The sequence below is a fragment of the Microtus pennsylvanicus genome, chromosome 1 (genome assembly GCF_037038515.1).
Source record: "Microtus pennsylvanicus isolate mMicPen1 chromosome 1, mMicPen1.hap1, whole genome shotgun sequence".
Taxonomy (NCBI): domain Eukaryota; kingdom Metazoa; phylum Chordata; class Mammalia; order Rodentia; family Cricetidae; genus Microtus; species Microtus pennsylvanicus.
In genome coordinates, this window is record NC_134579.1 from 69,002,501 (window position 1) to 69,224,035 (window position 221,535).

A 221,535-nucleotide genomic window follows, 5' to 3' on the forward strand; every position below is an offset into this window, starting at 1 on the left:
GACCAATAGAAACTGCTCTGTATTTATTCCACGTCCTTGCTGTCTTTTCAAGGCCCTCCCTATGAACCACATAGTAGACCTAGGATAAACTGTGTTTCGTCATCAGGTTCTGTAGAGCCCATGCCTGAAGATGGGACTCCGGAGAAAACTTAGTGAGAAACATGCTTGTCACACCAACATGAGTAAGTTAGTGAGTCCCTATCACCCAGACCTACACCAAAGAGCCAACCAGAGTGACCTCTCCCAGGAGTCACAACACTAGGGAGGCAGACACAGGAGAGATCCCTGGTATTTACTGAGAAGCCAGTCTTATCAGTCAGCAAGCTCGAAACACAGTAAAAATAAGGTAGGGAACAAATGAGAAAGTCTTCTGCTGCCCTCCGCTCTTTACAGGCACACAGACCCGCACACATATGTCATTCACACACATTTACCTGCCACATGCATATGATAAATAAAGAATAAACAAGCATATGGAAGAAAATTTTAAGTAAAATATTTTATGATTTGTAAAACATGTATGAAGTTGAAAATTTCAATGTCCCTGCCATGGTTTCACTGAGACCCAGGCATGTGAGCCCATATTGTCTGTAGGTCATGTCCAGCATCAGAAATGGATCAGCACAGAAGAACCCATGCAGCTTGGAGATCCTGAAGGACTCACCTTCTGTCTGCCTGTAGAGGAAAGTGGTGATGACCTATACTGGAAATCTATGCCTTCTTTTAAAGATAAGCAAATTTAAACCCGGGGAAATGTTCCATCTCAACACCTCACAGCTGCTATATAACAGAAACAATTCTAGAATCTACAGGGTTAAAAAAAATACTCTTTGCTCTTTGAGGGACCCACCACTCAAAGCTACTAAATAAATATGCAGTAACTTATTCTTCCTTATGAATGCCTGGCCTTAGCTTGACTTGTTTCTAGCAAGCTTTTCTACCTGAAATTGTCCAGTCTATGTTTTACCTCTAGGCTTTTACTTTTCTTTATTCTTTATCTCTCTTTCCTTCTTTCTCCGTGGCTGACTGTGTAGCTGGGTGGCTGGCCCCTGGTGACCTCCTCTCCTTTTTCTCACTCCTCCCTCTTCTCTTTTTATCTTATTTATTCTCTCTGTTTGGAAGCCCCACCTAACCCTCTATTGAGTTATTGGCCATTCACCTCTTTGTTAGACCAATCAGATGCTTTAGACAGGCAAAGTAACACAGCATCACAGAGTTAAACAAATGTAACATAAAAGAATGCAACACATCTTTGCATCATTAAACTAATATTCCACAGCATAAACAAATGCCACATCTTTAGCTAATATTCCACAACAAGAATCCAGTCATGTTAATCCCACTTAGGGTTTCTCTCATTACTATATAACCTGAGAGCTCCAGGGATTCCAGGATTTCAGCCAGGAACTGTGTTATGAGAATCGCAGCCTCTATTCAAATGGTTCTGGGAAAATAAGTAATCAATAAATATACAAGGACAGGGGATAGTAATCTCTGATAGATACTGTAACGATGTGTGTGACCAATTCACTTTCTCCTAGCATGCATCCTACTGTGTGACAGGGAGATGTGGCATAAGTCCTACTGTGTGAGGGAGATATGTCATAAGTCCTACTGTGTGGCAGGCAGACGTGGTATAAGTCCTACTGTGTGACAGGGAGACATGGTATAAGTCCTACTGTGTGGCAGGGAGATGTGGCATAAGTCCTACTGTGTGCCAGGGAGACGTGGTGTGCCTTCCATGGACATCTGAACGGACACTGAACTTTTGCTCAGAGCATCGGGCTGTTTGCATGTACTCTCACCTTTCCACCCTAACACACTTCGGGGATATACCATGCTATGTGGACACTGGGGAAACCTTAGAAAGAGAATGTGGACAAGGGAAGGAGTTGGGGTTTGTTTTCTGCTTCAGGCTACATTTTTATTTTTATTTTTCCCCCCTGGCTGGCACGCGTCTCCTTCTGTTTTGAATAATGGAGATAATTATACGTTCAAGGGATCACACTCTAAGCCCCTTGAACGATTGAGAAATCCCAGTGTAGGCAATCATGAGAAAATGGACGGGGGGATTACCAAGAGAGACAGGAATCCGACTGCTTTCCATGCCCTGCTCAGTGCAGAGCCCTAATCTCCAGCCTCTCTCTCATGCTCCAGTCACTGAGGTTCCAGGTCTCCCCTAGGACAAGAGACTTTCCTAATCCCCAATCCCGCCAAGTCAGAGCTTTGGAAGGGCCTCTTGAGAAACCACCGCCTTCCCTATTCATTTATATTTCTTTCATTTTTAAGGGGGGCGCTGACTCGGAGGCATGCCTTTAGGTATCCAGGCTCCCGCTTTCTAGAAACCAGCTGCGGAATAGAAGTTTTTATTTTCTTCAAGTAGGGTGAAATCGTCCATCCAGTGCATGATCTGTCTCTGAAAGCCACACGTGGCACACACAGTCTTTTGGAAACTGAACTAAAAAATTGTGAGAGAACAGAGAGTCCCTGACTGACCTTGAAGCCCATGTCCAGTTAAGCTGAGCAAATTGTAAGGAAGGAGGAAATTCAAACTTGGGACTGACTAAAGGTGAAGTCTCAGTGCAGCTTGGCCTGGGGCTACCTGGGTTTTTCTAGGATTAATTAAATAAAAATATGAGAAGAACGAACTAAAATGGAATTAAAGGAGCAGAAAGAGTGGGTAGGTATGACGCTCTCACTTGAGGAAGAACACGAGGGACTAAGAACATCAGGATAGGGCAAATAAAGGAATAAGAAACCAGGTGGATCCAGAGGGAGAGTAGCTGAGGATGGGGTTCAGAAGGATTGGGGGTGCCTGCCAGGAAGTTCTTCTCAGCCACATCCCAAGCAGCGGGGAAGCAGCCATAACCTGGGAGCAGTGCAGTCTCTGAAGTTCCTTAATTATGGCTCTGCATGAGAGGAGCAATCTTGTTCCTTTGTTCTTACCATAGAATAGCTCTTTCTTACTCAAGAGCCACAGCGTTTTGACCAGCTATACCGACAGCTGCCGCGTCGCCATGACCACTACAGCCGCTGCTAACAGCCTTGTACTAGACTACCCGTACCTCTGCAGCACGTTCTTTACCTGTGTTATTTCAATTAATCCTTAACCCCATCCTATAAAGCAGGCTGTCTTTTCTCTGGGAGATGATGGAATGAAAGTTAGTAGAATACATGGATGAGGATGTCCAAGTGATGTGTGTGAAGATGTGTAAGGGATGCTGGCTTCTGGTCCCCAAACCTCCCCGATTACTGAGACTAAAGTTCTACTCCACCAAGTCCAGCAAATGGGCAGTGTAAAAAAGAGAAGTCAAAATTTCAACCCAAAGCACTTTGAGCCCAGAGTGGAACCTAAGCATGGTCCCGAAAGTGAAAAAGATAAAGAAAAATCAAATTCAGCTTCTAAAAATCAAATTCTAACTTCATGATCCTCACGACCCAGTCCCCTTGGCCTTCTTCCACTGCGAAGTTTCATTAGCTTTCGATGAGGACGGATACATGATCCCCTTTAGTCGGTTTAAAATCCAAGACAGTTCAACTTCATCACTTGCCTGAAAGGCAAGAAGCCGAGTTACACAATCAACTGGAACAGAACGCAGTTGTGGGAGCTGTATTTGCAACTCTCCCTCTGTCCCTTTTCCCTCTCCAGTCCTGTTTCCCAAGCTCCAGAAATTTCCAGAAACAAACAACCATGGTCACCGCAACAAAAAAAAAAAAAAAAAAAAAAAAAAAAAAACAGCACTGGGGAGGGAACTTCTCATCACTGTCACCAGGCTTTGTCTTCTGGACGGCCCATCCGCAGAGACAATAATCCCTTGGCTTTCTCCCCATCAATTACACTTTAAGCCGATCAGGGTGAGGCACTGCAATAAAGAAAAATCAACAGCTATGAAAAAGTAGGTGTTAAAATCTGGCAACAAGACTCACGTTGAAAATGTTGCTAAAATGTCTTTGCTGGGTTGGAGGCAGCCGAGGGGTCCCTTTCTTGACTTTCACACCAAACAGTTATGGAAGGAAAATCAGAATTGCCAAAACGCAGCCACAGGTGGGGAAAGAAGCACCCCACTTCGCTGTCCTAGCATCAACATTTGACCTCGCAATCCATGCCGTGAGCATAACCCAGTGGTCTCAGCTTCAGAATTCCTTGACTTCTTGGAACTGTGACTTTAAAGTCTTGGCAAGCCTGAATCATGACTTCAAACTCTCTGTCTCCTTAAAAGAATATGGAGAACAAATGATTGTTGGCATGTTCTTCGTGAAGAGCTCCAGCCAGGCCACTCGGTGGACTTTGAAAGATGCCCCCAGGTGTCTTTATCCAAAAACAATCTCTGAGTGTCTATTATTCACTTTACTGGAGTGGAAACTCTTTAATCATTGTCTCTGTATTTGCTTTCATCTAGAAACTGTCAATTTATTAGCTCATAATGTGCCTGGAGCTTCTCCCCATCTTACCACTGGACAGCTAGAACACATTTAAGTGACGATTCTGGAAAAGTCAAATTGCAGAGACACAACATAATTAAGATGAAGAAGGAAAGTTTCTGTACCCAAAGACACGTTCCATGTTTTACTTTACATGGAGCAAAGCTGTGTAAGTGCAGTCTATAATAACAACGAGAGTGTGAGTAACCCTAGCCGGAACCCTAACCCGAACGCTATTAGGCAAAGGATTATTTATTAAATACCGTAAGTTGCACATTGCAGGAGATTTTTCAACATCAACATTTTTTGGAAGTTTCTTTCAGAGAAGCTCCTGAAATCAACAAAAATGGTTACTGCATCAGGAGCTCAATGTGAAGCACAGCATAAAAGACCACGAAGCTGGTGCAATAACCAGAGTGTCAAAAGAAGAGTGTTCAGAATACAGGAAACGCTTAGAAGGCAGGGCGGCAGAGTGCAGAGGAGGGCACAGGGCTGTGCTCAAGAGAAGCAAGAAGAATTCAGAAGAAAGGGTTTGGAATCATGCTGGGGCCTTTGGCTGCTGAGCCTCCTGAGGACCGGCCACCTCTAGTCCAGTCCCGTTGTCACTGTGAGCTCGGGAACTTCGTCTCTGGCCATTCACTATCTCAGCCATTCTCCTAGATCAGCTCTGTTACAAAGCAATACATTTGGCTTCATCCAGTGACTTCAAGTATAAGGAAACTAAGGCCTGGAGAGTTTCAAGTGCGCTGATCAAATTCACCCAGGTAGCAAGTAGGATATACTAAACAAAATCCCATCATCCTCTCCCAGCATTAATATTCTCTCCACATTCTCTTTCTCCCAAATAACCATTCCTTTCTTCTTCTTAAGAAGATAGGTGTTTTTACTAAGTCAAAAAAAAATGGTGGTGGTGATTCTCAAACATTAAATTTTAAAGTGTATACCTAAGAACATGCATCTATGGGGAAACATTAGCCATTGGAAGGGAACATAAACATCACATTGGTTTTGCAGGTCTAGCTTGTGACTTGCTGGTTTGAAACACATTCTGCCTGCTTTTCCATATAACCATTGCTGTTTTATTAACCAGATACAGACAGGGTTGTTTAAGGGACCTTCAGTGCCGTTTAAAGGCTTCTTATGACAGAAAGGGACAAGCATCAAAAAGAGTCATCTTACAAAACCACAAATCTTAGGGTCTTCCGGGGTCTGGATCAGTCGACTTCATTTTAAATTTAGAGAAACAGAAGCGAAAGGGTGATTATTCTAAAGCCTGTTTGCTATCATTTGCAATCGAAAACTGTTCATATCTTATCATATTTAGTTCCAAAATTGCATAAAAATTAAATTTTACAGTTCAGTGAGAGGAGTTGTCTCAATTTCTAGTTACACTATGTTTATTGAGCCGTTACCAATGAGCATTGCACTCATGTTTATGAAGTCTCCTGACCAGTTTTTTATCATTTCATAGACACATAGCAGCCTTGTCGTTGCTGCCAGTGGGCTGGTGGCTCAAAAGTATTCTGTTTTGTATGACAGTATGATATTCTTTGGATATTATATACTTTGGTTATTATATGTATATTTGGATTTCTCTGGAAAACCAGAGAAACATTAATTTATAAAAAAATTAATCTTATAGACCCATTAACAGGTGAGTCAAGGAGGTTGACAATGGGGTCCCCTGTAACATAGGTCACCCCTCCCTGGTAATATCTCAGGTATTGTCTCCTAGAATCTTCTTCCTGTCTATGGATGGTCCTGTCCCTCCTACTTTTAAAGTACCGTGGATGCGTCCAACCTGTGTCTTGCCCATGCCTCCATTCAGGAAGGAATCATTCTGAGGCTGAGAAATTGCATACCAGGAACAATATACTCTTTGACTTCACACTTTGCTTGAGCAACAGAGCCAGCCGGGCAGACACCAGGCCTCACACACCATTGTGAATCTGTCAGCAATTAGAATTCTAAAACCCCATTCGGTTTTTCCTTGCTTCAATCAGCATGTCACTGCAGCGAGGATTAGCTGCTTTCTCAACATAAACAGCAACAGAAGAGAGTGCCGAAGCTTGCGTCCTTGGCGAAGGCTACTGCCAGGGAGAATTTTAAATAGCGTTCAGCAGACAGAAGGGATCTGGGGCCTTAATGGGCAATAATTAGAGAAGGCAGAGCCTAAACTACCCTTTGTGTGAAACTTCAGAGCTCTGAGCTTTCGGGGAGGAAAGATTTAGATACATGAAACCATGTTTCAGCGACTCTCTTCCGCTCTTGAGCTGGAGAAAAAGAGACAGAAAGGAAGAAAATGTGTACAGTAGGGTACTGCCCACTCGTACAAATAAAACCCTTAGGGATCATGTTATCCATCTTCCTCATTTAGAGGATTAGGAATCGAGGTAAAGGCTATGAGCAACATGCAGGGGTGTCTGGGGGTAGAGCCCGGTGTTTATACACAACCATGTAAAGAAGAGGTGGAAGGGACTTGCGGAATAGCACTGCCTTAGCTTGTCGCTGTGTTGCTCTGCTAACACATTGTGACCAATAATAATGTGGGAAAGAAAAGATGCATTTCATTATAAACTTTCACTTCACAGTTAACCATTGAGGGAAAGCAGGGTAAAAACTCAAAGCAGGAACCTGGAAACAGGAACCAAAGCAGAGAGAACGACTTCTGTTCACCGGCTTGCTCAATTTTTAAAATACGACCCAGGACTACCTGCTAAGGAGCGACACCTCCCAGAGTGGGCTGGACCTCCCCCATCTTTCATTAATCAAGAAGATGCTCCCATAGGCTTGCCTACAGCACAACCTTAATGGGGGTGTCTTTTAAAACTGAACTTTCCTCTTCCCAGGTACTCTAACTCTTCTCAAGTCGATTAGTAATAATAATGCCAATAATCAATAATCAGCACAAACTTTATGCTTTCTAAAACTTCGGTCACAGATTTGCATGGTAGCCAAAGGCATAATTCATCAAGCAATGAAAAAAAAAAACAACGTAAGGTCAACACAAGCGTATAATCCCAAGGGCAAGCTGGAATGAAGATGGTCCCATTTCATCGCAAATCCTGTGAAGAGAGTATGGAAGCACAAAAGCAGAAAATAATTGCATTTGTTTCTAACCATTGTAAACCATTATTAATGTGATTGGCAGTTCAGGCTGGAGCTAGATGAGTGAAGACAAAGAAAGTTTGCTCTAGTCTGTTGGTGACAATAGTTAATGCCAGCTAAACTAACTTATTTAATATTCATAACAGCTTTAGAACACAATTATTACAATTATCACTGTCTTTAATGTATAAACAAGGAAACCGAGCTTCCTGATAACTTGTTCAAGGATATCTACATGATAATGACGAAACTAAGATTCAATCCTGGAGTCAATCTGCTGCCTGCAGAAGCCCTACTGCAACAACACAACAAAGACGACAAGTCACCTGGAGTTCCATGTCCCAGGAAACCCTCAGTCATCCACCAAACCAAAGAATTGATTCACGTGACTAAATGACTCAGTCAATACTAAAGCACAGACTACATATGTCCTAGTCAGTCAGCTGCTCTGACCATCTTCAAACTCACGCTGTCTAGGGCCTTGGGAGATCATTAGTTATTGGTTATTATTATGGCTTATTTGTTTAGACACTGGATTCTTTACTAGATGACTTAGGTATGTTTCGCAGCATTGACATGGTGGTTCATAATCATCCGTAACACCAGCCCCGGGGAATCTGATACCCTCTTCTGACCTCCTCAAGAATGAGGAACATACCCAGTGTTCAGACCAACATGCAGGTAAAATAGCTATACACATAAAAACACCCATACACCTGGTATGGTGGGAACATGTGCCATCTAGTAAAACTAAGAACTTTCCAGGCTCCATTTCTCTATATGGCTCACCCAAGAGCCATATAGAGAAATGGAGGCTTCAAAACACCAGTTCCCCAAGAGCGAGGATTAGCAACAGCCAAAGCCTGAGCTCAAATGCTAGCAAGTAAAAGAGTATTGGAACATTTTCATAGTGAAAAAGAGGAGGTGCAATTATTCCCGTATCTGGAAATCCTAGTTGTGTTTTCTCTAGATAAGGAAATGCACACTAAGAACCCATCTTTCTGAGTTCCGCATTTCTTTTTTTCACCAGCCACTGAGTGTAGGATCAGTGAACAACAAAGGCTGCCAGTGCTCTCTCTCCTTCCGAGCTGGTGACATTCTGCTCCTTCTGCCCGGATGAGTAGTACTCACTCTGGGCATGGGAAACTCTTCCCTTTCTTTTAGAACCATTTGATTGCTGCCACTGCTTAAAGACTTACATGGACAACCCAATCTTAAATTAACTACCTGCTCTCTTCCTTCCATCTACAACCTCATACTTTTAAAAATGAGAATCTTAATCTATCATGTTCTGGGGTCACAGCATAGAAATAGGGGGAGGAGGGTTGCTATCTCTTGTTGTGCTAGAACCCCACCAAAGCAAAGTTTATCTTCTCTTTCCAGTCTCAACTTGCCACTCAACCAAAGATAGAATCTTCATACTTCATTCATCTATGTATTTAGTTATGAACTCTGATAGTTTCACATGGAGATCTGTATATTGAAGAAGTATATTGGGGTACTTATTAACATTGGAGAATCTTTTCTCTATCGCTTGGGCTAGGCTCCACTCTAAAAAGTGAACAAAAGATAGAGGCAACAGAATCCATGGTTAGTTATATTACCTGTTTGTTCCTACATTATCTAAATGCCATCACTAAATTATTCAGTGTTAAGAAACACGACTTCAAAGGAATAGACACGAAGTATGGAACAAGTTTCCACTTTTTCGTCTATGACCCACACCACTGTGTAAACTTTGGCCCATTTTTTTAACCAGGGCTATAGGACGACCCTGATAGATCTACATGATTTCCAGAATCTTCTCCAATTTTACATATTGACAACCCAGTGACTCTAATAGACCCTTCTTCCCTCCATAGGGACATAGTGTTCTCCACTGCCCCGACCCTGGCACTTAGAGAAATCTGGATGAACAGTAATGTCAAGAACAAATTGGTAAAGAACTGATTAAGCCACCTGAGAAAAAAGGGGGCCTTCTGTTGGAAGGAAGGAAGCCAAGGACTCCGGAGGGATGTGAAGTGTGAAATTCAGACTCGGAGTTTAATGAGTTTGAGGCGTGAAAAACCCAAGCTTCAGGGCTGCATTCCCTGGCAGCAACGAGCAGGGCAGGTTTCCATGCCCTCTGCGGCCGAGTTCTATTTTAGAATGTACTCTCTGCCTGAATGCAGTCACACAGCTGTGGATGTCTGTCAACTCTTAGTCATGGCGCGCCATTCAAGCAAGGAGATCTCCGTCAGTAACTAACAGGTTTGCAACAGAGGGCTCTGGCGGAGGAAAGTCAGAAACAAACGAAGTTAGTGACTCTCTAAGGAGGGACAGTTCATGCAATGACGATGTAGCAGGCTTAGTACAATCAGGAATGCAAGACGTGAGGTGTCTATATATGAACGCTGCAACAAGTGGTCTCAGGTATTAACAGTGGGCAGTCTTATGCCCTGGGAAATAGTTCATCAAGTACTCAAGATCCCCTCGTGACGCCTCCACTGCTAATGTTCCCTCTTGGTTAGGACAAAATTCTTAAGACTTCAACCCATGGAGGGGAGGAGGAGGCAAGGTAGGTGTTTTCACCATGCTCCCACCCTCTCCGTTCTGGAATCCCTTCCAGCACCCAAAGTGCATAGCTGTCAAGTCTTGTTCTTGGATGCTTTGGTTAAGTGGATGCCCAGCCCAAAATAGGAAGCTGTATTGGGTTTGGGTTAAGCTCTCCAGCTGCTAGGCACCATGGGTGTCATCACCATGGAGATAAGTTCCTCGTCAATCATCTAGAGACACCCAAAGAGGTCACTAGAATGTTAAAAGGGTGAAACTCCATAGGAAGATGATTCGAGTCTACCTTAGAAATTGCCATCTGAATACATTCTTAAAAGACCCTAAGAGAGACATACATAATCTACATGGGTAGCAGAAAATGAGAAGATCTCCTGAGTAAATTGGAAGCATAGGGACCTTGGGAGAGGGTTTAAGGGGAGGGAAGAGGCAGAGAGGGGAGCAGAGAAAAATGTAAAAATGTAGAACTCAATAAAAAAAAAAAAAAAAGCTTCCAAAGTGGAATGGAGTGGAGACCATTGTGTGCCAACCCAGACCTTAATCTGGGGAGATTGATAATTGTGTCCAATACTCTAATGGAACTCAGTGTCACACAGAAAAGCCTTTGGGGCTATCTTTTCAAAATAATTTTAAGAGTAATAACTGAGGGTCAGGAGGTAAGTAACTTGCCCAAGACTCACATAACAAGTTAGAGGAAAACTCTGAACTAGAATTAGTGTTTGGTCCTCTTTATTAATCCTTCCTGAACTCAGTGGATTTTACTGGAAAGTCATGGAAAATTCCAGAAGATATCCAAGTAAGGTCTCCTATGGGACCTTCATGAAGGATGTGACAGTCTACCCCCATGGCTGATGTCCTTTTTCTTAAAATTTAAACATTAAAATACTTCAACAGCTGAAAGTTGACTCAGTAGCTAAGACCATTGATTGTTCTTTCAGAAGACCTGGGTTCTATTCCCAGCACCCGCATGGCAGCTCATGGCCTCTGTCACTCCAAGATCTGACACACACACACACACACACACACAGGCAGGCAAAACACCAATGCAAGCAAAATAAAAATAAACTTAAAATATATGGTTCTTTCCCATCAGTCTCCCCTCTTCTACTCCTCCCTCCCACTGGTAATAATATGTGTGAGATGTGGATCTGGACAGTTAGGTGGGTTTGCTTCTCATTGGAGTTTGTTAGGGCAAAATAACATGGTTACCAGTCACTTCGGTAAAGAGTAAACCTATTGATTCCCCTGACTTAGGACTGCCTCGGGGAATAGTTCTACCACCCATTAGTGACAAATTTCAGAGGAAGGACAGGACCAAACCTCAGACCATGAAACAAAAAAAAAGAAACCCAATGTGCCCAAGGCATAGAGTACAGAGAACATGAAGGGAACAGAGAAAAACAAAATCAAAAATACTAAAATCAGGCCTTTTAAAATTTAAATAATGTGTCAAGGAAATGTCACATTTTCTTGAATTCAAAAGGAATTTTTTAAATTTATAAAAAAAATTGCCAATAATAAATTATGAATCTAAGTGAAACATGACCAACTACCAATAATAAATTTACAAAAATATATTTAAATGAACTGAGAAAACATTAAACTATTTTTAACTTTTTAGGAAATGGTATTTTAAGGCCAGAGAGATGGTTCACTGGGCAAAGGTTCATACCCCAATGCTGAAGGCCTGAGCTCAAGCCCAGATTTGACACTGAACCTCACAAAGCTGTCCTCTGACCTCCACACACACCTCACCGTGTATGCTCCTGCTACACAGTAACAATGAACTCACTTTGAAAATAGAATACTGTTTTTAAAAAAAATCACCATAGAAATATGCGATCACCCAATTTATAGCCAAAAGTGAGCATGATTGAAGCGTTATGGGACTATGTTAATTAATTAAGTCATTACAGGTTTTTTTTTTCAGGATTTCTGGGGGTTTGTAATTTTTATCAAACTTATAATATTTGCAATTATGGAGACTGCTCTTGTCTTGAAATATTCAGATTTGTGCTTTAGTTTTCATTCAAACATCTTTTTTTTAAAAAAAAAAATAGGCTCTCTCGGTTGCATGGTAATGACTCACGCCTTTAATCCCAGCACTTATGAGGCAGAGCCAGGCAGATCTCTGTGAGTTTGAGGCCAGCCTGGTCTACAAGAGCTAGTTCCGGGACAGGTTCCAAAGCTACAGAGAAACCATGTCTCGGACAAAAAGATAGATAGATAGATAGATAGATAGATAGATAGATAGATAGATAGATAGATAGATAGATAGATAGATGATAGATAGGCTATGCAAGGTTGAAGCTGAAGCTTGAAGCTCCCTGAAATTTAGAATCCCTGAAATGTCACTGTGATGATTCCATGTTGATTGCAGGATGATTGAGAATAGCAGGAAGCCTCCTGGTGAGGTCTGTGCATTGGAAGCCCAGCCTTCCACAGCTCTTACAGTGTCTTCCCTGGAGTCTGGCGATTTCGAAGTGCATGAGGAATCTTTTCACTTACCCAGGGAGGAAAGTCCCCTAGCCCCAATCCACCTGGATGAATGTAACTGCTGGTTTCAGGAGCACAGTGTCTTAACGCATGACTGTGGCTCACCAAGCTAGGCTTGCGTATTGCCCATCTCCCCCAAACTCAAACCACCTCCTTAATCGCATTTCACTTCTTACCACATTCATTTTAGCTTTGCATGTGTTTGCTATTCAACCTTTTCTTCTCTCACATCTTAGAGAAAGACGTAACACAATCATAGTGATGAATTATTGAAACGTAAACTATTTAATCATATTCAGAGAGTTGTTGGAAGGATAAAACAAGATAATGCATAGGAAATATCCTAGCTCAGATGCCAGGACATAAGTGCTTGGTAAATGTTAGCTTAACGTCAGTTCGGTCTTTACCCATAGCTAAGCATTTGTCTGCTTTGGTTCATGAAGCACTCTAAGGCCCGGAGGCATTTTAGAGTTCCTTGAAAGAAACTGTGGTCACAGCACACAAGCTTCAGATTTCTCTGCTGCGACACACAGTGTGGGCTGCGAATATGAAACAAGAAACCTAACCTATGGCATTTTTGCAAAGCTGAATGGTTAAGAAAACCATACTGAGACCATACATTATGCTATTCGTCATCATAGACAGAACTGCCTCAACTTTTCAACTTCTCACTTAGAGGACCATGGTCAATTCATTATATTCTTCAACATCCTGCTTCCTTCAACCAAAAGAAAGAGAGATTCGTAACACATGAATCCGTGGGAGACTTACAGAAAACAAAATGTTTCTAGATAAACACTCCAAATTGCATATTTTTTTGCTATATGTTTGTATTTTCTGAATCATCTTTGGAAAGGATCATAGAAATGTTCTCTTTTCTTCAGCATTGCTACCTTTCAGGATTTCATTACCACCTTTCTTCTTCATCCCTATGCTTCTCATTGGGATAGCCTCTATACATGTGAGGTTATGTCAATTTAAATTAATTACAGCATAGTAATTTTAATTGCTTAGTCTAAACCTGCCGAATTCATGGCTACTGATTCCTACGGTGGGCACATAGAATGAAAAACTTTGGACTTTTCTATGACCTCAAAAGGCCCTATTGCAATTTAATTGCATATATACAAGGTGTGAAGCAAACACTCCTATATGAGAAAGGACATGTTGTTTTACTTTTGGGGATTGGTGTGTCTCCATCAGAATGATCATTTCCAGGTCCAACAACTTAATTACAATTATCATGATTTCATTTTTCTTTACACCTGAATAAATACTGTGTTGTGTAAATGCACCCCATTTCCTTTATGCATTCATTTGCTGATGAACATCTAGCTTGTTTCCATTTTCATCTTATTATAAATACAGCAGCAGTGGGTATGGACAAGGAAATGTCATAGAAATTAACACAATCAGCACAACGATGCAGTAACCCATTAGAGAAGATATAGACTCCTTTTCGGTGTATGCCCGAGAGTGCTATCTCTTGGATGAAGACCTCTTGCCCACAGTGGGAAATTATTAGGGACCATGAGAGGTGCTTTCAAACAAGAGGAGATAGAATGTAGGTGATGTTATAAAGAGGGAACGGAGAATAACAGAGCAGAAAAGGATTATGTGGCATAGAGAGGGGAAGACACTGAAGATGAGGGAGTGTGCTGAGTGATGGCAAACACTAAAGGCTGCTGAAAAGTCATACGGAAACCTACAGCTTTCAAAGCTTCCTAAAACATCTATGTATAAACACACACACACACCCAATTTTAGGAAAAATGCACGATAAGGATTACCCCTTCGCTGGAAGTGCATAATGAGGGAGGCCCGGGACTGAGAATACATGTAGAGATATAGAACAGTGGTTCTCAACCTTTGAGTTGAAGAACCCCTTCCCAGGGGTTATCTAAGACCATCGGCAATGTCAGATATTTACATTATGATTGACAACCCATTTACAAAATAATTCATAAGCTTAAATGAAGCTGTCCTATAACAAGGGTACAATGCCTCCTTAGTCACCATTAGCTATAAAACAAAAAGTCTAGTGCCAGGAATGGGTCACCTCTTTAGGAGTTGGGTCACTGAATTCAGAAAAGACTTTATTGAATGGATCAGTGAAGTCCCCATAGATCCCAAACATTACAAGCTATTATCAATACCCTTGAAGGTGCTGCTTTCATAAATTGATAGCAGGACCGTACAGCTGCAGACATCACATACATGAGTCATAGAACATGAAAAAAAATCAAGCTGGAGCTGATTCCGAAGCATCACACCTACTGGCTAGCTTTCATAGTGCTGGAAGGTGCTATTTGTGCACGCTACTGCAGGAGAAAGGCAAGCATCAGTTTTAGCCTACTGCAAACCCTATGAGCTTCAGTGACAACTGGCCTGGAAAGACATGTTCCCTGGGATAGTAGTGGCCTTGACTGCAGCAAGAGTCTTGGCTCACAGGTTCCTGAATGGAAAAAAAAATTAAATGGGACTTGGTAGTCGAATAGCAGTCTAGGATTTAATTTGAGTAGAGCAAACAAGGAAACAAGAATACATTTTTTTAGACAAAGCACGGGCTGAGCATCAGTAGTCTTAAAGTTGGCAGTTGTGATGATTATATTCCTCTACACCAGTGGTTCTCAACCTTCCTAATGCTGTGGCCCTTTAATATAGTTCCTCATTTTGTGGTGACTCCTCAGTCATAAATTTACTCTCATTGTTACTTCATAACTGTAATTTTGCAACTGCTATGAATCATAGTGCAAATAGCTGACATTTCCCGTGGTCTTAGATGACCCCTGTGAAAGGGTCGTTCAACCCTCAAAGGGGTCACAACTCAAAAGTTGAGAACTACTGCTCTCTGCATGTGTTTTCAGGCTTGTGCCTCCCCTCAGTATTCACTTACAACAAAGGGACAAGCTTCAAAGTGTATTCTTCCTAAAATTGAGTTACATTACAACTAGATGTAAGAACACAAACCCTTAAAGTTGAAACAATCACTGGGGAAAAGGTACCAGCTCTCTAAGCATGCTTCCCTGACGGGGAAGTCCCAGAAACTTATCTAATGCAATCCAGATGGACACCAGCCTTACCTATTGTCCTTTGCATCCAGCTATGGAAACCTTGCAATGACCCATCTGAAGGACCACACCCACTCTTTTTGTACCTTGATTACAAGTCCTCCACCACCATTATCTTTGCATCCTGTTTTAAAGCCCTGAGCAAGCTCACTAGTACTTCTTATGTCCTGTATTGAGGGATCTGGTAGTTATTCCTTTCCATAGCTAATCTCCTGTCTAACCTCACACCTTTTACACATTTTACTTGTAATTTAAATAGAAATAAGTCATTCTCCCCACTTCCTTTCCTCTATCGATCCCCTCCTAGCTACTGTCTCTCAAACTTTCTTTGTCCCCTCATGTCAAATTAATAGCCTCGTTTTCTTTAAATATTATTGTTACACACACACACATACACACACACACACATAAGTTAGCTAAGATCTTCTGAGTCTATTTTTGCTATTCTTGGGTATGTGAGCGCAAGCCTACCCACTTGGCACTGGACAACCAACAAGTGTGCTTGTCCTTCTCCAAACAGTCATTGGTTGCTCTCTGTCTAGGGGTGGGAAGCCACAAGCTTTCCAGCTCCGTGTTACCATGTTAATGGTATTTCAATTGTCCCACTCCTGTTTGTGCAACCATTTCTAAGAGAGACTTGCACAGGAGACTTCTTGGTGTTCTGGTTCCTGCAGTCTTGGTGACACCTCTGTTCCCATGTTCCCTGAGCTATATCTCCACAAGTTGGGTTATAAATGGAGCCACTGGGACTGTTGATCTCTGCTTTCTGTTCAGTTGCAGTTTTCTGTGGTGCTATTCATTTGCTGTACAGAGAGACTTCTTTGATGAGGGGTGGTAGCAATACTTACCTAAGGGTGCAAGTATCAGGTTTAGAATATAGTAAGGAATTATTCTGGTCTAACAAAATCAAGGTAGTAGATTTTTCTCTAATGTCCGTGGCTCACTAGCCCTGGTAAGCTGGCTAGGTTTCTAATACCACATTTCCCCCATGTTGACTAGGCCTCAACTAGCTGTTTAATTAGACAACTCTTGATCGCCATTGACATGTGGCTGTCACCTTTTTGCACTTTTGTGCATATCTTACCATGCTGGCTGAAACTGATTAATTGTTCCCTTTCCTTGGTAGCTTCTCAAGAACCATAGAAGCTGAACCACAGAAAACAGACTTTCAGGTCAGATCTAGTTGGAATCATCCCAATTTTGTGTCCTCAGTGTGCAGAGTCTTTAGCAATAGGATCCCACTTCAATTCCTAAGAGGCAATCAAGGGTTATATTGATAATCTATACTGTTCAGGGAGTCACTAACTTCTCTGGCCAACCATTTGAAAGGTTTCTTGTTTCTGGTACTGGAGTTGTGGTTCATCTATGGCTCTTGTGGGGAGCACTTTCAGCCCTAGTAGCTGAGTGTGGGGTGTGTGTGTGTGTGTGTGTAGCTACAGTATGTGCCTCTGTTGCTGGGTAATCTTACTGCAGTTCTAACAAAACTGTTGGAGAATAGAAAGAGCTTTGGTGAGGATAAAATGTTGCTCTTTCTTGAATCAAGAAGGCCTGTGTACAGCCACTCTTCTGTAAATCCATACCCCAAAACACAGAGATTCACAGAACGCTAGGCATTGGCTGCTAAAAAATCCCTTGGTAACAAAACACTCACAACATCAGCACCACAGAGTACATTTACTGGATACCTGATGTGAGCAAACAGTTGTGCTAGTGTAGACGCTCAGTCTGTGGGGAACAACCCGTTTAAGAGCTCTCTTTAGCATGACGTCAGGCTGTAGTTTCTGGAGAATGGCAGTCTCAACCTACATGTCTTACTTTGTCTTAGTGGTGCACTCCCCTTCAAAAATGAGAAAGTTTGGGTTTACAATTCCCAGATTTCTTGGAGCTAGATGATGGATCTGACTATATTTTAACTTAACCAATCTTTTCTTCCAAAAGTTGCACCATCATTGTCAAGTTTTTCTCTGCTCATTTGCTTTTATTTTGGTCTTGGAATTTCCCTTTCTTATCTCACCATTGGCAACACTGACATTATGGTCTTGAGAAAGTGGAGGATTCATGGGCATACTCAATTCCAGAGCCTAACACATTGCCTGGTGTACACTAAATACTTCATAAAGCACTGCAACTCTTATGAAGGGGAAGAAAGGAAATGTCCTTTCTAAGTCTTGCTCCAGGAGAACTTCCGAGGAAGGGAACAGAATGCACCACGTGGTATCTAACTATGGTAGGCATAGTGCAGCTCTGGAGAAGCCATTGTAACCGAGGCTTTCATGTACTAGTTCGTACCGGTGATGTGCACTTGCTGCCTTCTCTTGGCATGAATGTCTTCTGATTACCTAACTTCCTGCCTATGGCAGAGACAGCTAATACCTTGGTGGTGGGCCAATTCTGCCGTGTTGTTTTGGCAGTTATATCGATAATCCCAGCCTAAAGCTTTGCACCCTGTTTGTCTGATGACGTTCTAAGTGATTTTTCTTTCTGTTCAGATACCCCTGTTTGTGCTGATGTGGCGGTACATGCCTGTGAGCCCAGCATTTGGAAGACTGAAGCAGGAGCATTGCCACGAGTCCGAGTCCAATACAGGCTACATAATGAGATGAAGATTGGTCTATACTTCCAAGTGAGACTTTGACTCACAAAAGAAAGAAAGCAACAACAAATCATGTTGAAAAGAACAAAATGACTTGCGTTGTATAACAACCTGATGTGGGTGGAATGAAAGAAGAAGAGTCACATCTGAACCGAGCACACTGTGGTGGCTTTCTGAGGTCTGCATTCTGCAGTGGCGGTCTGTTGAAGGTTACAGGCTGTTGTCCGTTATTGAGGAAAAACAAGGCAGGAAACTGGAGGCAGAGACCAAAGCAGAGACCGTGGAAGAATGCCATTTACTGGCATGTTCAGCTTGACAGCTTGTTTTTTCACACAGCCCTAGGACCCCCTGCCCAGGGGTGGCTCTAACCACAATGGGTTGTGTCCTCCCACATCAATCATTAATCAGGATAGTAACCCATGGAGTTTCCTACAGTCCTATCTGATGGAGGCAATTTTTTAATTGAAGGACCCTCTTCCTAGGGTGACTCTAAATTGTATCAAGTTGGCAACTGCTAACCAGGAGAGCGTGACAGCAAGACAGTGAGACAGCAAGACAGGCAGAGAGTGAGAGAGCAGGAGTGAGAGCATCCTCTCACGAACACCACAGGCAGTGGGGATAGCGTTAGTGCCGTCAAATAACCAGCGAACATGCTGGAACCACCGGACACAGTCATATCTGACCTAACGTGCCGTTGTCCGCTGCTCTTCTGCATTGTCTCCAGACTTACACCACAAACCAGCTCCTACAAATTCAGTTGAAAATGTGATTCATAAAGTATATAAGATACCCAATTAACTACCAAGTTTTGCCAGTTCGTTTCAATACAAAACTGGAAACTGTGTATGGGGAACGTATTCAAACTATTTTAGGGCAGAAATACCACATCGGGCAAGACAATATTGACATTTTTTTTTATTACTGGTCAACATTCTACCATTGGTGTGTTTGGGGCACTAAGAATTCTGATAGTTTGGCGTGTTAGTTAACTAAAACATGAACTAAAGGAGGTGTTGCTAACGAAGGTGACATGCAGAAGAGGCTATCCAAAAGTCTAGGGAGACTGAGATTCGAACACGACTTAGCTTGCGAAACCTTTTCATCCAGGCTATAGATCACTGCTTCTCAGCCTTCCTAAGGCTGCGACCCTTTAATTCAGTTCCTTATGTTGTGGTGATCCCCAGCCATAAGATTATTTCATTGCCACTTCAGAACTGTAATTTTGCTATTGTTGTGAATCATAATGTAAATTACTGATCCCAGTGAAAGGGTCCTTTGACCCCTGAAAGAGTAGTGACCCACAGGTTGAGAACCAGTGCTCCAGCCCCACTAAGGAGATTCAGGGAGTCCTTTCTCAAGCCCATGTGAAGCACATTTCTGAGGAAGACCATGGACCTTCTTGAACAACTTTAAAGTGGCTGTTGTCTGTAGAAAAGACCATATTGGGAGTTGTTGCCACTGAAATGGAATCCTCAGATTCATGAAGAAGATGATGGCAGAATGGCCACACCTCAGCCAACTGTTTTTCGAAATCACTTAGGACTGGAGGAAGTTCACTGCCAATGCTAGGAGCACTGTGATGGCATCCCCTTTCCCACTTTATCTTCTAGACTGAAACAGAGAAGGGAAATCCTGGCTAAAAATGTTAGGCCAGGTAAGGCACTCACGGCACTGCAGCTGGAGGATGGCTGTGAGTCCAAGGGAAGCCTAGGCTACAGAGTGATGCTCTCTCAACTCTTGATATGGGTTATTATTGGTAGAATTAATCGCTTTAGAAAATAGACTGAACTAACGCTACTTAGAGGGAGAGTGCTTGCCTAGCCTGCTTGGAGATGTGGGTCCAGTTCTCAGTAGAAAGATAAAAGTAAACAGCAAAGCCGAGCAAAGAAAACAGCAGTGAACATGGAGAGGGTGGAGGAGTCCATGCACAGGGATATTTGTGCAGAAGCCGTCTATCAGCTTACAATGCTTGAGTGTTGAACCAAGAAACAGATGCAACAGTTCAAGGCCTCTCTCAAACAGTTCCACATGTTCCCAAAAGAGGAAGAGAGTATCAAAAGAAGGAAAAAAAACTTCTGAGTTGCATGAGATAATGCTTTGGACACGACACTGGAAACAACTTGAATGTGTGAAAAGCCCACTTCCAGCACACTCCCCAACCCAGAATACAACACGAAGACACCTCATATATACGTTCACATGAGTTCACCCCAGCGTGAACACGTCATCTGCTGTGGTTGACATGGAGATGTCTTAAATATTTGGGAAGCTTTGACTTGAGTGTGAAATAGCATCAGAGGCATCGAGTAGAGGTGGGAAGGCTGCCTCGTGGCTTCATGCATCAAATTTCATCTTGGCTGCATCCCCCAAGGGAAATGTGGCTTACCCTTTGCCTTGGATTTGGAGGCTAAGAAGAGTCTAGCAGACAATATCATCCTTCCCCCTTACGGCTGCAGAGTCATTTTAAGGGGTTGTCATAACCAGATAGAATAATTATTGATCAAGCCACAGTCACTTGCAGATGGAGTTCCTCTTCCTTAGGAGATTGATATCTGACAGGCAATCTGGAGGCTTGTCCTCAAAAAGTGTCTTTGGAGCTCATTGTGGGAGGTGCAGTCCAAAGGTGAGTTGACACATGGGTGACTAAAGTTTCCTGTCACTGAGCATAAAGAAGTCACTCCTGAGCAGCGTCCCCAAACCACAGCTACAGGATGTGGGCACAAGCCCTTGTATAATTGTTGGCCAAAAGCCAGTGAGCATTCATCCCTGTGCAAATACTTGGGCTTGTGTGTGTGTGTGTGTGTGCGTTTGTGTGTGATGTTGTTCTTAACCTTTGAAAACCACAGGCATTAGCCTCTCTCTTTCTTCCCGTTGGCGTAAGTCATCTTCTTTTCTCCAGCATGGTCTCTTGTCTGTAAAGAATTTCCAAGGAGCTTTTAAGCCTAAATTTAATACCTTTGCCCGCTCTCTGCTGCCCTACGGAATGCCAGGTCGAGGTAAAGCTACCTTCCAAAACATCTGCTGGCTCTGCTGGCTTCCGCAGCTTTGTTTGGGCGTTTTTTGATCAGATAGGAAATCAGAGTGTTCCATGAGTGACCTGAGCCTTTAAGAAAATAAAGGTAATTTCTGGAAATCCCCCCTAAACAACTGTGGTCTATTGTTTTCTTGCTTTAGAATTAACCCAGCTCTATGATACGAGGATCACAATGTAATTGTCCCTGAAAAGAGAGGTGCTATATCGGACAGAGCAGTGGGGTCAACGAAAGGAACAGGTAAATTTAGTGTAATTCCAAAGTTGCCAAGAATTTACTGTCTTTTTTTGAAGCATGTTTTCTAGTTTCTAAGCCTATGCTTCATGTTCTGTGAAATGAAAGCATCGGTTTGGCAGGTTTCTATCCTTCCTTAGCTCCAGGGCTCTGTAAAGTGGCTCCTTGAGTAATATTTCAACAAAGAGACCACGAAACTGGGACTCAAGGCCAAGGATCTGGCAACACATAAGCTAGTCTCTCCTTTCTGTGTTAAAAAGATAGGCACATGTTTGGACACCAAAGCATCTACCAGACCCCTGGGAAGTCAGGCATGTCCACCATTACCAGCCCTTCATCATCAACTAAGATATGTGGCAGTCTTATTTCTGGTCCCAAATGCCCCCCCACCCTGGCATACAGAGTTAAACTACTCTACACCAGTCAGCATGTTTTGAAATTGAAAAAAACCTGGTAGGTAAACATGGCTTATTCTGTGGCAATAGTAGTTTTTTTTTTTCTGAGATGCATCAGAAGACTATGAGGGCTCTATTGTTGGAAATTCAAGTAGATTCCAAAGGAAGCCTTATTAGAAATCTTGCATTGGGAAAAAGTGAAAGAAACAAAGATCAGATGAAAAGCTCACCAAGCATCACAGGTCTGCGGTGATGTTTTAACGCTAAGGTTCTTATGTCCGGTCCAGTTTCAAATTAGATTGATAACTGCCCTAGGGAAGTGCTAGTGAAGGTTTCAGATGGCAGAGGGATGACAGGAGAAAGCCAAGGCGCACACGTGGCTCCCCTGGTTTGTGGCTCTCACTTGAGCATAAGGACAAAGCACCCAGTGAGAACATCAAGCATTAAATCATAGTAGCTTCGTGGGACAAAGAAATAATTCACGTTGGGAACTGAATCGAGTTATTGTGGATGATGCCCCATGGTCTTTGGCAGAAGTCACTTTAGAGAGGCAGGAACTCAGTGTTTTCTGTGTCCGTGAGAGGGTTTGACATCATCTCACTGAGGCGCCACATCTGGGAAATAAGCGTCAAGTGTCCCCAGTTTGGATATTAGAACATTAAGCATTATAAAAGTTAAAGTCAATTTTCAGGAACTCACAGGACTAATTCAGTTCTTTCCAAAACAGGTCTCTAGTTATCTGAATGCTTAGCAACAGTTGTTTAGAGAAGAACAGGCCAATGGCCTTAAAGGATTGTATTGACTTCTCAGATATTATTCGACATAAATGCCATTCCCAGTGTACATGGTTTCTAGATATCTTTGTATCAAGTCAGTTGAGGCTCCACACTTCAAGAAGTAACCCTTCAATCTTTGGATATTTGACACTGGACAGATTTTCTTTTCTACCATGAAATGCTACTCAAATTCCCAAGTCCTCCCTTAGCAGATGGCCCTGCTTTGGAGAGCTGATTTCTTAGTCAATGTCTTGTACAGATATCATCAGAGAGAGTTTGCGGGGAATTTCTATGCTCACTGTTCATCACACGAAATACAGATACCAGCTCTCAGAGTTTAACAGTCTCCCCCTCCTCTCCTCCACTTTGGGTAGTTTCTGCTAAGGGGGCTATACTGTGTCCTATTAGAAAGTCACTTGGGAGTGTCTGACTGAGTTTTAAAAGTGGGACAGACATGCACAGGGCAATCCATCATCAGGAAAATCCTTAAATGGTAACATGAGAGAATAAGCTGGGCATTTCAGAGGCTTCTGCCAGTAAATGCCACTACCTGGAGGCATATGGGAATTTTCAGGCCACAATATTAAAATAATTTGCCAATAATGCCTGCCTCAGAAGCATTGCCAAAACAATTGAATGACTTTTCATTCCACTACTGTTGACAGGACAGCTAAGGATTTCAACATTTCCTCTCCCCGTCTCAATAGAAGTTCCTTGCCTTAGGGACTTGAACAATATTTGCCATCATGGGGGGAAGAGGGAGGTGTGACAAAGAAGGATAAAGGAAGGAACAAAATAGTAATGGAAGTAAACAAAATGAAATAAGGGCTCTTCAGGTTCTGGTTTGGAATGTGTGTACCAGACTGATAACTGCCTGCTCCTGAGTCTTTGAATCTGAGGAAGAAAGCTTTCAAAAAAGGGGGGGAGAGGGCGAAACAGTGTAAAAGTAAACTTCAGAGGAGCCAAAGAATAAAATAGCTGGAACTTTCCACCTTAGCATCGAGGTAAGTGTCTCGACTTTGGGTCTCAGGAGAGGCAAAAGGCTTCCCGTGATGTTTATAGTGATTGGCATTCAGGGCTTCGAAGCTAAGTGAATGCAAGATTTAATTGTTTTTAAAGGAAGAAACCAAAAGAAATGAAATACTGTCATGATTTGTTCAAAGTCAGAGCTAAGTCAGGAGGACGCCAGAAGAAATAGAGGGGAAAAAAGATGGGGATTAAATTAATGAAGACAGTGTTTTGAAATCATGCCCCCCAAATCCTCTGAGATAGTGAACCTAATAGAGGAGAAAGCCAGTCCCAACCTCACTGTATCCTTGGGGCTCTTGCTTCTTCTGTGTCCTATGCTGACATTCCACGAAAAAAAAAATGTCATTGGAAGAGGAGATGTTGTTAAAAAGAATACTTGAAAATAATGCTACAAAGTAGAATGCTTTGATCAAACTGTGCTTTAGGAACGGACAGGAGGTGAAAGCCTCATTGAAAAAGCCTTGGAGTGGAGTGCCTAATTAAGAGAGCATGTTAACAGTTGAAGACCAGATCCAACACCGTCAGTGAAAGATGGAACTGAGAAGGAGGCTGTGGGTGGTTTTTGACGTTTGATTCGTCTTTTTCTCGTCAATGTTAAGAATCAAATTCAAGGCTTTCTACAATTTGGGAGAGCCCTGTGCTAATGAGTTCTACCTATAGTCTTATGAGAAGGTATTTTAAGTTTGGATACAATGTTATGCCACATATCCATGGGTTATTACCATGGAATGTATTTGACTTAGAATTCAAGCCAATTGAAATTGGTAGGTTTGAGGAGTGGATTATACAAAAGAATCACAGAGTATTCTGGATGTGGAAAGTGGTTAATGTAAGGCAGCATCAGAAAGGCTGACGTAGGGATGAGTGGAAGATATAAGGCATATTCTGAGCCTTGGGATACATGTGAGGAATAGGACTATGAATGAGAATGCCCTCATAAATGGCAGCTACAATAGGGGAACCAGTGAGAGCCTTGTGAGAACGAAACAGGGTTCAGGGACTAAAAACTAAACCATTGAAAGTGTCTTTGGATGCAAGAAAGAGAAAGACAAAAGCTTAAACTTTAGCAAATTTAAAATTAAGTTGCATGATGGATTCTGTCCAGAGATTTTAAATTACATAACATTTTAAAATTATATAGTATTTCATGAGCTCAGAAGTGTCTAGTTGGGTTTTACAGAATTTGACTTCTCTCCTATGAGGCTTCAAATGTCTACCAGTCTAATCAAGCTTTTAATAATAATAATAAATCAGCCCTTTAAATATTATTTGAAAGTAACTATTGGAATCCAAACAATGTAGTAAATTTAAACACATAGGTTATCTACAGGTGATGTACTTTGTTACAAAGAGTTTCAAAAGCCGATACTCCCCCGAGCAAGGGAATAGCCAAGTTTGTTTCGGTTCCCAATAAATGACATGAGCCCTGCATAGGTCTCAATCAGAATGGGTTGGGTTAACACCATCAGTTCCTCTTCTCTTCCAGATCCAGCAGAATTCTTGTGAGCCTTCTCGATAGCTGGGATGAGCTTGACTGTGAATCCAGACAACTGAAGAACAAAGAAGAAGCATACATTTAGTGCCTCCAGGATGCTCTGAACACCCCCACTCAGTCAGCCTCAGTGGAGGAGACTACCCTGCTAGGGCAGCAGCTCTTCCTTCTTAAACATGAATGACCCCTCAGAAATGTTGGGCTTGCTTTTGTTTACCTTTTAGTATAGTACTCAGCCCATAAGGAATGCACGTAGTAAAATTATCTGCCTTATTTGTTTTCCATTAGTCATAACTTGTGGAACATTAAGGAATCAACTTAATCAATATTTTCTCATCGTCTGTTATGAATTAGACACTTGTTGGGCACTGCTGGATGCTAAAGGTCAAATATGAACATCTGCTGCCCTCAAAGACAACTGACTATGATGCAGTCTACAAAGCACATCTGCTGTGGGAAAGCAAAGATCATTTAACAGACAGAAAGAGGGACAGAGATGCCTATGGACAATGATGTCAAAAGCAGACCCCAAGGTCTTTCTTTGCAGAATTTCCATGGGTAGAAATGAGGTTCAGCAAGTCAGAAAAGGCCTAGAGATGAGCATGATGTCTTCCAGCTCAGCCTTCTTCCTGCCACATGGAAATCCCCAGGAAATATTCTTCTTATTACTCCAAAGGCACAGACAGAGAAAATACTGAATCTTATAATTCCAAACTATATTCCTTAAGCACAATACTTGAGTGACAGTGTGAATATTTTGTTTCTGGTTTTCTTAATTTTTAGACGACTACAAACATGAATATTGCATCTATATCACCCCAGTCCCCCAAGGCCTCCAATCTCCTCTCTTGCTTCCTCTTTCCTCCCTGACTCATGACCTCCTCTTTAATTATTATTGTTACACACACGTGCACATGTATGTGTGTAACAAGTCCATTTAACAGTGTGTGTGTATGGTATACGTGTACAAGGCTGACTGTTTGGCTTAGACAACCCTATGCAGGAGCTTGTCCCTGGAGGAAACTGATTCTTCTTCCCTCTGCAGCCATTGGCCACTTGTCTACTCCTTCAAGCAGAGCAAAGACCTTATGAATTTCCCCTATCCATGCCAGCATGCCAACTGATATCATGCAGGTCTTGTTAAGGAAATTATATTGTTGAAAATTTCCCATCACGTCTAAAAGACATCAACTATAACCAGGCCTTCTGGTCTGCTGGCTCTTCCAGACTTTGAACTCCTGTTCTCCAAGTTGCCTGACCCCTAGGTGTGGGGGTTGTGTTACAGATGTGTGAACTGGAGTCGGGCATTTCAAGGACCCTTAGTCTTTCTGTGTTGGCCAGGCGTGAGTCTCTGGAGTCGGGCATTCCAGGGACCCTTAGTCTTTCTGTGTTGGCCAGGTGTGAGTCTCTGGAAAAGTCTCCATCTGTTCCACAAAGAAGCTTCGTTGACGAGAGATGAGAACTACATTAACCCGTATAACTTATACCACAGCTACAAATCAGTGTTTTGAAAAGCAAATATGTGCTATTATGAATAATGTTGCTTTAGCAGGTTTCTTTGGGCTGGAGACAAGCTTTGTAAAAGAAAATGTAAGCCAAGCAGGTAATCTGCTCCAATCTCTTCGCTCAACCCAATGGGATAGCTTTATTCCTTTCATTGTACTTAGTTTAGAGTCATGTTTTACTTTAAAAAGAGATTTTTAATTTGAAAAGAGAGTTTTAATTAAAACCATTAAACTGCTACCTAACTGGTTCAGGCCATTATTCAACCTAAAATGTTTTTGCAGTTTCCATTTTCAAAGCCAAGTTCAAGACTTCCACTTCTATAATACCTCCCTGTTGTACCCTGTAGCCTATGAAAAATGTTCTTTTTTTCTGTAACTGGAGAGCTGTCTCAGCAGTTAGGAGTCCTTGCGCCCTTGCAGAGTACCTGGATTGAGTTCCCAGCACCCACAGAGTGGCTCACAACCATCTGTAACTCCAGTTGCAGAGAATCTGACACTCTCTCCTGGCCTCCAACAGCACCAGGGTATGCAGACATAATATTCATGCACATAAAATAAAAATAAATAGTTTAAAAATAATCATCATCTTTTCTTCTCTTTCATTTCACTAATATCTCCACCCCAACATATTAACAAGTTTTCTAAGCAGAGGGGCAAGTGTGACTTTTACATGGTAAGCCATCACCAGGCTATTAATATTTGGGAATCAAATATAGTTTTACTATGGGGGGAGAATACCTTTTACAGTCTAACAGCACAGCATACTCTGTTCATCTGTCCCTCAGGCACCTGTAGAATTTCTGCCACACAAAAATATTTACTCATTCAAATGTCCACCCTCATCCAAACCCCTCTTAACACACACACACACACACACACACACTTTAAATTCCACATATTCTTAGCCATTATCTAAGAACATTATATATAGCTTTGCAGTTGTAGCTTTGGGTCATGTTACCTTCACTCAAAATGTTTTATTTTGCCTTGACTTTGGGAATCAAAAGGAGACATAACTAAATATCCTTTGGCAATTCAAACCCCCTCCTTCTAAGATGTAGTCTGGTACGTGTCTGCAATCCCAATACGGGAGACACAGGACAGGAGGATGAAAAGTTTTGTTCCAGCCTGGGCCCTAGCTCACTAATATGTCTCGCTGAATTATGGAACACACAGCTTCATAATACATGTAGCATTAAGTACTGGGATAAATATTAAGCCTTCCTGAGTTTCATATTCTCTATCTCTAAAAATGGGTATATTGATAATATCAAATTCATAGGTAAAACAAGTGAGAGCGGTAGACAATGGTGACATGCTCAAAGCAGTAGGAGCCAGGGTGAGCAATGAGACAAGGCTGGTATTCAGAATCAATGCAAAAAAAACATTAATAAGTTTGTTTCTTACAAACAAAATCATTAGCTCCATTATCATCATCATCATCACTATCACCAAGAAACCACCTCCTCCTAAAAGGTAAATGACAATCTCAGCATTTCCCTTTACCAAGGCCATCTGCATCAACATGATGCCGTCTCAGAGGTCAGTGTTTGTCCAACAGGATTACAGAACACAGCTTCAGCTCTCATTGTAACCGTCATTCCTTGAGACTCCCCTGTGGTCTCCGAATCTAAGGGCTGGAAGGACAATATTGACACTATTTCCTGCTCCACACATCATGTTATGTGGATACTCTTCATTCCCAGCCATGTCTGGAACACTCTCAAAGGGGGTCGGCGTGCTTACAGAGACAAGCTGCTCCTTAAAGGAGTGGCAGACAAAAGGCCATGTCCCCAAGCTGGCTCTTGAGCATTTCAAGCACCTGAACTCAATCTGTGTGACAGGAGCGCTGTGTCATCTGATATGAATGCCACCCGCCACATACTTTTGTCTAAAAGCTTTTATACACCCACCTCTGTCTCCCGCTTTTATTTCTGTCTCAAAAAACATAGGGTCAAGTTTTAACAACTCCGGTTACACAGGGGCCATGTGTTAGTTGTGGGGGAGCACGGTCATGTTCAAGAAGGAAGGGGTGCAGTATTCTTGACTTCACAGCGATTATTTACCAGCTGAGTGCCTGGGCCCCTGGTTGCTTCAGGTGTTGTCTGCCAGCAACTCCTGCTTAGAATCTCAGTTTTCTTTATTACAACCATCACTTGCTTCCTGTTTATACTGGGCAGAGAGACCAGGTTTCATGCCTGCAGGCCCACATTCCTTAGCTTGGCAGGTTTTCCTAGCCTTGGGGCCACAGGTTTCAACCTTTCTCTCTGCAAAGAGGAAGGTACCTTGGGATGAGGAACAAATCATCGTCCAATAGTGAAGATATGAAACCACTTGGCAAGTTACAATGCTGGCCAAAATGTGTGTCACATTTTCTTGGCAATTGTCAATTGCTTTGTACGGACTCTGTAACTGTGGGTAATTTAAAGTGTACAGAAACAGAAAAAGATGATGAGACGGAAGTTTCTTTTCTACACAAGAAGTTTCCACTCATTCTGTCTTTCAATCTTATCCTATCCACTCCAGCTCTCCCTTCTGAAAACCACAGAGAGAGAGAGAGAGACAGACAGAGAGAGAGAGAGAGAGAGAGAGAGAGAGAGAGAGAGAGAGAGAGAATCACATACATACAACAAAGAAGTCCTTTAGGCTTATACCTAGTTCCATGAATATTAGTAACTGCTAAGGTGTGGATCTATATTTATCATTGTATAGTCTTAGCTTGTTTACTTAATCCCTGTGTTTAAGAGTCTTGACTTTTAAAAATGAAGATATTTACTCCTATCTTAGATGTTTTCTTAGTAAATTTACACGACAATATAACACATGCTATAAGCAATAAAGATAAAGTAAAAAGTATATCATATGTAAAATTATCTTTATGTGCTATGCAAGTACCTTAAATGCAACATAATCTAGTATCCTACATTTCCACAGTCGTGCATTGTGAGTAGTACATGGCATGTACGCAGATTTGAAAAGATTTCAAGGTGGACAGGTAAGGCAGACTTCCGGGGAGAAGCTGTTAGAGCCCCGTGTTTGCACAATGTGGACATGACCTACACTTCTGATGGGTAATGGGAGGTATCACATTTTTACATCACATGATAGAAACATGAAGGTTGAGTTACACATAGCCAAACTCTTCAAATGACTTACAAGCTACTGAATCAACCTATCATTAATAGGTAATGTTTACAGATAGTATAAACTTGAATTTGAACACCTGTGTATATTAACACATCTCTCTTGAGTACCTTGCTATACTACCTTAGTAACTCAGCCTTGATACAATGATGAAGGCATAATTAAGGACACCCATGAGAGCCCGGAAAACAGAATTACAACTGTTCATTTGGGGAAAACTCACAATAAGAAAGCTACCACTGTCCTCCGCTATTAAATAGTCTACATTACTTTGCTATTTACCTTAGACTGGACATTTAGTGTGTGTTTCTTGCTTGATGACACTCATATTAGTTGTAGTTCTATTTTTTGTGTATGTTTTTGCCATTTTCTCCTGGACAATACTTGATATTTGTTCTTACTGCATATTGTTTTGTATTAGGTTTAGTGCCCTCTGATTTAGACAAAATGGGGAGGTGTTGTGGGAATTCATTCAGCCAATAACCTTTTGGGCATCAGCATCTTTAGGACATGGTCTGAGGTACTGCATGTGGACTAATGAGCGCAGACGAAAAGCAAGCTCGCTCTCTTGGCTGGTGGTCAAGTTTCTGTACGCAGTTCCCCAGCATCCACAGAGCAGAGGACCGCAACGGCTTTCTTATTGTGAATATCTCCCAAATAAACAGTTGTGATCCTTCATTTCAGGCTCTGATGGACTTCCTTAGTTACACCTAGCCAATGTCACCAAATCTGAATCATCTATCTCCAACTTTCTCTACAGCAATTTATAAAGTTCTAACTGCCTAGCTATTCGATGGATGATTCAAGCTCAATATCTCATAAACTAATCTGACCTCTCACATTTTTAGTTATCGCCGTTCAAATTCATGCAATCACCATCTAACCACCCAGTAACTGCCTTGCCAACTTCTCTGCTGTTTTCTGTATTTCACCTTTCATGCTCTGAAAAAAAAAATATTTGATTGCATCTGGATGTAGGAGACCAGAACAAAGTACCATCAAACCATCACATTTCTCTGTAGGCAACAGAACGTAGTCCTTCAATCTTTCATTGTGAACTTCTTCCGGCAAAGGCCATTCAGAAATAAGTACCTACCGCATCCAGTACAAGGAACAAGAGAAGGCTTGTCCTGGGGAGTAACACGTTTAATAGCTAAGTCAGGTAAGTATTTGTATTGGCTGATGGTGAAGTTCAACTATTAATACAAAAATATAGATCATTTTAATGATTAAAAATGGTTTTCCTTTAAAGAAAGGAAATTCCCATGAGAAAATATCATTATTATACATTTTAGTCTGGATTAGCAGGTATCTTAATAAATGTCTTCCATTGCAAGTAGTAATAACAATGAAAACTGGGAGTTTGGGGAGGGTATGGACTGAAGAGGCAGAGGCTATGATGCAGGCATGTGTGTGTTACTAATACGGACTTTTGAACACAAGGGGAGCTGGTACCACGTCTGAAGTTGGGCACTTTACCTTGGCACACATTCTCCCTCTGCCTTTCAACCCCCTCCATGAGTCTGCTCTCACAGCTCGGCTTGGTGGGGGTGTTCTGGTGTTGGTCTTGGTTTTCACTTTGTTTTGTTTTGCTAGCTTTAGGTGGTAAAGCATCAGCCTAGGAGCTGCTGTTGATGGCTTGGTTGGGGGATTGTGAAACGGGTATCACATGAAGTGGAGCAACATGATCCCTGAACTAATTCAGTGCCCGCAATCGTCGGAGCCAGAGTCAGCCATGAAACCCTGGGCCTCTGGGGACACCTGCATGAATCCCAGCAGGATCACCAACTTTTCCTGGGAGGAGACTGTATCAAAGCCAATTTATCTGTTTATTAGGGGGAATTAAGACCCTATCTAGTTTCTAAGCACAGACACATTGCCTCAAGGGCACTTGCCAATTTACAGTTGTTTATTTACACCACACAAATTTACTTCCATAAATAGGTACATGTATATTAATGCAAGAACTTTAATAAACCACCAATAGACTCCAGATCCTAACTTTCAAGTTTTGAAGGGAGGCTAAATTAGGTATTAGTGTTTTAAAGTAAAAGACAAATGTTAAGGTAAGCATTAAAACAGGACAGAAAAGACAATGACTTCTCAGCCTATGTGCACACGCTCATGTGTGTATTTGGTTTTGTGAAAATAGTTTGATTTTTCACCAAATCTTCCACTCTGACTGGTTTACTTTCTAATTATGAGGAGTGTCTCTGAATTTAGCATTTCGTCTATGATAAGTAGATTAACCCTATTTAAGTTATAGAAAGCCACATTGGCTGTTTGAATTATAGCATTTGAAGTGTTACGCTTGAATGCTTTCTTGATTGGTGGCTGCTTTTGAGCCAATGATGGTTCAGTATTTTAAGTATTATTCCCTACTAAAGATTGCTTCCATTCATGAGGAGCTGCCCCTCTCTAGGCTAACCAGAAGCCATGAGAGAATAGCACAAGAGACTCTTTCTCTGTCACCAAAGAGTTAAATATCTGCTTGAGAGGAAGAGAAATGGAGGCATAAAAAGAATCACCATGGCTTTGTGATGTATGGAGCATCTAGACATGCTATCCATCCGAAGGATAACAGTCTAGTGAGATTAGAGGAAAGGGCAGTATCCACCACACTCTCTCTAGAGATGAGACCACCAGCAGTATCCCATGAAAAGACTTCATAAAGTCTGACCACAGAGCCAGTATGACAAAACACACTTCACACTATTCCATATTTCTTTCCAGAATAAGGCAACTGAGATGAATCTATATAGAGAACATCACATGCACCCTCTTGCAATAAATATAACTAGCCAAATGTAAGTACTCTAACTTGCTATAATATTCCATTAAAAGATGACAGCAAGAGGGAAGGGACACATTATGGTGACACAAACATAATACATGACGTCTATGAAATAGCTATACTCTTCATACAAGTGTCTAAAGAGGCATTAAATTTTTTGCAACACACCTTCAGGTTGAGTCTTAACAGTTTTTAAGACAGAACTTGTTCTAGAAGCACACAGCTTCACCGAAGGAGCTAATATGTGACAAAGTACCATCTACCTTGCAAATCTCAAGGAACTTCTCATTAGTGTATTTCATAGGATGCTCAGTGAAGGTAGCATAAGGAACCTCAGTGGACCACGGATTCCAGCGTGACAATAGAGACTGTCCCTCGGTGCTCCCCCAGCAAATCCGAAGGCCTTCTCCTGGTCTCCTAAAGGAAGCAGATTTTTATCAGACTGGACATTTCTGTTAAATTCTTTGCAGGATATTTGATCACACTGTATACAAAGCATCTCCTGATTCATTTAATAAAGAGTGAAATGGCCAATAGCTAGGCAGGGGAGAATAGGCAAGACTTCTGGAAAAAAGAGAAAAACTTGGGATGAATCTAGATACCAGCGAGACGTGGAGCAAATCAGATGTACAGAGTGGGAGAGAGGTAAAAGACATGTGGCAGAATGCAGATTAATAGAAACAAGTTAATTTAAGTTATAAGAGCTAGTTAGGAACAAGCCTAAGCTAAGGTCAAGTTTTCATAATTAGTAAGAAGTCTCTGTGTCATTATTTGGAGGTTGGTGGCTAACAAGAAAGTTAGACTACATAGATAAATCTACAGGAAAAATGTGGCAAAGGACTGTAACTCCCCCCCCCCCCTTAGCCTGTCTATTTCCACTGATGTGAGTGGCTTACCTCAAATCAAACTGTTAAGAATGAATGGTGTAGAAGGATGGACTCGCTCTCAAACAGGGTAGCTGCAAGAGGTGTTTTGAGAAACCACATGGAAATGGGACCCTGGTACTCAGGCCAACAGCCAGAGCTGGAAATACAAGTGCTGACCTCACACTGACATTCTGATGATGGCAGGTAAGAAGGATGGGAGGTAGTCTCAGTGAGAGAGGAAAGGACACGATGAGAAGTCAGCGTTTAAACAGAGCAGCAAACAGAAGAACTGTCTGTGAGAGAGCATCAAATCTGCCAAATGGCAGGACGTCAAGGAGGCTTGCATCGGATTTGAAAGGGATGAGGACCATTCAAAACTCTCAGCTCACTAAGTCAGTGACTCCTCCTTTGTATCTCCTAGGCCTCTATTCCCTGCACAAAGCTTACCTAATGAAGCTGCAGTGAGAGACACACCAATGTGGATAGAGACTCTGCCGGCTCCTACCCCTAACCCCACTACTGACTCCTGATGTCCAGAAGGAAGTCATTGTCTAACAGAACCCAGGCCTGGCCATCTGTTGCATACAGATACAAAGCAAGGGAAAGCCAAACAGGAATAGGAGGCAGGAAGCCATGGCAGAAGAGCAATGCTACGTGACTAGAACTAGCATGTATTTGGCATCTTCTTTTCAGTGTGTCCAACTGAATTTTGGATTTGTGGTTTCATGAGGCTCTGAATGCAGAAAGGTGCCTGAAGGGGTAGCCAAACCCAGGTGCTCTGCATTCAACAAGCTTTAGAACCATTGGGCTGCAATTCTAAGCAGCGGCTCCTTGAAGCATCCATTCAGTTCATTTCTTCTAGAAATTCAATCCCGGGATTTTGAGAATGAAAAACCAGAGCTTAATGGTGGTGCCTCCACAAAGCTGTCACTTCCTGTATTAAAGAAGGATTCCTTTGGGAATAGCATGTGGTTTCTGAATGTTTATTCGTTCAGAAATGAGTGTAAACAGTCTCCCACATGCTCACACAGCTCTGCCTCTCAATGGTTGATGCCAAGCTGAGTCTTACAAAAGGAAAGAAAGAAAGGAACACTGCCTGCCCAGTTCTCAGGTATTTGGTGATTGTGTTTGTAAGGTGAAACTCAACGTGTGTGTGTTGTTTTGTTTTTATTTAGTCCTTTGCCTAAGAAAACGAGGAGGAGGAAGATGGAGGAGGAAGAAAAGAAAGAAATGAAAAAAGAAAAAAGAAAGGAAGGAAGGAAGGAAGGAAGGAAGGAAGGAAGGAAGGAAGGAAGGAAAGAAAATAAAATCCGATGTAAGCCTCTGAAGTTTCCTTTGCAAACCTCACCTTCTCAGATTCTGTATTGATTCTGGTTATATCCTTGTATTTTTGTTTTGTTTTCTTTTTCTGTCCTGACAATAAATTGCAAACTTTATGAATACGAGCTTGCTCATTTGTGGAGCATTCTGGCTTGAGCCAATTAACACAACTTGCACAATGGAATTATTTACTACTTCATATGTCAATTTTTGCACCAAATACAATTTTGTTTCTCCAAAAGGGATGAAAAATCTGTCAAGAAAGCCTCCATAGTAAGTAGACTTGTTTTTTTTTTCCTTTAAGGACTTGAATGAAAGTCAAGCATAAAATTCAAGAAGGATATTATTGTTAAATATCTGACCACTTTAACCATGACAATGGCCTTTTCCAGAACAATAAGCGCTGTTAAGAAGTTGGAGGGAAAATATAAAACTAAGCATTCACTCCATAGGTGGCATCTGAGGTGAGGCTGGTCAGGCACTGTAGCATAGGACTTTGATAAACGTTGTGGTTCGCTCCTCTTCTGTTAAAAGATTTTGGGAGAACTGTGATGATTGAACACACCTTATGGCCAGCAATAATTGATGCCGCAGTAAGCTATGCTCACAGAGAGAATAATGCAAGTGTGAATTAATAAAACAAAGAGCAAAGGGCAATGAATGAGTGTTCAATATGTCAGTCAGTATGATTGTGGACAATCACGTCCCCCTTTCTGAGTGCCGTACGAATTAGAATCTGATTTATTCATCCTACTGAACCTTCAGAATATGTTCGTACATTCAGTAAAAATTGTATGACCTCCATATCCATTCTTCAGTCACTGGGGGTTTAGTTATTGTAACATTTAGTTATGTCAGTACTGGGAGTGATATAAAAACTTTGATCACGTCACACATACAGCTCAGAAACATCTATAACTATAGCTCCACATGATTTGATGCCTTCTTCCAGCACCCCATTCCCCCGAACACATACATATACCCATATATAAGTAAAATAAGTCTTTTTTAAAAGAATAGATAAAAACCATTATATATGCTATATATGAAATTATTCCATTAACACATATTCAAAGCTTCATATTTTTAAATCTGTTTAATCTAGACAATAGTATGTTTGGAGCTAACTTGATAGACATAGGAAACAAAGAATGGACTTAATCAGGCCAATAAATCAAGAACTGCTAGTGAACTAAAGCAAACAGGAGGGAACAACCTTCAGCACACAGGAAGTCCCCGGAGGTTCTGTGCTTGTCAAAGTCATCAGCCCCTTTCCTCCACCTGACTCTGCCCACGAATACTTCCTTTGTGCTCCGTCTGCTTTTCAAGTCATGGTTTAGTGTCTATGATTCCAGGAACTTAAGTTCCTCAGGACAGACCTCTCCACGGCTAGCTTAAACCAGCTTTCAATCCTGTTTTTTTTTTTAGCTGAAGTAAACGCAGCCCCTTAGCTGTTCTAATGGGTTAAGATAACCTCTGCTAGGCAGTTTGGATGCTCACCTTACTAGACCTGGAGGAGGTGGGAGGTCCTTGGACTTCCCAGAGGGCAGGGAACCCTCACTGCTCTTTGGACTGATGAGGGAGGGGGACTTGATTGGGGGAGGAGGAGGGAAATGGGAGGCCGTGGCGGGGGAGGAGGCAGAAATCTTTAATAAATAAATAAATTAATAAAAAAATAAAAATTGCTCTCAACTTTCTAGAAGTAAAAAAAAAAAGAGAGAGAGAGAGAGAGAACCTCTGCAATGGGCTCGGAAGTCGTCACCTAACCTGTGCCTACGTTCTGTCCTTAGTGCTACTACTTAATTAGAACAGCTTCTGTTTGTGCAATTGTGGGTAAAGAGGGGACCCAGACCCCATGTTCCAGGAGCAAATCAGATGATCTCTGAGCCAGCTTGGCCACTGTTTTATCTTTCTAGACTGGAACACACATGCAGAAACCGGGCAGCAATGGAAGATTCTCACCACGACTTCTTCTATTGCTCCTTTCTACCCTCTGAATCTGGCCTGCATTTTTAAAGTTCTAGGCATAAGAAAAGTGATGTCTTTATCTGGCCTGCATTTTCATCATTCTGGAGGTAAGAAAGTTGCTGTGGTCTTTGCTCCTGACCAACTTCAAAGTCTCACAGACACTGGCCAAAATGAGCAACTCTCTCCAGGAGAGAACTTGGTGAAATGTTCATGATGATCCTAGACTTCTTAAGTTAGAAGGAACTTTCCATGATGGTTTCCACATTATTCTCCCTCTCTCTCTCTCTTACACACACACACACACACACACACACACACACATACTCACATACACACACTCACATACATACACACACATATACTCAGTCACATACAAACATACACACACACACGCACACACACACACACACACACACACACACACACGCACATACTCTAAGAGCTAGAATTTTCAAAGGCCTCAGTTCCTTTCAGAGCCACGTTAATTATCTGTTCTCCTCAGTGACTCAGAAGTCTAAAATACAGTTCTTGGTCGGGAAGAAAGCCTAGGCAATCACAGTTTTCAGTCACCACAGGCAACCAGGTTTGCCTTCTACAGTAACAAAGCATGAAGCACGTTTATCACAAAGGAATTACTCATACAAGAGCCAGCGAACTATGTGCGTGCGGAAAAAAGTATGTTTTAAGCACAAAAAGTGACTCTGAGTTGAATGGAGCGAAGCGTCTCTCCAGTCAGGCTTGAGTCCTTTCAGGAAGGCCGTCTGTCCCTCCTAGGAAATGTGCCCTGCCAGTGCCTTCTCTGGCTTAACACTTGTCCACTCCACAGATTTTTCTTCCTTGGGGGGCGAAGCCATACATCATTTTGCCTAGGTCAGCACAGCCAACTTCCCTGACTCCTGCTCTTCTACCTTGGCCTCCCAAGATTCTCCGCTAAGGCGTGAGCCAAAGACTGCTCCCAAGAATGAGAGCTAGCAGCTTCCATTATTACCTCGTCAGCTGCCCCTCCTTTCCCCTCATCTCAAATCTCAAAGCCACACCACAGAATGAAAAACATAGCTTGAGGCGCTGAATGGAGATTTATGAGGAAGCACAGATATTAACTCTTACTCTAAACGCAGGGCGTGTGCTTGTAAGTAACTGGTGAGCAAACACAGGGCGGCCCGGGCGGGGGAGGGGGAGCAGTTCAGAACAGCACAGCCTATTTTCTTCCTGTCTCCTTTTTCCTAACTTCCAGCTTTCATTGTTGAAAGGCAGATCTGCTAGCCCCATGAAATGTTAGTCCCTTTGCTTATTTAATCTGGACAAAAGCAGGGGGCCGAGTTGGCATCGCGGTGGGTATTCAGAATCTCCCTTGCTCATTGAATGACCTCAGATGAAATATTTTCCATGACAAGAACCCAAAAGACGCTGGCACGGAGTCAGACAATGAGATTTGCAGAATATGTTTACATTCTCTCGGTGTCCCTAGGCTGTTCCAAGCCCATGGGCAGGTGCTGTCTTTATCTCCTCTCTTTGCTCACCTGGCTCTCTCCCAGAAGTCTCCAGGGCCTTGGGCTAGGTGAGATTAACCATTTACTGGCACGAATATAACCACGAAATTCTGTAGGTAATGTTACCGGAGGAAAGGTAAGTGGTGACATGGGAAGGACGGCAGTGTCATAAACCACCTCAGACGGGCTATGGTGGCATGGTAAGAGCCTACAGGAACTCCTGCAGCCTGACTGACAGCTGTTTTCTTTGATGTCTTGAACCCTTAACTTCTTTCCAAGTGTCCATCGATGAAACCAGGCAGATGATGTTAGATGGTCTCTTAGGGTTTTTTTATGTTTTGTTTTTCTCTTCTAAAATAGGACCTGTGCTGAAAGTCCAAATTTAGTAATACACTCACTAAACAGGAGTTAAACAAACAAACAAAACAAAAAGGCTGCTTAGTGACTATAAAAGGTCCTCAGGCAGTTGCTTGGGATTGTCCAAAGATAGTTTAAGAAGGCGTAAAGACCTCAAGGTATGAACTCAAAAGTGGAACTCAAAGCAAGTAAGAGTAAAGAGGCCCAAAGCGGGTGACCAAGGTGGCTGTAGAACTCCCAGGCTCATGGTCTTCACAAAGTTTGCCCATCTGCCTGGAAGAGCTGTCTCTGACCAGTCAGGCCCATGGGGAAGAAGTGTAAGACCTTCACCAAGGGTTTACCCAAGTGTCTAGGATTCCCAGGGTTAAAGTGTGCACAGGAGTGAGGCTGCCGAATCACTCCATGAGTGGAAAGCTACATTTTCGAGTAATAAGCTCTCTAGACTGGCAATATGAAAAACTGGGTTCAGTCCCACAGTAATTCTCTTCGTGCCTTGAACCTGGGTACATTTCTGAGTCACTATTTCTCTTCTTACAAAACCATGGTAGCTCTAGATTAGATCCTCTCCTGAAGAATCACTCTGGACAACACTCCTGACCCACCTGGGCGAAGGGGTCAGTGCTTTTCCATTTTGTTTAAATGACAGCGAAGTACAGCTTTTGTTTTTTCCTTCAGAGTTTGTGTGGTTAGATTATTTAGAGGGAAACTGTTCTAAAAATCATCCACTTATTTTCTTTGATAATCCTAAAAGAATTCATTCTTCAGTCTCTTGATCAAAGTTGCCCCAATCCCCATGCTTTGGCCAAGAAGGGATTTTCTGTTCAGCATTTCTGTCCTATCATCCTGGATTTTTTTGTTGTTGTTGTTTATTGTTTTTTGGGTTATTTTGTTGTTGTTTTTTGGTTTGTTTTTTGAGACAGAGTTTCTCTGTAGCTTTGGAGTCTGTCCTGGAACTAGCTTTTGTAGACCAGGTTGGCCTCGAACTCATAGAGATCCATCTGCCTCTCTGCCTCCTGCTGGGATCAAAGGCATGCACCACCACTGTCCAGCTTCACCCTGGATTCTTTAATGCTAAGGAAACAGAGAGCGGATCTGGAAGGCTCCCCTGATCCCCTGAAGATGCTGAAGCCCTCAGAGGACCAACATGTGCTCTAGCACTTTCCTCTCCGAAAGAGGCTGTCAATCACTGAGAGTGAGATGATTTGTCCCGTGACTAAAGGATGCTAGACTGCTAAGTTTATTGGTTGTGTGTCAGACATCTCTCCATAAACCATCTCCCTGCCATTTCCTGATCTTATCAACATGTTACTGACTGGAGTAACATTCTACTGACTGAAATAAAATTCTAGTTTGAATTTTTTTTAACTCATAACAGTAACATACTTACTAATACTATTGGAGCCACAGGCAAATGATTAAATAAAAATATTCCTCTTTGCAGGCCATTTTCTCTAACGGAAATACATAGTTCAAGGGGAAAAGCTGAATTTCTTTGGTGCCTTTTAAGTAGAGACCTAATGCAGTAGCAGCAGTACGAAAAGACAAAACCTGTAATTCTTTTGGACCTAGACACTTAAAGGATCCAGGCTGTTCTTATATTGCTGGCATTTAACATGATGGCTGGGATTGGAGGTAGCTCAAATGATAAAGTCCTTCATGTCAAAAGCATGAAGACCTGAGTTTGGATTCCCCACAACCCACCCAAAAGCTGAGTGTGGCCACATGAATCTGGAATCTTACAGCCACAGAGACAGGAGGACCAATGGAGCTTGTTGGTCCATCTGATCTCCCCAAGTCAGTGAGTTCTAGGTTCACTGAAGACTTGATCTCAAACATAAAGGTAAAAAGTCATAAAGGAAGACAGTTGTAATCAATCTTGGCTTTCACATGCTTGAGCACACACATGCACCATCCATGAACACATCTACACGTATACACCAAAAAGACACAGAGAGACAAACAGATGTACATGCATGTGTATACACACACAAATGACACAAATGTACACATAAACACACACGTCTTTCTACAGATGGAACTGACATAAAACTTTGTCATTCCTAGAGTATTCCTAGTATTCTGGCAAATACTAGCATTGTCATTTTCTGGATAACAAGCTGATATCCTGTAATGCTCCAAAGTGTTTTGGAATGCTATTTCAATAATATTTAACTATTACTTCATTTAGAAATATTTACATTCATCTCTGCTAACCTATCTTCTCAAGAACAAGGGATGTTTCTCTGGATAACATAGCAATGAGAATTCAGAGAAAGGAGCAAACTTCTACAATCCGATGCTGAAAGAAGGTTTACTGCTCTCAACCTTATACCAAATCCTAGCAAGGATTCTGAAAGCTGTGTGGTTTCCAAGAGACTTACAGTAGAGTTTATAAAACAGACAACCTTTTATCTGGTAGTTGGTGAACATGAAGACTAGAAAACATGAGAAAGCAAGTTTGAAAATATAAATATAACAAGAAGTTAATTGAAGAGAAAGGAACCCATGAAATCTATATAATAAAAAATGCACCATGAGCTATGATTTGTACCTTTATGTGATAATATTTATTTCTAGTTGGGAAAGCTTAAACAAACAGTTGATGGAGACAGGCCAGAACTCTAGAGATCTGTAGAAGTTGTGATGGAAAGTTCTGGGGACTTGAGCAAGCCTGTGAACCATCTAACATAGCCTAATTCTATCATGGAAGTCTCAGTGGAGAGTGGCTTAATTAACTGAAGAAACTTGTCTCTCTCTCTGGCTGCCAAACTCAAAACTGGAGAATGAAGAGGCATTGTATTCACAGAGGTGAGGGGGAAACACTGCCAAGCCAGATGTCCTCCTTGGTCCTTAGCCATTAGTGGAGCTGAGCTTTGTCCTCTGTCAGCCTCCTACTCCATGTCATCAAGAAGAGTAAAGATGAAGAAGGTACAGAGAGGAGCATCAAGGTTTCAGCAGTAGCAGTGGTAATGGAGAAGGCAAGAAACAAAAGACTAACAATTAAATGACACACAACAAGCTAAGTATCTGGCTCTCTGTCTTTTAAATAAAGACAGTGAGAACTTTAAGACATGCTGTATGAGCTGAAATCGAATGTTTTGAGCTGCATTTTCTGAAGACTAGGCATACAATATTTTCTAGATAGACTGTGCCAGGAGAACACAAAACACTTTTTACATGCATGACCCCACTGTTCTCTGTGAAACTGCCATTACTTCAAGACAGATCATATGAAGACCTTAATACACAGAGCTACTAGAATTAATGCACAGATACTCTGAGGATGAAGTGGCATTCACTTTATTTTTTAATCCACAGATTTGAGCCGAGTCTGCACATTGCAAATGCTAGCTAATAAGAAACACTTACAGAAGAGGTTACTCATTCCCAGCTATGTTCATAGCCAGGTCTGGAGCTGACCTATATCTGCAGTGGTGGAAAAGCAAGGCCACATGCAAGGATCCATATCCAGTGTGGTTAATTCTAGTTCTTCTACTTGCAAACCAAAAAGCAAGCTTGCCTAGCCATGGGAACTTTTTGCCAGTCCATGGACCTAAGATTGAACATGAGGTACAATCACCGAAAATGGTTTTTGTTTTTTTTTTAAAAAAAAAATTACTAGGAAGTTAGCACTCTTGCTACAACTAGGGCATTGTTTTTCTTCATTTAAAAGGTCTTACTATAAAGGGTTTACACTGCTTTAGTGTAGATATATAACCTACATGTTTAAGAAGTAATGTCAGCATATATAGCAAAGACTAACTGCCAGGCAAGAGGGCAGAGGTCTACTTTCAACATTTCTACATCTCATTGGAAGCTCACAAAGTAGGCTTCCAGTCTCTACACAGGATGAAACTGAGGCCCAAAGTCTTCCAACAGCAAGGGCCAGAAACAATATCTGAACTACATTCCCCAGCTCCTAACCATTCCATGATCTCCCACTGACAAACAAGACCGTGAAGAATACGAAGTATTTATCCCCCACAAGCAGATGAAATCGGTGTGTTGAGAGTGCCCAATCTTAATGGTTGCCACTCTTCCCCTGAATACACCCTAACATCTACCTACTAGCTTTTAAAACACACATTTATTGATTGATTTGGTTTTTTTGTTTGTTTGATGCACATTGGGCTTTGCCTGTGTGTATGTCTGTATATCCCCTCCTGTTTACTTCCCTCCATTCACCCCAAGTTTACCTAGAAGATCTCATCTAATTCCCCTTCCCAGAGCAATCCATGTGCCTTCCTTGTTTTCTAGCTTCTCTGGAGCTGTGAACTGTAGTCTGGTTATCCTTTGCTTTACATCTAATATCTACTTAGGAGTCAGTACATACTGTATTGATCTTTCCGAGTCTGAATTTTTTTTCTAGTTCCATCCATTTACCTGCAAATTTCATGAAGTTACTGATTTTTTTTTTATGGCTGAGTAGTACTCCATTGTGTAAATGTACCACATTTTCTTTATCCATTCTTCAGTTGAGGGGCATCTAGGCTGTTTCCATGTTCTGGCTGTTATGAACAAGGCTGCTATGAACAGTGTTTAGCAAGTGTTCTTGTGGTAGGATTGAGTATCCCTTTGGTTATATGCCCAAGTTGAGTATGAGTACTTTACCTACATGTGAATAGCTATATTGTGTCTATGCCTGCTGCCCAAGAAGGTCAGAAGAGGGCTTCAGATCCACCGGAAATGGAATTCTGGGTGATTGTGAGCTACCATGTGAGTCCAGAGAAACAAATTCAACTCCTCTGCAAGAATAGTACTTAAGCATTGAGTCATGTCTCCACCCTATTATCTGTAACTTCTAACAGACAGAGTGCATAGTCTACACTGGAGATTTTCCCTTCGGTTATGGTCAACAGGAGTCATTCAAGTTGTCCTGCAAGAATAATGTGGTCAATGGCCTGTTCCCTCCCAGTCAAAGTGGTTGATGCTACCAAACACAGAAGAAACATCCATGTCAACAAATATCCATGTTTCTCATGAGGTACTTTGATGTCATGAAAGCAAAGCCCTAGTTCAGAGAATTCAGGTTATAATCCTACATTAAACATTTTTATAATATCTATTTCTGTATTGGAGAAGCCAATACAAATTCACAGTCCATTTTCACATCTATCTGTTCAGCTGACCCACCCACAACTCTGTATGTAGAGTGTTGGCTCCCTCTGATTTTAAGCTCCCCTTGAGCTGTACTAAAATGTCAACATGATGGCGATGAGAACTCCACGTACTCCTGCGAGGCTTTTTGCTCTAACCCTACCAATTCAGAAACTGATGGGGTAGAGAGGAAGAAGAGCGTGAGTTTGAAAATACTAAGCTATGCACAAAAAAAAAAAGAAATTCTAGACATTTCCTGAACTGGGAATGATTCACCTACATTCCATAGTATACATGTGTCTCGGGCACAAGTGAGCTAAAGTTTCCTGGGGTTTTTGATCTATCATTGTGCCCCAACAGTATTACCCTATGCATTTGAATCTGTTGTTTCATAATTTCTTTTGACCACTGAGTTTTGCATTTCTCCCCAGGTAAAAGAAACACAATGGAGGCAGAACTGGGTCTTCTTGAATATTTTTTTTCAACGTGAGTGTCTGTTCCTCTCTTGCCAGGCTTTTTGCCTTCATGGATTAGACAGAATCATCAGCTTAGGCTTCAATGCACCCTCACACAGTCACTCCCCAAAAGAACAACTCTTAGTCACCCCTTGGGCCTAAGTATACATCTGATGACATCATAATATTCTCTTGGATGGGAAGAATTATCAAAGAGCTCCCACAGGCCTGGAAAGTAGATGAAGGACCATTGAGACATTGGAGTTTGGATTCTCAGGCAGATGGATCATAGTCTAGAGCAGTGGTTCTCAACCTTCCCTAATGCTGTGATCCTTCAATACAGTTCCTCATGTTGTGAACCCCAACCATAAAACTATCTCATTGCTACTTAAAACTGTAATTTTGTTGTTAGGAATTGTAATGTAATTATCTGATATGCACGGTATCGGATACGCAACCCCGAAAGGGGTCTTGACCTACACATTGAGAAGCACTGGTCTAGAATAATGCTTGACTAGCTTTGATATGCATTGAAATCATCCAAGACCTACTGGACTGTTGATTCTGATTCAGTTCATCTGTTGTGGAGCCCGAAGTTCCCAGTTCTGTACATCTAAGTTCCCAGGCATCCTGTTGCCACTGGACTTAAGCACAACTAGCTGGATGGAGATGGCCCATCCCCGTGTAACCAAGAGCTCTTTGGGCAGATGCGCACAGTAAAAACAAAGCAGAGCTGTGTGAAATGTAGGTCCAGGGCATGGGTCTTCTTTGAGCAGTGAAAGTCACCAAGGGTTTTATCTGATGACACGTCAAGAATCTGTACAGAAGAAGTTTCTAGCAATGATCTGTGATTAAAGTCAGTCTGCCGTCTCAATAACCATCTCACCACAGAGGAATTATTGAACTTAATCTCTCCTCAAGTTCATTTTTCGTTAAAAAAAAAAAACCAAGCTGCTTCTGTGTTTAATAATCACAAAATGTTAAAGTGAGGTAATTAATTTATTAGACTAGATTCTCTCTTTTTTCGGGGTGGTGTGAGTGTGTGTGTGTGTGTGTGTGTGTGTGTGTGTGTGTGTGCATGTAACTTCCTTATTTTAGAAAATACCAGCCACAACAAACACTTCATTATTATTATTTCAGCTCCTCCTCACTCAAGAAGGAAAAATTCCCTGGCCAGCCAGGCTCCTCTTGTCTGTATGTGTTTTAGTTCTCCAATGCCCTTATTAAGAGAGAGGATCAAGAAAGGAAAACAATGCTCTGACAGCGAGCCCATCCCTGGGGACCATGCCATGGCAGCCTCCCCCTCCTTTCTGTAGGCAGAACACCTACCCCTGTAGCCAACAACAGCCGTCATTGTGTTGGTGACTTACCACACTGAGGCTCACCTGGAGTTCACCCTCAAATAACAGTCTCTAACTTCTGTTTTTCCTACTCCCCGATGGGATTTCCAGCGAAGGTAAGTGTGGCAGCAACGGGGGGTGGGGGGGATTTCTGCGTTGCTGTCACACCTGCTACTGCTAAGTACATTGCGAAAAGTTGCTTTTTCTAATTGACTTTGGGAGGCATTAGGCACGGAAAATGTACCTCATAGTTTAATTCCACATTTGGCAGCTGATCTTTCATAAGGAAGCTTTTGATCAGAAACTGTAAGGCAGAACAAACAACCCGTCCTGATGACTTATTTAGGCTAAGTGCTCAAGGCAAAAGCCAAAGTACAGAATGTCTGCTGTCTTGGGAGGACAGGCCCTCAGCTACCATCTCGAAGTGTACCAGCATTTCAGAAACCTTCCTGAAATGTGAAATGGGATCTTAACCGGGTTCCCAAGTATATACCTTGGTCAAAGCATAAGAAACAGCTTCCATGGTGGAAGACCAACTAATGCTACCATTGGGAAGGAAAACAAATCCGCCATCTTTTCACAGCATCATTAAGAAGAGGCAGAACAATTCGATATCTGGCAAATTAATCTATTTGCGTTGTAAGTGTCATCCAAGTGTGGGGAAGAGCCAAGAAGGCGGTGCTTGAGCCCGGCTCTTAATTAATCCTGCAGCATGCCTAAGGCAGACGTGTACCCTTGAGAGGGCTTGATCATTTACATTTCAAGTTCCCAGAACATACTTTGGTTACAAATGAAGTCTTATCCCAGCACGTCCCACATATTTTTACAGAAAGCAGAGACGAATAATGAGTTTAGGAGAGCAAAGCAGCTTCTTCATAAAAATGGGTTGGTCAAAGATACCAAGAATTTTTTTTTTTGAAGAGCACCCAAGAGTTTATGTCAAGTAACTTCTGGATGCAATAGTAAACAAAACATGTTCTTATTTACAGCCACAAAGACCAAGGCATGGAAAAGATGAAAGAGTAAAGGACAACCAACATTATTATTGGCTAATATGCATGATAATTTAATTTGTCACAATAATTTAGCCAATGATGTATTATTGGCTAATATAATGTGTCTCACCAACATTCTTATTATTCAACAAAGTATACTGAATGGAACTATGTTCAAACTACTAGTCTAGGCAGCATTCAGCTGGGTGACCAAGGAAATTCTCTTATGTCCAGGCTGCTCAGTATCTATCAGGAAAGACCATTCTAAGAAAGGCAGAAGGAGAAAAGCCGTGAGAGGAGAAACTAACACTGCAGAGGATGAGATTATACCACAGACTTGATGAACCCTCAGTCATGGAGGAATTCGCAATTGGTTTGAATGTTACCGGATAAGAAGGGGACATCCAAAGGTTATGAGGATGCTACCACAAAGAGCAATATATATGAGGGCTCGTACTGAAGTTTCCTAAATAGGGAGAAAATGAGCTTTCTCTTTAAACTTGAAGTATTTAATAAGCAGCACCTTCCAGCCCCACCCAGCCCCAAGCAAGTGGAGTAGTACAGAAAGCAACGTGGTAGAGAAAAGCAAGCATTCACGTTCTGCATGGATGCATTATATTTACACACAGCAAAAGACCCATGGTGAGTAACAGCCTGGAATGATAAGAGACCTAGTGGCTACTTATTAACCACGGGCTTTATAACCACAGTCTACACAACCCATAGCAAATTATGAATCAAACATTACTTTCTATATTTAACAAAGAAATGAAAGTTCACAGAATCTACTTTCAATTGCCGAAGTATTTATGGTCTTTGGTCGGCTGGACCTCAGAGCTTGTATTTCCCTCTCAGGACACTCATTCCATTTGTCATCTGTCTACAGGGATAAGGAGTTGGGTTCTTGTAGTAGGGTATGGTACTTGCATATGTACTTCCAAGACAAATCTCCTACAAGAGTCTTGTAGAGTAGTGAATGGTTCAGGGATGTCAATTTATCATTGAAGATCAATCCTTCGACCATTTTCTTCCACATGAGGAACAAAGTTAGCCCTGTAGATGATTATAGTTCTTTCATGTGTTGTGAGGAGATGTTATACCACCAGTATGGTTATTACAGGATTTAGAATCTCTTTCTTCTCCTTCCTAGCTAGCCCTGTGGGTTTATCACTGCAGATACAATACCAGATGTCTAATTGTCTTCGTTATCCTTGTCAGAACATAAACTTCACCCTAAAATTCATGCAAGTGCTCCATGGTCAATCCATGTGATGAGAAAGGTAAACTGGCAGAGAGAGCCTCCAATTTCATGCATCCCTTATCTTTCCACTTCACATCCCATATAGTATAATCAGAAGAAATTGTAAAGCTTTGTACAGAAGCTATTGAATGTTTTAGCAGGCCTTAAACGTATGGAATACATTAGCCAAAAGGTTGGAGTTGGGAAACTGAGGGTGTCGAAGGTCAGTCTAAGCAGGCTGTCTTTTTCTATTATTGTACAAATGGGGCAAGGGGAGGTTTAATTGATTGTCTTAGTTAGGGTTTCTCTTGTTGTGGAGAGACACCAGGGTCATGGCAACTCTTATAAAGGAAAACATCTCACTCTAGTAACTGGCTTACAGGTCAGAGGTTTAGTCCATTATCGTATGGCAGAAAACAATGCAGCACATGCTGGCAGACATGGTGTCTAAGAGAAGAAACCGAGAGTTTTACATCTTGATACACAGGCAATCAAATCTATCAGTATCTTGAGCATCTATCTTTTTGTTTGTTTGTTTGTTTGTTTTTTTCCAGACAGGGTTTCTCTGTGGTTTTGGAGCCTGTCCTGGAACTAGCTCTTGTAGACCAGGCTGGTCTCGAACTCACAGAGATCCTCCTGCCTCTGCCTCCCAAGTGCTGGGATTAAAGGCGTGTGCCACCACTGCCCGGCTATCTTGAGCATCTATGAGACTCAAAGCCCACCTCCACAGTGACACACTTCCTGCAACAAGACCACACCTACTCCAGCAAGGCCACACCTCCTAATAATACCACTCCTGTTGGGGGTCATTTTCTTTCAAATCGCCCCACGAAGGAAAGGGATATGATCTTGACTATGATTTTGTACTTTGAAGAATAAGCGACAGATTTTGACAACAGGTAGATTTAGAAGAGTATAAACAACTGAAAACCAGACAGCATCCTCTGGAGCAAGTGGGAGGATCCGAACTGGGAATGTGATAGTAACACAAAGGAGAGATTCGAGAGCCAAAGACAGCAGGATCTTAATCTTCAGCTGGGATTATTCTTGAAAAATCACATCACAGACTCCTCTCTGCTGCTGAGGCTTTTACTCTCAGACCAGAACATAGAAGAGAGCAGGGCCCTAACCGGAGCATGCCCTGCTGAGTATTTGTGTAAGGCAAGAGATTTACTCCTGGGCCTGCTGAACTAGCGGATTCTGGGGGTTGCAAGCCCATCCTTGACACATGAGCTTCCTTTCCTGACACTCCTTCCCCCACGTTCCTCTGCCAAACCCCTTCAGGGTGAGAGAGCAGTTGAGTTACCCAAGACCCAGGTCAGGAAGCCCTCAATTTGAAGTTCAACAGAAAGGAAGACAGTGGCTTGCCCCTCAGGGCATGTTACCACCAGTTTGTGGAGGTGGAGAAGGGAGCTGAGGGCCTCCCTCCCCAGCAGACCCAGCCTGAAACTTGCTGAATTTGGCAGTGAAGCTAAGCGGCCTGCCAGACCAGCCTGCACATCACCTCATTTATAACCCAGGGAGCAACAAAGCAGATATGGGTGGTACAAAGTATCTCCCCACAATCTGGCATCTCGCCGTCAACTCTCAAGAAAAGGAATTCCGAATGGATGACATAAGCCAATTAGAGAGGACCTAAACTGAGCCCAGCTCTGCAACAGAGGCTCCAGCTCCGATCAGGTGAAGGGATCTAAACAAGGCCAAGATGAGCAGATGCAGGACCCTGAAATGCTTGCACCCCAGCCTGTCTTGGAAGGCAGCCTGCGGTACAATGCAGAGAGCCTTTCTGTTGTCCCCTAACTGTGGGGATCACCCAGAAAAACAGTGCTTTGCAGCACCACTCCTAGGATAATGTAGACAAGTGTCTCTGCCTGTTGCCGTGCAGCATTTTGCTATGGAGCATGCGCCAGCCAGTCTTCAAAGGACATCTGGGAAAGAGTGGAGAACTGGGGCTAAAAGTCACCCTAAAGGCTATGCTTACATGCTTTTGCAAAACTGAATAGTTTATTTCCTGGAGAATCCAGAGCCAGTTCTTAAACTTCCCTAGCTCTGACTGTTGACGCTAGACCCAGGGCTTTAAGACCTGTGGCAGGCCACAGTTTTTAAAATGCATTACTTCTTTACGATTTCCACACAGATGAAAGAGCTGGGGGACTCATATTGTTAACTCCTGTTTAAAGACTGATGTGTTTTAGTGTGAGTGCCCTTGCTATGTGGATGTATGTAACTGTACATGTGCCTATTGTCCATGAAGGTCACACTGAGGTGACAGATCACCAGAAACTGCAGTTGTGATGCACCCTGTGAGTGCTGGAAGCTGAGCCCAGCTCCTCTGCGAATTGCAAGGGAAGCAAGTGCTTCCACCCTTTTTCACTGTTACTTCTGTCCATAGATAGCAAACCAGGGAGGCGAAAGGATGTTTTCAAGATTGCCAAAAGCGGTAAGTGGAAACACAGAAATAAGCTCAAATGTGCAGTACTCTACGTTTGTAAACACAATATAATGTTATTTTTGTGTGAAACGTGATGGGTCAGAGGGTGGAGGAGAATAGGTATGAAGCTCAAGTAAGTATAAAAAGAAAACTAAAAGGAAAATTACACCTAATTCCGCCACCCAGAGATAACCAGTATTACTACTTGTGCAAATGCTGCAATTGCATAAGTTTTAACTGCCTGAGTTCGTTCATTCATTGATTTAAAAAAAAAAGTTTGAAACAGGTTGCCTCTTTTCTTTCATACCCAGAATCACCAAGGCAGAACATGGAAGATGTCCATGCCTTTCCGCAAAGTGAATTCATCAAAAACCACCCCAGCTTTTATGCTGCCTGTCATGTAGAGAACTAGAAATAGAAAGCACGTGTGACCTGTGACCTATCTGGGTAAAGGTCAGCTGAAGTGGGGGAGTCAAGAGCAGGCCAGAGCTCTTCAGCGGTCCCAAGAGGAATCTTCTGTAATCATCGGGTGCATTCTATGATTATGACCAAAATGTGGTGCTCTAGCTTCTGTGTGTCCTTCACAGTTGGCGGTTCTGGCTCTTGCCTGTTTAGTATTCAAGGCTGTTTTCAGGAGTTAATGAAGTAAATACTTGTAAAAAGCCTTTTGAAATAAGCAAAGCACTGCATAAACAAGAGAGAGTCATAAGAATCTGTTTCTATGATGACAGAGCCAGCCCCAGGAAAAAGAATTTTCTAAGAAGTTGCAGAGAGGCTGCCCCAGAATCACAAATTTTTCTCAACCAAAACCAAAATGCCACTATGACTACTTAATTATGTCCTTATATGTCCTTAATTATGTCCTTTTATTGATGCAGAGCATGGTCAGTTGGGGTGATGATGAAATAAAGATGGTGGTACCCCCTGGACATCATGTTCCTGATACCTTGTAAATACTCTGCATTGGCTTCCCCCTGAATTCTCACACAACAACCCAACGACGAGACACACTGTCATCTCCATCTCGCAGATAAGGAAACCGTTATAATTTATAAGGCATTTACAGACGTCAATAGATCGCCACATCTGGTTCTCATATTGCCATTATCACTTCTGTTTTGCTGGATGATGGAATAGTGATGCCAATTTGTAGAAGTTAGATAGAGGGTTAGTAATTGTCCTCCCTCTGTATGCTGTGAATATGTTTTATTATCATTGGTTAATGAATAAAACTGTTTTGGTCAATGGCTTAGTAGAGCAAAGCCAGGCAGGAAATCCAAACAGAGATATAGAAAGAGAGTAGGTGGAGTCAGAGAGCCACCTTGTAGCCACTGAAGGAGAAAAACACCTCGCCATACCCTTACAAGTAAGTCACAGCCTCGCGTCGATACACAGATTAATAGAAATTGGTTAATTTAAAATGTAAGAGTAAGAATAAGAATGTAGCTAATAAGAAGCCTGAAATAATAGACCAAGCAATGTTGTAATTAATGTGGTTCCTGTGTGATTATTTGGGTCTGAGCAGTTGGAAAACAAATAAGCAGTCTCTGCTTACACCTAGATTTTTTCCAATCCAACTCTCCTGGTATTCATTCACAAGATCTCAGAAAGCATACTAGTGTGGGGGAACACCTAAGTACCCCAATATCAGCACTCGCCCACACCATTTTAAAAGAGGGTTTTTCTGACTTAGTCCCCACCCATCTTCCAAGCCTTACCATAAACACGACTATATCTGTCCTGGAATCACGTGGGAGATCGTTTTCATTTATAAGATGATCTATTAATAAATGTTTACTTAATTGCTGGTTTCATTAATAGCAAATATATCTATTTGTCCTGTTCATTCCTAACAAAGCTTAAGAAAACATGTTCTACATTAAGGTCCTCAATGGAAGACATCCTCAAGTTATCTTCCTTACATCTTAATCCGCCACCAGCACCTGGACTCCACAATGCGGATGAATATGTAACAGGGTCATGATTAAGTGCTTTAGCAGAGGTAAGAAGGGAGGGGCCATAATTCCACTCTGACAGAAGAGAGATGAGACACATATGGGAACACCAGCATGTCTGATTTAATAAGGGTATAAATTATATAACTGGAATCCAGGAATGGAAAAACTAGAAAAGTAGGTTGGGTCCATATTGCAAAAGTTTTGTACATGAGCGTTTCTCTCACTTGGACACCAGAGTCTTCCCACCATGGCAGGACATAGGTTACTTGCCAAAAACAAAACTCACTTGCAGTCTCTAACTTGGTCACTAAAATTATTTTTCCTATTGAAGTGGATATAAATGGAGGATTGAAACTTTAAAGGAGAACCTTCCAAAACTTTATGTACCAATCAAAATGTAGGCTCTGGGTGTGTGCGCTGTTCTTAGTCCACGGTCTCACCGCAGCTGTGGCAATTCTGTTACCTGAGATATTCTATAACCCAGTTTGTGAACTCTAAGAAGATAATGAGGCCATACTAAAGATGTCTGAGCACAGAGATGAGCTAACCGGGGTGGTATTTTAAGGAGATAATCTGATTGTGGTAAACTGAATGAATGTGAAGCTGTAGACACGTAGAGTGAGGAGGATTTACAAACTTCATGGCGCCCAATATTTACTTAGGGCTTATATACAAACATCAATAGAAATCCTCAATCCTCACAAACCCACAGAGCACCAACGGTCACCATTTTCATTCCAGAGGGGAAAAGAGGCAAAGGGATAGAGAACACCAACAAGGTTCTCCACACCAGTTAGTCAATGGTTGAATGTCACCTTGAACCACTGCCTTACAGCTCCAGAATCAATCTCTTAAGCACAAAGCAGGAAACCATGACAACTCCGGCCGGCAGAAGTCATGAAGATGTCTCCTGGGAGCCCAGCAGTAGGAATGGAAAGGGCTGGGAGTGGAGAAGCGGGGCAAAGAGAGACGACACAATTTGACAACACGATTAGATGAAAAGCAAGAAGAAGAAGAACGCTTCAGAGATGACAGATTGTTCAGGCCTGGATAATTGGGAAGATAATGAGGCCCTCATCATAAATAAAGGTCTCCAGTAGAGGGGCAGGTTGGTGGGGAAGCAGAGGCTGGGGGAAGGTGACAGCTGAGTTTGAGGTGCCTGTGGGGCAAACAGGTGGAGCGAGCCGAAGGGAAGAAATGCAGGTGTAGTGTGTTTCCCATAACTCGGGCCCCAGACCTTGCTAAAGGTCCAATCAGACTTTGTCAGCACCCATTCCCAGCTGGGGAGACGTAGCATATTACCACATGGTGCAGGAAGAATTTTCCATTAATGCTGCTGAAAAGTTACAGTGCGCTCAGACTCGCCTACAGCCACCTTCAAACCCTGCTACCACACAAGCTTTCCCCAAACCACCTTAAGTCATTTTATTTTCAAACTTCAGAGTATTAGGCACGAACCAGTGGCTTGTGGATAACAGTTGAGTAATTCCTCGGGCAATTTGCTTCTGCCGGATGCAGAAGGTCCACTGTGCTTTATGAAACGGCAAAGCGACTCAACCTGTTTTGTTTTGTGCAGGACTGAACCTATGAAGACCCCTCTCCCACCTGCCTACTTGAGGTGGGAACAGAGAAAAAAGACAGAAGGAGACCATCGGAACAGAGAGTAGAGGCAGCATCCAAAGACCCATGGTCACTGGCAAAACTGTTTCCAATACTGGAGATTCTTGATCATGAGATTGGTCAGGTTTGTGCCCCAAGCTATGTAAACCACCTTTTAAATCCACGATGAGTAGAGACACATCTTAGCAGCTCATCCCGCATGCTTCAGGAGGCAGCCTTTCCTGGAGATGGCCGCTGACCTTTAGAGTCGCCCTTTTCTCCTCAAAGGAGTTTCCATGCACACTCGAGAAATAACTCGTTGGGATGGATAGGCATCGCTCGCAGTTTATCACAAACAGCATCTTACATGCCATATGTCACCCACTTGAAACGCAAAGCAGCCACACTGTTGATCCAAATACAACACTGTGAAACTTTTATCATTTAGCTGTAGTTTAGATGCATACACACTTAAACACACACCTGCCCTCTCTCACACACATACACAAACACGCTATTTCTCATATTCACACACACACACACACCTCACACATCCATTCTTACAGAGTCTTACACATATCCTCGTATAAGCTCACACGTATGCACACACTTCCACAGGCACTCCCACACATTCTTACACACATACTCACACATACTTTCTGATAGATTTTCACACGTGCTCGCACAGTTTTACACACATCTTCACGTAAACTCAAACATGCACACACACACTTCCACAGGTACTCATACACATTTTTACACACACACACATTCTGATACACACAGCCAGAGAGGGCTACAGGGACATCCTTGCAACAAGAATGCCAAGAATGCCCACTTTATTGTGCTCAGGGGCAGCTTATATAGGGCTCTGGCCACGCCCCAGCTCCCGCGATCTTTCAGGTGCAGACTCATCAGAACCCACTCCCCTCCCATCAGGGTCTCGTGCTCAGAGCAGCTGCCAGGTGCTCAGAGCAGAGGAAAATAAGTTGCTTGCAAGAAATTCAGGGTCTGGTGGTCTGCAGTCCCCAACAAGCTGTCAGTCCTGACCTTCTTGCAAAGAAATGTTTTAGTCACTGTTAGTTTTCATGGCTACATACAATCCTCAGAGTTCCACTATTCCAGCTGAACTACGTGAGAAGGAGAGCTGCTGTATGCTTGCTGGGGTTCTTTTCCAATACCCATTAGAGTATGGCCCACTTTTTAAAGCAGCTAACAACACAGAATAGAAAATACCAGGATCCAGGCAATCATCACCTTTCTCTCCATCCCAGCCTCTTAATCCCCACTGACTGAGCATCTCTCTGCAGCTAAAGCATTTTTCTGTCTTTGCCCAGAGATCACGACATGCCTCTGCCCCCACTTGCATATGGCTGTCCTTCAAATCTGAGGTGATGTCTGTTTTCAACCTACCCCCTACATCTCAATTCTCATGTAGTGTCTCCAAGTCTTAATTTCTCAGGTCCTACCTGGAACAAAAATGCATTCCCTTGACCTGGGTCAAATATGCATTCACCCACATGTTTTAAGGATCTATTTCCTGAGTCCCTATTCTAGGCTGGCTCTCAGGAATCAAACCAAGACCTAGTTCTTACCTTTTGATGCACTGGGAGAATAAGAAAACAGTTACATAAAATGCAATAGAGGTCAAGTAATAAGACCTGGTAGAGAAAAGCACCTGCTGCCAAGTCTGAGGTCCTGAGTTTGATACCCAGACCCGACATGGTCAAAGTAAACAACCATCTCCCACAAGTTCTCCTATGACATACACAGGTGAATTGTAACATCCACACACTCACACATACACATCCACACGCGCGCGCGCACACACACACATCCACACACACGGGGGAGGGGAGGAATCAGTCAAGATATGAGAAAATTTTAAATAAAATAGAAATATTTTCTATAAATAAATAAAGCATTGTAAAGCCCAAGGATCCCAGAAAATGAAGAAATGACTATTCCTAATGGATTATTGGAGTTCCACTGAGATGCTGTTTGAACAGAAATCTAAAGGGAGAGAGAGCATAATCCTGTGGAACAATGATGTAAGTAGAGGGCAGAGCCAAAGCCAAGATCCAAGTATTAGCTCTATTGCTTAATGCATAGCACGAAAAGCCAATATGCCTGCAGCAGAGTGAGCAGGAGGCAATGGGTACATGGAGTCAAGGGAAGTGTCTGAAGCCACACTCAGGGAAATCTAACATGGCCGACGGGTTCTTCTAAGCTCCTCCAGCTCCAGGGAGAGACTGTGGAACTTTAAAAGAAGAAAAGTAATGAGTAGAATGTCAGAGGAGTCTTTATGGAGAACATCTGCAGCCATATTGCCTAAGAAGACCATGTTATCATGGTCAGAAAGGTATGACCTGGAACTCCAAACAGACTCTAAATACACGATTAGAACTGTAGGACCCTGGGCAAATGAATCCACCTCTGACTTGGTAAAAATGGAGTTAATGTCTGTCTTAAACATCTGTTACCAGAATAGAAGGTATTCGTTGTACAATCCATGTGATAGCTATTCAAGAAAGGCTCCAAAGAAAGAATCCCATGCTCTAAAATTTTCAGGAAGCTTTTCTCTCTTTTGGATAGTCATAGCCATCTGTCTAAGACTCTCAAGATAGTATACATCAGCGAGAGGCCTGTTGAGTCCTATGCAGTCTGATCCTGCTTCGTTGACCTGAAACACTCAGCTGTGTGTGAGTATGTGGATGCATCGGGGCAGATGTGCACAGAGGGCCTTTCCACCTCTGACATCCAGAGAGGCTGCAAGGGCCTCTAGAATGGGACTCCGTACAGCAAGGGCCCATTTGTCAGAGGTCGAGATCTCCCAGATCCTGTGAGATAACTCATAAGCCAGAGTCCACTCTCACTTCCTCAAACGGCATGTAACATCCTAGGTCTCCTGACAATACCTACGAAACTAGTTGCAGAAGAAAACAACAACGTTTAAGAGAAAGTGAGACACACGAAAAGAAAGAAAAAGAAAGGATTCAGGGAGATGGAGGAACAAGCAGGCCATTTCCTTCTTAAAGTTAGTGGGAAAACATGAGCACAAAGCTCTGGGACCTGGGCAAAAAGGCTTCACACTGACATCCTTATCACCTGGTTCCCTACCACTCGCCTGCTTCTGGTCGGCTCCATTGCAGGCACAGGAGGAGCTGCCTGTGAACGCCTTGTTTTCTGTAGAGTGTGAGAATGGCTACAGAGAAACGTGAAGTGCTGACCACTTAGTGAGATTTTTCCAGATTTTACCCACGATTCAGGTTTGAAACCTGGCTCTACTTGCCCACTCTGTGGCATTAACAAGTAATGGAGATGCTGCATATCTGACATTTTCTCCTTTTTAAAAATGAGAGTACGTTTCTTTCTTAGAACTACAGTGAAGATTAAGCAAAACCCTGAGGTGATGATGTCTGGTCATTCTTGGTGTTCATAATTTCATGAAATAAGAGGCAGTTGTGGGCGCTGTCACCATTAATCACCCCGAGCCTTCTCTCTTGGCTTTTAGGAGCCCACCCATCCCATCAATGTTGTTTGCTGTCTGAGGTTGCTGTCCTGTCTAGTCTCTGTCCTCCTACCAGGTCCCATAGCTGTTTACCCCAAAGAAAATCACACAGAGAGTCTACATTAATTATAAACTGATTGGCCCATTAGCTCAGGCTTCTTATTAACTCTTATAACTTATATTAGCCCATTATTCTTGTATATGTTAGCCACATGGCTCAGTACCTCTTTCAGTGGGACAAGGTCACATCTTGTTTCTTCGGTGTCTGGACAGGACTAAGGAGGAATGGGCTTCCTCCTCCCCAGAATACTCTTGTTCTCATTGCCCTGCCTCTACTTCCTGTCTGGTTGTCCTGCCTATACTTCCTGCCTGGCTATTGGCCAATTAGTGTTTATTTAAAGCATAATTGACAGAATACAGAATTGTCCCACACCAGTTGTTTATTAGGGAAAAGTTGCTTTGTCGTAGAAAAACTTTAAATGTATTCAGCTACTCCCCATTAAAACATTCATCAAATGGAAGAGCACTCAAATTTCACAGCATCAAACCTTCCCAACAAATCATCTTGTAGAAAAGTCTTATTCATTAATTTCTATTATTGATGAGAAATGGTCCATTGACTTTATGAAAGAATACAACTGAATAGAGCCTGATAGCCACGTTAAAGACATTTCCCACCTAACTCTGGCAAAGCTGAAAGCCATCCAAATGGGCCTGGAAATTGTTGCCCATCACTCAGTTCTGGGGCATCTCATTGCATTAAAAAGAAAAGCCTGGCATAAATAATGAGGGTTTTATAAAAATGAAAAGGTGTGTCCAAAGAATCGCCAATCCTTTAATAATTAATATGTGAACTTTCTGGTACTTTAAATGATGGGCTAGGTCACTAAGACCCAGGACACAAATTTACCTTTGCAGGCAGGTTGATTTAAAGTTTCCTTTTCAGATATGCACGGTTTACTCTGTAATAACAATAAAGGAGAACCACAAATTCCACACGTACAGCATCACCCCTTCCGAGCCAGCCCCAGCATGCCAGGCTCCTGAGCACTTAAACCCACACACCAAGAGTTTAACTTGAGTTTGGCTGGGGGACTTGGACAAGACTTTCACTATTCAGAGACAGAAAATATTAATTATCAGCAAGTCTGTCATTATCGACCCATCCCCCGCTGGCTGCACACCCTCATCTCGCCTATCTGCTTCTTCCCCCTCCAGCCAGCAAAACGAAAAGCAGTGATTTGAGGAGTGGATTGTGGCTTTTACTCAAAAAGAAAAGGGGCCAGCTGTGTGCGCCTGCTCGGAAGAATCAAAAGAGGGAGGTAGGAAAAGCGGGTCTTGAAATGCTTCAGGCAATTCTGTAGAGAAGCCAGAAAATAGCATTTCATTAAAGGAGCTACCATAGACAGGAAGAGAGGAGGACAGGAAGTAGAGAGTGGAGAGAGGAAGGAGAGAAAAACAGAGGAGGAGGGGAAGAAGGGAGGGAGGGGAAGAGAGAGAGAAAAAAGCTAAGGAGAGAGATGATCGCAGAGAAAAACAAAGAAGCGGAAGAGAAGGAGAAAAACAAAAGGTGTACAACCTTGCCCATAGCGCCCTCTCCCCCACTCTCTCTCGCTTCTTAGCTGCAAGTCCAGGCAGATACAGTGTTTGAAGAGAGTTTGGAAGCAGGAGCCAACGATGGCCTAGCTTGCTGAAAGAACCGACAAACGCCCACAAGATATGACTTCAGAAGCGCCTGGATGACCCACCACCCAAAATAACACACTGCAGCCCCTGGCTGAGACCTAAAATTCCATGGTTCCTGCTTCATGTTTTTGGACAGGACTGCGATGTCTGTTGACATCTTCTGGGTGAGAGGACTCATCCAGCCTGGGTTTGAACCCTTTTAAAAAGTGTAGGTGTCATTCCTGGGTAACAGTTTGGCCCTGGGAAGAAAGGCGAAACAAGGAAGCTAGCAGATGTCTAATCTGGAAAACGGGTTAAACTAGGAAAGAGGAGTTACTGAAAACAAAACGGAGTTGTCCAGCAAGCAGAGAACCCTGAAAGCCATGCCAGGGAGAGTTTGGCTGGAATTCAGAAAAGTCGAAAGGTGAAAAATACTAATTACCTTTTGATTTTATATTTGTAAATTATACCATGTAATTAAGATATCAAAAATCCCAATCTGTCTGTGTCTCTGCCCCTGTCTGTCTGTCTCTCTCTCTTTCACATGCACTCACACTCAAACACACGCACACACACAGACACACACACAAGCACCCACACAAACACAACCCATGGGCTTGCTGGCCCAACAGCTAAATGTTCACTTCCACTTGGCTCTCTCTTCCCGCTTTGCTCTCTCCCTTCTACCCACGTTTATTGTCACTATACTACGGCAGATGAAGCTACGCCAGCTTTCACACGCAGAGCCAATAATATAGAACAACTTCCCATTGGGGAGAAAGCAGGGAAGAAAGCATCTCCTTAACTAGCAGCATTCTGATTAGCAACACTGATTCGGGGCCTAGACTCTTGAGTTTAAGCCCAGATCTACCAATTAGTAGCTGTGTTTCCTCAGACTATATACTTTACCTCTCTGTTTATCTGTTTCCTCATTTGTAACATGAATTTAAAATTAACAACCACCCCATTGTGTGCTGGCTGTGTTGATATATATAATACATCTGGTTCCTACCAAGTCCTATTAAACGGCAGCTCTAGGGCTGAATTGGGTACCTTCTGCCTATAGCTGAACAGGAAGAGAGCTGAGCATCCCTGATTCCTAGAGCTACAAATCTCTCTTAAAAGATGACTTTTGAGGGGAGAGAAGATCCATGATGATGTTGGCTAAATAGAGGGGGAGGGAAGAAGTGGGGACGGGGTAGGCAAGGAACACCCTCTGTGGCAACCCTGTCACCATTCATCAGCATTGCTTCCCTAGGATGCAGATAGCATCATACTCCTGTTACTGAATCCAACCATCAGAGATGATGATCTGCTATAGCCTTAGTTACTTAAAAAAAAACAGTTATGGTAGGGCTCCTGCTCTCCTCCAGTCCTGAAGCCCCTCTCATCATCCATTTCTTCTGAGGTGACCCGAAGAGCCTCACACATGGCTCTCTTGTTAGCTGGAGTTACCTACATGCCGCTTTGCCAGTCCTGGGCAGGACCATGCAAACAGGCTTTCTGCGCTTGATTTAAACTAAGCTTAGAAGGGAAGAGATGCAAAACCACAGCCCAAAAGAAGAAAGAAAAGTTCCTCGTCTGTTTCTGGCAAGGTGTGGAAGGTGAACTGGGTCTTCTCTCATTTGCCACGCTCACACCGTTAAAACGTTTTACCTCGCACGAAAACGGCTGAAATCCAAGCAGTGCCCAGTCTATCCCGCAAAATGTCTTTCCTCCTAATCTGGATTGGAGACAGCCGGTGCTAGTGTGAGCCTTATGTTATATCAGGAATGCCTGGGTAGTGAAAGACAGGCTGGGACTATGAGTAGCCTTTATCATCTGTAATAGACACCCCACTAACTGCAGAGAACTGGGGCCAGGCTACAGACCCACTTATGGGTTTTTAGGCATAGACCTCTAACCCATCAGACGATTCTAATGTCTTACTTAGCGATGTCTTCCATTCTTGACCTTGCCCTTCTGAAGGACCAGACTGAGGCAGGAGGATCAGAAGTTCAAGGCTGGCTTGTCTACATAGTGAGACTGTTTTAAAAGATGGAGAAGAGAAAAAAAAGAGAAGGGAAGGGAAGAGAGAAGAGGAGGGAAGAGAGAAGAGGGGAGAGGAGAGGGGAGGGAAGAGGAGAGGAGATGGAAGGGGAGGGGAGAGGGGAAGGAAGGGGAGGGGAGAGGGGAAGGAAGGGGAGGGGAGGGGAGAGGAGGGGAGGAAGGGAGAAAATGAAGGAGGGGAGGGAAGGAAAGTGAAGGAAGGGGAAGAAGAAAGAAGGGGATGGGAAGGGAGGAGAAGAGAGGAAAAGAAGAGAAGGGAAGGGAAGTCAGAAACGTCAAATAATTCACACAGGTTTGTAAGAATTCCCCTAAATAGAAGGTTGTAGAGGTATAATTTGAGAGCAAATCCATCTAACTCCAAAGGCAAAGCTCAGTCATTAGGCCTAATGCTGCCTCTGTCTGCACCCTAAGTGTGTCAAAGGGTATATTCTCAGTCACTCCTAATTCCTGGAAATGTGACGATGTTCTGGCTGTAAACTCTGCCATGAAGTGTTTCGTGTCCAGCAAGGGTTTTGAACAGAACCTTGAAAAACCTTTCTAGAGAAATGCCTGCCCTATGCTAACTGTCCGCTCACTCAAGGGGAAGTTAGGGCCCACAGGCCAATTTTAGCTTACTGTCTGTTGTAAATAAAACTTTTCTGGGCCATAGGCACCCCAATTGATCAACATGTTGTTTATAATTGCTTTTGAACATCGGGGTTTATGCCTGGTCCATAAAATCTACTCTGTGTAATGTTATCTCCCTTAGGGGTAAATTCTACTGGTCTCCAGTCTAGAAGAACATCTTTGACCTCAGACTTGCAATCTGGTTTGTTAAATTGTTTTCACCCTGTGGACACTTTTCTTATCCACTGGACAATCAGATGGCTGAAGCCGGCAATGAAATTCTAGATCTAGTTTCTGGTCCACCTTCTCATTTTAGGTAGGGGATGATAAAGAAACAAAAGGAAAGAAAATGTGAAAGACCAACCGATCACTTGCAAAGCGTGGTTATAGAGTGGCCTGTTACCCTCAGGTCAGCCCTGGAATCTGAACAGTTGTAGGAATTACAGTTCACAGGTGAAAAACCAGGTTGCCCGAGGAGATCATAAGGGTTCCATTGTGAGCATGCCAGCTAAAGAACGGCAGCATGGACTTAGAGAGCGAAGCTGCGAGGGACATTCAGTCCCTGGATTGCTATTCCCATACTTGTTCCTCGTCGTTTCTGCTGGTGTTATGTTTTGAAGCTGACTGTACATGTTTTCCAATAGATGTGACTGATTGGTTGGCTTCTCGAACTTAAAGACCACAAAGTACCATGTATTCTCCTGTGTTCTGTATTGGACAAACGTGTGCCCCCTTAAGGGACATATTTTGTGGGGGCTTGAGTCCTTAAAGAAACACGTTTTAAAAGCTAGGAGGTGACTTGCAATGCAGTAGTGTTTCATGTGCTTCCTCGTTCTCACCATGTGTGTGTTTTCTGACACAAATCTCTCCCTTGCCCATCCCTTCCTCTCTCTCTCTAATATACTGTTGTTGTTTCAAATATACATGTGGTTTTGAAATTGCCCCGGTATCTTACAGTATGAGGTGCTGTGTATTTATATGTGTGCATTTTAAGTTCCTCCTTCACAGCCTGATGATTATGTCTGGGTAAATACTGCATATGAACTGACTCCCATCTCCCACTCAATACCTTCAAAGCCTCAGGAAGGCTGGAAGTGGTAGGGGAAGTGGCCTTTGTTGGGCAGAAAGCCACATACTACACAGTTCTTTCACACAGCCCTTCTGTTCCCTGTTGCTTCCTCTCTAGCCTTCTGCTGCCAAACCACCACAGTTCGGCTAATTCCTCCTCAAGCAGCGTCTCATCCAGTGCTGCAATTACAGTGGAGACAGAAACGGAGTTAGAAATGAAGTAATAAGGAGGCAGGGAGAAGAAGCTTCCATGATTCATCCCTGGAGCATGTGGGGTCATTAAAAATATAGATGTGGTCCAGTAATCACCAATTTTCCTCAAGAACTAAAAAGAAGGGAGGAAAAAAAATGAAAATTAGGTATTTTAGTAGAATCTTGCCTCCCTTGGTCTTGTCCCAAGGAAGCAGCTTGCTTCAGGGAGCATGTATACGTTCCAGACAGAGTGTCAGGTCAGCCACCATAAATAATCCCAAGGTATGACTTAGGAGAGTCATGAACCAAGCCAAGGAAGAAGCTGGGAACTGTTAAGAATGTCTGGTCTTTCCTTTGCTGTGAGTACACATGGCCACCTAAGTTTGTCCCAAACAGAACCATTTAGACACCAATACTTCAAAGAACTCTTGAGACAGGATCTGTCATAGCTCTGGTTTTCAAGTAAGGTGAGGGGAATCATAACCCCAGAGCTAAGAAATTTTGCTTGTGGTGTGATTTTCCATGCATCCGTTCACTTTTGTTTCACTGTGGTTCATCATGGAATCCAGGACATCACTCATGCCAGTCTCTCTGGATAGACACATTCCACCCAAAAGCATGTTGCTTCCATCCCAGAATTCGAGTCTCAATTATTTTAACATTCCTTGTGCTTTTTCTTTCCTGAAATTCACATTCTTCCTTCTGCTTCCAGCGTGAACTCGAGCTCTGTGGTCTGCCTCTCCCATAGGGCCTTGCTCCACAGCCATTTCCTGCACACCTGTCTGCCATGGTGGCTTCCCCTCCCCTCTTATTCTGTCTTCTACACAATCAGTCCTCCTAGAATTCATGTGTTATCTATCCACAAACTGGTTCATCAATCTTATAAAAAGAGGATTCCTCATTTCCTCCACTTGGGAAGGCTTTCCCTAATGCCTAAAACTTCCTCTAGGAAGCCTTCCAAAATGGCCTCCCATTATCTAAGTAAAATGTCCTCCAATTCTCATAACTGTATCAAAAACATTGTATTTGTTGAAAAAGGGAGATAGGGAAAGGGAGAGAGGGAAAACAAGGAAGCAAAAAGGGAATAAAATGCTGCCCATTCACTCAGGTTCCCTTTCCCACCTTTTTTGTTTTGTTTTTTGTTTGTTTGTTTTGAGACAGAGCTTCTCTGTATAACAGTCCTAGCTATCCCAGAATCCTCTGCGACCCTCTTCTCTTTCTGACCATGTGGCTGTATTCTCGCTCCATGTCCCAAGTGGAGAAGCCCTTCCCACTGCCCAATCCATCAGACCCCAACACCACGTCACACTCTATTTCCTTCCTGTTGTTCGGATCCACCATAGCTGAATTATTGCCTCTGCACCAATGCCTCGCAACTGCCATGATCACCCTGTTCCTCACAGAACACTTTTTCAGGTCCCTGAAGTATCTCTGCCATTGCACCATTGACGGCAAAGGCCATGCCACTTAGGTGCACCCTGCTTCAACAGCTGGGGTAAGCGAGTTAGAGACGTTCATGTTCAGTACATGTTCGTTGTGCTTGAAGAGTTTGTTTGAACCCGGCTTCAAATAGCATTTCTATGCATGTCTTAGCCAAGTTGTCAAGAACAGGGCTGAAGTGGAGGATGAGTACAGCCAAGAAGGAAAAGACCCAAGACCCTCCCCTCCTCGGGTGACAGATCTCCTGTTCTCTTCATTTTTGGTTAGGAAAAGACATAAACGCATTAATACTGTCACTTTAGTATAGTTTGAGAAATTAGTTTTGGGGGGGCTGTGATTGTAAGACTCAGTATTGGTTTGACATATACCAATATTCACTAAATTTCCCAGTATATTTTTGAGAAAACGTAGTGTCCTTTCTTTAAAGAAGAAGTTAAAGCAGCAATGAATCTTTAGAAAATCTGTGCCCTGTTTTATGGTCTGGATTCTCAGTCTCTTCTGGAGGGCTGTGTGGTAAAGGCTCGGATGTAGCTCATGGCAGAGCTAGGATGTGCTGGAACTCTTTGGAGGTGAATCCAGACAGATGGAGTTTGGTCACCATGGAGACAAGCTCTTGAACTTTGCCTCTTTTCTTTTTGATTGCTGGTGACCGTGACCTGAGGAATTTTCTTCACCAAGCACTTCTGTCATGGCTGCCTCACCACAGGCCCAAAGGCACAGGACCAAGAAACCACAGAAACTATGGGAACTGAGCCTACACAGACCTTTTTATTCCTGGGGTGGGAGTGGAAGGTTGATTTTTCTCGAGTATTTTCTTTAGTGGACAGTTGGCTCAGACACCTCAGTACCTTGGGCCTGGACAATTCTCAGCGACCCTCGCAGGCTCCATGGATGTTCTACATCCTGCACACGTGACAGCCTTTGCAAACCAACTAGGCTATATAAGGTCATGGTCTTAACTTCCATAAATATAAACATCCCCCAATCAACAGTGTCTTTGTCCTTGAAATCCACCCCTATTTGAAGATATGTGATTATATTCTAGGACATTTTAAAGAAAATAATCTTTCCTGGAACCAGGCTTAGCAGCCGGATCCCATACCCTAGTGTTAAGAGGCTTCACTCCAGTGGTTGGGAGTCTGTTTCCCACTGGCTACAAGAAAACTGTCAGTCTAGCTGAACTAGGATGGAGGAATGCCCACCCCCTTTCTTGGAGGCTCTTCAGATCGATGGAAAACTTTCCACCGTAAGAAATTTGCAATCAAGGATTTGAAGTGGCAAAGGCATCTCTGTCTCAAAACAGGCTGTCATCAGGCCGTTTTCAACCCATATTCTTCCTTCCTCCTGGCTTCTAGACAAATACAACACAATTTCCACACAGGAGTGGGCAGATACCACCCTCATCATCTTTGCGTCGGCCAATGGAAAGAGCCTGGGGGCAACTTCTAATGTGCCTAGGCACGTTAGCAATTTTTGTAGCTTTTCTCAGGAGTGCTATCCATGTAAGAACTGCAAACATTCCAGTCACATGCTAGGGGCCCCCAGTAGAGGCCCATGTCATCGAAGATGGAGTGCACAGAGCTTACTAAAGCCAACACCCAGAAAGGATACAATACTAACTTGTTCTAGGGGAAAAAGAGAGGGAGATCAATAAGACAGCTAGGATTAAACAGCCGAGGCCACTGGCCTCCTCCATCCGTCTTTGCACACGGGGCAATGGTAATAAGCCTGGTTTGAGAATGCAAGGGTCCTCAGTCTTCCTCTGACTCCCCAAATCATGCCTCCCGTCACTTCCTACAAGTGCAGTCAGCCCAAGGAGGACAGAAGGGAGGGAGAGACAGTGAACGTTTTCCAATTTTGGATCCTTGAAGTACCCTCCCTGTCGCCTCATAGGAGTGAGCACAGCCTTCTACGCCCTGCGGAGCCACCTGGGTCACAAGTACCAGCATTTGCCCCGTGTTGTATACAGGCAACGCGTTTAACACTTCTCCAGTCTCGCTGTTTGCCCTGGAAAACGAATAATTCAGACGTTGCTCTCCGGAACTCAGCTCTGGCACGTTTGAAACACCATGGAAATTGAACTGATACTGAATAAGTGACCTAGCTCCTGACTCCATCTAGATGCAGAAGGCAAAAGGGAGATGACTTCCCGAAAAGCTCATTTCCACTCAACACCCGGAAAATGAGTCTCCCCCAAGTGAATTCTGTTTCACCAGCAGTCTTCTAAGGCTAGGTGACCACCTGTCCACGTAACTGGAGAGTGGAAGCCTGCTTTGAGCTGTGTCCCTCCCGTGTTTACCTACCTGTTCTGTGATTATTTCACTCCAGGCGGTTAACCTCATCATTGATCTAAGAGAAGAGTCTCTAGCGCCACCTTCCTGTAGGAGGTGGTACTGTTCCCGGGTTCATCCACATCTGAGCTGGCTACTGGACTCAGCAGAGCTTCAGGAGTGAATTTAAAAATCAAACATTTGAGCAGGAGAGGTCTGTGGTCTGTGGAAACCATCTTAATCATCCACTATGGAGTTGATCTGAGTCTCAGCACTCAACAAGAAAACTTACCCAGGTGGGACAGGCATCTCGGATGCGTTCACAAAGAAAGTCAGCACAAACGAAATCTGGAAACGGTCATGTCCACTTAGGGTTTTGAACTGTCACTTTTATGGATTCAAAAGGAAATTCACCTACAATCACAGAGCTGGAGCCTGTTAGAGTTGGCACAAATTCCAGCTGATTACAAGGCCAGAATTCATTGCATTGCCCAATGCTGTGGAGCCCACTATAATATAACACTTAATTACACAGGTTTGGCGATGCAAGTCAAAGCATATTCCCAAACATAATAATAGATGCTTAAACTACATATGGGAAGAGCATGCTATAACTTGGTTAGCCTATGACGTGAATACATTCTGAAGGGACTGATCGCACCGCTTGCCCATCAAGGACTGAGGTGCGCTTTCTAGCAGGTGGGTTACCTGTGCTGTCGACTATAAAACATACGATCCAGCTAGAGCGAAAACTGAACATGAGAGACTAGGTATAGCTGTGTACATAAAAGCAAAGGTGCAAGCAAACCATTAGGCTCCCCAACAGAAGAGCTTGCTTAAAGGGATCGGCATCCCCAAAAAGTCGTTATCATTTTCTGTTTCTACTGATGAGACTTAGATGATTGACTGACAGAAAATGCGAGGCACCAGGCAACACCACCTTGCTCTGTGAGCCAAACCCATGCATTTTCCTATGCGGCCAGCACAGCACAGTTGTACGTGTCTCTGTAAGTTTAATTTCATCTGAGTTGCTTTGCCTGTCTGGGTCTTATATAATCTCTAGAGTCTCCTTTGTCTCAGGGAGTTTTTCTGCCACAAATATTAAGATTGGAAAAAAAACCCAATCATTTATAGGTAAATAATGTAGACAAATAGTGAGACAGTTTTCTCTGAGGAGACGAGCCCTGGTGGGTCAAGCACCCTTCGGTGGAGCATATGGGCACCATAAATTGGACTTAATGGGTTTAGAATAAAGAAGAGAAAATCGAGTTAGGTGAGTGGGAGGGATCTGGAAGGGCTTGAGGGAGGGAGAAGAATATGTTGCGAGAAACTCTCAAAAGACTAATAAAAATTCCAAAATCAAAACTAAGTACAAAGCATGAGCATGCACAGCGCCCAGGAGAGTCAGCTACTTTCTGTTAGAGCTATGTAAATGTTGGTAGCCACCGAGGGCCCTCAGCAAAGGAGCGCGAGAAGGTCACAATTTCCATGAGTGTGTGATGAACTTCAGTTAGAGACCTACGGGGGGTGGGGGGACTTGAAACAGCTGTAGCCTCATCAGTCTTTACCCTCAATGAAGCCCAGAGCCCCCCAGTGCTGAAAGGTGTACATCAGCAGCTTGACAGCTTGGCAGGACCGTCTGGACACTGTGCAGTGCAACCCAAGACCTCCCCTCTTCTCTGAAGCCACTCAGAGAAGTTTCGTGGAAAGCAAACAACTCATCTCTTAGTGTGGTCGGAAACAGCCCACGCAGCCCAGCAACAAAGAAACTCAAAAGTTTCACTCTTTACTGTTCACGTAGTGATTTTATAGCCGGTGTCCTAGGTTTCTTTATAAGTTCCAAATTAACCACCATGTTCGTGTGTGTGTGTGTGTGTGTGTGTGTGCATACGTGTGTGCATATGTCTGCTTAGGTCTCCCTGGTGGGGTGTGTGTGTGTGCACGCATGTGCATCTGCGTGTGTGCCTCGTAAAGCATTAAGTGTGCAGAGACTCCTGCAGCTCTGCCCTCCTACGCTTTTTGCAGGCCACTACCAAAGCATTTCTGCTGCCACCCAGCAGCTGCCGGGGTAACTACATGGATTTCAGAAATACTGCATTTAAAAGGGGAGTTATTTGAAAATCCCAAGAGGCTACATGGAAAGATTTTTTTTTTTAAAAAAGGCTCCTCCCAGCAATAATTTAGGAGGATATGGGGGCTTAATTGCTAAGATGAGGTCAACTTCAAAGCTCCTAACTGCACGGCCTGGGTCCTCACTCCAGGCACGCTACTGGGAAAGCCACACGGATGTCTACTTCACTCCACACACTGTTATTTTTCCCAGAGCACCTCAGCAATGACTTCAAACTGTAGAATACTAGTTCTTAAAGACACTTGGAAGGTCATAGATGCTCTGTCTTTGCTCTACAAGAAAACAGTCTTTAGAGAAAAGAGAAGACAGCAAAAGCAAACACATTTATGAAAAACCAGCTCTCGAACTCCACATTTTCCCTCTATTCAAGTGATGCACCGTTCCTTGGGCATGTCCGGAGAGGACGTCCTTGCTTGCTGATGACATGAGATGAATGATTTTAAAACAAACAACACTGTTGGCACTCAGAACAACCCCCTTAGTCATGTCAAGTCCTCCTGGCAGCTTTTGCATCCAATGTATGTGAGTGTACATATGCATACATGTATATGTGTGTATGTGTGTGTGTTCTTCATCTCTTAACTGTGAATTAAGGGAATTGCTTCCACTTCTAAATTTTCCTCGTATTGATTTGTAATAATGGCACCTTGGAAGGTTTGCAGCATGTCACAACTATCCGTCTTTTCCCCAGTGAGTCTGAAGAAATAAATCCCAAACTCTGATGTTCTCTCTGGCAAGCATTTCTAATGCCCCTTGACATTTCTAGGGAGGACTCCATTCTAGAGAAACCCTACACAGCGCCAGGGCTCACCCCAGTTGGCGAAGGTCTTCCACTTCTGGGGTGATCTACTCCAGTGAATATTATTATGGCTCCAAAACAAAAGTAATTGATGCCTCATTGTTGGAAGACATCTAAGGAAATCATGGAGAGAGTCATGGTTTGTTATTGTGTTCGAGACAGGGTCCCACTGTCTCAGGCTGGTGTGGAATGTGCTATGTGTAGCCTTAAAGGTGTGGCAATCTTGTGTTGGCCCTCCACATGCTGGAATTGTAGGCACATGCCACGACAATCAGTTTATGTCATGTGACCTTCAGCCTAGACATTGTTATAAAGAACATGTGATTTAGCTGGTTATTGATAGGACTAAAACATTGTTATTTATCCCAGAAAGTTAGAGTAAGTTTTGTCACTTAGGTTTTTGCTTTCTGCCCAGCCTCCCAGCCATCGATTCTATGCATTTTTGTTCTCATTTTTCTGTGTTTTTTCTTTGACAAGAAATAGTGAGCGTAATTGGAATTTTTTTAATGACAGATGATCCAGAAACCAACGTAAGATTTAATTGCTAAGTCTCAACCCAGTAAAGGAAAATACAGAAAACAAGAGGTTCTTCCCAGAAAGAGGGTGGCAATTTGATGGTGATGAATAAAAGCAACACTTAAACACTGATACCAAGCAAGAGCAACTCAAGAGAACATGGACTCAAGAGTCTAGACTCTGGGGTTGCTAAAGAAGGGTCATCCCTGAAGAAAACCACCTTCTCATTGAGGTCAAGACCTCAGTGGGTTTCATCTCTGCTGGAGTCCTGTCCTAACACCATTTCCCTGCTGCTGGAGACCAGGAGCACTTTCAGAAGGAATGCTCTCTCTCGAATATGCCCTTGTTATTCAGAACACAAAGCAGGTGTCCTCCACAACAGAGAGTGCGGGGTAAATTTAGGGTACTCTCAGGCATTCCTCGGGAGGGGTAGGATCCTGATGTTTGCAGGAATCCCTAGGCAGCAACTTCTTAAGGAGGTATTTCTCATTTAAATATAACTTCTTGGCAACCAAATATTTATGTGGAAGAAATTAGGAGTGGTCTTGTCCAATTGGGCACCTGGGTTTAGTCCATTACTCAAAAATAACAGGATTGTGGCATTTGGGGAACGCCTCCCCACAAAAGCTTGCCAAGAAATAGCTCAGAGATCCTCCCCCATCCACCCATCCTTGTCAACACGCTTCCCTGGTCATTATGAGTGAGTGGCCAGGGCCACACCCAGGATCAAGATCAAGTCCAGGGCATTCTTGGCACAGATCCCCAGAGGCAAAGTCAGGGTGTGCGTGACAAAATCCCCTGCGGCCTGTCATCACAGCTTGTGATACAACTTGACCTTTGCTGAGGATGGTTGGTCTTTAAGCCCCAAGACAGTTCTGTTCTGGATTTTATACCCATTCAAGCAAATTTCCAGTGATTTTGTACCATTGAATTCAGTCGGTATTAGAGTGATAGGTCAGGATTTTATGTATGACGTCTCCCTCCAAACCTCTCCCCTGGACTTGTTCAAAGGCCTGGTGGTACTTTCCTCAGCCATCTAATCCACCACACACACCACCCCACTCCAACTGCACATTTAACATGCACTGAGCATGCAGCAACGTGCTCCTCACGTAAGGTGGCGTGTTGCACGTTGTGGGAACACAAAGATGTGCAAAGCCTCCAGGCTTTAAAGCACTTGACTCAACCTAGCCAATCAAGATAAACAAAACCCTCTGTCCTGGTATTCTGCGCCATCCACGAACATGCTCTCTTCTTTCTGTCCACCCTGCTTATATTCCAGTTGCCCAGGAGACCCTGTGATGGTTTCCTAAACAACTTTTTACACTTTTCTATCTTCCCATCTCTTTGGCAAATTTCCCCCCTCAGTCTCTGAGCCACTTCTCTCTTCTACATCAAAATACATTCATCTGTCAGCTTTCATTCCCAGAACAAGATGCCTGGTCTTTCTGCAAGCTCTCTCTCTTCCATTTTTTTGTTTAAAAGTTGTCAAGTTATATCTCATAAGAAAAATCTTTCTTCATATTTATTTCTTTGTACACAATGAGAGTTCAAAATGATCAATGACAGGGTCGATATACTTCATCTCTTATTGCCTACAAACACTATTAGGCTATTATTATCTTTCGATTCTAACATAACCACATTGAACTTGCCATAACTAAACCTCCTTTCTGCCACCTAGGTGCTTAAAAGTCTAATTTACCATGCAAGGAAAGAGAAAATCACTGGGAAAACATGTATGGCAGTTATCACACATGATATAAAAAACAGCTTTTGTTTGTTCAACAGGGCTCCACAGGGCTGCCCTGGAACTCACTGTGTAGTTGAGTCAAGTCACAGTCATCCACCTGCCTCAGCTTCTTGCTTAGTAAAATGTACATCGTTCTTGGGGTTTCATAGACCATGATGATCCACCACACCTGGCTTATAAAAAACGAAACTCAGTAGGTATTTATCACAATGTTCTTGCTTATATGTTGCATTTTGTGAAAAAACAGCTTCTCCTCATCATCAAATGTTCCAAAATTGAGATGCCAGAGCTTTATGAGGCCATAAGGTTTTAAAATTGTGTCTTAGACTTTTCATATGTGTTTCCTGTCTGGTCTGAATTGGGACGTACCATCATGTTCCTCTGGGCATTTTATATGTGACTGATCCAGAAATAAATAGGCTAGCTCTTACCAACAGAGCTCGGAGGTCTTCGATCAATCCATCGTGGTGCTATTGCCGTCAGAACCCTGACTCCAGCGCTATGGGTCACAGTGTAGCAGACCTCCAATGAAGTGAACAGCCAACATGCCTCTCTCACTGAACTCACGGCACAGACCGGTGGGTGTCTTCCCTGCTCTGAGACTCGGTAGCTTTTCAAGATAAGCTACCTATTAGCATTTTGTTATTTCTACAGGATATTGAAGAAGTCATTGCCATCTTTCAAGGGGGAAAAAAGGGCAAAGTAAACAGAATGGAAAACAGTGGAAAGCTAATTCACGTGGACTAGCAGATAGCAACATGGCCTCAGATAATCCTAACACATCTGCGAGGTAGATATTGTTAATCCTATGCATGTGTAAGGACAAGAGCTTCATAAGAGTCATAGAGCAAAACCAAAAGGAAACAGACCTAAAGCAGAGGCCCTATTCTGTGAAATCCTGAACCACATGGACATTTTATCATTTGAAGCTATAACCTTATCCCCCCAATACTCAGGAGTGGGAAGAACTCATGTTCTCTGAATCTGTATTGAGGGTTAGCATGGACTTCAAATAATATAGAACTCCCATTTATAAGCAACAACACACATTTTCTCTTGATAAAGGAAGACCAAAAGAGGGCAAAGCAGGAGTATGGAGGTGATGACTGTCTGCACCCATCCTGATGTCTTCAGTCCCACACTAATAAGAGGGGAGAGCATCCTTGAGCATCCTAATGGGCACAAGTTAGACAAAGGAGAAGGCTTGACTCCAAGATACCCTGTGCCCATTATATAGTACAGTGTTTCTCACCCTGGGTCACAACCCCTGTGAGATTCACATATCAGATACCCTGTAGATCAGATATTCACATTACAATTAATAACACAAGCAAAATTGCAGTTTTGATATAGCAACAAAATAATTTTATGATTAAAGATCACCACAGCATGAGGAACTGTATTAAAGAATCCCAGCCTTAGGAAGGTTGAGAACCACTGCGAGTTGGTAGCACATACCTTTAATTCAGCTCTTGGCAGAGGCAGGCATATCTCTGTGAGTTCGAGGTCAGCCTGGTCTATAAAACAAGTTCTAGGACAACCACAGCAATTATACAGAGAAACCCTGTATCGAGAAGGAAGTTTGAGAATTACTGATACCATATTTCAGTTAATATTTGGCTGCCTCGGTGACTCAGGGATCCTCTCGGAAAGGGAGGCAGGAGGATTCCTAGAACCAACACCACACCTTCAGTATTTAGCACACATTTCTCCTACTCCAGCTGATTTAAGGGCGTGCAAACAGAATTTTCAGGATTCTAATGTAACAGAAATGTGGCGAAAAATTATTCATTACCGAAAGCAGTCTGCAAAGAAGGCAGAGACTGTTACTTCTTACCCAAGTGGAAAGAGAAGAGGGGCCCCTGTGCCAGGCCATTTTTACTTGATGCCATTCCTCGGAGGAGGAATCCTGTGAGCCTACTTTGAAAAAAGGCTGTGTTCATCCCCGCTACTCAAGCCCAGATCAAAATACAAAGCAAACTAAATGGCAAGGTAGAGCACGTTCACAGATGCTGAGATTAAATTAACTTCTTCCTAACTTAGTTTGGAAACTTTGGAAAAGAAAGTTTCAGCAGACTTTGGTGACATGTTCCATTGCTGCTTACACCTGCACCTGTCTGCCTCCTGGCTAATGCAACAACACTGTTTGGAATTGCTTTTCGGAGTTCAGTGGCTCCAGACTTCTTATCCTGACTGTGGTGGACTAGAGACCTATTTTCCTAGCCACTAATTTACAAGAGGGAAAACAAGGAGTACCGAAGAGCACTCCCAAAGGGAGAAAACGAGAAAGTCGGGAGCTGTCCATAGGAAAGGTAGCCACCCCAAACCCCACTCCTCAGCTTCTCACCCCATCCTCTCAACGGAATTGCATTTGTTTCTCTAGTGGATAGATAAGACTAGTTATCAGCTACATATAAATGGAGAAAACCTGAGCATCCTTCATAGCTAAACATAGTTCATAGTGCTGTAGTTGTTCTGGTTTGAGACCGTGTCACACTTTGTGATCCAGGGTGGCCTTGAACTCTATCTACCTTGACTGTCTCAGTACTGCAACGACAGTAGCCCAGCTGATTCCTATGTGTTTTTAATAGAAAAATAAAATAAGAATTATAAAAGGGGGAAAAGTATGAATGACATGACTGGAGCTGAGGGTTTGAACTCAGAAGAGCAGGGGAAAGAAAAAGAGAAAAGAAAGATGTGAGTGGAAGGGGGAATTTTCCAGCTCCGGCCCAACTGCCCTCCCCTACGTCATCCTCCCTAGGTTGTCAGTCAATGTGCCTATGCTCAAATGTACAAGTTCTCTGCAGCATTAAACATTCCCAAAGCAAACCAAGAGCAGATTTGGGTCACTGTTCTCTTTGCCCATGACTGAGTTCCAACGTTCAAAGCTTCTAACATTCCGATGAATCTTTATGCACAAGGCATGGCAGAGAACTATCCTTAGCTCATTTAACCCTTTGCATGGTAGATGGGAGCAAACCAAGACTCTGCAAGGAGAAGCCACGAGGCCAATTGGAGAGAGAACCGGGATGAGAATTGAGATTTCATCCTCCAGAGGTGGAGGAGCTGCACTGTGTTTGCAGGCAGTCGCCCTCGTTTAGCTGGGATTAAAGGGTGCGGCTGTTTATTACAAGCAGATCAGCTGGAAGAGCTGCACTTGCCCGCCCCACCTGCCTCCCCATACCCACACTCACCCCAACCCCCAGCAACCCTCTGCTGCCTCCATTTATCTGCTTAAGTGACCATGTGAAGCCCAATGCCAGGGCATCCAGATGCGTGTCTCCCTGCAGTCTCTCACGTAGTTCCTTGGCTGATGATAAAGGCATCTGTTTATAAAGAGTCTGTGCCACCACAGAACCTGGGTGATTTACAGGCACTGCCTCATTACACGAGAAGCAGTTACCCGAAGAGGTAAGCAGGCCATTTTCCTTATTGTGTACTCTGCCTCAGAACCATTGCTCTGAGGCCCCACAGTCTGTGACAGGGACTTTCTGCTTTATCGTACCTGCGAAGCTCATTACTCTGTTGTGAGCGCCAATACAAGCAACATGTAAATTAGGATTGTCCTTGGTACTCCTCCATTGCCCTAGCTTCTCAATGCATCAGTAGAAAACTCATGGCCATGTCGGTTTTTCAGCCCTATGTAGCAGACTGTACCCACACTAATGTTTCCAGCTCCACAAGGCTTCACGCTCCCTCTCTACTTTGCATATATTCCTGCTTTCTGGAACATTCTCTTCATGATGCCCTCCACCCTAACATGTGGCTATCACCAGAATCCTTCCTTCAGGGAAGTCTTTCCTTAGCTCCCATCTCATCACTCCAGTCTAGGTCAACATTTGTGATACAGATTCTAGTGTCCTGAGAGTGAGCATCTGTCTGTAAGATGGCCTCCAGCAATGCCTACTTTCTAATCTGTATGTCTTGTGTAACTCCCTCCTTCTTTATGCGGGTTGGTTTAGTGGCTTGCCTCTAGAGCAATGCAGGAAGCTGTAGAAATGATGAGATGTTCCTTTTAGAATCAAGCTACCCAACACTAGTTCCTATCTTACTCTGCTCCTCTCCTCCCCAACCCGTCTCTTACTCTCACCAAGAGAAGCCAGCAGCCCTGTTGTCAGTGGTTATACAAAAAGTCTCACATGGCAGGAAAGCTGATACTTCTGTCAACTCCTAGTGAGGGCCTGGTCTGCCAACAGCTACCCAAGTGTGAGAGCGGTTCCTTTTGGCAGGAACTTGCTAGGCCACTGGCAGCTTGATCAAGGCTGTGGAAGAGGCTCCGAAGCCCAGGAATATGTCTGCTGGTTGACACAACTGAGTTCCCGTTCCCTTGTAGGAGTTATCCCAGCTCCCATCTTTCCGCGTGGTCTCTTCTGCACTCCAAACACTCTGTGATAATCGACACGAAGCCCACCCCTCGCCTGTAAGTTTATCCTGAAGCTCCTTCCACTCCTGCCCACACCACAAAAATCCACTCTCATGATCTCATGCCAGAGATTCCACTCTGGCCACGTCGTCCCACGCTTGCATCCTCCTTTTCCTCCATCCAGCATACCAGATCCAATCCTTGTAATTATCCAACCCTGCTATCAAGGAGTTTATCTCCTCACTAGCCACTTCTCTCTCTCTCTCTCTCTCTCTCTCTCTCTCTCTCTCTCTCTCTCTCTCTCTCTCTGTGTGTGTGTGTGTGTGTGTGTGTGTGTGTGTGTGTTTAACCAAACTGTTTTTCATATTGTTACTACTCTTATCTTCTACAAGGAAGATATAAATGGTTTCAGGATCCTCCCCCAGAACTCTCAGCCCCGAGCCAGGATATGACTAAACTCCAAACCCCTCATACTATCCACTATCATTTGAGATCATTCATAAATTTCTAACAAACCTTTAAAACAGCTGGGCTTTAAGACATGGGAGACTTGGCACATCCCACTACTCAGGCCTTACCTATCCACCCTGCCTCGACTAATCTCTTGCTCCTAACTCCTGCTCCTACGACACCGACCTGTCCATTTTATCCACTCCTAGATAAATGGATCATTCTGCCCACTAGAAATTCTACGCCCTTCCACTGTGACCATGACAAATTGGTTTGCTACTAAAGCCCAAGACAAAGCTTTCTTTGGAAGCATGTTTATGGCATGCACTGATCTGTCTCCCTGGGAAGCTAAACATCTTGGAGGCAGAGATTATGTCTTCTTGTTCTGAGGTACCCACTAAATCAACACACACACTATAGCCAGATCTCGAGGACTCCCCAAACAAAATTTAAACACTTAGTTGGAAAGAACTGTGTTTATGGAGCTGCTTTGGGTTTCAAAATGCTGTTGGGAGGAGATATTATTAATAAGTGGCTTAAAAAAAATAAAAGCAATGGCCACAAAGCACCTCTGAGGCCAAGGGGGGAACGTGTGATCAGAAGGAAGTACATCTGTGTCTTTAATCCCCCGAGTTTGAGAAAACAACAAAGCAGCAGCTTCCACCAGATTGTTTCTTCTTAATTAAAAGTTATTCAGATTCCTTTGGTACACTCGATTTTCTGGTCAGGTCAACACAAAGTCTCTCAGAGCGTTCACACTTCTCTCTGTCTCCCCAGCCCTGCTCTTGGAGTTATGCAACCCTTGGGGGCGGCATACACTTCAGCTATGTGCTCTGTGCTCATAATTACATTGTCTAGACAGGAGATGTTGCTGGAGCAATAGGAAAATATTTTACAAGGTGTTCCGCAGAACCACACTTATAACAGTGATTAGAACACACTGACAGACGCGAAGCCAGCAGAATCAGCCTGGGCTGGGAGCCGATTTTAGGCAGAGCAGAATCCTTTGAAGCTCTCAGGTTAGGAAGAGATGCCAAATTAGAATGGTGGGGCACGGAGCGTCACCCTGGCCTTCTGATTCCTGGGTTCACAGGCACAAGGCTGAGGCGACAGCAAAGTGTCTAGGAATGTCCTCTTTCCCACCTCTCCAAGTTCATCCCAAGTCTCCAAGGACAGAGGATGTTCCCGCTGTCATCAGTAACTCCAGAGACAGGACAGGTGTTGGTTAGAGAAACCAGCTCCCCAGGCCTGCATGACTTCTATGGAGAACAAATCCCTATGTTTACAGAATGCAAACGAAAACAACACAAAGAGATATATGTATAATATGTCCTCTTGCAGAAAGACATTTCCTGGCCTGAGCCACTCTGCTCAGCTTTGGCTGGCATATCCGTGTGACAGCAACAATATTTTCCAGCAGAGAAACCTCTTTAGAGCTATTTTTCACAGGAGGAATTGATTAGGTAAAATCGTTTAGCTCACAAAATTGAACGGCTTTTGTCAGATTGCTGTGCCCATAGGGGCCCCCACACGTTTAAGAGTGCCAGCACAATAAAGAAATAGGGCAGTCTAGAGGCTTTGTCATATCAGCAAAATGAGATTCGGCAAGGACAAGAGACCTATCAGGAAAGCTGGTCAGGACGAGGTGCCACCAAGTTTTTCTGTGTACTTCTGTCGCTTGCTCGCGCATTTATTTCTCATCCAATACTGTTCTCAGCATTGGGCATGTTTACTTCATCAAACGGCAGCAAAGGCCCAGGAGACTGGCATTAAGACATCCCACCTTCAGTGAGATGTACAAATGAGGAAACGGAGGCAATGAATTCAAGTAACTTGGTCCAGATCATTCGGAGGTAGATTTGCCTGTTAGAGTTCAAATGAGAACAGAGCCAAAGAAATGACCCCTTCAGAAATTAAAATGCACTTGCAAATAAGATTTAGGTTCTCTGAGTTTGAAGCCAGCCTGGCCTAAGAGCTGATTCCAAGACAGCCAGAGCTACACAGAGAAACCCTGCCTGAGAGAGAGAGAGAGAGAGAGAGAGAGAGAGAGAGAGAGAGAGAGAGAGAGGGAGGGAGGGAGGGAGGGAGGGAGGGAGGGAGGGAGGGAGGGAGGGGGGGGAGGGAGGGAGGGAGGGAGGGAGGGAGGGAGGAGAGAGAGAGAGAGAGAGAGAGAGAGAGAGAGAGAGAGAGAGAGAGAATTAGATACTGGCAAATGTGGGGGCCTCCAAAGACAGCGAACCAGTGAACTTCCATCTCAGAGGACCCCACCCTCTGTTTCCAGGAGGAAGAAAGTCGTTTGCTACTCAGAATCCAATTTTCCTGATGATCCTCTGGGAACATGTTTTAAAGTGACAAGCCAATGTGAGTTTCCTCATCTTTTAATGTATTTACAAAACACTCTCATGCTGATCATGTAATGCTACAATAACCCTAAAAGGTGGCCTGTAAGGATTTAACTATTGGTATTTCATGAGGGGAAATTGAGGCACATTAGAACTAAAGTCACGTCAAGTATGGCAGCACACAACCCCACTGCTCAGGATGTTAAGTCGTGGTAGTTGTTAGTGTGAGGCCAGTATGGACCAAACGCCGAAACTCAGTATCAAACGAGCAAAAGAGTTCTAGTGATTTGTCCAAATTCAAATGGGATAGAAACGTGTGGGAGGATTTACTCATATGGTGAAAACCAAGACTTCCCTCCACCTATTTTTCTGGCAAGTTATAAACACCACACAATTATGGAAATTAGTTTTCAATTTAAATCTAGGAATGGATCTAATTATGATAGAAATAGCATTTGGGGTTCCCACTAGAGATCAGGTGACTTCCTGGTTTGGTCTATGGTGAATATTCTAATCTAAGAAAATCCCTCTTCATTCATCTCATAAATAAGCGATCTCAAGTCTTTAGTTTTCTCCTGCCAGTACCCCTTCCTTTTCCTTACACACACACACACACACACACACACACACACACCAAACTGAATTAACAAAACAGCTGTTTTGTCAATTCCAGCGTATGGCATACATTAGCGAATGCTCGACTGAATTCTCATGGTCCTCATGGTTAAGGAGGTGGTATAGTTCCCATAATAGGAGAAGAGGTCTTCACCTTGAAGTGCAGAGAGGAGGAAGAGAAAGATGAAGTGCAGAGGCAAAGAGGAAAAGAAAACAAAACGAACAAAAAACAAAGGGGGGGCAAGGGAAAGAAGGAGACAGGAGAGAAGTGGAGGAGATGGCAGGGGAAGAGAGGAGGGAAGAGAGAAGGGGAGAGGAAGGGAGTAAAAGACATTAAAGAGAAGGGGGAATTTAAAAAAAAAAAAGAGGTAAAGGGAATAGGCTTAGAGACCCAACTCTAATAGGCAATAGCTGATGGTGTTTAGACCCCAGAACCTCCCATTTTTCTTATGTTCCCAATCCAGCGCTCTGATGTAGAAGTCCCTGCTAAAACTCTTAACAGTACTCACTCAAGAGCCCCTTCCAGCAGATGCTGACCTCTGGTGCACAGCTACAGGCAGCTGGCTCAGCCTCTCTCACTCTAACCGCAGGACACAATGCTGGATACACCCGCACAGGTTAGTTAGGAGGCCTGGAGTTACATCAGTTCCCGATGGTAATAATTGGATGCACCGTGGGAGAGTGAATAAACTATTCCATAAAAGGAAAAATTATTTGGTAAAACTAAGGGGACAAAGGATGGAAAACTTGAGGAAATACGTGGAGATCTCTGGGCTTTCCAATTGGAGGTTCAGTGTAAATTAAGAGAGAATGTCAAGTTGAAGCATTACTCAAGAAAATAACCATTAAAGTAATAATGCTTACATAAGCAAAACGTATTAAAACTCGATGTTGCACAAGAAGCGAACACAAACAATAGAATATGGTATTCAGTTATGGCTAGAGCCAGTCAACAGCAGAAAGAGACACAGACTCCACACATAAATTAGGAAAGATCCCACTGAGTCTGTAGATTGAAGAGTACATTATCCATATTCATAATGTAAACTGATAAAAGTAAAATCATCAACTTGCTAACAGGAAAATGTAGTCCTTCTCTTCCAGCCCATAATGGATGGATCAAGTAGCCAAAAAAATTTACTAAATAAATAGGCAAAGAGAATAAATATAAATATCATGACTGTGTGTATAAGTATCATGTATCAGATTTGTACCTCAGAAAACAAAAGCATCATTTTCAAATATTTGTGAATGAAAAAAACTAGCTGTTTGAATGTGAAATATCCGGTAAATTAAAGATAATAGAGCAAGTAAGTGTGTATACACTCTTACTCAAAGATTCATTAAGCCATGAAACACACAGAGTAATCTAAAATAAATATTTCTGAGTCAAAGGCACCAATCTGGAAAGTCTATTATGTAGCTTCTAAGTGTGTGGCATTCTGAAAAAGGCAAAGCTATAGAAAAACCCTGAGTGATCACTAGTAGATGGCGGTAGATAGAGATGTGTCCAGGAATACTGCTGAAGGCTCTACAGGATGCAAAACAGCTTCCTAGAAGTAATAATTCCCCTTTCCAAGCCACCGATAACGCTAGGCTGATGAACTCTACCGAAAGCAACCAAAACACATACTATAGACGAAAGCCAATGGATGGACTAAAATCTGAATAGGACAAATGTTTAATCAAAATATAAGCAAAAAAAAAAGGAACAAAGGAACCAAAATAAAAGGAAAAAATGGGGAGCAAGCAGCAGGCAGCCAGTCATATCAAAAGCACAGACATGAGTAACCATTGCAGTTAAAAGGCAGCGATGGCTGGACTGGTTTAACTGTGTGATCTATGGGACTGCTACAGGAAATACGGTGGGCTAGTCAGTAGAGGCGAAGGGTGGAAAGGGATGTTCTAGTGGGGAAATGTAAGAATCAAAACAGAGGAGATGCTGAAATAATATCAGATTTCAAACCAATCTTTAGAACACCAGGCATTACCAAAGACAAAGAGGAACGCTGAGAAGCCTGGGAGGTGGTTTGGTGTTTAAGACCACTTACCCCTCTCACAGAAGATCCAGGTTCAGTTGCCAGCACCCATATCAGGTGGCTCACTACCTTTTCTAACTCTAGTTCCAAGGGATCGGATGCACTCTTCTGGCCCCCTGAGGTACTTAAAGGTTCATGATACACATAAACTCATACTTAAAAAAAAAAAAGAAAACTCACTTAAAAAAAATAATGGCCAGGCTGTGGTGGCACACACCTTTAATCCCAGCGCTTGGAAGGCAGAAGCTGGCAGATCTCTGTGAGTCCAATGCCAGCCAGCCTGGTCCACAAGTGCTAGTTCCAGGGCAGGCTCCATAGCAACAGAGAAACCCTGTCTCAAAAAACTAAAACATAAATAAATAAATAAATAAATAAATAAATAAATAAATAAATAAATAAATAAATAAATAAAAATAATGAAAGTAAATTACTCATACAGACACACACAAATTTAACTATTCTTTTAGAAAATATTTTAAAAAAGAAAACTGAATAAGGAAACAAAGATCATCTTATCGGGGATAGATAGATAGATAGATAGATAGATAGATAGATAGATAGATAGATAGATAGATAGATAGATAGATAGACAGATATAGATATATATAGATATATATAAAACATAGCCAAAAAATTAAGCAAAAATGGCAAAACTAATGAAAGAACTAAGTTACACAATGACAACTTTTAATACTCACTTCTCTTAGATGTATTTTTGTGTGTGTCTGAAATGTCCCAAAAGCTCATGTATTAAACACTTGATCCCTAGAGAGCGGCACTAGCTTAGGAGGTGGGGCTACTTGGAGGAAGAGTCCTAACGAGGATCCGCCCTCAATCACTGGCTTTCTCTCTTTCTGACTCCTGCTCCTCATGATCTATGTCCTCCACCTGCTCCCCAACGCTGACAGATGCTCAGTCATATAGGTCCAAGAGAACTTGGATTGAATCGTCTGGAACTATTGGCCAATGTGAACCTTTCTGTCCTTTGAACTGGTTTTTGAAGATACTTCATCACGACTGCCATAAAACTGACTAATGGGCAACCATGTTAAAGCTGGATACAATTCAGTCACAGTGCAGACCGCTAAATTAACATTATCAAATACATTAGCCTAAGTCATGTTTCAGTCAGCTTAAACATAAAATTGGTACCTTCTTGAAGATAGACAGCAGTTTAGTTCATGAAATAAATCTCAGCATATTCATAAGGTCTTAAGTGAAGGACATGAGTTCCTGAGGCAGGAGAGATGGCTCAGTGGCTAAGGTAACTGGCTGCCCTTACAGAGGACACGGCTTTGATTTCCAGCACCAACATGGCAACCCACACTAGTCTGAGACTCCAGATCCAGGGGATCTGCTGCCCTCTTCTGGCCTCCACGAGCATCTGGCAGGTACGTGGTACACAATGTACATGCAAATAAAATATTTATAAAGTAAAATAATATTTTTAACTTAAAGATATAGGTTCTCTAAATGAAATTTCAGTAATATACAGATATTTAGAAAAAATCAGATAGTAGGAGTTACAGCTTGTAAAGTATTTATGGATTCAGGAAGAAATCACAAGAAAAATAATTAGAAAATATCGCAGAATGAAACTAGAAAGACAACACATTTCAATTTATGTGAGGCATGAAAAACAATAGTTGCAAGTTTCACTGTGAGTACTCACAGTAGAAAACAAGGCAGGTCTTACATGATAACCTTGCTTTCTTCTGTAAGCAGCTGTGGAAGAGGAAAAGCAAACCCCAAATAGACGGGTGAAATAAATTGTAGAGAAAAGAGCAGAATTCAGTAAATAGCAATCAGGCAATAGGGAAGGGCAGAGGGAACAAAGGGTGTATCTCTTTAAATCTACATTAATAGATGAGCAGGAAACCCAGAGGACACAGATCACCCTTAGCGAGAAGTGAAGACATTACTAACACATTGGGGAAATGAGGAATACTGTTAATAACTTTATAATGTCAAACCCAACCAGCCCAATATACTTAAGAAATTTGTTACAAAACAGTTCACTAAAATTAAAGTAAATCAAAGAAAGCATAATTATATACTATTCATAAAATAATTTTAGAAATTATTCCACCTAGTGATGCCAAGATTTCCCATGTTAATGCTATCAAACATCCAATCACACATAAACAAAATATTTTAAAAGATAAAGAATAGAATATCTCTTAACTTACTGTCTGAGGACAGCACAAGGCACATGTTAAACTGTAACAACGCCAGAGTGACAAATGACAGACTACTGTACCTCACACATGTCAGCACAGAGTTCCGCAGAATAATTGAAACTGCACTGTGCTTGGGTGAGCAGAATGGAATAAAAACTGTGGAAATACCCAGATATGTGTGAGGAAGGTAATACATGATGCAGGTGCGTGTCAAACCAGTAGGGAAAGGTGGAATACCGAATAAATGATGGGGACAATTTTAGCTGGTTCATCTCTAACAAATCCAAAAGGAAAAATGCTTGCTCTGGTCAAAAAAGGGGAATTTTACAGAAAATTGCTCTCTTCGCATTCTTGTAATGCAAATTAAACAAAACAATAATTTTTTTAAAAAAAAATCTAGTTTATCAGAGACCTCTGAGTGCCGGCCTCAGCCCCCCTCAGGGTTCAGACAGGATGCTACAGCACGTGGGACTTGCTAACGGGATCTGAGGGTGCTCTACAAATGGGTTCCCCCACTGAATGTGATCCCCGTGGGTTAGCCTGGTGATTTTGTCAGCTGCATTCTCACTATAGAATCCTGGGGACCACAGCATCTCCCCTTCTTTTGTTTAATAAATGTCATGTGTGTCTATCTCTCTGGGCAATAAATAATGTGGGTAATTAAAAGTCTGAGGATGACTGGAAGAATAATAATGATTTTGAAATTAATAACCAAAAATTTATATTGATGGCAAGCTGAGAACTAGTTTAACCATCTTGTAGATAAGTTCTATATGATTTAAGAATGTCTCTCATCTACACCAGTTTATTGTCAAAGTAAGAAAGTTTTATTACACACACTGTTAGTGAGATTAGGTACCAAAGGATGCCCTCTTGCATCAACATTTATACTTTACCCGGTGGACATTTGTCTATGGTGGGGCACTGACTTTGATGAGCTCTGTCCATCTGGTTTTACAGAACAACTTGAGTTACCAACCATATAGGCAACCATACGCCCTGATCATGCCTTACTCTTTCGGGCTATGCTGTTCCTCCTGCTTGGAATACTGCTTGCCTTAGTAGCTCCTATCCAAATACTAGCTCAAGTGCTTCTACAGGGAAATCTCCTCTAATTGCCTTATGAATTGAGTAGAAACTTTTTTCTCTACATTCCCATAGGTCTCCCTCCTTAACTACATCTAACTATTTACTTAGGTTCTCATTCTAAATTACCAATGTGCTTATAAAATCACATCTCTGGTGCTTAACATAGAATAGAAGCTAACTTGATGCTTTGATGAGCTTAATGGTAGGACTTCCCTTCTCCTCTGCTTTTCAAGCAATTGACCAAATAATGGATTTCTCTGCATATATCTGTCTGGCTTCATAGTGTCTTCAAGTGCAAGACATCATACTCACTTGTCCAGAGACATCCCTGGGAAGACGAACTTGCCCAGGTAGACACGACAGATGGCACTCAGAGGAATCTGCTGTGTCTGCACACAACTAAGCATGACGAAGTCATATTTGCAGATCAGGAGGGTCTTGTCTGTGAGCATCAGGATCTTCTCCTTCTCGTTATTCCAATGATCAATCCTGTCGGAACAAACACAGGGCGAAAGAAACAATTACATGACCTCTCGAATAGAAACAACACCATTCACTAAAACATCAAGCACTGCACAAAAGTGAGGGCTGAGAAATACCTACCGCCACTTATTGTCTGTCAATCTATCCCAGGTGTAAGAGATGGGAGAAGAATAAAGAAGCCAGGGAAAGAAACATCTTATGACCATGGAGCTCAAGATGGCTCCCCATTAGACAAACCCATTTGAGGAATCCAAAATCTGTATCATCGTGTCCTCCAACCAATATTTGTACGTCGCACCCTCCCGGCTCTCCTGGAGCAGTCAGTCCTCCTTCAAGGATACCAGGAATGTCATTTTCCTAACGCAAGCTACACCACAAAGTCCTCTCACGGCCAACTAGCTTACACTGATCTCCAGGAATTATTTGCTATGTGGAGAGGAAGCAGAGACTTAGATGCAGACTACCATGACCTAAGCTCATCACATCACATCCAACTGGGGATAGACAGCCAAGCAACTGAGCAACAGACACTTGGTAAGTGCTCACTGATTTGACTCGCTCCCAAAGTGAGAGAGCCTTTGGGAGCACACAGGGAGTATTTTGACTGTGAATTAAGAATTTTGAAAGGAAATACAATAGTGTTTTCTTTTTAAGAGGGAGTGATCATATTCTGCAGTTCTTGTCAGTATAGCAGTTAAGACTTTATGACTTATGGGGCCAGAGAGATGGCTCAGCTGTTAAGATCACTGGTTACTCTTCCAGAGGACCTGGGGTTTGATTCCCAACACCCACATGGTGAGCCACAGCCATCTGGGAGTCCACCCTCTTCTGACCTACATGAGCACCAGGTATATACATGATGCACATACGTGCATGCTGTCAAAATAAGCACATATATAAAGATAAATTTATTTTTAAAACTTTACGACTTATTAGAATTTAGTGTATGCTTTTCAGTAAACAACTGACATTGTTTGTTTTGTGACCAATCCCTGTCTGAGTTCTGAGCACATGGAATCAATCTAGTGGTGGAGTGTTATGGACTTCCTGTCCCCAGCCATTTCCCGAGCAGAAAGCATGGTGTAGTTCTTGAAATGTGAAGCGAATGACTTTGCTCCCTTCACTTTACTGCGCAGTTTCCCCTTAACCTAGGCTCCTAAGACAAACTAGCCATCTCTATACGACCTGGACTTTGCCCAGAGTCATCTTACAGCAGAGAAAATACTTGGTGTCCTAGTTGTGGTTCAAATTTGTGGGTTTCTTAAGCTACTTTATAAACCTGTCACCGTATTGGGTTGTCTAGAAGCAGCTTAACCCTTTCTCTTCCTGCCTATATCTACATAATTTATTTTTAATTTATTAAAGCATTTTACAAATGCATTGTATTTTATCACATGATTATGATTAAATGTAATTTTATTATAATTACATAAATATATTTGAGATTAAAAGTATAAAATCCAATGTGAAGCCCCATGGCTTCCATTCTGAGTGGCAATTTCAACTGTATTCAAGTTTATCAAGTTGTATCATCTTTGAGTCTGGCTAATTTTATTGCTTGATTTCTTTAATCTACATAGGTTCTAAGAAGGAATAATGTACAGTGTTAAGCAGCAAGTACCATAAGGACACTGGCCATAAAGAATAAATACTGCCTATAGAAGGTGGTGTGGTTCAAGTAAGTATGGACCCTGAGCCCTATTTGTACAAAAATGTATAAGGAAGTGGTTAAGGTTAGGATTAGTGTATGTGTCTATGAAATAAAAACATGTGTCTAAGAAAATAAACAGATGTCAAGGGGTCCTTTGAGGAGATGATTGTTATGAATGGAAAGATGAATTCTATCACTTAGTAATCTTTTAAAATTAGAGCTATAAACTTTTGGCTTAAGTAACATGTCTGTGAAATGGATACAATACCTACCTCATTATTCTGGGGGAGGAATATGGGAAATGACTCCATTGGGGTTCTAAACTTCTCAGTACTTATTAATGGTGTGGACTTAGGTCACTAAGGGGCTTTGGGCAACAGAATATATATGTCACCTTCTTTGTGGTCTAAAGACGGGCAAGAAGAAATGAAGTTACATCCATGGGAGGAGGAACTGGAGAGGAATGAAAGAGGAAACTGGAGACAAGATAAAAAAGAAAGGGAAACCCAGGAGGAGTGGGCTGAGAAGCTGAGCACTGGCTGGAGCCCCAGTGCACAATGGCCATTGTGCTAGAAAGTTAAGTCAGAGTTACAGATGGTGCAAAGAAGAAGCCTCGAATCCAAGCAGACTTACTGAAGTCAGGATTCTGTGGTTCCCACCCACTCTAAACAGCAGCCTTCAACTCCTACTCCCCCAAGAGATGATTCTTGATAGTTGGCTTAACACCGTCTGTCTTAGGAAGATGCAAAGACTGAGGTGTCCTATCAGCTATCTGCGTAAACTTCTCAAAATAGATCATGTCTACTTAGCAGTATGTTATACATGGCTGTCTAATAAACCAGACTTGTTTAAAGTCTGAGAAAAAGAAAAAAAAAAACCATGCAGCTTTGGGTTGAATGGTTTTACTGAAAATGTCAGCACTCCATAATGAGATTTATTTTAAAGGTAAAGGATTCCGGGAGGGAAAAAAAAAGAGGATTCTTTTTAGGAACACAGAGTGCTCTGCTGTGACACAGACTCTGCATAATTTACATGTCGGGATGCCTGAATCCAAGTAAACACGCAGGCCTATAAAAAGCTCTGACCGCCAGCTCCAGCTCCAGCTCCTAGGTGGTGGTGTTTATTTGGACTCCAATCATATCTTCATTTCTTGTAGAACTTAGGTAAACATTTGAACCACATAGTCCTGAGACGAATGCCCTTGAAGGCTGGAGGGCAGTAATAACAAACACAGGAAAAGGAGTAACAACCACACAGCTCTGCTGCAGCCGGGGACATTACTGAGGCCTGGGACATCAATGCTCTCCTTCACTTCACAAAATCTAACCCTTTAGACTAAACGTCATCACTCCTGTTTCAAAGATACGTAAACTAAAATGGTACACTGGGTATGTTACACATAGGTACACGGTCCTGAAATGAATATTGAGATGTCCAATCTAGGCATAGATTTTGTTGACCGAGGTTTCTGTCCTGCCAGGTCCTGCAGTGGTTCAGTCCCAAAGAAATACACAGAGGTCTACATTAACTATAAACTGATTGGCCCAGTAGCTCAGGCTTTTTATTAACTCTTATAACTTATATTAGCCCATAATTCTTGTCTGTGTTAGCCACATGGCTTGGTGCCTTTTTTGGGGAGGCAGTCACATCTTGCTTGCTTGGTTTGTGGCTTCCTTTGTCACAACAGCAGACTGAAACTTCCTCTTCCCATAATTCTCATTGCCATGCCTATACTTCCTGTCTGGCTACTGGACAATCAGCATTGTATTAAAAATAATAGCAGTGACAGGATAAAAGATCATTGTCCCACAGTGGCCACCTAGGCCTGCTTTATCTTTTCTTGCTCTTCCTGCTGACCTCTGCACCCTACTTCACTGAGGGCAGGTTCTGTCCTGGGCTTTGCTTTTGGTTTGTTTGTCCATTTGTCTTTTGTGTATTTTTGTTCAGATGGTTTGATTTGGTTTGTTATGTAAGAAAATCAATCCACCATTACTCACCCTGACTTAAAAAGCTTTAGTAGGTTTTCTCAGTAGCTCTTAGAACAAATAACAAAAGAAACTAGAAAGTTTGGAGGTTTTTTTTTTTTTTTTAATGTTTTGGTCTTAGAACAAATAACAAAAGAAACTAGAAAGTTTGGAGGTGTTTTTTTATTTTTTAATGTTTTGGTTTTGTTTGTTTGGGAGCTTTTTGGTTTGGTTTGTGTATTGGCCTGTTTCTTTGTTTGTTTCTGAGACAAGTTCTACTCTGTAGCCCAAGTTGGCCTCAAACTTATTAAGTAGTACAAACATTTGAGGACACTTTGTCTTGGCATCCCAAGTTCTGGCTGATAAGTATGTGCCACTATGCCTGGTAGAAAATGACAAATTGAAATTTAACCCTGCCTTGAGGGTCAGGCCCCAGTGGCTTCATTTCAGGCCCAGTTTTTGGACTCTATTCTCCTTTGTCTGATTCTGTTGTTGTTTTTCTGATTTTTGTTCAGGTTTTAGTTTGTTTGGTTTTGTACTCCATCTGCTCTAAGAAATTTTGTTCATGCTGGTCCCTTTTCAGGCAATGTTTCTTAGCTCCTTCGCCTATGTAATGCCTACAGATGCCTAGGTGATGCCTACAGATGCCTATGTAATGCCTACAGGTGCCTATGTAATACCTACAGATGCCTATGTAATGCCTACAGGTGCCTATATAATGCCTACAGGTGCCTATGTAATGCCTACAGATGCCTTGATGATGCCTACAGATGCGTAGGTGATGCCTACAGATGCGTAGGTGATGCCTACAGATGCCTAGGTGATGCCGACAGATGCCTATGTAATGCCTACAGATGCCTATGTAATGCCTACAGATGCCTTGGTAATGCCTACAGATGCCTTGGTAATGCCTACAGATGCCTTGGTAATGCCTACAGATGCGTAGGTGATGCCTACAGAAGGCTTGAGCTCCATCCCTGCTTACTGCAGCACAGCCTGGCCTCTGTGAACACCTCTAGTCTCTCTAATTGTGCATTGGCACAGCACATCTGTTTCCTTTATCCCAGATGAAATATTATTGTTCTTTTAATGATTGCATGATCTGTATCTCATTCATCTTGACCTGATGCTCATGTTATTCATACTGTCTGGGGATTCTGATCATAATTTTCAACAAATTGAAATATTCCCTCCCCCCATAAACTAGATCATTAAAAAAAGTATGTTTTTTGGGGAATGCTCATGCCATAATAATAAGAAAGAATAAAATGTAAAGGCAAAGCACTTCATGCATCAAAACTTTAACATTCATTATTATTCTGGAGTGGTGAAATTTCAAAATTGTTTTTTTTCTTTTTCTGTATGCTTCTACCTACTGGCACTCAATTTATTTATATTTGTTTATATGTGTTCATATAAGCATATATACATATGTGCACATATATAAAAAAGAATATATATGTGTTCATGGCAAGGCAGATATATATATATATATATATATATATATATATATATATATATATAGAGAGAGAGAGAGAGAGAGAGAGAGAGAGAGAGAAGAGAGAGTGCATATATGTGCACATACACACTTGTATAGACAAATATATGTGTGCATATAAACATAAACTAGACAGACAGACAGATATGAGTATGCATGTCTGTGTGGCATGAGCATATACAAATATACGCACTTGCATGTGGAGTTCAGAGGTCAAAGTCAGGAGCCCCCCATTGCTTCTCCAACTTATTTTTGAGACAGAGCCTTTCATTGAAACTGTAGCTCATAGATTGGCAAGACTGACTAGTCAGGTTCCTGAGGGTTCTTCTGTCTCTCCCTCTCCAGTGCTGAGATTATAGGTACCCACCATAGCGCCCAGTTTTCATAGGGGTTCTGGAGATACAGACCTGGGCCCTCATACATGCAAAATGAACAGTTTAATGGCAGTTGGTTGTCTTCCTTGTTCAAAATAACTACTTTTAAAATTAGAGAAAATTTGCATTTCTCTGATTGATAAAATGGCTAAACAGTTTTTCAAAGGTATTTCTTAGCCATTTGTATCTCCTTCGAGAGCTTTTTGTTCAGATCTATAACCCATTTTGAAATCGGGTTGTTTGTTTTGTGGTGTTCTAAGAGTTGTGTGTGCTCTGGCTTTTGACCCTCTGGAGAAGTCCAGCTGACAAAGGGTCTCCCCGCTCCAAGGACCTCTTCTACAGGAAACTGAATGCATCTGTTGTGCTGCAGAGCTTTTGGTTTCAGGATTTTCTATTTGTAAATCGGGTTGGGGGAGCCTAATTTTTAAGCACACTGGTTCCTGGTTAGAGATTTCCTCTCACCCCAGACAGAGTAGCCAAGATTAGGAAAATAAAGCTCACGGCATATTGCAAAGTGGTGCAGCTACTATGGAAATCAGTGGGAAGACTTCTCAAAAAGCTAAAAGCAGCTCCCTCATATGGTCCAGCTATACCACTCCTTGGCACCTACCCAAAGGATGCGGCACCAGACTCCACATATACTCGCTCAGCCATGCTCACTGCAGCTGCATCCCCAAGAAATGGAAGCAGCCTAGACGTCTATTAACCAATGGATGGATAATTAAAACCTGGTATGTACACATAGGAGCTTCTATTCTGATATAAAAAAAATCTAAAATTCTAGGTAAACAGATGGACTTAGAAAATATTATATTGATGAGGTAACCCACACCCAGAGAGACAAATACCACATATTCTCTGTTGATTGTGACCCCTGGCTCTGCATCCTCGGTGCTGAGCAACCATGGAAGCCAGGAAAGAGAAAAGGGACCACTAAAGGAGGGAGCCATAGAGAGGGGGAAACAGGACCCAGTACTACAAAGGAGGATGGGAAAACTGCAGGGGGTCTTAACTGGGGTGAAGGGAGGGAGGGAGGAAGGGAGGAAAGGAGAGAGAAAGAAAGGGAGGGAGGGAGGGAGGTAAAAGAGGGAAGAAAGAAGAAAGGAAGAGAGGAAAGTCTACACAGGGGAGGAGGAGTTAGGGAGGAGGTGATGAGTGAAACTGAGGACTGAGGTGACTGTAATGTAATCACATTTTCTGGACAGGACAGAAAGGCTACTCCCATGAACTCTGAACAACCCACCTGCTCTCATAAGGCCGGCAAGGACCACAGCACTAGAGGGACCAATATGAAGGAGGGAAATTGAACAAGGCTTCACACCTTGATGAAGAGCCACAGAATGGCCACCGAAGGGGGAAGAAAGTGTTCCTTTTCCCCATGGAGGAGATCCTAATCCAAAATGGTCAGCCCTAAACACATGCAGATTAGGACAGCATTGATCCATTATCCTCCACCTCCTAGCTACACACATCTAAAGAGGTCATTAATTAATTTGGAAGGGAGGGAGAGAGGGAGGGAGGGAGGGAGGGAGGGAGGGAGGGAGGGAGGGAGCGAGGGAGGGAGGGAGGGAACAGGGAAGGAATTGGAGGGGGCTGGGATGGAAATGAGGTAAACACAGTGTGCGCCTTTATGAAACCCTCAAATAATTTTCAAGTAAAATAAAAATTCAAAATAGAATTAAATGATGGAAAACGCAAACGATCCTTCAGGTTCCCAGTTTATGTTGCATGGACCCTTATTCTCCAAGTGGATGAGCCATTTTGTCAAAGAACAACAAAGGCACTTTCAGTATCTATCCCGTGGCCCTAGCCACAGTCTCTGTAGTATGGTTTATTTCTGTGTTGGACTCACCTCACATATGGACTGGAGTTTCCTCTGGTGCAGAATCAACATCTCATTTACACCTGGGTCTCTGTGCTGTACCCACCAAGGCCTCAACAAACAAGGAGAAGGCATGGTGAAAGAACAGAAATCCACCACCTGTCTCCCGATGTGAGACACAGTCATGCCTGGTACCCTTACCTCAGCATCAGCATCTCTCCACATCAGCATCCTGTCTCTGCTGATAGGTTGGAGGAGCCTATGCTCCAGGGAAGAGTCACGGAGAACTCCAGCTTCCCCGAGATAACAAGACTCACCAGCAGAGGGCAACAGCGAACTAGCAATGACCGGCTATACTAATCCTACAAGTTACCAGGTCCCAGTAAATTTGATCATCCCAGGCACCCTTCCTGCAGCCCAGACTGCAGTCCAGTGATACTTCAGTTGTTTTTGTGAGACAAAGAGATCAATTTGTCATTTGTAAGTGATCTTCCTAAAAGAATTTTCTACTAATGTTCTCTCTCTCTCTCTCTCTCTCTCTCTCTCTCTCTCTCTCTCTCTCTCTCTCTCTCTCTCTCTCTCCCCTCTGTGTGTGTGTGAGGGGGGTGTCGTGTGTGTGTGTGTGTGTGTGTGTTTGTGTGTGTGTGTGTGTGTGTGTGTGTGTATGAGAGAGAGAGAGAGAGAGAGAGAGAGAGAGAGAGAGAGAGACCCATTCATATCTATCACTCAGTACAGACGTTTTCCCAGAGTTAGTGGACTAGGAGGAAAACACGGAATCATTCATTCCACACACATTCCTTAAGCAGCCACTGGGTTCTAGAGCCTGAAGAGAATCCAATTTGGGTTTGTTGTTTAAACACAAACTGTTGAAAACTACATAGCATTAGAGCAAAGTATCCCCCTGCCCCGAGTTAAGTGAAGTCTTATAAATGTTGATCCAGATACATTTCTTTCAATCCTTTGGTTAGTATTTCTCTAAGCCACTCCAGTTTGTTTGAAATGGGAGACCTTCAAAACAAACACAGTTTCTAATAAAAATCCAATAGCACAAACCTTTCTTATTCCCAGGTCTCTAAACCTGGCTGCTTGTAATTCATTTGTTTTTCCCCATAACCTGTGGCACCAGCCATGTACCAGGCTCTACGCTTCTTATTAGGAATGCAGAGAAGCTCTTCCACCCTGGCATACCCACAGCTCCATGTTGTGAGGAAGAACACAAACAAGAAAGAATTGCACGGTGCCCGACAGCAAGATGTGGCTGAATGAAGGCAACTCGGATCCACAGGGGCAAACTGTGGTCTCGTGGTTCCCTGCCCGTGGCCCACAGGGCTGAGGATAAAGAGTCTCTGGCATCTCTTCCTTGCCCTGGCAGAAGGTTCTCTTCAAGCATGCCATTTTCTACAGCCTGGCAAAGATCTCAGTGCTGGGAAAGCACAAGCTGAGAAATCTGGATGACATTTTGTAAGGTGAAGGAGGAAAAAAAAAACTCAGGAGAATTTATTTCTTGAGTGTTTTTTTAACATGCACCTAACATTGGGCAGATGGGGGATGCCAGTAAGAAACAGATAGGAAGGGAAAGAGAGGTATCTCAGTTGGTTAACTGCTCCCTTGCAAGCACAAAGATCCAAGTTCAAGACCCAAAACCCACATTTTAAAAAAAATGCTGTGTGTGGTGACATGGGATTGTGAAGACATGCTGGGGCAGAGACAGTCAGACCTACAGGATTCTGACAGTCTGCTATCCAGACAGTCCGGTCTATTGGAAGGGTTCAGGCCTGAGAGAGTCCCTGTCTCAAAAGTCAGTGAATGAATGGCACCTGAGTAACAAGTTTAGCTTCAACAGGCATGCATACATACATACCCTCCCTCTCTTTCTCACACACACACACACAGAGAGAGAGAAAAGACCTAGAAACATAATCAAACACCATCAGATGCTATGATTGTCTTCACCAGACAACCCTCGCAAGTAGAGAGAAGTAAACTAAGGCATGATAAATTGTTTTGTGTTGCCTATTAGAATCCGTCCATGTGTTGAAGCCCTAGTCCCCAACATTGACACCGTGGAGTAGAGCCTTGGAAGCTTTAGGTGAGAACAAGAAAGGACAGCTCCTTAGAGGACAGCTCCTTCGGTAGAGTGAACACCTCACATGAAGGAAAGACACTGGCTTCCTTTCTCAGCACAGGCACACACTGAGAAGCAGCTTCTGTTGGCCACAAACAAGGCCTGCAAGCAAGTTAATAACAAGCAAGTTAACCCAAGCAGCCGGCATGAAGAGCTTAGGTTTTGAGTCTCTAAGGCTAAGGAATAAATGTTTGCTCTATCCCATATATAGATGCTCCACCCATCCCTTATATAGCGTTCTGTTAGGTTAAACTAGCAAAGGCAGGATGCTAACTTGCAAGAGACATAACCAGCATTTACCCAGCATGTGTGTAATGAGTTCTGGAGCTCACCACACCACCAAACCACCATTCATTGAGGAATGACCTTAAATTTCTCCATTAAGTCAGCAGTGGTTACTGAGTGCCTGTGTAGGTCTGTATAATAGTCCTCTTATTGAGCTAAGAAGGCTTCTACCATTTTTACCCTCTAAGAAGCTTATAATCTAAAGAAGGAAACACAAGCACATTGTTATTTAGAGCTATAAATGAGATGGAGACTTACACAACGGGCAATTGATACCTGGTTAACAGTTCCCATTGCCTGATGCTCCTTTTTTATACATTTTGCTCTATGAGCTTCACGGGGATTGCATCCATTAGACCTTCATCAACTCTGTGAGGAAGGTCAGAGCCCCCACACTGTCACAGTTGAGGAACCTCAGCATAAAGAGGGAAAGTAACATGTGTTATATGCATGAATGAGTGTGCACACGCCATGGCCCATGGATGGATATGAGAGAACAACTTGTGGGGTCATTTCTTTCTCCCCCACCCATCTGGGTTCCAGGGATAAACACAGGTTGAAAACAAACCTTCGTGACGGTCAGCGTTACCAGCTAAGCCATCTCACCAGCCCAGCCAATGCTTGTAATTAACCACTCTGTCAGAGAAAGGTCCTGAAGCCACCTAGAAAGTCAAAACTTGATGTGAATTGTGTTTGAAGAATGTCTTGAAGGATGATCCAGAGATCTAACTAGACATAGAATTACTAAGTTTAGGCAGAACGAACAGCATGCCTCCAAATACAGAACATGTTGCAGGATGGCTGGCCGGAAGAGATGTGTTGCATATGAGATTATCAAAACCTGGTTGGAGAGACGGTTCAGTGGTAAAGAGCACTAGCTGCTCTTTCAGAGGTCCTGAGTTCAATTCCCAGCAACCATATGGTGGCTCCCGCCCATCTCTAATGAGATTTGATGCCTTCGTCTGGCCTGAAGGCAGATATGCAGGCGGAACACTGTATACACAGTAAATTTTTAAAAAAAGAAAAAAGAGTCAGGTGGTGGTGGTGCGTGCGTGCCTTTAATCCCAGCACTTGGGAGGCAGAGGCAGGCGGATCTGTGTGAGTTCGAGACCAGCCTGGTCTACAGAGCTAGTTCCAGGAGAGGCTCCAAAAATACAAAGAAACCCAGTCTCAAAAAGCAAAACAAAAAAAGAAGAACGAAAGGAAAAAAGAGAGAGATTACGAAAACAATTGGAGGTGGAATCATTCAGAAAATCTAGCTATAACTCACAAAATGTCTGATTCAGGAGAATGAACATGGGGTCTGGGTGCCTAAAACCTTTTAATAAGAAGCTCCATGCAGGAGGAGAATTTGTGGCATTTTGGTGAACCAAACACTTCCCGAGCCTGCTCAAGGAACTGCCGTCATATCTAAAAATGTCCAGCCTGCCTGGTCACTGCTCTTTGAACTGAGTCCTGGGGCACTTTTGGGCAGCATTAAAAGATTTGTGCATTTCCATAACCTTTTATGTGGGAACACATCAGAGAATTTCCAAGTATTTCTTGTCCAACCCAGAGAATTAGTCCCTCGCTGTCATAAACCAGGAAAACTAAGATGAAAGAGCCCTACTGCTTGAGGTCGCACTCCCGGCCTAGCCTGGTGCAAAGGCACTGACTTAAAACATCTCTTTCTTTCCTTGTGTTCAATGAAGACGATTTGTATGTGTGCAAAAATTTTGTCAAGATTCTTAGGAGTTCGGGTTGTAGCCACAATTCAAGCTCTTTTTCTTTGGCTCCCCTTCAAGTGCTAGGCTCCTGAGGAGGAACTATCTCTCTGTCACGCAGGCCCAGAGTCAAAGGAGCAGCGCTGCCCCGTGCCAGCAGTTAAGATCAGGCAAAAGTTACTTTTTCCTCCTGAGACTCCATTTCCACATCTTCAAATGAAGATAGCACTATAGTATTACCAAAGAGCCTTATAGGGCTGTGTGAGGAAAAGAAACACTCCATACACAGAGTGTAATAAAACGCAAAGCACACGTGAATTAGTTCATCATAGTCGGCTACCAATGCAGTCACAACGAAGGAAACCATTTCCAAATCCCTTGAGAATCGCGGAAACGTGTGCAGAATTAACAAACCAATTAGTGAAGGATCAAGTCAAATTCGCTTAAAGAGAGTGTCTCAAGCCTGTCAATCTTTTCAGATATACAAATTACCTGTTTTCAACTTCCTAAAAATAGGAAAAGAGTATTTGCTCATTCCATACACATAAGGCAAACTTCTGTATGTTTGTCTCTTTGTCTAGCGTGGCTGCTTTTATTTTCATTACATTAGATGCCACATTCAAGTTGTTCTGAATTCAAGTATAAGCCATATGGGAAATTCACAATAAAGGTGGCCACTGTGGGTTGCTTTGAAAGGTTAGGAGCCGAGCAGCTTGGACATAATAAGTAAGAGGGTTGATGGAAGGGGGTGTGTGCTCCATCCACTTCAGACAGCCTGACCAGACCAGCCAAAAGTCGACTCGGACGTGAGCACAGCTCAGAAGTCACGAGGCAGCAAACAGCTCAGGATTATGGCACACAAGAAAATTTGATTTCTATCGATCTGCAATTGAACTTCCTACTACATGGAACAAAGAATTTCTTTTAAGAAGCAATACCAGTAAACTAAATCAGAAGTAATTCTTACCCTTACCGATCCCCAAATGCAAAGTTATAGGCCTTAGGATTAAGTGATGTACCAAATGGACCTGGGGCTTCCTGTGCTTCCATTCCAGGAAGAGTCGCAGATGGAGGAGGGTACGAAGTGCTGGAAAGGGGAACTGAGGAGAGGCTGAAAAGATGGCTCAGAAGTACAGTGTACTAGCTGCCCTTGTAGAAGATGCGTTCATTTTCTGGCACTCATATCATGGCTCACAACTTGAGTTCCAGGGACCCTGACCTTCAGGTCTCCATGAGCGCCTGTCATTCATGCGGTACACAGACATATATGAAGGCAAAACACTCATACATATAAAATAAAAATACATTTTAGAGCAGAGTTTGGAGATGATCTGTGAGAAGAGCACACAGTGGAGTATTGCAAGTCCCTGAGACGTATTTCAGCGAGAACCATAAAGAACACAAGGAAGGGGGAGAGCATTTAAGCAAAAACCTGATCATGGAGAGAAACAATCACCATTTCTCCGAAACTTATTAGCAATTTTCACATTACATGACTGTCACATACTACTTTACAGATTCAGGAAGCACGCCTCAGTAAAGTGACAAGGGCCTAGCATGATGTGACCAAGGCAACAGCATGTTCAGGTTCACCACTTCCGGTGGCTATCCCAGTCAGTGTATATTCCATCGAGGTGTTTTTCCTCCTATGTTTCCCACACTGGGAGGAAACTTTGCTCTCCCTACAATGTTACCACCACCAAAACGGCATTTTAATAGCTACGAAAAGAAAAGGATCTGGAACACGCCACTCGTTCCTTCCCCCCACAAAATTAACAAATAGATGGTAAATCATTCAAGCCATCTACAGCACACCAGGAGTGCATAAAAGGCCCAACGCCGGGAGCATCCTGTTCTCTCCTGAGTTCTCTTTAAGGAATTTGCTTGATCAGAAGCCAAGAACGAGACCCATGGTGAGGGGCCAGGAGGAGGGAAGAACGGAACAAACCTACACATCTCATCTCCTCCACGGTTTTCCTTTTATTGTAAAGGGAAGGATATCTGCTTGCTGTAGACTATTAATTATGGCTCCCTGGGTACAGAGATCACAGTCCTACCCAGTCAGACCCAGAAGGAGGGTAGATGCTATAAAAACATGGGAATCCCACTGAAAGCCAAGAACAGGAACTAGAGAGCAGCTACCCCCCATGAGACCCGGAGATCCCCAGGAGCTGGGAGTAGACAATCTACTCTTGCCATCGTAGTCTCTGTCTAAATCTCTGTGCCTCTCTTGGCCTTGTCTGTTTCCTCTTGAGTCGAGCGGTCCTGTGGCATTGGTTCTTTTTTATTCCTCTTTAGTTCCACCTTGCTTATAACTTGCAGCTGCTTCCAGTGCAGACCTGAATCTCTCCCCCTCAAATCCTCAAGAGAAGGAATTCTGTTCCATACAGATTAGCTCATTTGTGTAAATCATTCCCTTGGTTCACAGGCAGGGATTATTCCCTCTGTCCAACCAGGTAGCCAAGAACTGAAAGGTTTATAATAGAAAAAAAATGGACCTGAAAGACCCCAAGTTGGAGACACCAAGAACTCCTCTGCTTCTTTGTGAATCTGAAAGCAAACATCACCTTTAATGAATTTTAAAATCCTAGTTCATCCTAATAGTGCCCTAGCCTCTTCCATTTTTTAGCATCAGTAGAGATGTAGTTGATGTTTCTGGGTACCTTTTTACTACATTTGGTATCTGGTTTACTGTCAAATTATTTCTGTTTTTGCTACCTCACTTCTCCTTCTGTATGTGTAGGGAAATAGGGGGGTATCACAAACCCAAAAGAAAGCTTGGTTTCCTAATAAAAAATAAGAATTAAAAAATGGAAAACAATCCTAAAAGACATATTTGCCACAACAGAAGTACACAGCACAGATGAAAAAGCAAGGAATATGAGAAATCAAGGCAGTGACTTCTGAAAGAGCATAAATTATACCTTCTCAATGATCAAACCCAAAGGTGCTGACACGGCTAAAGTGCCGGAAAAGGAAATTCCGAAGTCCAGTTTTTAAAATTATCAGTAGGATTAAGGGTATTCAGATAAAAAGATAAATACAGCAAGGAAGTCAATTTGGAACCTCAAAAAGAAGTGCAAGATGGATAAGAAGCTCCACAAAGAGCTACGCACCACCACACCCTGATGTTATCTTCTTAATTTATGCATTTGTTTATTTTTATTCTTTGAGAATTTTATATATGTATACAATAAAATATGATCATATCTACTCTCCTCTTCTCCTCTTCAGCTTCCTCTGGATCTTCTCACACACAGCAGTCTCCCAACTTCATATCTATGGTTCTTTGAAAGAAAATGACCCCCATTAAAAAGGTAGCACTATTAGGAGGTGTGATTTTGTTGAAGTATCTATGGGCTTATTGGAGGAAGTGTCACGGTTGGGGTAGGCTTTGAGGTCTCCTATGCTCAAGCTGGCTCTTCTATGCTTAAGCTACTCCCAGTGCCACAGTTCACTTCCTGTTGCCTGTGGATTAATATGTAGGACTCTCGGTTCTTTCTCTAGCACCCTGTCTACCTGCGGGCTACCATGTTCCATCATGATGATAATGAACTAAACCTCTAAAACTGAAAGCTATCCCAACTTTTTTTTTCCTTTTTAAGAGTTGCTGTTGTGCTCGCTTCGGCAGCACATATACTAAAATTGGAATGATACAGAGAAGATTAGCATGGCCCCTGCACAAGGATGACATGCAAATTCGTGAAGCGTTCCATATTTTTGACATAAGGGGATCGAAGGGATTTGAATTGGTAAGGAAGAAGTTAAACTTTCATTATGTGCAGATGATATGATAGTATACATAAGCGACCCCAAACTCCAGCAAAGAACTCCTACAGCTGATAAACACCTTTAGCAGCGTGGCAGGATACAAAATCAATTCCGAAAAATCAGTTGCCCTCCTATACACAAAGGATAAGGAAGCAGAGAGGGAAATCAGAGAGGCATCACCTTTCACGATAGCCACAAATAGCATAAAATATCTTGGGGTAACTCTAACCAAGGAAGTAAAGGATCTGTTTGACAAGAACTTTAAGTCTTTGAAGAAAGAAATTGAAGAGGACACCAGAAAATGGAAGGATCTCCCTTGCTCTTGGATTGGGAGGATCAACATAGTAAAAATGGCAATTCTACCAAGGGCAATTTATAGATTCAATGCAATCCTCATTAAAATCCCATCGAAATTCTTCACTGATCTTGAGAGGACATTAATCAACTTTATATGGAAAAACAAAAAACCCAGGATAGCCAAAACAATCTTATACAATAAAGGAACTTCTGGAGGCATTACCATCCCTGACTTCAAACTCTATTACAGAGCTTCAGTATTGAAAACAGCTTGGTATTGGCATAAAAACAGAGAAGTCGATCAATGGAATAGGGTAGAAGACCCTGACTTTAACCCACAAACCTATGAACACCTGATTTTTGATAAAGGAGCTAAAAGTATTCAATGGAAGAAAGAAATCATCTTCAACAAATGGTGCTGGCAGAACTGGTTGTCAACCTGTAGAAGAATGAAAATAGATCCATATCTATCACCATGCACAAAACTCAAGTCCAAATGGATTAAAGACCTCAATATCAGGCTGAACACACTGAACCTGATAGAAGAGAAAGTGGGAAGTACTCTACAACATATGGGCACAGGAGATCATTTCCCACATATATCCCCAGCACCACAGACATTAAGAACAACATTGAATAAATGGATCCTCCTGAAACTGAGAAGCTTCTGTAAAGCAAAGGACACTGTCACTAAGACAAAAAGACAACCCACTGACTGAGAGAAGATCTTCACCAACCCTGCAACAGACAAAGGTCTGATCTCCAAAATATATAAAGAACTCAAGAAACTAGACTTTAAAATGCTAATTAACACAATTAAAAAATGGGGCACTGAACTGAACAGAGAATTCTCGACAGAAGAAATTCAAATGGCCAAAAGACACTTAAGGTCATGCTCAACCTCCTTGGCGATCAGGGAAATGTAAATTAAAACAACTTTGAGATACCATCTTACACCTGTCAGAATGGCTAAAATCAAAAACACCAATGATAGCCTTTGCTGGAGAGGTTGTGGAGAAAGGGGTACACTCATCCACTGCTGGTGGGAATGCAAACTTGTGCAACCATTTTGGAAAGCAGTGTGGAGGTTTCTCAGGAAATTCGGGATCAACCTACCCCTGGACCCAACAATACCACTCTTGGGAATATACCCAAGAGATGCCCTATCATATGACAAAAGCATTTGTTCAACTATGTTCATAGCAGCATTATTTGTAATAGCCAGAGCCTGGAAACAACCTAGATGCCCTTCAATGGAAGAATGGATGAAGAAAGTGTGGAATATATACATATTAGAGTACTACTCAGCGGTAAAAAACAATGACTTCGCGAATTTTGCATGGAAATAGAAAACACTATCCTGAGTGAGGTATCCCAAACCCAAAAAGATGAACATGGGATGTACTTACTCATAATTGGTTTCTAGCCATAAATAAAGGACATTGAGCATATAATTTGTGATCCTAGAGAAGCTAAATAAGAAGGTGAACCCAAAGAAAAACATATAGCCATCCACCTGGATATGGGAAGTAGACAAGATTGCAGGGCAAAAACTGGGAACTTGGGGGTGAGGTGGCATGGGGCTAAGGGGATTGGGGTGAGAAACTTGAGAAGGGAAGGATTGGGGGAAGGTGGGAAAATGGGATGGTTGGGATAAAGGAAGGGTGGACACAGGAGCAGAGAAATATATATCCTAATTAAGGGAGCCATCTTAGGGTTGGCAAGAGACTTGACTCTAGAGGGGCTCGCAGGTGTCCAGGGAGATGTCCCCAGATAGTGCCTTGGGCTGAGGAAAGGGAACCTGAAATGACCCTATCCTATAGCCATACTGATGAATATCTTACATATCACCTTAGAACCTTCATCTGGCGATGGATCGAGATAGAGACCGAGACCCAAATAGGAGCACCGGACTGAGCTCTTAAGATCCAAATGAGGAGCAGAAGGAGGGAGAACATGAGCAAGGAAGTCAGGGCCACAAGGGGTGCACCCACCCACTGTGACAGTGAAACTGATCTATTGGGAGCTCACCAAGGCCAGCGGGACTGGGACTGAATAAGCATGGGATGAAACCGGACTTTCTGAACGTGGCGGACAATGAAGGCTGATGAGAATCTAAGGACAATGGCACTAGGTTTCGATCCTAATACATGAACTGGCTTTGTGGGAGCCTAGCCTGTTTGGATGCTCACCCTCCTGGACCTGGATAGAAGTGGGAGGACCTTGGACTTCCTGCAGGGCAGGGAATCTGGACTGCTCTTCATTCTCGAGAGGGAGGGGGAATGGAGTGTGTGGGAGGGGAAGAGGGGGAGGGGAGTGGGGGAGGGGGCAATGTGTGGGAGGAGGGGGAGGGAAATGGGAAATGGGGAGGAGGCGGAAAATTTTTTTTCAACAACTAAAAACAAAAATTAAAAAAAGAAAAAAATTCCAAGTTCTAAGTAGATATGGACTAATTTATGTAAAATAAAAGAGAAATAAAAGAAAAGAGTTGCTGTTATCATGGTGTCTCTTCACAGCAATAAAAACACTAAAACAATATCATTGAATTTTTTTAATACCACAAAATCCATTTAGTGCCTCCCATATGTATCTGGGTACAAGGCCATCTACTGGAGCATGGACCACCTACTAGTGGTCCCCAAAGAATGATTCTTATCTGTCAGTTACCAATTGTCTATGTCTTCAGTCAGGGGTGGGACTTTGTGAGTTCTTCCATAATGTAGACTGTAATTTGTGTTGGCTTGATCTTGTACAAGTCTTGTAGAGATAACCATAGATGTTGTGATTTCATGAGTGCAATGACCATGTTGTGTTTAGAATACAGCATTTCACAGGGCTCCTCACATTCCCTGGCACTTACTTCCTTTCTCTCCCCTCTTCCTTATGAAGTTGAGTGTTGTCATTTCAAGTTCTATATAGAATTGTATTGGAATTTTGGTAAGGATTGTGTTGAAGCTGTACATTTCTTTTGATGGGATAGCCATTTTTATTACATGTATCCTACTGATCCATGAGCACAGGAGATCTTTCCATCTTCTGATATCTTCTTCAATTTCTGTTTCCAAAGCCTTGAAGCTTTTGTCATACAAGCCTTTCATTTGCTTGGTTAGAGTTATCCCTAGATGTTTTATATTGTTTGTGGCTATTGTGAAGGGTGTTGTTCATCTGATTTCTTCCTCAGTCTGTTATCATTTGTATATAGGAGAGTTACTTGTTTTTAGTTACTCATGTAACCAGCCAGTTAATTAAAAGTGTTTATCACCTGTAGGAGTTCCCTGGTAGAAATTTTAAGATTGTTTATATTTCATATCATTGGCAAATAAAAATACTTTGATTTCTGCCTTTCAAATTTGGATCTCTTGTTCTCCTTCAGTTGTCTTTTTGCTCTAGATAGAATTTCAAATACTGTATTGAATAGATTTGGGGAGAGTGGATAGACTTTGTCTTGTTCTCAGTTTTAATGGAATTGTTTTGAGTTTCTCTCCAAAAGTGGGAGAATTTCAGTATTTTAGTCAGTAAACATATAGTGTGGCAGTTAATCTTGATTGTCAATTTATGGGATTTAGAGTTACCATAGACACTAGTTTCTGGGTGTGTCACTGAAGAATTACAGGTATTAGATTCATTGAGGTTGAATGATCTATGCAATCCATGGGCGGTAGCATTCTATCAGCTGCTCACCTGAGAACAAGTATCCATTGTTCTCTCCTCCTGCCACCATGACCTCTCCACCATGATGGACGATACCCTCAAGCTGGGTCAGAATAAACTCTTCCTTTTTTAAGTTCTTTTTCTCAAGATATTTCATTATGGTGAGAAGACAACTAACAATACATATCATCAAATAAAAATTTAACAAATAATCACCAAAATTAAATTATACCATATGTCAAAATTTTCTAATGGGCAATTATAGAATATTCTCAGTAACCCATGGACAGTCTACAAAATAGACCTGATTTTAGGCCATAAGCAAGTTCTGACAAAAACAAAAAAAAAGATATTTTCTTATATCTTGTAAAATAATAATAAAATAAAGAGCAAGAAAAATTATAGAATTTACTTTAATGAATAGAGATAAAATAGTATGCTATCTCCAAGTGCGCTGGCACCTGCCTGTAATCCCAGTACCCAGGAAGTAGAGGCAAATGAACCGACACAAGCTCAAGCTCAGACAGGGCCACACAGTGAGACTCTGTTCCTAGCAAAGAAACCACTAAAAGTATATTTCTTAATGATCAATGAATTAAAAAACAAGAAATAAAATTTAAAATTCCTAGAATCAAATGAAAATGAAAACAAAATTTGCCAGAACCTTTTGATATGGCCAAGGTAGTCATAAGAAGGAAGTTTATACATATGTGATTACATTAAATAATCAGCAATGTTTTAAAGATATACTTCCAGGTCTTAGATAACAAAAACAAGTTAGTGGACAAGAATGTATGGTAAAATACCATAAAAAATATCAGAGTGGAAATTAATGAAATGAATACCAAGAGAAAAATTCAAAGAACCAATGAAGTACAGAGTTGATATTATGGAAAAATAAAATATATTGACATCTGGGAGTGGTAGCCCTTACCTTTAATCCCAGCACTCTGGAGACAGAAGCAGGCAGGTCATTATAAGTTCAAGAATAGCCTGGTCTACAGAGCAGGCTCTGTCCATCCATAGCTACACAGTGAGGCTGTCTTGATAAACAAACTAAAAGATATCCACAAACAGCTAGCCAAGCTAACCAATTGCAAGAAAGAAGACCCAGATTAATAAACTTAAGATGAAGATGGGATCATTATAATAGATTACAACAAAATTTTGAGGATTTTGGTTGTGTTAGTTAAGATTCTCTACAGATATATATATATATATATATATATATATATATATATATATATATATATAGAGAGAGAGAGAGAGAGAGAGAGAGAGAGAGAGAGAAAGAGAATTTATTAGAGTGATTTGTAAGATGTGATTCAACTAGTCCAACAATGGCTGTTTACCAATGGAAGTTCAAGAATCTAGAAGCTGTTTAGACTATGAGCCTAGATGTCTCAGCTTATAAATCGTCTCTGGTATATACTGGAGTCCTTAAGAATTAGTTTGTAATATATTGATTTTCAACCTTTCTAATGCTGTAACACTCTAAGTTGTGGTGGCCCCCCCACTATAAAATTACTCTTGTTGCTACTTCATAACTAATTTTGTTACTGTTATGAATTGTAATGTAAATAACTGATATGCATGGTATCTGATATGAGACCCCTTGAAAGGGCCATTTGAGTCCCCAAAGGGGCCATGACCCAGATGTTGAGAACCTCTCCTCTAACGTCAGTGAAGGAATGAACTTACCAGCAGGAATGGGAACATGCAGGAAAAAAAAATCAAAGGCTTCCTTCTTCTTTTATATAGGCTGGCACCAAAAATTGTGACCCAGATTAAGGGTGGGCCTGCCCACTTAAAGAATTTAAATAAGAAAAAAAATCCCTCATGAGCCAGTCCCTTGTATGTTAGTTAATTCCATATGTAGTCAAGTTGAACAAATTGGAAAATCTAGGGGAAACAGATAAATTGCCGGCACATATGATGTAGTTTTATTAAACCTGGCAGATATAAACAACTTAAAGAATCCTAGACCAGCCATGAGATTAGAGCAGTAACAAAGAGGCTCCCAAGAAGTTAAATCCCAGACCAGATGAATTCACAGGTGAATTTTATCAGATCTTTAAATAACCAACACCCATGTTCCTTGAACTATTCCATAAAATAGAAATGGATGGAAAACTAGCAGACTCATTCTATGAAACCAAAACATCTTATATTAAAACTTATATCAAATCGGTCTTTAATACTATATGCCAATCTCCCTGATGTACATACATATGAAACTTCTCAGTAAAACCATCACAGGCAAAATTAGACAACATGTTGAGAATATTATACACTATGACCAAGTTTATTCTGTTTTAGAAATCTAAGAAAGACTGAACATTCAAAGATCAATTAATGTAATACACCATACACATACTCAGAGGCAGAAATCACATGATCACCTCAATAGATGTACAGAAGGCCGTTGAAAAAGCTCCACAACCCTTTGTAATAAAAGTCCTCAAGAAAGTGGGAATCGAAGGAATACACTTCACCACAAGGAGAGTATATACGACAGATGTGTAAATTACTTCATATTAAATGAGGAATACCTTAAAGCATTTCCCCTAGAATAAGGGATGGGACAACAGTGATATATTCGTCTTTGTTTAATGTTAAATTCTTTGCCAGAACAAGAAAGCTACAGGCAAAAAGGGAGAGGGCAGGGAGGCCCAAACTAGGAAGAAAGAATTCAAATTATCCCTCTGCAGATCATACCATCCTATATTTAAAAACCCTGAAGACATCAGGTAACTCTCAGATCCAAGGAACACTTGAAGCAAAGTAGTGTAGTGGGATCAACAAAAGATTAACATACAAAACTCACTGACCTTCTATAGCAATAATGAACACTCCGAGAAAGAAATCAGGCAGACACTTTCATTAATAATAGCCTCCTGGACACTTACCTGGAAAAGTTCCAGGTGATGGTCTCACCAAAATTCCAGCTTGGTCAGTATTTAATATCTTTAGTAAAAGGTTGCTTAAATTTAGTTGAAATGGTGATACTGGTTTTTCTGATAAATTTCAGGATTAACATATGGAAGCCCCAGAGAGATAATTCCACCTCAAACTCTAAAGCTCAGTTTTTTACTCAGGCTCCAGGGACTCCATGCAGTGAAGAGCCTTGCTTTGAAGAGAAAGTAGAGGGCGTTTTTAATGGAGACCTCCCTTTTGTTTTTGGTAAGTTATAGAAAACCCTTTAAAACTCTATGACACTTTTCTGCCTGGTTTTTGGATTCTGGTTTTGGGGTACCCTATTGGGGGTGAAGGGGTTCTGACGAGACCCACAAAATCCTTCATCCAGGGCACAGGGAGCCATCTCACAGTCCTCTGGTGATTTTTTATTTTATTTCTGGTTGATTGAGAATTCTGTTAGAACTACCAATTGTTCTCTGACTTGCCTTGTACTTCTGATAGCATGCCCTAGTGATGCTGGAGACCCACTAAGGCAATGGGACATTTTAGACATTTTAGAATTTACACAGAATTTTATTAAGATGTCTGTGTTAATATATGATCTTGATAAGTAGATAAGTAAAAGGTTAGAAATTAGGACCCCAGCTAAACGCCAGAGACTGAGGTATTCCTATCTTATGGTACAGTAAGACAGTGACCTAAGCAGACCAACAAAGAACTTAGAGTTACTGGCTTAGAGAAAACCTTTCCTTAATTAAGGTCTATTCAGGCTAACAGAGACTTATTTGAAGATCTGTGTCTAACTTTCTTGTTGCTTTCTAGCACTGTTATGCAATAGATACTTTGGTAAATCAAGTCATACAAAGAACTGTTATAGTCTGTAATGGTACACTAGGTAAGAATCAGGAAAGCTCCCAGTCTCTTTATGAACTGTGTTCATGAGTTAAAAATATTATCTTGATATTAAAAGAACTTCAATTAATAAATTGTTAATATGTTCAGATTATTTTTTATATATGTTTTCAAAAGTTAAGCCTAAAACAAACAAAGTTTGTCTAGTTTAGGTATACTTAGCAGATAATGGTCCTCAAACACTTCAGAGACCTGAAAATATGGCATTTAAAATGTTTAATAATTTTTATGATAGGAAGGTGTGCCAGCTCCTGTAAGTACCCCTATCTTCTTCAAAGAAGGACAAACAGTTTACAGCTATAACTGTTCACCAACACAGTCATGCTTTTTAAAGACTGTTTTCTAATAATTCTGTATGTCTCTGGTAAATGATTAAAGTCCATACAAGGCCTAGGTTCTAATGTTCTAAAAAATGGTCTAAGATACATAAGGGTCTAATGTTATAAAAACTACATAAGTTCTAAGAACCTCATAAAATGATTTAAGTTATATAAATACAAACTATAAAGACAAAATGTTACACTGTGATTTCAAGGGTTCAAGGTTTTACCATAAACAAATAGAGTTCTGATAAATTTGTAGAACAGTGGCTTCTGTCACAATCTCAAGGTATTAAATTTGGTTGTCTTCTAAATACAGTCTTAAATGTGCTTTTCACTGGGTCAAAATACATATATCAATGAGACTTTCTAGACATAGGAAAAATATTCATGCTTTTTAACCCAAAGCATAGCCTTTGCAGTGACACCGAGGTGTAAACCTGCCCCTGCTTGTTTTACAGATGCCTGTTCACTGCTTTTCCTACAATGTGGATTTTAACACAGTGGCAATGCTGATAGAACTAGAGCTTTGTTCTCCTTGTGCAAACTAAAATTCATTCAAGCTTCAAGAAATCAAAGCCATAAGGCTTGGATTCGACCATTAACAAATAAGAATTTTTAACACGCACTCTATCTGTTGCCTTTGATTACTCCACTGGCATTGTTGTGATAGCTCAAGCTTCCACCACTCTGCTGAATGGCAGTAGGGAAAATAGGGGCCTCCTGTTCCTGCTCCCCAGTCTTGGATAGAAAGCATTAGTCTTATCTCTGTAACATGATTGTACCTCTAGGACTAACATGCTACTCTAAGTCATACAAAGGAAAACACCCCACACTATCTTTCTAAGAGTTCTTTTGTTCCTAAGGAATGGCTGCTTGGCTTTGCCCAAATGCTTGTTCTGGATTGGTTGAAATGGTCATGTGGTTTTTCTTCTTTCAACGGTTTATATGTTTGTTACATTACAGAGTCCAATATTTTTTCTAGAGCTGACCCTTCCTTGCATCCCTGGGAAAAAAGCCATTTAGTCACAATATATATAACTCTCTATATACATTTCTGGATTCTATTGGTTATTATTTCAGGAATTTTTGCATCAGTATTTGATGAAGAATATTAATTTTACTTATTATTTTTAGCATCTGTTTGTCTGGTTTGGGCATATTATATTTGCTTCAGAGAATACCTCAAAGTTGTTTCTTTCTCAAATTTCCAAGAAAGGTAACTTGGCTTTCACTTTTTTATGTAAACAATTAATATAATTAATTAATATAATCCTCTGGTAAAGATATCTGTGACTTGACATTTCTTATGGTGTAGGTTTCTAATTAAAAATTAAATTTCTTCATTGTTGTAGGACTACCCAGAGTTTCTGTTTTGTGTTCATTGAGCTTTTGTGGTTTATGTGGCTTACGCTTGAGATATAAGCTCTTAACCTTACAGGACAGAGTTGTGAGCTCTGATTCCTTACTGTTTATTTGACGGCCGCAAGCCCTATAATGGCCTGCCCCATCTCCTCCCTCCCCTATCCACTCCCACCCAGTTTCACTGCTGGTGTTGGCAATTCTGAAGTACCTCCTCTATTTGTCAGCCTACTAAAAGTTGTCAGTTTGATTCATCCTTCCAAAGAACCTGCTTCTTGTTTCATTAATTCTTTTTTTGTTTTGTTTTGTTTTTTAATTGATTTCAGCTGCTGTCTTCATTATTTCCTTTGGTTTTCTAACTTTGGATTTACTCTGCTTCGAGCTAGATTTCTTTGAAGCGGAAGCTTCAGTCACAGACTTGAGACCTCTTCAGTTGATGGGGGCACTTTTCTTGCAGTGCTCTTAAGCACCCTTGTGGACAGTTTTCTATCATCCCACAGTAAGGTGTGCGGCGTCTCACAATGCAAGGCGCCGATGGCTCCCAAGTACATTAGCTTCCAAGCAATAAAACATTGTCCTGTGTAATTTTTCTGATCTTAATTTCTCCTCCACCGACACGGGAAGAAAGCAGTGTCGATGACTTTCCTTCCTTTTTGAATTAAGTGGCAATTCTTTTGTGGCTCGGGATTTGGTGTATCCTAGCACAATCAATGTGTTTTCTTCAAAAGAATGTGTGTTCTTCTATCAAGTCGAGTGATCTATAAAATGTTGATTAGGTTCTGAGCACTGTTGCTGGGTGAGTTGTCCTAAATCTTTCTAGTTTTTTTGTACAATTATATCAATTATCATGAGAATGATGTTGAAATCTCCAACTGTATCTGTGGATTTGGTCTCTGCTTTCAGGTCTCTCAAGTTTTCTTCCACATAGTCTCAGTTCTGCTGTTGGCTTTACACACCTTTAGAAAGAAAGCTATGTCTTCTTAGTGGATTGAGTTTTATCGCTCCCATTATAACTGCCCTCATTAACTGATCATTTTCTTTACTTAGAACTCCAAGTTTTACTATATATGTATATATATTATTAATATGTTAATAATATATATTATTTGTATATATATTTAATATATATATATATTAAATCTTGAAGGTCAGAATACACCTACTGAATAGACCATTGGAGCAGAGGTTTCTGTTTCTTTTCTTTTCTTACATTGCTTACTCTCCCTTCATTCAGCCTATCTTTCCTATGACCGAACCTTGAAATGCACACATTTTCTCCAGAACATGCATCAGGCAGTGTTTTCACATGTAAGAACATGCATCGGGCAGTGTGTTTACATGTAAGAACATGCATCGGGCAGCGTGTTTACATGTAAGAACATGCATCGGGCAGCGTGTTTACATGTAAGAACATGCATCGGGCAGTGTGTTTACATGTAAGAACATACATCGGACAGTGTGTTTACATGTAAGAACATGCATCGGGCAGTGTGTTTACATGTAAGAACATGCATCGGGCAGTGTGTTTACATGTAAGAACATGTATCGGGCAGTGTGTTTACATGCATGAACATGCAACAGGCAGTGTTTTTACATGTAAGAAACAACGATACTTTTACAAGGAACAGTTGTAATGACTCATAAGCGTTAACAACCTCAATATTAAGATGGAAGACTTACTTGTTTATTTTTTTAAAAAAAAACTTGTATTGGTAGGTTTCTAAATAATTAAAATTGAGTTTTAAATAACTTAATTATTGAGCAAATTTTTTTCAGAGCCAAATGTCTTCCTAGTAATGCCAACATCTTATTTGATAACATTTGGGAGAAAAATACTTGGAGTGGTCATGAAAGAAACATCCTAGCAATGGCGGACTGCACACATCAAACAAGCTCACAATTAAAATGTTATGACTTTATTGTAAGTGATTACCACTACCGGTGTCAAGGTGCCAAGGAGAGGTCACAGAACCTGTGTGTGAAGAGATGCATGACTGGCTCTCAAAAGTTAGTAAGAGATGACTTTAACTTGCTGTTGCATCAAGAGCATGGGGGCAGACAGTTAAAGAGTGGGGACAGGTAAGGCATTAGGAATTCTGAGAATACACATCCGTCACACACAGGCAGGATGGGGATGGCCTGTGGGTAGCCAGTAGACGACTCCCTCAGAGATGATGAATCCCCTGCTTAGGCCTGTGGGTAGCCAGTGCAGGGCTCCCTCAGAGATGATGAATTCCATGCTTAGGCCTGTGGATAGCCAGTGGACAACTCCATCAGAGAAGATGAATCCCCTGCTTAGACCTGTGGGTAGCCAGTGAATGGTTCCCTCAGAGATGATGAATCCCCTGCTTAGGCCTGTGGGTAGCCAGTGGATGACTCCATCAGAGAAGGTGAATCCCCTGCTTAGGCAGTCCTCAGAACCAGTGCTCTCTGCTTCCTTCCTATCTCTCCAGCCTTTCCCAGGCTCTCTTGGCACAGTACAGTCTAACCGAGACAGAGAACTGATCATGATCTCCATAGCTTGCCTCTCTACTTTGCACGTGTTCTCCCCATCTTCTGGAATATTGCTCCTTCATCTCCAGTCCTGTGCTTTGTTTGCTTTTCCTTTTGTTATTTTATATCTTTGCTCTTTCTTTAATCTTGCCCATCCCCTTTACCCAAAGCAGTGATCCCCTGTGAGTTGTCATAGAATCATGTATGGGACTGATACATGTGTGTCATGTTTGCTGGGATTTCATTGTCTGTCCTCCTCTCTCTTAAGACTGACAGATCAGAAAAGCTGGAAAGCTTTTCCTGGTTGCCCCTGGAGAAGAGTCTGACTTATGAAAGGGGCTCAGAAAACATATTAACAAATGTATGAATGAGAGACTATTAATAAATAATAAATAGATTTCTTATATGGTGCATAGCATGCAACAAATGTTCTTATGAGCACTAAAGAGATTTGGGTAATTTAATCTTTGAAATGGCCTTTGTAATATTGCTGTTTTGTCAATGATAAAACTGAGACCCACTGAACATTAGAGATTGGCACAACAAGCCGAATAGGTAAGAAGTGACTGAGCTAGGCATTTAGAAGCATCAACCTTCTTTTGCCTCTTGGCTCTTTTCTGAGTTCTCCCTAATTGGTTGTAGTCGTGGAAAAGTAAACACTCCCAAGTACATTTGTGACAGCAATAACTATATGCTCTCACTGTGCTATGATGATGGTCACTCGGGGAACATTGCTATCTGGCTGAGGTTGCCACCATGGAGAACTTAGAGAGAAAAGCAATGTGTTTAATCAAGTGGTCATTGAAAACACCCACCAGGGCAAACGCATTCTGGCAACAGAGGTTGCATTTGTCACTGCCATGGTCCTGCCACAGGTCATAAGATCTTGATAGATTTGAGGCATTTTCTACCTGAATGGTTTCATTCAAGGACAAGGCGAGTCTTCCTGGGTTTCTGATGCTTGGAGGCTTAGAGACTTGGAGACAGGTCCTCCATGGGTCCTGGTAGTATCAGTGGAGAACTCTACCAGAATTTGAGTCATGCTCTTGGTGGGTTCTGAGCCGTACCATGTGACATTCACTGTTCTAAGCTTACACAACAGCGCCTAACAATGCTGTCACCACGGCACATGCAAAGGGAGTGGAACCACACAACAGGAAGTGCATGTAAGGAAAGGATATGAGATTGTTTTGGTTGAATTAATATGGGACTCTTCTATGGATCCAGGGTCTCAGAAGGACAGGGAAAGTGCAGGCTGCTACAAGGAAGGAATGCCTTACAAAAGAGAGGAAACCAGGTGAATACAGTCACAAGATCTAAACACAGTAGGAGGAATTTGGGGAGCTGTGAAAACCGATGGCATTTCTAGAGGGAGATAGCGGTAAATAGGGCTGGAGCAAGTGCAGGACTCACGGGACAGCAAGAGTACAAAAGAAGCAGTGTGGGCCCAAGGAAGCCGTGGAAGAGCATGCAGAAGACGGATAGAGAGGGAGGCCTCTCAGATTTAGTGTACAAAGAAATCCTCTAAAAAACCCAAGTTCAGGTTTAGTAGGTCTGGGATAAGGACAGAGAATCAACAGCGCTATCAGCCTTCCAGGAGTTACAAGTGCTGCTGACCCCTGGAACACAGCTTTGGCCATCGGGGTCGAGATCCACGCCAGTGTACAGAAAGTCAATAGAACAAAAGAAGCAGTATATGGTGACGTGCATAGCCTTTATAGCCTTTAGTACCTTGTATTATAAAGGATAAGAAATGGACAATTTCCAGTTTTCTGGTCTTCGTCCCTTTTAATTATTGTTAGCTGTATTTTCCATTACAGAGGTTCTGTAATCCTTACCAAATAATGAGACTGCGACAAGATGGAAGTGTGGCTGGCGTTTTTTCCACAGGCATTGCTCACCACCCCCTACAGGCCTCTGGCTATTTCAGTTGTTCCTGGGCAAAGACTGAATAAAATCAAACAAGCAGCACACGCAGAGAATGGTCTGGGGAGCGAAAGTGGAAGAGGTCTCCGATCCTGCACGGTGAACCTCTGACCCTCTCCCCCGCACACAAAAGACAATCAACAAAGGAACCAGAGGCGGGTGCAGAGATCATTCAACCAATTTAAACCACTGTGATCTCTGTGTTGGGGCGGGAGAAATCACAAAAGGTGCAGAGCGCAGCTTAATGGAAAGACAACAAGGCGGGAAGAGAGGTGTCGCTAAGTCAGGCTCTCCCGTGACCTGTAGTATGTGGTTGCCCTTGAACAGGTCATTTAATCTCTGGATTTTCTCATCCATAAAATAAAGCCAGTGGCTGGCATGGTCCTGCCCTTGCGGTCTGCTTGAGGAAAGCAGGTATGAAAGAGGCCACGTGTACTGCTCCTCCGCATATCGACGTGGCCGGAGCTAATTGTCGGGAAAATGGAGGGCCTGAGCGCATGTTCGAAGAGTACCCGTGTGTCTTGGTTTGGGTTTCTCTTGATGCCATAAGAGCACCATGACCAGAAAGCAAGCTAGGAAGGGAAGGGCTTATTCACGTTACACTTGCAGACCATAATCTATCATTGGAGGAAGTCCAATGGAAAGTAAACAGGGCAGGAACCTGGAGGCAGGAGCAGATGCAGAGGCCATGGAGGGGGTCTGCTTACTCACTTGCTCCCCAGGATTGCTCAACCTGCTTTCTTAGAGAACTCAGTACCATCAGCCCAGAGATGGCACCACCCACATTGGGTTAGGCCCTCTGGTTTGACCACTGATTGAGAAAATGTCTTATAGCTGATCTCGGGAGGCACTCTGATGGCTTCAGACTGTCAGGTTGACACAAAACAAGCCAGTACACGCTGTTTCCTCTGAATGACTTTGTTTTGTTTAAATTTCTATTTAAAATTCTTTATGTTGTTGTTGTTGCTGTGTATGTGTGTGTGTGTGTGTGTGTGTGTGTGTGTGCGCGCGCGTGCATGTGGGCATGCACACATGTGCCATGGCCTGTATGTGGAGATCAAAGGTCAGTTTGAAGGAGCTGTTTTTCTACTCACTAAGTGGATTTTTAGATTGAACTCATGTTGCCAGACTTATCCTGTGCTCAGCCATTGAAGGCCCTGGCTTTGTTTTATTTAAAGATCTGGGTGAAGGTTAATATTCAGGAGGATGCCTATATGTTTTTCTTTGGGTTCTCCTTCTCTAGGATCTCTAATTATGGCTCAATATTCTATCGGGAATTCACCAAGGCCAGCTGACCTGGGTCTGAAAAAGCCTGGGATAAAACCGGACTCACTGAACATAGCGGACAATGAGGACTGCTGAGAACCCAAGAACAATGGCAATGGGTTTTTGATCCTACTGCACATACTGGCTTTGTGGGAGCCTAGGCGGTTTGGATGCTCACCTTACTAGAAATGGATGGAGGTGGGGGTTCCTTGGACTTCCCACAGGGCAGAGAACCCTGATTGCTCTTTGAGCTGACGAGGGAGGGGGACTTGATTGGGGGAGGGGGGGGAAATGGGAGGCAGTGGCGGGGAAGAGACAGAAATCTGAAAGAAAGAAAGAAAGAAAGAAAGAAAGAAAGAAAGAAAGAAAGAAAGAAAGAAAGAAAGATAGATAGATAGATCTGGGTGACAAGTCTGAGAAAACTCTCTTAAGTCAGCAGGGATGACCTGTGCACTTCCCCTTACCCCCACTAAAGCAAATAAACAGAATTCTCATTTTTTAAACCATGTTTCTGCTGAAGGAGCCATGATGGGCTCTTGAAGGGATGTCACATATGAAAGAAGTGGACCCTGTCCGTCAGCAGGCTTCACAACAACACCAAGGTACACATTTTAGTCCTGACATGCCAGAACCCTTATCTTTGCTACTGTAACTCTAGGGTTCTCTTCTGAGCCTGGCCCCCTCATCTTTACACAGACAACGCTTTCCTCTTTGGATTGTTACTCTGGAGACTACATGAAGAAGAGCACTTTAAATGCTACAGAGATAGTCATGGGTGTTTTTTTCTTTTTCTTTTCTTTTTTCTTGTGGTCAAATAGTGTGATGGATGTTTCCATGCCTTTCTAGTCAATGTCTTTCTCCACCAGCATCCTTGGCTGGATGCTTTGATATTAAAGAATCATCATAAGCACTTAATTCTGTGTTGGACTCACTGGCAGTTTAAAATGAAATGGTTAAATAAAAGCTAAGCCAGCTAGCGACTTTCAAAAACTATGACATCTAGGAACAATACAAAGAAAGTCCTTGGAGCAGCACCATTTAGAGATCATGGAAATGGAAATTGCATGGATTCCACCCTTTCTGTGGCAAATGCAAGGACAGCACTTATCACAACGTGGGCGACATTTTAAGTGTTCAATTAAATGCAATTATTAAAACACAGCCATCTTTAGCAAAACATGGAAACTAGCTAGACTAATATATTACAAAAATTAACAGTGGATGTTTTTCTGTTATGAGATTAAACACAGATTAATTTCTAACGGACTGAACAATATGCTGAACCAAATCCATTAGCTCAGAGAAAAAGATTAAGCCGGGGGTGATAGTACATACCTGCCATCTCAGAACGTGGAGGCAGGAGGATTAAAATAGTGCCAGCAGTTTCCTTATCTTTATTTTGGCACAACAATAATAGTACCATGTTGCTTCAGCTTCGTCCTTGGCTACATCCAAGGTCCTATCTCAGGAGAGTGAAAACAGGGGAGGAGGGACCCTGATTTGTGCTTGTGCCACTGTTGTGAGAGGACCTGGCAAGCAGGGTCCACACCCAAGTCTTCGGCTATACATTTGCACCTTCGTTTCTGAGAACGGAGGTGGCTTCACCTCACACGTGTTTGGCTCTCTGTGTGCCTGGCACAGGAAACTCATCCAATTTCATGTGTTCATCATACCAAAGTCCTGAGACAGAAATTGGTTTGGTTGGGGAAAAGCAGGTAATGAAACACATCCTAAATGGTTTTCACAAATGTGAAGAAAACAAGAATGGCTTGGCCCCGTGATTTCTCATTCAGACGTGAGAACAGTCTCTTCTAACCTTCGTTCGCCCTTGTGTGTGGAGGAGGAGCCCATCTTCTCTGCCTCTGGACATAGGCACCTGGAGTGCACTGGACTCAAGAGGCCACATTGCCACCGTGCCACAGTGTCTGAGACTCCACAAAGCATCAAGATGTTCTTGGTGCTGCTGGCTTAATGGATCTCTTCTAAAAGTATGTATAAAAACTTTTAAAATGTCCTCTTTTAGAAGGGCCAAGGAGGAGGAAAGGAAAAGAGAGGTCATTTTGTCTTTATAACTGTGTAGGCATAAAAATCCCCTTGAAAGGGTGGCTGAGAGCCTGGACCCTTACAGTTTCTCTCAAGTGCTTGTGCTATTTTAGCAAAACTAGGATCTAAATGGAGTTTACGGCTCCCTCTCTGGTTCAACCTCCCAGCTTCTTGGGCCACTGTCTGCTCCATTTCCCACACGCTTTCGAACTCAGTTTTCTAGTATTACTGAAAACTGTATACACATCAGTTTAGATTACCATAAGGGACTCACCCGGATTAATGTAGAAGACAACTTTCCTAACGCGTTTTTACTTCCTTTGCTTTCCATAGAAGTCCTTCTACAAGAAAGAGTCACGCTGGGCTGACTCCCCATTCTCTGATGAGAGTATCTGGACCCATTTGTAGAATGACATATTCAACCTTTCTGTATGGATGACGCAGACATATTCTTTCCCCCCAAATTGTCTTTAGTTCTGTAAGTGATGAATGGCAATACTCAGGGAAGGATCTCATGGGGTTGTAAGCATGTTTCCTACAGAATGTTTCTTCAATAAAGTAGGACTCTGTTGCCTTCTAAACAAACGGTGACCCAGCCAACTCATCCGTCTTCCAGGCCCCAACCCAAAGTTAACTGATGGCTTTTCTTAAAGGAAATGAAGTACAAAGATCCACTAAGCCCAACTATGTTGGGTATCAGTTTTTCCTCTCACCTCCCAAAGCATCCTTCAATAAACGCCCTTTGATAAATGACGCTGTTCTTAGCATTTCTCCTCTGCGACAGAAACATGTGAATCTTCTGTGACAACAGGCGCAGTAGGCTATTACAGGATAGAAGAGGAAGAATTTTGTTTTTTAAACCTTGCAGCCTAGGCAAGACAGGGAGAACCAGGGAAGGCAGTCTCGGTCACAAGCCCAGAACAAGCCCTGCAAACACGCAACTTTCACCTTCAAAATCTTTCTAAAATTTTATAGCCAACTTTTCTATCCACTCTACCACTGGAAGAGGCGGCCTCTGTGAACCGAACAGCAAACTAATATTGCATTAGTTTTTCATGATGTAAAAGCTACAGGCAGGGCCCACCTGAGTTTTCTCTGCCCTGCTAATATGTTTTCTACCACTGCCTCAAATTTAGACAATCTACAAAGTGACTGACTAGAAGATTAAGTTTTGGTCTGCTGTGTTTGCCAATTTTGCCAATATCGGTGTAAATAAATATAGTTGCGATGTTGAGTCCAACGTCTCCAGAATCTGAATGCTTATCTTCCCTAACCAAAGCAGATTTCTCATTTCATGGGTCCAACATGGCTCACTGCTTGAAGAGTGGGGAAGGGGAGCAGATTGTAGATTTGTCCAAATGAATTGGTGAAATGTTTAAGTTATAGGCTTTCCTTTTCAAATTCTAGAGATGGGTAAGAAACAAATGGATGAAGGAGAAAGTGAAAGGAAGATGGAGACAAGACGGAGCAAAGACAGGCGGAGGAGGAGGAAGAGGAAGGTGAGGAGGAGGAATAAAGAGGAGGAACAGGAGGAAGGGGAGTAACTGGGAGGTGGAGGAGCAGGAGGATGAGCAGGAAGGGGATGAATAAGTACGAGGCACAAAAGCAGGACGGGGAGGAGACTACTTTGTCATCAATAAATAGTGCTTTGACTAGGAGAGGGCACCAGTGAAGAATTTTACAGTAGCATCGCATTTTAGGCTTTCAAAACCTCATCAGATATGAATTTAGTCTCATTTTATAACTAAAGTCACAAAGAGTAAAATAAAAAAATTAAAAAAAATGTTTGAAAAGTTTCTTTTCATCCTGTTCCAGGAAGGTGTTCGGAAGAGCAGGGTAGAATGGTAACCAGTCAGGCCTCCTCGCACAGAGATCTGATTCTCCTTCCTGCTTGTTGGAGAGTCCATTTTTACAGCCTACATGGTTAAACCTTCAACATTTCCTTCTGGAAACTCAGCCAGAAAAACTGTTCTGCTCAAGGGACAAAGACGACACACCTTTTCCTTCAGTTGTATGCAGAACTGGGTTACTGGAACTCTGATTCCCTAGCCTAAAAACAATATTCACCAAACCCGTCAAGAATTGAGATGGGTCTTTTAAAGATATACCACAACTGAGCAATGGTGGCGCATGCCTTTAGTCCCAGCCCTCAGGAGTCAGAGACAGGTGGATCTCTGTGAGTTTGAGGCCAGCCAGGTCTATAGAGCAAGTTCCAGGACGGCTTGGAGCTGTTAATACTGAGGAACCCTGTCTCAAAAATATATTCCCACTTAATATTACAGATTCTTTAGTAGACAGACACCCCCATTTGCCTTTTTATATGTATTTTTAGTAGGTGGAAGATCACTGGCAGGGCAGTTTCTAGGAGGGGCAGACAGGTAATTATTTCCATGTAGCATTCACAAGGGATACTCTCCCTTTAAGGGAAGTCTTCAAGGGAAAAGGATGGTGTCACATGAGCAATAGACCTGTATGTTCACTTGGTTCTTATCCTAATGTTCCCCAGTAGTCTGCCTTCCCTATACCGCATGAGTTCCCTAGCATCGTTGTCCACACCGTATGTAAAACTCAAACTACATATTAGACCTCAACTGGCCCTTTTCTTCCTCTTTCTTTCCATTTCACCTAGAATGAAATGACCAGCAGCCCGGTGTCATTACAGAAAGCATGCTTGTAATGGAGAGAGATCAGAGCTGGGTACCTAGGAAGCTATTCCAATAGTCCTTGAAAGCCAGGACACAGACCTGATCCCAGAATGGAAGTCCCAGCCCAGAAAGATCACAGTTGCAGTCAAACGTGTCCATTCAACCAACTAAAAGAACCCTGTCTGGCAGGGGAAAAAAATCAATAAAGCCCAGAAGAGTTCTGTTAACAAACTTATCTCCCCTTCTGTCCCAGTGATATCAAGAAACATAGTTCCACTTTTTTTTCACACAGCCATATACTCACTCTGTCAGGAGCCAGAAGCCTTGAACTGTCTCTCCAGAGGTTTGTGTAATGTGTCCTTTCAGGTCTTCCACCGCAGTCTCAATAGCCCCTGGCTGAGTGGGAGAAGAAAGCATTTCACTTAGAGAAGACTGAACACACTCTACTTTCATTTAGTTAGAATGGCCAGCACCACCACCTCCTCCTCCTCCTCCTCCTCCTCCTCCTCCCCTTTCTCCTCCTCTGGGAGACTAAGCCTGATTCTTGCATTTGCATATCCTGTTTCACTGTGTGGCACAGAACTTGGTTTTGGTCTTGAATACTGTGTTTTACTGCTAGCTCTATAAAGTGGGCCAAAAGTGTTCCGAGTCTTATCTTCTCAAATCCTGTGCTATCACACTGAAATGAAAGCAGCCATTTTTAGAACACTTCTTCCAGAGAAATAAGTTTATCAGGAAGTTCAAAGCAGCTAACAATATATATATACAAAAAAAAAAACCTTCCCAGATTCCAAGAGCACTTATTGGTAAAACACAAAACATAGCTCTCTGCCAATGCTCCAGCCATCGGTGTGGCTGACTCTGCAGCTCAACTCTCTCTCCTCCGTGTCTTAACTTCCACAAAACAAGTGTTCCCACATCTGGGTCTGGTTCTGGTTCTATGAGAAAACAGACTGGCACCTATCCTAGTAAATTCATACTCTCCCTAGTCTAATGATTCTTGAACATCTGTGGACATCCGAAGCTTATTGAAACATTTCTAGGACTGCAGTTGGAGGTTTCTTTTCCACCCACCAATTTCCAAATAACCACTCAGTGCCTTAATATTAATTACAAATGCTTGGTCAATAGCTCAGGCTTACTTCTAGCTAACTCTTACACTTAGATCAATCCATATTTCCTATCTATGTTTTGCCATGTGCCTCATGGCTTGTCATCTCATTTTCTACACATCCTGCTTTCTTGGCAACTGGCTGGTGTCTCCCTGACTCTGCCCTTCTTCATCCTGGTCTTCTCAGTTTGATTGTCTCACCTAATTTTATCCTGCCTTGCTATAGGTCAATCAGATTCTCCATTAATCAATGAAAGGAATACATATTTATAGTGTCCAGAGGGTTATTCCACAGCATAGGACCATCCCCACTTTCATATCCAGCCAGCTTGAGTTGGGACTTGTATTTCTAACATATGTCCAGGTGACATTGTTGGTATGAACATGGTACTTGTAACAACCAGTTGCTCTCTAAGCAATTATTCTCAGTGCTTGACTGTATACCAGAATCATTCCGGAGCCTAAAAAAATCCTAACCTGGGAAACATATTAGGCCATTTATCTCAGGAACTTGGTAGATAGATACATATGAACATCAGGAACTTGTAAGAATGCGTACTATCTTATGGGAGAATGGAAATAAGGAAAGGGTACTGGTGCTTCATCTGTGAGCAGGGCAGAATCTGAGCTAGCTAGTTATTTTATCCGCACACCAGCTCCTTGTTTTCTTCTGTACAGCCCAAGTCACCCACAAAAGGATGCTATAATACCTGAAGTGAGGTGAATAACAGGATTTGTCCCAAATCAGTTCTACAACGTGAGCTTACTACTTGGCTTTTTGGCTGCTGAACTGAACAAAACCTCGGAGCCACGCTGGTGACCATAAGCTCTATGGATCTTCAAGAAAATGTGATCATAGCTTTTATAGCCAAAGATCCTGGCTCCATCATTATAGTGAGTTTCATCTTGAGCCGGGCAGCCAGATACTAGACTGAAAGATTTTTCCTGGTGTGTCGTCTGCAGCTGGCTTAAGTCTGGCCAGGAAGCTAAGACTCGCACTTCCTGCTGGCTGAAGGCCATGTGTCATAAAATCAGGAACTTCTGGGGGTTCAGTCAAAATATTATGCCTACCACTGTTGCCAGAGAAGTTTATACTGATGCCACTCATTTCCAGGGACCCTGCAGGCACTCAGGCTACCCTGGACTGTAGCCTCCTGCTAATTCTCCCTTTGCCCAACCTTACATTCCTCTGAGGCATTCTGATTCTTCTGGGGCCCACTTTCAGAAGTCTTCCGAAATACAATGCTCTGTTTTGTGACTCAGCAGTGGTATTTTCTCATACGTTCTTTACATAATTTTAGCCTCACAAATATAACTCGGTGGTGAAACCAATACTTTTCAGAAAAATAAGTAAGTAGAATTGGAGAGTAATTAAATAACCCTAAAATAAGCATTTTGTTGAATGTTTTATGTCATACAATTCACCAAAAATATGTGAGATTAATATAATACTGTATGAACCTTTAAAACCTTACTATCTTCCATACCCAAAGCAATTTCCAAATCCATAAAAATGAAGCATGATCTGTATTTGATCCAGGTATATCTCGGTGAAGTTATACTTTAGAAATTCTTGCACGTGTTTAAAACGGCATGGGTAAAGAACTCTTTGCAACCTTGTTTGCAGACAGCAATAAATGAGGAGCAACATGTGAACGCTGATCAAGAGGGTATTATAGAATATGTTCAGATAATAGAGTATAGCGAAGGTATAGAAGTAACAAAGTATATCGATAAAAGAAAAAATAAAACAGGAGAGGGTAAGGTAGGCTGCCTTCCTTATGCAGAAATATGTGGAATAAGTACATTCCTATTGGCTGAACACAGCTAAAGTAAGCATAAAGATGTCTAGAAAACATAACAATGACGGTTTCCTTAGGATGGGAAAACAGGAGATGGAAATTGACCATGGAAGTGATGCTTTCCTGTATACCTTTTCAAAAGCTAAACCCTCAAGTGTGTTATCTATGGAAAGCTGTGATGCTCTCTACAGCTCTGTCACTGTCTGCACCATTCTTTGTTCTCAGTGTGAACACTGCTCAGGCCCCTTCTCTAGACTATAGAACAAAATGTAGCCCGACACAGAAATGTGCTCCCTTTACTTTTATTATTGCTACTTAACAATTTTTACTTAATAAATTTAAATCTAATAATTTAGGATAAGAAATTTAAGAATATATAGGCACTTTGTATCTTGGCTATCAAGGTTTGGACTCAGTTATCCTTATGGCTCTCTAGAATCCATGGTAAGCTATCATGGTGTTCTTTATTAGTTTCTGGATTTGGTAGATTGTTGTGATAATGATTACTGTAACTGAACTACTGGGAGATCCCATGGGACCCTGTAACTTAAACAGCAACAAACACTACGTAATGAAAGCCTTGACCATTATTCTCATTATTGCTTATGATAAAGAAAAGGGAAAAGCTATGCCAAGATTTAAGGATCAAATGCTTAATGCAAGTAAGCACATAGCTTTGAGACTGCAGTCTAAGACAAATAGGAAACTATGATCAAATACACTACCTTTCACAACTCCACTGTGATGGAGGTGGGTCATTTGTCTATCTGTTGCTTTCATTGGTTAATTACTGAAGAAAACTGCTTGGCCTGATAGGGCAGAATTTAGATAGGCGGAGTAGACCGAACAGAATGCTGGGAAGAAGGGAAGTGAGCAGTTACCATAGCTCTCCTCGCCAAGACGGACGCAGGTTAGGATCCTTTCTGGTGGGCCACCACCTTGTGGTGCTACACAGATTGTTTGAGGTGGGTTAATCAAGATGTGAGAGTTGGCCAGTGAGAGGCTAGAGCTAATGTGCCAAGCAGTGTTTAAAAGAATACAGTTTCTATGTAATTATTTCGAGTATAAAGCTAGCCGGGTGGCAGGACACAGCCCGCCGCTCCTCACAATACTACTGTCTCTTACATTCTAGCCTTGTGTAGTTACAGGCAAAGCAAACCTTCTTGCGGAATTGCAAAGACTTACGTATCTGCATTTCCATGATCTAGGCTAGCCCAGGGCCAATGCTAACCCAAACAATACCCATGACTTTGTCAGTGTTTTCATATACTAAACTCCTTGTGTGCAGAAAGAAGAAGCAGTGGTTCAGAAAAAAACAGATCTTAAAGACTCTATCTCTCACATTTCTGTTGTGGCTCCTATGATGGCTAGACAGAGGCCATTTTGCAACAAACACTTAAGTAAGAGCATTAGCTAGATTGGCCATGATCTGTAAAGGAAAAGAGTGTTTGTATTTTTTTGAGAAAAAAAATATGAGAATTCACCTTGTCACATCATTGCTGGGGTTCTGCTCTCACAAAAGAACAAATCATCTTTAGGACTTTCCTCAAGGAGTTTCACACAATGAGCTAAACAACCTCTTGCCCAGTGACCTGTTTATTTTCTAAACTAAATGGAAGTTCATACAGGCAATAAGAATAATATTAATAAATGTATTTGTTCCCAATGTGAGGGCAAGTCACCGGGAACCCTCTAGCAAGAGGAGAGGGAAAGAGAGAGAGAGTATGAAAGCCAAATTAGTGTCATGGAAGCAATGGCATCTCACTACACAATGGGAAGTCCTGAACCTGCTTATTAAAGTCTCGCTGCTCACAATAGAACACAGGCTATAAAAAGGCCATGGGGAACCATTAATTAAATATTAAAAGATCAAATAGTTTTAGTCCCATTAGTTTGTATGTAATTTACATTCTCTAGTATAAATTTAGAGATAATTCTCCATCTCGAATCGCTTTCAACTTTCTGATAAGGTATCTGCAAATACAGAGCCCCACAGGGAGTTTAAAAATATCTTTCTCCATGTGGGCTAAGCATTGTTCTTTTCATAAAAAGTTGCTTTTGAACATCAGTCTCCACAACCAAGATGATTATCATAATATACCTCAAGTTATTAGCTTTGAGGGATACTTTTGTTCGGAGAAAGCATGAGGCCTTTTTTTTAGATATATCTAAACAGTAATAGCAGACACATTACAACAAGAGAAAAGGAATGCAAATGGACTGAGAGCAAGGGTTTTAGACTTTCACTTCTGGGACCTCTCTCATGTCCTAAGTCACATGTAGTCCAGAGACAGTGTCAGGAGTCCTGCATTGCGCATATGGTCCCCAGTCATGGCATGATCCTCGGGATGCTGGTTGACCTTGGACAAGAAATAATTCCTTCAGGTACTTTAGGAGTTCTCTTAAATGAAGCCATAGAGGCATAATTTTCACATATAATAATAATGACCAGCAAACTGCAGTAGGGTTTTAAGAGGTTAATAACTTATTTTATGATCTAGTACTTAGGTGTGTGGTATAACGACTGATATTACTATGCTAAAGTGAACACTTATTTGTCAAGAATTTCTATTTCCATGCCATTCATTTTTTTGCAAATCCCTCTTAAAACTTTTAGATTTGATCATTCTCCTCCTTATATCCTTGCATATCAATTCCCAGCACCGAACAAACAGAAAGCCAATAAATATCCTTCTTCCTTAGATCAATGATATGAATATAAAATAGTCTAAATATCGAGTTTAAAATTAAACACATTGCAGTATATATTCCCAATATGGGATTCTATGGAACTGACTTTAAAAAAATGATACCACAAAAATATTGTGACCATATGAAATATTTAGTATATAACTCTAATTGCACATAAAATATATATGAAAAGCAAAAAAGATATACCCTAAAATGTATAAGATCACCTACAATAGATTTTTTTATTTAGTATTGAACAGTGAGATTACAGTGACTTTTATTTAGCCTATCTACATTTTCTAATCTTTTATCAATAAATGACTTCTTGGGTTATGATCCTAAAGTCCTTTAATAAAATACTTCAGCAACAATTTTTTTGACTCATTCATTCAGTGTTCTTCCCAGTTTACCATGCATATACCTTACATTCTTAGCTCAGCAGAAGTTGACTTGACTGTGACTGTGGCAGAGAACCCCGGAACTATATAGAGGTAGCCAGGAAAGTGATTCTAGCAGTCAGTTTGCTGATCAGTAGATTCTTGGGAAAGGAAAGTCTCACTTCCTATTGTGCTGCTGAAAATGAGTAACTTGAGCAGCAAGAGCGCATCAGTACCGGCAGAAAGTTTATAGAAACGCAGAATCTAATTTGTTCACCAGCTGGACCGTGACATCTGAGATCTCACTTCAGATCTAGGAAGTCATCGCTTTGTGATAACTCTCACACATCTGAAACTTCAAGCCTTGTGGTCTTCCCTAATTCTTCCTTGAGAAAGCCAGCCATCCTCCTCTTTACTGCCACAGACCCTTGTGTCAACATTTGCATCTCAGCCCAGAGACTGTGATGAGGTCATAGGCACCCTGTTGTCATTTCTATAACCATTTATAGAATTGTGGATGCAAGTAAAAATGAGAGAGGAGGTACTGAAAATAACAATGTTTGAAATGTTTATAGATGTGTCATATACTCTATGAATATTGACAAAGTTAGTTCTCTTAGGGCTCTTTACAAAGCTTATATTTTATCTATACTTTTCAGGTAAAGAAATTGAGACTCAAACATATGTGTATGCACACGTGTGCATGTACACACACACTCACACTCACACTTCTGTCTTCTTAAAACATCTTTGGATTTGATTTGCAAGTTAGCAAAACTAGACCATTCTCTCATTTCTTTAAAAAAAATGTTTATTGGAATAATGTTTATCCCAGAATATAAAGATAATCAGACAAAAATCCCTGTGCTATTTATGGGATATTTCCTACTGAAATTTTGGTTATGGATTTTCTAGAGACCCACAATTCAACAAAGGTCATTACTCTTGGTCAACCACAAGAACTTAAGGGTAAGACCCTGTTTACTGCTAAAAACATCACTTTGGTCATTTTACTTAGAGAAAGCAAGCTCATACTGACTTTGAAACGTTTTCCTTGTTGGGTAGCTTTCAAAGAACTGGGAGGTACTTTGTAGATTAATAAAGGAGTCAATCCAGCAACAGTCTTACGTAGCTGTGAACCCTGTGAGCTACAATAATGACTAGACTACGCAGTGGGGACAACAGTAGTCGGCTGGACAGCCAACAGCTTCTTAGCTGAATTTAAGACCTGTTTAACAGAAGGAAACTCATGTCTGTAAACATGGCTAAGAATTCATGGGCAGGGAGGCTAAAGACTCCACGAATCTTACTTTGTGAAAGGAATATCGTACCAAGCTATCTTCTAAATATTTATCTTTGTGCTCAGAAAGTAGTACAACTCTCACCCCTCATTCAGACAGATTTTTTAAAATGCAATATATGGGAATCATCTAGCAAGAGCAGTGGACTCAGCACCTTATTGAAGTTCTTGAATTTAGGCGATTTCATTCACCTGAAACTTGTTCGCTCTTAAAAAACATATTGATTTATTTTTATATTTCACACATGAGTCGTTTGCTTGCATGTGTGTGGATGCAGCATGCGAATGCCTGCTGTGTGTGGAAACCAGAGGAGGGCATGAAATTCCCCTGAAACTGGAGTTACAGATGGTTGTGAGCCACCATGTGGGTGCTGGGAACCAGACCTGATCTTCTGCAAGAGCAATAAGTGATTTTGATGACCAAGTCATCTCTGCAGCCTTCTATATGTTTATTCTTAAGACGAAGACGGTCTGTTTTCTCCTGCCTGCCTCACAGGGTTGTATAAAGACACATGGTTTTTTTTTTTTTAAAGAAACTGTAAATATCTAATGACATTTATTACATATTCATACATTTAGTATGGGTCTGTGTCTGCTCATCTAAATAAGAACTACATGATTTAGCTTTGCTTTCCCTGTTTGTTTCCAAATGGGAGTTAGCTGCAGAGACATCCATATTAATTTCGAAAGGCCGACCAACATGAAACCAGTTGTTTTATTTGCTGAAGATCAATTCAGGTCACCATGCACTACAGCACAGTCAAGGAAATTACTGCCCTGACTCATTTGCTGGCAAGGGGCAGCATTAATACCAACATTTCCTTCTATTACAATTGCCTTCCTCCCTAGGATTCTCCTATCCCTGATGCCTTGGCAAAGGCACAGCTTCTAACCGTAACTTGCCATTAAGATTAGAGTTGGTAAAAAAAATATATATATATATAAAAAAAAAGGATTAGAGTTGGTGGCAGAGGTTAGTTTTTCCTCATGGGCTCTACTTTACCAAGAGATATTCCCTGTTCCTACTCTAACCCACCAACTGTTCTACCTATGCCAGCTTCAGGACTGCCATCACCAGCAAAGAAAGGAGCTTTGCATCAGTTTGCCGCCTGCTTTCATAGCTGTACCAGCTTCTGTCACTGGGCCCCCTATTCTGCACCACTGTTCTGTATTTTCTCAGAAAACCCTGCCATCATCCTTATCAAGATCCTAAAACTTCAAAGAATGCTTACATTTCCTTCACAGTTCCATCTCAACTTAACTTTGCATATTCAATAAAGTTCACATATTTTGGAAAACAGACCATATGCTTGACATATGCAAAAACACTCACATAAACACAGATAACATAGCACCTACCAAAGTGCCTTGCACATAGGAGTCTACGTAATGTTTAAATACACACATATGGGTTCACACTCACACATTCAGTTGCTTTAGTTAGAACTTCATCTTAAACAAAGGTATATATCGTTAAAGCCACCAAATCAGGATCTCCTAAGTTTTGTAAATAGTCTCAGGTTCTGACTTCCAATTACCTATGATATTGGACTGAAAAAATATATTTTGAAGGGTCAGAGAGATGGCCAATCAGATAAAAGAACTTTGTTACACAAATCCGAGAACCTGAGTGCGATCTCCAGAAACCACACGAAAATCTCAGCATTGGGGGGCACATGAGTAAGCCCAGCACTCCTATTGGGAGGTGTGAGGTAGAGACGAGATAACTAGTCAGAAGCCTTAAAGCTTGCTAACCTGGGGTAGGCACCAGAGTAGAGGCGAACTCCACAAGAAAGAACTTGTCTCAAAGTAGAAGAGCAGAACCAACTTCCAAAAGCTGTCCTCTGTCCTGTATACAACACTACTACACAAAAGAAGGAAGGAAGGAAGGAAGGAAGGAAGGAAGGAAGGAAGGAAGGAAGGAAGGAAGGAAGGAAGGAAGGAAGGAAGGAAGGAAGGAAAAGAAAGAAAGGGAAGGGGGTTATTTTTCAAGAAGAAGGTGCCCCACGTGTTCATGAGAACTGTCTTTGCTGTCATAGTTTACATTCCTCTATCTTCCTCCCATAAATTATGGCTACTGTATTTATAAGAACTTCGAAGAATTGCAAAAGATCAGTAAGTACAAAAAAAAATGAAAACACAAAGAGGTAAAATAAAAATCCAGAAAGTACATTCCACTTTATCTCTGCTAGCAACTTAATAGCAGCCTTTCATACTTTGTACATAAGCCTTGTCCTCATCCATTTCCTTTTCTTGTCCACTGCTCCAGTGAGAACTCAGAGCCCCACGCTGCAGTTGCAAACCGAGGGCTTCAAACTCTTGCTCCCATGATAAAACACAAGCATCCCAGCATCCCAGCCTCCATCCTGAGATTCAGCTCAGCCTCAGCACTATTTTCCATTTCACAGTCTATGTCTTTCTTTAAACAAAGTTCGCAGCTTTACATTCTAGCTACCATGTTAGAGATTTTCTAGTCATTAAACATTAATTCTTTGAGGTCAAATTTTGCCTCGGAGGAAGACCATACACACAAATATATAAGGTTACAGGAACCGTATCTTCTTGAGGCTGTCTGAGAGATAAGAACCAGAGACTTGGCTTGTCTGAAGCTATACCTTTCAGCAGTACAAAGGAGGTAAGGACAACTGCATGAGCATTATAGCCATTATTACAAAAGGTTTATAAAAATGTGAAAAACTTGGCACAATGCAGAACAGAAGAGATAGTAAGATTTCAAAAGAAAAGTTTGAAGAGTGTTTAAAATCGCGGTTTTACCCGGGTAGCAAAGTACTTTCGTGAAGCATAGGGCTGGTGATACGGATTGGGGTAAAGAGTCGATTTAGTCACGCTCGGCTGTCTTGAGATCCGCCTTTGTCCTGGTTTCTTGCCCGAGTCCCCCTCGTCCATGGCCAAGTGGTCAGTCTCAGAAGGTTGGTGATCTCCCTCTTGCTTCAGGGACACTGGCTGGAATCCTTCAAAGCTCCCAATCGTTGACATTGCTTTAGCCTAAAACAAGCAAACAAAATGAAACAACCCTTTCATGGGAGGACAAAGCATGCCATCTGTATCCTGGCTATGGAAAAAAAAAAGAGGTTATAACTGAAGATTTGTAGCAAAAGGTCTTCCCTCGCGGCAAACAGCCATACTTTGATCAAACAGAGGCACCAGTAGATAGGGCAGGAGCACAGACGTCTAAATGCCATCTCTGTGCAGGGCCTTCACCAGAGGAGAGAAGCGGGTACTCTCAGGACAGAGAAAAGCAGTCTGCGTGTCACTCTGTTCCCTTAACTTTAACACAAGAACAAGAACAGAACAGGGGAAATATACCATGAAATTACTCCGAGGTAATTCCTTTTCACGATTTTATGACATTTTTGTCTAAAACTCTACCTGGCCTCGTTTATATTTAAGAGTAAAAAGCAATGTAGCTCTGATCAGCTCCAGGGATTGGTGTGAGGACATGTGGTGGATTGAGGAAAAATGGCCCCTATAGGCTCATCATATATTTGAATGTTTAGTCATCACCGAGTGGTGTTACCTGAAAAGGATTAGGAGGTGTGGCCTTGTTGGAATAGGCGTGGCTTTATTGAAGGAAGTACATCACCAGGGATTGGGTTTTGAGGTTCAAAAAGTCCAATCCAGAGCGCAGTGACCATGGTGTCTCTTCATTGCAACAGAACACTGGCTAAAACAGGACAACTGGGCCAGGCGGTGGTGGCGCACGCCTTTAATCCCAGCACTCAGGAGGCAGAGGCAGGCGGATCTCAGTGAGTTTGAGGCCAGCCTGGTCTAGAAGAGCTAGTTCCAGGACAGGAACCAAAAGCTACAGAGAAACCCTGTCTCGAAAATCAAAAAAAAAAAAAAAAAAAAAAAGACAGGACAACTGGAACTGGCATATTTTCAAATCAAATGTCCCAGTTCTAAAAATTTATTTTAATGGAATAGTTTGGAAAAATCTCCAAACACACATAAACACACACATCCAAAAATCCCATATATTCCATGGCCGTAAGTTTTCTCATCACATCGTTTTTGTAGGATAAAAGGTCTGAGTTCCTGATTTGAAAACCCACCAATCCCTGGGCTTGTCCCAACCTCAGGACCTGAAATCCCACGGATTCCCACCCTGGTCAGTTTTGCCCCCAAGAAACCCTATATAAGTCTGCCTCCTGCTCAGCTCTTCTGCTCCTAACCCAAGCAGAGGTAGCCCCCTCTTACTCTATCCCAATAAATCTCTTGTGTGAGGTTTATTGTGCAGGGTGATTTTGTGATAGCCTTTGGTTCCTGGCTGCCAGGATACCTTTCCCTTCAGAGCTATAAGACTTACAATTATGGCTAGTAGAGAAATACTGTGTATGATAATAGTAACATTAAGCATTCACACAACCTTGCATTTAATACCAAATAACTAAAATAAAGCTAAGTATTTACTAGTAGAGAATTGGCCAAATGAAACATATGCCTTAGACTGAAACACAATGCAGCTCTTAAAAGACGAAGTCTACCTTATCATAGAAAAATACCCAAAATATATTTTATAGAAAAAAAAAGTTATATGAATCATAATGTTCAATTGTCTTAAAATCAATCATAGAGAAGGGAAGAAACTATCACACATGTATTTGCAAATGCATGTACATATATGGATGTAAGCATATAATATTTGAAACTGAAAAAAATAAAATAAATAAAAGCTGTTCTGTTTTCATGATGATGCTGTCTGTCTGTCTGTCTGTACCTCTCATTTTCGGTCTGTTTCTGGGTACTAATGAAATAATCATTTAACGTTTAAGTAAAAACAATAAATTGATTACTATTTGTAAAGTTTTTTTTAAAAAAACAGTAAAAATAGAAGGAACGTGCAGGCCCAATATGAAGTCTGCCTGATCTAATATTCTGTTTCCTAGCAGAGCAAGAGAGCCACGTAAGGACATTGCCTATACCTAGGTACTTTGTCCAGTTGTCCAATAGGCTTTCCAGGAGGCCAGCTACTAATGTGTCTTGGAAGCAGGCCTCGTGTCTAGCTCACCATTAGGAATGACGTCTTATTCTCAGAGCTGCCTTTATGTTCTTAATCGAATAAAAGGTGACTCTAATTCCATTTCCTCGGTTCCTGTGAAATGCCAGAAAGGGGGGGGGGGGGCTCGTTTGCCAGCATATTTTCACCCTTAAAACGGAGACAAACTAGAACATTCAAGAGATGTAAAAATAGCAGGATCCCACAGCGTCTTAGAGCCCTTTCCTCCTAATTGAAACATTGTCTGTGGGAGGGAGGAGAGAAGCTCACAGGGCTTCCAAAGCTGGGGAAGCTCAGAAAGTTAAAAAGTCACAAGGCTCCTAGCCAAGGATTTAAAAGCAGGAACAACTGCTGGGAGAGGGGACTTTCCAGCCAGCCAAGCAAGCAGTAAGTTGTGCAGCAAGCTGCGGGGGTGGACAGTTTTCATCCTAGGGTGGGCGTTTATGATGCCACTACCTGTGAGCCAACCACGCTCCCGCACCTCGCCTATGCTACCGTAATTTCAATAAAGTCCACTAAGGTAGACTTGGTTGGAATCCTTTCTTTGGTCGGCCGTTGGGGCCCTATTGGAGGTCAATACACTTGGGCCACATCTCTCCACTTGAAGTGGCGTGAGGGCCTTGTCTAACTCTAAGTACTTGGGCATAAGACGATGCTGTTAGCGCTTGTGACAGGATGACAGGCGTAAACAGAGCTGTCTCTGGCAACTGTGGATGTCACTCCGAGGGGGCTGAATTCAGTAGAAAATACAGTTGGTGAAACTCCTGGATTACCGTATGCAGCTCACTTGCCATTTTCTCTCAGCTGACCCTCACAACCCTGGCCATCTTGGTTCTTCCACACCAACCCTTCTGAGGATGCAGCGTAAGGAGGCATCATCTAAGAGCGTACTTGGCAGTTCTGCTGGCTTGCTTTTGAGTCCAGCCTGCCCACAATAATGCCAAGGTTCCTGCTAACGAGAAGGCCTTCCTTGAATAGCCAGGACTTGTTTTAAAGGCATGTGCCCAAAGGCTGAAATTGACCTTTATTGTGAAAATAAAAGGTATGGGGGGGGGGGGGGGGACAGAGAGACAGGACAGGCAGAAGGAGAGTGAGAGGCACTGTGACCTTGCTAGCAGTTCTGTGCTCTGTTTGCTCCGGGTTAGTCAGCTCCTTCACAGTGGGTGTTGGAAGGAAATGCATTTCCAAAGTTCCCATGAAGGAAGGTTTGTGTCACTGGGAAGGGAAGCCTGCTTCTGTATTTGTGCACTCTGTGAACGCGCGCCTAACAACAGACATCTGCTGGAGGCTCGTGTGCCTGGAAAACAGAGGGAGGATTTAATTAGCACCACTTCCTCTCCCTCAGGCTGTCTTCTCTGGAAACACTTGGGGAAGGCAGGGCTCAGAGTTGGAACTGTCTGAGATCCAGGAACTGAGGAATCTCTCAGCTCCATTAGCATTCTTAAAGCCATAAACCTTGGAATGTGGAGCTAGGCTTCCTGCTGGGAATTGGAAGGCTCAGCAACCACCCTGAGGACGTCTCCAAGGACCAGGACTGAAATTCTTTGGCAACTCCTCCACTGCAGCTAGAGGGGGCCAGGTACTGATCTAAGCATCCCCATCCCATTTGGTTCCTGAGCCCTGAGTCCTGAGAACTGCCAAGTCAATTGAGAGTGCCCTCTCCTCTCAGCTTAGAAACGTTGTATATACTGAAACACTAAAAGGACCTAAATCAATACCAATAACAAATACAGCCTCCATCAAATGACTCATTGCTTCTGCGGTTCAAATTTTGCCTGGTGACAGACCTATTGAGAACCACTTAGAACAGGAGAGGATCATAGTTCCATGATCCTAATAAATTTATCTCAGCCTTTAGTTCTTGAAGCCATGCAATACTGTAGGGAGCTAAACACTCAGGGCTTGGAAAAACCATGTGGCCACTGTTGGCTAAATCTTTTTATTCTGGAGAACTTATGTAGTGGAGATCACCTAAGAACGAAAGGTTTATAATATTGCTTGCTAATTCTGGCTGGAACTGACTGAACATGAACATCTAATAGGCACAGACTCCCATGTATATCCAACGGATATTGGGCAGACGTTAAAAATATCATCCAAAAAGCTGGAGCAGCAACATGAGAATAGAGAACACAAGCTTATGAGTAAAAAAAAAAACAAAAAAGAACAAATAAAACCAAAAAATGCAAAGCAGCAATCGGCATTTGAATGAGGATGATTCCAATTCCCTGAAGTAGCAAGATTAGGAGGGAATTTCTCCTTTGCTAAAGAGTCAGTAAAATAACCTTACCACTGCTTCTGCAACTAAATGAATACATATAGGAATACATACTAAACAATTTCCAAAAAAGTTCCTTTTCTTTGGTTGAATAATAAAAGTTCTGAAACTCTCAGTTGTTATAAAAATCGGAGCTAATTTCACATATATATGTGTGTGCATGTATGTATAAATATATATAATATGTAGATAAGTTACTTCCAAATCTTTCTCTAAGTATAACTGTATCTATACAAGACTTCGATTATCCCTCTAAAGCTTTATCTAGTATTTCAGGATTGTGTAGGGCATAAATTATGAGTAGAGGATTTCCATCTGATCCTACTCCTTCATTTTGTAAACACTGGCAGAGAACTGCTGAGATAAGAGACCTGATCAAGGTCGTGCAGCTTCTGGAATCAGAAGAGGAAGTCAAGGTCCTCACCTTCCATGACCTTCATCTTCCCCAGCCTTGGTCTTCCAGGGTCCTCATCTTCCCCTCTCTTCCAAGGCCCTCACCTTCTATGACTCTTATCTTCCATAGCCCACATCTTCCCCAGACCTCACCTTCCCCAATCCTCACCTTCCATGACCCTCATCTTCCCCACCCATCACCTTTCATGGCCCTCATTTTCCATGACCTTCACCTTCCATGACCCTCATCTTCTACAATCCTCATCTTCCATGACCCTCATCTTCCATGGCCCTCATCATCTCCAGGACTCTAGTTCTCTGTTCTTTCCTATTCTTTAAACAATGAAGTTTAGCTGAAATTCAGAACTTGCCTGTCATGTGCAAAACCTGGGTTCGATCACAAAGAAAAAGGGGGAGGAGGCAGAGGAGGAGTTTTTAGAAGAAGCCTTGCTGGCCCTCTGGCAGTTGTGGGCTTGTGGACACTGGTCCATGAAGCTGGACCCATCTGCAACTTTTCCACAGCAACTCACAGCCAGTTCTATAGGCTGAAACGTTTCTAGATCCTCAAAATCGGGATCCAGAAATGAAATATTTTAAGTCATAGACTCATAATCTTTTTAATTTTAGCAATTTTTTTTTAAATTTTCATGTGCCTGTGTGTGTATGCTTGCATGAGTTCATAAGCACCACATGAATGCAGGATCACACCAAGGCCAAAAGAGGGCATGGGAACTCTGGGAACTGGAATTGCAGATGGGTGTGGCTGCTGGGAATCCAACCAGGGTCCTCTGGTTTGATGAAATGGTCTTCACTACCTAGCCATCTCTTCAGCCTTAACTCATAACAATGTTATTGCAACGGTGAGGCCCTCCAAAGCCATAGGATCTTGGACCCACTGTGATTATATGCTTCCCAGGCTCAAATCTATACCCCACTGTTCACATTCCTGTTGAAAGAATTCGGATTCTCCACTCTTGACCATCAGAGTGAGCATCACCATCCCTGTAGGAATTCCTCTTGATCTACTCCATAAGCTCTACCACATCCTGGAAATCCTCTCCTGTATGGAAGCTACCTGCTCTGACATGGTCCTTTCTTTCTCTTTTAAAATTAAAGACAGAGGCAGTTAATATGTTGATCCCAGAACACATTTATTCCTCAATGGATTAGCTGGAAAGGAATAGCCAGTCACATTTCATTAGCCAAAACTTGAGTCAACAGAGTATCAAGAGAGTGGGGTGGGTGGGAACTTTTCCTCTCACAAGAGTTCAATGAAATGAATAAATAAATGAATTAACTAACAAAATGCTTTGGATATAAGGAAAAATATCATAGTTCAGATAAAGCGCACAAGACCGACATTAACCTGGAACCCTGGTATAATTAATTGGAAGCTGTTTCCTGAGGAGCCTCTTTGCAAAGCCATGCAGTTCTGTCTTCAGAGTTCTCCCTTATCTTTCAGGACTGCCTTCCTGGGGAGCCTACACAACCTGTGTGCTCTCATTCTCTTTATTTCCCCTACACTGACACCTTAGAAAGTCATAAAAGCCCTTCCATGGGCATCCTTAGCATCTAAGCTTGAATGTAATATGGAAAAGTAGAGGCTCTTCCTCACTACCAGCACATGCCTATTTTACCTACCATAGTATTCGTCTATTCATTCTACTGTAACAAAGTCGTTGAGGCTGGATACCTTAAGAACAACAGAAAGTGATTCCCATTGTTCCAGATGGGAAATCCAAGATGAAGAGACTAAGTATTATATTCTGAGAAGGGGCCAAGCAGGCTCTTAACGTGGGACCAGGGACAGAAAGGGAGAAAGGGCCTGGCTAGTTAGATCCAGTCCTTTTTTAAGTCAGTAATGCCATCTGCAAGGGAAGGGACAAAGTGCCATGGTCTAGTTATCTACTCAAGACCCCACGTCTTAATCCTGGCACACATGGTATTAACACTGAACGTGAAATTTGGAGAGCACACAAATGTTCAAGCCATAGAACCCAATTTTTGAAAATGAGAAAAATGGGGCCCACGGGGATTAATTATCTCTTGAGAACTTGCGACTGACTCAATTTTGAAAAGTTAAATACAGACAATAAAATTCAAATTACAGGCACCATAGGACAAGAATATCATAACCCAAAGGATACTTGTGGGCAGACTTAGACCTTAGAGCTAAGTCTTTAGCTTGTTGGCTAGAACGCTTCCTTTTCCCCCAGGTCAGCTTGTGCGTGATAGGGGAGAGACCATGGATGCCTGTTCCTAGGTTGTGTGCTGCACTCAAAGGTGTCACCTGCACTCGTCCATCAGGGCCTAGCCAAGCTCCACGAATGAGTTAACATTCTCCAGGCACGTCCCCAAAATAAAAATCCACTTTTAATTTTGACATTTTGTAAAGGTAATTTATGTGAATTTATGTGTGCAGCCTTTCTGCGTCTCTGCGCAAGCAGCCGAGGGATGTGTGGTGGGTAAACAACAATGCTCCAACAGCACGCAGCTCTCCAGCAAGCTCGCTTCTGTGCCAGTGGAGATAAGAGCATTGGCAAATGAGTCTTCGCAATTTCCCATTTTGGGCATTAGTGATAGCATGCTTGTACGGACGCAGTGTCCTGGGGCAGGCTGGGTTGAAGGAGGGTCTATTCTTTCCCAGTCCTTCCTAAGTCAGATAGAGGCCACTGGTCTCTCCCTGTCCCTCTATTTCAGAACAGCTGTCTAGGGAGAGAAACACCGAGCCACTAAGGCGCACAGGCTGCAGCTACAGTGGCCACGACCAAGTATGTCACTTCTTCACTTCTGCATCAGTCTGGACAAAAAGAGAGGCCAGATCTGGTGTGCTCAAATTGTACCTCTGGGAACTACTGGGGATGTCTGCAAGGTGAGTGAAAGGGGTATCCAGTCTCCGAACCCAATTTAGTGAAAGCGGGTCCCTTTACCTTTTGTGGTACTTCCTCCTTACTATTTCAGGTGCACCAACAAAGGCACTCATGTTCTACTTAAATTTCCTTCCAGCTCAATGACTCGGCAAGATCATTCTGAATTTTGCCCACAGAGAGAGCAAAGAGATTCTCCACACCTGGACATGCTATGATGTCAAAGGCAGGGAGAAGACCATGGTGACTGTCATCAATTTGGATACTCAACATGGAGATTCTGGGGCACTGTTCTCTGGCTTCCCTCTGAATGGGATGGAAACCCACATGGTCCTGAGATGCTGGAGACCAACAGCAGAGAACAGGGTCATCTATCTCATCATGCCACAGCTGGTGGGCTGGCAACTCCATGTCTATTTCTGCATCCAAAGTAGCAAGAGTTGACAGGTGTGTTGAGGATCTCACAAGTCATTAATGCTTAGGGGAGGTTTTTCAAAACTGTGTGATGGGGACTTTTGTAGAGTTAAGAATATTGATCTTAGAGATTCCTTTTCCTGCACATCTTCAGGTGCATTTCCACTGCTCTTCCTATTTGAATTATGACAGCACTTTGGGTATTGGTCACAATGGTTTAGAACCACTATTCTCCTTCCCGCCATCAATTGTGAGCCATGAACACCCCCAGAGCAGGTCCCGGGCTGCGCTCATCTTCCTGGTCCAGTAGCTGGATTCATAGCTGGCCTGCTTCTTTCTCTGCAGTGTTTCTGCTATAAAGGGCATAATGAGTGCTCAGCGACTCCCTGTGGAGTGAGCAGTGTGAAGGTGTACACAGAAACCTCTCCCACACAGTCTCACGCCACAAGCGCCCGTCTTCGGAAGGTCGCAGACTTGTGGAGGCGTAAGAGCATCCGCAGGTAATGACACCCTTTGATGATGGAGCCACGGTGGCATGTCTGAAACATGGTGGAAAGGGAAGAGGGTGCCAGTGATGGGTGGAGAGAGCGAGATGTGAGAAAGGCGCCTCCGAACTGAGCACACATTAGCAGATGGGCTGAGGACATTCCAGACGGAGGTGTGAGGTACAAGGAGGTGTGTGCCAGGGATGGCAGATAATATGGTATGTGTAAGCAAATGTCAGCTGGCCAGCTCTGAGGCTCTACCCTTGAAAAGCTGGTTGTGCTTGGAGAAAAATGTCTCTGATTGGACACAAGCAAGAAACCCTCCCAGGATTCTTCTGTGTCCCCTTATGTCTGCCTTCACCCCTCCGTATCTGCCTCAAAAACTCCCTCCCAGTATATACAAACATAGAGCCAAGTTCAGCACTGTAAAAATTCAGGTTGTCTCAAGGGTTTAAATCTTCAAGATGTAGAGGTCATAGAGAAGGAAGTTCTGTTTGTGGTCAATCGACATGACACCATCTATCCACTTCTCTTGTCTTTCTTTCCCAGCTAACGAGCTCTTCACCCTCTGCCTGTTTATTTAATATGTCTGTCTCACTTACATACTGAGGTCTCTCCAGTTCTTCCCTCCACACTCTGATAAATATAAATCTAGAAGCAGACATTGGGTCTTTGTAGACAGAGGACATTGGGCAGAAAATACGTGTAACCCAAAATAGAAAGAAGTCCTTCAATAACCCAGGAATGGAGTCAGGTGACCTCACTCAGGCGATGACAGTGTCCTACTTTGTAATTGCCTGAAGCACTGGCAAAGCAGCAGCAGCATCGTGGGGAAGAAAATAAGGCAGCATCAGCCAATCCCAGACTTCTTTCCATCCCGCGCACACCAAAGGGAGACGGGAGAAAACACAGTGTAAAAGCAATACAGGAGGAACTAGCCAAGAAGGAGATGCTGGTTCTGGTGGACTTTAGACCATGGCTAGGACCCAGGTCTTCACATGTTATTGAAAAGGGAGCAGAGAGATCCAAACAGGCGGCAAGGCTGAGAGCTAAGACCCGGGGGCAGCTCTTTTCTGCTCTCTTCAAACACAGCAGGGGCTCTGATATGATTCATTTTTCTAATTTATTATTTGGCTTTTTTTTGAGGGGTATTGTTTTGTTTTTACATCCTGACCACGGTTTCTCCTCCCTCCTCTCTTTCCAACCCCTGCCCCACAACTCCTTGTCCATTTCTCTTCATAAAAGGACAGGCCTGTCATGATTATCAGCCAGCATAGCATATCAAGTTGCAGTGAGACTAGGTACCTCCTTTTCTATTAAGGCTGGATGAGGCAAGCCAGTAAGCGGAAAGGGTGCCAAAAGAGTTAGAGACAGTCCCTGCTCCCTCTGTTAGGAGTCTCACAAGAAGACCAAGCTACACAACTGTAACATATATACAGAGGACCTAGGCTAGTCCCACGCAGAATCCTTGGTAGTCAGTTCAGTCTCTGTGAGTTTCTATGAGCCCAGGTTAGTGGATTCTGTGGGTTTTCTTGTGGTGTCCTTGACCCCACCAAGGAGTGCTAATTTTACATTTGTTGATTTAGAATTAAAAGGAAGACAATAGTTAGAAGTTAGAATAAATCTCAGTTCTTATTATTAGAATATCACAAAGGAGTGTGTGGATTAGTGCCCAGCAAAGATTGCCACTTTCCTGCCTAACTCAGTCCACACAGAAAGAGGAGCAGAGTTGCTCCCAGAATCCAGCCTCCCTGTTAAGCCAGCCATGACCCCTCACGCACAGATTCAATAAAATTCAGAGTAAAGCCTTTATTCATGTGTTGACCATACAACATTTTTTGGAAAGAAAATTTAAAAAAAAAAGAGGGGATAGCAGCAGGTAAAATGATCAGTTAATATACACTAAGAAAAACTAGCCCATAAGACCTTGAGAAATAAACTGCAGCGTTTTTTTTTTTTTTTGTGATTTTCATGAAGACTTTGTGAAGAAAATGTTTCACTAAAGTATAGTGTGCATTCAATCAGAAATGCTTGCGGGTTGACAAATCATCATACAATAAATCTACCCACGTCACATCATCGAGGTCAATAAATACCATATGGAGGGCATGCTGGAAGCTGTCCTTCTCTCCTCAAAAGCTCTTCTTCAATTAGTATTGCATGAAAGACACCAAGGACCGTGACCGGCATTTTTACCAGCGTCATCAGTAACTATACCTACGGGAAGGCAGATCCTGAGCTGAGAGCCGGGAGTGACTTAAAGCAGGTCACCAAACAAATTGGAGCTTACATCACGGCTCCAGGCCCCTCTTCCTTGTTCATATTTTGAGAGTCCTAGGAAGGCTTAGCCATCCTGGGAGCAAGAAAAACCCGTCGTCCATGGTGAACAAGTCCTTGCTGCATGACTCAGAACTTGGTTCTGCTCTCTCCCCCCAGCAGCAGACTGTACCACTCTTTCCTGAAGACACTGCTTAAAATCCTGTTTAAACCATCGCTTCCTATCAGGGGCACCCAATGTACACCCGACACGGGGATTAAATAATTCAGTGAGTCAGCAGAAAGAGGCTTCACGCTCCTTAGCAGATATGTTCTGGATGCTTTGGGTTCCATGATCAGCTAGGTATTTTGATCCACGGCCTGGTGAAGTGACCTTTCTCTTTTAGAAAGATGGTGTCCTCTGGATGGTGCAGGAACACCGACCCTGTCCCAGGTAGAACAATAGAAGGTACCCGAGACACTCATTCAAGAAGAGAGAAAACCGACAGACACTGATGATTATGGCTTGGCAGAAGGAAAGAGAACAGTGATTACGTTTGCCCGTAGAAAACAAAAGAGGCGTTAATGATTCTCTTGCTTCTCATGGGAAACCTTCTCAAAAAGAGAAAGGAAAAAAAAGAGTGCAACCATTGCTGTCTCTGTCCTGTTTTGTTGGCACTATAACACACAGACACACAGCAAGCTGCTTCTGGTCACAGCACTTTATCTCAAGAAAGCCCTTTCTGAAACGGAGGCAATAAGGACACTGGACACTCCTGACCATCTCTGAGTTCTTGGACATTGCTGCCCGTTGCACCAACCTTTCTAAACTTCACACTTCCTTCTGCCCCTTGGAACTTGGTGGGAGATTCAGAGGTGTTTTCTTACTCATGAGCTTGAGTTTCTTTAAAAGAGACTCTTAAGGTTTGGCATAAAATGCCCCACAAAGGGTTGTGTGTTCTCCATCTTCTATTAACTGTATCCAGAGGTTGTTCAGCCTTCAGGAGGTAGGGCCTGGAGGTAATGGGCTTCTGACGGGTGGTCCTACTAGGATACAGCCTAGGATGTAGTTCTAGTCCAAATTCTCTGTTCCCTGATCCACAGAGGAGGGAAGAAGCAGCCGCATGCTACTGCCATCATGACTGAGAACTGCCATGAATTTCACCATGCCTGGGCTGCGCCTTCTCAGACCAGGAGCAGAAATTAATCAGGCTTCCCAGGTTGCTGTGTAGAGGGCCGTTTTCCTGGTGGGGAAATGGCTAGTAATGCTGAGTTCTGCCTCTCATGTGCTCATGTGAGGGCTCATCTGCAGTCTCCCGACTACCTGCCTGCCCCTCCTCTGTGGGCTGCAAAACCGCTTGCTCAGACTGCAGATCATCTGAACACTTGTTCATCAGTCACCTTGGTTGATAAGAACTTCTCCCTCAACATAGCCAAAAATAAGCTTGCCATCCTTTACCTCATCCCTAAGTGTATCGGGCTTAACTCAAAATCCAGGGAAACAGATGACAATAGTAACATTCACATTCTCCTTGTCACAAAACTTCTTGAATTGTTCTTCTTGCCCAGTCCTTACCGGTCCATTACTCGGTCGCACTGCCATCCAGCCCCTAATGCCTACTAAACTCTCTACTTGGCTCCCCTTCCCTTGCTGCGGCTTCTAGTCCATCTCATAGAGGTCATTACTTGTCATTAACAGATGATCCAGTAGTCACCTGTGGTGGTGAGGGTCAACTGTCATCTTCCCAGAATCTAGGATCACGTGGGAGATTGACCTGTGGCCATACCTATGAGGATTGTCTGTATGATCGTAACTGATGGGAGAAGATGCATTTGGATGGAGGGTAGGACTCTTCTCTTGACAGGATAGCCTGGAGGCTAAGAAGTGAAGAAAGTGAGCTAGCCCTAGCAAACAGTCGTTGCTGTGTTTCTTGACTGTGGATGCAATTTGGTCAGCTGTGTTAAGCTCCAGCTGCCTTGACATCCCTGTCTTGTAGGCCTGGCTGTATGTGGAGTTATGAACCTGGATCAACAATTTCGCCCTTATGATGCTTTCGTCGGGGTATTTTGTCACAACACAGGAAAAGGAAGCTAAGAAAGTGCCCCTCCCTTTTATCCTCTCATATATATATATAGTATGGTGATAACTCCTCCAGATGCACAATTTCGTAAGTCGTATCCCTTTTAACCTTTTTGCTGCATTCTGCATATATCCCAACTCCGAACAATGATCTGAGCACTAGCTGCGGGTGGAGACTCATGTCTCAACACATCTCCTGTTCCTCTTCTTCTCCCGTCTCTTCTGTCCTCCACAACACCCATACCCTGTTTCAGACATGCCACCCATTGTTAGTCCTTCTTTCTCAACATGTCCCTTCTCATTTCCTTCATGCCATGATTCCCTTTGCTGCCTACCCATAGCTCAGGAATCAGATACAAACTTTCCCCAATTAATATCCTCTCGTGGGTTATTCACCCTTCCACTGTGTCTTCCCGCAGCCCTTCAGAACTGACTGCCAGTGTGCTGTAGCTCCTCATGCATTGTTAGCCTTCTCATTCTCTCCACCTGTACAGTCCTTGATGACATTGATAAGGTTTTATTTGGCGTTATGTATCATTAGTATCAAGTGGAGCATGTCAGATGTGTTCCTTGTATATCAGCGGAACAAATGGATACACAAGAGATGTCTTCACTTGGTAAATGCATGACAGAAAACGCAAAAGGTTTCCCATGCCTTTGGTAGTTCGAATGAGTAGTTTCAGCACATGGTAGGCTGAGAGTTTGTAGGATGACTGGAGTCCAGGAGTATAGGTTAGCAAAATCCTTCTAACTAAAACAAATGAACAAAAAAAGATGGAAAATGCATAGAAGACTTGAGAATATCTCTCCTCAGATGATTCAGAAAGGCAGAACAAGAGATTTGAGGTCTTTTCTTCTAGATTCACCATCCAGCATGCATACTCGTTTCCAGAATCTTGTCATGAATAGCAATAGAGAACACCAACCTAGGTTGTTTGCCAGGTACCATTATACATATCAAGTATATGTATATACTTTGTCATTGCTCAAGACTGGTTCAGTGCACTGTGTGGTTAACTGCAGGAAAGACCCGTGCCCTCTTTGACCCACAGGGATGCCTACAGAAGACCGAACCCTGAGTGACACAGTACACCCAGTCACTAAGGATGCCACAGATGTTGCTAACACCACCAGACATAGACTGGACAAGGAAACACCTGCTTCATTCTGAAACCACTTTGAGAGCTAAATGACAATCTCAGTGCCTTCCTTAAGAGCAGATCTAGTGATAGAAGGGGCAGAGGAGAAACTTATCCTGAAAGCAATGGACACTAGTTAAGCTCTGGAGGACCGTGGGATAATGCCAAAGAAGTGAACCCTAAAATTTTAACAAGAGATACTGTTAACTTCTAACAAAAAAGTTAGAGAAATAATGAAACATACTGAAATTTCTAATATAGCAAGTGCTAAACGAGGCAGTTCTTTAGACAAATTAGCTTTAAGATCACCTGAGAACAGTATCATTTTAAGGTCATTTGACCCACTTTTGCTCCACCAGCAAGAGGAAGCTAACACCTGGAAGTCATCCTGTTCTGCAAGATGCCAGGACATTTAAATGTGTCTAGAAAGTCCCACCCAGGGAAAGAAAAGACGAGGGATCTAAAGCAACACAGATAGCTCTCGTTGAAATAATAGAGCTCAGAGCAGAGGTCTGGAGGTGAGAGCAATTCTGCATCAAAAGTGCCATTTGGATTCTCTTTAAGATGGTTGAAGAAAAGCTCAGAACATCAAAGAGCAAAAGCCAAATGTAGTTTTACATTTGAAGGCCACTGGCAGACAGACAAGGGAGAAGAGTGACATCTGCCTCTTCTTTTTGCCCTCAGTAAGAAAATAAAACAAAACAAAAACTCTCTGGCCTGGTGTGACAGAGAACTTAGGACGGTGAGGCAGGAGAATTGCAATGCCAAGGCAAGCCTGAGCCACACAGTAAATTCAAGGTTAACTTGACGATATAGTAAGACCTTATCTCAGTTAACAACAAAGAAGCATACTTAAGAAAACAGAGCTGTGTAAGCATTGTGCACATAAATATGCCCAGACTATCAGAAAGTAAAGAATGCTACCGTTTGTTATGGGTGACCCACCCACTAGGAGCACAGAGAAACGAGCAATGACAGCCAGAGTACAGAACAAATGGGCTGTGAAAGATATCCACACATCTCTGCTTCTGTGATTGTGTGCTTGTGGGCTGGACTAGTGTGGAGAGATGATGCTTGGTTTGGGTCAGCCTTTCTATAAATGCATGTCGTCAATCACATGTGGACCAAGAGGAAACAGAGGTAAGGAGAACGAAAAGGCCACTTAAAGCACTTGCTACATGGTGTGGCCAGTAATGCCTCTTTTGTTTAGTAAGAGTTTGTGCAAATTGTAATAATGACCATACATATCTCCAAAACGTCTTAGCTATGAGGGACGATTGCCTTCTTCTAACACTCCAACTGCTCTTGCTCCAGACTGTTGATGACTTTTCTCTCTGCCCTACCTGATTAGGTAAAGTGAGACTCTGTATTTGACTGCCAGTCTCCGATCCTTCCCCCAACACCTCATCAGAAGATAGACATATTAAGAAACGTTAGACAGTAGTCAAGGCCAGTTCTCCTCTGGGTAGCAGGACTATGGGTATAGAACCTTTACACCAGGAAGACCTTACCCACTCCAGGTCAGCATCCCAGCTGCACAGGCATCTCCAAGGTTGTTACCCTGTTTTAGTAAAAGTCTTTGCTAACTGTAGGTTAGGACCCATGATAAAGAAAAAAATTGGCTAGTCAGTTACCACATTTTCATAAGCTGTTTGGAAATAATTGAGTACATGGATGATGGAGGAAGGTCATTGGTTAAATTAAAAGAAACTGCTTGGCTCTCATTGGTTAGGAGATAGGTGGGAGGAGTAAACAGAACAAAGTGCTGGGAGGAAGAGGAAGTGAGGTCAGACTCGACAGCTCTCCTCTGGGGAGCAGACGCTTCAGAGAGAGACGCCATGCTACCTGCTCCAGGGAAGACGCACGCTATGAAGCTCTGACCCAGGATGGACTTAGGCTAGAATCTTCCCGGTAAGACCGGTGCTATATAGATGATAAGAAATGGGCAAGTCCAGGTGCGAGAGTTAGCCTAGAAGAGGCTGGGTAGAAATGAGCCAAGTGGTGTTTAAATGAATACAGTGTCTGTGTAATTATTTCGGGTAAAGCTAGCCGGGCAGGCGGCTGGGGTGTTGGGGACGCAGCCCTGCCGCCCCTATTACTACAAATGACGCCCAGACGTGTGGCTAACTGAGTCCACAGAAAGCCTGAGAAAGCTTGGAAAAGAATAGAGTAAAGCATGTTTCTTATGGCAATTTCTTGGGTCTACTCTGCTTGCCAGCGGCAAGCAAGCGCCTCATCTAAGAGAGGCTTCCTGACTCCGCTTTAGCTGCAAAGCCTGCAGCTCATTAAGAGGTCCTGCCACGACACACTTAAATGGTGTTGACGAAAAGCTGAACGCATGCTTTTCGGTTTTCAGCCATAGCAGGAAAAAAGCTGCGCCGTTTAAAAATGCCGGCTTTCTGGGCCATCCTGCCAGGGAAAATTCTGACTGTTTGAGGCAGGAGGGCCGGCTACCGAGAGAGGATTTGAGTGTTGTCTGTTGTAGCTTGCTGGCTGGCAGGGACCTTGAAACGCCATAGAGGTGTGGCTATAAACATGGCTGCAGCCTGTACATCCGCCATGAGGCTGGAAAGCTAAGGAATGGACTGGATCTAGCTGGCAAAGCCATGCCTTTAGTCCTACTGATATTGCTTGGTAAATTAAAGGCTCTTGTGGTCAGAAACAGAGAGATATACAGTAAAGAGAGATTCAAAGACAATGAAAATTTCTAAATGGTTTACAGTGTGTTAAAAATATATGCAGACTAAAAGTTAAAATTCTTAAAGTAAACCTCTGTGACTTCAAGGTGTGGTAGCACACGCCTTTAATCCCAGTGCCTAAAAGGCAGAGACAAACAGATCTCTGTGAGTTCAAGGTGTAGTAGCAAACACCTTTAATCCCAATGCCTGGGAGGCAGAGACAGGCGGATCTCTGAGAGTTCAAAGAGACCCTGGTCTACAGGGTTATTCCAGGTCAAAGATATGCGCTCAAAAAGCAAAAAGTTAACCTAGGAATGTCACAGCTTAGATTCTTAAGCGCCTAGTGATTTAAAGGCGCAAATCAAAAGTGCTCCTGGCTCCTGGATAGTAAAAAATTGCAGATTCACAATAGGACAGATTCAGACCACTAAATGAGTCACACTGTTGGATGAATGTACGTTGGCTTGGGAGAGAGAAGAAAAAGAATATAGAGAATAAAGTTAATGGTTTAAAAAGAAAAAAGTAAAAGTAAAGTCTTTAAAGAGACAGAGTACAGATAGTTATAGATATAAATAAAAATAAGCCACGTAAAGATGGAAAATTCACAGAGAGTCTGGATTATGTATATTGTGTTTTCTTTAAAATTTTTGACTGTGAAGGAGCTAAGTACAGAGAGACATTTCATTATATGGGCTGCCCAGTGGAACCAGAACGGATATCATGAGGGTATGATTTCAGAATTTGGATCTAAGGATATGATACTTTGGAAAAGAGATTCTTCTTTTGTTTTCACAGAGGATGAGACTCTATGGATTTCTTCTATTCCGATTTGGTATGATGGACCACGTCCTCCTGAAGGTTTGCTGTGAACACCTTCAGAAAATTGCTTCGCTCAACTGCCAACTGAGATGAAACTAGCACACAGGTTATACCATGAAAGACCTAATTAACGACACCCCCATTCAGCAGGAAGCAGTTTGGAGAGAAAAAACTGCGCCCATGTTCCCAAATATAGTTTATAAATGTTCTTTTACATTTAAAGGGGGATATGATATAGACATGAATAATTTGCATTAGTATAGATTTTGCTTTATTGATAGAGATTTACGGTCAATTTTGTTATATGTATAAATGTTTCTGATGTAACTTTTACTTGATAACTGTTTTGTTATATGTAATTTTGCTATGTTAAAGTTAAAGCCTTTTTTTGTTTAAACCGAAAAAGGGGAAATGATGGAGGAAGGTCATTGGTTAAATTAAAAGAAACTGCTTGGCTCTCATTGGTTAGGAGATAGGTGGGAGGAGTAAACAGAACAAAGTGCTGGGAGGAAGAGGAAGTGAGGTCAGACTCGACAGCTCTCCTCTGGGGAGCAGATGCTTCAGAGAGAGACGCCATGCTACCTGCTCCAGGGAAGACGCACGCTATGAAGCTCTGACCCAGGATGGACTTAGGCTAGAATCTTCCTGGTAAGACCGGTGCTATATAGATGATAAGAAATGGGCAAGTCCAGGTGCGAGAGTCAGCCTAGAAGAGGCTGGGTAGAAATGAGCCAAGTGGTGTTTAAATGAATACAGTGTCTGTGTAATTATTTCGGGTAAAGCTAGCCGGGCAGGCGGCTGTGGTGTTGGGGACGCAGCCCTGCCGCCCCTATTACTACACATGGAAACATAAGGCTCCCTTGAAATAATATGTATATACAGGTGTGGTAAGTCCAAGTATTCCTTTATTCCACTTCCCTTTACTATTATTAGTGAGACTGTCTCATTGATAATTAATGTACACAAGTAGCTATTGAAAGCAATCCAAATGTAGCGTAGGTAGAATATTATATAGCCGTTAAAATAAAAAAGTATACAAATTATAGAAAGGGGCCCCACTATACTTTTATTTTTAATCAAGCAACAAAAATAGGACCCACAACATAGTATAGCATTAGGTTTATAATAAAGTATAAATATATAGGGGAAAAGAGATTACTATTTGACAGGGCCCATAGGCATAAGTCCATTCTATCTCGACTAACTTGAAGCTTCTGTTCTCTCAATGTTTTTGTCAACAGGTGTGGCTGATATCCAGACCTGGTGTTTCAGGTATTAAGAAGAAGATTTGTCTGTACCTTAAACAAAACTCTAAGGATCCAACAAGATCCTACTTCCTCAGGAAAATAACTATAAATTCCACGCAGGGAGTGGTTTGCCTACAGAACGTTTTGGTCTAGGTTGAGAACATTACTTGTCTAGTTCTAGCAACAGAACATTTAACTAATAATGCAGCCTGTAATCCTTCCACTGGTCTGTTCATTCCTTGTATCATGCTAATGCAGTTTTTATTTTACTCCTACCTTTTGGGGCTGGGGTATTTTAAGTAAATGGAAATTAATTGTAGGCGATTTCAGTATTCACTGGAACTCCATTCTGATACTATCCTATGTCTTTGTCTCTTTTTTCTCCTATATCTATGTTCCTTTTGCCTAATAATTATATTCCTCATGCTTCTACCCGGGAACGTTTGAAACCACCATGGCTAGGAGCCCAGCAGAAATCACCTCAGAAAGTTAGCTTATGACAACTATTACATTCATCATACTCTTGATGCTAGTCTTCTTTGAGTTGTGGGAGGATAGACTTTTTTATCTTTTATTGTATTTTCTAATTCCTACAAAGTGAGTTCCATAAAGAATGTCTAATGAGGAAAAGTCTTATGCTCACAAAAATATCGAGGATGTAAAATGCTGTTCTTTGAGCACCCACATTCTCAACACAGACTTTCCTTCCCTCAGAACATTCCATTATGGAAAAATCTGTTCTACATAGGAAATACATCAAAGTCTGATCTTCAGAAAATCTCAAATGCATCAAAAGTCAGAATAAGACAAAAATGAATGCCAGAGAGAGAGAGCACACATGATACTTGAAAACTCAGACTGGTAACTAATTTTCTGCTCTTTAATATGTAAACAGTTTTTTCAGGAAATAAAATCAAGGAACGCTGGAGAGATGAGGAAAGACAATGTGTGCTGGGAAAGGATTTTTGCACAAGGAGTTATGAAATTAGTTTGCAGGCCAAGAAGTTCCAAACGTGTTATGTAAAGGATATGAACATATTGGGAAATGATATGTCTTATACAAGTTCAACTCTTCCAAGAAAACAAACTCCTGAGAAAGAAGTTAGCTTACAGATAGACTAGACACCTTGGCTTGGCAGGAACGTGAGTGTTCAGAGCAAAGGTCTTATCAGTGAAGAATATGGAAGAGAGGGAAGAGGCAGAAGTAACTATGTTTTAGGCTAGGGAGAAAGCAGCTCAAGAATGTTGACCTAGGTAGTGTTCCTGACGTGGTCTAGACCTTGGGCTTAAACAGTCAGGCTCAAACTGAGCAGAACAAAATTCTCCCATTCTTTCTTCCATATTGGAGCAAACATCCACAATATAACCTCTAAGGCTTGGAGAACCAACAGGGCAGGAAGATTGTATGAGCCAGAAGGTCAGTGTATTCCTTTAAGAGAGTGTCTTCTATTCATGACAGGGACCATGCACCCATGAAATTTCAGCAATATGTTTTCCTAAATCAAATCTGAACAATTACAACATTTGACATGCCAGTGTAGATAGGCACATTTCACAAGGAGGAAAAGCTATGAGCAAGCAACGGCTGCTGAGAAAGAAAGAGTAAGTCTTCTATAGAAATAAACTCCATCATAAATTATCTAATCCTAAGTGGATAGTCCCAAACACATACACATGCAAGTAAACACAAACACATGTAATCAAACACAGGCACATGTAAGCAAAGGGACTCTACAGGCTGTATTTATGAATCATATATAATTACATTATATATAATATATGTGCAACATAATTAAAAAAAATAAGAGTACATGGATTTAGTAGGGGATGAGAAAAGACATGGAAGGAGTTAGAGGGAGGAAAGTTTGGAAGGAAAATGATGCAAATATAGCACTCATGTATGAAATTCTCAAGAAATGAAAAAGATCAGATTGTATCTCCCCTAAGACACGTCTTCACTATAATCTGGTGGCATTGTTTGCGTTTGTAAGGGGTCAAATTTTCCTTCATCAATAGTTGTGGGGGGTTGGTATTTAATCTGTGGCTACATTTCCATCAGCAGTAGGGTGTAGTGGCAAAGCCATAGTGCTGAGATTTCTCTCCACTGGAGCCTGAATGATGTCTGTACTTTCGATTTAAGCACAACTTTGTGGGTTATATGTCAAGATCACTCACCTACAATTCAGAGACACAAATGTTAGGAGAATTAATTAAGCCAACCCTTTCACGAGATAATGGAAAAGAAGCACTGAAGACATAAATTGATTCATCTACGGTAATCAATACGTTTTCAGGAGACGGCGTGGCAGAGTAGCGAGAGCTTCAGAGTCAGATAGACCCAATAGACCTGGGCTTGAATCCAGACTCCGCAACTCACCAGCTGCCGGAGGTCATATAACAATTAAAACCCTTCAACTTCAGTTTTCTCAAATGAGAAGTGGTTTCAAAATATGCCTTAGGGAGCAGTGTAATGCTGGTGTGAGCTAATGGATCTAAAGAAAACTAGCAGAATATTAAAATATCATAGGAATTCCATACGTAGCTTTTTAGGTGGCAGGGCTAGAAGGGGTGTGATAGTCAAATGGGTCTAGCTGAGAAAGACGCCAACAATCACAAGCCAAGAAATAGAGTTTAGTGATGGTGTAAAAGGCTTTGGGTTAGCACCAGCCTGGAAATCTGAGATCATAAAAAGTTGTTTCTCTCTTCTGAGCATCCTTTTTTTAAAAAATTGGTTTATGAAGAAGATATTCATCAACTATTTGCACTCAAGATTCCCTCAACAGCTAGCCTAGGACTCTTTCCAGGTCAGGGTGGAATTCTAAAATTAAAGCTAGGAAGAAGTTTAAAGTCACTTACAAAGTAGAAAAAACTAAGGGTGCTTTACCACCTTTATCTCAGTACAAATCCAACTTTTTGGTCTGTGTTTTGTTGTTGTTGTTGTTGTTGTTGTTATTGTTATTCAGATAAACTTATATCTATGTGTAGCAGGAACAGGAAATGTAGCAAGACAGTGCTATGCTTTTTTGAAGCAGGAACACTGCATGATGGGAACTTCCTGTCTAGTTCATTATGAAACCAATGCAAACAGCACTTCAGAGAAATCTAAGCTAGATCCTTTTCCAGATGAGATTTCCTTCCTATCCACCAGCTCCAACATGGCGGCCCATTGCTGATGCTACAGTCTCTGTAGTAGCCCAGCCACGGCTTCTGGGATTCCTTTACACAGACCCCATAGCACAAGATTATAATCATTTTTCCTTGCCTATGCTACAAAGTTGACTAATGAATCAAAACCAGATTTGATTGCATGCAGTGCAGAGCCTGGTAGGAGAATGAGGTAAGTGTTGACCCTAAATTGAAGCGGTTTAGAAATTAAAGGTATGTTAGTTGGAGTACAAGGCAGAGACAGGTGGATCTCTGTGGGTCTACAAAGTTCCAGGACAGTCAACATTACACAGAGAAGCCCTATCTTGAAAAACAAGAAAAAAATAAAAATAAAATAAAGGCACTATTACACCAATGCTGTGTATGTACAGTTGTAGTAGAAACTGCTTAGGTGGAAACGCTACCTCTGTTCACGTGTATACTCAAAAGGGTTTGGGATGTTGGGGAACTCCAGCAAGGCACCCCTTGCCACGCTCTGGCTTCACTCCTCCCATTTCAAGCTCCGCCCCTGAGAAAGCCCAGCCCAAGTCAGCCTCTCCCTGGGCTGCTTCTAGACCACACTTACAGGCTACCTAAGACCTGGTCGCCATGTTTGCCCTGTGATTCCTCTTCTGCCTCACCCAGGGGTTGCTTTGTTCTGCTCAGATTAAAAGTAGATTTACTAATTCAACCTGATCTGACTTAATCCATTAGCGGTGGCATTACCACCAGGGGATTTCAGAGACCATAGCTCTGAAGATAATTAAACATAGGTAAAGCTTTGCAAGATAATATTGTGTGTGTGTGGGGGGGGAACCTGTGGCCAAAGGCTACTTACACGCTGTGGTTTGATTTTAAGACTCCAAAATACATAAAATAACCCAAGAAAAATGTTGGAGATCAATCCATTAAAGCATCGAAGTGGGCTTTATCTCTGGTACAAGTGTAATAAAAGAAGACTCCCAAGCAGGAGCGTCAGACAAGCACTCTGAGCCTCCCAAGGAAGAGCCTGGGCTCTAAGGTACTTCTCACTGGAAGAAACAGAAGCTCCTCTCGGTCAGGAGTCGTCTTCTAAGCCACCGTGTATTTCCCTCCCAGCCCCAATGCCAAGGGTTCTAAAAGGAATGGCTGCTACTGTGTGCTTCTGGTGGGTCCCATCTTTGGGAGAGCAGAGACAGGCTGAGTTAAGAGGACTTGGAAGTGAGCATCTGCGGCTGCCAGCCACTGTGGTGGTAGGCGAATTAAGAAGATGCTGGGATTCAGGAGTGAGAACAAGTGAACGGAGTCAAAACTACTGCTCAGTGGATAAGAAACCTGCCTTCGAACTCAGCATGTGAAAGACAAAAGTAAGTGATTTTTATGTAAATCTCAGACTTTTCTGCAGTTCCCTCTTGACAGTGTCAATTTCTTTGCCTACTTCAGAGGCAGAGACCCGCTGCAAATCTTGCTTCATTCACCACTTTTACATCCATAGGAGGAAGTCGATACTAAGCAAGGCAGCACCGTGACTCAGCTCATCACAGCTCTGCGGCTCAGGCCCTATAATTATCTGCACTTACAGATTAGAGAACGAAATCTGAGATTCAGCAGTTTTCTGGGGTCACTCGGAGAGTAAGTGGCAGAGTTTTAAGTTGACCAAAGGTCTCTCCACCTCTTTCATTTCTCCGTAGTCCTAGAAGTTAGTGCACCACCTCATGAATAAATAGTAAGTTCTTTATGCTTGAAAATCAGTGCGAGGGTACGTATTACATGTTCTCAGCACACACACACACACAAGTGATATAATAGATGTGCCATTGGCCTTTTAGCTCAATTATTATAACAATGCCATAGTGTTTACATATGTTAAAACATCTTGTTGTATGCCATGACCATCACTATATGCTATTGTTATTGTCAGTTATACTTCAATAAAGCAAATAAATACATTCTTATAATACTGTTAGTGACTGTATAGGATATCATTGTACATGGTTATTTAACTTATTCTCTATTATTAATTACTAACACCATTCCCCCTTTGTTTGATTATATGACTGTGTGCTAAAAATCCTTATAGTTAAAATTTTTCATATACCTTAATTTATTATAATATTAATTTCTGAACATAGAAATTATGGGTCAAGCTAGATCGATTTTAGGGTTTGTTTATGTGTTACATTACTTGAAATGACTTAACAATTAAATTCTTAAAATTTCTTTTGAGAAATTTTCTTCCCTTTCCTCCCCCAAACCCTACCATATATCCTTAAAATATTTGCTTTTAGCTATGTGTATGTATGTGTCTGGGCACCCACTAAGGTCAGGTGAGGGCACTGGATACCCTGGAGCTGAAGTTACCAATGGTTGTATACTGCCCAGAAAATGTGTTGGGAACCAAACTTGGGTGCTCTGCAAGATCAGATTTCACGCTAAGCTATGTTTCCAAGATCTTTGACTTAAACTTCCATAGATTCCACAAAGGCCTGCTTTATGAAGATCTATAGAGGGATTTTTTTCAGCTTTCAGTTCTTAAATCATCATTTTAATATGTTTGCCCAACATTTTGTTTTAATATTCAGTCCTTGGCCAAGTATTGAGTATCTCTGTGAGTTCAAGGTCAGCCTGGTCTACATAGATCTCAGGCTAGCCAAGGCTACATAGTGAAACCCTGTCTCAAACCAGAAAACAGACTAACAAACATGAATAGTAATAGACTGAACTTCCTTTTTATGTGGTGAGATTGAAAAGCTTGTATAGACATTTCTGTCATTAATAGTTTTATTTTGTCTTACCACAAAAGTTCATCTACTAAGTGGACTCACAAATAAATATTTATGAGATCAGAAAATTTTAGTAATTGCAACAATACAATGCTGAGTTAAAAGCATGTGTAATGATGATGTCAGATTTTCAAAGTATAAACACAAATTATTCAAATTTATGCTTCCCTAACTCAAGAAGAAAATGAATTGCACTAGTTGGTTTCTGAAGCTTTAGACTTGATTTGCCTAATTAATTAATTCTGCATATAAGACTGCCTTGAATTTAGGTGCTTCACTCTTTTTCCTGTCTGACATATTCTAAATGCCCTCGTGTTGCTCTAAATAACACAAGAGAGCGCCTCAATTATTTAATTAATTTAAACACATTTTGGGGGAAGGTTCTCTTGAAGAGACACAGGTCTCTTGTGCTAGAGAGAGAAGGGACAAAGAGGAAGACATATACAGATAGTTTCTTCCATTGAGCAGTGGCATTCTCCCAAAGAATTGGCTCTCAAGATGCATGATAGCAATGCGGATGGGTTAAAGCAGTAGATGTCTGGAAGAAGTGTATCAAGAATGTACTAAAAGTTCCACAGACTATGTTCCAATGACTATTCCAACTTGGGCTACTTATGGATATAGGAGCACACCAAGTAGAAAGATACCTAAGGTCAAAGGCCAGAAAGATAGCTTCTTCTGGAAAGTTGTTCTTTGGAGATATCAATGAGAGAAGAAAGCCACCCCATTGGAAGAATGGCAAATGGTATATAAAGCTCTATTCTGGAGCTGAAGGGCTGTGTCAAGATAGTATATGATTAGATGCAGCTCTTATAAAGAACAGAAACATCCCAACTGTAAGTCAAGTAGACTTGAAGACCCAGGAAGACATGTTTGGAACTGTGTGGAAAGAGACCAGGTTGTGTGGCCTTTGAGTAGACAACTTGTGAATGTACCAAAGATGTCGGTAGCAGACCCAAACCTGCTCCTAGAGGAAGACGAAGAGGGCAGCCAGGCCATGAGCATCAGTCTAGGAAATGTCATGTCTGCATCTAACACGCAGGTCATCAACTTGAAGCTGCGATTGGCTCACTAGGAGAAATTTTCAGTGCTGCCCGTGATAAATTGTAATTTATTTCTAGGTCTCCAAATATCCCACACTTAATGCCAAAGTATCTTCGTGCAGGAGAAATTGCTGAGCAGCATGCGTTCTCTGAGAGTTAGAAAAGAGTCCGGCACAACAGTTTAGGGACATTATCGGCGAGTTCTAAAGTGGAAGTGATTTCCAAACTCGCATGGCTAGACTCTTCACTGTGAGAACCTTAAGCTCAAGTTTTCAGAACTCGGGCTTAAATCCCATCTGCCATTGGTTTTGAGCAGATGACTTTAAGCTCCTGAGCCTGATTTTCTGCGCCTGAAAGAATTATATGATGGTAATCTCATCTCAGCGGCGCCACACGGTCTATAAAATATTAAATAAGATGTCGTTATCTATGTGTACTGATCACATGGTAATCCCTTTGCAAGTATATTTCTAGCATCTTTCTCTCACCTTAAGAAAACGGACCACCCCCGCTCAAACCCACACTTCCTTTCTGCTAGTACCAAGTTCCCTATTTCACACGCTCTCCTTTGGATAAATATCTCTCGCCCCTGTTTTCAAGCCTCTTTGCTTTCTCTTGAGCTTCCACACTGCAGATTGCTCCATCCCATTCTTACGCATCCCCGACTCCATCTCTGAGGAGCATCCTACCTGTTTCTCCACTTTGACCTCAGACTCATCACACGGTGTAGATGCATCACCACCACCCTGACTCGTGTTCCTGCAGCTCCGCTTTTGTTCTCATGGAACCAGAGTGGGCAGTGAGCAGTGGACAGAGGTGTGTTCAGTGTGGCGTGTGCTAGAATATAGATGAGAAGAGGGTGTGTGGTCTACACCAGCTACAAGTGGAAACACTCTCTTTGTTACGATGAGATGAAGATTACAAAAGGTTTCAGTGATCAAATCCTCTGCTGTGCTAGCGAGGGACCCTCCTGATAACCCTTTTCTGATTTGGTACACACTAGCTCTACCCCTTCAAGCTTCATAACTCAAAGACACTGCAGCATCCCAGAAGGCATCCGAAAACCTCTTATGTCTGTCTATACTAAGCTATTTGGTAATGCTTTAATTAAATACATAGGAAGGGATAGAAACACCTTCATTGAATATCACATTATTGACGACTCAAATTCTCAAAATTTATCTAAGAAAAAGAAAGCCCTTAATATTCATCCTGAAAGCTGTTCCGTTCACGCCCGTCTCCATTTCAGATGAAGCCATTGCTTTCTACACCAGTTACTCAAGAGTCGTAGGACCACCCCTGAGTTCCCACCACGTTGTTATTTCCCATTCAGCTAACCAGACACAAGAATCCACACAACCTGTTTACCTGCAGGGCAAAGCATTTGTCCGTGTGTACCTCCACCCCCTCACTTCCTCTGTCCCCCCCCAGCCTGCCTTTATGTCACACATGCCTCTTACCTGTTGTCGTGTATCCTCCTCCATCTGCCTCACCTCCTTGAAAGCAGAACCACTACCTACAGAGTTAGAGAACAGAGGAAATCCTGTTCCCAAAACCTAGCATATTCAATAAATGGCCTTTAACAAATGCAATTATAGCATTTTTAAAACCTAGCAGATGCTCAAAAGAGCATTATGTGAATAGATTTTATTCAAATACTTCCTCTCGCTCTACATCGCAACACCCGGTGACCTCCCTTAAAGTAGGCATCTTCAGTGTCTGCACACGCCACCGCGTGTGGAAAAATGAGGAAGCCCTGGCCTAATTGCCCACTGGCTCTGTGATCAGTACAGCCATCTGCGGGATGATAACCTTTGTTCCACCCACTAAAGATGCTGTGGACAACACGGCTACACTCATGTTTCTCAGCGACCTTCATTGAGGAAGACTATGAAGTGGGGTCATCCACAAACCCGCTCTGTTTCCCACAGCGTGATCACCCTCCAGAGAGGAAGAGAAACACTCCTCAAATCACACACCATGAAACGTTCAGAGGAACTCACGGGACACCACTTTTCTGACTTCCAAATAATCCGGAAGAATGTTACAGGGCAGAGGAAAACCTCATCACCCCTTAATAACCACCCGTAAGAGCTTCTCAATGCGTTTAAGATATTCTCATCGTTACTTCTAAGAAGGGTATATTTACCACCCTGTCTCCCTTACTTAGCCTTGGTTACTATATTTAGAAATACTGAGCCCTGAATGGTTTTTTGCATGCTAATTTCCCTGGAACCTTACGGCAGACTTAAGGTACACTTGAACAGGTGTTCTGTCACAGCCAAACTATGGGTTTCAATAGCGGTGAGCCTGGCTCAGTGCCTGGCTGGGGTGACAATGCTTATTAAACCCACTATTCTGCACGTGATCCAAGTGCTCCACGCTGGCAACCTGGGGCAGACGCAGGTTTTCAGCCGGGCTCTATTTCAATTCCCCAGCACTGTGCACAGCCACAGTGAGCTCCTTCTATCCTTCTGAGGTACTTCAGCAGCCTTGAGAGGCAACGTTGTTTACCGTCCGCTCCTGCTGGAAAATCCCTTATCTGTAGCTGTCCAAAGCTCATGTCAAAAGCCTTCTTTTCCCCCTCACATGCGTCTCAGGTGGCAAGCCACTCATGTGCCATGACTCTCTCCTGATTCTGTGAAATCACAGCTGCGTTTGGGTTTTTTCTTTTGTGCTGTTTACTGTTCATTTCCCTGGGTCGTTGATTTTGCGCTTGTTTGCTTTTTTTCTTTTTTCTCCCTGAATACATTTTTCAACAATGGGTGAAAATCCCTTTAGAGAAACGTCAAAATCTTCTACCCTAAATACTCATCGTTAGAATTATATGGACCAGAAGCAATCAATAGTAATTATTATGTAAATAACCATATTGTATTAGTAACCATAAAACATATTATTGGCTTACTTTCCAAAATCTTAACAGTCTTTGTGGCTTCCTCTGTCCTACCTATCATTCATCACAATCCCATCCTTATTTCTATGCAATTGATCTTTTGTGTAAAGAGCATCCATCTGCAACTGCAGTTTTCTTTCCTGCGTATTTGTGATTACCAAAAGACAATGCCGGAGTCCTCTCATCCTGCATACTGCATACTACTTCAGCTTTCAGATCATTGAATCTTACTATCCAGCTCAAAAATATAGTTCGCAGTGGTACCCGGTCCAATGATTTGTACCACTGAGTCATCGCCTCTTCTTCTACCTTCTCTATAAGCAGAAATCAGGGCCAAAAAATTAATGTCATTCTCACTTGATGCTGATCTGTACGCTGGCCCACCATATACAACCAGTGTTCCTTCGAGAAGGAGTCTACCATTTAAGAGGTTGGGAGAGATCAGCCTCGAAACACTTGGCAAGGAAAGATGAACGCTGTGCAGCTCTAAGGAACACATGCCCTTCCTGCAGTATCCAATCACTCACAGATCCCCTGGGTATACTATCCATGCAGGAATGTGGGTAAGCACCACCAAACTTCTTCACCATTCTGAATAGTAAAATATTTGCCTTGTGTTTCATAAATACTTGCCATTTGTTTAATTTTGCTTAATACAGAAGAATGACCAAAATGTATCTGCACATTGGATTCACCGTGTCTGCTGGAGTACAACCTCTGGATTAATCCAGTCCTTGGCCTTGAACCTGCCATTAAGTTCTGTTGAGCCAAATTCAGCTAGTTTGTCAGTTTTGATCTGGGTGACACCTTTACAAAGACTCTCGGAAAAATTCATGTTGGCTGAAGAAAGCAGGGACAGCCTTCCTTCTTGTCTGTCTCCTTGCCCTGTATCTAAAGGAGAATCTCACATTTGGGCTTGACAAATGGACCAGGCCAAATATCCCTTCTCTTGTCATTTCTTGTGCTTTACATGGCATCATAACATATCTACTGGATGCCGTGCGGATGGCACAGGATCCGATATCTCTTATGGGATAACGTGACCCCCATACTGAAGCAGCAAGCAGCTGCTTTGAGACACTCGGCATCAGTCACTACTTGCCCTGTCAGCAAAGGCGTCAGAGACCTGCCTCTGACTTAATGGTTCTCCTGATACCGGGCGGCAGAATGCCCTGGTCATCATGTCATCTTTCTGGGAGTAAAGTTTCTCTATTTTGTAGAAGGCAAATTGATTTAATTTCTTCAGGACTCTTCCTGATGTCACTGCCCTGGTCCTGCAGGAATGAATAAATATCAGCATGTTTAAAATAAACATGCACACGGGTCGGGGGCGGGGCATGCTTCAATAACTAAGATTGATACGCAGCTTTGACAACAAAGGGTAAAGGATAATTAAATCTACCGTATTGTAAAGCAAACTTTATGATAATGTGCTAGATAAGACTTCCTTAAAAGCACCAAGCACAGAGATAGGGCAATAGCTTCTGTAAAATTAGGAATTGTAGGAGTCGCTGTGAGAGGATGTGGGGCGCCTGATCATCATTGAGATGTGTTTTCTACATCTCACAGTGAGTGAAAGCTACTGTTTCCCCAGGACTTCACGATAAATGCCTTTCAAGTGCTGATCCGGACATTAATTAGTAGGGTGCCATTCAGTCCCTGAATTCACCATTCTTCCACAGAGGCCCAGCAGACACAGAAAGCTCCGCTCATTCATCTCACTTTGATTTTATAAAAGTCTTATTTTTATTTTATTTTTTACTTTCCCTTATGTCTTGACCCCAGTTTGCCCATCCTCCCAGTACCCCCCAAATCCCTTCTTCCCCAGATCCATCCCACCCACTCCTCTATTTCTTTTTGGAAAAGAACAGGCCTCCCAAGGACATCGACCAAACTTGGTGTAACAAATGACAATGCAACTAGGCACAACCCCTCATACCAAGGCTGGACAAGGCAACCTAGTGGGAGGAAAAAGGCCCCAAAAGCAGACAAAAGAGTCAGAGACAGCCCCCACTCCTACTGTTAGGAGTCTCACAACAACACCATGCTACACAACCATAACGTATAAGCAGAGACCCTAGCACAGATGTGTATAGGCTCCGTGATTGTTGCTTCAGTCTCTGTGAGCAACTATGAGCCCTGCTTGACTGATTCCATGGACCGTTTTCTTGTGAAGCACTCTAGGTTCTACAGTCCTTCCTCTCCTCTTCCTCAGGGTTCCAGGGGCTCCGCTTCATGTTGGACTGTGGGTCTCTGCCCTTGGCTCACACTGGTATAGAACTTTCCAGTGTACAATGTGCAAGCTCATTCTCTTTACATTCATCTTTTCACTGGGTGTCTAACAACAGCTGGATGCAAAGAGGTGTATCTATTTCTCTCTCTCACTTCAGCTTTAGAAAAGAGCCAGACACGGTGGCACAAGTCTTCAGTGTCAGCACAGGGAGGCAGAAGCAGGTGGATCTCTGAGTTCAAGACCAGCCTGGATTCTGAGATACAGGACAGCCAGGGCTACACAGGGGAGCCCTGTCTTGGAAAACAAACAAACAAACAAACAAAAAGAACCTTCATAATAATAAGAAATAACTACCCTTCTTTTATCATTAAAAGTTCAGCAAAATCCTTCAACTCTCTCAGCTTTCTGGATGAAGAGAATGACCTCCTTAGGTAGCAGAGCAGAAGAATGAGAAGAGAAAGGCAGATGTCATCTTGTCCTTAGCCAATGGATCCTACACAAACACATCACCCCAGCTGATGAAGCCTCTGTTTACTGAGACACAAAACGGAGAGAGCTATACCAGTTCTACCGAGATCACAGATGCATAGATGAGTATTGTCAACTGACTTTATAGTCTGGAAGCTTCCCGTCTGTGGACTTCAGCCTTGCACAGTGAAGAAAGATGGAGGAATTTTACATACAAAGCTGTGAGCCTGTATCAATGTAAAACAGGGCCAGAATCCCAGCTTAGGAATAGGAGTGTCAACGCAGAGGAAGACATGGGCTTCGTTGTGGAACAAGAAACACACTGTTTGGTCTTACCTGGGTAGGCAGCAGTACGTCCTTAAGGCTCTTCTTTTTCTTCCCAGACAAGGGGAGGTGGACCACGAACAGTGGCTAACAGAGGTGTTGCTAGCTCAGAGGAACCCCAGCAGGAGAATGCCCAGGAACTGACACCCCACTGACGTAGGGCAGCACCTCTGTACCTGAGCTGAGAGCTAAGAGCTCACTCACTCTCCAAGGGGCAAAATCAGAGTAAGAATGTTTGCTGGGTGGAACTTGAATGTCAGAGGCCAGGAACTAGGTTTGTGGGTGGAACCTTTCTGGTTCTGCAACAACACACCTTGTTCCTCTCCCTCTCAAGAAAGTCTGGAGCTTTCTGCCAACTTCCTCTCTCATTTAAATCTGACCTGGGTAGGAAGGAGGAGCTCCTCTCATCTGTGTACCCTGTGTAGTTAAATGACTGTAAAGACCCTGGTTAACATCAGTTACCAAAGAATCCACTGTTTATGAGAGCCCCGACTTCTGTATCAGACGTGCAGAAGACACATGGGAAGCCTGTCTCATGAACATGAACATGTGTCCACACAGAATCTCTCATCAGTCTTCCCATCAACTGGTCACATGACGTATGTCTATAGACAGTGACAACAGTGACCACATTCTGTTCTCCCACACACTTCCCACAGTGCCCAGCAGGTAGCAAGAGATCACGACATGTTGGATGAATGCTGATCAACTGATATCTATTTCATGAATCATGACTTCTCATTGAATGGATTCCAAGTTACATTTTTGCCGTTCTGAGTTTGTGTCGTTATTGTTTGCTTTCTGGCTTTTCAAGGCAATCACTTGAGCATCATTCTGCCCTCAGAGCCATAGATAGAATTTGAAAGACGTCATGAGTGTGAAGGTAGGACAACCTTCCACACAGCAGCAATGCTAAAAAATGAAATTGGAAACTCATTGGACACATTTTGAAACCTAGGCAAACATCCTTGCGTGGAGAGTTGTTATGAAACAAATGGTGAATGGCATGAGCAAGTGACTTTCTGGAGACAGAAAGAATAGAGAACAAAGTGATCTATACATAGGATTAAATTTCAATTTCCATCGTAAATCTTCTAAGGCATTTATCAAACTGATAAAATCATATTCCATTTATTTGATGGTTGGCAACACTGGAATATAGTAAGAAAAAGTCTCTTTGGGTTCTACTGTTTTGGGAGAAATAATAACAGACATTCTTCCCTCAAAAAAATGGTTTAAACATAGTCCTGAGCACATTAGAGTTTGAAGAGATGTCTTAGTAAACTGGACACAAAATCCATTCACCTGTGGCTTCCTGGGTCCTAATGAGTAGATAAGTCATTTTACTTCCTTCAAAATGTCAAGGACATGCTCCATGCTTTCATTCACTCAACAAGCAGTAAACTGACAGCCATCTTGGCCAGCCACAGATCCCTCAGTAGACGAGGTGAGAAAAAAGTTGACAGTCTCTATTTGACATGGGACATTCAAGATGTATATGAGCAGACTGTGGAGAAAGAGCTCAGAATCAGTCACCTGGAGAAGGGGGACGTTGAGAGAGAGGGAATCAGCTTCAGATCTAAGTGGTTCTGGAAGGCTAGGGTTTCAACAGGAACAGATGGCAGAGCTAGACATAAATGTGCTGCACTAAGCCGCATGAACTGACTCATGCTCTTCTCCCTAACAAAATCCCCAGGCTGTAGAAAGTGTTTCTCTGAGCTGCTACCCGGGGTACACCACAATGATAGGGGCCCATAAAGAGGAATAGCAATACAAATACCATCCCCAGTCAGACTGAGGCGAATAGAAGTTAGACCAGGGAGCTGCTGGGTGCCATCCTGGTGTCTCTTCTACAGCGTGGGAGTCCCACCCCCAGCCGTTGAGAGAGGAAGTGGGATGATGAAGTAGGAAGAGCTCTGTAACTCAGAGCCGTGGACATCAATGTGAAATACTGTTTTTATAGAACATGGGGCCACACCTGAAAAAATAATAGAGCTATGTGTGAGCCCCCACCAAGAAGCAGAGCCACGTGACACATGTATAACACAAGCATTGAAACCTTTTCTTCAGAAGCTGGGCTTGAACTCACGGCCTTATTCATGCTAAGGAAGCGCCCACTGAGCTTTGCCCATGGTCCAAGGTAGGCACGAAAGGATCTCCGTTGGTGTCATGTCTAACACCCCCTCTGGCAAGTTGCTCTGCTCCCCTCTCTCCTTCAAGGCCAGTGTCCATAAGAAGGACTGTAAATGGATAGCTACCTGGCTAGGAATCTCTAGCTGATTAGACCTGCCCTCCTGTCACTTCTGGAAAGGGACAAACTGGCCTGTGGATGATGTCACAGCCAGTCCTCTCCCTGGTTATTAGGGCTATTCTCTTACCCGCCTCCTGGGGCAGCTCAGATAAGAGAACTCTGGGAAAGTGTGGCACAGAACTTCCTGCTCCCCAGGGTTACCTATTCAAGGGACTGCTCAGAGGATTGCAGCATAGACAAACATCACAAGGGTGTCTAGACCCTGTTTCCCAGTCTCACACCCTGATTCCCCAATCTCTTTGCAATAATCTCTGAGAGAGCAGGGCATATAATGATGCCTCAATTCTGGCATCAACTTTTCAAACAAGCGGGAACAGGCTAAGAGGTTATACGTTGAAGGATTTGAATTAAAAGAGCACATAACATATTTCTCTAGTACAAATCTCTAGTATTGTCAGTTTTCTACATAGACAGACAGACAGATAGATAGGTAGATAGAAAGATAGATAGATAGATAGATAGATAGATAGATAGATAGATAGATAGATAGATAGATAGAGATAGATAGATAGATTGGGTAGATAAATGTCTACGTTCCTTAAAAGTCGGGGCAGGCTCCTAGGCACCCCTCTTAGATCTGAGCACAGTTCATGCTAACTGTAGGTACTCCCAAGATCCGAGTGAACAGATAAGTAAGCAAATATCTGAAAATTCTGTTTTCCTGCAGAGTCTTCAAAGGCCTTGCCACTAGATGTGACAATGGACCAGAGAGAAACAAGAAGCCCTCCTTGGATTTTGACAAGGAACTAACTTCTGCCCAGACCGTGACTTTCCCTCTCTGTTTACTCTGGACAACTGTGCCTTATCAGATGAGCCTATGACTGGTGGAAAGGATCTGTGTTTTACTTAATGACGTCTGAGTCTTTCAGTTTTGATTTGTGGTAGACTTCTGCCTGATCCGCTGCATGCTGTGAGATAGGACTCAGAACTGCCTGGGCTTTCTAAACTGTCTTCTCCAGTCAGCTGTCGTTCATCTCCTCGCCCTTCCTCTGCCCTGGTTTTCTTCCAAATCTCCAATTTAACTTGCAATGAAAGAAAATAATTTCATTGATACCAGGTTCCATGGAGGGCTAAAAGAGCACATTATGGAGAGGCAAGGCCTTCAGACGCCATCCATGTTCTACCAGCAAAAGGAGATTCAACTCCTGTCTCTTGGCCTCTTCTGAAAAAAATCAGGCCTACTTTAAACATCCAGCAAATCTAAGTACAGGACCTTGAGCTCCTCTGGGCACCAGGCTGCAGCTAGAGTTGAATGATTTTCCCATTCAGTGTGGTTGAAGAGGACTACCAACCTTAACTTTGATTTAAGGCGGTGGTTGACTCTCACATGGCCTGATGAGGCCACTCCCAACTCTGAAGCCCAGATCTCCATCCAGCTCTCTGCTTGGCTATGCCCTCCTGTGCCAACCACGACATTACTAGAGATTATTCAATGAGAGGGCTATGTTTACCCTTTGCGATGTCTTGCAAGGCCTATCTCGACTCTTGCGCCTTTATTCCCCCAAGTATTATAGAACTCTGAATTGCTAAGAAGACAATAGTGCCATAGCCACAGCAGCGGTTACAGACAAGGAGGAGGGTGCCACAAAGGCAGAGCCTTGCTTTCAATGTCCTTCCTTCCAAATACAAATCTCAGGAGACAGAACTGGTATCACAGGCTCCGTGTCTCTTCTGTGAGCCCTCCCCCTCCAGATAGGCAGGCCCCTGTTTCGCTTCTGTGAACCCTCCCCCTCTGGATAGATTAGGGGTCTGACTCACATCCAGGGTGGAGCTCACCATTCCTGCTAAGCACCCAGGCTCCTCCCTGCCCCTGAGGCTCAGGAGGAAATGGGGGTTACCTGAAATGAACGCTACCATTCAACATCACCAGGTAGGAACAAAAAGGAGACTTTAAGCAGCCCACAGAGGTGTTGCCTTTACAGATAAAAAACACCACCCATTCCACACTGGAGATTTCCTACCACCCACTCCACACAAGAGTCTTCCGATGCACATTCACACGCAGAGCTTTCCTGTTTCCATGCTCCTACCCGCATGAGTTCTCTCAAATAACTTGCCCATTCTGAATCGTCATTATTCCCACGGAAAAAAACTTATACCCCCACCATAAAGTGCAATGACGAGACTAAGGCTCCATATGTTGGTTCAAAGAACTCTGAAAATGACTCAGATGTTTTAAAAGTGCAGTGTAATTGAATGATCCCCACTGGCACATTTGACCGATACAGGGTTTGAATGTGATTTAGTCATGGCACATGTCCTGACAAGAAGAATCTGAAGGAGGATGGTGAACACATTCTAAAGATGTAAATAACAGTGTGCGGTGAAAGACAATGCATGAAGGACCAGCCTCTGACTCAGAGACTCCGAGGGAAGTAGGGAGGATCCAAGAAGAGAACAGAGGATCACTGCAAAGATGTACTTTGGCAAGTGGACCCAGGGCACGATTCCCTCTCAGCTCTCTTCTTCCTTTTCTTCAAAATGAAGGTGTCTTGATGGGCTCAGAGTGAGAACTTCTTGAAATATTTTTTTAACAATTTTTACCTATGCTTATGTGTTTGCAAGTGTGTGTGTGTGTGTACATTTGTGCATGTGTCTGTGTGTGTACGTACATACACACAGTCAAAGGACAACTTTTGTGGATTCAGTTCTCTCTTTACACTTTCTATGTGGGTTCTGGGACTCGAACTCAGTTTGGCAGGCTTGAGCAGCAACAGGGGCCTCTCCCCACTAAGCCATCATGTCAGCTGCAAGTGAGGAGCTTTTGGTGAGTAGGCAATCTGTGCTTCGACATGTTCGGCTGTTATCACTGGACTACTTTTCAGGACAACGTTAAATCCTAAGAAGGGAATGAAAGCTGCAAAGCAAGCCAATCAAGAGAGCTGACTTCTGCCCCTGGGAGTGACCCTAGAGGACGCAGAAAAAGAGAGGGCTTATCTCTGAAATAACTGAGGAGCAGGCGGTGAGGGGGGCTTAGGACCAGGAATGGTCCTGGGCCAGTCAAAGCCCCAACGCCAAATGATTTTATCTGCTCTAAATCCTACTAGTAAGTCCAGACAGCTGACTCCATATTTGAGGACATGAAATATCCTCAAGACTGAGGAGAATTCTAAGGCCAAGGCCATATTTCTGCGGGGTTTGGAATAAGCATTTCTATTCATTTGCATCTTCATTAGGTGATGAAATTTGCAAGCAGACTGCCCAAGCCATATAAGAAAAGAAAGAGACATTTTTCTTTTTGCCTTGGTTCCTAACCAGCCACACTCCTGATTGTGCTTCAGTAGCACAGGGGTTTGCACACCATTCTATACTCACCTAATCAAGGCTGGGCCCATAGCTGGTACCTGACAGCACCAGTCTTAACCTAGACTTCATAGCAGGACATTGTTTTGTAAGGAGCAAAAATAATCACTCCACTTCCTGAAAGCATTTGATGTAAAGGCAGTCCCTGAACCACCAGTCTGAGAGCCGTATGTTAAATTGCGTAGTCTTTATTTACTAGGTTAACATCTCCTGAAGCAGGTCCAGAAATCTCCCTGTTAAGGAGGCCTGCCAACGGGTTACTGTGCACATAAACATTCAAGACCCAGAGTGTTGCATCTTTCTAATCATTTTGCCTCCATTCTCTTAATCATTTTGAAATTTCAAATCCAGAAAAAGCTATACAAAAACCAGAGGCAAAAGTTGGGAGAATGAGACAGCCCGGCTACTCGGAGACAGCGTAGACGCCTGTGTGTCCGCAACACCGGCATCAGTCTGTGCTATCAGAAGACACAGGTGGTTCCTCTCTTTTATCTGCACCTTCGTCCTCATTATTTATCACGTGTCTGGGGCAGTCATTGAGTTGGACACCTGCACTTCCTCCAGTTTCTTTTACATAAGAGAGATACTTGCCATAGAGGTAGGATTACACTAGGAATTGTAGAAAAGTCCACACAGAAGAAAGCCTGCAGTTGTTGGGAGGGGAAGGAGTCTGCCGGGGTCCATCACCGCATCCAAAGATGCCCTGGCCCTGCAGAGCCACAAGGCACTAGGAAAACTCCTTAGAGTTTTCGGGAAGCCTGTTTGGGGCCCCAGGTGACTTGGGAGCGAGGAGGGAACCTGCCACACAACATTTCATATCCGTTTTCAGAGGGTGTCAACACCCTCCTTCCCACACCTGCTGTTCCCAAATATCACAACCTGATTTTTTCCTCCAACCTCCTGTCTTGATGATGCTGATTAAATATGCATGGCGCGCTGCGATGCCAGCACACTTTGCGAAACTTCAGATACCTTTTATAAAGCAGAAGCTTTTTTTGTTCCTCTTCGTGGATCTCAGTGTTTAAGAGAGGTGAAGCAAATGACAAGTGAATGACAAATGCCAGTGCCTGGGAAAGAAAAAAACGAACTAAAAAAGACATCCCCCAGCCTCCCCGCGACGAGTTTTCAAAATTGCATTAAAAATTGTCTCACTTTAAGACAGAAGGTTCCGAACAAAACAAACACCCCAATAATTGAGAAAGCAGGGATGTGGAGGACCAACTGGTCCTATTAGGAAACAGTCACCTATTTTACCACGGGACCTAAAATCCCCGACTCTGTAAACTACAAGTAAATTTGTTTAAGTATATATTATTTATTTGTTATGAAAAGAAAACTATTTGCAATATACACATAACTTGCGTTAATATTACAGACAGCTCGTGACCTATGTCATTTTTCATGTTTATTTTAGACGGGTCTTAATCAGGCTTCTCCCAGGGCACTTCTGAGCTGCCACCGGAAGAGTCCAAGAGCTATACTAACAGGTGCCAATCCCAACTCAACCAGAGCAGTCTGCTGCTTGGGTGTCTAGTGGAGGCACACTCCGCATTCACGTTTAAGTGGCTACCGAAAGGCCCCAGCACTACTCACAGAAATCTGATTCCCCAATGCTAGAGCTCAGGAAACTACAACAGAAGTGCATGTGTCTCAAGTTCATAAACTGTATCTTCAAATCCAGTTGAACATTTCTGTCATTCCCTGTCCATTGTTCACCCGGGGAGTTTACCACTCTGTTAAAGCAGATCGGCTGGCTAGGAAACAATCAAGCCAAAGGTGAGCTGCAAACGCATCTTCCCCTTGAACAGGCCTGGCATTCTCGGAGCTCTGGATGCGCTAAATAGTTCCAGAGTTCATCACAGCTCTGTCTTAAATGAGAACAAGAAAACATAAGCTACCACATACTAGTTACAGTTTAAAATATCAGTGAAAGCTAGATGGTCTCCCTCTGAATCAATGCCTCAGTGGAGTTACCCCAAAGTGGGGGAAAAACAAACATAACAATCTTGTCTTGAATATGCCATGTGGAATTAGGACCTTCCGTATTAGGTTCCCATATTTATTTTCAGTTATTTAACACATATTTATGTAGCTTTTATTATGCTCCAGGGACTACCCTAAACATATTACAAATATATATTGTTCAATCTCTGTACAACCCTGTAAGCAAGACACTACAGACCAATGTCATGTTACTTCACAACTCAATGAGAGAGTCTTGTCATCTCTCCAAGTTCGTCTACTTCTATGTGCTCAATCTAATTTCAAGGATTGCCAGTGCTTTCTACTTGTATGCCATCTTCCTTACTGTCCTGTGGGCCTGAGACTTGGACCCCATTCTTCCTTTCTCTCCCTCTCCAGTCACAGCCGTAGAAAAATTCTCTACCTGCCTGCCACTGGATTCAGGTGTAAACTCCACCACTTCAGGATTCTGCGAGCGCCTTCCTGTGTCTCTGCTGCTGTATCACTTACCCTCCTTCTTCAAAGAGTTCTCAGTGTTTCCTCATTGCAAATCAAACTGAGCATAAATACATGATCTTGTCATTACAGACTCTTCATAATAATGCCTCGCCCTCATTTCCCATAATTCTCCTTAGCACATCAAATATTCAGTCAAACTAATCTGCCACCATTCACCAAATATGTCTCTTAGGTATCTATACTATGATTTTTCTTGGAAGGTTTTGTCTTTCTGCAGTCTCTCCTTGCAAACACCTCCACTTACAGAAGGTCCACAGACTCCCCCAAATTATGTGTCTAAGTTAGTTCTGTGAAACTTTTGCAAGTTTCCCTGTCTCCAACCATTCTCTCTTCCTGCCTTCACCCAGCCCCTCCAGACCTGGTTGCCTTCTTATACCACATGCAGTATCTGTCTAAGCAATATGTCTAGACTATGTCATTCCATGACCAAAGTGAGACCACTCTGGGGACTGTCAGTACTAACCATCATCCTTGGCATGAAAAATGGAGTAGAGAAAAGAAAAATGAACTGAAAAAGTTGTGGGCATTCTTGCTGCTTTTATAGTCTTCTTCCAGGATTTGGAACACAAAGGATCTTTTGAACTGTAAAGTCACACCCAAACAGTGGCTAGTAACAAATGGGATTGCATTAAAAAATTGCACATCAAAGAAAAGTACGAGAAAGAGAGAGAGAGAGAGAGAGAGAGAGAGAGAGAGAGAGAGAGAGAGAGAGAGAGAGAGGAGAAGGGGGAGAGGAAGAGGGAGAAAAAGAGAGAGTAACCTAGTTAAGAACTGGACCAATGAAATTAGCACATAGTTCTCAAAAATTAAAGTAGAGATGACCAGTATAAAGACCTTGGGAATTAGGAAATGCAAATGAAAACTATCTTACAATTCTACTGCAGACCAATTAGAGTAATTATGATTAAGAAAGCAAATGGCAATGAAAGATGGAAAAGGTGTGGGGGAAAGGATGCTTTATAAACTGCTGGAGGGAATGGAGATCCAGCCGCTATGGAAGTCACTATGGGAGTAATTAACAGAAACTGACAGAAGCCACATATGACTCAGCTAGGTCACTTCTGTGTATCGCTACTCCAACATACCAGCCATACCTACACATCCGTGTTTATTGTAGCCCTGTTCATAAAAGCCAAGTTATGGACTAAGCCTAAATAACTGTCATTACAAACAATATGTACAAGACATAGAGAAATCAAGATGGCATTGAACTGGAAAATTCCACCCTAGCAGCTAGCTATATATGCTACATATGCCGCTGTGGTTAAAAAATAATCAAAATACTTCAGCAATGCAACCTATGAATTGACTGGCCTCTGGCAAGGTATGGAATGATGTCAGTGACATTAATAGGATAAGCAACACTTTCTGATTGGATTTAAGGCACACTCCATAGGGCAGAACTCAGGCATAGTACAGTGCGCTTACCCAACAACCTGTTCAGATAATCATAGACCTTCCACCAAACGACTGGCCTCCATGCTGTCTTAACATAAGCAACATAGCCTTTCTCGTCGCTATTTCCCTCTTCGGGGTAACTTGTCATTCTTTCACACTGTAATCTAATTGTTCTCCAGCTTTAAAAGAAGGTGGTTCATATCTGCATGCTTACTCATGACCCTCCTGACTTTTCCGTACTATTTTCTCACACTATTCATGTTTCTAGCTCCTAAGATTAATACATAGGGTTAATCAAAAAATGTGGTGCATACACATTGAAGTTGTATTCAGCCCCAGAAAGAAAATGAATTGCATTATTTGCTGGAAAGTGGAAATAACTAGAAATTATCATATTAGACAAAGCAAGTCAGGTGCAGAAAGACAATATTGCATACCTCCTTTCTCATTTGTGGGTTCTAGAGCTTTTATAACTATTGAAAACATTTATTCAAATGTGTGTGTGTCACAAATACATCATTAAAAGCAGAAGAGACACTAAGGGAGGGGAGGAGACAAGATGGGAGGGGAAGGGGCACAAAGACCGAAAGGAGGGAGGGGAAGAAAGGGACAAGTTGTTCAAAGTCTATAGTAGACAGAAAAGAGACTGTCTCTAGCATCGTGAGCACTGAACACAACCCATTAAGAAGCTGTGAGAGAAAAGCTGTTTGTGAGGGGTGCAGGAGGATGTGGAAATCAAGCAAAGGAAAGATGCTACCTGCAGCAAGTCACATTTGCATTATTTGCTCCTGACAGTAGTTCCCCACATGGCAGCCAGCCAGCAGAACTGAAGGGACACAGTGGAGTGAGTTGGTCCTTCATGAAGGTCGCCAATCTTTAGAGACCCTTCCCCATGGCTTACTGATTTCTGTTCCCCTGACCCTTCCCCATGGTGATCTTACAGGAACCAAAGAACACGTAGAAAACATAGGAGAAATGCATCAGGATGTGTGGATGGATGAAGAATTTTTGAACATAACCCCAAAACACTAGAGACAAAAGCAAAAACAGGCAAACAGTGATCCATTGAACTAAATATGACACACCATCAAAGTCAACGATTCATAGAATAAAGAGGTAACCTTCAGACTAGGAAAGAGCACATGTGCATTTGACAAGGGGGTGGCATCCAGATCATATAGAGTGGCAGTTCTCAACCTTTTGGGGTCACAGCCTCTTTAGGGGTTGAATGACCCTGCCACAGGGATCATCTAAGACCCCTGGAAAACACAGACATTTACATCATTATTCTTAGCAGTAGCAAAATTATAGTGATTCAATAGAAATAAAAATAATTTATGGTTAGGGGTCACCACAACAAGAGGAACTGTACTAAAGGATCACAGCATTAGGAAGGTTGAGAACCACTGATATAAAGAATCCCAAAACCTGGATGGTTAAAAAAAAAAAGGAAAGAAGAAAGAGAGTAAAATTATTTAACCACAAAAATATGATGATGCTCTGTTAGGCACCAAATGATCAACGAGTGCACCAAATGATCAACGACCACATAGTGCAGTCATAAATGAAAATTTAAAAAGTATGTCTCATGCCAGTTAAGAGGATGTGGTCACTACAGGTTGGGAAGAGTAGAGGGGAGGGATGGGTGGGAAGGGCTGATGGAGGGATGCTGAAATGTAGCCAGACAGGCACCGGAAGCTTTAGTGGGCTGCACAGTAGTACAGCTATAGATGACGCTGAGGCAATGTGTGTTTCTAAGGGCTAATTGTTATGGTGTTGGTAGCAAACATCGCCAGGTTTCTGTGGTGACAGCTTGGTCCCCAGACAATGGTGCTGCAACCAACGAATGGACTCTGAACCGAATTCACAGCTGGGTAGATGATTAGAAAGTGGGACCTTCTTGAAGGAATTTGGTCTTTGGGGTGTGACTTCAAGGAAATCTTGTCCTCACCTGTTCTCTTTTTCTCTCTGCCCTTCTGTGACCTTCATCCATGATACACACAACCTCAGCATATCCCAGAAGCAACAAAACAAGCAAAACATACAACACCAGCCATCCCTCTTTCAATATGCTCTTCTCAGGAACTTTGTCGTAGGGGTGAAAGTAGACTGGGGTGCCAGTAGAAAGTCTGTGGGTTTTCTCCATAAAGAAAGAACAAATGTTTAGGGATTTAAATGCATTTTCCCTGACATTTCATAACATACATATGTCTCAAAACATTAAGACTGTCCCTACAGAAGTCCATCTTAAATATCCATTTAAAATAATTTTAAATTTAAAATATAATAATCATCTAATCTACATGGGAAGTAGAAAAAGACAAGATCTCTTGAGTAAATTGGGAGCATGGGGACCATGGGAGAGGGCAGAATGGGAGGGGAAAAGAAGGGAGAGGGTGGAGAAAAATATATAACTCAATAAAAAAATTAAAAAATATAATAATCAACTTGATGCTTCTTACTTCCTATGGTGTATGAGTCAACAAGCAGATACTTTTCTATATTATTCTGAATTCCCCCCACTATCCTGTGATAACTACCAGCAATCTTACTACAGGGGACAAAGGAAAATGTGTCCACAGTCAGCCATAGTGAAAATCGAAAGCACAGTCTCAATTCGGCAAGGCAGAGGCCAATCCTGATCCCTTCTTTTATATGATAGCCAGAGTGACATGCTGAAGTAATTTTTAAAGCCACCCCCCAAAGGAAGAGTGGCTAGTTTTCATATGATGCGCACAGCGAGAATGTTCCTTTTGTTGACCTAAATCTCTTTCCTCTGGAGAAGAAAATGAGATCTGGGGTGAGCCTGTGGCAGTCCGGTACAGACACACTTTTCTCTGAGCGCTCATCTTTCCCTAGAGTTCCCTTGTTTTGATTCTGTTACCACCATCATGCCTAGTCCCTCTCTTGTGGGTTGCAGAGGCAGAAGGACAACAAACTCTTTCTCTTCTCAAAGCTCAAAGCAAACATTTTTTCTCCTTATTTTTCTTAGCAGGATTGAGATAAGCAGATGTTTTAGAAGTAAAATTTACCAAAAAACAATGACTGTCCAAGTGAAAGTAAAGTAAAAACAGCTCCCAGTGGGTAACTGATTTGACTGTGGTGTGTGTTGTGGTTGTCGTCGTCATTGTTGGTGAGTATTCATAGGCTCGTGAGAGGTCATTTCCACATGACAACGAAGAAATGAACACACTGACAGTCAGATTGACTAAGACCCTCATCTCTCCCTTCCTTTCTGAAGATTCAGTGCACATGTGCCAGGAAGTGCTATGCTGCTTTTGTAAGCTCCAAAGAGGATGAGCAGCCAGGCAACTCTCCTTCCTCTCAGCACTTAGCTGATGCTTGTCTCTCTCCCCCCGGACAACCACTGCTGAGTCCCATGTGGCAGCACCCCTTCTGAATGTTGTAACTTAACCTTCACTTCAGCCATAGAGTATTGATGGCTGAGATGTACAACCTGCTGCAATGCTGCCTCTAAATCCCATCTACTGCTGGAGACATTGACAAAGGCTACCGGAACTGTACTACCGGAACCAACCAGCCTGAGGCTTCCAACTGCTTATGTCCCACCTCACACGGTTCTGTCAGGCCCTCAAACAGCATTCCAGTTCGTTACCCCTCATCAGCTGCTGAGATCACTATTGTTAGGGACTCAAGGTTGACGTCAGGTTCCTGGTGTAACAGAGGCCTAGGATACAACTGCATCTTACTCCTGCATAAGGACACAGCTGATAACAAGCTCTCCTATCTCCCATGTCTATTGAGTGAGCCAGTACAAGTCTATATTTTCCTCTTCCCAATCTACTCCTTCAAACTCATGTTCCATGTTGTCCTTTCTTCACCTTCTCACCTCATTCTCTTTACCTGAACCATCAACCACCTCCCTTTCTCCCATCACTTGGTGAATATGCTATTTTCCCAAGACCTTTCCTTAGAAAACTTGCAGTTCCCAGAATTGCTCACCCATGTATATCTCTTTCTCAGAAGCTGGCAAGAAAATTTGTCTTTTTTTTTAGATGCATGGCTCAGATTAATTACCATTTTGAACGTCTTGTAAAATATACTATAGCGAGAAAACAAAAAATAAAATAAAAATCAAGCCCCAAGTGACACAGACCCAGGGCAGCAGGGTATAAAAGTGATAAGAGAAGAACATATTTTTATCTTTGTGGGGATCACTGCTAGCTACTCAGAAATTTCTTGAGACAATAAAACCTTACTACCTTAACAGCTTTCATGATCTCTCTGAGCAAGAAAATGTCTGTTGTCTAGAACAAAAAGACAAAAGAAAGTCCCTGGGTAAGAAGGTTTCCTTGGAGGTCAGCTCCCGAGAAATAGGTAAAACATTAGCAGTTAAAACGAGGATGGCTTTGCTTTATCTCCAGAAAAGAGAACGCGATGGGAAGACGATGGGCTATAGGTTAAGGAGTAGGAGCCAGGAGCAACAAAATGGAGACACAGCTGGGTGAGATGGCATGAGGGTAAGGAACTACTGTGGTCAGGCTGCGCTGAGTACCTTCTCAGGGTGATGCTGCTGAGTACCTTCCAAGGGTGATGATGCTCAGTACCTTTTTAGGGTGATCCCTGTTCATCCCAGGAATACCGTCGTTCAAAGATTCTTCTATTCTTCCAAAAAGAACAACAAGAAAGCCATATTTAATGGGAGACTATAGGGAAAAAAACTGGTTAGAAACAATGCAAAAGCCAGGAAATAGTGATGGCTACTATTTCCTATCTGAGATGCCTTGAAGAGCCCTCCAATGGTCTTAATAAAGACTATGATGTTGATATTCATTCAACAGTTCTTTGTTGATAAAAAAAATATTGGCCAGAATCATTGTTTTATTGGTGTGGTCTTTTGGGTCCTTTGAGAGCACAAAGAAAGATGCAACACATAGAATGTGCCCTGCGATAGGAATTGTGTGCTTTTCACCTTTTTTGCTCACTTATTTGAGCCTTGTTTGTCTCTAGAATACTCATCCCATAATACTCAACACAAATAATTTTGTCTGGACGCTGCTAGAGGCATCGTGTCTGCCACAGCCAGAAAGGAGCAGAAGAGGCAGCCCAGGGATTCCAGTCACACAGTCCCGGCAGGTTCCAGATCTTACCGGGGCTTAGGAAGCAGGCACTCAAAACCTGGCTCACCTCCACTGGGGTAGCAATAGCACAGTGCTTGTTTTATATCTATATTTTTTTTATCTTCATAGAAACTTCCTCCCAGAAGGTCAAGGATGCTTGCCGTGCCTCTTGCACACTAATCTCTTCCTTCCTTGCTTTGTCTGTCCTCCTTGTCTCTCGCCAAAAGCATTATTAAGCAAACCAGAACAGAAGGTGGCCGGAACCTGGCCTCTCTGTCTGCCTCCCAGAGCTCCCCATCAGAGCGAGGGCCCCTCACTGAGTCTGGCATACCACACTCAGTCTGGAAAGGATGCATGCCATCTGCCCTAGACCCCTTTCAAAGGAGTCTTTCCTCCTTGCTCGGTCTTAAGGATGTGTAAGTCATGACCAGTTGGAAAAGAGGCAAGCTTGCCAACTTCAGCCTGGACAATAGCAGACCTAAGGTTGGAATAAAGCCCGACAGGATGGCGGGAGAGAGAAGGCAGACATAGGTCAGTGTCTGCTCCTTAAAATCAGAGGTAGACAGTACTGTGACCCTAGACAGCTGAGCAGTTCACTCAGGCCTCTGACAAACACATAACAGAAAGGGGCAAGGACCAGACGTGCTAGGGCTCTTGGAAATCCTTGACTGCAGCATCCCGGATGTACAGTGGGGATGCTGAGCCTCAGAAAGAGCATGGTCTTGTGGGAGTAGCACAGTTAGGGCTGTGGGATCCTCCAGATCCTCTCACCACTTTAGAGTGACATGCCAAGGATAATCTTAAGATATGTATGTTGGTTCTAAGTGATGGTCTTAGGGAATCCGTCCCTCATTCCAAAGATCCTAACAGCAGAGCAGCTGTGGCTTCTAGTCAACACCATTTACCTCAAAATAATCTCTATGGTCCAGATATTTTCTAATCTCTTCATTGAAATAAAATGCACTTGTCTAGTTTCATGCATTTCTATGCAGCCATCAGAGGAAGGACTGACAGACAGAGGCCTTACAGCAAGTGTCAATGGTGCTATTAAATTGGTGCAGGGTGGTGGCTATGAAGAAATCCATCTAGTCACCAAACTAGGAGTTGAGCCCCATGAACACCTTTCCAGATCAATGCTTGCCAAATTCTGAATGGAAGGGACCTAGCTGGATGGACCGGGACAGTGTCATTTGGAACAGGCATTCCAAATGTCGACATGGAAGACACTCCATCCTTCCAACTGCTCCCTCACAAACTTGCATCATGACCTCCGGCTCCTTCTCACATCGGTAGCCAGTTCCCTGTAACATGGCTTGTTCTGCTCCATAAGATAGCATGTAGCTCACTGCTCTATCCAATCACAGCAAAGATAATGAAGGAGAACATCAGCTTCCCCCTCGCAGTTCTGAAGATCAACTGTCTGCAAGGCTGCACTCCAGGGAAACCTGCAAAATAATGTCTTTGATTTTTCTGACTTCTAGAAGCCAACTTTTTCCCCTGGGTCAGAATTCCTGTGTCACCAAGGCCCATAGTGCAGCATCTCCACTGCTTCTCCCGTCTTCGCTCTTCTTACCCCCAGTTGTATTGAGGTGTAATCAAAAAGGAAAAGAGTACGATATTTGTGATTAGGTGTGTCCCGTGTAATAACTGCCACATCAATGTCTACCACTTCTCTTATAGATGTTTCTGTGAAAGAAGAACCCTTAAGATCCACATTCTTTTCAAAATTCAAATATTTAACTAAGTCATTGTGGTAGATATTAAATCTCCATAACTTGTACATTCTCCGCAGACAAAATTCTGTACCCTGGGGGAGACTTCTCATTTCTCTCACCTGATACACCTGAACAGGTGTATCACTAAATTCTGTTTACTAAATTCTCCTGTTTCTGAGTTTATCAACTTTAGGCTCCACAGAGAAGCAAGGCCATGTGGCTCCGTCCTTCTGTGTCATAGCTGGACTGTGTCCCTTAGTAAAATGTCCCCCAGGCCTATCCTCAGTGTTTCAAATGACAAGATTTCTTTTGTTTTTAGGATTCCATCCCATTCCTCTCTTTGTGTCTCCCCGTGTCTCTGTCTTTCTGTATGTTTGTCTCTCTATGAGTCTGTCTCTGCCTCTCCTTCTTTCCTCCCTTGCTATGTCATCCGTTTCTTCCGCTGATGACCACTTAGGTTGATTCTTCATCCTGCCCACCATAAATCATTATGATCACCCTCGAGACCACATTATGTCCACCACAGCCCAGAAGTATTTCCCCAACTCGAGGTGTTTAATTTAATTGCATCTACAAAGTCTTGTTTACCTTACAGTTTCCAGGTGTCAGGATGCAGACATGTTTGGGGACAATTACTCAGTCCATTGCACAGGAACATTCTTGGTTTTTTTTTCAGCGCCTCCACAGACACTACCCTCCATGTCTTAGCATTCATTGCAGTAGCCTCTAAACCAGAGTCCCTACCTTCCCGTCCTCCACGCTTACGAATGTAAGGCTGCCCATACCGGTTTTCTACTCAGAGCATTTTATGAGCTCCAAAGTCCCATGATTCAACTCCCTTCCCATGTCCTCCCGCTGCGCCTTCCTTTGATCCTCCACCTCCATCGCACTGGTTCCCCCCCAGTACTTGAACACGCCAGGTGACCTGGTATCTCAGGAAGCCTGGGCTACTGTTTCCTCTCCCAGCATGCTGCCTCCACAGCACCCGTAGCTTTTCTTCTTACTACTTCCTCTACCCACCCCCATCACCCATTTTCATTCCCTTTCCTCTTCAGGTAGCAATTCCGACGTCACTGTCATAGCAAGACTGACTTTCACCAATCAAATGAAAATGACTCTTTTCATAGCACAGACGTCTCCCTATACGCCTTCCGTGGTACTTACCTGCTAGCATCTCCATCACCCGCTGATACAAGACAAGGTTGAATGATCTCCAATTCTCTGCCTCACTCTCCCATCCCACAATACACAAAGAGGGGTACTGTGTCAGGACAGAACTTTCGCCTCACGTTCTCGCTGTAAAATCCCCACACCTGGAAGTACCAAGAGTCAATCAGCACAGACTCGGTAAGTAAACAAATGAAGCTCCTTAACCTCTCTAAATAGATGAATAAAGTCATTTCTTGTCACCTTCACTTCCACAACTTTAAAAGGGGGGATGTTCCCATATAATTTGCCCGTTTTTCAGATATTCTAGCCATCCATGAGAGTCTCCTGTTCAGCTCCCAGCCCTGTGACTTCCTTCTGGGGAGTTGGTAAGATGTCATACCTGCCCAACATCTGGAAGCAAAAAGCCATGCCATTCTCCACTTCCGGCCACAACTGATGGATGTGGAAGCTAGGATCGGCTAACCAGGTGCTTCTGGTGGATAGGAATGAAAAGGAGTGAAGTGGCTATGGGAATGGCCATCGGCATCCAGAACGATGTTGTACAAGTCTATCAGTTATAGGAGGAAGCACCCATAGTACCAGGTCCTCTACAGTCTTGACCTCTTAGCTTATCTTGGCTTCAGCCCATGGTTCACATCTTCTGCCCTCTCTCTAATCCGTGAGCCTTCTGTCCCTCCCAATACTTTCCTCTGTTGCCTGGAGCTGGGATTCCCATGGAGCACTTAACGGGAGCCCTATGGTGGGTGCTAACAAGCTCCACACTGATTCCATCCGCTATCTGAATGCCTGTTTTCCCCACAGCTACAGTGTATACACTTGAGTGGAAAGGCAGAACCATAGCCGGATGGGAGCAGGATCACCCAAGATACACAGCAAGCCTGACGTCATACACCTCCTGACTGACTGACCCAGAGTTCAGGAGTGTGAACCGCTAGCATCGGGTTGAGACCATTGTCCAGTGTGGTTGACTCCCTGCAAGTCAGAACAGGGTTGTCCCTTCCAGCCCACACTGCTGTCCAGCCCTCCCTCCCTTGTCCTGCTAACCCTCCTTCTGGGAGGGCGGTGTTTCAGAGCATGTCCTCAACATGTGTGACCCATTCTTGGGCTCTGCTCTTAGGGAATCCAAAACAAAACAGACCTTGACGAATAACCGTATGATTGGGAGTGAAGTATTTACTTCAAAATCACATCTGTGCCTGGCAAGTTGAAGTGAAGCTCGGTAAGGAATGATGGTTTGTGACCTTCCAGGAACTGCAAACCGTATGTGACACAATTCCCAACACCATCCATCTGGGACGGTGACAGCCAGGAAACATTTTCCTCAAGACCAAAGTTCTTTCTCCCTATGTATTTTATGTTTCCTCATACTTTCCTTCCTGTACCACAGCCATAAGGTAGCTATGGAAACAGCACCAAAAAGCAACTCTGCCTGTTCCTGGTTTTTTGTGTCACCAGTGGGAACACCCTCAGTGCACAATGTGACTCTTGCACCATTACCTTCTGTAAGGAAATGGTCGGTCTGTATTCGGAAGTGAGAACCCTAGTCTGCTTAGCAATCGCCATGTTTAGGGGCTGCAGAGATGGCTCAGTGGTTAGTGTGTGCTGCTCTCTCAGTACCCCCAATTTAGTTCCCAACACACATCAGGCATCTCACACTGCTACCCCAGCTCCAGGAAAATCCTATGTCCCCTGTCTCGATGGGCAAGCACACGCACACGTGTGCTCACACACACATACACACACAATTAATTGAAAATAAAATAAATCTTAAAACAGAAAGAAATGGCCACATTAATATGTTAAAAAGATATTTCTAAAGCAGAATGCCCATATGCCACTGACTGCCAAAAGAGGGTACTCAGCAACTCTGATGTGACTTGAAGGCACTGGCAAATATGGGGTCATAATGTTCAACCATAGCAATCAAATTATATCTCTCCAGACTTTGTGATGTAGAATAAGTGATGCAGTTTGTGGTACAAAGAGAAAAGAATAGATTCTAAGTGAAACAGAAACTAACAAAGCAACTGAGTCACACTGAAGATGAAACACAGAAACAAGAGCTCGGCCCCTGACTGGCTCAGTGGGTAAAGGCGCCGATGACCAGAGCCTGATCCCTGCTCTTCTTTGCGCCACCAATCAGCTCCCAAATAAAGACACGGGGAATTATTATTAATTTTGAATGCTCAACCTTAGCTAAGTCTTGTCCTACTAGTTTTGTAAACTTTATTTAACCTGATTCTATTCATCTTTGCTTTGCCTCAGGATTTTTTTGCCTTTCCTTCGTTCTGTACGTCCCACTTTCCTGCTTCCTCCATGTCTATCTGGCTGGCTGACCCCTGGTGTCTCCCTGGTGTTTCTTTTTCTTTCTTCCCCTGGGCCTAAATTCCTTCTCCTACTTACTCTCCCTGTCTAAAAGTCCCACCTATCCACTTTTGGCCAGTGAGTTCTTTTTTTTTTTTTTTTTTTTTTTGGTTTTTCGAGACAGGGTTTCTCTGTAACTTTGGAGCCTGTCCCAGAACTAGCTCTTGTAGACCAGGCTGGCCTCGAACTCCCAGAGATCCACCTGCCTCTGCCTCCCGAGTGCTGTGATTAAAAGCATGCGCCACCACCACCCGGCTCAGTGAGTTCTTTATTAGACCAATCATGTGTCTCAGGCAGGCAAGGCAAAACAGTTTTGCATAATTAAACAAATGCAACAGCAACACATCTTTGCATAGTTACACAAACATTCTGAAGCAGAAGCAAAAGCAGCAGAACCGTACATAGTTAAGCATTTGTGCGTAGTTAAACACTCTGCAACACCTATTAAAAGGTGCCTTCGGAAAACAAACCAACCCCACAAACTTGTCCTTCCCCCTTTACACGTGTACCATGGAAGACACACCCCCACATATGTCATACACATGACGAAAACAAAATAATAGCAGCAACAACAATTTTATAAAAAGAACAGGAGCCCGGGCTTGATCCCCTTCAATCAAGAACATAGTGAGACAAGCACACCCGTTTGTGCCAGATTACACTCCCCTTCTAGAAAAGGATGCTGGAAGATTGGTGAGCAAGACTTATGGGGGTCCTGCTGAAGCCGAAGGGGCCCATTTCCACATCTGAGTGTGTCCTAGGAACAGATCCTCCATTCCTTGGATTCAATGGGATTCTCTTTCTTACAACCAAAGTAGCACAATAGCATCAGTAACTATAGACGACACTATGTCCTGTTCCCCATCCCTTTGCCACCCAGAGGCTCAGCATATTTGGAGTCAGACCGGAGTGTCGGGGGAACTTCTGTGGTATCCTTACTGCATATTCTGCCGCTGAAGTGAGAAGACAGTAGCCGGGGTATCAGCTCCGTCTCGCCACTTGCTGGGTTTCCCCCACACTGGTTTGTTCTTAGTCCTCCAATGAATCACAAGGGCCACACACTTCCGGGGTCTGCTTAAATATGAGTTCTTCACTTGCGCTTTCACAGCGCCATCGAGAGAGCATAAACCGGTACTCACTTACCATTGGTTGAAGATGACTAAGCAATTTTAATCAGCCATCAAAGTTTGGCCATTTTCGTGAGTTGGAGAGGGATACTTGAGACCAAACCAATAAAAAATAATTCAAGGCATTGTCAGCAATTTAAGATTCTAGAAAATCAAGTCAAGCCCCTATTCACAGACAGGATGACTGAGGTCTCGATCTCAGCACATTCCTGGGACAGGCAGGCAGGGCTGTCTAGAGATGACCGAGCACTGTCCATCTCTTTATTCACATCTGTCCACCTGTCCTCAGGGAGCTTCAGAGAGAGAGGTGAACAGCTGCAGCAGGAGGTGAGGAGCCCACGCCCCGTGAACCTGTCCACCTCAGCGACACGCACCTGAAATATTCCAGGGTGTCAGTTACAGATCCCAAACATCTCCGCTGTTTAAAGTGACCCTTGTAAGTGAAAATCCATAGAAAAGACAATTGGTCATATAATGTGGGCCAGGACACAGGGCAATCACTTTGCTTTCCTTGCTCCAAAGAGTTCGGTTTGCTGAAGGGAGGTAGGCATGAAAATAAAGAGCTATAGAACAGAACAGAGTAACAGAACAGGAGACTCTCTAAGTCATGGAAAGCAGGAAGCTGTATTACATTTCCATCTTCTCCAGTGAAGGCTAGAGCAGCCCCAAAAGCATTAGCTGTAAAGTGTGATACTCACTTGCTTAATGTTTATTGAACTTGGCAGCGGCCATATAAAAGAACACTGGGCTAGGAGCTCTCCGGGAAATAGCAATGAACCTACAGGGAGATTCACTGTCAAAGATACGGAGTGGGTTGAAGATCCACTTCCACAGCGTGCAAACCACTGCGTGTGCACCAAGGCGTGCACCGGGAAAAGTCACTGAATGAGTTAACATCTCTGTGTGAGGGCCGCCAAGGAAAAGCTGGGGGCCGGGTGGGAAGAGGTGGCAGATAGTGGCCAGATGGCAAGAAGGAGGAAGTTCCGGACACAGCCTTGAAACAGAGAAGCTATGTGGGAAAGTGAGAGCAAACTGACCCTGCTGTGCTGAGAGAGTGGGCCAAGCGTGAGTAAAGACAGGGAAAAGGAGGGAGCATCGGAGGGAAGACTGCTTGGTGCGTGGGAACCGGTGCTTTGCGTCAGAAAGTGCGTGCGGGAAGAAAATCATCTCTGCCCGTCAGGAAGCCGCTTACTCCTGGACGAATATCAGCCTGAAACGTCTCACCTGTGGCAAAGGCCATGCAGCAGCCACATGCCATCACAAAAAAGAAACTGCTGCAAATTGGGGTCGTGCAGTCACTCAGCGGTCTGCTCAGGAGTCCTGACCAAATGCTGCCGTTCTTAGACGGAACACAGTAGCGAGATGCAAGACAGCGCTTCTCGGGACTGCGTTACAGACAGTCTGTGGGTTGGGGAGGACACAGGCTTCAGATACCGACTACGAGTTGATACAAGGAGTGGCAGACAAAGGATGCTTAATAGAGGCTGAAGAGATGCCTGATTGCCACCTTGCTCCCACAAAATCAAGCTAGAAGCTAGGGCTGGGGGCATACAACTTGTTTTTGGAAACTGAACAATAAAAATAAAGATTGACATTCAACTGAATATCTAGGATTGCTCTAGGAGAGGGGATAAGAAAAGATCTCGGAGTTGGTTTACAAATATCCTAAGCTGCAGACTGGACTTAGCTGACTTGGTAACCATAGAGGGGATGATCATAGTAGGTCAGAGTTTCCTTCCCGCAGCGGTGGGTATCACATGCGGCTCTACTGAGCCACCAACTTGTGGTAGACTTCACATGCACCGTAGACGGGGGACACGGCTTTGGAGTGACTGAGAACTCTAACTTCAATCATAACCACTGCGTTTGTACGTGTTTCAGAAAACGGGCTTCCATTGGCAAACATTTGGAAAGCTGATGTGTATCGGATGCTGGGAGCCCTCAGTTTGACCACCAAAATCGGAATCCATTAGCATCTTGCTTAATGCCCTGGAGCAAACCTTCTTAGGCATTTCAAGGCTCCCGGGGTCTGCCGTCCCTGTTCTCTCAGCTCTTTACGGTGTCTTCCTTCCCATACTCCTTACCAACAAGTCAGCTACTAGTGACACTCCCCAAATGCCTGGTATGGATGTTCTCTTTGACACAGTCGTACCTACAAGGGATGCTTCAAGACTCAACTGGAAGATGTTCCCCTGTACGTTCAGACAGAGATCCTGTGCTCTGACGCCACCTTGCACCTTTTACTTAAAATGCCTGGGATTTTTTTTCCCATTAGACTGTGAGTCCCTTAAGGCTGGGAACCATATTTTTCCATTGTTGCTTTGCTACAGCTGGCAAAGCCCTTTTCTAAGTGAAGAGGTTAATTCAAGCTGCAGTGACAGGCCGTGACCACCAGATGGCAGTGTGCGGACATTTTGTCCCTCACCCACCACGAGGGAGCAGAAGCGTTTGTAACTAGTTGCCTTTCATCTCCGGCATGGCAGACAGAAAAAAACCTTTTGACAGAACAGTCAAGCTCACCTCCCTAAGTCAGAATCACAGAGGGCCACTGTATTCCCTGTTTTCTGAAAGCTGTCCCGGAGGCCCTGCTGTGTTCCATGATACAGGAACTTAAGGTTTCCCTGGTTGATCTTCACAAGGACAACGTGACCATCTTCTCAACAACCAGGACGAATGGCCACCAACACCCACGGATGGTCAGCGTCTGTTGAGGTCCCAGAACTTCCTGCCCACAGCCATCTGCCAGATCCACTCGGCAAGCAAAAGTCAGCCAAGTATCCACTACTTACTTTTCTTTTCAATTCTGTTACTGTGTTTTTGAACTGACATGGGATAGGTATACACATTTTTTGAGGTTCAGAGTGGGGGTAGACACAGGATACGTTGTGTAATAATCAAGAGTGTGGCATTTAGCGTTATCTATTACCCCAACCATTTATAGCTAATTCTTTACTGTGAGAAGGTTCTCCTCCTCCAGTGGGTATTTGGAATAACCCACGGCATTATTCACCATAGTTACGTAGTTATGCTGTAGAGCATCAGAATGTCTTCTTTCTCCCTAGCTACGCATGCGCCAGGCTCTCCCCGCCCCCCACTGCCTGATCGCCACTCTCCCACTGGAACTCTCTGACATCAACTTGTTTTGATTTCACAGACGAGTGAGGTCATCTCTGCGGTATTTGTCTTTCTGGGCCTGGCTTGTTTCACTTAACTATGCCTTCCAGACTCATTCATGAGGCGGAAAAGTCGAGGATTGGGCCATTTTTAATGTCTAACTAATATTCTCCTGCGTATATACACATTTTCTTCATAAACGTTTCCACTGGTGGAGACTTACCATTGCTAAGAATTCCTAGTTTTGTGAACAACAGCAGCAATTTCCTCTGATTATGTAGTATTTTAAAACTAATGTCTTCTCTGAGGTTTTCCCTGTTTCTTCATGGGTGAGCATAGTGCTGAGCAGCCAGGAGGGCACTATGCTGTTTTTGTTTTTTTTCTCTCCCCAGGCTTGAGCTGAGAAGCAGCATAGACAGGGACTCCCTGGCCTCTTCGTGTGGTCCTGATCTCTGGGCTCCCAAATGATGGAAGACAGACTAATTGAAAAAAAAATAAGAAAAAGGAGGAGGAAAAAAGGAAAGAGGAGGAGGAGGAGAAGAAAAGAAGAAGAAAGATCCCATAGATCCAGATTACAAACAGCCCTAGGGTAAATGGGGCCAATCACTTCCCTTCCTTTTTCCCTGTCGTTGTTAGTCTGCAACCTTCTCTCGCCCCAGTACTTATTGGTATAGTGACCAGCACACAGAGACCAGGGAGAAGTGTTTCCTCCTGCCATAATTCTTGACAGTCCAACTCTGCCAAATGTGTCCTAATCCTATTGTCCTGGTTAGTTTTTCTCTGGTACCTTGACATAAAAGTTGGAGTCAGCTGAGAAGAGGAAACCTCAGTCGAGAAAGCGCCTCCAACAGTATCGCAGCATCTTTTCTTAACTGAGGATTGATGTGGAAGGATCCAGCCCACTCTAGGCAATCTGTCCCAATACAGGTGGTCCTGGTGACACTGGAAAGCAGGCTGAGAGCCAGGAGGACGAAGCCAGTAAGCAGCATTCATCTGTGGCTTCTGCTTCAGTTCCTGCCTCGGAGTGCTGGTGCTGAGTGTTGAGTGCCTACTTTGCCCCCACTTGACGGATTATGACTTTGACATATGCGCAGAAGGCAAATAAGCCCTTTTTTCCTCAAGTTGCTTTTGGTCATGGTCTTTATCACAGTAACAGACACCAACATAAGAAAACGATAGACTTCTTCACCATTAGAGCAACCATATTTGAGTATGAAGCCTGAAGATTCCAAAGAGCTTAACTTCTCATAACTAAACTCAACTCTTTTAATTCTAAGGAAGTCTGGGTTCTTCCTTGGAATTGAGAGACTGAGTAAGGGCCCTCCCATGAATAAAACACTACACTTCATAGCTCATATAGTGGGTTGGATGCATATGTGAAATAGATCAGGGGTCAAATTGTGGACTACGCACATCCTGACCCCCTTCCTGTGGTTGGGTTCAATCGCCTCTGCCAGGCTGAGCTTTCTTGTCGGCAAAAGCAGCTTAGAGGATGCTCTGCCAATAAGATGGCAACAGAGGTGTGTGTTCAGGAGTGCACAGTGCCCAAAAGAAGTGTTGGCAATCGTCGCTGGCATTTACATCTGCAGACATAGACTAGAGGAGGCACAGCTCCCTACAAGTAATTCTTAATGTCACCGTCAGCAGATGCAGAAACATCTAGACCCCAACTCTCTATAAATCATACCAGGGCCCATTCTTTCCGTGAGACCCGTGAAGAGTCTTTTCATTCTGCAAGACTAACGAAGTTAATCTACTCTGATTGGCTAAGAACAGGCAAATGAAGATACAACATTTAAAGTATACTTTCTACCCTCAGTGAGCTCACAGTGTATGGAGATCTGCCCTTGGCAGTTCCAGTTCCATGCATGAGTGCACTACCCTGGTGCCCAGACATTCCGAAGCCACCCAGGAGAGAGCCAGAGTCCCTGGTGTTCCATAAGGACACAGCAAGGCCTTCATGAGCTAACCTTGGCCTTCCTGGCACTGTTTCTCCCAAATAGCATTTGTCTTTTGAGAACACATTATGACGTCTCAGACTTTTAACCTTGGCACCAGCTGTCCCTTTGGAATGGAATATCCCATGCTGGGAAGTTGGAAAAGGCCCCAAATCTTCCTCATGACCTCTGGGAGACTGCAGATTCCTCTCCCCCAGCTGGGGTCTCATTGCAGATTCTGGCTACATCATTTTACTTGTTCCCTGTGCCCCAAACAAAGCCAATATTCTGCAGCAGTCATACATAAACAAAGTCTGACGAACCCCTCCCTCAGCCAGTGCTCGGCACACTGCAGTCCGTACAAGAAAAGCCAGCAAGCCCTGCAAAGGGTCTTTCGTCCCAGCCTACCTAGATTCATTACAGGGAAATTGCTATGCAAAGGCTTCTAACGCCATCTAAATTTTATATCCTTCTATCCCCCCAAATTGAATTTGCTCTTTAAAAGAACGCATAATAAAAAATATATTAAACATATAAGAAATTTATTTTAAATATATGTAAATATAATATATCATTTATTAAAGCATAAATAAATATATGACTGATAAATGCATTTTCAATTTATATAAAGTATATAATAACAAATATATTAATACTCTCATTTGCTTGAAATACCTTTGTATATACAAACTTCATTATCACATCTCCTTTTATAGTTTTCCAACGTGCCCGGCTAATTGGCTCTCACTAGCACATGCTTCTGGGAGCTGATCATGAGATAAGCCCTTCTCTGAGACTCGATGTCCCAAGCTGAGTCCTGACGTGACCAGTACGGCAGCCACCTTACATCATACGCCCCACTTCGCTTTGCTGTACAAATGGCATTTCCTCTTTTCACACTCTCAGTCCTTTTAGCTATGACTTCTTAATTACCACAGATGCTGTTAGTTTGTTGAAGACGTGCATAAAGCCTCGGCACACTTCCCCTTGAGTTCTTGTGTTTCTCCAAAAGGTCAAACAAACCTGTTGCCATTTGACCTGTGCCTGAGACTGAACCGGGAGCAGAACTGCCTGTTCCGAGTTGCCTCGCCGTGGGTCATGGTCAACAGTCAGCCCTCCTTGTCATCCATCCTACCATGTCATCGTGCGTGTGTGGACTTCCCTTTTCGATTGACATGTGTTTGAAGTTGTTGATGAGGGACAGTGTGATAATTTGATTGAGATACACTGCGACTGGGGACCCACGCAGGAAAAGCACCTTTTGTGCTGAACACCGTGTTCGTGTTTCCTCTTTTCTATCTTATTTGATATATATACTTCATTGTTGTTAATTATACTCGCACCGCTGAGTTGTGCCAAAGAACACGAGAGCTTACTCATCCCGGAAAACCAGCGCTCTACACCCATGGATCAATGTTCTCAGCTTTTGAGTTTAGCTGGGTGCCATCTGCAGATCTGCTCATCCCTTTCTTTAAAATAACCAAGGTATTAACACAAACTATTGAAGAGGCAAAATAGCTTCTAGACCTTACCGGAGACCTCTTAACTAACATGGAAGTTCAGGCCTTCCGAGGAGCCATTTTTCTACTAAGAAAGAAGCAAGCGACTGGAGGGGCATGCTCTTATCTCACCATCTGACCCAGTCCTAGTGAAGGAGATCATGACAAACCTCGTCTTAGTAGTTCCCTAGGCAGAACTATGGCCGAGGGAGAGAGAGGGACAGGAAATGGTGACTGTGGCAAACTCACATTCACTCCTGGTAATCTGTGCCTTTCCTCCAGGATGCTCACGTGACAGTAAGTCAACGGCATGACACTCCTTCCCAAAATGTCAAGAGCCAAGATAAAAAATAAAATAAGATAAAATAAAATAAAAACCTATTTTGCACTGGCTTGACTTAACCTGTAACCAGAAGCAAAACGCTTCCCTTGTGAGGCCAGAAACCTGCTGTTGTCTCCCAGGGCTCTTGAGACACATATGCCCGCATCGACATGTCCATGTTAGCTGGACAGCAGAACCCCCTGTGTCTTCAGAGTGCAGTGTCACGTCGCTATTCCACGTGCCTCATCTTCTTTGTGGCCCATAGACCTCCCAGGAAAAGATGTAGACATGTTTCATCTCCAAATGAAGGTCCAAAATACCTCAATGTTAGTGGAACCAGTGGTCACCTGTAAAGCACGTGGTACTTGAAGACTCGTTCATGCAGCACTGTTTGCATGATGTAAACCTGCTTTGTCCAGATAGGCAGGAGGCCATGGAGGATGCCTGGTCACTCGTCACTGTATGCCTATAGCCAACAGCATAACAAGAGCTCAAGAACAAAGGGAAGAATAATAATGAGAATGAGCATGAGAGCATCGAAATTCATACCAAAATATGTATGTTAGGTTTTCTAGACGGGAAGTCTGGTCAGGAGAGCATGGGTCCCTCGTGCTCTCTGGGGTAGGGTAAGAAAGCTATCAAGTGAAGCATCTGATAGAGACTGGAGAAAACTGCACTGGGGACCAAGGTGTAGGCCCTGGTAATGTCACCAGCCATATAGGCCAGGCCCAGCAGCTCCCCTGTCAGCTGTCTGTGTCATTGGGAAAATTCTGCATCTTAAAAGAGTTCTGTTTACCAACTGATAGGAGACAGACGGCAGCTCAGATCTCCCAGAAGTGCTGAGGACATCAGATGAGACACAGGTTAGGAAATCTCACTGTGAAGTGAGTGTTATCTAAGGCTGGGCTGGGCTCTATCGAAGAGGAGAACAGGGGACTGTGCATATATATTTAGCCCGGACTGACATAATCTCTGGGGCTAACTCAGGAAGATCTTGATGCAGCAAAAATGCTCAGCAGCCGCAGGTTGAAAAGACAGAGCATTTACAGCGAGGGGCAGCTGCGAGACTATACGCATCCTATCTGGGGGGCTCTAGACAGCCTCATGCAACACATCTTAAACTAAATCTGCCACCTTTCTCCCTCAAAGCCCGCTTTGCCTCCCAGGCCCCCTGTTTGTTCCTGACAGGACAGTATCTCACGTCACTTCGGCTTGAGATGTATATGCTCGTTGTCAGCCATAAAAGCAGGGAACTGTCTCCCTGTGCACTCTCTGGCTCTGAGTTTTAATATCCTCATCTGTGGGATGATGGTAACACCACCTGTCCCTAATCTCCATTTGCATCTTATGAGAATCTGCGGGATGAAGGGAAAGATCCCTGAAACCTTTAAAATGCACTGAACGAGAAGGGTGGCCTGAGCCATCGCAATGGTGCCAAACCACCTGCCTCTGTGCGGCCCAGAAACCAGGTCCCAAATCTCATCTTTAATAACACCAAATGTTATTGGTTCAAAGATTCGCAACTTCCACCGCCGTAATTGTGCTGTTTGTTCTTGAGCTCAATAGCTTGACTCTGTGGCATTTTGCTGCTGAGAGAATTAAGAAAATCATTCCCACATTAAAGGTGTAAAAATCTTTTGAATACATTAATGAAGTGGTAGGAAGCAGGCTGACATTAAAGGACGTGGAAAGTTCTCTAATTAAGCCTAGCTAATGAGTTTTTACACTCTGCCTAAGCTCTGAGCCCAGTAGCCTGACAGGCCTCAGACTTCTGTGATCTCCATGAGAGCCAGCCCCCAGCAGCTGAAACCCATGTTCATCGTGGGCTGATTCATGCCCTCACACCTCCAGTTGAGGCATCCTCGTCGAGCAAGCTACACCACATGGACCATGTGGGACGGAGGTCTGAGCCTCCCGAGGCCGCTTACATCAAGTACCAGAGCATCATGGCATTCCACCAAGGTCCGAAGGATGGCATGAAAACCATCACAGATACCATGTCAAAGCTGGGACCAATGTGACAGAGGAAACGTTCTCTAACGGATTAAACCTCATTGTTCAGCAATAACTGAAGATGGAGTGCTGGGAAAATACAGGGATACTGAAGTCAAGGACTCTGCATGTTTCTCAAAGTTTACAAACCGGTTGGGGAAATAGTTGTGTTTGGAAATAACATTAAGAGACAATTCAGTACATCGTGAAATTACCTTACTATTCATTGCTTCAAGAGCACCGGATGTGTCAACCCCTTGGCATATTTTGCAAAGTCACTTACTATCTGGCCCAGGTACTCTTTCCACTTCTGTCCATTCGCGATAAGGTGAGGTCACCGTCAGAGCATCCTGCCCTTGGCTTTGTAAATCATATCTCCTGGTATCTTTATTGACTTTCATAGACCTGCCAGATTCTCTGCTGTGTGACAACTTGTTGGATATATTCCCTGGTGCTGTTTGCTGTGATCATACGTTGCTTTTTTAGTAGATGGATGGATAAATTTTGGACTAGAACACTTTCTCCAGTTTGACTTGACCTCCCAAAGTATTCTACAAACATTGGAGGAGCATGGCCTGTCTGCACTTTGCTGTCTCATACACCTTCTGTGCATTTGTTTTCTGCTTGGAGAATCAGCTGTAAAATTGATAATGTAAGATAGATAGATAGATAGATAGATAGATAGATAGATAGATAGATAGATAGATAGATAGAATAGATGGATAACCAAGGAAGTTAATCTCCTAAATAATTTTCCCTCCACAACATTATGCAGGGCCCTGTTGGCATGGAGTTTAGCCCACCACTTAAAGTATAAAATGATTAATTTAGAACTGCTATTTCTGCCTATTCCAAGGAGAGGTCCATTTATATAGATAGCACATGATGTACGTGTGCGCATGTAGGTCCACTCTGCAGCTGTGCTGGAGGAAGCAGACAAACCTACACCTATTAACCGAGAGGTCCAGGCAGCCTCATATCCTTTCGGACACTATGCTCAGCCCACCATGCAGTGTCAAGTGCAACATAGACATGATCAAGTACATGCTAGCCCGCTGTGGCACTCAGCACCGCCACACGAAAGAAAGCTGGTGTGGAGAATAGATTGCTTGCGGAGTGAGCAATCCCCTGGAAAAGAGCATCAGATTCGACCTATATGCCCTGTTCTAGGCGTAGGAAACATTTGCATTAAAGAAAACACAAATGCTTTATTTATGAATATTAAGAGCACCTTAGAATGGCCACTCGTCCTGGACACTTGAGGGTTTCAGACAAGAGAGAAAAATCAAACAAACAGAAGGTGATACTGTGGGGAAGACAGAGGCACCTGACCTCAGGATGGAGATGGCAAGGAAGGCGTGGTCAACTTGAAGGGCCTCCTTTCATGGAGGCAAGTGCAGGGTTTAGGTAGTTAATCCTCCCAAAAGCCCTCAGGTCTAATGGCATTCTTGGGTCCTTCCATTTCACAGGTGATAAGACTCTAAATGTCAGGTGTCCAGGGTCACCAAGCTATGGGGGATGAGAGGAAGGCTTCCACCCTAGACTAGCTAACTCTAGAGTCTATGCTGCTAGCCACAAAGACTGCTGAAGCTCTGTCCCACTCCAGCTATTCTGGTATTCCTAGAATATTGAAATAGTGAGAAAAGAAATTAGATAGTCCCCAAAAGTCATTAACGGCGCTGTGTCCGTCACCTCCCCTTTGTCCTCCAGTGGAATCCCTGGGCTTGCGACTACAGACCATCCAACCAAGTTTCAGGCGTGTTGCGTGTCAGTGTGTGTATGTGTGCACCGCTCTGACAGGGCTAGTTCATTTCAAGTAACCAAGTATGTCTTTGGACAGCTCTTGTCAAGATCCATAGAAGCGCCAATTCCAAAAATATGTTCCTTTAGTGGTTTTTTAGGGTTCTCTGCTCTGCACGGATTGACAATGTGGTAACAAGAGACATTCGGGAGACTGGATTTAATGCAACCATATGCTAGACAGAATGAGAACCCATATTGCAGCAGGCCAGCCGGTACATTTCCATGTTAACAGAAGCTTGATTGCAAATTACATTTAGTCTCAACAGCTCAGTTCACTGCACACAGATGCCATGGGGGACTGTAAAGTTAGCGAGATGTGGGGGAGGACGACTAACATTTTTTTTTTGAAAAAAAAAAAATCCTTAAGCTGAGAGAATGCCAGGGAGCATCAGCGCTGATGCTCAAAAGAAAATGCTGCTATAATTGTTTCGCCAGAAAAAGAAAAATAATCATTGTCGCGAGTTGTTAGTCAAATTATGAATACGAGCCTGGCTGGTAATTGTCTGATAATACAAACAGTGATATTAGGCCTGTCAGATGCTGCGCGCACTGCTTGACAGCTAACATGTACTCGCTCCCTGAACGAGGAGGCGCTCCACCGCTTCCAACAGGCAGGCAGACAGAAGGGCGGCGATTAAGGAAAATGTCGCTGGATTCTGGCCTCTTGTCCAGAGCTGGAACGGAGTCAACTTCCTGAAGTGTGGTCAACATCTCCGTGCTGGGGAGAATCTGTGTAATTGTGGAAAGCACAGTGTGGGTTTGAGTTGCAAATCTGTCTCATTTGCTGGGTAGCCCTGGGTAACCTCTAGCGACACAGGTTTTTCCACTTCTAAAATGGAAGTGATAATTTCCTACCAAGGTCCTCCTCCTCCTCCTGGGGCTATCGTGGGGGTCTGCTCAGAACTTCGCATGCCAGCATACACTAAGGCACATTGGTACTCACTGAAGGTGGGACAAGAAGTTGTCTAAGTGGCTGGGTTTTCTTTTGTATCATTTTAAGGGCAGAGCTAGGATGATCTCTTGGCCATTTTCTTGTGGTGGAATAGATTTTTTTTTTTAAATCGAAGTACATCTTTTAATCAGAATTATCCATCTAATCTCCCTCTTCCAAAAATCTGACCATCTAGAAACCTCTCTGATTTGCTGATCCTATGCCTTATCTGCTAGGGGAATCTTCTAGAGGCTTTGAGTAAGTTCTGTCCTGTCCTGAAGAGGCCAGAATCCAGCGACATTTTCCTTAATCACCTGTAATATGTGCATAATGTCTTCATTCCCTCCCAGTCCTGATTCTCCAGATTATGGGCTGTGGCAGAGACAGTACGTCCCCCCCCCCCCCCGGTTTCCCAGGGTGCTGTAGTGAAGTATGGCCATGTGACTAGGTTGTAGCCAGGGAAACTAGGGATGAAGTAAGATACTTCCAGACCTCACCTTTAAACTTTTGATGTGTGTACGTACAATGCTTATATTATTTATATCCATCCTTCAACCGAGCTAGAACAACATAGAAAAAAAGGGGAAGAGAGGCAAAGCCAAATCTGGAAGAGACCTAGGCCTCTAAGTACTCTCTGAAGGCTAAACTCCTCCCCCATATATGGGCCTGAAAAGTGAACAAGAAACAAGGGTCCATTTTCCCAGTCCTCCGAGATCAGCTGGCTGCCTAATAAAGTAGGCCGCTCAGCCTAAAATCCAAGCACTCACCAACTTTGAGTCACTATACAGAACTCTGTTACCAAAAGCACAAGCAATACCGTACTGTACTCCCAGAATGCACCAGGACTTACAGCCCTATCCCTTCTTCTCTCTCTCTCTCTCTCTCTACACACACACACACACACACACACACACACACAGGACTTCCAGCCATATCCCATCTTCTCTCTACTCATTCACACACACACACACACACACACACACACACACACACACACACGACTTCCCAGCCCTATCCCACCTTCTCTCTACCCATTCACACACACACAGGAAATAAAACAACAACAACAAAAAAAAACCCTTGTCCTTGCTATGGGGAATTGTAGTAATATGAAGCGGCGGCGGGGCTGCGTCCCTAACACCCCAGCCGCCTGCATGGCTAGCTTTACCCAAAATAATTACACAGACACTGTATTCTTTTAATCACTGCTTGGCCCTTAGCTCTAGCCCTTACTGGCTAATTCTGATATCCCAATCAACCCATCTCTAACAATCTGTGAGCACCGGTCTTACCGGGAAGATACTAGGTCGGAGCTTCATGGCGTGTGTCTGCCCGGGAGCGGGGCATGGCGTCTCTCTCTGAAGGGTCTGCTCCCGAGAGGAGAGCTGTCGAGTCTGACCTCACTTCCTCTTCCTCCCAGCATTCTGTTCTGTTTACCCCACCTACCTATGTCCTAACCAATAGAATGGGCTGAGGCGGTTTTTTTATTAGCCAATGACCATCCTCCATCAGGGAATGTGGCTTGATTAGGAGCAACAGCATGAAGTGTGGTGGCATGAAGGATCCCCTCACTCAGGCCAGCCTCTCTCTGCCTCTCCCCACCCCATGCCCACCTGGCACCATGGAAGAACCCTGCCCCTGCCGATCATTTGTTTAAAGGTATGAGCTGAAGCTGTAGCCTGTCCACACCTGACTTCTGCATGGCCAATCAACCAACCGTTCTGTTCTCAGCTGGATCTGGATGTTCAACAGCCAACAACTCTCTTCTGGGGTTCACTGTCATACACAGCAGCGGCTGCTGTTCGCTGTTCGGGTCTGAGGGCTCTCCTCACCCCAGTGCACATTCTGGACATTCCCAGGATGCTGAGTTTCATCGTTTGCTGAGTTTTTACACACTTCTCAGTCTGCTCCACTGACATTTGAATGGGAATTAGGTCATTTGATCAGTGAACTCAGGAGAGGTTGTCAGAGACTTTCACAGTGGCTCTGGTGCTGACGGCTATGTGGGGTCTCTGTTTGCAACAGGAAGCCTGGGTTTGAGTTCTGGCTCTTTGAAAATAATGAAATGAATCGTTAGTTAATGTTTGTCTAAACCAGGTTTAAAGGAAAATAGGAAGTCTGACTTTGAGACCTTAGGTCCAGTCCTAGAATATCGCTGGTGTGTCCATTCTGTTCAGACCTGCATCCCAGCATCTACTCCAACACAGGGTAGGCGCGAGGCCCTTGCAAAGATGGCCCAGTGACTGAACACCGGTTCAGGAACCAAATAAGGTAATAAACAAGAAAGGCTGTAAATTCTGTAGTGGTGTGCTCAGGGAAGTGTTATTACTGCACAGATGGGGAATTCATGGACTGTCCCCAAACTGAAGAGTTGCTTGCCTATTTTAAGATGTTGGAAGACACTTTGGCAAGTGTATTTCAAATGTTCATCAGTCAGTCATGGGGGCCCAAGTGCCGTATGCAAATGAGGCCTGAGCAGAGAGACAGTGTGCTGTCTTACCAGAGGTACAAGGAAGAAAGGCCTGGAATATTCCTCGGTCAACGGGCATAACACATGACAGAGGAATCTTATACTCGCTTGTTAAAACAAATAATTTTTATTTTGTTTTTACAAGGTAGGCATTGGAATGTAGTTGGAAAGGAATTTTCCCCCGAAGAATGGCGGTTCCTTATTTCTCTACAATCTCACCAGTCCTGCAACACGACTTGAGGCAGGATTTGTCAAAAGTGGCCCATCCGGTTGACATTTGCACCGATCAAATCCCTGACCTCAAGAACAGCTGTTTAAGGAAAAGTGGTTGGTATGCGTAAACCTAACTACATGTGACACTCAGAGCAAGCCACTTTCCTGACACAGCTTCCCAAATTGTTGGGAGACCAAGAACAGTGGCCTCTGGAGACCGAGAACAGTGGCCTCTGGAGACTGAGAACAGTGGCCTCTGGCAACAAAGATTCCCTCAGACAACCAGAAAGGAGAACCAACAGTGGAACAACATTCTGAGATCAGTGTGGCTCTGCTTCCTCTGGGGCTATCTTTAAACAGATGATTGGCAGGTTCTTCCGTGGTGCCAGGTAGGCATGGGGTTGGCAGGGGCAGAGGGAGGCTGATCTGAGTAAGGGGGTCCTTCATGCCTACCACAGCTTGTTCTGCTGCTCCTGCCAGTTTGGTGTCTCTCCGATTCTGACAAGTTCACATTCTTAAATGTATTTTGTTGTTATCCAGTGCAAAGAACTTAATAGAAATGAGAAGCTGTTACAAGTCTAGCAGCCTCTGCTAGCGGCTCCTAGAGGACCCACATATCTCCGCAGCTCTCAACACAATGTTTCACCCAGACAGTTGCTTGCTAATGTAGGATGTGGATCCTAAGGGAAGCTCTCCTCTGGAGTTCTTCTTTCCCAGAAGCCCTCTCCTGGGATACTCTTGAACCGTAGCTGTAAACACATTGTCCTCCATCTTTGTCAGCCATTATTGCCATATCATACCATGTCTCCCTTGTCCCATGTTGCCCAGGCAGGAGTAACAAAGACAAAGAGGCTTGGGCACACTGTGTAGAACACAGTTCTATAGGTTGCCTTGCTGCAATAAGCTTGTCAGGCTTCAGCCTAAATTAATCCACGCTGCAGGAGAATGAAAGAGACCGTCCACATTCCAGACACTGGGTTCACAGGAAAGAGAAATACATCTCTTAGGAAACGTTAGAATTGTTGGCAGATAGACTCAAAGACGCGCAACCATCAAACTATTTTAAAATCATGTTCAATATTTCTGTAACTTACATATAAATTATTAAATATGTGATAGACTCGTGTCCACAGTATAATGCCATCAGGTCACATACTTCATATAACATGTGCCATTAAATATCCCAGTGGAGTCATGTTAGTGGTCCTTCCAAGAGCTCAGGGTTCATGCTAGGTCGTGAGATCAAAGGCAGCTTCAGGGAGTCAGGAACATTAGAACTGAAATAACTTAGGCTTTCCCCGATGGCAGGAGCCAGGAAGAGGGGCATTCTAAGCAGAGGAAATAACAAGTTTGGTGACGAAGAGGGGTGGACAGATGTCACCGTGAGAGGGGACTACAATTCATCTGGAAAGGCTGGACCAGTATTTCCCAGAAAGTGCTCTGGGGGAGAAAAAAATGTTCCATGGTTGATAAGTTTGGAAAAAATGCATCTTATTTAGAAACATGAAGTGTAGACATGATTATCATGGACTGTGAGAAAACAATGGAGAAGCCATCTTGTCCAGGGCAGTAAGGCAGAAGACCTAAAAGTGTAGAAAACAGGTCGCACACAAAGCAGGATGGACTCAGAGATGCTCGGGAAGCAGAACCAGGACTTACGAATTTCAGAAAAAGACACAGGTGTGAAAGAACAAGGCTTTAGTTTGCTGGACTGAATGTATCTCAGAAGGAAAGAGGATTCTGGGGATGATAAGACGGGGCTTTGATTCGGTCCTTTGAATCTGAGCTGATGATGGGGCAGGCATCTGGAGATGTCAAGAGGCCATGGACAATACCAGGTCCAGGATCTTGAAGTGATGTCTTAATTTAAGAGAACCATTAAAACTGCTGGACAGGTATTAAAGTGCATAAGCTACGGGTCCCTTTTTGACCCAGAACTCTTATCATTGAATGGCCAGAGAGAGAGGGAAAAAAGTGTAGTTAGCAGGTTTCTGTTGGCTTACGATATCCAAGGGGCATAACCTCCTGCAGCTGGCCATGAAGTTCTGACCGCAAAAGGAAGCGCCACAGCTGCGTGCATCCCAGTGAAAGGAAGTGGTTTTTTAACAGAATGGACTTAACTAGGAAAATGTTGCAGTGACCCCATTAAAAGTGATTCCCTTGCTGCTAGCCTGGCTTTATGTAGAAGGAAAAAGAATGAAAACATAACGCAGTCAGTAAAAATTATAGTGGAGCTGGAGAGACTGCTCAGAGGTTAGGGAAACTTTCTGCTCTCTCAGAGGAGCTGAGTTCAGTTCCCAGCAGCCACGCTGGACAGCTCACCACTGCCTGTGACCCCAGCTCACAGGATCTGATGCCGACTACTTACCTCAGTGGGCACTTGCACACATGCCAAACACATGCCGGAATACATACATGAATAAAAATCATTAAAGAGAAAGAAAAATCACAGGAAGCTGAGTATTTCTTTGCTGACTTCTAGACATCAGCACTACCTGTTCGGTGCAGGCAGAAGGCATCGAGCTGGGAGGAGGGTGGCTGAGGTTTGAGTCTTGACTAGAGTGTAAATTATTATTCTATATCCTTCTGAGCATTATGTATCATTTAAGTGCCTCTATTAGCACATCTGCAAGACATGGGCCAAAATACTTACTTGTCTGTTCACAGGACTCTTAGAAGGACTCAGTTGGCTGCCTTCGGTTGGTGGCGTATTAGAGATGACACTGGCAACAGCGACTTGTTGTTCCAGATAGACAGCTAGACTACCGTGGCACACTCACCTCACCCCCAAGAAAAGCAGGAACTAGTGAGAACAGGTGTTTCACGCACACTCAGACAGCCAGCCAGGGCATAGCTGTCCAACACATAGATGCTCAGCTTTGCAGGGATCCCCGTTGTCCAAGAGCTGAGACTCAGAAAGAAAGAAACCCGAGCTGTGTGATGGTTGACTCTGTCAATTTGACCAGATCTAGAGTTGGCATGGCAACAAGCTTCTTGGTACGTCCACGGAGAACTATAGATTGGATTAATTGAGGCCGGAAAAGACACCCTAAGTGTGGAAGGTCCCATTCTATGGGCTAGGGTTTCTGTTTTCATGAAAAGAAGGGGCTGAACACCAGCATCCATTGCACCTGCCTCCTGATTACAGGCATAGTGTGGCCAATTGTCTCCCGCACCGACTGCCATGACTTCCCTGCCATGGCAGACTGTACATTCTGGAACTGGAAGTCTAACTACAACCCTCTTTCCTTCCATCACCTCAGCTGCATAATTTATCACAGTACCTAGGAAAGTAACCAGTGGAGGCTGCAGAGGAAATAAAGGCTAAGTAGTGAGCCTGTGTCAACCATCAGAACCTCAAGTGGCAAACACACTGTGCATTGTGGGTAATCTTGCCCTCGCTGTCCATGTGTCTACCAAGTGTAGTTTTCAGGGTCCCATCTACTCAGCTCAGTGACTTCAACACACAGTGAAGCATGTAGTGGTGGAAATATTTATAGCCGTGCCCCCGCTGCTTAGAAACTAAGAGATATCAATGCCACCTTGTCTCCTAGGTCCGCTCTGAGTACAGAAGGCTTTCTCTTGTGCCAGACAAGCATCCATAAGCAGTCTTTCCTGAATGATGACAAGAGTTGTAGCTGACCTTCTTGATCTTGTTTTGTTTCATCGTTCCCTCCACAGAGCTAGTGTTCCATCTTTCCACAGGCTTTGTGGTTTCTCTCCCTGTTTCCAAGTGTACAGGACAGGGGCCCAAATCTTTAGCATGGTGTTCAGTCTCCAGAGATCTGGTCCCGTTCACTCATTTTAGTCCTCCATACTCTTCCCCCTCAGAGGTACACTCAACATTAAGCTAAACCTGAATTCAGGAGGCCTCTCTGCAAACTGGCCTCACCACCTGGTAGGAGGTGCCAGAAATTGCCTCGATTCCGTCACCGCTTTCCTCTTAAAGCATCAAGACATGCGTGTTCATCCTTCTTCCTCCTTATACGGCCCTTCGTCATTATCTGTCTGTGCCCCGGATTGTCAGCCCCAAGCCTGCAGAAGTAACTTAGGTTGAGAACAATTTGGAAGCAGACACTAGCATTGAGTGATACTGTAGAAAAAAGCAGAAGAAAAAATAAAAACGTGCACACAAAGCAGCCACCAGCTTTTGGCTTACGATGAAAGTTATGTCTCCACAGCTTCAGATCAGAGCTGTGAGGCTGGTTCTCCAGAGAAGCACCTGGAACACTGTTTTACCAGCCCTGCCTTGTGTCAGCTGCCTGAGAGGCTTTGAAGTCTGTAAAACAGTCCTATCTCCAATCAGAGTCGAGTTTCCTCTCCAGACAGGAAGACAGCCTCGCAGCAGAGAAGCCAGGCTCGTATTTGTGGTCTGACTACAGTCGTGACTCATCCAGTCAAGCCAGAGGCTGTTTTGGTCCTTGTTCAGCGCCTGTTTACAGCTGTGATTTTCTTAATTCCCTTTCTTCTCTCTCTCCCCACTCTTGTGAATTATCTGAAGGTCCATACACATTTGACAAGTGGAACCTGTATCGAAGAGAGTGTACAACTGAACCTGCTTTTGCCTGATGCCCACAAGTGAATGCTTGTGTTATTGGGTCTGATGACAGAGTTCCAGTAATAACTTGGCCTTTTTTTTTTTTTGCCTTGATTGAATATTCCCCTGGGCCTGCCAGTCTGGACTTCTGTTATTTAATGAGGACATTGGAGCACAACCTCAAGATGTCTGCAAAATTGACCTTTTCTTTGGGTTTACTCCAAGAGCAAAGTAGAGCCTGAGTTGGATGGGGTGGCCCCAGAAGACGACTTTGGATTCACCCTCCGCAGAAGCCCACCAGAACCAGAGATTGCCACAGGGTGGATGATTTGGAGAATCTGAGAATTCAAGCAGAGAAAGCAACTTGTCCTAAGTCACCTAGCATAGTCACAACACAACAACGTCTCACTGAATGATAATGGCTTACATCGGAGATTAAGTAGAGATTTACTGTCCACTCTGAACAATCTGCCTGTGTCATACTGGGCACTCTGGAAACGCTCCTACTTCCTTCCAGTCAGGAGTTTCACTGGCCAGAGGTACAGAATAGGGAGAGGAAAATGAGAGACAAGCAATAAAAACAGAGGGAGGAAGAGAGAGAGAGAGAGAGAGAGAGAGAGAGAGAGAGAGAGAGAGAGAAGGAGGGAGAGGGGAAGGAAGGGAAGAAGGGAGGGAAGGAGGGACAGAGGGAGAGAGAGGACTAACTGTCTACTGTTAGCCTTGGAGCCAACGCAGAACACTTAAAAGCCATGCGAAGGACCCTAAAGGGAACCATTCCAGACATGCTATACCCACCACACTTACCCCACACCTTCGTTTTCAGTTTATTTACTGCAGGAGCAGGAATTTATGAAATCTGAATGAGAAAATGCAGTCATAAAGTACTTTAGAATAAGGACTTTGTCGATTTGTGAGTTATTATCATGTTCCAACTCCATCATCTTATTTTCTTCAAAATATAGACTCAGCTGAGACGTCTCCACTCTAATATTAAAGGGTATCCTTTGCTATAAATTTGGCATGAGCTCTCTATGGGACGATTGAAAAGGCAGAAGAATACTGTTACACAGAAAGAAAAGCATTTGTAAACAGAAGGTCCGTCTATAACACACATATATTTAGTTATACTCAAATTGCAATCATTTTTAATTGTCTTGCAAAGTTTCTCCAGATCACCGGAAAAAGAAAAATATATTCATGCACAAACACACACATGAAATTTAATGTTAGAAAGCACGACAATTTACATGTTATCTTTTGTAACATCTACATGGCTTGTCAACAGTTTCCGTTTTCTTCCCTGTCACCTGAAGGAGAGGGAACACATTGCGGATTCCCTGAGATCTTCCACAGACAGTTACCATGGAAAACACTGACCCAGCTGAGGTAATCTTTGAGAATGGAGAAAAAAAATCACACTTTAATTATTCCACTGCAACAAAACAAGGAAGACTCTGAACTGCTTGGGCAACACAGGGAACATGGTTACTCTGCTTGCAGAACACCTCCCGAATCACAGCCACTACAGATGAGGCGGCAGAAGCTAAAGAGGAAACTCTCCCGAGTCAGGGACATAAGGTCTGCCAAACCTTCCAGCCCTCTGCCACCATCCTTAGGAAAAGTGGTGTCAGGCCGCTGCCTCTCAACACCCTGCTCTCTAAAATGCGGATCCTTCCAGAATCCAAACTCTACCTAGTCCTCAAACTCAAGCCATTGCCTATGCTTTATTTAGAACATAATGACAGCTGAGGGCACAGCTTAATGGTAGAGTGCTGAGATGTGGGGTTCAACTCCCACCCCCATTAAAAGGCTGTTGTGGCCAGAATTGGATCCTTCAGTTGATTTTTATGGTGTTAGGATAATGAAGTTGACTTGTCTCATCAGCATTAGGGGCCTGTCCTAAACAGTTCACATTCCAGCATGTAAATTGTTTCTTCATAGCAGAAATAGGTGTTCCATTCACCTGTATTTGTACCCCAGGAATTTCCAAGGGCTTTGCTATTTTCATTAATGCTGTTAGTTTTATTTCTTAGAAAGAGAAACACACACAGAGAGAGAGAGAGAGAGAGAGAGAGAGAGAGAGAGAGAGAGAGAGAGAGAGAGAGAGAGGAACTGTGTTTTACACGACATCTCACTTTGCTCTGATGATATTTGGGTCAGTAGGATTTTTTCAGACCAATTAAGAAAGGGAACACCCAGATTGCAGGTTGGAGGAGCGGTCTATATCTATGTCAATTCCCATTTCATTAATGAAAAGCAACATTTCATTTCACTGAAATGTCATCATTGTTCCCAGGTGAGAAGAAATCAGGACCTTGAAGCAGCAAAGAAGATGATCTTGAACCAGCCCCTTCTCTTTGTTCATTGGGAGAAAGAGTCTGTGAAGTTCAAACCCTACCCGGTCCTGGTGATCATCTAATTAGGGGTGCTCTACACAATGTCCAGTCGAGAGTGCCACGAGGGTCCCACAGAGGCATCATGTGCCCACACTGCAGCAGTCTGAGGTGGAGCCATTTTTCAGTTCAAAATTCAGGTGACAAGCTTTCCTGCGATTTTCATAACAGGCGCCCTCAGTCTTTCTTTGGGATTTCTTAGTCTTCTGGGCTCAATTGCATATTCCTCTTACCCAGAATGCCCCATATAGAAGCAGATGTTCAGTCACTCCCAGCAAAGTGAATTAGTCTTCAGTGACTTGACACAGACACACTTTCACTGCGGCTAAAACACTCTTTCGTACGTGCATGGGTCAAAAGAGCCATACATTTGGAATGAAAATAACTTAGCTTAAGCAAGGGCTAAAGCAACAGTTTCTTCAGAGAAAAATATTCCAGTCATGAAGGCATAAAAACAGATGAAACAATAATAATGACATTGGACAAGAGCATTAGAAGCTAACCTATTATTAGTATATTTGAGGATTTGAGTACTTCATTAGTAAAGGTTTGTGAAAAATAAGACATTTTTGTACCCTCATTGTCTCTTGTGAAAATTTTTACCAAACAAAAGGAAAGACACCATGTAAGAGACATCCTAACCAGGCAATCCATGTTAATGTTCCCATTAGACACATACCCTAAGAAGGACAAATCCCCACCCCTTTCGTGTCCTTCCCAATACCTTCAACATAAATATGACAGAACAGGAAGCAAGCCAAACTGGATGACATTCTGCAGAATGACTCCATTGTCCTCAGCATAAAGCTCCGTGGTGAAATAGAAGGAAGTGCTGAAACTGCTTCCGGTAGCAGGAGGCAGGGAAACAAAGGGCGGCATAAAGGGCTGCAAGGGATCCCAAAGAGGGAAAGAGCCTTTGCCTAATAACTGATGAAGCACGGATGGAGTGGGAACCACTGTGAGTCCCAGGGGACTGAGGTCAGTTTCTTAGTTCTGTCTTTGTTCCATGTGTATGTAACGTGCCAGGTGCTAACATTAGGAGAGGTCGGACGCACGGTGCTTGCTCTCTGTACTGTTAGGGTAAGCTAAAGCTGTCACAACTTCAGAATGAGGAATTAAAAAAACAGCTGTCCTTTGGGACTAACACACACTTAGCTAAGTCTCTTGAGCATGCTCACCTCACCTTTGATCGGTTCTACAGTTGAGAACTGTAAGTCTGTTGCTGTGAAACAAGGCAAGGAATGTGGGGGCACTGTGAAAGCTAGCCGCTATTTTTCAAAGTGTATTTTGTTAGCCTTCCCTGCCCCATATATCCTTGGTTGCCAAATAAAATATAGAAGACTCAGATAAATTTGAATTGTCAATCAAATATAGTTTTGGTTGAGACAGTAATTTTTTTTTGAGAGATGGTATTCCTAACTTGAATTTAAATTTAATAGGATGTACAGTTTGTTTTTGTTTTTGCTTTTTGAGGTGTTTTGTTTTGTTTTTGTTTTTTACCAAATCTGATAAACCTGTCTACCCAATTTCTAACATTCCAGCCTGTTCTATTAGACAACCTCTTCCCTCTCTCTTTAGCATCACCTTACATAATGCCAACGAGTCTGGCACATGATTCCACTGGAATACCACGGCAGCTGGTCTCCTGGAGAGACACACAAAGAAGAGTCGACCACATGACCTCCATGAACAGAATTCATCAAGAATACATGACTCCTGGGGACTTTCTCTATCCCACCCAACTGCAATTTTGCAAAATTTATTTTAAAATTTTTATGATATTTTCGTTTACCACATCTCACAAAATCCCAATGATACAGGTGCCCTGCAGATGTTCACAATGTGAAATGAGAACTACTGTAATTCAGAGGCTGGTCCTCGCAGATGAGGGTGCCAGCTTGCCCTTTCATCCTGTGTTGTAGCTTAGGAGGATGGATGAGAGAGTAGAGAGAGCACTGAAGCACTGTTTCCCTTACACTAGCTCCCTTAGTTAGGGTTTCTATTGCTGTGAGGAGACATCATGACCGTTGCAACTCTTATAAAGGAAAACATTTAACTGGGGCTGGCTTACAGTTTCAGAGGGTTAGCCCATTAAGGTCATGGTGGGAAGCATGGTGGCATGCAGGTAGACATGGTCCTGGAGAAGGAGCTGAGAGTTCTACGTCTTGATTCACAGGCAGCAGGCAGAGATATGACTTGAGCTTCTCAGACCTAAAAGCCCATCCCTCAATGACACACTTTCTCCACCAAAGCCACACCTACTCCAACAAGGTCACACCTCCCGATAGTGCCACTCCCTATGGACCAAGTATTCAAACCCATGAGTCTATGGGGGGCCGTTCCTATTCAAAGCACCACACTAGCTTAGTCTCCTTTATCTGGAGAGATACTGATGCTGAGGAAGCAAATGACCATCTTCTTGCCCTGGGCTACAATGTCTTATTTTTCGACTTCTCTGGACCACCCTGGACAACAAATAGTCAGGGCATCCATTCGATATACAAAAACTAACAAAATCTGTTGCTCAACAAATAAATATATTTATATATAATTATTATGGTATCTGCCACCACAGATAAGCAAAATGCCCTTATATGTTATCTGTTCAAAGTGTCTTCTCAAATCATTAAGCAGGCCTTAATTTTATGAACACTCATAAAGCAAATGAACATATTTAAGTAGTAAAACTTTACTGATGTTTACATCTTTTCTTACTGTAAGTAATAAAAAAAGGACAGCACAAAATTAGAGGGGTGTTTGACATCGCATTTGAGAAATTAAAATCATATCAGGGTCTGGCAAGTTAGGATTTCTCAATGATATCTCATGGTACTCACCAGATATGGTGGTTTATTTTTACTCTAAGTTGCTTTATTCTTACAAGTATAGGTGGTACTGAAAACAATAACATAAAGAAACATAGTTGTGAAGTGGAGGAAACATTTAACAGTCAAAGGAGAATATTTGTCTGTCTGGAAGAGGTCAGGATCTTATCTGGGTGTGGCACTGTCTTCAAAATAACATCAAATGCACATTGTTTGCCAGGATAGGTTAAAATGTCACTGACAATTATTGCATGTCATGCAAAGAATCAACACAAGTACGTGTGACCTCAGAGGCTGCCAGTTGGTCTCTGCTGAATTATATAACAAGTTGGTAAATTTGAAGTTGCACATGCGTGCTTGCAAAGAGTGAGAGCCTGTATAAATTTATTTTGGCTGACTGTGATGTGATATTGACATCTACAAGGTTACCCGCAAGAACCATACAGTTGAGCGATACTTTTTTCCCACATTTTAGGTAAGTTTACCACTTGGTGTTGGGCCATATATAGTCACAAGCTGCTCATGAACCATGAGCTGGGGATCTATGGTCTGGGCCCGGGCGCAGACTCCATCTTTCCTTTTCCATAGCATCTGGATGTCAAGGTTCTACATAAAGAGATCCTCTTCTCAGGTTCTCTATATGATCACATTGTTTTATAAAGAACCAGAGACTTTTCTTGGGGATTATAAATGCAATGGTCAGTATTTTATCTGCCTTTTAGTTTTGAGGTTAAAGATCCAATGTGTTCGTGGTAAATCTACCATGTCTATCAGCAAAGATGATACTTCCTAACTGGACAATAAGAGGGCCAACTTCTTGGTCAGACTGAGCAATGGCATAGTCTGATTCAGTAAGCCGTGCCATCTCAGCTTTTGTCAACAGCTTCTGTTTACTCTCATGTGATTTGTCCCTAAGCTCTCTATGATCTCTCCTGTTCTCACATTCTAAACTCTAGGACCCTAGTTTCTTTCAAACAGAAAGAAATTTTAGCCATGGGAATGTGGTGCCGACACCTTCTGGAGTTACTGAAAGCAGCTTCCTACGGTTATCTAACTCTCTGTTTGAGATTCTCACATCTCTTCTCCCCACTTCAGAGTTGGGTCAGACCTATTTGATGATAGAGTATGTTTGGAGAGTTGAACTTTTTTGTGGGAAGTAACAAACTTCCCAGGATCAACAGCGTGGAATCTAAGAGGAGAGTTCCCCCTGGGTCAACTTCAAGATGCAGTTCTGTACTAGCAGAAGTCACAGGCTCTAAGTTTATTTGGTATTTAAGAGAAAACTTCTGCCAGGTATGAGTCTAAAACCTGGATTCCGACTTCAGATCCATCCTGTCCAGTATAGTAACATACTTCTGCTTTGCATACTTCTGGCCACCCAATACTTCATAAGGGGAACCACACCAATAGTTTAACAGGAATCAAAGAATACCGAACAGCATCAAGTTACAGAGGGCAGACCTCACTCCAGGTACAAAGCAGCAAGGGCTTCAAATGTCTGATCACACCTTCAGCTGGCCCTGTAAATTTGGTATTTCAGTTCCTGTGTGATGAACTAGGAGACTTGCTCAGTGAGTTAAGGAAATTACATACGGGCAGAGAGCCAGGAAACAACAGAAATCAAAGCCCGGCACATGTATGCCTCCAGAACCTATGTTCACACGCTTCTCATCTGCAAAATGCTACAACTTCTAAAGAGTAACAGGTTCATAAAAATTTTCATTTAATCCTCACAACACACACACACGGGTATTGGTAAGCCCTTTTGTATAGTAACCAGTGCTCAGCCTCACTGACATCCAGCTAACCATTAGTAAGGCTAGGAGCTACGCCTCCTATCTGATTCATTGACCAGATTTCTTCAGCTAAAAACAGAAGCCCAGCTTCCAAGTTCTGTGTGACAGAAGTGCCTTTTTCAATACTCTAAGGTTGTGCTGCCTTCCATGAGTCTAGCTCCACGCTCCACATGCCTTCTGGGTCACATTGTCGTGTTCTAACTGGAACAAAGAGTTTTCCCCGTGTCAGCAACTCATAGGTCCAAATGGGTTTCTCTCTGTCCTATGCATCATTCCCAAAACAAAACTGCCAGCCAAGTCCTGTGTCTAGAACTTCGATTATGTATAATGCTGCTGTGATCCAGGGGAAAGAGCCAGCTCTGTTTGGGACATCAGCAAATGCCACAGCACTGGCAGAGAGAAGCCCACCTTGCACTTGGTCAGGAAAGTCGGTCTGATTTGAGACAACAGAGGTGAAATGCCATCAGCGTGATTCGCAAAAGGGCTTTGTGATTATTAGGAATCAAATGCTCTTGGCAGAAGAAGAATTCTTAAAGGCCCCCAACTCCATTTTCTGAGCAGGCAATAAAATCGCTCATGACAGTAGGTGTTGTGTTAGAAAGGTTGCCCAGGAGAATGGCCTTTTCTCAGATCTGGGGACCTCAATAGTGTTCCTTCATTTGGGCCCTGTGACTAAGAAGATGCATAAATAGAAAGACCAAAGAGAGACTGAGTAGGGGGAGGGATTGTTTACAGGAAAGCTACATCTTTTTGTTTCCTTGCCAATCCCTCACCTTTGTGGACCTCAGAATGGGTGGGGGGGGGGAGGGGAGAGGAATTAGCCAAACATAAACAAACAAGCCTGGAAGATCATATGGCCTCCCAGGCCCAAGGCTCAGGAAATAATAAGCACCTTTGTTTATGTGGCATTTTATAGTTCAACGCACAGTTTCAATGACACCACTTCTTTTGATCACCACCCCTCCTCAAATGTAAGTGAAGTCAACTGGAATTATTATCCTTACCTGACACCTAAGCAAACTGGCATCAAGACTGAACTAATATGGCTAGCTTGCAGCTGAACCCCATTTTGTGAATCTAGAATACATACCACATTATCCTGAAGGAAATATAGAGAAAAGTAAGAAATACCACCTAGTCCATTTCTTTAGGTAGTTGCCTAGAAATTAATTAAACAAATAAAACCTACGAAGGTACACACAAAACTGGAAAACAAAGAAGTATCAGTAAAAATTCAAAGTAGACAGGACAGGAACTTAAAGACAACCAGCTAAGACAATGGTCGATAACGATAAAGTAAATCATCCAGGTTCCTATTGTGACATCTATCATTGCTCCAATTCAAAGATTATTTAACTTTCAAGCTAATAAAACATGGGGTAATGCTCTTTTAATGTGTTCTGTCCTTTACAAAGATTGGTCTAGCCTCTACCGTCATTCATTCATTCGGGAAGTGTTTCTTTAATTCCATGCCCATTACTGACCTTAGGGAACAGAATGGGAATGACTTCCGAGCTTTGTTGTCATGGACGAAGAGATATCGAGCACTAACTTTAGCACTGCTATAAAATGGGCTTATGTGTAGGCAAGACAGTTTCCTCATAAGCAAAAGGATGATTTTGCCTTCTGTGGCCGAAAGTATTAGAGCATTCAATAAGTTAATAAAATGATTAAATGATAGACATATGACATAGAAATATAAAATAAACACATGCATCAGAAACAAGAAGGACAGTCCTTGACACGAGGGGCAAGGGGTGATCCAGACTCCAGTTGTGTCTCCTGTCTTCCTCACCCTTAGAACCCAGACAACAGTATGAGGGCTGCTGCTGTAATTCCCCATAAAAGAGAGGTTTGGAGCCCCTTCCAAGTTCCCATGGCACTTTTCAGGTATCTTCCACCTAAGTCTTCACAACCGGTTGTCATCAGTAGAGTGTCCTCCCCCCACACACACACACATAAGAGAGGGGGAAGCAGGAGAGAGAGCCTTCTTAAAGACAAGCCCTGCCTCTCCTGTATCCACTGCAGAGCCTTCTTAAGCTGTCTCCAATGTGATGTCACCTGCTAGTCTACGTATTAATAGATGTTTCAAGTCAGTGAATGAAGGGTCGCTTTGAGAGGTTAATATTCTGAGGAAAAGGCAGAAGAATCCGAAAAAAAAAATATGCCCAAGTAAAGACCGTACTATGCCGTGGTACTCCAGTGAATTTCAAAACCTCAACAATCCCAGGACAATATCTTTGCTCTATAGGAGATGCCAGCCTGGGCGGGCCAGCCAACAGTAGCAAAACAGAGTGTGGAAGGACTCAGAGCTGTGCTTCTCAGGTTCGTACCCAGTCCAAGAACACTCCTGTGCAGTGAACCAGCCAAATCCTGCTGATGACCCAGGTCAATAGCCTCTATAGCCAGCCATTTACCTCCTTGCTTTGGCCAAGGAGACGCTTGATCGAGTGCCAGCAAGTACAATGAATGTCATAGCTTACAAACCCTGAGGAGACGGCATGTTCCTTTTAGCATTAATTGCTTCATTCAGAAAAAGCCATTTAAACCCCGAGTCTGGTCTTTTTCCTTGACGAGCAATTTCAGGCTGCCTACCAAAGCTTTTTGTTTGTTGGGAGCAGAGAGGAAGGGAAAGTATTTTGTAAGGCATTTTAATTTTCATATTTAATGAAACAGATTGGATAGCTGGTTCCTTCGATTTTATTTTATTGCCTCCTGATCATCTTCTTGTGGCTTACAGAATCTCAAGGAGTTAGTTCCTTAAGAAACTAGCTTTTCTGCATCTCACAAGTTAAGTCTGTTGCATTATAGGCGCAGTATCAGGCACAGACCTTAGGCCAGTGGTGATCATTATTATTGTAACACACCGGATCATAAATCTCAAAGCTGGAGAGGAGAGAAACAGGCCCTTCTTTCTCCCTCTATTCTCCTGAGCACATAAAATTACATAACTCTCCGAAGCCCTCTTTTTATTGCTGCTCTGCTTTCTTGGCAGGATCAATTCTTTAAAAGGATTATTTCTTCATTGTAATGGAGAATTAATGAATCCATCGGAAAACTCATTTATTTTAATTGATTAATAAAGACGTAGACAAAAAAACCTCATTGGGTTGGAGGCAGGAAGCAAGCTTCCTCAGTCAGCCATTAATACACACAGTGTCTTCCCTTTCATTCTGAGAAAAGGAGAACAGCACCTCACCCCATTTTTAGAACGAAACTAGAACAATGCCTGGAAGACACAGGAGTTTAATTGCTATTTGCGGCATGAATGAACAACGTAATTCGGCGACACGATTTACTTTTTCTGGGTCTCAATTTTTCCCCTTATTCTAAACAACAAAAATGATTGATAAAATCTCTATTTCTGCCTCGCAAGGTCACTGTCTCAGATGATACAAGAGAGAGCTCTGTGAAGTGTGGAGCGAGGCTCAGCCCTCAAGAGGCAGCACTCTGAATGACAGCAGCCCTCGACCTGCGACCTTAGTCAAGACATTTCTGTTCTTGGAGCTCTCTTTACCCCAGTGCACAGGATCAAACGGGGGCAATCCCTAATTTTATTTCCAGCTCAAACCAAGGTCTTTCGACAGTTCGCAACTATCCTTTTATGCAAAATACCCTTCTATGAAGAAACATTTACAAAATTCCAAGAGATTTCAAAGAAAAATAGAATTCACTGATTTTTCTAGAATACTTTGTGCTGGCCGTATTTTGAAATATTAAAGCAGACCATCGGGGAATAGCACAGGGAGACATGAAAACCAGATTTCCTAAGAAAAGCCTTTTGGGGAAATCAGAATTTGAGCTGACTGCTGGTATGTGTTGTGGGGCTCGCCCTGACCTTCTAAGCTGCTTGTGTAACAGGCTTGGATCTGGCATTTGGTGTTGGCTTTTGCAATCCACCTAATGAGAAATATTCTTCAGAACAGCAAGAGTATGCTGCATAAAAACACGCAGGAAAATGTAGGGGTTGGAAATAGAATAAATACACTATTATAAGTAAACAAGCCCCTTCGTGTGACCGTCAGGAGAGTCCAAGGCATTTCCAGGCACACAGAAAGAACAGACACCCTCACAGCTTTTAGGGAAACTTGGGGACTTTTACAAGCCAGAAAATTTCCTACAGAAATTCAGCTAAAGGAACCAATCCATCAAAAAGTGCAAATGGAACGCGGATAGTAGATACCCACAGGGAATGAAACACAGGAGACAGTTTGCTCTTAATGTTATTAATAAAATCACACATGATTGGCAATTAAATACTCTTGCAAAATGACATTTGCAAATTCAATCTCACATGTTTGATCCTCACATTTGCTTTTCTTCGTTGCCCTTATTTTGAAAAATTATATCTCAATTGTTCTCACAGATGGAAAAAATCAAAAAAGCTTGTCTTGATTCCTGAGTCTTCACTTTCACTGTTTAGTGAACTATATAGCCACATCAAGGTCAGAGGAAGTTCCAGAAATGTTTCTCAGGGATGGCATTTGTAGTAGTCAGGGCTCTGATTCAATAACAAGCAAGCAAGAAACACTGGAAGTTCAGCCCAAGAAGCATTTACAACGCGTTTGTTTTGCAGTTAGGTATAGATCAGTAGGGTACTTCTAGCCATGATTCAGAGATTCACTTTGCTGCTCCTCTTTAGCTACCAAAGGCTTATTTTATCTTACAAATCCATCACAAAAAAGAAGACAATACAGAATATCATTGGGATCTATTAGCATAAGATACATTTAAAGTTTAAGCTTAGGGTCTCCTTGAGATAGTTCAATGGACAAATGCACCTGCCACCAAGCCCGACAAACCCCCAGGACTTCCTTGTAGAAGGTGGAAACTGACTCCCACAAGAATGACAGAGATGGCTCAGTGGTTAAGAGCATTGCCTGCTCTTCCAAAGGTCCTGAGTTCAATTCCCGGCAACCACATGGTGGCTCACAACCATCTGTAATGACGTCTGATGCCCTCTTCTGGCCTGCAGACATATACACAGGCAGAATATTGTATACATAATAAATAAATAAATATTTTAAAAAAAGAATGACACAATTTAGTAATTCAATGCTAGCTTTTAAAAGTGTCCTTGCTTCCTTATTACTGATTAAAATGCTTTACTATTTATCTAAAATTTTCCATTTCCTATACATCCCTATGGAACTGCAGGGAGCCTAGGACTTGGGCTCAGGTGAATGTATGGGCAGAACTAGAAGCATAGATCTCCGAAGTACTAAATACTCTGGCCAACATCACTGAGTTGGCTAACTGTGACTCTCAGACACTATCTATCTAGACAAAACTAACTGAGTCCCCTTAATATTCTTACCTTTTCATCACCACTTAGCCCAGGACTCCCACTCAACCCATGAGCAGATCCTAGATACCAGGTTCTCTTAGAAACATTCCTGGACTGCAAAGTCTATTTGGGTACCTGCTTTACCACATGTCCTGTGCCTGGCACACAGTTTTATAAACACACGTTTTAGCATTGGTATTCCTCAACCTGTAAGTTCCTTATCATAGCTAATCCTGATTTGTTATGCTGCTGTTGTGTCTTCATACCCTATCTGTCCTCAAAATCATATTTGTTGAATAAATGAGTAAAAGAAAATTGTAATTAAATAGTTTTGTTGTGGTCAAAATAGGGGGTCAGAAAAATATTAGCAACCAATAACACTTTAAAGAACTCCATATGTACCAGTTTGTGAATGGTTTGGTCCTGGAAAAGTGACCAGGGTGGCAAGGGAATAAAGAAAGGGTAGACATGTATACACATATACAGAAAAGCCAGGCTGTGCTCATTTGGATGGAGCAGCACCAACTATGCCAGCAACCTCGAACCTCAGCAATTATTGCACCCAGTACAGGGCAGGGCTAGCTAGCCTTGGTAGCAGGTTCTGTAGACAAACAGGTCCAGGTTGCAGTTACTTCAGAGGAGGAAGCTGCAGTTGCTAAACTTTACACACACACAGGCTGATCATTCTAGACACGTGTACTTGGACCAGAGGAAGGCTCTGCCACTCCCATGGGTCTGAGGCACTGGGGTCCTTGGCATGGCTATGCTCATGTCCAACAACACACACTGATTCAGAATTTTCTTGGCCCTTTGCACACTCAGTTGAGGCTTTCTTGGCTCAATGCAGGCACAGGTGAGCAGAAGAAAGCATCAGAGAATCATGTCAGAAAGAGATAACAACAGCAATGTCACTGCTTTTGTGACAGTAACTCTGGTCATCCCAACTTAACAGAGCGCATCTCTAGAAACTCCACAGTGACTGGGCATTGCTTACATCACTAGGCATTTTTGTATGAGCTTGTGTCAAAGTTGTCCTTATTTCATGGCTTTACCAGCGTGGCAAAATCTTGCCAAACCAAACAATTTGCTTTTCAGATGAAGTCTCAAAGGACTGGAGCTTCAACTCACTCAGTCAAGCGCTTGCTGTGCAAGCATGAAGAACGGAGTTAAATCCCCAGAATGTACATGAAAAGATGACACCCACGCTCTTCTCTGGCCCATATGTGCATTATGTGTTTTCACACACATCCATACACACACACACACACAAGTGGGAGCATGCACACCTGCAGGTGGGGAGAGGCCATTTGACAATATGCTTAATTCTTCTGTGGAAAACATTTGCCTTATTTGAAGTCATTCTCAAAATGTCCATAGAAATTAGTTCCCAGCCTTCTGGCCATATCGTCTTTGTTCATATTCTTCCATTTAGAATGTGAAACCCCTGCAACTTTCCAGACCCACATTGACCCTGTGTTGAACACAGGATTGATATTAACATAATCTTTAGGTGCTGCTGTAAGCAAACATTTGTAGTACAGTAGTTATGACTTGCGCTTCCTGTAGGGTTTCTTGTGACAGCATTATTGCAGCTATACATACCCTCACTGATATAGGTACTCCTCATCAATGAAACTTAATGTTTTCCAGTTGTTTTAACTGTCACCGAAACCCAGTCTATTGACATTCCTCAGTGTTGGATACTCACTATTGGACCTTGTCATTCCAGATCAATATTTACAGCAAGGTCTGGTGTTATCTTTAACTCACTGGTTCTATTTCTTTCGGTGTGCCTTTTCTTGGGGCAGTTATTCAAGCCCAAGGATTAGAACATTCCCATTGGCTCCCAGGTTTGAAGGGCCCTCTAGATACATCTCTGATACCTCATCACTGGCTAGCATAGCTTCCATGCATCACGTGAAGTGGGTATATGCCTCGGCTTCCTAGGAACTATCCCTCAGTAAGATACCAGTGGCATTACTGAGAAACATGAAGGGATGAAGTCAATTATGAGAATTTTTCCTACTAAATGACAAGGATGGGAGGAGCTGATACATTCCCATGCTCTGCCTCCTGCCAGTTGTAGCCCGCATGACAGAGCCATCTCTCATAACTTTTTATTACTGTGTGGCTGCCTCAATAAAGAACCACTTTAGATTGCTTTATCCTCTTTGCCATCTTGCTCCTCACTAGCTGCCTGAGATTTGACCTCCAAAAAAGGGGTTACATTAAACCTGTCTCAGATAAAGGAAGCAAAGCTAGTTAAAATGGAAAAAACAGAGTTCCTTAAAACAAAATTTGAGATGCCAGAGTATTATTATATGTTATACCATTCTCTCTATACAGAGTATGTACATATATGCATGCATAAATAGACACAGGATGGATAGATACATAGAGACAGATAGATGATGAAATATAGGTAGGTAGATAGACAGACAAACAGACTGACAGATAGGTAGAAAATAAAATATCTAGAGCAGGTATAGAGAATACTAGGTAATTCTTAATATAACATCAATAAAAATTCATAAAATAATATTTTAAACCAAAAAAAGAGCCTAGAGCCATACCTTGCCTCTTACATAAAACTTCAGTAAAATGGGTCATAGAACATAGAAACTTGTGTGTACAGTACTTCTAGACGATAGTGAGGCTTTGGAATAGTAAAAAGTTTAGAAGAAAAATACAAATTTTAATAGTTAGATAAAACAATTTGAAAATGGGTAAACCATCTCAGCTTCATCAACAGTATAAAAACTGTGACCAACTGGCACTAATTGGAACCACGATGCAATTTTCTTAACAGGATTTAATAACAGAATTGTTTGTTGAAGTGATGTCCCTCTGTGTTTTCCAGGGTGGGCTTCCAAGTCCAGAGATCCTCCTGCCTCAATTTCCTGAGTAGCTTCGACTACAGGTTCATACTACTATACCCAACAGAGGAACAGTGTTTCAAATGGCAACGTAAGTAAGTCAATGGAAATTCCTTATGGCCTGCTGAGAATCCAAACTCTTACAGCCACCTTGGGATATATTTGGCAGAATCTCACAAACCTGCACACCCTGCACAACACACACCACAGTGCGGAGCAGCAACCCCACTCCTAGGCCATTTACCCAAGGGAAATGAAAACCCCATGTGCCAACAGCTTGATCTGCAGCCCCCCCACCTGCAAAGCTGGAAACCCTGGTACAGACACATCCTCAAACGCTGGGGAAAGAAAAGGGAACAAACTTTCGAAGCATGCCTCAACGTGGATAAATCACAGATGTGTGTCTGTGAGGGAAAGACGCTGAACTCAATGGTGTCACCTGGATGACTCCATGTTCATGACATCATTCTGAAGCTCAAACCACGGATGTGAAGCAGACAGTAGTCCCCAAAGGAGAGGAAATACCTACATGGGAGTACAGAGTAGTGGTGGCAGTGAGAAAATGTTCTGCATTGACTGGTAGGTACACGTTTGGGACCGAACACCCACATACTTGTGCTCCAATGGGAAATTCTGCAGTTTGTAAATGCTATACCTTAATTTTTTTTTTAAATTGAGAGGGGGTGGGGGGATGGAGCTGAGGGATTAGAGAGGCAGGGAGGACCTGGGAGGAGGTGGGAGATGGGAAAAACACCATCAAAATAGAATGTGTAAAAAGAATTCAAGTAAGAATATGTTTTAAAAGAAAAGAAATTAATTTTTTTAGTTTTTTTTTTCAAGACAGGGTTTCTCTGTAGCTTCGGTGCCTGTCCTGGAATTAGCTCTTGTAGACCAGGCTGGCCTTGAACTCATGGAGATCCACTTGCCTCTGCCTCCTGAGTACTGGGATTAAAGGCCTGTGCCACCACTACCCGACCTTTTTTTTTTTTTTTTTTGGAAATTAACTTATTTTACTGTGCGCAGCTATGTCTGTTTGTCCACACTTGATTTATGTGTCTATCATCTGTAACTTGTAGAATATTTCCTGAGCTTTACTCATTGGATTGGAGTCAAACACACTCAATTCTTCCTGGAGACTCTGTGCTAGGTGGAGTCACAGTTCTAAGGACCCACAGTCATAGGCCCACAGAGCTGCTACATCCGCCATCCCACATAGAATGTTATGCCCATTCCCACCTCTGCCTGGGTAAAGGGATACTTTTTTCATGGGGAGGCTGTGTGTCTTTTCACATTGTACCTGTCATGCCACGCAACCCTTACCTCTTTGGGACCTTGCTTCTTCTCTCTCCATACTGCTGGAAGCAGAAGGCAAGAGCCTTCTTCTATGCATTCGTTTCCTTCCCCTCTCTTCCCTTCTCTCTGTCTCCTTTTCTCCTTCCTACTTTCTCAGTTTTCCTTCCCTTTGTTCTCTCCCCGCCCCTTCCCTTTCCTCCTCTACCTCTTCCTCCCCTCTCTCCTTCCCCTATGCTCTCTTCATATCCTCCTCATTCCCTGGCCCTTCCCCTCCCTCATCCTCTACTCTACCCTCTCCTCCTATCCTCTCCATTCCCTGCCTTTCACCCCCTCTCTCTCCTCTCTCAGCTTTTCTCCCCTCTTCTCTTAGCTGTTATTCCTCAGACCCCTCCCTCCACCTTCTGTCCTCCCATCCTCTACACACAACTTAGAAGAATGTTCTATTATCCCAGCATTCGCTTCCTGTGAAAACACTTTGTCGACATCCTAAAATGTCAACATTCTACCTTCTCCACAAAACTCTGCCTTCCCTTATGCTTCCTGGATTGGGGGTTGGTAGGATACGAAGGGGAATGAGGTTATTTATGATTTCAGGCTGTGAATGCGTGTGCGCCCCTCCCCCTCCCCCCCCCAGGAAATCAAGGATAAGAATCAATTCCCAGGAGGTAGGAAGAGCAAAAACCCTGGAAACACTGGCAGGAAAACAGATTTTTATCTGAAAATGCAACCATACCTCACACACCGAGGTAAAAACATACCTCATGGTGCTGCCTTTATTCTGCTCCTGGAGAACTCAAGTCCCATAAAAGTGGACTGCTGATTCGACACAGTTAAATGTATGTTAAGAAATTGCTAGTCTCCGTGAAACAAAAGCGGAAATGGTGTTCGGTATGAGAAACTGTGTGAACCAAGCAGAGAGAAAACGTGCATAAAACATCCTTAGAGAAGTTGTGGGTCACTCAGCATCTGAATAATTGCTCTGAAACACACAGGAAAAGGAAGAATATTACAGTCTGAGAGATAAAAGGTATGGGGGCTGGGGATGGCCTGGTAGGCAAAGCATGAGAAACCTAAATGCAAGGATCTATGCTTGGACCCTCAGCCCCTGAGACAAAGCCAGAGGTAGGTGGATCCCGGCAGCTCATTGGCCAGGCAGACTAGCAGATTACCTAAGATCCTGACTCATTGAGAGACCCTATTCCACAAACAAACATGAAGTACCAGAGGATGAGACCTAAAGACAATTCTAACACACACACACAGTGACAAGCACACACATCACACTTCACACTCATACACACAAATGCGCACATACCCACAGTGACATGTGCATACACCACACTCCACACTCACACACAAAAATAAAATAATATAAAATGTATAGAAACATTAAAAAAAACCTTCTAAGAATTAAATTAAAAAAACCACCCAGTGAAAGGAGTAATTAAACCACCCTTCACATCTTCACATATTCTCCTTTCTTCATCCTCTCCTGTGGCAATCTTGTACTTTTGATCTGGATACCCACGGAGCCTTGAGTCAGCCCATTTCCAGAAAGAGCCAAAGCCAGGAACAGCCATGTTCTACAAGTTGCTCTCAGCCTGCCCCTGCCTCCAGCCCCATACAAAGCCACCAGTCTGAACAGCGGCAGACTGACTCCCACTGCAGAGCCGCTCTCAAGATGCCTACAAGTCATGGATGCTTGGACACATTCTGCAAACATAAATGAAGCTCTGTAGTTCACTAGGCCGGCACCTGCTGGGGGGTGGCAGGGACTACAGAGGAACCTGCTGGCGGTGAACCGGCTGGGGGTTGGAGGGACCACAGGTTGTTGGACAGAGAGCCAGTCTTGTTACCTCTATGCGCACATGGTAGCAGTTAGATATTGCAGATCATAGCTTCTCCACCATGCAACTTATTCTATAAAAATACTTGATGTCAGAGGCATATTACAAGTAAGATTGAAAGGAAATTTTAAACAGCCTGTAGAATTTCTTGCTGTCATAAGAATATAACTATAGAAAATAATCCCCTTCCAAGTAAATGAACAAAAACTGTAAGGAAAATTCCCTCCACAACAAGTCACAATTTGACTGGTCCCTTGTGTGCACACAGGGATGACATGGCCAGGAATGGCATACCCTGGAAGAAGGTGCACAGGTCACTTACAAATTGGAGGTTGTTTTAAAACTTACCTACACACCAAATCAAACATTTGTAGTGATGGATACACTTACTCACTTGATGCTGGCTGAGCTCCATGAGTGAGCTGGGATTCTATTGTTTTCTGAATGCAGCTGAGTGAACTAAGGAGATGAGCCTGATTCAGAGCTGCGAGGGCGGGGCTCAAGCAGAATTTCTATAGGTGGGGTATTGCTTTCAGTTCTACATGAGGCTCACAGGCCATGTCTAGAACAGAGTAGAGAATGAAAAGGAAAAAAGAAAATAATTTGGGATGCCCATGTTATAAAGAAAAAAATAGGCTCAGAAAGCTTTTAGTTTTTAAGTCACTAGTTAGACAAAAACTAATGTTTTTATATTAGTCAATCTCATAAACAAATGCACACCACAAGAAGGAATCAACTTACGAAAGCCTGAGGATGCTAAAAGGTAGATGGGCGATCTGTGCCCTGTCTCCTCAGTTTTGTTGTACATGGAGAAAAGTCCTTAAAAGTAAGGTTTGGCTTTGTTTTGTTGGTGGTGTTTTTATTTTTTAAGTCTACAGAAGTAGGTTTCCATGTAGCTTTTCAAGAAGCCTTTAATGTTAGTTATCCCTTGCCTGTTTCCTTCTTCACAGCACCTTTTCATCCCCTCCCATGCCTTCCTTCCCTTCCCCACCTTTTCTACTTAATCTTTTCCCGGTTTCCTCTTTATTTCTTTACAACACTATATTCTATTTTCCCTTTCTTGGACAAGCTCCTCCTCCAGCAGATTAGTACACCTCTCGACTTTCATCAGAGAGAGAAGATTACAATAGATGGGATTTAACACAGAATCCCACAGCCAGAAGATGTGCACTGAGTGAGAGACTTTGGAGCACTCGGCTCTCCATGGGATGTCTCCATATAAGTTCAAATATCTGTTCAGAAGAGAGGCAAAAAAGATTGTAAGAGAGGAAGCAATGGATG

At 42.9% G+C, this 221,535-nt stretch overlaps 1 protein-coding gene and 1 non-coding gene across 2 annotated transcripts; one reads left to right on the plus strand and one right to left on the minus strand.

The window, feature by feature from the left end:
• Positions 1-24,914: 24,914 nt before the first annotated feature.
• Positions 24,915-130,623, minus strand: Tprg1 (tumor protein p63 regulated 1). Its single transcript, XM_075955769.1, has 5 exons — positions 130,402-130,623; positions 120,650-120,741; positions 85,148-85,324; positions 32,905-33,058; positions 24,915-25,256 (listed from the first exon to the last, which is right to left on the minus strand). The coding sequence occupies exons 1-5, from the start codon at positions 130,621-130,623 to the stop codon at positions 25,062-25,064; spliced, it is 840 nt and encodes a 279-aa protein (XP_075811884.1). The 3' UTR covers positions 24,915-25,061.
• LOC142842891 (U6 spliceosomal RNA) lies at positions 100,356-100,462 on the plus strand. Its single transcript, XR_012909534.1, has one exon. It is a non-coding gene; the product is annotated as a U6 spliceosomal RNA (small nuclear RNA).
• Positions 130,624-221,535: the final 90,912 nt, after the last annotated feature.

Bases quoted from the DNA above. Each gene is read 5' to 3' on its own strand.
- Tprg1 (XM_075955769.1), bottom strand. From the start codon at position 130,623: ATGTCAACGATTGGGAGCTTTGAAGGATTCCAGCCAGTGTCCCTGAAG. The intron at 120,742-130,401 runs GTAAAACCGCGA...TCTCCCACTCAG, and splicing joins GAAAGTACTTTGCTACCCGG to CCAGGGGCTATTGAGACTGC. The intron at 25,257-32,904 runs GTAGATGGTACT...TTTGTTCTTCAG, and splicing joins AGTTCCTTGAGATTTGCAAG to TTGTCTGGATTCACAGTCAA.